This window comes from Hippopotamus amphibius, chromosome 6 (assembly GCF_030028045.1).
Source record: "Hippopotamus amphibius kiboko isolate mHipAmp2 chromosome 6, mHipAmp2.hap2, whole genome shotgun sequence".
Lineage (NCBI taxonomy): Eukaryota > Metazoa > Chordata > Mammalia > Artiodactyla > Hippopotamidae > Hippopotamus > Hippopotamus amphibius.
This window is the reverse complement of record NC_080191.1, coordinates 117,312,193-117,600,550: the sequence shown is the minus strand read 5'-3', so window position 1 is coordinate 117,600,550 and position 288,358 is coordinate 117,312,193. Positions and strand designations below refer to the sequence as shown.

The 288,358-nt window shown below is 40.7% G+C and overlaps 3 protein-coding genes, 1 long non-coding RNA gene, 1 other non-coding gene and 1 pseudogene across 11 annotated transcripts; 2 read left to right on the top strand and 4 right to left on the bottom strand.

The window, feature by feature from the left end:
• Positions 1-103,332: 103,332 nt before the first annotated feature.
• Positions 103,333-103,439, top strand: LOC130856171 (U6 spliceosomal RNA). The gene has a single exon (XR_009054468.1). It is a non-coding gene; the product is annotated as a U6 spliceosomal RNA (small nuclear RNA).
• A 16,398-nt stretch (positions 103,440-119,837) lies between these two features.
• On the bottom strand, positions 119,838-149,650 carry IL20RB (interleukin 20 receptor subunit beta). Of its 2 annotated transcripts, XR_009054444.1 has the most exons (8): positions 149,397-149,650; positions 136,312-136,438; positions 134,525-134,715; positions 132,189-132,313; positions 129,980-130,130; positions 126,425-126,567; positions 123,298-123,607; positions 119,838-121,112 (listed from the first exon to the last, which is right to left on the bottom strand). XR_009054444.1 is itself a non-coding variant. In XM_057740357.1 (7 exons), exons 1-7 carry the CDS (start codon positions 149,467-149,469, stop codon positions 121,005-121,007), a joined length of 918 nt encoding a protein of 305 aa, XP_057596340.1. In that variant the 5' UTR covers positions 149,470-149,646; the 3' UTR covers positions 119,838-121,004. The 2 variants fall into 2 exon arrangements, 1 of the variants encoding a protein (XP_057596340.1); XM_057740357.1 differs by lacking the exon at positions 123,298-123,607 and having other exon boundaries at positions 149,397-149,646.
• A 4,354-nt stretch (positions 149,651-154,004) lies between these two features.
• LOC130856136 (uncharacterized) lies at positions 154,005-156,992 on the top strand. Its single transcript, XR_009054445.1, has 3 exons — positions 154,005-154,212; positions 154,782-154,851; positions 156,816-156,992. It is a non-coding gene; the product is annotated as an uncharacterized LOC130856136 (long non-coding RNA).
• Positions 156,993-160,494: 3,502 nt separating this feature from the next.
• On the bottom strand, positions 160,495-238,905 carry NCK1 (NCK adaptor protein 1). 6 transcript variants are annotated; one of them, XM_057740351.1, is made up of 5 exons: positions 238,804-238,878; positions 198,765-199,105; positions 180,881-181,124; positions 163,181-163,893; positions 160,495-161,184 (listed from the first exon to the last, which is right to left on the bottom strand). In XM_057740351.1, exons 3-5 carry the CDS (start codon positions 181,104-181,106, stop codon positions 160,990-160,992), a joined length of 1,134 nt encoding a protein of 377 aa, XP_057596334.1. In that variant the 5' UTR covers positions 181,107-181,124; positions 198,765-199,105; positions 238,804-238,878; the 3' UTR covers positions 160,495-160,989. The 6 variants fall into 6 exon arrangements, with proteins under 6 accessions (XP_057596334.1, XP_057596337.1, XP_057596336.1 ...); XM_057740354.1 differs by having other exon boundaries at positions 198,765-199,054; positions 238,804-238,877; XM_057740353.1 differs by lacking the exon at positions 198,765-199,105 and having other exon boundaries at positions 238,804-238,905.
• A 5,592-nt stretch (positions 238,906-244,497) lies between these two features.
• SLC35G2 (solute carrier family 35 member G2) lies at positions 244,498-282,738 on the bottom strand. The gene is made up of 2 exons (XM_057740350.1): positions 282,613-282,738; positions 244,498-245,950 (listed from the first exon to the last, which is right to left on the bottom strand). The coding sequence occupies exon 2, from the start codon at positions 245,930-245,932 to the stop codon at positions 244,694-244,696; it is 1,239 nt and encodes a 412-aa protein (XP_057596333.1). The 5' UTR covers positions 245,933-245,950; positions 282,613-282,738; the 3' UTR covers positions 244,498-244,693.
• A 2,101-nt stretch (positions 282,739-284,839) lies between these two features.
• LOC130854947 (AP-3 complex subunit sigma-1-like) lies at positions 284,840-285,686 on the bottom strand (annotated as a pseudogene).
• Positions 285,687-288,358: the final 2,672 nt, after the last annotated feature.

The following is a 288,358-nucleotide window of genomic DNA, read 5'->3' as shown; positions in this document are numbered from 1 at the left end:
GATAACACCTCTAAAAGTAAAAGTTTAAACTATAGAAGTTTTGAAAGAAAACGTAGGAAAAAATCTTCACAACCTTGGACAAGATACAAAAAGCATTAATCATAATAGAAAAAAACTGATAAATTACACCTCATCAAAACTTTTTAACACTCATCAAGTACACTAGTAAGAAAATCAAAAAGGAGAGATTATTTTTAAAACTTGAAGAATGAAGTTTATTTCACAGTTACTTTTTCTCAGTGAATTTCAACTTTCACTCTCAGACCCAATAACCATCATTCTAACTCCCTCTGCAATTCAGAAATCCAAGCCCCATGTCTTCTGTGCTCACTCAAGACCATTTTGGCTAAAGAACAACTATTTTTTTCCTTTACTTTGACTTCAGAGATTTGAAAATGAAAGCAGAGAAGAAAGATAATCTCTGCCATTCTCTCTGAGTTCTTAAAACCCATGTTTGTCTGTCTTCTAACCAAGTAACACTTGGCAACTATATTTTTATACTACTACTTCCTCTTACTCATTGGACTGTTCCATCTTCTTTGAAGATTCTATATGAAAACAAAATATATGAAAACATAAACAGCTCAAAATCATTTTTAACTAACTATGCTCCACAAAATCTCTACATCTTAAGAAATATACTTCCTTTTGAATATTTAGGTAAAAACATTTTGAGCATGGAAAAATTATTTTTACAACCAGAATTTTCCCACACATACCTTAAAATTGAGTTAAAGATATGAGTGAAACTGAATATTTTTATTTTAAAAGTTGTGAGGATCAAAATAGATATCATACGTGAAAATTCATTGTAAACCGCAATACATAAGAGACACATAAGGTTTTTCAGTTTTCAACTCCCAGAAATATGGCAAAGTAAGTATTCTGAAGGGCTCTCATTCTAAAATACAACTCGATCCTGGATAAACTTTAGCAAATACAATTTTAGTTAATTACTAGACTCTTCAGAAACTTAGGAAAATCTCAAGGAAAAGGGAAAAAAAATACAGCAAGTTGAATCTAGTGTTGGGAACTTGGGCAATAAGTAAATACAAAAGATTTTCCCTGATCGAAAATGTAAATATTACTAACATCAAATCTGCTATTAGAAAACTGATCGCTGGTCCTCATTAAAGTGCTGAACCTGAAATTTCAGATTATTCCATGATGTTCAAAGGGAGTTAAAGTTTTTCCAGTTCAATAATTCTTCCTGGCTCCAAGCAAATACAAAGAACATTTCTCTATGGAAAAACACTCCCCATACATTGGGCCCATAAATTAAAGACAATATTTGAGCTCACACACAAAAAACTACAAAACCCAAACAAGGAAACAAGTAAGTCTGAATAGGAATCAGCATAAACACAAAAACATAGTTGACACCCAAGCATCTTAAATATTCTCAAAAGCAGAATTTAAAATAGCTATTATGAATTGTTTAAAGAAATAAAGGATAGAATTTTAACAATGAACAAGTAACCTAGAAGGTATTAAAAATGACCTAATAGGTCTTTAAAAGGGTCAGAAAAGCTTTTAGAAGTAGGAATACAATAGTTGAAATTAAAATTTAATGGATGGGTTAAACAGCAGGTTAGTCTCAGCTGAAAAAACAACTATGAACTGAAACATAGAGCTGAAGAAATTACCTCAGTTACAGCATAGAAACACGAAAAGACAAAAACATAAAACGTTAAGAGATGTGGACAAGAGAGTAACATATATCCAATCAGAGTACCCGAGGAAAGAACAGAGAGGGGGAGAAGACATATTGAACAGAAAATGGCTTAGAATTTTCTTTTTCCTTTCTTGTTCTTTTCTTTATTTTTTTTTTAGATTTATTTTATTATTTATTTATCACATATATTTTGGGCTGCATTGGGTCTTCGTTGCTGCACACGGGCTTTCTCTAGTTGCGGTAAGTGGGGGATACTCCTTGATGCAGTGCGGGTTTCTCATTGCAGTGGCGTCTCTTGTGGAGCACACGCTCTAGGCGTGCAGGCTTCAGTAGTTGTGGCACGTGGGCTCAGTAGTTGTGGCTCACAGGTTTTAGAGTGCAGGCTCAGTAGTTGTGGCACGCGGGCTTAGTTGCTCCCTGGCACTTGGGATCTTCCCAGACCAGGGCTCAAACCCATGTCCCCTGCATTGGCAGGCAGATTCCCAACCACTGCGCCACCAGGGAAGCCCAAAATTTTCTAAAACTGATGAAGAAACATGAGTCTTCGGAAATAGGAAGCACAATATGTACAAAACCAGACAAATAAAATTAAATCCACAGACACATTATGGTGAAAAGCAGACCACCAAAGACAATGAGAGTATCTTAAAGGCATTCAAAGAACAGAAAAACAGGTCACCCGCAAAGGAACAGCAAATAAACAAAGCTGATTTTCAACAGCAACCGTGGAACCCTGAAGTTGGTGAAAAGATATCTTCAAAGTGCTGAGAGAAAATGACTGTCAACCTGCAACTATACTCAGCAAAATTTATCTTTCATCTAAACACAATTTGACAGTGTTCCACCAGGAGAACTTCAGTAAAAAAACTTCTTTAAAAAATGAACTTCAGGTCTCAGATGGTCTTTTACCTGAGATATGCATCCTCAGTGAGATGACATCTCCCCCTAAAGAGAGAAAATTCTTTCTCCATAGGAAAAAAACAAACAAACAAAAACCTTATTCTTTTTGTGTATCTTTTTAAGAAAGCACCAAATCTTAACAATGTCAATTATCTCCAAAATAATCTATGTATTCACTGTAAATTCTAATCAGGCATTTACAGATATTCAAAGGAACCTGGGCAGCCAATTCCAAAATTTATATGTAAAAGCAAAGTGACCCAAGATACTACTAAACACTGAATTTAAGGAAATTTTCCTATCAAATATCTTGACATTTCATAAGTTATAGTACTGAAGACAGAGTAATATTGGCACAGGGATCAACAAACCTATTGATGGAATAGAGCTGAGGGCCCAGAAACAGCCCTTGTGTATGTGTGGGCAGAGAATATTTTGCCCCAGCATTGCCAGCAAGAGTGCCATTGCTTCTTTTTGGTTCTCCTGAGCCAATCCCTGGCCTGCAGTATTTGGGGATATGATGGCTTAAGTATCATGACACCACCTCTAGAGCCAGAGAAGGGACAGCCCTTATTAAACCACAAGGACGGAGAATGGGGAAGGAGACATACCCCCAAAGGAAATAGAGGCGCCAAAAAACAAAAAAGGGAAATGGATGACAAGAGGAAAATAAGTATATCCACCACATGTGCTATAGGCCAGTTCTCACAAAAGTGAAGTCTTCAGTGATGAGAGGAACGTACATGCTGGTGCAGAATATTCACAACCATGGGCATGCAGGCACACAGATACACGCATGAATAAGGGGGTTCTTCACTTCACTCATGCCCTTGCTTGATCACCATGTCTTTTGTTTTCAGGTGAGGTTTTTTTTTTTTAATTTTTTTTTTTGAGGTACACCAAGTTCAATTATCTGTATTTATACACATATCCCCATATTCCCTCCCTCCCTCGACTCCCCACCACCCTCCCCATCCCAGTCCTCTAAGGCATCATCCATCCTCGAGTTGAACTCCCTTTGTTATACAGCAACTTCCCACTGGCTATCTATTTTACAGTTGGTAGTATATATATGTCTATGCTACTCTCCAGGTGAGTTCTTTAGTCCCATTCTGGGTCCCTAAGTCAGCATTTTAGAAAGTATCTCTTTTCTTCAACCTGGGCTTCTGTCTCATTGCCTCTGAATATTTTTCTCAAAATGACATGTTTTCTTCATACTGTTCTATTGAAACATTTCCCAAAGTACATTCTACAGAATCCAAGTGCCTGGGATGCTACTGGATAATTATATCTTTTTTAATCCATCGTGAAATAAGTCCGAACAGTTTCCTTAAGCACCACATCTTATATGCCACACTACTTGACCCTGGAGCCTTTAACATGACAGTGGGCATTAGGAATCTTCCAGAATGGGATCCAATGTCTGAACTGCTACCACTCACACTCCTTACACCAGTGACCCAGGGCACCCTCTCTTCTCCAGGTAGTAACAACCATCAAAAGCAGACCTTCTTTAAAGTCTCTGGGGAGCAGTTTCCCCTCGGATGTTCCCCCACACTGGAGACACACCCAGACTTGGGCACGTGAGAATGTAGTCAGCAGCATGCCACAGATTCTGTCCCATTGTGTTTTCTACCCATCCGGCTACTGCTCAAGCCTTGTCTCACCCATCTAGAGCAACAGAGCTGCTGAAGTACAACCAGAGGGCTGGTTTTTCTTCTACTTCTTAATTTTCTCTGATGAGGTTAATTAGTTTTATGATAAAAAAATTTTTAAGCATTTTTTAAACTTAATCTTAACATAGTATCGAGTCAAGGACTATTACCCAAGTAGACCTCCATGTAAAATTTCATGAGTAGCTCCCTTAGGAAGGGTTAGTTTGGAATAGAAGGAACAGAGGGTTAAATTGAAGGATCTGGGTTTCGGTCCTGGCTTCTCCACTCCCATCAATGTAAGCTTGAGAAGATTCATTAATTGCTAAACCTCAGTTTTCTCATCTGTAAATGGGAATAGTGTGATGTGCCTCAGTCACTGCTGTAATTATGTTATCTGCCTTATAAACACAGTCAGTTCTCATGCCAACCCTAGGAAGTTGATATCATCTCCAGGTAATTATTATCTCCTTTTCATGGAAGAGGAGACTGCGGCACGGAGAGAATACCTAACTTGCCCAAGGACACATATCTAAGTGGGTGACCCAGCCTGGATTTGAACATAGAGGGCTGTTCTGAGCCTACACTCTTGACCACCATGCTGTGCTGCTTCCTAATTGGGATTGTACACAAATTAAATAAGACAATGTACGTCAAGGGTTTGCATTTCCTTGGCCAACACCCAAACTATAGGTGTGAGGTAGAAAGGGACTATATGTCCCCAACTTGTATCCTTTCCACTGGGCGTGGTCCCTGACAATACCCAGTTAAAATACGACACTTCTGAAAGATTTCCACATGGTTGGTAACAAGCTGCTGCCTGAGCCTCCTCCCCAAGATTTCTCCTGATCTCCTCAGATCCAGCAGCTGAAGAGTTAACCCCGACGCAGCAAGGGGCCCTTCAGGGACACAAATGTTTGAAATAACACCCTGAACAGGAAGTAACAGTAAATATTTGTTGAGTGAGTAGCACTCAGGAAACCAAACCCAAAGTCATGTCCTTGGTAAATAGTAGAAATGGAATTTGGGCCCAGGTCTGCCTGACTCCAAAGCCCATGGTCTGCACTCCAAAGGACAGAACACCCACAAGCATCAGTGTCTGAGGCACTTGAGGCCTGAAATCCAGAGCAGAGCTAGATATTTACCACAGACTCTAGAACCTAGATGAAAATCTTTACTGCTTACCTGACTTGCAAGGTCGCCCCATCATCCTGTGTCCCTGACCTCATTGGCTACCTCTCTCCCACACTCCGGCTGCAATGGCTCCTTTCTGCTCCTTGCCTGCACTTGGTTTCTAAGCCTTGGAAAGTTCTTCCAGCCAATTCTCACCTCCTTTTGCTTTATGTTCTTTGTTTTTACTTTACTCTCACTAGCATGTAAATACCATGAAGCCAGTCTCTCTGTTTCACTCCTATATCCACAGCTCTTAGCACATTTCTGAATAAATAAATGAGGAGCAAGTGTAGATATTCAGGAAGTGATGTCCCACTGGCTCAAGCAGGCCAAGGCCTGACAGCTTTGAAATACAGCAGAGAACACCCAAGGAAGCCAACTCTGGTAGAGATTCATCCTCCTGCCAACAATAAGTGAGCATCTGCTATATACCAGGCACCATCCTAGGTACTGGGGGTACACAGGGAAACAGACAAAAATCCCTGCCTTCATGAGGTAGGAGCATGCAGGCAATGCATATATATTGATACAGGAGTAAAACATACCACATGGCAGTTGGTGATAGTGTTAAGGACAAAAATGAAATATGAAGCAGCATCAGGAGGTGTAGGGGAGGGGGGAGTGTGCGGTACTAAGGAATCATTTAAAGGCCTGGAGACTGGGAGGCAGGGAGGTACAGGGGTATCTGAGGGGAGAGCATTCCACATAGAAGGACCTGGAAGCACAAAGGTCCTCATGCAAACATGCCTGGGAAAAGGCCTCTTTCTAGGAAAAGCGAGGAGGCGCCAGTGGGAGTGTAGTAGAAGATTAGGACACAAGGAACCCCTGAGCAAGATGGGAGCTGCTGGAGGGATTTGAGCAGAGAACAGACATGCTCTGCTATTTGAGCACAGGCTGGAGGGGAGGGAGACAGGGAGTAGCTCAGAGGCTGTCGCGTGGCAATCATACAAGCAAGAGATCCTGGTGGCTTGGACCAGAGTGACAGGGGTGGAGGAGGAGAGAAGCAATAGAATTCTGAGTTTCTGAAGTCAGAGCAACAGGCGTGGAGAAAAAGAGAGAAGGAATAAACAATCTGCAGAGACACCTTGAACTTTTCGCCAACGATGACGCAGGCTGGGAGCAAGGAGAGGTAGGGGAGAGAGCAGGTGAGCAGGGAGATGACCTGGAGTCTGGGCCAGGAATGCCAGCGGCCAGAGGGAGACACAGCATCACCAGACAAGAGAAGAAAAGAAAAAAGAGACATGGAGAAAGTCTTTCTGGCTGTGGCTGCCTCTGCCTCAGAGAAGCTGTGTGTCTAAAGAAAGCATTCTTTCAAGAAGACAAACCCCCTGACAGCCAAGGCCGGCTTCGTGGGCAAGCCAGTGATCTGTGCAGTCGCTCAGAAGGGGTCCTGTGCTTGGTTTAATGAGCTGCTGTCACTGTGTTAAAGCCCTGGTGTTAACAAGGGCCCCCTCACTTCCATTTTGCACTGGGCCCCATATATCATGTAGCCAATGCTGCTGACAGTGCTCTCCACTCACCTGCTACCACATTTATAAAGAAAGTCTCCAGTTGGGACACTTTGTGGTGAAGGCCGAGACGATGACATTGGAAGAGCCCTTGGACTCTCCTGGGGAAGGAGATGCCGTGTTTATTTGTGCTCTAAGCAGCACGGTGGTAACTCTAGGAACATCAGCACACTGCCCTGCAGCAAAGGGCCTCGTTGGCCTCTTTAAAAGAGAAAAGGACAAGAACAACACAAACAATGTCTCTGGTGGAAAAATACAGCATTCCATCTTTCCATAGTTTATCTCTTCCCTCCAAAAACAAATGCATCAAGGAATGGTCCCAGCAACCAAGGTTGTCACTTTGATTGGTGCCAAAAATTGGGATCCAGACACAGTCTTATGATTGATTCTGAGGCACAGAACAGAAAACATTAATATTGATTTATCTGTTCATTCTCTTTATTCACTGTTCATCCATTTACCCAGACTAGCTGTAGCAACTAGACACTAGAAAATTAAATTTAAAACAACTCCTGTCTCCTAGGTAGACTCATTCTCCTTCTGTTTTTCCTAGGGCTGTGGTTCCCGCAAGCTAAAGCATCCATTAATTTTATTTTTTTAAATATCATGCAATTCACTGAGGGGGGAACCGGAGAACTCACAAAAATAATGTTGGAATAATGAAAACCGCAAACTGCCAGATTGACAGAATTTGTTCCTTTATGACTATTTGGGTGCCATTGTGGAGCATCTCAGAAAATCAGAAAAGGGCACAATAACAGCTTATTAAGCAGGTATTCACATCTTATAACATCGGAATAATAAGCATCCTTTCATCCTCACACATCATCCTTCAGTGCAGCCCAGACACTCCACAGCACAAAAACATGAGCAGCGCCTCCACCGGTGACCTACGCTAAGATACAGAGCCGTACAGTGTTTACATTTCTACTGGGATATCTTTAATATGGAGCCAATCAACTAATAACCAACTATGTCTTGATCATCTACTAGGTGCAAGCACTATAATCATATTATTGAAAAAGGAAGATTAGACTTGCTCTCAAAGGGCTGAACTGAATTTTGGTTTACAGCTTCCATGATGGACAAGCCAGATCATGGTCTTCAGCAAATGCTGTCTTGTTTACCTCAGTGTCCCAGCCACCCAGCTCCAAAGCACCAAATATGAGATCCTCCATCACATCACACCTCTAAACCCTACCATAAAATAATGCCATGACCTCCTCTCTCTCTCTCGCTCACACATACAATTGAAAAGTAGTAAAGTAAATAAATAAATAAATAAAGTCAAACATTGAAAAGAGACTTAAATAACTGGCAGACTATCAAGACAATTGAGTACTAAACAGTCATCCCTAATGGAAAAGATGCAGAAGTATGTGCCTAGAGCAGAACATGAAAGTACATGGACACAGATTCCACCAACATGAGCTGGAAAAGCTAACCCTGTCCAAAAGAGGACAAGGGAAGCTCTTGCAATGAACTGTGCAAATATCTCCTTGCTCTCCTTCACTCTTCATGAGATTTATAGTTACCTCTGAATGAGTCCATCAAGATGGAAATAGCCATTTATCTGAATAGAAGGACATCCGTATCTTTCTGAAAAAAAGTGCCTTGGTTTGAGGCCACTTAGGCCTACCTAATATACACCACTGTAGTTCCCCCACTAGATTAGCCTCGTGTCCTGGGAATCCATATTGGGATTTGAGGGCAAAGCCCAACTAATGGCAAATTGTCATTTTTCCTGCTTTGCTGGTGTACTAAGAATTTCACAGAAGGTCGGATTCTTCCATTACTCCTGAAATAAGAGCCAAAAAACCCAATCATGTCATTTTAAGATTTTTTTTAAAAGGCTGAGAATTAATTTATTTGCTTGTAAGATTAGTTCTTCATGGGTTAAAATGACAAACTAAGCAAATCCAGTTTTACTTGGCAATTAACTAATGGAACTTTAAAGGGTGCCCTTCCTCCAGCAGGTGTTTTTGGCATACTGAATTAACAACATGAGATAAAGTTTGTGTTTTTCTGACCCAATTTTCAGTGCGTACCCTTGTTTTGAGATGACAATTGATATACTCAAAAAGACTTTCCTTCTGTCAGATCTACACCTATGTTTTTAAAAGAAGAGGTTATATTAAAGGAAATTTATTTCCCATTGCCACTCCTTTATAATACATTAAGTACTTTGAGAGTCATTATTTGTTTCTCTTCAAAGATAATTGAATTCAAGAATAAAGCTTATCTAAGTTCTTTAAGATTTGGAAAGTAATTCCTGAGATAGGCCTGTATTCATTTCAAGTGAAAATTTTGCTTAAACAGAGGAAGCCACATGATTAAAAATGAAGGTTCTTTGAAATGTTTTAAATTTTACTCTGAAAAAAAGAACAAGATAACCTCAGAAAAATGTGGCTTCTCCAGAGTTTATTTCCAAAAGCAACCCTCTGCCCAATACTGACTACGACCTTACATAATTGCAGCTCTGGAATCAACTTTGTTTGCAGGACAACAGAGTAATCTCCTCCCAAGACTACGAAGGACAGAGAGTGTTCCATTTTTCTTACCTTAAAAGATGTGGAACTATAGTTATCCAGATGATATACAGTGTTACTTTTTAAAATAATGCACGTTTAAATTAGAGAGCAAGCCTAGCATCATTTGGGATCCATTGAAGTCATTGATATTTATTAGTAACTTTTTCCTTCCCCTTTTTTATGGTAATGCCTACTTTTTAGCATACTTGAAAAAGAAGGTGTACATGACAACCACCAGGACTGCCTGAGGAAGAGCATCTTCCCTTTGGTACCTGAATACAGACATGTTTCCAGTTAGTTTACTCAACTCAGATGGTAAACCAGCTTCGGTAAATCACAAAGCAATCCTTTCAGAGTCTTGCCAAAAACTGGAAATGAGAATGGAAAAAGGGATCAAATTTTTGGCCTACCAGAGCCATCAGGATCCATTTTGTTTCATAAATTATTTTTAACAAAACATTGTCTAGAAACAATAAATGCTGGAGAGGGTATGGAGGAAAGGGAACCTTCCTGCACTGTTGGTGGGAATGTAAATTGGTACAGCCACTATGGAAAACAGTATGGATGTTCCTTAAAAAACTAAAAATGGAACTACCATATGACCCAGCATTCCCACTACTGGACATATACCCAGAGAAAACCATAATCCAAAAAGAAACATGTACCACAATGTTCATTGCAGCACTATTCACAATAGCCAGGACATGGAAGCAACCTAGGTGCCCATCAACAGATGAATGGATAAAGAAGACATGGCACACATATACAATGGAATATTACTCAGCCATAAAAAGGAATGAAATTGAGTTATTTGTAGTGAGGTGAATGGACCTAGAGTCTGTCATACAGAGCGAAGTAAGCCAAAAAGAGAAAAACCAATTCTGTATGCTAACTCACATATATGGAATCTAAAAAAAATGGTTCTGATGAACCCAGTGACAGGGCAAGAATAAAGATGGAGATGTAGCGAACAGACTTGAGGACACAGGGTAGGCAGGGTGGGCGAAGGGAAAGCTGGGACGAAGTGAGAGAGTAGCACTGACATATATACACTCCCAAATGTAAAATATATAGCTAGTGGGAAGTTGCCACATAACATAGAGAGATCAACTCAATGATGGGTGATGACTTAGAGGGCTGGGATAGGGAGGGTGGGATAGGGAGGGAGTCGCGGGAGGGAGGGCATATGGGGATATATGTATAAATACAGCGGGTTCACTTTGGTGTACAGAAAAAAACTGGCACAACAGTGTAAAACAATTATATTCCAATAAAGAGCCTTAAAAGAATAAAATAAAAAATAAATAAAATAAATATATTACTTCATCCTTCTCAAATGACTACTCTGTCAAAACAAACCAACAAACAAACATCGAGGAAGGAATACTCTTCATCCTACAGAAAATGATTCAAGGAGGAAGGAAAGGAAGCCACCAACTAATTTTACTAAGTAAGTAACAAATTCAGTAACAAAACCAGAGAAATACAGAGATAGACAATTATAGACCAATGTTAATTATTAACATAGATGGAAGAGTCCTAAAATATTAGCAAATCAAGCCCAATAGTATATTTTTAAAATTACATCATAATCATTTGGGGTTCAGTCCAAGATGTAAAGAAAATTCAATATCAGAATCTATTAAGGTATAATCCACATTAATGAAATAAAAAGGGAAAACCTCAGTAGGTGCTGACAAGTCGTTTGTTAAACACTCATGTTGGCTTTTAAAGCGCTTTTAGTGAGTTTTGAGTAGGAGGGAATTTTCTTAATATGATTTTAAAAAACTATTCACTAAAAACCTAGAGCAAACATAACACATAATGATGAAAATTTGGAAACATCACCATTAAAGTCAGAAAGAAAATAAAGACGGCTGCTCTCCCTGCATGAATATTGTTGCAGAAGTGCTAGACAACAGTAAGAAAAGGGAAAGAAAAGCAAGAAGCTTGGAAAGAATTACATTAAATTGCTACTATTTGCAATTATTACTTTCTACTTATAAATGCAAGATAATCTACAGACCAACCATTTGAAGCAACAGAAGAGTTTTTGCTAGTTACAAAATCAACATACTAAAATCAGTAACATTCCTGTACACTAGCAATAACTATTTTAAAATGCAATAGGGTGTTTATGCATATATAATTCACAATAGCAGCAAAACTTTTTTTAAAAACTAGGAATAAATCTAACAAAAAGTTTTAAGAGAGAATTCTAAAATATTATGAAAGGACATAAAACAAGTCTTGGGTAAATAAGATATACCTTGTTCATGGGAAACTGAATAAAGATATAGATTTTTTTTCCAATAAGATCAATGTGATTCTAATCTCAGTAGACAAAATGGATTTTAGCAACTTGATTCTGCAGTTTATATGAAAGAGTACAGTTCCGAGAAGAGTTAATGTAATTCTAAAAAAGAACAAGGAATAGTAGTTATTTTAGGTATCATAAACTTTGTAGTAATTAAAACCCTATGGTATTAGTGAAAAGATAGATCAACAGATTGATGAAACATAATAGAAAGGCTGGAAACATGGCATACAATAGAAATTGGCTTACACAGGAGAAGAGAAAGGATAAAGTGTTCAGTTAACAATGTTGAAAAATTTGACTTTCTACCTAGAAAATAAACAATAACCTTATACTACATATAAAAATACATTCCAAATGAATTAAAGGTATAAATGTGAAAAAAAACTTTAAACTACAGAAAAAAAAAGCAAAATTGGCTTCCATTTAAAGGTAGAGACTCAAATGCACGTGTTCATCTTCACTTTCTCCTTAAGTCCCAATAAAATAACAAGCAATGGATTTCTAAGACATTAAAACTACGGAAACAAAAGGAATGGAAAAACAAACAGCAGTAGCAAAATTTGCAATCTGACAAGCAGACAGATGAGCAGTAACTTAGTTAGCAGACCCCAGAAAGCCAAATTCTAAATTGGCAGTTGAAGGAATCAAGAAGCAACCTGATATACAGAACAGAATCACCAAAAGATTTATCAATTGGCTTTACCAGTACCGCTGGACATGAGGGTAAAAGTAAGTTATACACAAGAAAATTGGCTGAAGTATATTTAATAAGCATTTAGACCCCCAAATTCCCATCCACATTTTGTCTACTAGAGAAACTGCCTCTCCCTGACCCCATAGTTTATTCTCTGAGAGGGTAAAATAGAAGGTCTATGGGTTGGGGGACACCAGCCTAATTGAGGGCAAGGGTACCTTAGGAAAATAGGGAGATTAAAGTAAAAGCTTTAATTCTGAGGGGTGACACTCCCATCTTTTTTTTCTCCACCTGGTTCCCAAAATTCTGACAGGCAGGCTTATGTATATTCCAGTCAAGGGCATAAAAAGCCTTTTCTAGGGGAAAATCCAGAGAAAAAGATCTAAAGAAAATTACATAGGACATTTCTAAACCAAATGGCACAACCAGATCTGCCTATGTGAAACCTCCAGTTAGCTTCACGTCCCAATTGGGTTTAGTGCCCCACTCAAACACAACAGGACAACCAAGGATCCCCAGGCATCTGAAGAAGTCCTCTGACTGAAAGACAGGAGCTATCAAGGCAACTTGAAGGAAGAGACTCCATGCAAGAAGAATGAAAACAATATTAGTAGCATCATTACAGACACAAGAGAAGATATTATATATCCATGAGCTAATAACAAGATACCATTTTAAAAAGAAAGAAAAGGAAGATTGTTTTAAGAAGTTAAAAAGACAGCAAAAATGAAAATCATTTTGAGGGTTAAAAGATGAGGTTGAAAGACTATCCCTCAAAGAAGGACAAAAAGCTAAAGAGATGGAAAACTTTTAAAAGAGAAACTATAAAAGTTTAGGATGAATTATTAGAGAAATCATTCAAGAAATTTCCCAGAACTGAAGAGCTTGTGTTTTCAGACTGAGTGGGTCCAGTTACTGCCCAGAATGTGGGCGGCAATTAGCCCCTATCAGGACGTGCCATCTTGAAATTTCAGAACACCAGAAGACCCTTCAAACTTCCAAGGAGGAAAAACAATAGCCAGAGGTGTCAAACAAAGAACAATTACAAGAATAACCTTCCAGCCCTAAATAATACCATCCTGAAGGTAGCAGACAGTGGAGCACTGCCTCTAAAATTTTTCTGAAGGACAACTATTTTCAACCTAAAATTATACATCCAACAAAAGTATTACAGATGTGAGGGCAAAATAGGCATTTTTAGACATTCAAGTTCTCAAAGAGTTTCTCTCCTACACATTAATTTTCAGGAAGCTACTGTAACATGGTCTTTGCCAAAACAAAGGGGTAAATCAAGAAAGAGGAAGATAGGGAATAGAGGAAAGAAGAAACTCAATATGGGAAAGGCAAAAGGAAAAGTCTTAGGATGACAGATGCACTGCCAGTGTGGGAGGCAACAGTTCTTATTGGGGGAGGATAGAGGGCCCCAGGGGACATTTCTTCAAGAAGATGACTGACAACATATCTGGTGTGTTTGACCATATCAAGGGGAGTTTTATATATTCATTCAATTAAATATTATGTAGAAATTTAGTGAGTCAACACACACACACACACACACACACACACACACGCACATAGCTCAACATAGGAAGGTTTGGAAGATAAGCTATTGAGTCAGAAAACAATGAGAGTACTATGAACATTATGATACTAGTAGAATTTTTTTAAATTAATGGTACTAGCAATACTAGTACCATTTTGATGGGGGGTGGAGAGAACTAAGGTCACAAAGTTCCCTTTTGTGAGGAAAGAGGAATATGAATGGTATTGGGGAGGAGAAATCAGGTGGATTTCAATTTTATCTGTAAGGCTCTATTTCTTTTAAACAATTTTTAAAATCCTAAAGCAAAAACAACTAAGTGTAAATATTAGTTAATTTGGGGTATTGAGTACACAAGTATTGATCTTACATTGATCTTTCTACTTTTCTGTACTCTTCTTTTCCAGGAAGGAAAGGAGAAAGGGAGAAAAAAGAAAGACAAATGCAGCAATCATAGCTTTTCCCTGGGCCTGGGCCACAGGGCTAGGAAAGCAAGGGCCAGGAAAAGGGGGGCCTGCTCCAGCTGCCCCCCTCCCTAACTAAGGCTTCTTTCTATCTTGTTCAGTCCATTGGTCACAATAGAACACAACCATTCTGCAAGGTGCATGTTTCATTTTTCAAATAAAATCCCTTGTGAAATCTCAGCTTTTTTGCTTTCTCAACATAGTCCACTGAATTTGTGCTTCAACAGTCCAGAGTGTCAGAAAACTGAGACTCCGAAACGATGATTTGGGAGAGGGCTTAGAAATTAAAGCATTGTTAACCATTTGTATTATTGCTTAGTAGAGCTATTACTTTAACAGAAAACATATTAGTAACACCTCTCTCTCACTCACTCTCATTTACATCTGGCAAAGCACCACCAAGCCTAAAGACCTAACCTGGTGGCAGCTACCTCCAAGGCAGGTGAGTGCCCAGGAGGAAATCAACAGGACTTGGGGCTGCTCTGTCAATATCACCTAAGAAGTGAGAATAGTAAACCTCATAATGATGCAGGGGCCTGGGAGTGGGCGACGCTGAGAAGGTGTTTGTTCTGTTTAACATAGAGATTTGCCCTTGGCCATCAAAGGGCCTGCTAAATACTCAGCTTCAAGTGCACGGTCACAGCTTCCGCAGAAAAGTCAAAAAGCTGAGCATACAGATACTAACGCGTATGGTCTCAGATAGACTCAAAATAGTTCATCATCAGACTCTTTCATTTGATTTGGAACTGGAAGAATTGCAAAGAGGACAAGATGAAAGGTACTGGACAGTTATCCTTTCTCTATTTAAAAAAAAAATAACTCAGAAGTTTGGTGAGATGCTGTGTGCTTGGGTTCAGGTTGGTGCTTATATTCTCTGACGCTTGATGGATTCTGGCTTCAAATGTTTTATCAAGACAATCCACCCTGTAGCCATCTCCAAAGAAGCCTGTGGCTCTATTAAGTCCACAATTTGCTTTTTAAAAGTGACTAAATATGCTTTTTCACAACAACGACAAGTCATCTCCCTCCTGGAGCCAACACAGTTTGTCACCCAGCTTCCCCCGCTTTTCAAAGCCAGCCATCAAAAAGCAAAGGAAATGTCATGACTTTGGAGCGGTCAGAAAGCTCTTAAGTCGCAGTGCAGGCTATTTCTCCTTTTGTGGCACAGAAAAGAGTGGACAGACACAATGAATAAATAATCCCATGGTACTTACAAATGCGTAACAATCCTTCAAAATGAGGTGAGGAACAAAGATAGGAGATAGCAAAACAGCCCCGGACTTAACAGAACAGCTTGCAATTCCAGGGCCTAAACTGCTTTTGCAAACAAACACACACGCAGCGACCCTGAGAAAATAAAAATTAAAAATGGCATCCGATTCAGAATGCCAAGAGGCTCAGCCTAAATGGCCTCCTGCATAATTCACTTTGGATACCTTCAGCCTCCGTGGCTAAAAGGCAGCTGGTCTGGGCCAAGGTTAACGCCTTAAACCATTCAAAATAACTGACTTTGAAATAATCATCAGGGTCACCAGTTGTTGCTAAAAACACCTCTTCATCATTTTTACTTCGCCACGGCCTTTCCGTTCCCTTTAAAGAAGCCTCGTTGTTTTATGTTCCAGCGTTTGTCCAAGGCTTTCATTTTTCATCTCCAGTGCCTGCAGCCACCCCTTCCCCACTTTGAACTGCAGAATCCGGGGGCAAACAGCAAACGTGTGATCACAGGAAGGCCCAGCAGAGAGGGTCTGATGCTGGACGAAGCAATGGGGGCCCAAGACAGGGATGGGTAAAGCTCAAGCTAGACAGAAACACAGAAACACAGAGAACTCCAGGAACTCAGAGCTTCAAATGGACTTAGAAAATTAACAACTAAAAACTTTTAGTTATATTTTTTAAGAAAGTGGGTGAGAGGTTACAGCTTGGCATATTAAAAAAAAAAAAAAACAGAAAAACAACTCTTCATTAAGATAGTAGATTTTTGTATTAATACATATAAAAGACAGTTTTATTTTCTCTTCACAAGACCAGTGTTTTCTTACTTTGTAGGCAAAGGAAAAGTAAAATTTGAAAACTAGAATCGTTAGGTGTGGGACCACGATTGCCCAGTATTCGTCTCCATGACAGAAGGGGAGATTGGGAGGCCTCATTCCCTGCCTGCACAGCTTAGCACTCTTCTTAAACCATACCTGGGTACCAGATTCCATGCCCACATTGATGTAAACGAGTATCTGTCCTAAGAAAACGTAACGCTTTTCTTCAATAAATGAAGTTCAAAGAATTATAATTTGTACTGGATATGATATATTTTTCTTTCTTCCATTGATTATTTTACTGACTTTTAGATCAATAAATATTCATTAAATCCCTTCTCAAGTCCAGGCACTGTGCTAGGCATAATATAAAATTGTACATAATTTTCGGTGTCATATACAATTGTGAAGAAGACATGGTCTTTGCTTTCTCAGAGTTTACATCTCAGATTGCATTAGAAGAGGGAGAGAATGTTGCATGTGAAAATGTTAAAATCCTTAGCAGCCAATCAGGATAAGAGGCCTCTCAAAATTAGATGTACACGTACAAAAAAAAAAGACAAAATTAGATACGCAAATGGCCATTTGTCCCAGTGAAACTCTCTCACCAAGTCCAAGGTTCCTCCTTGGACTATTTTTGGCCTCTTCTTTGCCCAGTTTCAGGAAGTTTTCATCCTGAGCTGCTGCCAGAGTCCTAACCACCTCAAGGAAAACAGAGAGCCTGAACTTTATAAAGTCAGTAAAGATCATAAATACATCCTATACTTGCGTCTCCCAAACTGTGTGCTGGGGCATCCCAGGGTGCTACAATAAACACACGTGGATATTTCAAATTTTCAAGGAAAACACAGGGACATACGTCAGACACTGTGAAAACTACTACTAGTACATTGTGTATATATACAGAGAGAGAGACAGAGATTTTTTTTTAATTTTCTCTACCCGTACATTTGTGTGTTAACATTTTTCTTCTGAGCTACATTATCATTACAGTTATTATTGCAGAATTATTTGAAGCAACACAAATATATTACACATTTTGATATATAATCACTAAACATACTGTATTTCTCTGAATATAATACATTATTGATTATAAGACACATTCTTTTACTTACCTAGAGGGGGAAAATGTCTTGCCAATTAAACCATGACATAAGACTTCCTTATCACATTAGATTTTTTTAGATTTATTATAAGATCTTTTTTTAGACTTTAGACATAGATTGTAATTATAGACCATGCTTGTGCATTCATAAAAAGGCTAATGTAAGTGAAATAAATTGGCTATGGTACTCCTACATCTTCACATTTTTTTGAGTCCAGCTCTTCTGAATCACATTTTAACTGAGACATCAATGACCACAATTTTCTACTCAATATCATCCTCTGTGCCATTCAGAACATTGGAGAAGCAACATTCCTTATGATGTTCCACTATTGTTTCTGGGATTTCCTTCCAAGCTGTGGACACCCTTCTGTAAGTCTTCATTCTGGAGCTGTCTTACTTGAAATTGTCAGGCAAAAAAACTACCCTATGACTGAGACCTAACTGAAGGAATTACAAGATGCCATTGACTACGAGACACCATTAGTGCTCTCACAGACATAATAATCATGTCTCTAATGCTACCCTGGTAAAAAGGGAGGCACAAGTCAGGGATGAGGGACGCACATCAATTTTGATGAAAGTGAAGAGTCAGAAACCGAGTAATGAGAGGATTTTCAAGCGCGTCGTCAGAGCCAGTCACTTTCTCAAGACTGTGCCTTCAGTTTGTTGCCCCTGGATGTTTATCCATCATGAGGCAAAGCACCACGGTCCAGAGGGAGGGGTCAGGAAGGAGGTATGCCGATGTTTTCTAAAGTGAGAGAGGGAGGGGAGATGAGAAAGGAGAATCTGCAGACTTCAGGCACGCTCCCAAACAGACAAATATTAGGAAAGAAGATGTGGAGTCTGAGCATCTAAACTATCCTTGTGTCCTCATGCCACGTGGAAGGTCTCTGGGTATACCTGGGGCTACATGTTCACCAGCCTGAAGACCACAGTACCAGACTGACATGATGTTGCACATGCAGGGCAGTGAAATATTGCAGAGGTCTGGTCCAGAACGGACAGTCTGCCTCGCTGCTCCTACATGCCCAGGACTCCCTCGTGGATGCCACCATGTCTTAAGAGAGGCCTCAAGCCCCAGAGACATCATGATCCACCAAGTTGGATTGATGCCACTCTTCCTCCATCCCATGGGCCAAGCAACCAAAACTGAGAAAGAGAAGAACTCCTCCTGGTTCTTTAGCAGGACAAATATCGATGTTTTCGCCCCACATAGAGCCCCCTTGCTTCTGTCACAGATTCTGTTCCAAAGATCCGTCACTAAAACATCTAGCCAGAGAGTGTGCCTAGATGCTTATGAAAATGCATGATGTTTTAAAGATGTTCTTCTGTGCTTTAATCCCCCTTTAAAATTAATGTTCCTAATTCCTGAGGCTGCCGCGATAGGATCTCAGCCATCTGCCCCTGCTGGTTCCTACCACATCCTCTGATTAAACAAAGGCAGGCGGCTGAAGGCACAGGGGTTTTCTTTCAGAGGGGCTCGTGTATTCTTTATAGGCCTCATTTAGGAATATGATTTTCTTCTCAAATTGATTTTCTTAACTAAATGAACAAATTGTCTTCCTTGTCACTTAGAGAACTGGGAAAGAGTTCTGTTACTTTCCCATCCTCATAATTTCAGACACTTCTCCCTAGCAGTGCCCTGCCTCCATCAAAATGGTACTTCTGTGTTTGCACATCCTCTGTCTACTTCCTTGTACATTCTATTCATACAGTGATGCCCCTGAACTTTCCACTTCCCTGAGAATTGAAACAATGGCTCTGAAAAGCATGAAATAAAATAAAAGCATCCTGTCTAATTTGGAAAGTGAATACTCTATTCCATGAACACCTCTGATCTAACTACTTTAACAGATTCAAGTTTTCAAAAACCACAAGGTTTACCAAAAGAAATGTAACTTCATTTTCTACATCTCTACTCAACATGAGCCCCCATTTCCATTTGACACAGCAGCAAATTAGTCACATTACTTATCACTCAGACATTTTAAGTTTAGCTCAGCCAAATGGCATGTGTCACTTGTCCTCCACCCCACACCCCCCACACCCCCGTTCTATGTACCCTTTTCATTCAGGGTAGCAGCTGGGTTCCGGAGATAGCACCAGAGTCCAGGATGTGGGAGTGGGCATGGAGGGGGCATCCAGGCCATAGTCATCCTCATCCATCTGCTAGCATCCACCAACATGAGCTTTTCTTCCTTTATCAGCTAATGTATGCACTTCCAGGGACATAGCAACTTTCTGATGCTCTCCCAGAGGAAAGATATTCCCATGCCTTTGTGGCCTGAGGAATATTAGCAAGGCTGCCACTTCCAAAGTCCCAGAGGATAGCAGGTTACAAATCATTACTATTCTTGGAAAACTACATTTAAAGAAGTTTCCAGGTATCCCTTGGACAGACCCCAAGGCAGTGCACAGGGAAGAAGCTCACTCCCATTTGTAATCTTCTTGCTTCTTCCCCAGCTCAGTCTCCATACCTCTGGATCTTTCACTTAGGGCACTAGTTTTCAAAAGGAGTAGCACTGCCCCCGTGGCAATTTTGAAAATTTGTGAGGGCAGCTACCCCAAAACATCTTCTTTTCAAAGTTTTCCAATCTCTGGAAGAGTTGCAAGAATAGAATGACAATTATCCAGATGATCAAGAAATTTAGCATTAATACTACCATCTATTATACAATTTGTTAGTCAAATGTCCCCAAGTACCCCAATAATGTTCTTTATAGCTGGTTTGTAGTTCCATCCAGGATTCAATTAAGGATCATACATTGAATTGTCTTTTTTTTTTAATTTTATTGAAGTATAGTTAATTTACAGTGTTGTGTTAACTCCTTCTGTACAGCAAAGTGACTCCATTATACATATATATACACATTCTTTTTCATGTTCTTTTCCGTTATGGTTTGTCACAGCATATTGAATATAGTTCCCTGTGCTATACAGTAGGACCTTGCTGTTTGTCCATCCTATATTTTGTAGTTTGCCTCTGCTAATCCCAGAATTGAGTTGTCTTTAGTCTCCTTTAATCCAAATAATTCTGGCACTTAGAGGGTGGGAGACAAAAATAATAGTCATCTCACAATGCGTGGGGTGGTCCCACCAATAAAGAGTTGTTCTATGTCCCATGTGACTTTTGAATATTTCTCCAGACATCCAGATGAGTTTAAAAAATTGTTTATATGATAGAAAGAAATTTGGGGGAGTGGTGGGTGTGGTTGTGGCATAGATTGTGGTGATGGTTTTAGGGGTATCTCCTTATCTCCAAACTCATCAGTTGTAGACATTAAATATGTTCAGTTTTTCGTATGTCAATCATACCTCAATAATGTGTTTCTAAAGCAAATAACAATAATAATATATACATTTAAAATTTTAAATAAATAAAAATTTGAAAAACCTATAATTATCTGCACCTAGAGCCTAACTCCATTTTACATATGAATAAAATAATTTTTGCACACTTTGAATACATACTGAATTTTCAGGAACAGCAACAATGCTATAAATTAAGGGAAGGCTGTACTCTGTTTTGTCAGAAATTTTTTGAGAGTTCATTTCACAAAATTGTGTCACTAATGACAATGCCATTTATAGTAATTGCCAACATATGACACCTCAATATCAGTCTGTGTTCAAAACTGTCACTTTCACAGTGATTCTATGTTCAAGTTCAAGCACAGAACTACATCATTATATCCTTTAGTGTATTAGCATCCAAGTATTCAAACACTGAAATATATGTTTTATTTTAAGTTGCTTTCGTTTTATTTCTCCTTTATATTCAGAGAAGGCATTATATTGGGTTTGTTTGTGTTTATGTTTGTTTTTATGCAGGTGGGTTTTATGTATCTTTTTTTAATTTCAGGATAACAAGAGGGACTTTGCAAAGTAGCAGTTATAAAGGGGAGTTGCAAACAAATTGTTAGAAATGTATAAGTTAATCAGGGAAATATGAACACAGTGATTAGGGAATTATCATTAATTATCTTTAGATGTGATATCGTATTAGGGTTATGTTTTCTAACAAGACTCTTTTATTTTAAAAGATTGCACACAGAAGTATTAGAAGATAAAATGCTATGATTTGCTTTGAAATATTCAGGGTAGTGGAGTGCGTCAGGTAAAGATGAAACAAGACACACCATGGATCAATAATTGTTGCAGCTGGGTGATGGATACATCAGGCTTATTTTACTATTCTCTCAACTGCTGTAAATGTTCAGTGATAAAATGGTTGAATTAAAGGAAAAGGGATCCTACTGTGTCCAATGAGGTTGAAAACCACTGGTTTATAGTGAATTGTATATTCGGTTTTCTTTAGGGCTTAGCCTTTTAAAGTTAAAAAAAAAAAAAAAGAATTGACTCTTTTGTCTGTGTCCTTTTCTATCTTCCTTCAATGAAAGTGGCAAACTGTGCAGGATGGGGGAGAAAGTTCACTTGGAGAAGGGTAGGGACAGTGGGGATAGGGGAGAATGGGGACAGCATTGCAGGGGAGGGCAGGAAACCTTGGAAAATATCCATTCCCTCACTATACCACCTCTCAGCATCTCAAATGCACTCTCCTACTGACTGCAGCAACCTCACTGCGTGTGAAGTATTTCAGACCAGCAGCTTTGTGGACAGGTGCAGAGGGTCGGCCCCTGCCCTCTTTCCCAGCCAGATCTCCTTCTGGTCCCCAGATTTCTCTTCCTCTCTACTTGTTTCTAATTCCAGTTCTCAGAGATGGAACCTACTTTGTCTGCAGGATTGATTAAGGAGTATGTCCTAGGTTCTAGGCTGCAAACTGAATGAGACAGGGAACAAGCCAGGTGACACCTGGGAACCCCAGTCTGGTAGAGGCGATGTGTATGCAAAGAAGCTGATGGTACACAAAGCAGAGACACTGTCCCCTCAGGTGCTGAGGCTTTGTCAATTTGTAAATATGATGCAAAATTTATGTACAGAACAACACTTGCCCAGAGCTCCTCCAGAGCCAGAACTGAATTCAATTTAATTCAGTGACTATTTACCAAATACCTACCCTGTAGGTAAGGCACCTTCTGGCACTGCCTTTCGGAAATATTCATCTCAAGACCCATCTGTTTTGACTTCCTCTTGGGTCTCATTGCTCTGATCCTTCTCATTTGTGTTATTGGTGTTTCAGCATCTCCTACCCCAGACAGATCAACATTTAGAGCCGTTTCTAGCCTCAGAGAGCTGCCTTCCAGACAATTTCTGGTTCATTTCAAAGTCACATTTTAAAAACACTTTCATTAAAACCAGATTTGCAAAAAACAAAAACCAAAAATCAGAGCAATGTACACAGCAGGGAGCAGGGGGCATGTCCCTCACGCCCTCTCTGCTCCCCTTCTTTGCCCAGAGACTCATCCTCCAGAGGGCTCCACAATGGCTCCAGAATCTCTGTGTCTGGAAGGAAAAGCCCTAGCAGATTCAAGCTTCATGATATTGGAGCTTCTTCAGTTGCCCCTCTCAGGGTTATTTGCATTTCAAATGAGACCAAGAGCGCCTTGATTCCTCCAGCTTCTCCAGCTTATAAGCCTCTCCTAGCTTCACTTTCTTCCTTCCCCAGGGCAGAGCTCAGGGTTGGTTATCAGAACCTTCTCCTCCTTTGCTTCCTGCCATCCCACCGCACCTGCCCAGCAAAACCCAGCCGCTAATCAGCCCCAGCATTTGCCTAAAGCCTGACCCCCTCCAGGTCAAGGTCTCCCCTTCCTGGTCTGCCCTCCTTCCCCTGCTTGGTCAGCATCTTCCCTCACTGGCTCCTCTCAGAGGAAAGCTGTGCCTTCCTAGTGGGGAAGATGGAGCAAACTGGGAGCAAATGGGCTCAAGGCCCGGCCTCCCCACCTGCACAACCAGCCAGACATGAGGTTCTCTTCCTCCTGCGCAAGTCCAATCCCCTCCCCAAATCTGAGTCCAAAGCCCTTGCCTCCAAGCACTCTTCCCTAGATTCATCCTTCCCATCTCCAGCTGCACCAAAGGTTCCAGGTCCTCCGTGTCCTTCCCCAAGCTCCTCTCATGTCCTCTCTCCTCAGTAGTCTGACCTCCCATTGGCCTTCACTTCTTTGCTTCCCAATTACATTGAAACCTGGTTTCTGCCCCATCACCTCACAGAACGGCTTGCACAAAGCACGGGCCATGGCCTGGATTGCCACATCCCACAGGTGTCATCCTGGCCTGATGGGTGACAGAGCGGAACTTTCTCCAAGTTTCCTGTTGCCCTTCCTGAAGGGCCCCCTCACATTTCCTTACCTGGTCACCTCTGACGCCTCCTCCCACACTCAACTAACGTTTCCGCCTGGAAGCGTTCCCTGAACGCCCAGGTTCGCCTATGCACCCCTCCTCTGACCCTCACAGGGCTGGCACTACCCCCATCTTAACATTTGTTATATGTTAAACTTATTTCCTGGAGGGCAGGGACCAGGTCTCCTTCACCTGCGTTCCTCCAGGGCCCAGCCCAGGGCCTGGCACAAGGGAAGCCAGGTATGTGCTGCGCTGAGCCGAACATCTGAAGGCAGCCTACCCCCAAATGCCCTGGCTTGCTCTGGACACTCTATGGTGACACAGTCACAAGTTTCTGTCAAAGTTGGATATTCACACTATGGAACGAGCACATGTGAGGTGTCACCACAGGCTTCAGGAACCCCCCAACCTGATCAATTTACCTAAGAGATTCTAGGGGGAAAGAGTTCCCATCAGCACTCAGGTGACATTTCAGACAGCTTAAGTCCCCACTTCCACATACACCTTCACCAAGGGTGTATGTGTGTGTTGAGGCAAGATTGCTTAGACCATCTATGAAAGAGCATCAAAGACCTATCAGTTTCCTCTGCTTGTACCTGAACATTGCCTTTGAGAGTTGACAACTGTGTGTTCTATTTCCTCCACCAAACATGCCTCGCCACCATCAGGGGTCAAGGGGGGTGGGTCCCCCTTCCATTCATCAATGGAAGAGCCTTCTCCTCTTCCTCTCTGAATGCTCTCAGCACCTGGCTATTAGCCTCTTGCTCAGAAGAGACATTCAATAAATAAAACGAAATTTTAAACCAAAATTATGAACATTTACACCTCATTTTTTTGCTAGCAGCTGGAATTTTCAGGGAATAAAATCATGCATATCTTCTGATTAGTGATTAATGAGAGACAATTCACAATTCTTTCCTGCATTAAAATTGTATTTTAAAATGCAAAATTAGTCAACTCTCTCACTTGGGGAGCAGAGGGGCTTTCTGGAATCCGACCAAGTCTGCCTTCCTCAGTACATTTCCCTGCTAGCAATGCTCTTAGGAATCAAATGTGGTTTATTTCATTTTAAGTCGCTTTTTTTTTCCATTTCAGGAAAATGAATGTTGGAGCCAGATAAGAAACTATAGTCTGCTTTCAAGAAGGTTACAAGAAAACTGCATCTTGCATTACTAATCCTTTATCTTCATGTTAACAAAAAGATTACTGACACATTTTTGAATGAAAGAAAATAAAATAGCAAATGCATCTTAGGAAATGTGTAACTTTCATGCGACACACAAATCAGTTGTTAAATATTTTTTAAATGAAGGAAAATGCATAATAAATTTTTCCTTTAGAAGTAAAGAAACCAACTTTTGAGGATAGGAGGAAAAAGAAAAGAAAACTAGGATTGGGAATCATCCTTTCACAGAATATAGAATATGAATTAAATGATTGTACCTATAACTTCTTAATAGATAACATGTTTCCTAAAAATGATTTCACTGGCCCAAGTAAGTGTTGTTTTGTGATGGGAAACATTTCAAAGCCTGTCTCTGTGCTTCTCTCCTGCAAGGCCAAACTTCATTTCCCAGAGTCCCCGAAAAAGATTCTGGAAGACTGAAGCCAGCCAGACATATTTACCCGAGACCCTCAGAAATAATATACAGGACAGAGAGGCAGTGCTGACAGAACCCACCCCCTCCCCACAGCATGGGGTCAGGTGAGGACCACCATTCCTGGCAGCAGGGAGACCTGTCCTCACTCTCAGCCAGGTCACACAAACCAGGTACCTTTGGCAAGTTTCCTAACCTCTCTGTGCTCAGTCTCCTCCTCATTTTGGGGGGTGGGAGGGGTGGCCATGCTATGCAGCATGAAGATCTTAGTTCCCCGACCAGGGGTCAAACCCATGCCCCCCGCAGTGGAAGCGCAGACTCTTAACCACTGGACCACCAGGGAAGTCCCATCCTCCTCATTTATAATATGGAGATAACAATATACCTACCTCAGAGAATTAAATGGTATTTGATAGATGAAATAAATAAATATTGAGGAAACATAACTGCACACGACAAAAGACCATTCTATTTTCAAGCGAAGAAAAGAGAGCCTGAGAAGGGCAGGTTACAAGATGGAGGGAGGATGGAGGAAATGGGATTATTTCTCCCCAAAAGATGACACATGCCACTGAGAGAATTCAGATCTGGAGGGACATCTAGTTGAGTGTTTTTGTTTTTCTTTGTAAGTGGTAAAGATGCTTAGTTCCACTTTAAATAACTTTTCAGCAATGGCATGATAATAACCTGGTAATAAGAAGAAACACTCATTGGTATCAGAGTTGTTCTAAGTATTTTATACATCATCTCATTGGATCCTATAACAGCTCTGTGAGCTAGCTATTAACATTATCCCCAACCAGAGGGTAGTAAGAATTCCAAAATTTTGATTCTTGTTAGAGATGTGAGAACTCTTTACTTAGGTCTCATTCCCAAGCAATATACCCATCCTTTTCCTGAGAATGCTACCTGGAAATATCAGCTGTTTGTGCTGTTTTGAGGGATGAAGGGGGGTTGTTAGTGGGGGGGGGGAGGGCAGTGGAAGTAACTACTCAAGGTTCTCCAGAGAAACAGAACCAGCAGGATACCTCAAGCCAGCAGGAAGAAAGCAAAAACGGGGGAGCTAATTCTTCCTTCCTCTGCCCTTTTGTTCTATTTAGGCCCTCCTAAATAGAACAAAAGGGATTAGGTGATGTCCACCCACACGAGGGAGGGCTACCTGCTTCACTGAATCTACTGATTCAAAGGCTCATCCAAAAACACCCTCACATACACACCCAGAAATAATGTTTAATCTGAGCACCTTTGCCCCAGTCAAACTGACGCACAAAACTAACCATCACAGGGAGTGACGGGCAGGGCAGGATGGGGCATATCTGGGTCTCTAGTCATGCTATCAACATATAGCACAAAATCTGATCCATACCACAAATATGACCAGAGCCTTACCAGGTTTACACTGAGTGGAACATATATATTATTGGTCCTCTTGCTAGGTTTCCGAGGCACAAGCCCATGTTCTTAAAGTCATGGCACCTGCCACAAGCTCCCCAGGAGCAGCAGTGCTTGTCTCCCACACTACCTGTGTAAAGGCTGAAGCTTTACCCAAAATACTTTTTCAGTTCTGGAGAAAATGCTGAGGAAATGAGCAACTAATCATCCTAACACTTCAGATGCTGTTATCATATTCAATTATTTCCTTACAGAGACGTTCCCAAGGAATCCTCTGAGCTGTCATCATTTGAACTTACATATTGGAGAAAGGTTAAGAGGTCCTTTGATTCTAATTAAATAATTGGTAAACTCCAAGTAGAAAACAACAGTGGAGGAAAACCTATTACATGTGAGGGAGACACAATGAAAAGAGTCCTCTAGAGAAAAAAAAGAAGAATAAAACAGGGCAAAGACTTGGAAAACTGAGAAGTTCTGCATAATAAATCACCTTGTTTATTGCGCTGGCCAGCCTCTTCCTCTGGAGATACCCCTTCCCCAGTCTAAAAAGAGGGAGCCAATCACAAGACACACCTCCCTCGTCCCCCAGTCGCATAAGCATGGGCTTGAGATCCAGTCTGATCAGTCAGAATTTCCACCCATCCCCCAACCCACAACAGTGGCTGGGCGTGCAACACAGATCAGACAATTAGAGTCTTCACCAGGACTTTTCTGGTAGAGTCAGTAAGAAAGAATGTCTCTTGCCTTTGTGGTTGTAGTGATAGGAGGAAGTCAGATTGGAGCCTTCAGCACCTATCTTCCTGGCCTAGAAAGAGTAAAGGGAAAAATGTGTCTTTTATGAGGAAGAAAAGAATGAGGTCAAGAGAAAAAAGAAGCAAAGCTAAGAAATTGCTTCAGAGAAAGTTCTGTTGACAGCTATTGGTCACCTGGATCCAACCGAGCCTGGCTAAGTCTACCTCTAGACTTCCCAGTTAAGTCAGCCAATAATTTCCCCTGTCTCTTAGGTCAATTTGATTATGGTTTCCCCTGCTCATAACTGAAAGACTGCTAACTAATCAAGAATATTTCTGCTACCATGCAAAGATGAACTTATCAGGACAAGAAAGACCCTATACCCAGGAATTTTCTGAATGAAATGCCCTATTGAAGTAGCAATAAACCACCAGTGCTATCCATCTAAGTCTCCTTTTTATAGAGATATATTTGGCAGATAACATCATATTAGTTTTAGGTGTACAATATACTGATTTGATAATATGTATGTTTTGTGATCACCACAACAAGTTAGCATTCGTCACCACCACAGTTAGAATTTTTTTCTAGTGATGAGAACTTTTAAGATCTACTCTCTTAGCAACTTTCAAATAAACAATAGAGCATTGTTAACTATACTTACTATGCAGTACATTACATCTCCAGGACTTATTTATCTTATAACTGGAAGTTTGTACCTTCACCCAAGAGTTGTTATTTCTTGTCCTTTGATAATAGCCATGGCTAACAAGTGTAAGGTGGTAACTCACTCATTATAATTTTGATTTGCATGTCCCTGATGATGAGTGATGTTGAGTACCTTTTCATGTACCTATTGACCATCTGTACGTCTGACGTGGAAAATGTCTATTCAGTTCCTCTGTCCATTTTTTAATCAGATTCCACCAAAATATCTTATTGTCATACATTACTCCTTACTAATGGGCTCAAGTGTGAGGTTTATGGCTCCTTAAATATAGAGGAAAAATGAAAAAAAGGATTCTATAGGATCCCCAAATGTCCTTCCAGAAGGAAACTGCAAGAGCCAGGTGTTCTAGAATGTCTCCTCTACAACCTGTCAGAGACCTTCACAAAGCATCCAATCCTGCTTTCCCAAGTGAATGAATTAAAGAAGAAAGGAGCTGGCCCTAACTGGCACCTGTACTGTGCCAGACACTGCTGGGTGTTTGACACGTCATCTAATCTTCATAGCAAGTCTATAACATAAGAATTACCCCCATTTTACAAGTGAGGAAACCAAGACTCAGAAAGGCTTAGTAACGTTGAAAGGTTTAGTAAGCTTGAAAGTGACTACTATCACTCACAACTCTCTGCTCAGTACTAATCCAAAGCTCCATCCAATTACACGTGCCCCAAGAAACACAATTCTAACAGGTGCCCAGAAAGTGGAAAGCCAGTGATATTTACGAACAGCAACAATGACTACCATAGTTGGTATAGATACTTGTGCATGATGGGTCCATGTGAGGCAAGGACATGAGGAGAAGATAGATGTGGAGAGAAAACAAAGTCTAGAAATCAGACCAGCAAACATGCAAACATTGATTAAGTACCTACTACATGTTAAGCTTTGTGCTAAGCCCTGGGGATTCAAAAATTAATAATACAGTGTCCCTGGCTTAAAGGAGTTCACAGTCTGATGGTAGTGAATGATGCATGTTATAGACTGAATTGTGTTCCCCCAAATTTTGTATGTTGAAGCTCTAACCCCCAATGTGGCTGTTTGGGGAGATGGGCCTTTAAGGGAGTAATTAAGGTTAAGTTTAGGTCATAAGGGTGGGGCCCCAATTCAAATACCTGGTGTGTTTATAAGAAGAAGAAGAGATACCAGAGCTCTCTTGCTCTCTGTGTGTGTACACAGGGGAAATGCCACATGAGGACGCAGCAAGGTGGCGGCCATCTGCAGACCAAGGAGAGACATCTTACCAGAAACTAGCTCTGGAAACTTGATCTTGGGCATCCAGCCCCCAGCGCTGTGAGAAAATTAATTTCTTTTGTTTAAGCCACCCAGACAATATAATGCATAAGAGGATAATTATAATGTGATGTGTTAAGTACAATGATAGACACCTACACATGGGCACACAGGAGAAGAGGCTCCTTCAGTAATTAGAACACAGCAGTGTTTCACCATAGTCATAGGTCACCCCAGTTCTGGGTCCTGGTGCATAAACCAGGAGCAGGGCCCTGCCTTTACTTGGAGGAAAAGATCCAGGCACAGTGGGTAGCTTCAAGAATCAGTCACGGTCTAGTAGCTCCTCTCATGTAGCCCAAGGCAGGCCCCATGCAGGAAGATTCTTAGAAAGATGCCCAAAAGCACACCTCCTTAAGGATGAGCATGAAAGAGAGTGTGCTAAGGCTGATACTACTACCTGCTCCTCCACTATCCTCTTTGGCCATCAGCCTCTTCTCACCAAAGCCCTAGGAAGTGATAATTTTCTAAGATACCCAAGAATTCCACTTTATATTGGATAAAAGCTATACACTGAATAATCACAATTCATGGAATGTGATCACAAAATGTTTTTAATTTGTCTTTCTGTACCCCTTTAACATTTATTCAGTGGAGTAAGTACTTCTGCCCTTGTATAAAACTCAGACTGGTCCCATGACTTTTCTAAAGACTTACAGGAAAAATCCTACAGACACAGTTTCCAAAAGGCAGTTAGAATGTCCAGTCCCATGTAGTGGTCAAATCTCCTAACTTCATTCAAAGTTCAGCTGATCCTTCTCTCCCCAGCCATGATTTGATACCTGGGAAGAGGAGGTTGATGACTTCCATCTTTCTTAACCACCTTCTGTCTCATTTCTCAGCTGCCGTTTCTGACACTCAAAGATTGAGGGCTTGTGGAGGGAAGAATGAGGGGAGCAGAAAAGTTGTAACTTGACTGACACTGTCCTAAGCACCATAGTTACAACTTGATGGAGACTGATTCTCTGATCCTACCCTGATTCTCTTGTGAAGAACCTTCACATCTTATTCAGAGATTCCCATCGATTTCTCACCTACAATTTCCTTGACCCAGGCAGTCCCATTTTTAGTACAATTGGTCACTTCCTGTGTCCACAGTCCCTGGACAGTCCACCTCCAGTTTTTGTCAGGTGGGTCCCATTGACCCTCCAGAAGCCCCTACTGGATGGGACTCAGCTCTTTCACACACCACAGTCATCTAGCCCTTAGGGACACTCACGCCCCTTTGCCCTGACACAGGGTGATCCCAACACCACCTTGGAATTATCCACCAGCAGTTAGCTGGCCCATCTCTCATCCTTTTAAGACTTACTCTGTGGGAGTTAGACACCAAGCCACTATGTCCTCCATTCTGTGGGGGTCATGGAAACCCTCTGGGCAGTCCCGTCAAGTGCCCATCTCTAGGCTTGAGGCAAAGTCAGGTATAACTCACCCCTTCCATCATGAGGACAGGAGCTACTCCAAAAACCCAACTGTTTCCACTCCTGATGTCAATGTATGTTTAAGAGAGAGAAAACTAGTTTTTTAAATATTTTTCTCTGCAAATTAGCATCATGATCTGGCTCCCCGCTAATATGTCTTTCACCCGTTGTCTTTGAGTTTCAGCTAAAACTTCCATTTTAATATTCAGTTACTCAGACTGTGGTAGGCAGAATTGCCTGTGTTCCTAAAGAGTCCCACCCAGATAGCTGGGGATTTTAAACAAGGCCCCCCCGCCATGGGACCCAAATCCATGCTCACTACTCAGTGAACATCATAGAAAGACTCCTCTTCCTCTGTGAGGTTCATTCAAGGAGTTAATTCTGTCTGTTCTCTTCATTTTCTTTGATCTCATTATTCCTGATATCAAATGTTTGGATCCAAGAACCAAAGGCTGATGCCTGTGTCATTCAAACCAACCAACTCAGAGCATGTGTTCTGACTGCAATGTGATAAGAATGGGACTCATAAGAAAAGGATGACCTCCCCCCAAAAAAGACCCATGATTTGGAAATTTATAAAAGACATTTCTAAATAAATCATGGGACAAAGAAGTCGCAACAAAGTATGAAACATTTATCAGTAGAATTGAATGATGGAAAAGCTACATATCAAAATCTGTGAGATCTACTTAAAGAGATAAAGGAAATTTTGTAGTCTTAAATGCATATTTTTAAAAAGAAAAAAATTGAAAGGTGACAAAGTGAGCATCCACTACAAGAATTTAGGGAAAGAAACAAATAAAATCAAGGAGTGGAAGGAGAGAAATAATAAATAATAAATTAATAGTAATAAATAAACAATATGAACAGAAATAAAATAGACAAATCTCTGGAAAGACTGATCAAGGAAGAAAATAAAAAGAGAAAGTCCCCCACCAAAAAAATGAAAGTTAAAAAAAATTGTAAAGGACCCAACTACAGATTCAGTAGATATGTAAACATCAAAAGGAAAGGCTACAGAAAATGTTATGCCAGTCAATTTGAAATCTGAGATGAAATGAAAAGATAAATTGCCAAAATTGTCTAAAGAAGAAACAGAATACTACATTAAAACAATAAGCAGTAAAAGTATCAGACCCTGATAGTTCTATCACTGTTTTATCAAACCTTCAAGAAGTAGATAACTCCTACCTTATCAAAATGTCCCAGAAAGTAAGGAAAGAATAAAGGTGCCCCAATTTATTTTACAAAGTTTGTATAACCTTTATACCAAAACAGGACAAAAAGATTATGAGAAGGAAAAATTACAGGTCAATCTCATTTATGAGCAAAGATGAAAAATATTAAATAAAATATTAGCAAAGTGAACAAAGAAAAGTATGAAAAAAATGGCCATGACTAAGTAGAGTTTATTCCAGTTCAAAAGATTGTTTAACAGTTAAAAATCTATTAACTGCATCACAAAATAAGTTATTCAAGTGGCCAATAAGCATATTGAAAAGTGCTTAGTATCATTAGTCATCAGAGAAATGAAACACAAATTAAAACCATGATGAGGGGACTTCCCTGGTGGCACAGTTGTTAAGAATCTGCCTGCCAACGCAGGGACATAGGTTCAGTCCCTGCTCCAGGAAGATTTCACATGCCATGGAGCAACCAAGCCCCTGCACCACAACTACTGAGCCTGTGCTCTAGACCCCGCGAGCCACAACTACTGAGCCCATGTGCTGCAACTACTGAAACCCATGCGCCTAGAACCCCGTGCGTCTGCAACAAGAAAAGTCACCACAATGAGAAGCCCTCCCTCGCACGGCAATGAAGAGTAGCCCCTGTTCCCCACAACTACAGAAAGCCCCCGCACAGCAACGAAGACCCAAGCAGTCAATAAATAAATAAATTTATCAAAAAAGAAAAAAGCACGATGAGATCCCACTTCATACTCAACAGTTAGGCTAAAATTAAAGACTAACAATTCCAAGAGTTGACACAGATGTGGAGCAACTGGAATTCTCATATGTTGCTGATGAAAAATGATAAAACTACTTTGGAAGGCTGTGCAGCAATTCCTTATAAAATTAAATATAAACCTATATTTCATTGATCAGAATTGTGTCCCACATCACAATTATATAATGAATATAATGAATTATTATTATAAAGTAATCTTAATATTAATTTTCTAACATACTGTATATGAGAGAATGTGTGAAGTATATATAACCAACAAATGAGTATTATCAGAACATACAAAGAAAAATACAAGAATAGTCCAATAGAAATAGTTCTCTAAGGAGGAAACTCAAATGGCCAATAAAAATATGAAAGGAAGCCCCTGTTTATGATTAGGAAAGTATAAATTAAAACAACAAAACGCACCAAATCACCAAACTGTCAGTCAAACAAGTGGGGATAAGGCCATTTCAGGTAGACGGAACAGCATGGGCAAACATATCTAACACCATGAGAACATTTATACCGCCATTTGTGTTTCTGTCTGAAGAGAGGAGCAAAAATTTTACATGCAAATAAACATCAAATCTGGACACTGAAAGACTTTTCTCTGCTTTCCCTCACACAAACCCACATGAAAGTCCAGTGGCTCAGCAAATAAAGGCTTTCCAGACCTAGGCATTTGTAGGATTCTGGTGGCTCTTTCTCCTGGGGTATGGTGACCTCTTCCTACATTAACAAGTGAGTTCCAAGCCAGTCATCCACTTGTCCTGTGGGATGAAAGGACTCCCTTAGATGTGCCTGAATCAGACAAAACCAGCAGTTGGGATTACTTCCTGCCTTCCTCTTTCAAAGGCCACCCTTCCTAGACTAGTTCCAGGAGCATCTGACCTTTGAAGGATCCTTGTGCCATGTCCTGCATGCTGACCTTTTCTGGCCTAATAGTATATTGTAGCTGAGGCTATATTACCTTGGAAATCCAAAGCACAGACAAAAATAACTTGTAAAAAAGTAGAAAGCATCAAGGGTAGAGTAAAATCATTACATGCCTCAATGTGTTCCCAAGCAGCAAAAAAATTCTTCCATTGTCTACTTTTAATCATGATATTGTCTCTATTTATTTGATAGTTCATTGAAATTTTCCTAGTTTAAAAAAAAGTGCGAGTAATTGTGGAAATGAAAATGTTTGCCTCAAGAAATGGAGATGGGGGGGTGTCATGGATGTGTGATTTGGGGCATCATTTACATATAGTGAGATAAGAACAAAAACATTAGAGACCTAAATAAAATCCTGAGGTGGAAGGAATGACAGCGGATTGGTTCCACCTGGCTGTAGGGAAGGGAGGAACAGACAGCATCATCCCCCAAAGGAGGTGATGGCCTCCACTGCCTGCATAGCCCAGTCCTGTGTGGTTGGTTGTAAGAATGGAAAGAACAGCCCACAATGGGGATTAACACAGTAACTCACCCACTGAACTAATTATATCTTGTTTGAACATTAAGGGCCATAGGGTCAGGGGCAAAACTAAGATTCACCCATCAGTGGGGCTCTCTCTTTCACTCTTCTTTTAGAAGTAAATAGCAACAGCGGGAAAAATACAAAAGGGATAGGTTTTGAAGGCCAAGTTGAAGAGCAGAAAGAAAATGAGGTAAGGCAGCTATTGTAAGCAAGCGCATTAAGGTAATGTGTGTATAGGAGTATAAAAGCTGCTGGAGGGTTTTCACTCCACGCCCCTCCAAGCAGAAGGCCTGGTGGGGGGCTGAGCACATTCTGGAGGGCGGCGGCGGGGGGGGCTCCATACCCTGGGGAAAGCTGAGAGTGACCATTCAGGCCTCACCAGTCCATCACTTCCCCCAAAATCTGAATTAGCCCAGATGAACCACATGGAGGGAGGCAGGGTTTCTCAGCCTCTTTCCGTTACCATCCCCTTATGGAGTCATTTTAGTATTTTTCCCTAATTGCTCCCCATTAGATTTCAATGCCACAGATATGCTATATATCTGTTTATGGAATGCATGCATCTCTGTGCTGTACATGTAAAAACAGTCAGAGTTTTTTTGCCTCCCGAGAATATTTTTCAACACCTTGGGTGTAATGTGCTCTTCAAGGATGCACAGCCTAGGTTCATTTAACCCTTTTTCTCCTGCTTGCCTTGGATGGCTTCTTATAACCACAATCAATAGGTCGAATTAAATTCTATAAAACAAGGACAACAGGCAAATTAGCCAGGAATAGATTTATTATCCTGAGCTCATTATTGCAGCCCATAATGGCATCCACATACATCTAGTGGCAGGTAACAGAATTGCAGGAATACAGGTGAAGTGGAGAATCAGCTCTAAAGTGGTTTTGTGTTTGTCACAAAAATCTCACATGTGCACATCTCTCCCCACTTTGAAGATCACCCCTAGAATCTATACTCCACATAGCCTTACCAGTCAAGATGATGGTGTCCTACTTTCTGAGCCCCAGTTAGCCATGTGGAAAAAAAAATATATTTTACTTTTATAAAATTTTCCAAATTCAAACCATCACATAAAATTTAATGTATTTTTTTCAGGCTGCATTGTCTCAAAATCCTGATATAGCGTACTAGAGGCAGGGGCAGAGTATCCATTTGAAAATCACTCTTCTGGAAAAAAATTGACTTAATAATCGTGAGGCCAACATCTCAGAGTTACCTTGAAAACAACTGGTTAAAGTCACCACACAGCCCTTTGGTTCCCAAAGCAACCAACCACTTGCTTTGAGTCAATGAAATCTTTCCAAATTGATTTACAGTATAATAATAGTCATCATAGTTACCATCATTCCAGTAACCTAGAGGTAATCTTTCTGTTGTTCCCATTTTCCAGCTGTGGAAAGTGAGGCTTATGCAAAATGAGGCCCATACCTTGTCCAAGCCCACAAGGCTAATGAAAGTGGTGGAGTTGCAATTCAAATGTAGCTCCATCTGACCCCAAAGCCCACATCTTAACCAGGGCAGAGTTCCTCCCTTTCTGTAGACAAAGCCTTGGTAGAAAGGAGTGTTAAATGCCCAGTGGAAATAGTTATGCTAAAATAGGAGCAGTGTCACTCAACTTTGTGGGCTTTTGAAAAATTTAGACCACAGCTCCATCCTTCTAAAACCAAGCAGGTTGGAAAAGCCACTGTGAAGATTTGTTTTCAAATTTGAGACCCGCTCCAAGAGGGTGTGCTCAGAGCTCAGCAGACAATGAAAAATCATCCCTCGCTCTACCCTCTGACAATCGGTGCGCGAAACTCCTGCTCTCCATCAACCTCCCGGCTCCAGCCGGCTCACAGGGCTCTCTACTTTGCATGCGACTGCACAGAGGCAATTTATTTTCTCATTGGAAATGGTGATGCCGAGAGAGCAGAGCCGTGTCACACATGGGGGAGCCACCACTATAGGGAACAGAAGCTCCTTCCAGCTTGGCTTAGCTGCCATCTTTTAGTGGCGTGATAGCAGCGAGAATGGTGCATACCCAATCCCTGTCTCAAGCAGGATTGAGAGTGTCTCAAATCCCTGCCTTCTTAGAGAGAATAATGGCCAGGGTTCGTGGGGGAGAAAGGGAGGGGAACCTCTCTCTTGAAACTCTGACTATTGGGCTCCTTAAAGATGTATTAGCATTTCAGAGATTTATTCAGTTTCTTGGGTAGAGAAGCTAACTCACAGATACTATAAGTTTGGGCGTGATAGCTTAGAGCTAAATCTGTGTCCTTAAGCAGAATCTCAAACCAATAATTTTGAGAAGGCATAATGGAGAGCTGTGATAACCCAAAACTCCATAAATAATGAAGTCACACACACCCCTTATCCGAGAGTCAAGCATCAAACACCTTCAGCCATCCAGAGCATCTGAAAACACGCAAGTATCCCCAGCAGTTACCCCGCACAGGCAGAAATTAAAATGCCAGGGAGAGCCTAAAAGAGAAGATTACAGGAAGAATGACATGATTGGTGGGTTTGCAATGAAAGGAGCTCCTTCATACGTAAGCACTGGCTCTAAAAATCAAGTGCCATTAAGAGCAAAAAGAAGGAATGGGGAGAAAATGAGAAGAATACACAAAACCCAAATCCTAGAGAATCGTACTAACAATAGCACTGTCCAATAGAAATACGTGAGCCACAAATGCAAGCCACTTTTGTAATTTTAAATTTCCTAGTAGCCACACTACAAATAAAAAGGAACGAGTAAAATTAATCTCGATTTATTTTACTTAACGTAATATATCCAATATTATTTCAACTTATAACCTATATTTTTTTAAATATTGAGATCTTTTACATTCTAGTTTTTATACTGTCTTCAAAATCCAATATGTATTTTACACTTACAAAATCCAATATGTATTTTACACACCCCACTAGCCACACTTCAAGTGCTCAACGGCCAAATGTGGCTAGTGGCTAATGTATGAGTAAGAAATCCTTACCCATATACACTTAAAGGAATCACAAAGAGTGATACAAGGACATTCATTATAAGTGGTGGAAAATTGTAAACAACTTAAATGTCCATCAAAGGTGACTAGATTATTTAATTTTATTATATTAAATAATGAAATACAAAGCATCAATGAATGTGAATACATTTAAATCTAAATATACCACCATGATATCACTCCAAAACACCGTGCAGAATGACAAAAGCAACCTGCAGAATACCCACACTGTACGTTTGGGTGAAGTTTTATAAATACCCGCCCCCCCCCCGCAAAGCCATATATTTCTTTTTGAAACAAACATGCGTAATGCAGCAAAAATTTAATATCAGAAGAAATACACACACCAACTTTGAAAAAAAGTAGTTAATTCTTGGAAAGGAGAAAAGAAGGAAGGAGAGAGAGAAAAGAGTTTTGAGAAAGCTATGGGGAGTCCTCCATTGAATGTGTAGTGTTTTATGTATTCAGAAAAAAATCTGGCCCAAACAACAAAGCGTTAATATTGTTAAGTCTCAGAGGTACGTATAAAAATGCTCATTAAATTATTCTCAGTGCTTTTCTGTATGTTTGATATATTTCATGAAAGGAGAGAGGGAGGAAGGCAAAGAGAAGAAGACATCATCACGACAGAAATAAAAAGAGATGAAATAGTTGGAAAAATGCAGCGCAGGATTGGAGGCCCTGTTCTACCTGCCTCCTGGGTCAGGGGGACCCATTTGCCATTCACTGGTAGTGCAAGTATTTGTTACATCCCTTCCAAATGCAAAACGCTGCAGGGTATTAAGAGATGCTCACAGCTGTGAACCTAGTGAAAAAAAATGTATATGTATTTTTTTGTTTTCCATACCGTCTATGAAGGCAGAAGAGCATTTGGTCTTATTTCAAAGAATCTATTTTAAAAGGTTTACACAGAACTTGTAGCACATAAAAGGGTTAACCTTCAGCCCTCTGGAACCCAGGCAGAGCAGATCCCCTACTTGGCAGTCATAGATAACTGAGGAGTTTTCACACAGCCCACATAGCCATGCCCTGGCTTTATCACTCCATACTACATCTCCTCATTCGTAACTTTGAACTTGGCACATCTACTCCTGGTCCACACTCTCCCTCCCTGCCGTACAGGCCTATAAACGCACAAGCGCGTGCTCCATACACCCACACACCCACACCCACACACACACACACACACACACTACACTTGATTCTGCCTCCTCTCCTCCCTGCTAAGCGTGTTTGACTTTCAGCCCAGGGACGATTCTGTGCATTTGGTGTCCTCCACAAATCTGAAGAGTTTTTTGTCCTTCATCTCTTTCTGGTCAATTATTACAGATGCCTCAAAACACTGATGCCGAGAGGTCCCCACTTTCAGCACTTCTGTATCCACGAGGCGCCCATTTATCCCTAACCTTGTTGATTGTCTCTGTGCCCGGTTCTTCTCTTGGATAAAAACGGCTTCCTCAGTTCCATGGAAACAGCTTTCAATGTTAAATGCTATCAGAGATCTATTGTTTCGTCGGCGTTTTTAAGCTTAAGCAGTTACCTGCATCACATCCACACAACTTTTTTTGACATCCTCACCAAAAAGGAGACAAAAGGAGAAAATATATATATTTATATGATGAGCAAGGCACACGCTCTCATTCTAGAAACCAGTCTCCCTGTCTGACAAATTATCTTACACTCTCTGGTAAGGCTGTTTCAAGTTTTCTAGGTGTCCAAGGAACACAGACCAGCCTAAGGTTTTCAGGGCCTTTTGGACTTTCTGATGGATGATTATTTTTATAAGCTAAATTCCTCTGCTTTCATTGGGAAATTTGGCACCACAGAGAAAGAGCTCTATTTCCTTAAAGGAAAAATTCTTACTTTATTCTTCTGGGTTAAAAAAATTTTTCAAGATAAATTCCCGTGTTACTTAATAAAAATTCCAAATAATCTGTCATGGATCACAGAATTCTTTGAAATTCATTTATTTTAATGAAGTTTAGCATTTTAGCTGTTCATAAATATAAACTATTGAGGAGGGAACAGCAAAAAGATTTAATTTTTCACCATGCAAACAAGCATTTTTTAAACAATTCAAAAGAGTCTTAAAATCACGACTCTGTTAAAGCTCTTTCAACTCATGGCTATTATTTATACACATGGATATGTTAGCATCGCAGAAATAAAGCAGAGAAGCTCTAGACATGCTTCATTCATTTGAAAAACAAAACCAAGTATTACCATTTAAGTGGCTCTTGGACAATTTAAGTATATTGAAATAGAATTTCATCTTTTCCCTAGAAGCAACCCAGGATGAAACCACAGGAAGAAATGTTCTATTTCAGCCCTTCCTGACCTGCGCTCTGAGGAGTAGAAACGGAAGGGATTATCTTCACTTAGAGCCTGGAGAAAGACAGACATTGTCTTCAAAGAGAAGGGCCTCTTCACCCGCAAAGCTTTAGAGGTCTGGAGGCAAAACACAACCTGTACTTCAGAGTAAAAATTTTAAGTCCCTTTCTAAAATCTTTTATAACGGGCTCTGGTTGAACAGTGGGTAGATTTTGTTTTGTTCTGTAATTTTCATACTTTGCTACCAAGACTATAAATGAATCTGTAACCCTCTGTCGGCAAGTTCATCCTTTCTTCTTTTCCTCCTTGCCCTCTTCAGATCTCTCTCCTTCCCTTTTATGCCCTATTTTCAGACAGTATTCCGTTGAATTCATGCCTTTGGAAAATAGCAGCATACTTTTGTCTTTGGCGCCCTCTTATGGTCATTTCATTTTTATGACAGCATCTTGGAGCATTTTAGTTGAGGAGTAAAGGAACTTTGCAATTTTAAGACAAGCCACAAATACATTCACTTTAATCTTTTTTTATGGACTGTCAATAAACCACTCATCCAACCAGTCAAGGACAACACCGCAAACCCAAACAGGCCTAAGGGATACCCTTCCTACCTTAGATGATGTTCCTTCTCCCCCTGCTGTGCACAGGGTGTGAAATTTCCATGTTGTGAGCTGTTATCCAAGTCCCATAGACTAATCCCTAGCTTCTTCACCTTTCCATATTTCTCACTCAGCCCTGTTCAGAAATTTTCTTCCACAAGGGCCCAAAGCCTTGGCATTCGCAGCAGTGATTCTCCTTCAGGTGAAACGCACAAACCCTATGCAATGAGCAAGTGTGCTGGTCCCGCTGCGCCCAGCGCCGTCCCTGGAGCACACCTCTTCCCATCTCACGCCAGTTCACCCAGCAGACCCCGCACCCCCTTCAAGCTGTGGCTGAAACGCTATCTGCTCTCACCTCCCAGGGCGGACATGGCTGTACCTTATCTCACAGTCCCTCCGTAATTCATACCCATCTCCACAATGGTCATTAGCGAGTTGCACACTTTCCAAAGTGAGTTCTGGAGAATTCACTTCCCGTTCCATGAGATGCTCTGTGGAAAATAGAGTTCTGTAAACAAATACATCTGAGCAATGAGAGATACTATATTCCCTTCTTGGATAGTACACACAGAACTATATTTGGGAAAACGTTGCTTTCCTGTCACATTGGCATAACTGAGTCACACCTGAGGAGCCATATCTCTGCATCCCAAGGGCAGAACTGGCAGAACTGATGGGAGTCTTTACTTACCCGCTGTCACCTTTCCTTTCTGGGATGCCAGCCCTCTGTGGGACACTCCTACCCTCACCGAGAGCTCAGAGAACCCCGTTGTCAGACCCATCAAGGCCACTGCATGTATCTAGGTGGCCGGGAGCTGACTTTCTTGCCAACTACCTGGCTTCCTGATGCTCCATCCCCACCTCCTTGCTGTCTATGCAAACATTGGAAACTTGCTCAGCCTTGGGTCTTTGCCAGAGGATTTCCTGACTCTTCCGTTTGTCTGGGTGGAGACTCCCATGGGCCTTGACTTCCAGGAACTGTGTGCCTCCGCGAACTCTTCTGCCTGGTCACTGGTCACTGCCCCACCATCCCTGTCCTACCCTCGTCCATGTGCCACAGCCACTCAGCCCCCTGGGAGAAAACACCTCTCCCTTTGGGAGAACAAAGTGGCATCTCAGTCAATTCTATCTCCCAGAATCTCCCCACTTCTTTCTGACCCCATGACACAAGTTCAGGCCACCTCTTCTCTCCCTTGGATGACAACAGCTGCTCCCCTGCCTCCATCCATTCCTGCAGCCATTCAAAGTATTCTTTTTAAAAGGCAAATCTGATCATGTCACTCCCCTTTACAAAAGCTTGCAATGCCTTCTTGTTTGGATCAATACCAAACCCCTCCACAGCTGAAGTTCTGCCGAATCTCCCCAGCTCGCATCCAAACGTGGTACAGCCACATGGAAATTCTTCAGGTTCTTAAAACACCACTCTTCTCCCTGCCCAGCAGACACTATTCTCCCTGTCTGGAGCTCTCTTCCCTCTGTCCTCACCCCAACCATTCTTTACTCTCATATAAACCTCACCTCCCTCAGAGGCCTCACTCACATGACCCCCTAGATTAGGGTCTGAACCCCCAGAGGCTCCCATTATCCCCTGCACACTGTCTGCTCTAAACCTCATCTCACTTTAAGTAAGCAACTGCTTCATGTATCCATCTCCCCCACTTAGGGCCACAGAGGCCAGATCTATCTGGCTCACCTCTCCATCCCCAGCACCTAGCACCGCACCTGGCACATGGTGGTGTTCAGTGAACATTGTTGAATGATGGGAATTCCCTGGTGGCCCAGGGGTTAGGACTCGGTGCTTCCACTGCAGGGGCCACGGGTTCATTCCCTGGTCAGGGAGCTAAGATCCTGCAAGCTGTGCGATGTGGCCAAAAATAATAATAATAATTAAATAAAACTTCATTTAAAAAAAATTGTTGAATGAATTTTGGATCATGCAATTTCTTGTACTCACATAATATGCACTTTTCACCCAACAATAATTTTATGGCCTATTTCAGCATGAAGCCTCCTCAGATATCACACCAAATAAGCCATTTCTCTATGCTTCCTGAAGGTAGCTGGTTTCTCTGTCCCAAATTAAAATCAAGCCTAAAATGAACTGAATTGTACATCACCAGAGGGGTCTTTCTCTTCCACTTTATCGAACACCCCTTCAACCGGGGTCAAAATTGTGGTAAGAAACTTGTTCATGTTTAACACTTCAGAGTTTCCTACGTGCTTTTACATGTATTGTTACACAATGTAAAATCACATTATTCTTGCATTATTTATATGTATATATATATATACATACATTATATATATATATAATTGCAAAGTACTGTTTTTAAGTGGGGTTTCCTTGGGATCTCAAAATTACTCCTTACTTCTACTGATACAGGTAATCAAATCATTAGAAAGACCCTGGGGAGTTGGCACCTTTTCCCCCAACCTTCTCCCTTGTGCACAAGTTACCACTTTTAATAAAAAGCTTTGCTTACCTAAGGAAAAAAAAAAAGAGACCAGAGAAAAAAATACTCTGGGACTTTCAACACTGGGTGACAGAATATGGTCGACCAATAATTTCAGAGCTCTGAGGGGAAATTTATTCTCATCTCGAATTATCTATACTTGACCAAACTATTGATGAAGTGTGAGGGTAAAAAAAGACATTTTCATGTATTTAAGGATTTAAGATTTGACTTCCCATATATTGTTTTTAGAAAAATCACTAGGAGGTTTTCTTTGGCAAAAGGAGGGAATAACCCACAAAGAGGATAACATAGGATTCAGGAAACAAGTGGAGCAGACAAAGAGTGGTGAAAACAAGTCCAAGGATGTCACTGAGGGTCTGAAGAACAAGTTGTGTAGATGACAGCAGGAGAACAGCAGGAGGGACGCTAAGTATGATCGTCCAGGCTGTGTCCTGCCCACAGACACGCCACCTAGAAGATCCATGGGGCTGAAATTCAGCCCACGCATGGCTCACCAAGTCAGGTACTCTGATGGAGGGCTGAGTGCCCCAAGGTTCCATATTAGCTCATAGCATCCCTGAAAGAAGGCTGTGGGACAGGAAGGTGGGAGGAGGGGACAGAGTGTTCGGCACTTTTGAGAGTTTGGGAAAATTATTGATAGGATTGTTGGACCATTTGGGGGGAAAAGTTAGTCAATTGTATGCGTTTGCTAGGGCTGTCATGACAAATACCACCAACTATGTGGCTTCAACAAAAGAAATGTATTTTCTGACAGTTCTGGAGGCTAGAAGTCCAAGACCCAGGTGTCAGCAGGGTTGGTTTCTTCTGAGACCTCGCTCCTGGGCTTGCAGACCACCGCCTTGCCACGGAGCCTTCACATGTTCTCTCCTCTGTGTATGTCTGTGCCCTCATTTACTAATTTCCTTTTTACGGGCACCAGTCATCCTGGACTAGGGCCCACCCTAATAGCCTCATTTTAACTTAATCACCTCTTTAAAGGCCCTATCTCCAAATACAGTCACATTCTGAGGTACTGAGGGTTAGGACTTCAGCATACAAATTTGGAAAGGACAAAATGTGGTCCATAATAGTCACAGTAAACTAAGCAAAGAAAGAAAGGAAGGAAGAAAGAAAGAATAAATTTTTAATGAAAGGAAAAGTAAAAGTTGTAGCAGAAATGATTGCAGGAAACTATCTGGTCAGCAGCAAACAATATTTACATTGTTATTATAATGTAACACTAAGTTTTAACCAAGCTTTGTACCATTGAGGGAATAAGGATGGCAATAATGTAGGAGATGAGAGGGAGTGAGGACTAACAGGGTAAAAATTCTCAGCCACCATAAAAGAAAGATATGTAATAGATAATATTTGAAACAGGTTACTCAAGAAACATAGCACAGGAAGATCAACTCCATGCTTGGTGATGACCTAGAGGGGTGGGATAGGAAGGGTGGGAGGGAGGCTCAAAAGGGAGGGGAGATACATGTAAATACAGCTGATTCACTTTGTTGTACAGAGGAAACTGGCACAACATGGTAAAGCAGTTATACTCCAATAGAGATCTAAAGAAAAAAAAGAAACAGTAGAACAAGATTATTTAGAGATCTAGAGGTAAACACTCAGAAAAACAGCTTCAAGTGGTTGAAAGTAGTTGTATTTGGTGAGAAGGAATTGGGGTGGGAGGGCTAGAGAAAGGCACTACTAAACTTTATTATAAGCTTTCTGTAAGTTCATGTTTTCACTGTGAAGGTAAAGATAACTGTGGTTAACAAATAATTTTTTTAAGTCACTCAATTTCTAACCCACTTGGGAGGCCGCTGACATGCAGACTCATGCTACTGTGTTAATTTTGTGTGCAAAATTCAGAATAATCTCCTCTCACCTCCATTTAATTGAGACACAGTCCAAGGTGCAAAAACAGCTATTTAAAGTCTTTTACCATTTGCAACTACTTATTTGTGTGTGTGGATTTGCAGCCCAAACAAAATTCAAGAATGAACTGGATTCTGAGGTTGTAAAGCCACAGTGAGCATCTGGAGCCTGATCTCAAGTGTATGTGTTCATGAAAACCGACTCGTTGTTCTAAATAACTTTATCATAAGGAAATGTTTTGTTTTCCCTAATAGAAATGTATTCTAATAAAATGCTGCTTTTTCACTTTCATTAATTTTTTTTTATTTTTCAGATAATGGGATGGGAGACCTTTGGGAAGGCTGATCTTATCTGGGGGCCCCCTTGCCCTTTGTCCACTTTGGATTCTCATCATGGATTGAAACTTCCAAGACGTTCATCACTACAACAGGAACACCAGCAAATGGGGGTGGAGGGTAGGGACAGCCCCTGGAGTCCGCAACCTAAGCCAAGGGCACCCTGTAACTGTCCACCTCTCCTCCTAGTTTTGGTAAGTCATACAGCTTTGGAATTCCAAGGTTTGGTGTTAATTTTTACATAAGTGATACAACACATGATCTTCCAGCTCCTTTATGATACTCACATACCAATGTAAAGACAAGATTCTGCCCCAGGGTCAGCTGGATAAAAATTCTTGTTCCTTATAGAACTATGCTCAAACATTTCTTAAAATCTTAGTAGCAAAGCCAGGTAATAACTTTATGCTGATGTGAAGAAAAGCATCTTTGAAGAGTTCCTAATCAAAGCTCCTGTCCAACTGCAAGTTAATTTTTGAAATTTCTTAGAGTTCAGGATGGTCACCAAGCTATTTGCTGAGTGTTTCTATAGTCACTTGCTTACTGAAGAAGTAGGATAGAGGATTAAACGTATCTTCGATCCTTCTCGTCCCTGTAAGATGTGCAGGGGCTTCGGCATTAAGTACGCAGAGGGGAGAGTTTAATGTTAGGCCCACATTTTTTAGAAACAAACAGAAGCTCCACTAATGTGACATTTTGTTTACATTAAAGAGCTAAGTTTTGGAGGCTGGAGAGGATTTGTAATATCTTCGGAGAGATCAATATCCACCTGTGGCTGCTTGCACCTGGTGATTAGGAGTGCCTTCATCAACATCAGCATCATCAACAGCATTCCTTCTCACTATGGCACACAAACAGTAGTAAATTGCTTCAGGCACAGATCAACCTCTTTCCTCACATTTTTTATAAACTAAGAAACCTAAAACTTTATAAGCTTGTAAACAAACAAATGCAATGGTATATTAAGACTGGCAAAGGCAAACTCAAATCCCGACAGAGCCCAGGCACATAGCATATGTGAGGAAGACACAAATGAAGAACACTGTCTGTCTAAATGGGGGCAGCCACGATCCTCTTCCAGCTGACTGTTGCCGTGTTGGAAAGAGATTGCAATTTTGCTAAATATTCTGATTGATTGATTGATTGATTGACTGACTGATTGATTTTTGGCTGTGTTGGGTCTTTGTTGCTGCTAGCAGGGGCTACACTTCGTTGGGGTGCTCAGGCTTTTCATTGTAGTGGCTTCTCTTGTTGCAGGGCATGGCTCTAGGCACTCGGGCTTCAGTAGTTGTGGCATGAGGGCTTCAGTAGTTGTGGCTCGCGTGCTCCAGGGCTTGGGCTCAGTAGTTGTGGCACATGGGCTTAGTTGCTCCTGTGGCATGTGGGATCTTCCTGGACCAGGGATTGAACCATGCCCACTGCATTGGCAGGCGGATTCTTTTTTTTTTTTCTTTAAGAACTTTTATTGAGATACTATTGACATACAATAAACTGCATATATTTAAAGCATACAATTGGATCTTTTTTTCTTATTAGTATTGTATATATGACAATCTCCCAATTCATCCCATCTCAATGCCCCTCCCCCTGCTTTCCCCACTTGGTATCCATATGTTTCTTCTCTACATCTGTGTCTCTGTTTCTGGCAGGCAGATTCTAAACCACTGCACCACCAGGGAAGTCGCTATTCTGAATTTTCAAGAGAAGCTGGAATCCTTGATTTTCATGTGTAATGTCATAACTTGCACTCAGCAACCAATTTAAACTTTTTTTTGATGTGTAAGTTTTGCAAAATAAGGCTGTGGTCTTGACTCACCCCAGGGGCTGCTAGTTTCAACCTCTATTATCAGACAATGATAATAGATTCTCTTTTCTTTCATTAAGTCATAAACCATATCATGCAGTGTTAACCAACACTTGTAAATGAAATGGACACAACTCTTACCAACCAAAACTCTTATCAGTCCCTGCTTTGGACTGTGACTTGTTTTTTTTTCACACCTACAGAAGGCCTCAGGTCATGGCCCTGTTCTGCCTGGACACTTGGCTGGTTATGTGCCTGTCGGCTCTCAGCTCGATGCCTGCCATCTCTGTTCCGCTCTGTAAGTATCACTGTGGGCTGGACACCTGCTGACTACAGTTCCCACACTCATTTCCCAAGTAAGTTCCAGTCATGTTCAGCCAGTGAGAAGCACTGAAAGAGACTCAAGAGCAGGAAGAGGACAGAAGCCATTGTCCATTCTCTCTCTGTCTCTCTGACTCAGGTTTCTCTCTGTCTCTGTCCCCTTCTCTCTTTCCCACCCGACCCCTTTCAGCAGTCCACCCCCAGCTGTGGCTAATCCTCGGTCACCTCCTGGTTCCAGATCACTCTATTTCCCTTTTAGTCCCTCCAGCCCTGAAGGGCTAGTGGTTTCCTGAAGTTACTACTCTTTGAATAACCTTGCCTCCCCCTGTTTTGTTTTTCCAGCCCTTCCAATACCCTTATTACCAATTTCTGGATAAATGTTCTCTCTTGAACTGCCTACATGTCAAACCTGATTATTTGAGTACTTATATGTGTCTGCGAATATTCAGTTGTATAAATAACATTTGGTCATGAAAGTTGCTTGCATCTGCAAGGTGTACCTTGTACCCCTGCCATTCTTACTAAAACTCCAGGGACCTTCCTTTTCAAACTCAAGTGAGCTGCCACTCCAACAAAAGCTCTTGAAGTAGAGAGTAAGGCAGTGTTTCCCAATTTTGTCTTATGATACAAACTGCTTGGGACACTTGTTTGAAACCCCTCCCTAAACCTGATGACTCAACTCTCCTGGGGAGTCACTTACAAATCTGTACTTTTGACAAATACCCCAGGTGATTTTAACTCTCAAGCTAGCTTGAGAAACACTTGTGAGCATCATCCATTCTATGGGCAGCTCCTATGCCCATTAACAGTTGAGGTCCAATGTTAACTAAACTTATTGATGTAATCATTTCACAATATATGTAAGTCATTATGCTGTACATCTTAAACTTATACAGTGCTTTATGACAACTATATCTCAAAACTGGACAAAGGAGAAGCAATAGTTGCACTGAATGTTAGAGTGAATGGTAGATCAATAAAATAATTAGCAGAAAGAAAAAAAATTTTAATAAATGAACAAATAAAAATTAATAATTTAGATCCTCTGCCCCAGGTAGTCATCTTGGCTTAAGTGGGCAATCTGAGCAATCATCTCCCCACTGACACTTTTATATAGATAAAAAGCCAGTGGTCACTGACAGCTTTTTCTAAGACAAAATTAATCTATCAAAATGGTATAAACAGCAATTATCTAATGGTATAAATACAATTATCTAATCATTTTAAATCTGGGACTATTTCACTGAGATGAATGGGTTTGGGAATTGGAAAGACTTGGATTTAAATACCAATGAAATCACTTAGTAACAATATGACATGCAACAAGCTGTTTAATCTCTTAGAGATTCAGTATTCTATAAAATGAGAATAATACCATCTACTTCACAGAGGCGTTCTGAGAATTAAGTGAAAATGTGTGTCTATCACCTAGCATAGTCCCTGGCCCATAAAAGTTATCCAATAAATATCTGTTCATTTCCTAATCCATTGGAAGAAAGCTGAATTTGTGGTAGATTTGTATTGCGTCGACCTAACCAAGCTAGAACTACATTTCCCAAAATCCCCTTCCCTGCATAATTCTGAGTTTGCAGGGAACTCAAAAGACATTTTGCTGGAGATTTGCAAGATGGAAGGGAAGCAGCAGCTATATTGCCTATACACAATAAACAAGTAAATATAAATAAACAGACTGTAGGAAGTGAAAGGGGGTGATCTAATAAGAAATAAATGGGGAGAAGGGAGCTTGGAATTACAGTCTTAAACCGGATGGTCTAAGAAGGCCCCTCTGAGGAAGTAGCATTTGTCACCTCATCCTGATGCCTCAAAGATAAGCTGACAGTCAAGCTAAAAGCTGGGAAGAGAACAGCCCAGGCAGATCTCCCTGTGAAGACTTAAAGGGGTGGGATAGGGAGGATAGGAGGCAGGCTCAAGAGGGAGGGGCTATGAGGATATATGTATACATATAGCTGATTCACTTTGTTGTACAGCAGAAACTAACAAAATACTGTAAAGCAATTATGCTCCAATAAAGATTAAAAATAATAATAAATAAATAAAAAAAAAGAATAGACGAGGCAGATAGAATAGCAAATGTAAAGGCTGCAAGACAAGTCAGAGCTTGGCTGGCTTGAGAAACAGAAAAAGGCCCAGCATGTCCCTGGTATTTGAAGTAAAACAGAGAATTAATGGCACAAGGGGATAGTGGAGATCTGGGCAGAGGCCAGACCCTGTAGGGCTTTACTAGGCCACGTCTTTTTTTTCAAGTGTAGATTTTATTCTAAATGTAAGGACCCCACTGAAGAGTTGGGAGTAGGGGTGGCATGATGTGATGTCTCCTTTTCATGTTTTTTAGAGATCACTTGTTTTGTATCTTTTAGATTGCCAAGTATTTTTTAAGTCAGAGAGATCAATGTTGGAGAATATAGGGAAACAAGAACATTCAGGGTACTGGTGGGAATGTACTGTCATGTTGAAGAGCAGTTTGACAGTTTCAGGTAAAATTGAAAATGCATTACCGTAAGTTCCAACACTTCCATTTATTCCTGATATCTACCAGAGAAATTCTGGACTGTTACATAAGAAGACAAGTCCAAGACTGCATAGAGCAGCACTCTTGGCAATAATAAAACATTAAAGGCAGTGAACTATTGATGGATGAATAAATAAAACTATTGATGGATGAATCTAATGCAAATCTATTCAGTAAGTAAAATAAATGAACTTGATGTATATCAATATATAATTTTTTTTCAAAAATTGCAAAATAATACTAGACAACAATGCTAGATATCAAATATAAATATGGGGAATAAAAGTATAAAATGTATATGTATAAAAGATTCACTTTGCTGTATACCTGAGACTAATCAACATTGTTAATCAACAATACTCCAATAAAAAAATCTTTTTAAGTATAAAATGTGGACAAGAAAGACATACACCAAGTTCATCATAGTGGTTGCATCAAGGAGAGACAGAAAAGGAGCATGAGTGACATTGACAAGATAGCCAAATAAGATATCCCTCACTTGTATCTCCTCTTAACAGCAATAACTTAATTTGGAGATGATCCACAGACAAAATGCTTTTGTGGGAGGCCCAAATCGGAGAAGAACTAACTTGTCTGTTTCCAGATAACATGATATTATATGTAGAAGACTCTAAAGACGCTACCAAAAAAAACTGTTAGAACTAATCAGCAAATTCAATAAAGCTGCAGGATAGAAAATTAACATACAGAGATCAGTTACATTTCTATACACTAACAACAAAATATTTGAAAGAGAAATAAAGAAAACAATCCTGTTTCCAATAGCATCAAAAAAAAAAAGAAAAAACTTAGGGATAAATTTAACCAAAGAGGTAAAATATCTGTACACAGAAAATTATAAGACTTTGATGAGAAACACTGAAGAAGACACAGATAAATGGAAGATACACTGTTTGTGGATTGTAGAATTAACATTGTTAGAATATCCATGCTACCCAAAGCCATCCACAGATTCAGTGTAATCCCTATCAAAATTCCAATGGCATTTTCTACAGAAATAGAATAAAACATCCTAAAATTTGTATGGAACCACAGAAGACCCCAAATAGCCAAAAGCAAGCTTGAGAGAGAATAAACCTGGAGGTATATGTCCTGATTTTAAACTATGCTACAGGAACTTTCCTGGTGGTGCAGTGGTTAAGAATCCACCTGCCAATGCAGGGGACACACGTTTGATCCCTGGTCCAGGAAGATCCCACATGCCATGGAGCAACTAAGCCCGTGTGCCACAACTACTGAGCCTGCGCTCTAGAGCCCATGCTCTGCAACAAGAAAAGCCATCGCAATGAGAAGCCTGTGCACTACAATGAAGAGTAGCCCCTGATCACCGCAACAAGAGAAAGCCCATGTGCAGCAATGAAGACACAACTCAGCCAATAAATAAATACATAAATTTTTTAAAAATAAAAAATAAACTATACTACAAAGCTATATCAATCAAAACAGTATGGTATTAGCATTTAAAAAGACACATAGACCAATGGGAAAGAATCAAGAACCCAGAAATGAATTCATGCATATTTGGTCAATAATATTTGACAAAGGAGCTGAGAATACTCAATGGGGAAAGAATAATCTCTTCCATAAATGAAATTGTGAAACCTGGATAATCACACGTAGAAGAAAGAAATAGGACCCTTGTCTTATATCACTCACAAAAATTTTCTTGAAATGGATTAAAGATTTGAGAGAAGACTTGATTGGAAGACTTGAAATTGTAAAACTTGTAGAAGAAAACATAGGGGAAACTCCTTGACATTGGTTTTAGCAATGATTTTTTTGGATATGACACTAAAAAAGTGCAAACAACAAAAGCAAAAATAAATAAGTGGGACTATATCAAACTAAAAAAGGTTTTGTAAAGAAAAACAGACAATCAAGAAAATAAAAAGACTATTTATGGAATGGGAGAAAATATTTGCAAACCATATATCAGATAATGGTATTATTTACAAAATATATAAGGAATTCATACAACTCTATAACAAAAAAATAAATAAATAATGTGATTTTTTAAATGGACAGAGGGCCTGAATAAATATTTTTCGAAAGAAGACATGCAAATGGTCAATAGATGATGCCTAACATGTCTTACCACCAGGGAAATGGAAATCAAAACCCTTGAGATATCACCTCACACCTGTTAAAATGGCTATTGTCAAAAAGACAAGACGTAAAAGTGTTGAAAAGGATGTGGACAAAAGGCAATTCTTGTGTGCTGTTGGTGAGAATGTAAATTCGTACAGCAACTATGGAAAACAGCATGAGGGAAAGAAGTCCAAAAGAGAGGGGATATATGTATATTTATAGCTGATTCACTTTGCTCTGCAGTAGAAACTAACACAACATTGTAAAGTAACTATACTCCAATAAAAATTAAATAAATAAATACAATGAAAAAAACAAAGAAAACAACATGAAATTTCCTCAAAATATTAGAGATAGAACTAACACTTGATCCAGAAATCCCACTTCTGGGTATATATCCAAGGGAAATAAAATACCTATATCAAAGATATATCTGCACTCCCGTGTTTATTGTAGCATTATTCACAATAGCTAAGTTATGGAAATAACCTAAGTGGTCATCAATGGATGAATGGATAAAGAAAATATATAAATATATACAATGGAATATTTTTCAGCCATAAAAAAGAAGAAATCTCACCATTTGTGACATGGATGGACCTTGAGGGCATTATGCTAAATGACGTCAGATAGAGAATGATAGAGACTAATACATGAGCATGTGCTTGCAGACCTTCAGGAATAATCCTGTTGTTAGGAAGAGACTGAAGAGACAGGGAGGAAGAAAAGAGTGATTGCAGGAACAGTCCTTAGGAAAGTGAGAGGAGGAAGGGATTCTAGAACACATCTTCCACTGTAACAAAAGACAAAGAATGTCAGTATAGAGGCAGATAGTCTTGAACATTTCATTGTGGAGAAACAAGAGTGTTCCTGAAGGATGCAATAAGGTTACAAACCAAGAGAGAAGGAAGGAAGCTGTTGCAGGATATTTGATAAGAAAAGTCATCTTTCTTCTCCTCTGGAGTATTCTAAATTATGATTGATGGTTGAAGCAAAAATTATAGAATCATATGGCTCAAATGTATGTAGAGGAAATGTTTAAGACAATATATTATAAATGGGAGAAAGTAAAGAGAAAATGGTAAGTTTTCTATGCTCCACTCAAACTGGTAAAATAACACCAATAGAGGGTTGGGGGGGAATGAATTGGGAGATTGGGATACCAAATTGTACACTCTAAATATATGCTGTTTATTGTCTGTTAACTGTCCTCAATAAAAATTCTTAAAAAAAATAAAAATAAAAAAATAACACCAATAAACTGAGTTATGTATATATAATGTAATACCTAGAACAACCATGAAAAAGAAAACTATACAAAAAGGTACTCTCAAAAACACTATACAAAAGTCAAAATGGATTCTAAAAAATGTTGAAGCAACCCACAGGAAAAAGAAAATAGAGGGAACAAAGAAAAAAACACAAAATAGAGTGGCGACACAAGCACTAATAAATCAATGATTCGATTAGGTGTAAATTATTTAAATACACCAATTAAAGACCAAATTGGCAGAGTGGAGTTTAAAACGACCCAATTATATGCCATCTATAAGAAATTGTTTTGAAGGTAATGATATAGGCACATAAAATAATATAAACCTGTATATCATGTAAACAGTAATCAAGGAAAGCAGGAGTAGACTTCAGAGAAAAGACAATTACTGGAGATGGGGAAGGATATTATATAATGATAAAAGGGTCAATCCACCAAGAAGACATAGCAATCCTAAATGTGTGTGCACCAAACAACAGAGCTGAATAATTTGTGAAACAAAAACTGAAAGGAGAACTAGACAAATCCACAGTTATGGTTGGAGACTTTAACACCCCTTGCTCAACAATTTATAAACAACTACACAGAAAATAAGCTATACAGAGAACTCAACCACACATTCAACCAACAAGATATAATCAATACTCATAGAACATTCCACGCCATACCAGTAGAATACACATGATTTTCAAGTGCTCATGGAACATATACCAAGATAGACTGTGTCTTGGGCCATAAAATAAACCTCAACAAATTTAAAAGAACTGATATCTTAAGAGGGTGTTCTACAACCACAATGGAATCAAACTAGGTTCAGTAACAGAAAGATAAAGGGGAAATCTTCGAACACTTGGAAGCTAAACAACACACTTCCAAATAATCCATGGGTTAAATTAGAAGTCTCAAGGGAAATCAAAATATAAATTGACATGAATAGAAATGAGAGTACAATCTATCAAAATGTGTGGGACACAGCTACAGCAATGCTTAGAGGAAATTTTATAGCACTGTATGCATACATTGCAAAAGAACAATCTAAGATCAATAATCTAAGCTCTCAAGAACCAAAAAAAGAAAAGAAACCCAAAGCTAGCACGAGGAAAGACTTAATAAGGAGCAGAAAACAATGACATTGAAAGCAGAAGGACAATAGAGACGAGTCAATGAAACCAACAGCTGGTTCTTGAAAAGATCAAGAAAATTGACAAAACTCTAGCAAGACTGAGAAGGAAAAAAAGAGAGAATACACAAGTTACCAATATCAGGAGTTGAATAGGGAATATCACTAAAAATCCTTAGACATCAAAAGAAAAACAGAGGAGTACCATGAACAACTCTACACACATACACATGACAATAGATAAAATGGCCCACTTTCTCAAGAGAACAACCTAGTTGTTCTGCAAAAATCCAGATGGATGAGTGTGCCGGCAGAGAAGACAAATACATATGTATGTTGTAGGGAATTAGAAATTTTGACTAGATTTAGTGGATGTAAATTAAATTTCTACCTCTAATAAGATGATAAGGCACATATTAAGGGAGAAACTGAGAAGGAATTATACTCGTTCTATTTTATAGGGTTTTTTCCCCTGACAATACTGACAAAGATATACAGCTGAAGAAAATGCAAAGGCGCGCTCATATTACATCACTGCAAGTCTGAAGGTGAAAAAAAAAAAAAACTAATAGAATGTGTCTTCCAAAAATAGCCATCATCTTACAAAAACAAGTGAGGGTTGAATAGAGCCGTTCACAGACAGCTCTGGTCTCCCTATTGCAGTGTTATACAAAGATCATAGGCACGGGGAAGGCCAAGAACTAGGTCACCTGCATTTGCAGATTGCTGAGATCACGCTAAACAAGAAGGGCAGGTACCAAGTTAGTGGGTAGCACCCGGCCCCTCTTTAAACACCTAAGCACAACATTTAGAACAGTGGTTCTTAAATGTTTCAGTATCCATCAGAAACACTTAGTGGGCATGTTAAAGCTCAGATTGCTGGGCCCCACCCCCCAGAGTATCTGACTTGTAGGTCTGGGGTGGAGCCTTGAGAATCTGAATTTCTAACAAGTTCCATGATGATGGCCCAGGGTCTGCACTCAGAGAGTCACTAATTTAGAAGAACTTACACACTTTTTCATTTTACTTACGCACTTGTTTGGCACTTACTCAGGGAAATTATCATAAGAAAAAGTTTTTCTCCAGATGTGCTGATATGCCTCCCTTTATCAGATACAATGTGTTTCCCTTTCTTCTAGGAAGCTCAAAACTCTTATTTTTACCATCAATTACACTGAAATGTCAACTGAGGTTTGAGGTGCTTCTATATTCCTGTTCAGCAGCTTCTCCTTTTATTGAAAAATGCTTTGTTTCTTTTAAGAGGAAGACAGGATGAAATGAACGCATGAATGAATAAACTTTCACTGCACTTTATTTCTTGCCTAGAAATATCAGACTTGGAAGCCAGCAACACTCACTAAGTATAAGCCCTAAAATTTGATATCTTTAACCGTTATTGAACTCTAGCTGCCAAGTGACTGCCCCACATGTTATACCAGTCCCCTCTGATAAGCTGGAGAAAGGGTCAGTGCAAGATGGTGTCCATGTGGGCTTTGATTTGGAGCCGGTTCACCATGTCGGTCCCACACCTGGCTTGCAAGGACGAGGCAGGAGGTGCATTGCTGCGCAGATGGCACAAAAGTAGAGCTCTTAGCTCTTGAGCCACAGAGCTAGCTTCCCACTGACTCTTATGACACTGGCTGCTGCACGGTTCTAATCAAAACCAGCTTTTGGATTCTCCACTTAGACACTTTCTCTGGGCCTACCTTCTACAGCCTCAAGTGGAACCCAAGACCCTCAGTCATTCCCAGCTCCCAGTTACGGGTTTGGCAAGTATCCTATCACCTGCCAGGGACCTTGTCAGCCTCTGTTCCCAAATCCTTTGCCCCTTCAGCAACACCGCTGTTCCTCCTGCTCACACAAAACACACATGCACACAAATACACACACACACACACGCACAAACACTCTTTTGGGGACTGCTTTACAAACTCCTGGATATAAGATTTCAGGATGCCATTTGTAACAGGAGTCTATAACCACATGCACAAACTAGTTTGAAAAGTAAAAAGACTGAATTCTACCTCATACGTTTTCTCTCGTCTTTACCAGGTTATTTTGAATCCAGCTATCAGCTGAATTCCACCCATAGTTTTCAAAGTGCTCACTGTCAACTGATTTCAACCAGGGTTCTTCTTTACCGGGGGTCAGCTGAGTGTAGGCTCAGGCAGAGCAGCCCAACAGGAAGTCTGAAATGATGTTGTGTGTGTGGCCTGAAGGCAGAAGGATCTTACAGGGCTGATCTATGTAGCCATGAAACGGGCTCCTGATAACAATAGCTACCGTTAGTCAGCACCTCCCATGCGCCAGGCATCTTATCTTGCATTTAACCCTCACCAGCAACAAAGATGTCTATCACCATCTCCAATTACAGATTCTGATGCCTAAAGGGGTTGAATGACTGAGTCTGGTGACAGGACCAGATTTCACCCTTTTAACTCCAGGACCCTACCTCTCTGCTACATGGTGCTGGTTTGCTTCTAGGTTCATAGAGAACCTCATTTTCTCATGATCCTATGACCCTCTAATCATGGTTTACCACCATCTATTTTGAAATTCCAAAGTTATCTGGGTAGGTGAAAAAAAGTAATGAAAACAAATTAAATGTGTATTGGCTTCTGAACTAATTTTTATTTACATTAAAGGATGCATCCGTGTCCAGACAATGGCTATGTTTGGTTTTTCCATCTTGTCTAAGCTCCTTGTTTCCTGGTGGCTGGAACTAACAAATGCATTTAAAGGCACATGCACACACACACGTGAGCACACACTGGTAGACAGCTACATGTGTTTATCTAGCATTTGCCCTCATGAAGTTGAGCAGGACTGGTCCCACCAATCCACCACATTCTGACAGCCACGGGGGTTTGTTCAGGGACAGGTCTCTAATTCAAGTTGGTCCAATCCTCATTCCCAGCATTTTTGCCGGAGCAACCAGGAAGAAGACACTCCATGTCCACAGGATGTAAACCTAGAGAGAGCGTGCCTGAAGACAACACAGGAGAAAATGGAGCAGAGACATGGGGAAAGAGTCCCGAGGACAGTGACCGAGGCCCCTAATCCAGCAAGCCTGAAACTAACTACTTGGGCTTTCAGCTATGGGAGGCAATACAGTGTTATTTGGTCTTAAACCAAATTGAGTTGGGTTTTCTGTCACTTGCAATAGAACCAGCTCTGATGGGGCATCTATAAACTTCAGACACCTGGGTCTAGTCCCTGCTTCCCTCAACCAGAGTTCTTTTAGTTGAGAATAACTCAAGTTTGGGGTGTGAGGGCATATTTAAGGGTATATGTGGAGCAGTGAGGAAGAGGAAAGGACCTGAATTTCAGGAACAGGGGACTTTCTGGTCACATCGGTCCCCACTTGCAAAGAAAAACAAAGGCCCTCAGGATGAGTGGACTTCCACTTTGCCACCCCACACTGAGAGTGTTCAACTGTCCTCAAGTAGCTTCTCTCCCTGGGGCTTATCTGTTGCAGCCTCCTCATTGCTTATTCTTTCAACCTGCCGTTTCTCTGCCTTGAGTCCCGGCTCCCTCATAACTTGGACTCTCCATCACTCCTCTCAGCTCCCACTCTTCCTCAAACCTCCTCTTCACACAGCCTCTTTCTCTTGGCATATTCTAGCTCACATGCCTAAAAAACAAAGAAAGTCTGATTGGTCCACCTCTTTTTTGTATGCAGGGCAACTTCCTAGGTTACTGACCAGCCTGCAAAGTGGCTGCCCCTTGGGTCAGTAAGCACATCTGATCCCATCAGCTGCGGACATGGGTGGAATCTTTTTCTTTTACTTGGAAGGGACTGTGAGCCAGGCAAGAGCCATGATTGATGACTCTACATGCACGCCCACTCTCCCCCAGCTCAGCCAATGAGTGCTCTTCCTTCTACCTATAGTACCCTTTCTTTCCTCTCCCTCATTTTGGTGAAAAAGGCATCTCAAAGTCACCTCTTCCAGGAAAAGGCTGTGTTAGGCTTCCCCCTTGAGGGGGCTCCCTTCATCACAGCATCAACCATCTGGTAATGCCATTGTGCTCATAAGAGGATAATGTTTTAATATTTTAATTGATGTTATTCTCTCCAAGATTTCCTGATGTCTGGCAGTTCTCCTCTCTTTGAGGAGCTAGACTTCGGGAACCTAGGAAAACATAAGTGATGCATTCTTGGCTTTTTGTGCTTTAAAAACCATTTAGGGGACATAAACCTGGAGTTTATTCTGAGAAAGAATAGTGTCAGTCTGGCCTTGGGTTTACTAGGAACTGACCTGGCACCAAAAGATAGGCCTGGGTATCTCCTTTTAAACATAAACAACTTCACAGAACATTAATATCAGACAAGGCTACTGTGAAACCATCTGTATCAAGACAAAAACAAGACCACTCTGCAATCATGTCTGAACACAGTCAAAGCATGGACATTCTTCAAGCCACAAAAATCCCTAATATCCCCCTCCCCCAGCTAATATGAATGACTGCTATTTCTTTACATATTAGAGATTTAGCCTCTGTTTAGTCTTCTCTCCTTCTAGATAAAATGTATTTGATACCCAATCATAGAATTACCCTACTTCCTGATAGCATTCAATCCAGAGCAAAACCCCACTTCCTTAAACCCTTTCAAATCTCTTAACACAAGCTCAATTCTATAATAAGTTCTTACTGACAACACCCCGGTTCTTTATGGCTTGTGCTTTTCCTCACCACACCAAATCATAAACCAAATTTTTTCTACTAAGTTTTTTCTTGCTGGTCTTGGCTGGAGGGCATTGACATGCTGAACTTTGAAGAAGTCAAGGGGCATAACTTATACCATAAATAAAAAGATTTGAAAGAATGTGTGTGGTCATTGAAAGTTTTTTCCAACCTGTACCCGTAGTAGACTGCGTAATATTCAATAATCTGGGAGGCTATGGCAAAGGGGAGAGAAGATCAAAGGGAACACACTGACATTTGCTACTGCAAAATAAGCACACTCTATGGGAGCATTGGGACATCAAAAATCAGTATTGCAGTCACTACTCGGGAAGGAAGAAACCGGGACCCCGGTGAGTTCCTGAGAGGGGCACCCCTGCTGTTTGCTCTGCCACCTCCTCCATCTACCCCCATCAACCCACACACACCAAGTCAAGCCTTTTGGAGTCAGTGTGCATCATAGAGTTCTCAGATAGGGACTTCCCTGGTGGTCCAGTGGTAAAGAATCTGCCTTTCAACGCAGTGGATGTGGGCTCGATCCCTGGTCGGGGAACCAAGATCCCACATGTCGCGAGGCAACTAAGCTCGAGCGCCACAGCTGCTGAGCCCAAGCATCTCAACTAGAGAGCATACATGCCGCAAACCCTGTGTGCCGCAACTAGAAAGAAGCCCATGTACCACAACAAAAGAACCTGTGTGCCCCAACTAAGACACGATGCAGCCAAAAATATAAATAAATAAATAAATAAATAAATAAATAAATAAGTAAATAATAAATTAAATTTTTTTAAAAAATGAGAATTCCCAGATAGATTTGGGGATCCAAGAGTAAGGAGTATCTGTGCTCAATTCCCAGGTGGAGCTCAGTACTTGCTAAAAGTCATGGAACTTCCCAAAGCCCAGCATCAGGACTCTCTGAACCCAGACATCTGGGAATTTTTATGGAGGTTTAATTACAGAGATATGATTGGTTAAATCATTAGCCTTGATGATTGAAATCAATCTGCAGCCTGGAGATCGGGGAAATAGGTAGGCCTAAAAATTCCAAGCTTCTAATCAAGACTTGGTCTTTCTGGTGACCAGCCCCACCATCTAAGGGCCCACCAAGAGTCACTTCATTAGCTTAAAAGCAGATATGGCTGAAGGGGCTTCTTATGATTAACAAAAGATGCTCCTATCACCTATATCACTCAAGAAATTCCATAGGTCTTTGGAGCTCTGTGCCAGGAACCAGGGACAAAGGCCAAATATATATTTCTCATTATATCACACGAGCACACTCCATGGAACAACCAACTGTCTGGGGACAACCAAGAGGGTTGTTGGAACAGTTAAGATGCAGACCTGAAGAAGACACACAGTTGTAATCTACAAGGACCGGCCCTTATGAACCAGATGGAAATGAGATGCTCAGAAGATGCTAGTGTGGAAGATGACACTAGGATCCCTCCATCTCCCAATGTCTTGGCATTCTCATGCCCCCAGAAGTCATTTCAACCCCATGGAAGGGGAAGGGGCAGGAAATCCTGCACGGACCAAGATATTTACATCAATGGAAATTGTGTCCTTTTGTTGTCAGAATAAAAGCTCAAAACAGAAATTAAGTGCTGTTCTGAAAAAATTAAAACAGTTTCATACTGGGATCCCTTGAGTTTGTTTAATGAGATCAATCCACTACTTTTATTGTTACCTGATCTAGGCTGCAGGTGTTCTGAGTCTGTGGAAATCATGTTCACAAGACCTGTCTGTCCTCTTCACTAAGTTCTAAGTTCCTGAAACAGTGGAACCCCGTATTATTTGTCATAGATCCACCAGTGTCTATCACAGTGCAGGCTTTTCATTTGTTCTGGATCAGCTATTAGCCAGCTATATATCCTTAGGAAAGTTGCTTAATTGCTTTGAGTTTCCATTTTCTCACCTACTGGCAAAAATAAAGCATGTGTTTTCACCGATTGTAGCAAAGACTAGTATTACACTGGTAATAAGTATGAATTGCAGAATATATTAAGAAAATGTGTTTTTCTATTTTATAGCTATATACTAATCAGAACTAGGTTAACTAGATTCAACCACTCCTTTAATCCAAGGGACCCAGAGTAGTCCTTAGGGAACCTAATTTAATGACTAGATAAGGCAAATTTGTAATTAGCGTATCAACCGCTTATATGGAATTAAGTCTTTCCAAAGTGCTTGAAGGTACTTGAAACAGTTTATCTTAAGTAGACCAACTGTTTCCAAACCTGGCTCATCATCAGAATCATATTTGGAACTTTTTAATCACAGAGATCCCTCGGCCTGCCACAGAGACTCTCTGATTCCGTGGGTCCTAGTGGGCTCTGAAATCTACATGTTTAAAAAGCTTCCCAGAAAATTTCAGTGATTAGCCAGGTATGAGAATCACTGCTTTAGAAAAAATTATCTAGACAATGGAAACTCCAACCCTATTTGAATTATCATTGAGTCCAAATTAATTTCTCTTTTATATTTTTATGTTAGAACATACTTTTTTCTTTTTTGAATCAATACATTACTAGTGAATGCTGTGCTGTCTGGGAGTTGCTTCAAAATAAGCTAGGAAGTTGAGGAATGGGCTGGGGGAATGGGATAAAATGAAACAAAATTGGCCATGACTTGACCATTGTTGAACATGGGGCAGAGTGCAAGCATTCTGTTTCTATTATTTTATTCTCTCTACTTTCATATATGTTTGAAACTTTCCATGACAAAAAGTTTTTTAAAACAAAACTGAGGTGTGTGAATAATGAGTACAACCGCCTGCTTCTCCCCATAATCTCATTTCCCACTATTAACTATTATTAGAGGTTGGTTGTGGGACTTTTCTCGTGGCGCAGTGGTTAAGAATCTGCCTGCCAATGCAAGGGACATGGGTTTGAGCCCTGGTCCGGGAAGATCCCACATACCGTGGAGCAACTAAGCCTGTGAGCCACAACTATTGAGCCCACATGCCACAACTACTGAAGCCCATGCGCCTAGAGCCCGTGCTCTGCAACAAGAGATGCCACCACGATGAGAAGCCCACACACCACAACCAACAACAAAGAGCAGCCCCCACTTGCCACAACTAAAGAAAGCCTGTGCACAGCAACGAAGACCAAATGCAGCCAATAAATCAATAAATAAATACAATAAATAAACAATTTTTTTAAAAAGTTGGTTGTATATGCTTTCAGATATTTTTCTGTGTATTCTAAAAGAATGTCCATCTTTTTATTCCATTTATGTGCCAACCTTGTGCCAGGTCCTGTAATGAAATTGGTTTAGGAGATGTGCCTGGAAATATTTCACAGAGAAACCATTGCAATCCCCTCACCAACCTTCTTCCTGCTTCCTCACTCCCACCATTTCCTGTGTCACTCCCACGGCAAACAGAAGGGGGCGCCTTAAATCCTAATTGACCTGCCTGGGAGCCTCTACTGCATTTTCTTCACAGCCCAATTCTTCCCCACTTGGGAGCTTCAAAGGCTTTGAAAGCAGCCTTCAAAGGCAACTCTGAGTTCACATCCCAGCTCCACCACTTTCTGGTTGGATATTTAAATCTCCCTGTGCGTCAATGTTCTCATCTGTTCATGACATAACAGAAAAACTAACTCTTCAGGGTTATTATGATGAGAAATAAAGTTTAATCTTTGCTCCCCTCACTCCAAATTCTCTAATTAACATATGCTCTTGCATCACTGTGAGTTTTTGCCAAATTCACATCTAAACCCCAACTCTAACCTTAAACACACACACACACACACCCCACAAATATGTTAGTATTTCAGGCTTTGTTGCACTGAAATATAAGATAGTCAAACAAATCAAAAAATTAATTATTTTCTTCAGCCTCCTCTCAAAAAAAAAAATTCTTTCCACTAGCGGGATAAAATAGGTTGACACACATTCATATAGATATATATGTGTCCCAAACATGATCTCTAAAACCCCAAGTACCTAGCTGGTCACCTCTCAAGTTTTGTCTTGGTTTGTTTTTAAATCTCATTTCATCTCTTTCTTTTCCAACGCTTTTAGGTACAATGATACAGTATCTCCAGCATTAGATTTCCAAGATGGTCTTAACCCATCAACACTCTTGCAACACATTTCCCAAAACCAGTTTGGGTTGGTGTTCCTTGGCACTAAATTCCATTTTATCTATAGGTGTATCTGCAGAGAGAGACAGAGAGAAAGAGAGAGAGAGAGAGAGAGAGACAAGGAGGGGGGAATGGAGAGAGAGAGAGAGCTTCCAAATACCTGGGTCATCTCCTGAATTTCTTATTTATAATCCAAATATATTTAGGTCCATGTATTCACAAGCAGCAGAACATGCACTTCTTGTGCACATCCTAGCAAGAGTGCACACACAAACACATATATAAATCTCTTTTGACCCTATCATGTACATACTTTGAAAAGTTTGTTAGAAGAACCAGACTGGTAATAATTCACTGTACCTCATGTATAATAAGCAGCAATGCACCGGCCTTTATGATGAATTGCCAGGGTAACACAGGGACATCTTGTTTGCATTTCAATGCACCAAGTGTCAGATTCTTATTTCATTACTTGCCGGCACATTAGTGGACGATTTTTAATTTCTTTTTTCCCCCCTTTAGCAAAGCTCCACAGAGACCTCTCGCTTTTGCCACTTGCATCGAGAGCAAGGTTGCATTATTTTTAAATGCTATAGTGTGTGGGTCTCACTCAAAATGTTGCTGAATTCACAAAATAAATGATAGCATAATACCAGCAGTTCTACCTGGATTTAAAAAAAAAAAAAAAAGCACAAAATTTCCCTTGCTTTTATCAAACTCATTCTCTGAAGAGGGATTGGAGGATTTGTGTTATCTTTTTCATATTTTGTATTGGAAGGTATTCTCTGTTTTTAGTTATGTTTTGGAGGTTTTTAATCCAGGTTCATATTTTCCCTTATGCACAATGTTGTGAGAAGCTGTTCTCAAGGAAAATGTAGTTCTGAATTACCTTGTAATCTCCTGGGAGCTGCTGGGTGTTTGGACCTACCATGAAGCCCCCTGGCCTGCCCCACACCTGAGGGTAGAGAAATAAATGTGGATGCCATTTGGACTGAGCAGATTTTTTTTTCCAAAATTCTCCAAAACTAAAACTTGAAGTAGACTTTCTTCCCAATATTTTCCCAGGTACATAATCAGATATAATGGGACATTCTTTAGAGCAGTGATTCTCAAATTTAACAGGCATCAGTATCACCCGGAAGACTTGTGAAAACATAGATGTTTTAACACCCACCCACCCCCAGCGTTTCTGATTTAGTAGGTCTGACTTGAGGTCTGAGAATTTGCATTTCTAACAAGATCCCAGGTAATGCTGATGCTACTGATAGGGGAATACAGTTTGAGAACTACTCCAGGGTGGATTAGAAGCCTGGCTCTGCCATTGACCTTCCCAGTGGCCTTGGGAAAGTTATCTCACCTCTCGGATGTTTAGAGTCCTCATCAATAAAATGGAGATAGTAATAGCACTTTCCCCCTAATGTGTTTGTTAGGAAAAATGAACCAATAAATATGAAGCGTCAACCATAATGCAGGATGCATAGTCAGTGTTCAACAATATTAGTGCTTTTCCCTTTCTCTTCTCCTTCTCATAGAAGGGAGATGAGAGGTCCAATAGTCCAATACTCCACACAGTGCAGGAGTCCCTCCTCCAACCTCCTGCCATGGTCCTTCAGCTCCTGCCCGGTCACCTCCAGATGTGGGAAGCTCACTATCTCAGGCAATCCACTGATTTGTGGCCAGCAATCACTGGTAGAAAGTCATGCTGGGCTGAAACCTATCTCCCTGAAATTACATGCTACTGCCCTCCTGAGTTACAGAGACTAAATCTTGCCTATTATTCTGAAACTTTTAATTCAGGACATCCTATGGGCTTATCAGCACTATAAGTGGGCTCCTGCAGGGGCAGATCTTGAACTGCTTGGGACACCTCGTTTGTTTATTAGTGACTTCAACGATGGATTCATTCCCTTATTCATCCTCTCACTAAGCAACGTATGTGAGCAGGCTCAGGAAGTCCAGACTAAAAGGTCTAAGCTTTATTCCTGGGTGGTGGGAAAACTTTGACTAGTTTTAAGCCAGAGAGTGAAATGGTCAGATTTGTATTTCATAAAGATCACACAGACAAGAGTTTGAAGAATACATTGTGTATGGTGAGACTGGAGCCAAGGAGACTTATTAGAAGATTACAGAGAAGACAAAATGAACAGAAGAGAAGTCACGGGGGTAGAAGGAATAGGACTTGGTCATCAGTCATGTATGAGGCATGAAGGAGGGGGCATGTCTAAGATGATGTCCAAGGCCTTGGCAACTGAATAAGGGCTGACAATTACTGATAAAGGTACTACTTGAAGGTTTTTGAGGAAATAATCAGTCCAACTTGGGGAATGTTAAGTCTGAAATACTTCTGGAATCTCCTATAGGCAGTGAGATACATAGATCTGAGATCTCACAGTAAGATCTGAACTGTAGATGTAGATGTGGAAGTCAATGACATATATTGTAGTTATGGGAGTAATTATAGAAATGATAATTATAGGATAATAATTCCATAATTATTGGAAGGAAAAATACAGGAGAGGAAAGGGGGATCAGGACACAACTTTGTGGAAAAGCAACATCTGAGGCGCAGGTGAACCAAAAGGGGTGCACCAAGGACAGCCAGAGGATGGGAGAAGACAGTGGAGAAAGCAATAACATGGAAGCCCAAGGAGAACCCCAATGTTCATTGTTTGCAATTGCCAAGATGTGGAAGCAACCTAAGTGTCCGTGAACAGATGGACGGATGAGGAAGATGTGGTACATGTATATAATGGAATACTACTTGGCCATAAAAAGGAACAAAATTTTGCCATTTGTAACAACATGGATGGACTTGGAGGGCATGACTCTTAAAGTAAGGACCTCCTTAAATTTTGCACCACAGGAGTCTCAGTCACCTCACCCTAGTCCTGGACATAGATTCTCTCAAGGATCTTCTTTGATATCCTGAAAAAGTACTATTTGAAGATGTATAAAATTATCTCATTTCTGGAGTGATGTCACCAGCATGACTAAGATGTCCCTCATTCATTCCCCCCTACACCTCAACAACGACAACTTGGCATCCATCCACAGACAAGGGAGCTGTGGGATCCAACACCATTTACCAAGGGACCCAGGAGGGGTCATGCCCACCCATGGGACAGAAAATAGGCACACAGACCTCTGCCCCAGCTCTGGACTCTGCAGTGGTGGTCCATGAACCTGTTTCAGCCCCTCTTGGCTATGGTCTGCGAGACCCTGTAAAACATTAAAAATAAGTACCCATGAACCAAAGAGCCTTTGTGGAAGTCCAAGTTTCCAGTGGAGAAGTCCCAGCACACCACTAGAGGAAAAAGTGCAAGTTTGAATGCTTTGGAGAGGGTAAGAGGAACAATTATTTTACCCATATCACTCCTTCCCAAAGCAGCACAGCTCAGGACCAAGAGACATCCTCTCTTCTCTGCCTGTAATTTATCCCACAGGAGAAAGGGAGTGTTTGAGTGAGCACCTGGCTTCCCTACCTTTGCAGGAGGCTGACAAGGAGGCCCATCTCTCTTTCCTTCACCCAGAGTATTGAGTCATGCGTTCCATGACTGGGGGCGCAGAAAGAGTATGGGAGAGCAGCACATAGGAATCTTGGAGAACATTAAAGTGATATGAACCTGCTAACTGTACCAAGGACTCCATCAAGCCTGCCCACACCTGCTAGGGACATCTAGCCCACAGATCCCCCGACTGGCCCACAGGCAACCACAGTTCTCCAGGTGCCTCATTTACACACACCTGCACCCAGTGGCCCGCTCTCAAGGTGTACTACCAATGGCAGCAAGAGCAAGCTTTGGCAGATGGCTGGTGAGCAAGCACAGAAAGCCAGCCCAAATCTGTGGGCCAGGAGGAGACCACAACCTTGAGCTTTCGTGCCTCCTCCAGAAAAACAAAAGGGAGGCTGTCAGTACATGATCTGGTGTGTTGCAAGATTAAGAGAAAGCATATAAGCTTAAGAGTTCTGCCACAAGAGGAAGGAAGAAGTATGGAGCAGGTGTGTCCATAGGCCTGAGAAAGCCTCAGGATCCCTAGCAAGGCTAATGGAAAGTATTCCTCTCCTAAAGTCAGTAAAGACAGTCAGTAAAGACAGTAAAGACATTTGACTACTTCAAATGCAAAGATAGCAACTCAAGACTTCAAGAATGTGAAAAATCAAGGATACATGCCACCACCAAAGAGTTGCAATAATCCTCCAATAATTGATTCCAAAGCCATGGAGATCTGTAATTTACCCAATAAAGAATTCAAAATAACTGGTTTAAGAAAACAGAAAGATAATTCAATGAAATTAGAAAAAAAATACTCAATGAGGAAAGGATAATCTCTTCCATAAATGGAGTTGGGAAAACTGGATAATCACATGCAGAAAAATGAAACTGGACTTACAGCACAAAAATTAACTCAAAATGAATTAAAGATTTAAATATAAAACCTGAAACCATAAAACTCCTAGAAGAAAATTAAAAAAAAAAAAGAGCTCTTTCACATTGGTCTTAAAAACAATTTTTTTAGATATGACACCAAAAGCATAAGCAACAAAAGCAAAAGAGAGACTACATCAAACTAAAACACTTCTGCACAGCAAAAGGAGCAGTCAACAAGATGAAAAGGCAACCCAGATATATTTGCAGATCATATATCTGAAAATTTGCAGATTGTATATCTGATAAGGAGTTAAGATCAAAAATACATAGGGAATTAATATAACTCAACAGCAAAATTAATTAATTAATCCAATTATAATGGGCAGAGGATTTGAAGAGACATTTTTCCAAGGAAGATTATAAACGGCCAACAGGTACATTAAAAGATGCTCAACATCACTAATTACCAGGGAAATAGAAATTAACACCACAATGAAATATCAACTCACAACCTGTTAGAGAGGCTGTCATCAAAAAGACAAGAGAGATACAAGAGATAACAAGTATAGCAAGAATGTGGAGAAAGGAGAACCTCGTGCACTGTTGGTGAGAATGTAAATTGGCACAGGAACTATGGAAACATTACGGAGGTTCCTTACAAAATTAAAAATAGAACTAGCATATGATCCAGAAATCCAACTTCTGGGTATATTCCAAAAGAAATGATCAGTATCACAAAGAAATATCTGCACTCCCATGTTCATTGTAGCATTATTTCCAATAAGCAAGATATGGGAACAACCTAAATGTACATCCACAGATGAATGGATAAAGAAGATTTGGTATGTATATATGAGTATATATGTATATATTAATACATATGAATATTATTTAGCCATCAGAAAGAAGGATATCCTGCCACTTGTTACAACGTGGGTGGACCTTGAAGGTATTGTGTGGGAAGACATTCTGGAACCTTTTTGAAGATGAGTGTAACCTGAGAATGTAAGCCCACGAACTCAATAAAAGCAGCCTGGGATGAGTCAGCGGGGCTCTTGATCCGAGAGGTCTTGAGCCCCCCGGTCCCACTTTTCTCTTCAGTCCGTGTCTGTGTCTTCTTCAAGCTTGCGGCACCCGTCACTCACCTCGAGTCGCCGAGCTGGTCTCGGCAGTATTGTGCTAAATGAAATGTCAGAGAGAGAGTGACAAATACCACATGACACCACTCACATGTGGAATCTAAAAAAGCCAAACTCACAGAAACAGAATAGAATGGTGGTTGCCAGGGGCTGCAGGTGGGGAAACTGTGAGATTAGTCAAAGGACACAAATTTCCAGTTATAAGATGCATAAGTTCTGGGGATCTAGTGTACGGCATGGTGGCTATAGTTAACAGCACTGTATCATCTACTTGAAATTTTGTAAGAGAGTAGATCTGAAATAGTCTCACCACAAAAAAGAAATGGTAATTATGGAGGTAGTGGCATTGATAACTAACCCTACTGCGGCAATCATGTCACCTCACACAAGTTTATCAAATCACCATGTTGTTCACCTGAAACTTACACAGGTTATAGGTCAACTATACCTCCATAGAACTGGAAAAAATTATCTTGTTTCTATAAACTTATTTCTACTTTCTGCTAGTCTTGTGTATGTGCACAGAGATATTCTGGACTGGATTTGTATTGGCAATGACTCCACTGGGGCTGAGTGTTTGAAGGTGTATTTCAGCCTAAATTCCCAGAGACAAGGGTTGGTACTACCAACCTCTAGTAGCTAAAAGCCAGAAATCTGGGAGTCAGTCCTGAAATGCCTTCTTGATCCCTCCCACATCTGACCCAAAACCAAGTCCTGCTGTGTCAACCTACAAAATACACCTCAATCTGCCCATTTCTCTCCACCTGCATGGCCACCGTCTGGCCCAAGCCACCACAGCTATTGACAGGAAGCATATCAGCAGCCTGATGATGAGGCCTGGTTCTGATCAGTCACCTGCAGCACTGAAAACGGACTCTTGGGTGGAAACTTGCGATCGCCTAAAACCAGCTCAACAGGGTTGGGGTGGGGAAGCGGTGAGGATCACAGCTGCTAACCCGTCCTGTGCCAGCAGCTGAGCGGGCCTCCAGCTTCTGCAGGAGGCCTATTCTCCTCTATTTAGGCTTATTCTGACCCTCAGTATTGACCTCACAGTGCAGACTTCAGATCCAGGGGCCTCAAAGCCACTGAACCCATCAGTTCTTCCTTGCGCATCTACCCACCTGGCTGTCCCCTTCTATCCTGGTCCTGCTCAAACCCTCAGCACTTAGAGAGGTCCAGCATCCCTGCTGCCGGCCCTTCAGTTCTCCCTCTACCACCAGATTTTTCCCAATGTTTCTGGGCCTGAGCTTCACCCCTCGGGCTTCTCCTCAGGCTCAGCCCCTCCATCTGTGCAAGGCACGCCCTTACTTTGATGGTCCCCCCACGCCTACCTGAGAAGAGCCAGTCCCCTCCCCTGCAGCATCGTACACAACTGCCCGGGTCCTGCTGACGTCTCCACCCTGTGTTACAGATTCCCCCTCCTCTCTTGGACACTCTAGCAATCTACTTGTGTCCCAGATAGGCCTCTCAGTTTCATACTTACGTATTTTCTCCATGCTGTTCCCTCTGCCTCAAATGCTTTTCCCTCACTTTTGCTCCTGTTTTTTAGACTCAGATCAGATGACTACCTCCCTCCATATTCCATCCCTCACCCTTCCACACCTACCAGTTCTACATGCCCCCTCCTCCTGCTCCTGAATTTCCTTCTCACTCTGCACTTTACCTATTACATATTAATTATTTGTTTATTTTTCCATCTTCATCACTGAACTGTGAGCTCTTTGAAGGCACAGACCGCCTCTTGTTGGCCTCTGTCCCCCAGGCCAGGCATAATCGCTCACACACAGTAGGTGTCAAATACGTGCTTCTTGAGTCAAACTGGCCTGACTCCCAGACCCCCTGCACCCTGTGTCCCAGGCACCAGCCCCCAGCGGGGTGACATGCTTCGTCCTCTTCACAGCAGGGATTCTGGCTACTGCCTTTCCTGAACTGAGTCACATGGCAGCCGGTCTAAATGAAGTACACAGGTAGTGAGGCCTAGATGGCTTTTTAAAGTTTCTCAAGGAAGAGGAAATTGTGAAATGCCCCACTGGGGCCACAAAGCAATCTCTCCTAGTCCAGACTTGCGCCCAAAGCCAGCTGCTTGGGCCGAGAGATAACGGGGCCCCATGCTGAGCCGCCACCAGCGGACTCAGAAAAGTAACAAATTGACAACATTCAGGAATAAGATTCCTCATTTCCAATAGTATCATCTATACCCTGTGGCATAAAGCACCTCCTGCCTTATTAACGTCTTTTACATTTTTTAGTGCTGAATCCAAGGTGAAAGGGAGGAGGGAGAGAGGGTACGTCTGTACCAGAGTCCTCTAGGAACCAGGAAAATGCCGTGGCAGAGATGAATTGTAGACCCAGAAATAGCATTTTTTGGATGAAATGTATAATGTTCACTCTTTTTCAAAAAAAATGTTTAATACAGCCCAAATGACATCATATCAGGTCAGACAGAGCAGAAGGAAGGGAGAAAAATACTGAGCATGAGAAGAAATTAATCCAGACAGGCGCTTTCTAAAATGGATTCCACACTGCACACACTGAAGACCAGGGAGAAAAATCTTCACCAAAAAAGGTGTCTCCCCTTACTCACCACAGTTAAATATCAGTTGGACTTATTTAGGCTTTAAGCTATCCACTGCACTTCAAAGACCAACATCAAAACTTGAAGGAAAATAATATTTAGCTAGTCTAGTCGGGCTCTCTCCTAGGCGTGCCTGTGAAGTAGGGGAGTTCCTTATCGTGTTCACTAAGCCCAGTAAAATTTCACTCACACAGAGCCCCTCCCAGCCCCCACCCTGGCTTCCCTCACTGCCCAGGACCTACGTTCCCGTGCTTCCCACCCCCAGAAACATAAGCAGTCCTGTGTATCGCTGAATTATAGAGTTCTAGAAATTAACATGCCGCCACTAGTGTTCTCATGGTGGCAGGTCACTGAAGTTTCAGCAAAGAAAGGGAGGAGAATTTTGTTTAAGGCCACTAAGTTGTCTTACAGAATCCAAGAGGAAGAATGCAGCCTTTCTCAGGAAAGAACTAGAACTCAGAGTCATCATGATTTCGATTCCATCTCTCATTTCTGATTCTCTCTGCACATCTGCTTCACTGCCCTGACTCTGCAGGCTGGCATTTACTGATCCTCAGCCCACAGGACAGACTGCATAATCCACAGCTCCTGAGAAACCCTGGGCTCCTGCCACTCAAAGAAACAAAATAACTGATGTCTCTCCAGTCCAAGTCCAAATTCCTGGAGAAGGGAATCTGATTGGATAAAGTATCATCTCTGTCCCAATCAGCCCTGGCAAAGGGGATACATCCTACAGTGCATACAGTTGCTTGGGGCTCACCCAGAGCATCTGGGAGCAGTTCCCAGGGTAGGTGTTTGTGTTCTGTCCAGAGCCCAGACAGTGGGCCGCTGTGTCTCTCCTGACCCTAGCACAGTCTGAGTCCTGTCCAGTCTCTGCCAGGAAATATAGACCAAGTCAGGAAAGAGAAAGCTTTTGGAGAAAGGGATGAGAGAGAGAGAGAAAGAGAGATGTAAGTATAGGCATCAAGAGAAGCCAAGGGATGAACAAGTAATACACGTATTTTGCCATGGTTTTCAAATAATCATTTATCAAGAAAGAAACCAGGGAGATGCAACACTATCATGAAAACACAGTTCATACCAGACATGAAGAACACTGGAAAGGCAGAGATGATATAACTGAAGTGTTATCTTATCCACTGAGTTATACCAAAATGCTCATAATTTGTTTTCCTTTTTCTATCTTGATGAAAAATTATTTTTATAATGCTATAGAACTAATAAACCTCAATATGCATAGCACTGTTTTAATGATTCTTTCACAGTTATGTCTTAATTTTTATTAAGTAGGACCATGTGAAACTGCCATTTTCATAGGTCAAAAATGATAAATACCAGCAATTTCAGCCCTTTTAAATAGAACTACAGACGTAAATGAAAGCATCCGTCCTTGGGATGACTCCCACTACATCCCTGACTCCTGCTGCCCAGAGGCAACCATTTTTAGCTTTTTTAACTATTTTTTCTGATTGCTTATTTCTAAATAATTTAATCTATTCTTATCTCTTGATCTTCCTACTTTATATTTTATATGTCAACTTCCTCCTGTGAACAGTACAGACCATCTCAAAGCCCTCAAACCTATCAGGTAACCTACAAGTTCCAGGGGATTTCTTGAGAACATTCCTCCTGGAGACGTCCATCCTTCTCCTCAGATCTCAACTGGTGCTCTCTGGACCTGCAGACTAGCTGCGATACTGGAAATTCTCCTCCCATCGTCCTGGGAATTCCCTTTGCCTTTGCCACTCGCAGTGTTGCCTCTCCCTGCATTATCTTGACGTTCTCCACTTTCTCGGTTTGCAATCTCACTCTGTGGAGCACACGCCCAGTAGCTTTCTGAACATCTGAACAAAGGAGATACATTTATAAGAACTTATATGTTTGCAAATATCATTCTGCCTTCCATCTTGATTGATGGTTTGGCAGAATACAGAATTCTAGATTGAAATGTACCTTTCCTAGAATTTTGAAAGTATGACATTGTCTTCTGTCTTCCAGAGTTTCCATGATAAATCCCATGCCATTCTGATTCCTGATATGTTATGCATGGCCTGTTTATATTCTCCTTAGAAGATTATAGACCCGTGTCTATATCCCAGGTGTTCTGAAATTACGTGAAGATGTACTTTGTAGTCAAACTGTTCATTCATTTTTCTGGGCCTTTAAATCCAGCAGTTCTTGTCCTGGAAATGATCTTGTATTATTTCAATGAATTTCTCTCCTATAATTTCTTGGATAGTTTCTTCTCCTCCAGTTTCTCTGTTCTCTCTTTGGGGCCCCTTTTCATCAAATATTGACATCTTGACCTGATCCTTCAGCTTTAACTTTTCTTTCCTATTTTCCATCTCTTTTATTTTGTTATTCTATTTCTGAGGGATTATCTTCCACACTATCTTATTCAAAGTTATCTTCCAACTCATTTATTCAATATATCGCTTTTATCAGATTTTCAATTCCCATGAGCTCTTCCATATTACCTCACCTCATCTCTCTAAGGATACCTCATATACTATTACCTCTTATCTCTCTGAGGATATTCAATTATAGGGAGCTTTTATTAATATTTTTCTTCCTTTCTCATTTGTGTTTCTTCAGGGTTACTTTTTCCTGTTTGCTTGTTTTGGTCACAATCTTTTCTATACAAGACTTGTTACAGAAGTTTGATAATCTTTGATTGCCTATCTAAAAGTGAAGTCCTGGGATTTCCCTGGCAGTCCAGTGGTTGGGACTTAATTTTGCAAGTGTGGGGGGGTGCGGGTTTGATACCTGGTCGGGGAGCTGGGATCCCACATGCCTCACTGCCAAAAAACCAAAATATAAAACAGAAGCAATATTATAACAAATTCAATAAAGACTTTAAAAGTGGTCCACGTCAAAAAAAATCTTAAAAAGAATAAAAAATTAAAATTTAAAAAAAAGTGAAATTCTAAAAAGCTGACCAAGAGTTCTTTGTGCTTGGGTGGAGCTTACTGACTTCTAGACTTTGCAACAGGAGATCAGGTGGTGACCCAGCCATTTGTGTGGGGGCTTCCAAATATCAGTGTCTAGCGATTTGTTCTCTCTTGTATTCTTTGTTCTTATGGGTTTATTCCTTCCATCTTTTCAGTGAGATTTGAGCAGGGAAAAGAAGTAATTGTAAGGATTCAACCCACCACCTTGAGCTGAGAGTGCTCTATTACATTTCCAACAATTAATGTTTCTTTCTGGGGAATTGGGAGTTCACATGTCTCCTGTGTGTCCCCAATACTGTGTTTCTGCCTGCTGGTGAGTCAGCCCCCAGAAGTCAAGAACATCCCTTTATCTTTTCCTGCTTTTTTTCCGCATTCACCTCACTGGATAGAATCCACTTGGGGGTTCTCATTGATCTCTCTGATCCCCTGAATGCAGAGAACAGTCAGCATACTTGGGGATTTACTTCCCCCTCTTCCTTTCTCCTGCTTTAGCTGAGGCAACAGGGACTTGTTTGCCAGAATCTGCTCATTGCCTGTGCACTTAACATGGTTCTTACCACCCCACCTTGCACAGCCCATCATCCAGTGATGACTCTTGTCTCTGTTGCACCTTAAGACCAACAATTCCTGCTTTGTAAGGTCTTTCTTTGCACCCAGTCAGAAACCGGCAAGGAGCATGGGCTTCCTCTGGGAAGCAGTATGATCAGCGCAGTGCAGGACGGGAGGAACATCTGCTTTAAGACAACTCTAGGTTTTGTACCAGCTTGGTGAAATACCCAACCTCTTTGAGACAATTTCCTCATTGTGAAATGGAGATAACATTAGTATAGTGAAATAATGTTTCAAAGCATTAGTTATGATACTGTATAGCCACTATCCCACCCACGCTCAGCAATTAAAGAGAAGGACATCCATTGAGGTAGCAACAGTTAACTCTGGGAACAAAGGTGCTGCATTCTTTATCTTTTAAGGTCAAAGGGCATTTTCTGGGTATGAGACATGAAGACTTTTAAATGAGGATACCAATAGAAAAGCAGATATGTCTTATACTCTGCAGCAAATGGAAGAGCTCCAAGATGAAGGGGAAGGAAGAGAGTTTTGAGAAAAAGAAGAAGGAGATACCTTGGAGGAACCCAGCTCCCTGCCTCTCACCCCTGGGGCAGGCTCAGGCTGGGCAGGGAGCATCTGAGAGTGGACGGGGCTGTACCCTGCCCACCCAAGAGCTCTGAGAGTCAGCCAGCAGCCAAGAGCCCCGGGTGTGTCCATGGGCATGAATGGAAACCAGAAGTTCACTGAGAATGAACACTGTGAGCCTGGAAGTAAGCACAGCACAAGGCAAGGGGACCCCATTGCTGGGGCTGGGGAGGCCGGCCTAGCCGGATCAGGGGAAGCTCTCTGCTCCTGAACTCAGGATGACAGCAGCAACACAAGGGCAGAAGTGGGGCCAGGTCAACAGAGGAAGGTACCCCTGCTCCTGGCCTGAGCACCAGCGGAGATGGGAAAGAGGCAAGGAGGGGCATCTGTAGCAGATACCTCATGGGTGAGGCGAGCACAGGCCAGAAGCCCACCAACCCAAAGCCACTGGGGCCTGAAGGCTCCCTTCAACACGATATACGAGTATGGGGGTAGGGGAAGCCATGGACCTTGAAATGGTGACATTTTAAACCAGGAGGGACAAAGAAATTAATATCTTGTATTGAAAGGGCTTGAAATGTGGCTCGGTTACGTATCTTCTAGCAGCAGGAATAGGAATTTGCCTCTGAGTTCAATGTTAGGGAAATTTTTAAAGTTTCATTTCTTTTCATGTGAGTTTTTGAGGCTATTGTGACTATAGAAGTCATGGTCATTTTACTTGCTTCATAGAGTTTTTATTGTGATTAAATAAAGCTCTATCCATAAAGTCCCTAACACTGAGCCCGGCACCTGGTAAGAACTCAAAACTGTTAGTAGCATCTGCCTGCCTTTGCCCCTCCAGAGTTAAAACCTGTGGGCCTAGAGAAATAACACGGGGAGCAAACACCATCTGCCTTGGAGCAGTGCTTAACCCTGCTCACTGTATCTCCCAGGCAACGGATGTCTCCCAGACACTGGCTCCCTGTCCCTGTCTCTCTTTTGTGCAAAGCAGGTTAAGCTGGGCTTCTGGCTCTGCCCCCTGTGGAGGAATGCTTTCCCTTTGCCAACCACACTCTGAGTTCTCACTTTGCCCAAAACGCCACCATTTAGGATCACTGAATCACCCTCTCTTTTTCCCAATGTCAATGGGACGCCAGAGCCACCCTAAGAATGTCATTTATACCCTAAGGATGTTAGATAAATAACGCAGTTTGCCCAGGTACTGCAGGTTCAGTTCAGCTGGCTTTAAGACAGATGGTGTAGAAAGCCCCAACCAGGAGATAGAGATATTTAGATCAACTACAGAAGGCCAGATTTAAAACATCCACGGACGGAATGAGACAGTCTCATGGAGAAGGTCCTTCCACCACCAGGAGGGTCTTAATTTCATACCCAGGTAACAGGTTGCTTTTCTCATTTTATAGACCTCCGGCTGGATCTGCAATTTGATGGATCAATTTCTTTCTTCTAGTAAAAGATGAGCTACGAGGTAGCAGAAGATGAGATTTTTCAGGAGAAAGTTAAAGGAATTTTATAGCCTGTTTGTGTCATCCATACCAACCTATGGCAGCCGGCCTCTATAAATTCTTATTAAAATTAATATTGTTTGAGCAAGTCCAAAAAGGAGAAAGCCCTTCTGCAAGTCTCTGCATAACATAACTCTCTTCTCACAGAGCCTGGGACCATAGCGACCACATGACACGATACATCGTAACGCCGTTGTGATGGAAAGAACATTGTGCAGGGAATGAATAAACTCTTCCTGAACAACATTTTGGAATCACACTCCTAGCTTAGGAATCTGACTGTTGATTCACTCCACCTTTGTCATTTACAGGGAAAATCCACACACCTAATATTACCCTCTGGATGTTGTGACACTAATTTGGTAAAACCTCAAGACAAAGCAGGTCTTGCCCAAGACACAGCTACAGGCTTGCTATCAGCATCTGCACTTACACATATAACCTACATCAAAGGCTGCAGCCCTGTCTCCAGAACAACAAAGAAGCCATGTCAAAATTGAGTTATGTTGGGGCTTCCCTGGTGGTGCAGTGGTTAAGAATCCACCTGCCAGTGCAGGGAAAACAGGTTGGAGCCCCGGTCCAGGAAGATCCCACATGTGGAGGAGCAACTAATCCTGTGTGCCACAACTACTGAGCCTGTGCACGCTCTAGAGCCCGCAAGCCACAACTATTGAGCCCATGCACCACAACTACTGAAGCCCATACGCCTAGAGCCCATGCTCTGCAACAAGAGAAGACACTGCAATAAGAAGCCTGCATACTGCAATGAAGAGTAGCCCCCACCCTCTGCAACTAGAGAAAGCCCCCGTGCAGCAATGAAGACCCAATGCAGCCAACAAATTTAATTAATTAATTAAAAAGAAAAAAAATTGAGTGTTGTCTACCATCAGAGTGGCCTCTTGTGCACTGCGCAACTGTAATAGGAATACACACATGTATGGTACTTTATAGTTTACAAAGGAGTTTTTACCAAATTTACTTCAATTAATCCTCACAACATATAAGAATAGGTATCATTATCCCCATATTATAGGTGAGGAAACCAAGGTTCATAGAAAATAAGTGCATGCCCAAGGCCACAAATCAAGTAAGCAGTAAAGCCAGGGTTTGCACCCAGCTCCCTGACGTTGTGTCGCTTTCATTCCGGTAGATCCTGCATATGGTAGCAGGGCACAGGCATGGGATTCCCCACCATTCACTCTTGCCCATCATTTTTCTGCACTTCTGGGGCAACAGTTAGGGTAGTTTGTGTTTATTACACTGAAAAGGAAGGGCATAAAAAGCAAATAACAAAGAAGTTAGTTTTCAGCTTTTGAGTTTAAACTAGAAATTTGGAACTTCTGACAGCAAACTGCTTGCGATCTCAAAATCCTGGCTTCTGATTACACAAAGGCAACATCCTGTAAAAGTAGAATTAAGACATGCCTGAGTTGGATCAGCTCCCCCACCCAAGACTCCTCAGGCCAGAAGGAGACAGGGAGGTAGAGGGGGAGTCAGAGATTAATGCAGGAGTAAGGGTCCTGCACCCCCCAGGTGAGTGTTCTAGACCCAGGAGTCAGACCCTGCAGGGTGCAGACTCTGAGCTGGCCCCCCATGATTGATCTACCTCTACCTCCTGGTACCCGTGCCCTTGCAAATCCCCTCCCCTTAAGTGTGGGCAGTACTTGCGACTTGCTTCCAACCAACAGATATGGCAAAGGTGACAGGTCTGTGATCATGGGTACACGATTACATTACATAGTTTTAGTGCCTGCCTTGCAAGGAGACACCCTCCCTTGCTGGCTGTGAGAAGCCAGCTGCCATGCTGGGAGCGTCCCCGTGGCAAGGACCACATGACAAGGAGCTGAGAGCATCCTCCAACCAACAGCAGCGAGAAACTGATGCCCTCAGCCCGTGGCCAAGGAACTGAATGCTGCCAGCCACCACGCGAGGCTGGAGCAGATCTTTCCCCGACTGGGCTTCAGGGAAGAACTCAGCCCTGGCGGCACCTTGACTGCAGCCTTGCAAAGAACCCAGCTAAGCCATGGCCAGACTCCCAACCCACAGAAACCATGAGATAATACACACGTCTTGTTTTAATTCTCTGCATTTGTGGTAATACTGTTTTGCAACCACAGAAAACTAGTACAGGTAAGTTCAGGGATCTGTGGGAGACGGGATGTGTGTCACTCCCAGGCGAGGCCCAGCAGGGTAAGTGAGGTCCTTGAGAGTTTCACAGCCCCAGTACAGTAAGGACACAACACTGTAACAGGGAACTCTACTCAATATACTGTACTAATATAAATGGGAAAAGAATTTGAAAAAGAACAGATATGTGTTTATATATAACTGAATCACTTCGCTGTACACCTGAAACTAATACAACATTATAAATCAACTATACTTCTACATAAAATTAAAATTAAAAAAAAAAAGACACAATGGGGTAAAATGGTGGCAAGGCACAGCTGAGCAAATAGGACCTGGCAGAGCCTCCCCTGAGTCTCTCTCATACTGTAGAAGCTCAGGAGTTTCATCCAAGGGAGGGGCTCAAGGATATGGCTGAGGAGAGACAGCAGATAAGAAGGGGCCTGTGAGCAAGACCAGGAAGACACAGACCAATGACACAGATACTTCAGGAGGTGTCAGTGGTTCAGGATGCCAAAAACCAATCCCAGATGCCAGCATGGGCTCTTGCCGTGACCAGAGCCCTGGAGCTCTCCATGAAGCTGAGGCATCTCCAGCTCCCTGGACTGGGTATCACTCCAGGGAGAGGGTGCCAGCTGGGGCAGGAATCCTGGAGAACTGTGTTCAAAATAGAAATGACTGCGTTTACCTGGAAATGATTAAGGGTCCGTGTTCTGTCATCAGTGGAGGAGAGGGGCAAGTAAACAACCTGATTCTACAGGCTGATGAGTGCTGGGGTAGCAGGAAAGGCCAGGGATCTTGGGGGTGTGGGAAAGGGATTGCTCAGTAAAGGGTTCGTGGGGGAGCTGACAGCTGAGTTGAGTTTTAGAGGATGAAATAAAGTGAGATTCTATGAATATAAGATTCCAAACTTTCATGGTTCCATGCATTTATGTTTTCAAGGTTCTAAGATGCTTTTTTTCCCAAGTCTACAGATCAAAGTCTCCCCGCTGGCACTGTTCTCTCCTGGGCCCCTGCTTGGGGGTGGGGAGGACACAAACTGTCTGAAATGTATCTGAATCAGACTCCTACTCCTCATCATTTCCCACATCTCTGTCATCTCTGGCTGTAGGGATTTCCTCCTTTTTTAATGTACTCTTTTATTTTTAAGAAAACTTTCACATGCACATGATTTCAAGAGTCAAATAATTGTACAAGACTTGTATGAAAAAATAGCAGTTGCACACACTGCCCCATTTGATCCCCATTTCTCACCATGCAGAGGAAACCACTTTCAACTTTTAGAAGATTGTTCTAGATGTTTTCCTCCCTATCTGTAAGTGACATGCTGATACTGCCACTTCCTGACTTTTAGTTGCACTATCCACTGGCTTCCCAGTATGGAAGATGAGACTTTTTTGCCACTGTCTCCAAACCCACCGCACACACCTTCTTCTTGTCCCCATTCTCCCAATGGAGTTGATTTGTAATTTTAGTTAAATTCAATACATTTAGTGTTTACATTATTATGACCATGTAAATGCTATTCACAACTAAGTCATGAGGCTTATGAACTATTATTAATTTCTAATACATTTTGTTTTCCCTGGAGTTTATGATTATTTTGGTATTTCATTTGCTAAGTTTTCTATATTCTTACCACTAATCTAGCTGTGAACTCTTCCTCATATATGTGTCTTCTCAATATATCCAAACTCACTAGGCATTTTATCACTTGCATCTTTTTGAATAGTTCTCTCCCAGGCTTTGGATCCACTCCAGCAATCTGAATGGCTTGCACGTCTGCCATCTTGAGGTTTCCCTTCACCATCACTGTGGAGGTTCCTTTGTTTCTCTCCTAAGTTTGAGTCTCTGTCTCCCATGTCCCTGTTTCACTATTTCACCATTTTTCATGTACACACACACACACACACACACACACACACACACACACACACACGCTTCCTGGCTTCCGTGTGTTTTTGTTTCCAACAGCCAGTACTTGCAGCTTTTCTTAGGAGGACTGTCCTTGAGCAACTGAAGGTGCATTGTCTGAAGTTGGATATCCAAGGGACTTGGAATTTTCATCCCCTACCTGCCACCACCCGCCCCACCCCCAGCCAGGCAACTATTTTTTTTTTCTTCCTTTTGATCTTTATTGGAGTATAATAGCTTTACACTGTTGTGCCAGTTTCCTCTGTACAACCAAGTGAATTAGCTTTATTTATACATATATCCCCATATCCCCTCCCTCTTGAGCCTCCCTCCCACTTTCTCTATCCCACCCCTCTAGGTCATCACCAATTATCGAGTTGATCTCCCTGTGCTATGCAGCTGCTTCCTGCTAGCTATCTATTTTACACTTGGTAGTATATAAATGTCAATGTTACTCTCTCACTTTGTCCCAGCTTCTCCTCCCCGTCCTCCCTCCACTCCATGTCCTCAAGTTCGTTCTCTACATCTGTGTCTTTATTCTTCCTCTGCCACTGAGTTCATCAGTACCATTTTTTTTTTAGATTCCATATATATATGTGTTAGCATATGGTATTTGTTTATCTCTTTCTGGCTTACTTCACTCTGTATGACAGACTCTAGGTCCATCCACCTCACTACAAATAACTCAGTTTCAGTCCTTTTTATGGCTGAGTAATATTCCATTGTATATATGTGCCACGTCTTCTTTATCCATTCATCTGTTGATGGACATTTAGGTTGCTTCTATGTCCTGGCTATTGTAAACAATGCTGCAATGAACATTGTAGTACACGTATCTTTTTGAATTATGGTTTTCTCCAGGTATATGCCCAGTAGTGGGATTGCTGGGAAGTATGGTAGTTCTATTTTTAGTTAAGGACCCTCCATACTGTTTTCCATAGTGGCTATATCACTTTACAGTCCCACCAACAGTGCAGGAGAGTTCTCTTTCTCCACAGTCTCTCCAGGATTTATTGTTCCTAGATTTTTTGACGATGGCCAATCTGACTGGTATGAAGTGATACCTCATTGTGGTTTTGATTTGCATTTCTCTAATGATTAGTGATGTTGAGCATCTTTTCATGTGTTTGTTAGCCATCTGTATGTCTTCTTTGGAGAAATGTCTATTTAGGTCTTCCACTTATTTGTGGATTGGGTTATTTGCTTTTTTGGTATTAAGCTGCATGAGCTGCTTATATATTTTGGAGATTAATCTTTTGTCAGTTGTTTCATTGGCAAATATTTTCTCCCACTCTGAGGGCTGTCTTTTTGTCATATTTATGGTTTCCTTTGCTGTGCAAAAACTTTTAAGTTTCATTAGGTCCAATTTGTTTATTTTTATTTTTATTTCCTTTACTCTAGGAGGTGGGTCAAAAAAGATCTTGCTGTCATTTATGTCATAGAGTGTTCTGCCTATGTTTTCCTCTAAGAGTTTTATAGTGTCTGGCCTTACATTTAGGTCTCTGATCCATTTGGAGTTTATTTTTGTGTATGATGTAAAGATGCTACCAGAAAACTACAAGAATTAAACAATTTGGTAAAGCTGCAGAATATAAAATTAATACACAGAAATCTCTTGCATTCCTATACACCAGCAATGAAAAATCAGAAAGAGAAATTAAGGAAACATTCCCACTTACCACTGCAACAAAAAGAGTAAAATACCTAGGAATAAACCTAATTAAGGAGGCAAAAGACCTGTATGCAAAAAATTATAAGATGCTGATGAAAGAAATCAAAGTCAACACAAACAGACGGAGGGACATACCATGTTCTTGGATTGGAAGAATCAACATTGTGAAAATGACTATACTACTCAAAACAATCTACTGATTAAATGCAATCCCTACCAAATTACCAATGGTATTTTTCACAGGACTAGAACAAAAAATTATACAATTTATATGGAAACACAAAAGACCCTGAATAGCCAAAGCAATTTTGAGAAAAAAAAAGATGGAGCTGGAATACAGAAAAATGGCACAGATCCACCAGTTTGCAAGGCAGAAATAGAGACACAGATGTAGAGAACAAACACATGGACATCAAGTGGGGAAAGCAGAGGTGGGGGGGGGGGTTGAGGTGGGATGAATTGGGAGACTGGGATTGCCATATACACATTACTAATAAGAAAAAAAAATGTCAAATTGTGCACTTTAAATATATGCTGTCTATTGTATGTCAATTATATCTCAATAAAAGTTCTTAAAATAATTAATTTTTTAAAAATGGAGCTGGAGGAATCAGCCGCCCTGACTTCAGACTACACTACAAAGCTACAATAATCAAGACAGTATGGAACTGGCACAAAAATAGAAATGTAGATCAATGGAACAGGATAGAAAGCCCAGAGATAAACCCACATACATATGGTCACCTTATCTTCAACAAAGGAGGCAAGAATATACGGTGGAGAAAAGACAACATTTTCAATAAGTGGTGCTGGGAAAACTGGACAGCTACTTGTAAAAGAATGAATTTAGAACATTCCCTAACACCATACACAAAAAGCAACTCTTAACTAATGGACTCATGGGAGTATGTAAGCCACCTCCTTTGTTTCATGTTGTGACAACTGTAAAATAACTTACCCTCCAGCATTTTCCTAGAGGATCAGACTGAAGTCTGCTTGGAATCACCCCATGATTGGCTTTCTCTATTTTCTTGTCCTGCTTCCTCCACTTCCTTAGAAGTCTCCTTAATAAATCACTTACCTAAGAATCCGTGTCTCAGAGTCTTCAAGGGAGCCCAACATAAGACACATGTCTTCCTTTTGCTTGGTTTAATCCCTTGGTTTGTTGGAGCTCATGCCTCAGTAGCTTTCTGAGAAAGAATGTATGGAATATAAACATTTTAAGACTTTCTATGCCTGAAAATGTATTATTCTCCTGGCATCCTTAATCGATAGTTTGGCCAGTGTGATGGTTAGCTTTATGTGTCAACTTGGCTAGGCCACAGTACACAGTTACTTAGTGAAACACTAATCTAGACATTGCTGTGAAAGCCCTTTATAGATGTGGTTAACATGTACAATCAGTTGATTTTAAGTAAAAGAAATTACCCTTGATAATGTGGGTAGGCTTCAACCAATCAGTTGAAGGAAATTAAGAGTAAAAACTGAGGTCTCCTGAAGAAGAAGAAATTCTACCTCAAGACTGCAACATTCATTCATTCCTGCCTGTATCTCCAGTCTGCGCTACAGATTTCAGACTTGCCAGCTCCTCCAGTCACATGAGCCAATTCCTTGAAGAAAAAATCCTTTTATATATTTATATAAATATATGCTGTTATACATTTATATATCCAATAGGACATATGTAGCCTATTAGTTCTGTTTCTCTGACAAACTCTGACTGATACGGCTGGGCATCAGACTCACTCCATCCAAATATTCTGATGTTGTTACTCTATCGTCCTATGCTAGCTCCCAGTGTTTATAAGTCCAATACTATTTGATTCCTGATCCTCACTGTATAAGTTGGTTTTTCCTTCTGAAGTCTTTTAATCTCTACTTCATCCCCAGTGTTCTGAAATTTCTTGATATGTCTTAGAGTCAGTTGATTTTCTCTCATTGTGTTTGACACTCAGTGGGGCCTCTCAATTTGGATACTCACGGTTTTAATTTTTCAAAATTCTCTTGAGTTGTTTTTTAAGGACGTATTCTTTTTTATCGTCTCTATTCTCTCTTTCAGGGACTTCCATTATTAGCATATTGGCAAACACCCTGGTCCTCTATCTTTCTCACATTGTCCCTCCTATTTTCTATCACCAGACTTTTTCTTCTACCTTTTGAGAGATGTCATCCAATTTTTTTTCTAACTCTTCTATTGAGTTTATCATTTTACCCTTTCAAATTTTTAATTTCTAATAGTTCTTTATTCAATAGTAATTTTTCTTATTTTGTAAATGAAATATCTTCTTTGAGCTCTCAGAGAATATTAATGGTAGTTGTTTTTCACTTTTTTCTACTTCAGACTATTTACTCAGAAATGCTTATAACTATTTGTTTTTGTCTCTCTCCTACATATACGATTTCTTCATAATATGGTTATCCTAACTATCTGCTCCTAGGAGTATGACTTTAAAAAGGTGACTGGAAGTCCCAAGTGTGTGGGAGAGTTCATGAACCATCATCTTCACAGCCGGGTGATTTGGCTGAGCTGTTTGTCTGGGGACCCTGGTGTCAGTGTCTTTAAGTCTTTCCTCTTAGCCTGCCAAGCTTACATCCTGAGGTTTGTGTGTTCCTAACACACACTGTTTTATAGATAACTTTTTGAGACAGCCCTGATTGAATGCAGAGGGTTGCTATTAATGACTTGTGATGCTCTCTCCCTCCTATGTCTCTGTAGGAATGCGTTATCCAATCAATGGCAAACCCCAAAGAGGTGACAAGGGACATAGAGGTTCATCTCATCTTTTAAGTCATACCATATGGCAGCATGAGCCTAGAGAAAGGAAAGATGGAGCCTCCAAGGCAGCTGTGGTGAGGAATCAAGACTGATTTGAGCTCTCATTCATGCATGCTCCCCTCCAGAGGCAGCGTGGTATAGGGGGAGAAAATATGGGCTTTAACCTCACAGACCAAAATGATTCCTGTTTCTGACACTTCCTGGATATGTGAGCTAGGAGAAATTACTTAGCTTCTACAAGTATTAACTTTTCCTTTGGAAATCTAGATCAGGAGTCAATCCAATTGTCCCCCAGGACCCTGAATTTCATCTGTCATTAGTCTAACCTCCACTGTGACTGTCTGCTTACTCACCTCTCACCACCTCCCAACCATCAGCTCCTGGATGAGAGGGGCTGAGTCATTTATCACAGAGCTACATGGGCAACCCGGAGACCTGGGATTCAGCGAATATTGGATCAATGTTCACTCTCTTTCTCCTCATTTCCCCTGTGAACTAGGGACCAGAATCTTTTTTGAAGACTGGCTATTTTCAGATTGCTTGTTAGTACAGAAGGTCCACAGAGCACAGGGAGAGAAACAAGAAGAAAGAGGGAGAGTTGGTATAGACTGAGAGGGAGAAGCAACCAACTGGAAGAAGATTGAGAAGAAAGGGGAAAAAATTACAGAACATACAGGATTATTTTTTAATGAAGGAGGATTGGGAGAAAGGAAGGAGAGAGGATACAGGTAAATGTGGATTCTAGAGAAGGAAAATAGAACTTAATTGTAGAACTATGTGATTAAAAGGCTATAATATCTTAGCCTGGGTGAGAATGAGTTTCCCTTTTATGCTGACTGTTGTATTGGTTTTGCCCCAAACCCTCCCTTTCAGGTAACTGCTGCTATTCCCCAACCTCATCCATGTGTTTTTCTCAATTGCTGCCATTTTCTTCCATGAATCTACCTTCCAGTCCCTGCCACAGCTGATTCAGCTTGTGGTGGGCGTCCAACACTGTCCGGACCAGTCAGAGACATTCTTCAGAACTTTCTTCATTTGTGTAGACTTAAAGGAAAAAACACAGATGCTCTCAGAAGCTGTTTCTCACCATGTGAAGAAAGCGCATCTGCAGAGAGCAGCAGACAAGGAGCACTGGCCACACTCAAGACCATGGGTCAGATTGCTGCTGGAGCCCTGTTGTCACCCCTCCCTTTTCACAGCATGGTAGTTCATTCTTCATTGATGTCCATGAGCCAATAAGTTCCTTCTTTTGCCCAAGTCTGCTCAAGATAAGTTCCTGTCACTTGCAACCAAAATGGTCCTAGCTAATATGACACATGTGAAGAAAGTCTGTGGTAAAAGAAAACACTGTTCACATACTTAGAAACATTTACATATGTGCACATTATCTTTAATCTTGCCAAATCATTAAAGCAGGCCTAGGAAGAGGATCTTACCTGCGTTTGTTACCAGTGGCTCTTGAGATATTTAACATAGCAAAGTCCTTTCTCTAAAAGTCCATGGCTCCAATTTCAGACTGCCCTTCCTTCTCATGAATTCCCACTTTGGTCTCTTGTACCATCAGTGCAAATCTTAGAGAGATATTGTTTCTTTCCTCTTCTTTGACATCACGTCCCAAATATCATCATCACTTCTACACTCTATAGCCTTTGAAAAACTGTTCCTTCTCATAGACTAATAACTTCCAAATATTGGAAATTGGAAAAAGATGTTTCCAACTGCAGTCAAGATAAAGTAAGCACCCTCCAACTTCTCTCTCCCACTGAACACAATTAAAAATCCCAGACAGAATGCGTGGAGCAACCATCTGAGGACTTTGAAAAGTAAATGGTGACAAGCAGATTGGGAAAGGAAACCAGAACTCAAAGAACCACCCAAAAAAATGGTGAGTTTCCAGGTTTTATTCTTCAGTATATCAGAGCCGAGATTCAAAGGCAGTCTGAAACCTGGAATTGTGCACCAAATGAGGACAAAAAGAACTCCAAGAAAAACCATCTCTCTCTGATCTGAGGCATTGGAAAGAAAGTTCCTACAGGTCTGAGAGAGTGGGAGAATTCCTTTGGGTTCATTAGTTGTTTTTTCCATTCTCTCACTGCCTAGCCCCCAGGCAAGTTCTTGGCAGTATTTGCAGTGCCCAGGTAGACTCCCAAAACTCCAAGAGAGGGGAACCCTTCTCTCTGACCAGAGAAAGTGGGATCTCCATAGCGTGGGGAGAATCAACATTGCTATTTTTTCTCCACATAATCACTCATCCCATGGCTCTGGATGCAGACACAGTCGAAGGAAGTGGAAGGCAGTACAGTATGGGGAAACTAAAGACCCAGCTTTCTAGCCAGAGGACCAGGAGGGGAGGGCCTTGGGAGCCAGGAAGTGTCAGGAAAGGGAAACCCAGTCCCCAGCTACTGCCAGGCCACCCACGGAGACTTGCAGCATTCTCATAAAGGGTCTCCTGGGCCAGGCCCCAGGTGATCACTCAACAATGGTAATAGCCATAGTACAGAAATAGTCAGGTCAGCTCTCCAAAGGAAGCTAGAAACACCCCACATGTTAGAAAACGTTTGACTACATAGATTACACATATAATGAAGTCTTAACTACCATCTCATTGTTTTGTCAAATAGTAGATGTTTGACAAATATTTAAATAAATAAATTTATAGGAAAAATATCCCAGGAATTGAAAACTCTCAGCTATTTACATCTACCTACATTTTTTCCCAGACTCATCAGAGCACAGACACCATTTATGTGAAGTTGTAAGAGTGGCTATTCTATTCTGCTTTCTGCTTTGCTTGCACTCAGCTTTGTGATGTGCACACATTTTCACAGCTCACATACTTTTCAGTTTTAGTGGTCACAGGGAATTCTAATACACCATGGTTCTCTTAACCATTCCCAATCACTGGGCATTTGGATCACTTTCTATTTTCCCCCATTATGTACGTGCTGCCATAAATATCTTCATATAAATGGCTTTTTTCCATTTGGATTACCTTAGGGTTTTTTCCCAAAAGTGGGATTACCAAGTCAAAGGATACGAATGCTTCCTACTTCTTATTATAAATTACCAACCTGCACTTGAGAAAAATAGGAACAAATCACAGAGTGACCAACAATGTGTGGGGGTTTTCCATGCAGAACCTAATTTCACAGGTTTTCTCGATCTTATTTATGTTTATCAATTTAATGTTGGCGTTCTTTAGCTGTTCAAATCTGTATTTCTTTAATTATTACTCAGGCTGAACATTTTTTCACGTTAATTTACTATCTGTAGGAAATGAAAACAAGAACATTTTTGATAGGGAAAATCTATTTGCTATGATGATTTGGCAACATTATATATTATAAAGGCAATATTAAAGATATTACCTGTCATTCTTTATATGTAAACAATACCTACATATCTTTTGATAAATCCTCAGGTAGAGTGCCGGTCTTAACCATAAATTTGCATAATTCTGTATCCATTTTGGACCTTAAGCCTTATTCATAATAATTAAAATAATTTTCAAATTCTTTCATTTTATTTAGTATTTTTTCTCTACCAAAAAGTTGAAATTATTTTATAATTGATTCGATTCACCTTGTTTCTGATGATATCTTCTATTGCTTTAAATATCGCAAATATATTTCTCTTCCATTGTTGAAATAAATATGCTATTTCCTCCTCTTTTGATTTTCTTATGGCTTGTTTCATGGTCATTTGCAAGGTGCAAACCTGAGGTAAATTTCATTACTGTCTGGACTTCTGACATACGTGGCTAAATTCTTCCCTTATGACTTAACAGAGGATAAGAACACACAGCCTTTTAGTTCTCTGCGTGGTGGGATGGTACAGAGCAACTCAGAGTTCAGGATGCCACTCTACCGTATGCTTCACCCTCCTGCAGGATTCTTTACTTACCAGACAGAGCAGGTAGAAGGGTGTTCACGAGCATCGTGAGATGAAGGAAATGCACATACAAATTTTAATGCATGTCTCTCCATATCATTTCTTACACCTGCATGTGCATCTATAATTATCTCAAAATAAAAAGTCTAACTGGAAAAAAACTTTTAAAATACATGGAAATTTAGTAAGATATTTTCTTTGAAGCATTCACACCCTGATTCTCAACAGAAGCCCAAAAGCTCAGAGCATGGCTATTCTTCATCAATTCTGGTACTCAGGGCAGGGGCCGCCAAAAGGTGGAGCCTTCATCTTCAGCCTTCCATTACTTGAGGAATCAGCTTGCAAACACTGCCATGTTAAGGCCAAAGGCAGGTTTAGAAGTGCTGGTTTTTAACCAAATTGCCAAGTATTTATTAAGGGCCATGAGCAATCTTGCTTGAAAGTGGGGCACCAGCTGTCAAGTAAACAACTCATAGCAGAGAAAATTCATATTTTAAAAGCTGCCAACAGCCTCTTCCCATTGCTGCAGGTGAGGTTTAATTTTTGAAGCCGGGAAACTGTCGTTTGGTACCCAATTGAATTTTGCATCCTAGAATTTAAGCTGGAATTTGTCCTCAGACTGGCCTTCCTTTTCTTTTGGAAGGGGCTCTGTGGTGACCTTTTTAGTTGCGCAGACAGAGATAAAGCAGTTTCTTACCCTTTTTTCTTTGGACAGCCCTGAACCAGCCAGGGCTTTGGATGTTAAGTATTCTGTTCACTAATGAAAGTTTGGTTTATATTTTAGCAGGACTGCACCCTTGCAAATAAATTATTTTAAAATATGAATTTAAACTGTTCAGTCCCTGAAAATATTGCTTGTTTATGAGAGACATTTCTATTTTCTCCATCTCCAGTGTTTATTCCCAGTAGATTGCCAGACCAGCCCACGCCAGGAGCAATATCAGGCCTGATGATCTTCTCACACTGAGGGAAGAGGGCTCTGGGCTGGGCTTGGCAGGTTCCCCCTGGCCGGGCCGGTTAGGACCCCACACTTGGGGCTCTGCCTCTGCTGCCATTACTGCCTCTAGCCCGGAGGCCCCAGACCCTGAAACAATCCAGTCACTAGGAGCACAGGTGTGAGTTTGAACCCCAAATCTATCATTATATCCCTGTATGACCTTGAGCAACTTACTTTACCTCTCCTGACTCAGTTTCCTCATTTGCAAAAAGGGTAAAGTCTTACCTACTAGAAGGGTGCTAAGAAAATGTTAGCTTTGCCCTCAACCTCCTGGGTTGGGGGGCTTTGCCATCCTGTACACACAAATTGACATCCAGTCAGCCAAAGGAGCTGCTATAAGCAAGAGAGACAACCCCTCACCCCCACCCCCACCCCGCTGGATATACCAGCAGAACCAGATCTCTGCAGCAGCCACCTAGGAGCTGCTAAGTGTGTGGAGAACATAGCAATATTCCCCAGGACCTCAGTTTATCCATCTTCTTGCAGACGATGTGGGAGATCTTCCCTGCAATCCACCTCTCCCCCAGGTGCACAGAATTGCAGTGAGCACCAAGGCTGACCTTGGTCTTCCTCACATCCTGGCCAAGGATGCACAAAGACCCCGGAAGGGGCCAGCGGGCCACCTCACTAAGCTGTTCCAGCCTCTACTCAGGTGGCCTTCTTGGGTCAGAACCAATACCAACAGGCTCCACCCCCCTAGCTCCCTGGATCATCCTTCTGCTCCTTGAAAGAAATCTCCCCACACACAGAGCCCCCTGAACTCCCCTCAACACACACAGATACACACATACATACACTGTACCCTGCCCAGAGAGCCCAAGACCCCATGTACCAATGCCAGGTGCCATCCCCAGCTTCCTTCCCCATGCTTCTAAGAGCTTTGCTTCTAAAACCTCTCACTCTGCAGTCTTCAGGGGATGACCCCTGGGCACTGGAGCCTTTACACAGTGATAGACAGAAGTGCCTGGGAGCTTACCCCCTAAGCTGCCTGAAGCAATGCGTGGCTGACTGGTGCAGGATGAGAGCCAGTTTCCTTGCCTCCTGAGGTACACCACGAGGAGTGATCTGTGCTCTAGAGCACCGCCAAGGATCAGGACGAGGGGCAACTTCATGTAGAGTCATTTTATCTGGCTTCCTCCTCTTCCCTATCCTGCTGGTCTGACTCCCTTACTGGACTCCCCTGGGGGGATCTTCCCTAATTAATCACGTGCACCCTCCCTCTTATCTTGGGCTCCACTTCTGGGCAACCGGACCTAAGATACAACACTAGCTCGTCACACACTCTGCTGAGACGCATGGTCATTAGTCTGAACCCGCTTCACCATGTGTGTGTCCTCAGGGGGGTGTGTGTGTGCACACGCACGTACACTTTTATGTGTAAGGAGCGTGAGAACAGGCATGTTGGTGCCTAAGCAAGTAAGTGTACGGGTGTGTTGCTTGAGAATGAGTACATGCATGTTCTGGGGCACAGTGTGTTGCCTGTATTTATACACGTGTCCAGACAGGTGTATGTGTGTTTCTGTTTGTAAATGTGGATGTAGGTGAAAAATTCATGTGTACTAATCTGTGTGCATACAAGAAGTGGTGGGTGTGTATACACGGGCACACACACTTGTGTCTAGCTCTCCTACTGCAGGGTCAACGGCAGAAGTAACGCAAAGCACCTAAACATCTCCACAGCCAGCAGTGCCCACATCCTTCTGTCAGTCCAGAAAACAGCCAAGTCCTGGGCCCCTGTGGAGTGTTCATAAACATAGCCTCATTTCTCCATTAAGCAAACATCAGATCCACTTCCACACAAAGTCCACTGACACACAAACAAAAGGCTTGGGGAAGAGGGAAATCCTGTGGCAAATGAAACCCGGGCCACCAGGACCAAAGACACCCACCCCACTTGACAACTTTCAGCGCATTTGGGTGCCTGGGAAACTAGAACCACCCCCACTCCCTCCCAAAGGGCTTGGCATACAACCTTCCACTTAGTTTTATGAACTTAGGTATGTTTCACATCCTTTCTGTGCCTCAGCTTCCTCATCTGAAAATGAGGATAATAATAGCATCATTAATAATAGTACATTTACTAGAGTAGGCTCTCCATTTCCACTGGTTCTGCATCCAACAGCACTATACCATTTTACACAAGAGACATGAGCATACAGCAGATTTTGGTACCTGTGGGGGAAGGGGTCCTACAGCCAGAATAACATACCACAAACTGGGTGGCTTAAACAACAGAAACTTACTGTCTCATAGATCTGGAGGCTGGAAGTCTGAAATCAAGGTATTGACAGAGCTGGTTCCTTCTAAGTCCTCTCTCCTTGGTTTGTAGATACATGGTCGTCTTCTCCCTGTATCTTCACATAGTCTTCCCTGTATGTATATCTGCATGTCCAAAATTTCCCTTTTTATCTGGACACCAGTCATATTGGATTAGTGCCCACTCTAATGACCTCAAGTAACTTGATTATCTCCATAAAGACCCTATCTCCAAATAAGGGCACATTCTGAGGCACTGGAATAGGATTGAAGAAACAATCTGACCCCTAACACTTACCTTATAGGGTTGTCATGAGGATTAAAATGTGTTAGGTTCTGTAAAGTGCTTAGATCAGTGTCTGGCATAGAGTAAGCCCTATACACATTTTACTATGATGATGATGGTGGTGTTGATGAATTATAGCAACGTCAGAACTTTTGTGCCGTGCAATAGTAAGATGTAAAAGTGGTTGCAGAATGATTGTAACACAAAATATAAAAAGTTTTATAATACACAAAATGTGATGGAAAAAAAACCTACTCGAAAGTGTTTACTCCCTGATTGTTGTCAGACCAATTTCCGCCAGTGTGTGGAGTGTTTGAGCCTAGCTTGTGTGTCACAAAACTGAGCACACCAGGTGGGCAAAATTAACCCACTGTTAACTGACTTTTATAACAAATGTTTGTACCATCACAGCTACAAGGAACACTTTCCCACTGCTATTCACGATAAACAACCAATACCAACCGCAAACTGAAAATTAATAGTAGGGCTTCCCTGGTTGCACAGTGGTTAAGAATCTGCCTGCCAATGCAGGGGACATGGGTTCGAGCCCTCATCTGGGAAGATCCCACATGCTGCAGATGAATGAAGCCCATGCACCATAACTATTAAGCCTGTGCTCTAGAGGCTTCGAACCACAACTACTGAAGCCCGCGTACCTGGAGCCCGTGCTCCACAAGAGAAGCCACTGCAGTGAGAAGCCTGTGCACCACAAGGAAGAGTAGCCCCTGCTTTCTACAACTAGAGAAAGGCCATGCACAGCAACGAAGACCCAATGCAACCAATAAAAAATAAAGTAAAACAAAATAAAATAAAATAAATAAAAATTAAAAATTGTTAAAAAAGAAGAAAATCAATAGTGAAGGGACAGAAAAGAAGGCCGTGCCTCAAAGAATCTTTTTTTTTCCATTAACTCACCACTCTGAGATCACAGAACCCAGGAGATCTTCGAGTGCATTGTTGAATTCCAGGTTCAGGGGAGCTGCCAGGACAAACACTACAATTGTGTGTTTATATTGCATGGGCCAGTCCAGAAGCACTGCATCTTTGCTGGCCAGAGGAAATGGAAATTACTTCCTCCGGGACCCCTGGCAAGCACACAGAGGCTGAGCTTGTTGAATGAGTCACACAACAGTGGTGTTCCATGGGAGACCCTGGAACTGAATCCCAGTGTGCTTCACCCCCAGCTCTGCTTCCATCACTGACTGGCACCTCCAGTTTGCCCCTGTGGGCCTGGAAAGGCAACTGCAGCCACAGGCCAGGTGGTCACTGTGGCCTTAACCAGCCAGCTATTGCTTCAAAGGGTTGTATAATGTAATGCACTTATTAACAGAAATTATTTTAAATTGGATGAATATTAGATCAGATGTAGATGTATTCAGCTATAAGTAACAGAAAATCTAAGAGATTCAAACAAATACAGGCATTTATTCTTTGCTAACAAGAAAATGGAAAAAGGGTGATCCTAGTGTTGGTTTGGCAGCCTAATGATGACATCGAGGAACCAAGAGTGTCTGTTTTCCACGCTCCCATCTTTGCCTTGTTGGCTTTTGAGCCTCATGCTTGCAGCCTCACAGTTGTAAATTGGCTGCCCCGGTGACACTACCTCCTTGCTTCCCTCCTAGGGTGGGAGAAGTTTCCTGTATTGCTAATTTCTGGGTTGTTTTATCCATCTACTCTTTGTCTTCTCAACAACACTACCACCTGCTTAAGCAATTTCCTGCATTAAAATCCTTCTGTTGCAATAACTAAAGTGACTTAGTTTTCTCAAATAAAACCTGATTGGCCACACGGCTAACACAGTAGCAAACTCATATCCTCGGGGAGCAATGCTTTAAAAGTGCATACATGCTTAAGGAGAACACAAAGATAATTTTTGGTAGAAATCAACAAAATTCAAAGCAGGCAATTAGAAAATGATACTGAAAATGAAGCATGTGATCACATGACGATGGTAGCGCCCTTGATAAAAAGAGAAGCTAGAAGAGGGCAGCACCCCTTCTAGTATGTTCTGTACCGGGCACCTGGACAGGAGCTGAATGGAGGCTCAAATTCAGCCTGTGAGTCACTCACCACACTAGGTACCCTCCATGGGGCTATTCTCCAAGGAAAGAGCACTTTTTATAACTTGCACAAAGGTTCCACAAAGGTTTCTCTAATTCTCATTGGCTGGTCTTTGTCCTGTCCAGAGCTGCCAAAACTCATGGCAGACAGGAGAATGAAGAGAAGCAGCAAGAAATATCACCAAAGCATAAAGTAAGGCCCACCTGAACCCTCAAGATCTTCCTGTAAGGTTTCTTAACGTTCCAAGAACAAAGGGGAAGAGACTTTTAAAAGGAGGTTCCCTGTCTAGAGGCAAGGCTGGGGTATAAAATGCAGACAGTCATGGGCTTCCTAGGTGGCGCAGTGGTTAAGAATCCGCCTGCCAATGCAGGGGACACAAGTTCGATCCCTGCTCCAGGAAGATCCCACATGCCACGGAGCAACTAAGCCCGTGTGCCAAAAAACAAAACAAACAAACAAATAAAATGCAGACAGTCCATCCTCTGGAGAAGCAGAGAGAGGAAGTGCCCGCAGCAGTCCTGCTGGAAGATGCCTCATTGGAAGGGGACCTATACTTTGCCAAGCTGCCTGTTCCCCAAGGCTGCAGCCTTTTTTTTCTTTTCTCTTTTCTTTTCTTTTCTTTTCTCTGTTATTTGAGAAGATGGCCCAAATTAGAAATTGAGAACTTAGAAAGTCAACTTTGACCTCTGATAGAGCTAAGAATCCCTCCTACAAAACAGCAGGACTCCAGAGCCCCCAGACAGACCTGGAGCACACCCAGTTATTTCTGGAAGTCCTCAAAGGGGAGCCTGCCATGTACTCACAGCAGATCTATGCAGCTGCCACCAGGCATCAGCCCTCCCTTCTTCTGCACCCCACATCCTATTTGTCCATATCCTCTGCCCACAAAGCTGTTTGCAGGAGCCTCAGCTCCACCAGATCATGGTGGAATGCCTCCATTCATGCCACAGGTGCTGTGACAGGTGCTCCCAAAGCTACCATCTTCAGGTGCCCTCATGGTGCTGGACCCTATGCAAAGTGGGGAAGTGGTCTCCCCAGCTCTATTTCCAACCTCATCACCTGGGTCCCAAAGCAGCTCTGACAGCACCCAGAGTCTCACCAAGTAGCCCCATCAACTCCTAGGACACCCCACCCCTATCCCTGGGCCTGGGCAACCTGAGAAACCTGGGTGCTAGGAGGGACCTCTGTGTCCTCCAGGGACTCAGCCAACCAAGTTGAACGTCAAGCAGACACCATACCACCCATCTGACTTCCTCCTCTTCCTTTTTACCCTCTCCGGCCACCAAAAAATCCTCTGTGGAGGAAAAATTCACAGATACTGATGTAGGTGAGAGAAACACAGAGTACCACCTACACCAGCAGCCAATAAATGACTCTCTGGGGCTTCCCTGGTGGCACAGTGGTTAAGCATCCACCTGCCAATGCAGGGGACACAGGTTCGATCCCTGGGCTGGGAAGATCCCACGTGCTGCAGAGCAACTAAGCCTGTGTGCCACAACTACTGAGCCTGTGCTCTGGAGCCCACAAGCTGCAACTGCTGAGCCCGTGTGCCACAACAAGAGAAGCCACAGCAATGAGAAGCCTGCACACTGCAATGAAGAGTAGCCCCCACTCTTGTAACTAGCGAAAGCCTGTGTGCAGCAATGAAGACCCAAGGCAGCCAATAAATTAATTAATTAACTAATTAGTTAATTAATTAAAAACTCTCTGGTACACCTCACAGAAGGGAGGGAGGAATCTCCTTGGCAGGGGAGGGCATTAAGTAGGGGCTGCACAGAGTTCATAGAAATATTGGCAGAGACATTTCCTGCCTCTGTTTGACCTGCAGGCCTGTAGGTGGCACAGTAGCAATGCCCTGGAACCACGAAAGCTCCCTGGCAAAATGGGATTTTGGAGGCGGTCCTCCAGCTCCCTCCCCTGTGCTCTCCTCTCTGGGCTTCTTCTCCCTCCTCCATTCCTTTCTTTCCATTCTCACCTCCCTCCCTCCTTTTCCTCATCCTCCCATCATTGTTCTTCCTCTACCTCTCTCCTCATTCCACTTTCCCTCCAGTACCACTTGTGGATGGAGCACTTTTCTACAGGCTGTTGGTGGTAAAAAAAGAATTGGGAGACACTGCCCCAACTTTAGGGGTTAGTGAGATTATATATATATATTTGCTTGCAGAGCCAAGCAAAAGGGTAGGGCTGAGTCAAAGATGGTTAGACCCTCTAACCCGTCTACATTTGCCTGTTGATGTAGGCTTGGGAAAGACATGGCTGGAAAATATAACCCAATGGGACCCTACTGTATCCGTTCAGGAGAAAAAGGAAGAGTTTGAGAACGCATACTGATGTCTGCTCAGTGACACAACTGAATTTATCTAATGAAAATAAGAAAGCAAAGAATTTTCTATGAGGGACTCATCTATTTCTTTTTTAAAATATAATGTTATTTGAATATGTGTTTACAGTCTTTTTAAAAGCCTCACACACATTGTCAGAAGTCCTATTAGATATAAGACCCCCAAACAGTAAGAAGGACCATAAATACTGTAAATAGGAGTTTAAAAATTCATTCAACAAACATGATAAACTCAAGTTTTGTATTCAGGTAGGAGGAACTAGACAGATGAAAATCCCTACTTTCTAGTTGGGAAAGGTTCATCCTAAGGACATCTGGGGTCGACATACAGGAACTCTTCCCTTCTCTGCCAAGAAAGATAGACTTAGGCCTACAGAGCCTAGTGGCCAGGAACCAGGCTCTTAGGGAAAGCTAACCGCTGGCTGAGAACTTGAAACTTCCCTAGTTGTCTAAATGCACATCCCAGACAAGGCAAGCAAGAGTCAATATCATCGATTCCAGTCTGGGAGGAGGAACCAGGGTTGGGTAAATAGAAGATGATTCTTCCTATGTTTTTATGTTTCTTTAAATCAATCCCTAAACATAGTAATCTATCTAAAATACATATATTGTATTAGTAAGAGTTAACTGTAGTGTTTTGGGTTTTGATGGAGCTTTGGAAAAGGAAGCTATATGCTCTTTCAGTTTCCCATGGCTATGGGAAGCCTCGCTGTGGACCCCAGTCACCCACAGCAGGTACCCGAGCTGGAAGCACCCTGCTTAGGAGGATGCCTAGAACTGCCCAGCTAACCCAAGAGGTAACAGCACAACCGCTACCTAATCGAGGCATGGGGTGCAGGTCCAGAAAACAGCTACCTAATCGCACCAGTGACTTAGACAAAGCAAAGGGGAAGTGGATAAGAGCACACGTTTTCCTGTTGATGTCCCACAGCTGCTGCCACCCACACCTTTGGATTAAGAATGATGGGCGGGAGAACTACCTTCTGCCAATTAATTCCGGAGTGTAATTTGTAGCCTGGGCCCATCCTGGAAGATCCTGGGCTGCTAACAAACCATGACACTGCTTTAATTTCTCCTTTGCCCCCACACTTTATTAAAACCTGGAGTGGGTTCCATCAAATATCCCTTCAAGGGAAAAACAGAGAGAGGGAGAGAAATGGAGCAACATTTGTCTCAATGCAATATGAAAGATTAGAGTTTGCTGGATAAAGAGGGAGACGGGAGGGGGTAGAAATTCTTGTGAAACACACGCACGCACAGGGACACACACGCACACAATTTCTCTTTTGCAATGACCTCCTTATGCCCCATCCATCAGCCTGGGGTTGGCTTATTCTAACCAGCAGATTCCTTTATTCTGTATAACAGGTCCATCAGACACAATCTGCATGCCAATTACTGGCACAGACCCCTTGATACCAAAAAATGGAAATTAGCTGTCATGGAAAGGCTTCAGCCAGCCAGGTCTCTTTCTTGCTCTCCATTTCCAGCTCATATACACACTCACTCTGTTCAGCGCCTGGCTCTCACCAGGGAGTCCCCGGTGGAAAAAGTCATCTAAAAAATACAAACATATTTTATTGTTATTAGTATTAGTTGCTGACTTTCTCAGTACAATGTGAAATTCACCAGTGGGCAAAAGCTGCTTAGGGCAGAAATGGGTGAGAGAGGTTGATTTCTGATAATTGCATTTCTTTGGGAGCAGATCAAGGCGTCCCATGAAAGGACATTCAAAGAAATGTGAGGATAAGGGCAAAAGAAAACAGACAAGGAATGGGATTCTGTAGCCAAGATAACAATCAGAATTTTCACACTTAGGAATGGGCCTAGGCAGAGTTAAGGGGACAGAGGTGAGGCGCGCTCCAGGAACAAGTCTGCAAGACTGCTCTGCATCCTAATCAGCTCTCACACAGCCAGGCTGCAGCCAACCCAGAGGGCTTCCTATGGACACAGAAACACTCCAGTGTGTTTTCAACCCAACCTAAACATGCAACCCACAAGGTTTCTGTCCCGCTGCTCCCAGAACCTCCCAAAGATCACATTTGATTATACAATTCCTCTTTTCTTTTTCCCAAAATGAGTCACAGAGGTAGGAATTTATTTTCTACTGTCAAGGGTCTATGTTGAATTTCATTTGATGGGACAATGGACTCCATATGGATCACTGTGACCTCAGAGTGATAACTCCAGGATAATCAGGGCATCCCCTTCATTCACGGGTATATCTAACCCAATGTCAGGTAGGCCCTTATCCTTAAAATATTCAGTGAGGAATACTAACAATTTTAGTTGCATGTATCCATCCATGCAAACAGCAAATTTTTTTCATTAAGTATTTTCATTATCATACAATTCAGTACTTGCTCGAAATCCTTCCTTGGCAGTGGAAAATATCTCTACTTCTAAACAAACTGTCTCTTCTTCCCATGCATTCTGGCAGCTAAAATTACCAGCTAGAAAAGCCTGGAGTTTGTTAGTTGCACAATTTTCAGAACATAAAGAGCTTAATTCATTCAACTGAATGCCTACTACATTCCTGACACCTACGTGTACAACAAAGATGGCAGCAGGAATGAACGAATGCCAGGAGCTAAGCCAGGTACGGTAAATAGGGTGGTGAATAAGACACATGCCTTGACCTTGAGGAGCTCAAGGTCAAATCTGGTTGAAATCCTCATCACTCATTTCTTGTCCCTGTATGTATTTTGCAGTTGGCATTAATACATGACTCACTTGGCCTCCACTGGAGGATGGCTTATGTGTTCCCCAACCCAAATGCTCTACCCCAGCTCCCAGTTTTAAGATACTGGATTTCCAAAAATTTATCTACTTTCTCATCACCCATAGAAACGAAAGCAAGTTGATTTAGGATCTGATGACATTTAGTGCTTCTAACCACGCCCTCCCTTCACTTCAGGGATGCTTCAGGAAGCATTCCTAGTTTTCCTCCCATTTCTCTGACAGCTCCTTCTCTTCCTCCTTTGAAGATTCTTCTTCCACTCCTTAAATGTTGGTATTTCTTTTTTTTTATATAAATTTATTTATTTATTTAATTGGCTGTGTTGGGTCTTCGTTGCTGCACATGGGCTTTCTCTAGTTGCAGTGAGCGGGGGCTATTCTTCATTGTGGTGTGAGGGCTTCTCATTGCAGTGCCCTCTCTTGTTGCAAAGCGTGGGCTCTAGGCACGTAGACTTCAGTAGTTGCGGCACATGGGCTCAATAGTTGTGGCTCACGGGCTCTAGAGTGCAGGCTCAATAGTTGTGGCTCACGGGCTTAGTTGCTCCACAGCATGTGGTACCTTCCTGGGGCAGAGATCAAACCCGTGTCCCCTGCATTGGCAGACGGATTCTTACCCACTGCGCCACCTAGGAAGTCCAAATGTTGGTATTTCTCAGGGTTTGTCCCAGGTTCTTCCCCTTCTTGTGTATTCAGGCTCCAGGACAACAGAGAAGACGAGGAGATTCCAAGGTGACCCCCCCTCCCTCCCCGGTTTCTGACTTGAGCAACTGGGCAAATAAATACAGGTCATTCTAGACAGGCATCTTTGATTGTAAGGAACAGACATCCACTCAAACTAGCTCAAGTCAAAGAGGAGTCCTGTAAGGACACAAAGTGCCTCAGAGAAACACGGAAAACTCCCAGGCCTCGGAAGAGGCAAAACCAAAGGCACTCCAAGACACAGACGCTCTCACCTCCTCCCCTGGAGTGGCTCTTCAGCTTCTCTGACTACCTCCACGTCCTTCCCATCCTCCAAACAGCCACCTCTGAGTTTCCCCCTTCCCAAACTTTATTTAGCCCTTTATTGCCACACCAGTCACAAATCTTTCAAAGTCTTTCTGCTGCAGTGCAAATCTTGAACTGAAACTTAGACAGATTCCCCAGAGTGGGCATCTGATTGGCCCAACTCACATTTTCTGCACCAGGCCTGCTGGTCAAGGAGCTCCCCTTAGATGAGGTGCAGACCACTGTGCCAATCAGCTATGACGGGGGTGTGGTCAGAGGCCTGCTGTCCACCCAGCAGGGGCTGTGGGTTGAGGAAGATTCTCTAAGAAGGGAGGTATCCCCAAATGTGCTGAATACAGTGGTATTATTAAACAGACTAATTGTACAAATATTCATCGTGAAAATGTTAAATGCACAGCAAGAGAAGAGGGTTGAGGCTTAAAACACTCCCATTTTGGAGGAAACAGGGTGACAAGGACCAGCAGAAGAAGGAGAAGTTTCCATCGCTTTAGATGTGACAATCTAGGGAGAAGAGAGTTTTGAAATGTGTATTTGGTTCTTATTGCTGCTGTAACAAATTATCACAAACTTAGTGGCTTAAAACAATACAAATGTATTCTCTTACTGTCCTAAAGGGAAGAAATCTGAAATGGGTCTTATGGGGCTAAAATTAAGTATTGGCAAAGCTGTGTTACTTTTGAAGGCTCTAAGGGGTAATCCATTCCTTGCCTCTTCTAGCTGCTAGAGGCTGCCAGCATTCCTTGGCTCGTGGCCCAGCATCATTCTGCTTCCATCGTTACAGCTCCTCCCTGAATTAGACTCTCCTGTCTCCCTCTTTTCCTCATAAGGACCCTTGTGATGACATTGGGCCCACCCAGATAATCCAGGATAATCTCCCCATCTCAAGATCCTCAACTTAGTCACATCTACAAAGTCCTTTTTGCCTTATAACGTAACATAGTCACAGGTTCCAGGTTTTAGAACATGGATATCCTTGGAAGGTCATTATTCTGTCTCTTGCAAGAAGGATATGGTGGTCACACAAGACAAATCCTGCCACAAGCCTAAGGAACAGCCATCATCTGTGTCTCATGCAGCCTCATCTGTGTCCTTCAAAAATATCATTTTCACAAAATGGAAGAAATGGACATTAAATGTTGAAAGATTAGAGGTATGGGGGCCATAAAAATAAGGAGGCGGAAATGCTGACCACTCTTAGGAAAAGTCCAGTAAAGGAAGACAAGCAGAGAACTATAATCAGAGAAGGAATCAGGCCGAGGGAGGATAAGAAGCTACAGAGTCATTAAAGTATGAAAGTTGGAGGGAAGACTCCACCTCCCTGAGACACGGGGAGGCAGAAACAGACCAAGCCTACGGGTTCCAGGCTTGAAGGCACCTTTGGGGAAATGCCGTGGAGGGGCCCCAAGGAAGAGAAGTTCAACAGGACTCAGAGCCTCCAGCTGAGGTTGGATGTTGACTCCATCTCCATGACTTTCCCAAGGAGCCCCAAGGCCTGAATGAAGAGCAAAAGGCAAACGGTGGAGACAGTTGGATTGGATGGTTTCAGGGAGGCTCCAGGAAGTGAGCGATGCTGGGCTGCTGGAGAGAGCAACGGTAGAACAGCTGAGAAGGCGAAGAAGCCCGGGAAGGCTGCGGAGTGGGGAACTGAAGTGGGAGGGGGAGACGGACAGCAGCCTAGGGCAGGGCTCCATCAGCACCCGGCGGGTGACGGCACACACACATCTGTCAAAAACAACCAATCCCTAGCCGCAGTGCTGCTGCTCTGCTGGGTGTGGTGTAGGATCTGGGGCTGAAGAGGAGGGGTTGCGATTGGATGGGGGGCGGGGCTGCAGATGAACAGCGTCACTTTCCTAACCAGGCCGCACCCAAGGCTCACAGAGCTACACAGATAACGGCGCCCGGCTTTCCTGGATGATCCATTTGGTCGCCACAGTCTAAGGAGCCCCTGGCCACCCAGAAGGAAGGAATCAAGGTTATCCCATCAGCTTCCACCAAGTAGTCTATCATTATTTAGCCCTGTATCTTTTTTGTTGGGGCGGGGTGGGCGGGGGCAGTTTTATACACTGTCTCCACCTGCCCTGCAAATATTTATTCTTGTCAGATGAACACTGGCAGAAAGCACACTTCTCCCCCTTCCCTCCCCCCCCCCCAAGAGAAAAGAAAGATGTCACTGAAATTATCTTGGGTTCCATAGGTGACATTACTACAGCCAGACTGCAAAGCATCAAGTGCCAATTTACATGTTAGTTTCTGTTGTGCTAAATGGAAATCCTACCCTTGTTGTGTCAATTATGTTGGTGAGAAAACTCCCCCAGCCGCAGGCCAGGCGCTGGGCTGCACGTGGGCCCAGGGGCCACTTATCTGCTGTGTAGGTGGATTCTATGCTGCTTGGCTCTAGAGGAAAATGCATCTTACATAAGGTGCTGCTCCACAGATAAGTCTGTTGTTAATATGCCCCAGACTGCCTTGGTTTCGGCTATTATCACAGATACATGCAACGTACATCTTTTTTATCGGTGTGCATTATACTTGGGGTAAAAAAAAATAAATAAATAAAAAAGGAAGAGAGACCACAGGATGTCATTTGTTATTTTTAAAAAAAGAAAAAAAAAAAATGTTTGCTACAGATTCCACCCATACCACGTATTATCCCCGATGAATAAACTGGAACATTGTGCTGGCTTCAGCAGCACATACACTAAAATTGCAACGAGACAGAGAAGATTAGCATGGCCCCCATGCAAGGATGACACGCAAATTCATGGAGAATTCCATATTTTTTTAAAAAAACTGGAGCATCAAACATGCATTAGTCAAATGTGTGGGTTTTCAGAATGGACTTTTCCATAGTCAATGCGATTCGGTCATACGTGTAGGGCATCATGAGGGAGCTAAATGCTGCCTGCCCCAACTCTGCCCCATCTTTTAAATGTAGGGAGTATTTTTTTCCCAAAAATGAAAGAAGAGGGTTTGGTAAGAATTCTTTTAGCTGAGGGAATGGAGGAGAAGTGGGGCCCCAGTGTGAATCTGGGCCATTTCTCCTTTCATATCCAGGAACTGATCAGACTGGGGAAACTGAGGCAGCTCAATCAGACGTTTGTTCCAATAGAAGCTGGCTGTGCAGCACAGTCAGTCCCAGCTGCACTGTTGGTAGACCTCCTGCCCCTCCTTGGAAGACCCTCCCCTGCATGGGGCATTCAAACAATGGGACGCTGTTTGGGGGTGTTCAGGTAGTGATCAGACAGTAATATATTTCCCCATTTCCTGCAGCCAGGAAGGCAGAAACCTGAATGATGACCAGTGATGAAAGCACAAGCACAGCCAGGCCAGGCCCAGGAGCCCATGGGTTGAAGAAGCCCCAGTGAGTTGATTGCATCCATGTCTCTAGGCCTCATGTCCCCATGTGTGAGACGCTTGGAGGGGACTAAATGACCAGCGATGTCCTCCGTGCTGACCATGTGTACAATGCCTGGTGGACAGGTTTCTCCCTTACTCTAGTCTGTCCTCTCCGCAGGTTGCCGGGCTTCCCACTCCTTCGGGGGCAGCTGAGGTTCTGGCTGGCAATCGCACCTGCACTCTGGCTGAGCGCCATCCCCAAGAAAAGCCCAAATCCCAAACTAGAGTTGGTACTGAGAGGCAGGCGTCCCAAAAAAGGTGGCTCTGAGTACATGGATGGAGCCTGGGGAGTCCAGCCCCCACAAGAAACGGGAATCTTCTGACAAGGCTGGCCAAGAGCTTCACCTGCCTCAAGAGGGCGCGCTGACAGCTCCAGTCTCAGCGCACCCAAGGGCGGAGGGGGATGTGTGGGAGGGACCCTCTCGATGCTCCACCCAGATCCTCTCAGGTCCCTTTCACCATTTCTGTGCATCCCCCTCTGGCCTCACTATGCTTTTCCCTAACGGCCAGCATCCCACTTCTGGGATTCAGACCCTTCACACAGAGGTGAGTTTATAAGTCCTAGACTGAATGCTAGGCAAGAATCTTAGATGTTTTCCAGAGCTTGACCCAGACCACCAGAATTCTCTCCAGCCCCTAGCTCATGTATTCCCAGCACATTCTAACCCCCCTCACCTCTTTACTGATCCCATGTCCCAGCTGCCTGCCTGCCAACCACTGAACCATATTTATGGTTCTCTTCTACGTGACATGGAGCATAAAATGGTTAAATCAGGAACCCCAGTACTCCTCTTCCTGACCCTCAGCTGAAGAGCCTGGAGGCATATCGAACAACGTCACACAGAAAGTGCCACGATGCCTGTGCTTTGTCCCAGATCCAAGAGGTAGACTCCCCAACCTAATGTAGTTTAAAATGCCCCTCTCACTGTAGATCACAACAGCAAAGAACACTGAGTAGGGCAGAAGACACAAAATCCAGACCCCAGAAACAGGCTGACTGCCCAGGTTTAGGGAGGAGAGGCCAAGGAACGAGAGAGGGCGAGAGAGTATGAGAGCCGCAGAGCACACACAGACCCCTCCTCCCATGCCCCCATCCGGGCAGGCTAGAAACCAGCCGCTGCTCACAGGCCTGAAGCCAGAGCCCAGCACTCACTCATTTGATACTAGACAGTAATTGCCTAGGTGCCTGTCCATAGAAATCAGTGAATAAAGAGTCAGGATTTACAGATTTACTTTTCATATCTGTAGATACAAAGATGAAGAGCTTTCTGTCAACAATAAAAGTAACTCGGTCCAAAGTGGGTCCAAAATTTAACAAATTGCACTATCTGCCTCTTAGTCCATTAGTTAAGGATAGCAAGTCACTTTGGGGCCATTCGGGGTCCCTCCTTAGTTACGCACATTAAGGCCTTACACATATTGGGGAGAGGATGCTAAGGCCCCACGGGGATGTAGGTATATAACTCCCCCACTCCCTTGCCTGACACCCCACCATCTGCAGAGCTCAGGAGAAGGGTGGACAGTCTATTGAAGGCTCTGGGATCTGAGAATAAAGGGTCTAAGATCCAGACTTGTGGCTAAGAACACTGTCAGGGTGGACAGGTCTATGGGAAATCTGGAGTGGGGACTCGGGGCCTCAGCAGAGGCCTGAGGCGTGGGGTCAGGGCTTGTAAGGGAAGACTAGATCTGGCAGGACACCTGGCTAGGGCCTTGGTGGGCTCTGAGGGTAACAGCTGGGCAGGTGAGCAAAAGCTGAGTAAATAACTTTGATGCCAGGGCTAGAATTTACTCTGCAGAGGACAAGCGTCCACCCACCCAGGACCAGACTTTGGCAGGGATGCCCTGTGGCGGTGACCACAGTTTGGTTCTCTGGGGGTAAAGCATCTGTGGTCCCAGAACAGCCTGGGGGTGGGACATGGAGGCCTTGAGAGGTCGTTCTCATCACCCTTAGTCAGAGCCTGTGGGGACTCCCCAGGGTAGGTAGAAACATTAAAGCAAAAGGATAGAATTTTTGTTTCAACCTGGTGGTGTGGCTCAAACCTAAGAATCTTAAAACAAAACAAAAAACACAACACTCCAGTCTAAACGGTTGGGCCGTGGAAGAGCCTTGCACAAGCTGGAGGAAGAGAATAAAAGCTGTTTTGTTGGCAACCCTGTCTAGGGGTCTGCCAGTCCTGACGCCATTCTCCCCGGAGGTCATCAGGGGAGGGACCTCTACGGAGACCTCATTCCAGAGCGCCAGCCCCCTCCTCCCTTTACTCCTGTCACTTTCGTAACGGCCTGGATTGAAGAGCTCCCCTGCATAAATTTCATACTGATTCAGTCAACATTCTAGAGTCCAGAGTAGCAAACACTTGGCAGCGCCTCGGGCTACCTCCCCAAGGCAATGTGCTCTGCCTTCCACCACAGGCCCTGGGAGAGATGCTCACCTCGCATCCCGGGGAAGAGGCCCAATCCACTGCAGCCGAGAACAAACTGAGAGTGCAGTGCCTGGCCCTCCATGGCGGTCCCCACGCGCCCCTCTGCCCTGTGAAGCGACCATCCCGGCCGCACCAGGCCTCACAACTCACACAGGAGTCCACACGCATAGCCCACCGTACAGCATCCCTTGGTCTGCATTAGCTCTCCATAATAATCTCATACATCAAAGCTGGGAGAGACCCGGCTCTGCCTGTAAGCGACTCCGTTAGACATTGAATATCATTATCAGAAGCCCCTCGCTCCCTCGGCTTCGAATGCAAACTCCTGAGCTCCCTGGAGTCCTTCCCGAAGAAAGTGCCCTGCACGACGGACATTTGTTATTTTGCAGGAGAGGACGCTGAGGCTCCACGGGGACCAAACCACATTAACTGCAGCCGGGAGTTGGCGTCAACCAAGACCTACATTGACACCTGGTGGCATCACTTGGAACTGCAGCTGGCGCTGGCGGGTTCCTCTGGAAACTACCTTCAGAAAAGCGAAACAAAGCCACTGATTCAGATTATTTACAAATATCTGAGAGGACGACAGAGTGGGAAACAAGTTCACTTGTCAGCAACCTCTTTGGTGATAGACAAACCCACACTCCATGTTTAAATATCTTAACTTGGCAGGAGAGGGAGAATTGAAACCATCACCGTTTCATCCCATCTTAGGATAATGTCCGCTGAGAAAGAGGAATGGAGGAACAGAGTCAAAAGCATGAGTGGAATCCAACTTCACATCGCACCTCCTTCTGATCTAGGAATTGGACCTACATATAGTCACACAAGTGTGCAAAGGCAGCCATTGACGCAGTGCTGGGAATTTTTTTTTAAAGGGAAACAACTTTAAAAGGCCAAATAAGATTATATATAATGAGTTATATAAAAACATATTATATTTGTATACTATATACATTAAAAATATATAGATATATAACAAAAGCCATATATGGCGATATATATATATATATCTCACCTGGTGTTCGTGTCGTGACTTTTGTTGTTGTTACATAATTCAGTTTTACCTTTATTTGGCGTCTCCATTCCTCCTGATGCAGAAAAATGTAACCACGGTCAATCCTGGATAAAGTCAGACATTTTATGTTTAAACTTAGTCAATGCAGAATTTTCTTTCCTTACCTTGGCCCTTAGGTTTAAGGACTACTTCATATCACATTTTAAGAGGGGGGTGTCTGCTCCCCAAAGTTCCAAATAGAGGTTTATCACTGACCCCTCAGCTCCTGAGTCCCCAGACTCCATCTACAACACCCTCATATGTTATGTCCAACCCCCAGGGGAATGCACAGGAGACCCGCTTTGTACACCCTGGCTGTTTTTCTGTTACTTCCTCCTCATCTTCCCTCTTCCTCTTCCTCAGCTCGATCTAGCCTGAATTTGGGGTGGGGGCGGGGTGCTGCCAAAACATAATCTGCTCAGCCTTTTCTACTTCATAGTTGGGATAAGAAATTTTTAGACTAAAACCCAAGAATTGGCATATTTCATCTCTGACTCCACTGTGACAGCGTCCTTGAAGAGATGAGTATCTCCCATCTACCTTCCCAAATCGGGAGGGGAGGAGGGATCCAGGGAAGAGGGAGTGTGGGCCGGGAGAACCAGGGCTGGTGATACTTCACATATGATCCCATCTCTGAGAGCGAAGGACCTGGAAGGAGGCACAGGAAACAGTCACAGAGCTCACACTTAGGGTGAAGGAGGAAGGAAGGAAGGGAGGGAGGAGTTTTTCATTTATTTCCTTCCATATCGCTCAACTTTTTACAATAAGCAGGTATTCCCTTTGGAGATAAATGTAATTGGTCTAAAGATGAAAAATAAAGAGCTAGCCAGATCTTAAGTTAGTTCCCTTCCTCTTCTTGTCATCCCTTGGAAACAGTGCTTGTGACAGCTTTACAGTAGGATAACAATTAGAACACGTCACAGGAGACAGGCCCTGTTGTTTCCTCACTTGCCAGCCCCGACCCTGTCACCAAATCAGCCAGACCCCAATCACAGAGCCGAGTGTCAACACTGAGGAAAACCCCTGGAATAAGCTCCTCCTGTGTGTGGTACCGTGTGTCTGAGCCTTAAACAAGTGCCTTGAGTTCATCATAAACTACATGTGGACCAGAAGTAGCAGAAAAGTCTTTTTTTTTTTTAATGGAAAAAAAATTCCTGTTTAATCAGTTTATGGAGAGAGAAGGAAGTAGTAGAAAGTTGTGGAGACACCAGTCACACGCCCTCTATTCTTCCTCCCTGGGCTGAGGAAGGCAGAACGCACGCTTGACCCAGATGTTTCCTGTGATGGAAATGTGATCGCACTGACGCTGGCTGTCTCTGTTCCGTCCCCAGAGGCATGGGGGTGGTGGTGCCCAGGAGGGATTATTGGGGTTTGTTAATTACTTTGCCCTCACCACAATCAGTGCACTTTTCTGAACTAGAATTTTTTTCAGTTATGGAATTTTTTCAGCCATTCCCTCTTCTATGATCTCACCAGTTTTCTCGTTCAGAACTCCTCTTGGATTAGAATTTCTCATTCTGTCTTCCATGTCTCTCAACGTCCTAGTTTTCATTTCTCCATCTTTTGGTTCTGTATTATATGCAATTTCCTTCTCTCCTTTGATTGACTCAACTCTCATCAGCTATTCTAACCTCTTGTTTATCCTACTTATTGGAGTCTTTTTATTTCTAAGAGCAATATTTTTCATAACTGCCTGTTCACGTTTAATCAGCTCCTGGTCTCCTTGCAGAGATGTTATTCCCTCCTGAGCTCTTCAATACATAATTTGATGTTAAACTTAAAAGTAATATCCAAATATCACCCATAGAGAGGACATAAAAAAGACTGAGTTGCTGGACATTTCAAAGGATTTGTGAAGAGGATGTCTTTTGGAGAAAGCGTTGGAGTGCTCTGAGTTTCACTGACCCCAGGCAAAGGGTGGAAGGAGGAGCAGTTTATCTGTTAATCCCAACCTTAGGATCCCATGCAGAGAGCCTGATGTGTGTTCCCTGCTGCTGGGGAAAAAAGAGGCTAGGTGCCTGGCTCACTTGGAGGAGGCCAAAGGGCCTATGAGTACAGAGTAGGCGGCAGCGTCTGGGAAAACCAGAAGCTAAGGAGGAAAGCTGCAGCCGTGGACTAGTCTGGGCTCTACAGAGAAATCCTAAGGGCCTGACTTGTGACTCACCCACAGGGGCCACCAGAGGCTCCAAGCAGCATCCCCGTCTGCCGACAGCCTAAGCCGCACTGGATCTGCTGGATCCTGTGGCCCAAATGACAGAGCAGCTTGCACGGCAGCCTGGACCAATGCAGAGCCTTCTCTTGTTCTGAGCCCCACTCAAAACGAGCACCTTTTCAGATCACTCAGTAAATGGGCCGGAGTAACACATCACAGGAGGAATATGTTACCTTCAAATTCCAAAGAGGCCCACGAGGTGCTGTGCCACTTTTTTGGTTGTAAGAGGAACCAGAGCAATAACTTATCCTTTACCTTAAAGGGATATATTGACAGGCCCACAACCACTTGAGCCCTAGAAGTTTTGCTGAGGTAGAAGACCCCTGAATTTTTGTTAGCTTTATTTCCCATCCTTTAACATGCAAATGTCTTACCACTAAGTTGCTACTTCTTGCTCAGTAGGTCCAATCAGCATAACATCATCAATGTCATGGGCCAGTGTGATGTTTTATAGAAGGGAAGGCTGATCAAGATCCTTGAGAACCAGGGACTTCCCTGGTGACACAGTGGTTAAGAATCTGCCTGCCAACACAGGGGACATGGGTCCCATCCCTGATCCGGAAAGATCCCACATGCCGCAGAGCAACTAAGCCCGTGAGCCACAACTACTGAGCCCACATGCCACACCTACTGACGCCTGCGTGCCTAGAGCCTGTGCTCTGCAGCAAGAGAAGCCACTGCAATGAGAAGCCGGCGCACCACAATCAAGAGTAGTGCTCCCTGTAACTAGAGAAAGCCCATGCGCAGCAACGAAGCCCTAACACAGCCAATAAATAAATAAATAAATAAATTTATTAAACGAAAAAAAAGATCCTCGAGAACTAAATTATAACATACAGCTGGAGAGCTGACATATCCCTAAGGCAGGACAGGAAGCGTGTACTGCTAGCCTTGTTAACTGAAAGAAAACTATTTCTGGTGAACTTTACTAATAAGTAATAAGAAAAAAGCAATTTCCAGGTCAATAGCTGCATACCAGGTACCAGGGAATGTGTTGATTTGCTCAAGCAATGAAACCATGTCTGGTACAGCGGGTGCAATTAACAACACTCCCTGGCTAAGCTTATAATATTCCATGATGCACTGTCATTCTCCAGGATCCAGGTCAAATGGGTGTGATGAAAGGGGGTGGGGTAGGAATCACCAGCCCTGCCTCTTTCAAGTCCTTGATGGTGGCACTAGTCTCTGCAATCCCCCCAGGAATGGAGTAGTGCCTTTGAGTTACTAGTTTCCTAGTAGAGGCAGCTTTAGTGGCTTCCACTTGGCCTTTTCCACCATCATAGCTCTCACTCCACAGGTCAGAGAACCAGTGTGGGAATTCTGCCAGCTAGTGAGTATATCTATTCCAAGTATGGATTCCAGAACCAGGGAAATAGCCACGGGGTGTTCAGGGACCCACTGGGCCCACTCTGACATGGACCTGAATTAAACCCCATTGATCACCTGACCTCCATAAGTTGCTGCTCTGACTGGTGGACCACAGTGACATGCTGGGTCTCCCAAAATCACTGTCAGTTCTGTGTCAGTGTCCAGTAGTCCCACAAAGCCCTGATTATTTCCTTTTACACAATGCAGTTACGCTGATAAAAGGCTATAAGTCCCTTCGGGGGAAGCTGGGAGAAAGAGTAACAGTACAGATGTTTGGTAACGTCCCAGGGTCATTCCTAAAGGCCCCGCCTTCATTCAAGGGGCTCTGAGTCTATAAACTGGCTCAGGTCTGGGAACTGATTGAGAGGTTATAGTTCTCTGGTTTTGGTTTTTGTTTCGTTTTGTTTTAATTTTTATTGGAGTGTAGTTGATTTCCAATGTTGTGTTAGTTTCAGGTGCACAGCATAGTGATTCAGTTACACATATACATATATTCATTCTTTTTCAGATTCTTTTCCCATATAAATTATTACAGAATACTGAGCAGAGTTCCCTGTGCTATACAGTAGGTCCTTTTGGTCATCTATTTTATATATGGTAGCGTGTGTATGTTAATCCCAAACTCCTAATTTATGCCCCCCCAACGTTTTCCCTTTGGTAACCATAAGTTTGTTTTCGAAATCTGAGTCTGTTTCTGTTTTGTAAATAAGTTCATTTGTATGCTTTTTTAAATTAGATTCCACACATGAGTGCTATCATATGACATTTGTCTTTCTCTGACTTACTTCACTTAGTATTACAATCTCTAGGTCCATCTATGTTGCTACAAATGGCATTATTTCATTCTTTTTTATGGCTGAGTAATATTCCATTGTATATATGTACCACATGTTCTTTATCCATTCATCTGTCGATGGACATTTAGGTTGCTTCCACGTCTTGTCTGTTGTAAATAATGCTGCAATGCATAGTCCTCTGTTTTTATGATTCAAGTTAGGCTTTTGTTCCCTTGACCTAGAACTTTTCTGTCTCTATAGATCGAGTAGGAATCTAGTAGGCTTCCTGTCTGTTTCACTTTTAGGAACACCATGGTCAAGCAGCCAAAGCCCTAGGTCTGTATGAGTCAGACTATCCTGACTGCTGCCTCGACTCTGCTGTCTGTTACACTAACCACGCCACATTGCCTTTGGCGGTTGGTTGCCACCACTTGGCCCCTGCCACCCTGGATGTAATTACTCCCACTGCATTTAGGCCTCAATGACTGCAGGTCCCACTGTGAGATCTGACGTGCAGAGAAGGGTGATCACAGAGCTCTTCAAGGATGTCGGGGTGCCCCTCACTAACTTACTTCTCACAGTGATGGCGAAAGGTCTTCTGCAGAGAAAGACAAATACTGTATGTTTTCACTTATATGTGAAATCTAAAAACTAAAACAAACAAATGAATATAACAAAACAGAAACTGACTCACAGATACAGAGAACAAACTAGCAGTTTCCAGTGGGGAGAGGCGTGGGAGGAAGGGCAAGACAGGTGAAGGAGGTTAAGAGGTACAAACTAGTAGGTATAAAATAAATAACACACAAAGATGCAATGTGCAGCACAGGGGATATAGCCAAAATTTTATAATAACTTTAAATGCAGTATAATCTATAAAACATTGTATCACTATGTTATACACCTGAAACTAATATAATATTGTAAATCAACTATAATTCTACTTTTAAAATAAAATAGAATAGAATAAAATTAAATTAGAATGAAATAAAAAGAAAGGTATATCTTCTGGACCCTTCCAGTGGGGGAGAAAGGGAGACAGAGCGAGAGAGAGAGGCTTATTTTAAGGAACTGGCTCACATGATTTGGGAACTGACAAGTCCCAAGATCTGCAGTTAGAACACTGGAGACCCAGGAAAGCCGATGGTATAGCTCCTGTCTGAGAACCTGAGAACCAGAAAAGCCAGTGGTGTAAATTCCAGTCCTAGTTTGAGTCTGAAGACAGAAGTCTGACGTCCCAGCTTGAAAACAGTTGGGCAGAGAGAGAGCGAACTCTCTCTTTCTCAGCCTTTCTATTCTACTCAGGCCTTCATTGGATTGGAGGAGGCCCACCCACCACGGGGAGGGCCATCTGCTTTACTCCTTCTACCAACTCTAATGTTAATCTCACCCAGAAGCACCCTCACAGACACACCCAGCATCATGTTCATCCAAATATCTGGGCACCCCATGGCCCAGCCAAATTGACACCGAAGGTTAAGCATCACAAGCTGGAAAAACAAAATTCACTGCCTACCTGGGAGTCACAGTCTGAGAGTTTCAGCAGGAAAGCTTACAAAGAACTCACGAAAGTACTCATAAGAGAAAGAATCAACTTTAAACCTCAGCCGGTCTCAGGGAGCCCAAACCCAGCTTTCCACTGTTTCACTCAAGTATGACCCTTCCTGATCCCCCTTTCCCCTCTTCCCTTCTTGAACTCCAATCTCAGGGGGGACCACAATGGCAGCAGGTGAAGGAGGAGGAGGTAAAAAAAAGAGAGAGAGAAACTGACAACATCCTTCCCTGAAGTAAGGAAGCCCTCTGCTAAAGACTAAAGAGGCTTTATCTCTCATGAGAGTTCAAAGTTTTTGTTACTGCCTGGGAACAGGCAATTTTAATTATGAATGCAAACTCCAAGTTAAAGTAACTAGAAAGCTTTCTGTTACCCAGAAGTAACCAAAATAGTCTCAACTGGCAGAGAAAGAAGCTGCCACCACTAAATTTTAAAGAAGGGTGGGAGACATTCCATGAGTTCTTAGATTTTCAAATTATCTGTTATTTCCATCTCTTCTGTTATGAATTCTTCTGTAAAATGTGCCTCAAGATGAATTTCATCATGTCCTTTGTCATTTTGTTCCACAGCTCATTCTACCCAGGAGTGTTTTCCATGAGCAAGTCCTTGCATGGTAGGTACTTTTGCAGCTGACTTAGTCCGTTCTTCCTGGTTTGCACATCCAGGATGGGATCTTAAGTTATGGACATCCAGGTGCTTGCTCTCAGCCAACAAAATTTCTGGTGCTGCACCCCTGGTGCAGGACCATCCCCATTCCCATCTTTAGTGAAGATGCCCGTTTTTCTTCCTGCACTATGGGCAAGCAGCACATTTCTGGAGTGTTTTCAGCTCCCATTCACTGAACAAGACAACCAGCCCCAACCCCAGCTTCACGCAGCGAGCACAGGTCCACTCTCCTGCCAAGCATGGGGTGTGCCCATCTCCATCCCCACATGCGCTTTGAAGCCCAATCTATGTACACCCAACGTCTTCTACCCTTCGCCTACATTTCCCCAGCCTACTCTGTAGGCTTTTTCTTCATTACTGGTCCACAAAGACGGATTGGTTGATTGATTGAGTCATCAAGTCATTGATTGATTGTGTGCGTGAGATGTGCACACACGCATATTTCATCAGTCACTCCTCTGTGGCTGCAGGAGGTTACAGAGAGGTTTTTATGTGTGCTCACTCCACCGTCTTAATCAGATGTCTTCCAGGCATGTCTCAGACACTGCTGAGCTAGACAAGCAAGAAGCATGCCCCAGACCCGCTCATCTCAGTCTTCACAGAGTGGACAGGACCGTTTCCAAAGTGGCAACATTCTTCCTCGGTGATGGGAGGGGTTTGCTTATTAGTGACTAGAGCAGAAATCCTTTCCTTTCCTGTCCCATCCTACCCAGAAGGGTGGTCACTTCCTCACGAGAGCTGACACAGGGCCGGCTAGTTCAACATCCTGGAGAGCCACCGTTCCAGGGGCCTCCCCGAGCCCTCCTCCTCACTGTAAGAAACTTGAGAGGGGACTCGGCAAGGTCAGATAAAATCTCAGGTGCAAACACTGATATCACGTAGGTCAGACTATTCCTCCACCGGCTCAGAAGGCTCTAGGCCTCCAACGTGCTGCTCACTGGGTCCTGTTCCCTCCTGGGGCTGCACCTTCAGCCCAGCCTGGCCTTGGCTGATCTGCCCAATATTTGAAGCTCCAACAAGCAATTAGGGTAACAGGGGCAAGGAGAGGGGCCTGAGCACTGCCCACTGGGGCAGGTGGGAAGTTCAGACCCATCTCCTACATGTCCCGACCACCATGAATACCATACACATCTCTAGAACCTGAGCTTTTTGCTTTCAGGTAGCAGGTTTAGAACCACACCTCAGACCCAAGCTACTTATCAGTTCTTCAACCCGAAAAGGTTTGTCTTTGCCAACCCCAAAGCAAATTTCTCCTTCAGAGTTTAAAACTTTGTTAGAAAAGGAAAGAATGAAAAGGAAGGAAGGGAGGGAGGGAGGAAAGACAAAGAGATTGTCTCACCAGTTGAAACTGAGTGGCTTACTGTTACCTATATTTAAATTTTAGCATTTACTTGCTGCCATCTGCTAAATTAAAACTCTTCATTTAAAATACAATAATTCGGGACTTCCCTGGTGGCACAGTGGTTAAGAATCCGCCTGCCAATGCAGGGGACACAGGTTCGAGTCCTGGTCCAGGAAGATCCCACATGCCGCAGAGCAACTAAGCCCATGCACCACAACTACTGAGCCTGTGCTCTAGAGCCCATGAGCCACAACTATTGAGCCTGTGTGCTGCAACTACTGATGCCCACAGGCCTAGAGTCCGTGCTCCACCACAATGAGGAGCCCACACACCACAATGAAGAGTAGCCCCACTCGCTGCAAATAGAGAAAGCCCGTGTGCAGCAACAAAGACCCAATGCAGCCAATAAATAATAAAATAAAATATAAAAATAAAATAAAAAATAAAATACAATAATTCTTCCACCCCATTGGCCCTCCATAACCTGGGCTTAACCTGAGGGCTATTTCATTTTGACCTATTTCTATGTGCAAAACTCAAAAATATTCAATGAAATGGGCCTCACCTGGGAAAGCCCTTCAGTGTGGTGAGTGTAGATGGGATGGCAACAGAAGGTCCTAGTTCTGGGATGTGATCTCCTAAGGCTAAAAACCCAAGATAAGGTTTTGAGGCTTATACTGAGGCAGTTTTGTAGAAGACTAACTGGCAGCTCCAGGAAATTTGGAGATGAGTGGCCACTTCGTAGATGAGTGGTTTTAAAGCACAGGAGCAAGTGTAGAAGTTACTTAGGCTTACACAGACACTTATTTTTCCAACAGCCAGGTTTTTTTAAGTGGTTTTTTAAAATTTCCCCAGTGGGGTCTGATGGAGGGACCGGGGACATTACCTTCTCCACAGTGGGAGAGTTTCTCCTTTTGCTTTGAGGGCTTTTTGCAGGCACCTGAGAAGTCTCCTCAATTCTTCCTCAAAGATCCTTAATAGGGTCTTACAAGCTCCCTTGGGCTGGCAGCACCCCCATTGAAGGAGGTAGAAGGGGCTGTGTCTTCCCTTTGTGAGCCTCCCGCTCCCACCCTTGCGTGCTCCTGCCTCTGGTGAGGATGGGTTTTCCGGGCTCTTTTGTTAGGTCCTTAAGGACCTAAGGGTCCCTGGAGCCAGCAAGAGAAACTGTAATTTGTGGTCAGCTCTTGTGTGCCAGTTCCAAATGACACAGTCTGGACTGCAAAATGGTTTAACGTGACTCCTGTCATGGGAACACCCCCCCAGAAAGTCAGTTAAACCCAGGGATAGACTAGAAATAGAACACACGGGGGAAATGCCAAACGATTTTTTTTTAAGAGGTACGGAAGGGAGCACAGAGCAAAGACAGACAGGGGCATGAGGCAGAGGTCCCGGGTCCAGCAGAGAGAGAGAGAGAGAGAGAGAGACCCACGTGGGCACAGGGTGGAGTCCTTAATGATATGCTGGGGACAGAGAGAGCACGAGTGAGGAGATGGTGGCCGCTAAACTCTAAATCCACTGACGACAGTAGAGATTTGCTAGGTTCCAACCCAGTGGAAGTTTGCACTTGAATTCTCTTTCTAGGAAACTTACCTGAGTTTTCCTTTTCTCCATCCAGAAGTCCAGGGCGCTTCGAGGCGTGAGGGAACAAAAGAAGGAATTTCCGGAATTCAACACGAGGTGGCGCCAGACACCCGTGGACGTAATGAGGCTCCCCCTCCAGGTGGGCTCAGAAGCTGCTGAAGTTCCCTTGAAGGGACCGAGTCAGGCCAGATTCCAAGGAAACTGAGAATTCTCAACAGCCACAGGAAGTTAGCCAAAGGATAAAATAAGGCACACAGAAAAATAAGAGAAAAAAAATCTAAGAGATGGGGAAGTGTAGCAGAAAGGCTAAACAGAGTCTACAGTCTGGAAAAGGAACTTAAAAGAACTTTGCTGTGGAATCCTTGGCAGGAAAGGAAATGTGCAAGTGCAGACAGGTTGAAAGGGGAGGCTTCACAGGTGTTCAGGGCGCGGAGGGTCATGGCCTGGGCCAGGGAATGGTGGTGGTGAACGCCTTCTGACTGATGCACCTACATTTACTAGTTTACATTTACTAGTATGCTTCTTTGATACAGTGAGTCAATAAGCCCAACGGGATTCAATAACAAGAATCAGAAAGAAGTACTTTCTATTCATCTTCTGCAAGCATTTGCTCTTTTTGTGTACAGTTATGGACTCATGACTTTTCAAACGTGTCAATTGATATCAGCCAGTGTTCTTCTCCTTTGGATGTTCACATGGTCCCAACTGTGGCTGCGGCAAATGTACCCCTTTTGGATTGATTCTTGCATAATTTCGAATGACTCAGTTATTTAAAGCTGTGCCTCTGGCACAACAAAGGGTAGGTGTCCTGGGATTGCCTTGTAGCCTTCCACCCAGACCAGGCATGGAATCAGATTTTGCTCTAAGTAACCCTGGCTCCTTCTGAGAGAAAAATAGCCTTAGAAACCAAATCTGGGGTACATTGCAACTGGGCCATTTCAGTGGCAAAAAGCCCAAAAGGAAATCTACTTTTAATTTAATGTTTTATGAAGGTATGACTTCATATTGACATATTCAATTCAGTTCCAGCAGTACACTGCTCCTACTCAAATGTTTGAGTCTACCATTGGCCTTCCCTTTCACTAATCCTGAAATCCCAGGTTCCCATCAAAATTAACACAATTATTTACTTACTCTGACAACTTGAGAGAATAGTGCAAAAAAAAAAGAAAAATACACTGTCAGTAAAAACAGTATAAATACTGAATAAGGTTTTGCTTTGGACTGCATACTCCTGAGGATTTGTTGCCAAACCATTTTGTTCTAGAGTCACACTTAATCTCCCACACTTAATCTCTCTTCTGCTGTTTCCATCTATTTTCACTCAGAGGAGGCTGTGACCTGCCGTTACCCTACCCATCCGTTTTCTGCCCCACCTTGTCATTTTCCCATAGGACTTACAAACGCCTAATATGCTAGATAATTCACTCAATAATGCTAATTACTATTATTAGTTTATTAGTTTATTATTATTTCTCCTTTCCCCCCACATCTGAATGTAAGCCTCGTGGAGCAGGGATTTTGTTCCTTGGGCTCTGGCAGCATCTGAAGGCAGGACTAAGAAAGTTGGGCTTGATTTTGGGGTCACGGGTGTCTACTCGGTTGAGTAGCAGCAAGGAATGTGAGAGGTGGTCAGTCTTCCCACCATCCTGTTGTAGTTATTAATCACACGCCTTTTCACTCATTAAAGTGTCCCAGTTTAGAGGGTGAGGTGATGGGGGAGGGGGGGAAGAGGAGAGGCTGGGGAGTCAGAATACAAGTACTCCAGGCCAGAGGGAATGGCCAGCTATGGGGAACGCAGCCCCTCTACTTTCAGGAGCTAGCTCAATGTCCAGGGCATGGTTGAGCTTCAATAAATAATTCTGGGGACATGGGAAGACAATAGAATAATTGAGAGAAATTCCTGTATACCTGTATATGCCTGCAAGGTGGATGGGCAGTGAGACTAGCTGGGAGAGGGACTCAAGCTGAGGGCAGTCAGGGGTCATTTCTGGGTTCTGGGCCAGGAGAGGTGGCAGGGGAGAGGGAGGAGGGGGGTGATGACTGGTGGAATAGTATAATCTTTATTCCTGCAGACTAAAAATATGTTTCCAGTTTAGGCCACGGGTGAAAGGAACACCTACGCTTCATAAAAGAGTCAAACAATACAGAGGCATACAAATTGGCACAAAGGAGATCTTCAGAGATCTCATCTTAGGGAGAGCCCATCCTCTGGTGCTTAGAAACCCCACCAGATGGAGAGAGGGCTGTGGGTCTCTGTCTTGCAGGGGAAACACCTGGCTGAAATAGTTAGATCGTCTCCACTTCTGGGCTGGCTGGAGGGGGCCCAGGAAGTGGGGGTGGAGACAAACTAGCTCTGAGGCTCCAGAGCTGGGAGAGGTGGGGTCTAAACGGGAGGAGGCACAGGCCTTGCCCAGCCATCGCGTCAGCCTTTAAAATTCCCCCTCTACCTTCTCTGACCCTGACTCTTCCTCACCTGGTGGGGGAGAAGCTCAGGAAGAGGCTTCAGTCGTGGGCCCCAGATGAATATTCTGGGAGAGTTAAGGACATCCTGAGGTCCCCAAGGGATTTCCTGTAGCGTGAGGCTTCCAGGAAGCGCCAGGAGCACCCTGGCCTGGCGAGGCTTTGGCCAGTGCCTCAGTCAGGGTTTCCGTGCAGCCCGATGCTGTCCCCCACTCTTCCCCTGCCCCATCCCCGACCTGGGGTCACCCCGCCTCCTGATCAAAGGTGGGCTTCAGGTGGCCTGGACTCAAGGTTGATGGTATAACTGGAACCCTGAAGACCCCTTTTTTGGAAGAAACCACAGTGATTACCGAAGGTGACCCTTTTTATTTTTCATTCTGTACTGTAACAACTGTACAGGAAAAAGGAACACAGCAAACATCACACTTCTGATCAACATCCTTCCACAGCCTCATCTGGTCATGTACATGCACTGTAGCTGCTGTCCTCAGGGTGCACACACACACTATTTACCTTGCACAGCATTTCACATGCCTGCAACATCCGTGCGCGGCCCATTTTCACCCATTTTCAGTGGGGCTGTGGCCTCCCAGGTCATGGATTGTAGAGCTAGCTGAGCAGTTCAGTCATTTGGCTTGAAGTGAAATCAACCCCGTTGTACCTTTCCTCTTCAGGTTTCCTCTAGGCAAGTGGGATCTCTAGGCCTCTCCAGGCCAGTGGGTGTATAGGATTATTCTTTTTTTTTTTTTAATTACTTTTTTTTTTTTGGCTGCGTTTGGGTCTTCGTTACTGCACCCGGGCTTTTCTCTAGTGGCAAGCAGGGGCTACTCTTCATTGTGGTACACCGGCTTCTCAGTGCGGTGGCTTCTCTTGTTGCAGAGCACAGCCTCTAGGTGCACAGGCTTCAGTGGTTGCAGCATGCAGGCTCAGTAGTTGTAGCAAGCGGGCCCTAGAGTGCAGGCTCAGTAGTTGTGGCGCACAGGCTTAATTGCTCCACAGCACATGGGATCTTCCCGGCCCAGGGATCGAACCCATGTCCTCTGCTTTGGCAGGCAGATTCTTAACCACTGCACCACCAGGCAAGGCCCATCCAATTATTCTTGTTACATGTGTATCTACTGCTCTTCAGAGAAGCAGAACCTATACAGTGTTGCCAATTTCCCTATAGCTCTGCAAGTGGTGGAAAGATGATATGAATATATATATGTTTTAATGGTTGTGTGGTTAATCCCCCCATTGTATAGATGCGAAAACTGAGGGACAGAGAGACTAAGTCACTTTCCCCAGGGTCATCCCACTAGTGGACAGCAGAGAGATCCAGTGCTGGAGGTCACATCCCCGACCCCCTCTCAGCGCTCCATGGGCCACACCACTCTGCTTCTGACAGTTGCTTCTAGACATGGACACAGCAGGCTCTTCTTCTCTTGTCCTTTGTCCTTGGAGGAAGACAGAAGCATGGCCTTTCCTCTCACGGCTCCCGTGTCCTGCAAACCAGGTTCCTCAGCTTCATCTGCTAGATCCAGGCCCTGAGGAGCCCCTCAGAAGACAGCTCAGCTGCCACACAGGCTTCCACCTCTTCCCTTCTGCAGCTGATTAGCTTCTGGGGTGAACTGGTTATTTTCTGAAAAACAATTTTCATTCATACTCTTTAGGTGAATAGCCATAGTACTAGTAGTCATAGAGAATACCACCCCAAATCCCAACTCTTTGATTCATAACTTTCGAGCAACAAAAAAGCCCAAAGACAGTTCTAATCCCTAGAGCAGGGGCTTCCCACCTTCACTGAAATCATCCCCCAGGTCACTGACCAGCAGATCTCTTGGGGCCCTGCCTCCTCGGCACTCCTCCCGCAGGGACCCTGCCCCACAAAAGCCCAGAATGTCGTTCTGGTCCAAAAAATCTAACCTTCTTCCACCAGAGAGCTCTGAAAATAGTGACCTGACCTGAGATGCTCCACATGCAGCACTAGCATGGTGTCCAGTCCAGGGATGGTACTCCATAAACAGGAGTCCCTTCCTACTCCTATTTCACATTCCTGCCACCTTCTCCCAGCAACCCCAATATATCATCATAAATGGTTGTAAAAATGCAGTTATCAACTTTCAGGGGGATTCTCCCCAGTGTTGCTAGCCTGCTAGCCTCCTCCAGACTCACTCAGGTCTCCCACAGCTTCTTCCACGGCCCTTCCCGTCATCACCTTTCCCCCCTCCACCGCGCTGCGCAGCATATGGAATCTTAGTTCCCCCGACCAGGGATCAAACCTGCACCCCCTGCATTGGAAGCACAGAGTCTTAACCACTGGACCACCAGGGAAATCTCACCTGTCATCACCTTAAAGAGTGGCACATGGGCACAGACAAGTGGGCACAAAGGTTTCCTACACCCCAGTTCCCAGGAGACATCAGCTTCATCCAATCAGTTGCCCTTGATCTTGTTTGTAAAGAGGTGGCCACAGGGCTCACTCCTGGTGTCCACAGGCAAATAATGGGAAAGGACAATGGACAAGCAGGGCTCACTGAACGGGATGTCAGTGTGGAGCCTGCCACTGATTCACTATGCTGGTCCAGTCAGATTCTCAGGACGCTGGCTACCTACATCTGCTGTGCATATACCTGATTGTTTTTTAAACTCTGGAGCAGCACTGTCCAATGGAAATGTAATGCGAGCTCTGTATGCAATTAAAAATTCTCTGGTAGCACATTTTATAAAGTAAAAAGAAACAAGTAAAATTAATTTTAATAATATTCTTTATTTTAAAAATAAATATTATTTCAACATGTAGTCTATATACAAATATTAATAAAATATTGGGTTGGCCAAAAAGTTCATTCGAGTTTTTCTGTACGATGTTACACTCAATATTTTACAGTCTTTTCCTGTACTGTCTGTACTGTCATCAAAATCTGTTGTGCATTTTATAGTTACAGTGCATCTCCATTTGGACTAGTCACATTTCAAGTGCTTAATAATCACATGTGGCTAGCGGCTACCATATCGGGCAGTGTGGTTCTAGAACATTAAACTGAAACAGCATAATCTTAGGATTTCAGAGGTACAAAACTGTTGTCCCATAGGTTAGAACAAATTTTCAAACAAGGTTCAGCTGATATATATATATTTTTAATCTGAATTAGTTTTTAACATTTAAAATTCAGGAGATTTATTTTAAAGTCTGGATTTCTGGCTTCTCATTTCAAATGGAGGAAGCACTGGCTCACATCTCTTCTAGGCAGTGACCTGCGTGAACTGAGAAGCAGCTTCCTTTAGCTGGGCCGTGATATGGTCCTCATATCTAACTCTCCCTATTAAATCACATTTATTGCACTGCACACTCTTTTTTTGTTTAAATCTGTCTGGGCCCCAGAGGCATCTGGGCTCACAAACTCCACTTTCTATGAAGCACACAAAGTCAGACTTGGGATGGTCCATTGCAGCTCACAGTCAGTTTGGAGATGACTAGCTTGAGGCCATCTTGATGTTTGCTACCCACATTACAGTGGAATGTGACAGCAAGAGGAGAAAGAATAAAGTGAGTCACAGAAAGCACCAAAGCCTCCATCCCCACGAAGCAGTTATGGATAAAAGACAAGGAAAATACATTATATTTTAAAATAGGGAACACACACTGAGCAGTCTTAATATAATTTTCCTTGCATATATATTTTTCCTTTAGACTGTTACTTGGTGATATAAACTTGAATGGAAACATTCTTAATGGTGTATTTCAGAGTGCAACCATCACCAACTGTAAAATTATAGATGTAGACATGAAATGTTTAATCCAAACAGATAAATTAAACACTTACAAACTCAACAGGACTTTTTGAAGCCTTGTCAAGGATTTCCACTTGGTAATTTCCCATGGTTTAACTGGAAAGATGCATGGATTTTGCAAGGTTGGCTGGCAGTTGCTTTTTAATAGTTTGGAGGATTATCTATAAATGCAAATGCTGAAGTACAGCCATGCTGTACTAAAGTCAAGGCTGAGAGCAGGGAGATGGTGGTGGTGACGTGCAGTTCCAGAACCTGCTCAGGCTTTGATGGACACTAGCGAACTGTTTCTTACACAGCACTGTGGGAAATACATATACTCAGAGAAATTGTCCATGTTAAAATCTGGGGAGAAACAGAATAGAAGTTAAAAGTGTTATGGAAAAGAATGCATGTTGGAACAGACACTGGAACGATGTAGGAAGGATGGTAAGGGGAACAGAGAGGCAAAACGTGGTCAAGAGTCATGGCATTTATCTTCCATGGACCAGTGGTCATTTATAGAATCTCCTTGTCTCTGGTCTCATCTCAGTTGCTTGGTTTTCTCTAAAAGCTATTTTTAGGGTGTGGCTCATAATGCATTAGGATTCCTAGAAGCTCTTGCCATGTGAGGGCTTCCCTTGTGCACCTGAAATTCTACAGGGAACGGACCCTTTGCACGGTTCTTCCCTGGCCCTTCACTCTGCAAAGCACCGTGTGCTGGGAGGAAACCCTGCTAGGTCACTGAATGCAGGACCAGAAGAGGGAAAATGGGGGAGGTATTAGGAATGGAAAAGCCCACGAGTAGAGGGTAAGCATGGGCAAGAGAGTTGAGAGGAAAGTCATAAAGGGTGACTACGCAGTGGAGTCCAGCCAAGGACACTGAGCTTAGCACCGTGTGTGGAAAAGAAGAGCTAGTGACCTGCTGAGCCAGGAATGCTCCCCTCCCATCATCATCATTTTGGGTTCATTTAGGAGTTCTTCTTTTACTGCAGGGCTCTGCTTCTACTAATGGCAGAGGAGCACCGATCAGAACCAATTCTCCTGCAGATAGCAACTTCAAAAACAGATCAAAGTATGAAACCAACTTCCTTAAGTCATAGGAGAACAATCGGAAGTTGACACTTGGAAGAAGGGAATGTCTCTGGGTGAATTTCCCATTTTTTACGGTTCCCTGTCTGAGGGCAGGTCGCTTTTGGTGCCATGAACAGTCTTGCTAGCTTGAAGAACCAGAAAACAGATATGGGTGCAAACACAAAAACTAGAAAGTGAGAGGACCAGAGTTAAGTGTTAAGGGACTAAACATTCCAATTAAATGGCAGAGATTGTTGCAATAGATTCACTTAAAAAAAAAGAAAAAAAAACTCTATGCTGCTTCAAGAGATATCATTGAAATATGAGGACACATAAGTTTAAGGTGAAAATATGGAAGAAGATACACCCTACAAACAGTAAAAAAAAAGGGGGGGCTATATTAATATCAAGATAAGAATATTGTTAGAGATAAAGAGGGACATTTCATGATGATAAAAGATTCAATTACTCAGGAAGACCTATCAATCATAAATATGTACGCACCTAAAACAGAGTTCAAAACACATGAAGGAAAAATTGACATGAAAGGAGAAACAGACACACCCACACTCATAGTTGGAGATTTTGTTGTCTCTCTCTCTCAATACTAATAGAACTATACTGACAAAATCAGAAAGGCCAAAGAAGATCTTATCAGTATTATCAAACATTTTCTTCCAATCGATATTTATAAAAAAAACCACCCCAACAACTGCAGAATACACATCCTTTTATGCTTCAGGGAACTCTGAGCCCCTCAAGTTCTTGCTGAAGGGGATGCAGGCCGGCCCTGTCCCCTGTGTTTGATACATCCCACTGTCTTTATGTTTAGCACTAAAACCCTTCAGTCCTCCAGAGGGGCTGAAGTGGGAACCAATGTAAAGTGCCCTGGTTGGTAAGCGTTATGGAAAGGGGCAAATGAAATGAGCCAATATCTGTAGAGCCCTAGAACGGTGCCTAGCACTTAACTCTGGACCAGGGTCCACTAGAGTCATGACTGCCTGAAGTCCTGGAGAGAAAGAGAGCTGACACTAGGATCACAGGATCGGAGGTGGGGGTGGTGTCCTGAGGACTGGACTGCAGAGAGGATTAGTCCTCCTGTGAAGGGGAGGCATGGCCCATGCTCTCAGGGCCTTGAGATGTCACAAGTGGGGCTCCTTCCGGAGTGACTCCAGGCAGATAAGGAACTACTGGAACGCATAGGTTGCAGGCAGTTCCGGCTCTAGTTGCTTCTGAGAAGCTGATTGCTAACCGCCGCCTCCCAGGAGAGAACTGTGAGCAATCCAGGAGGGGACAGGGATGGGTTTGCTTTTGTTTGCTATTATTTTGTTGTGTTTTGTTGCACCGCTTGGTGTATTGAGGTCTGGGGTGGAGGTGGGGGACTGGGCTGGGGGGTGGTGCCCAAGAGGCAGACCGATGCAACATTTGGAGCATCTATCGGGGAGCTCTGAAGGCCTGTTTTTGCTTTTCCCCCACCACAAGGGCAAGGGCACACAGAGCCTGTCCCCAGTGGAGAGACTCAGATCTATGGCCCAGCGTCCTCAGGAGTAAGATAAGGATCCTGGCTTACGAGCAGTCGTGGGGACCCTTCACCTTGGGTAGTCACTGGACAGGTCCGGATAGTCCCCCTGCCCCCAGCCAAAGGCTAAGCAGACTCCGCGCACCCCACATTCACACACATGCGCTTCAGCCTGAGAACCCACGAGGCTCTTGGCATATGAATGGACAACGTCGTGTTGGAACGTGTTTCTGGATGTAGCTGCTGTTATAATGATGGGGGGGGCTAAGAACGCTTGGCAGGCCAGTCCTTGCAGTAAGACTGCATGACTCCTGGAGTGCGAGCCTCCTGGACTGGGCTGCACACCTGCTGCCTGGGCGGTGCCAGGCCCTGGGGGCAAGCAGCAGAGGCCTGATGGGAGCCTGGGGAAGGCACCACCCCGCCGGAGAAGGGAGGTCCCCCAGCCCCTCCGATTAGAGGGAAAGTCCTATAAATACTCTTCTCCCCTCTTGGTGCAAATGTTAGTAGACCCACAAAACATGTGTCCCTGCCCCACTAAGGCCCAGACTACATGTGGCCAGCGTCATGCCAGAAGGAAAAAGAATACTTACCAAGGTGTCGGGGAGCATCACCACGGGGCAACAGGAGTGCCGGAGCAGCCGGCCCATCTTCCAGACGGAGAGCGGTACAACCACGAGGATCAGCATGAAGCCCACGAATGCAAACAGGGCCAGCGCCAGCGGCAGGGTCTCTCCTGGGAAGACAGGAACCAGCTTAGGAGACAACCGTGAAGATGAATTCGCCAGTCCTGGGCCTCCCTCACTTTCCTGGAGCTGGCTCTGCAGACTGGCCAAGAGAGCAAATGCCAACACCCTGAGATTTGTTGTATGCCGTAGTGACCAAAATGACCACCATTAAAATCATTTTTGTCTAGAACCCAGATTGGTTTCCAGAAAGCCAAGGAAGATTACGATCTTTTTCTTGGGAAGGGAAAGGGAGGAGCATCATGTGTGGAAGCACAAGCTGTGTTTGCACACATCTCAGCCACTGCCAGGCGGAAGGCAGAGTGCCAGGTTCCGGGCAGGATGAAGGGGAGGCACCAAAAGAGAGCAGCCCAGAAGAGAGCTGGGCGGTAACTGAAAACAAAGTGTGTTTCACAATATGCTCTTGGCGTTTCCTATGGAGGAAAATACCGAATTCAGAACACAGTCACATAATAATTCTGATATATCAAGCTTCTGGGATGGTTCAGTGACTTAACCCAGGTAGGGTTAACAAAGGTAGGGCTGGCTCCAAATTCCACTAAATGATGTATCAGAAAGTGCCAAGTCTGAGCGTCTGGAGATGTGGAAGTGGGGAGGGGTTATTTTCCCATCTCTCTGTCCTATGCGTTTAGTGCCCCTGGGTTGGACTGTGCACCCGCAGTATGAAGGGTGGCATAGCTGATGCAGCTGTGGAGAAGCCAGGGGGCTCTTCCAGGTGGCTGGGGGCCCTTCAGTTTGTATCAATGCTTTTTGGAAAATGTTTTGGCAGTACACATCAAGAGACACACAAATGTTCATACTCTTTCATCCACTCCTGTGAGTGGATTCCAGAAAATAATTCCAAGGAAGGAAACATATGCATAAAACAGTTCACAGCAGCACCTAGATTAGAGCAACATGACCAGCCTCCCTCTCTGCCCGGAGCAACACACCTGCGCCTCCCACCTCCCCAGCGCATGCTCTCATAGCATACACCACCAAGGGAGACCATCCCCTGCTTGCTTGTTTGTAGTCTGTCTCCCCAACTAGATGATAAGCTCAGTGAGGGCGGGGACTCCTCTGCTGTATCCCAGGGACTGGGCCAGCACTTGGCACATAGTCAGTGCTCAGTAATTATTCACTGAATGAATGAAGGAATCAGTGAATGACCATCATCTTCGAAAGCATGGAGGGAATTCCCTGGTGGCGCAGTGGTTAAGACTCCAAGCTCCCAATGCAGGGGGCCCGGGTTCCTTCCCTGGTCAGGGAACTAGATCCCACACACGTGCCGCAAATATGAGTCCACATGCCACAACTAAGGAGCCAGTGAGCCACAACTAAGGAGCCTGCCTACCACAACTAACACTTGGTGCAACCAAATAAATAAAAATTAAATTTTTTAAAAAAGCAGATGGAAATGATCTAAATACCCCCAAATAGAGGATGATTTGGGGGTTCAGCTATTAAAATGAGATTAGGATATATACAAGCTTGTTCGCTGCAGCATGGGTTGTAGTGGCAAAGGACTGGAAAGCACAGAATATACCTATTTATGGAGGATGCTTACATATATTTTGGCACATCCATATATTGGCTTGTTATACATCTTCTTTAACAATGAGGTAGATCCATACGTGCTGACATGAACAGGTGTTCACAATAGCAACACAAAGTGAAGGCAAGCAAGGTACAGAGCAGTGAGCACAGTACAGTCCCAGTCGTGCCTGTGAGTACTGGCATCACACCATGACTGGAAGATTAAATGTCAGACTTGCCAAAGGAAACCTCCTGAGTGGTGTGGGGAGAATGGAGAACATGTGCTCCTACACTTCAAATATAAATAAGACCCAAAAAAGTAGTATAAAATGGTAATCAGAAAATCTACGCAGAAAATGCTATGGGGGATTTCCCCAGTGGTGCAGCGGTTAGGAATCTGCCTGCCAATGTAGAGGATTTGATCCCTGGTCCGGGAAGATCCCACATGCCACGGAACAACTAAGCCTGAGCGCCACAACTACTGAGCCTGAGCTCTAGAGCCTGAGCGCCACAACTACTGAAGCCCGCGCACCTAGAGCCCGTGCTCTGCAACAAGAGGCCACCACAATGAGAAGCCCCTGCATTGCAGCAAAGAGTAGCCCCCACTTGCCATGACTAGAGAAAGCCCATGCACAGCAACGAAGACCTGATGGCAGGCAATAAATAAATAAATAAATATTTATGAACAAATTAAAAAAAACTTTTTTAAAGCTACGGATGTGATATTTGTGAAAAAGCAGACACAAAGCGTATATATAATTCAACTACAACATGTGTCTGCACAAAGGATAACACCCCTTTAGAGGGCAATTTGGAAACAGCAGTCAAAATTCAAACGTGTATGCCTTTGACCCAGCAACTCTACTTCCAGGAATTTATCCTTCAAATTTATCCAGCAAATGATCTGTGTACAAGGTAATTAATGAAAGCATTGGCTGTGATAGCAAAATATTGGGGGAATAAACTAAATACCCATCAATAGGGGACTAGTTAAATTAGTTATATGTACATACGATGGAATAATATGTAGCTGTAAAGAAGGATGAAAAGCTTCTTTTTAGACATGGAAAAATCTACAAGATATGTAAAATGAAAAAGACAAGATCCAGAACAGTGCATGGAGTGTGCTAACATTTGTGCTAAAAGGAAGGGAAATATATGAAAGTATATTCCCGTTTATTTATAAATGTATTGAGAAGTCTTTAGAAGGATATACAAAAAGCTAATACCTCTGGGAGAGGGGGTGGGAATTATATGGATGAGGAGGAGGAGGAAGGCGTATCCACATGTATCTTATCATATTTTTTGAACTACTTAAATGTACCAAATATTCAAAATGATAATTTTTAAAAAACTAAAAAGTTATACACAAATGTCACCAGCCGTGTGTGTGCGCCAGAATCATGGGAAGTGGGGGTTGGTTTTGTTTCTTTTCATTGTAGGTTTTCAGACCATAGAAAATTCAAGGGAAAAAATTACGTTAAACAGGAGGATGGTGTAGAGTTTCCATAAGGCGCCCCCGAGCTGAGTGCGGCCCTGCCACACGGTGGGCTGCCTCCTCACAAGGCCGGACCCTCGGGGCCCTTGGCTGCCTCACCGGCAGCCCCCTCTGACGCGCAGGCAGCTGCCACCTGGTCAACCAGCCCTGCAACATCTGGTCTCCGGCCTCGGGAGCTTTCAGGGGAAAGTGTTCCAGACAGCTGCCAAGTGACCCCGCCCAGCCCCGGGGTGGACTCTCGCCTCAGGGGGGATTCAAACGCAGCACAGTTTCACCACGGGAACCCACCCAGCCTCGGGGAGCAGGTCACGGTAACCGAGGGGAGACTCCGAACCACAGGAAGCGGAAGGCGCCGAGCATCCCCGAGAGGGGCAGACAGGCGGCCTCACCCTGCACCTTGACACATTCCGTCTGGCTGAAGGCGCTCTGCCTTCCGATGGCCTTCACGAACGTCCGGGCCTTCACGCAGTATGTGGCCCCGGGCTCCATGGTTTCCAGGTGCACTGGGATGCCCCGGAGCCTCACCCGCTTGACGTGTTCCTTCAGGAAAACAGAAAACAGTTACGGTGTGGGGGAAGCAGGACAGGAAAGGGGGAGAAGGAGGGAAGGAAAGCTGTAAAGATTTCCTTTCCAGGATGCATACAGAATATTCGTCTCATTCATACATTCATATTTATTTATTTATTTATTTAGCACCTACTGTATGCCAGGCACAGTTATAGGCACTGAACAAAACAGGGGCACAGCAATGAACAGAACAAAGTTCCTGCTCTCAAGGAACTTATGTGGGGGAAGACAGACCACATGTAACGCACATCAGGTCACGATGACGAGGGTTATGAAGAAAAGTGAAGCAGGGTAAGGAGGCAGAGAGTGACAAGGAGGCACTAGATGAGTGGTTAGGGAAGGCCTCTCTGATAGGGTCATATTTGGACCGAGACCTGAAGGTCAGAAATCTGAGTGGGGGCTTGGCCTGGCCGCCGCTGCCGGCGGTTTGGGGGGCGGGGGGCAGGAATCAGTGCACAGGAGCACTGGAGCCAGTGGGCAGTGCCTCTTCGTGCTTCCATCCATCCGCTCTCTGTCCATCCATCTGCACACCCCTCCACCCCTACCCACTCCCTGAGTCCTGTGCGCCACGTGAACCTACAGAGGCCTGTCTGGGCCAGGCTCGGGTGACTCAGGGCACACGTTCCTCTCCCAGCACTGGCCCTGCGCCTCCCAAAGAATCCTAGGGATCTGCGTGCTCCCTGCAGCCCAGGCCCTGATCAGTCCCCCACATGACTCCATCTGCTTGGCTGGCAATGCCACCTCCTACCACAGGGTCCTGACCCAGCAGGAGTAAATGCTATTGCCTGTTCCACCTACCCATACCACCTTCCAGGGGAAGCTACCCAGCCCACAGCCCCTTTTGAATGGGTGGTGGGGCACACACCCTGCCCCCCAGACACTGACATTAGGTCAGGGGTACCCTTGGCCTTGGAAGGGTCTTTCAGAGACCAGCCAGCAACTGGCAACCCCTAAGCTTGGCCTGATAAGCAGGACTGGTCAGATTTCCTCTCCTAGGAACTGGGCTTGGGGAACTGAATAGCTGCAGCTAGAAGCAGGGACCGAGGGGAGAGGACACCTGGTAAGGCACAGCCATAGGCACGTGCGGGAAGGAGTGTTGAGGGATCAGGGCCTGGTAGCAACTTGGGAGAGGGCCACAGAAAGAGAGCAGTAGAGAGGACCCACCAGAGGAAAGCAAGGACTCCACAGACTGGAGTCCCCAGGTAAGTGAAGCTGTGCTGCAGCCTGGCTCTGAGCCTTCTCTGTTCATGGAGTCCATGACAGCCCCTTACAGCACCATAGTAATCCTTGACAGAGCCTATTTTCCCTTGTGCTGACTCGAGTGGGCCTTGTCACCATCTCAGCTTGGACAGGGCCTCCAGAGGTCTGCCCAAGCTCCATCCTTTCTGCTGCTGCGGCTGCAGGATGCTTGGCTACTCCCTCTGGGAAAGCTGACCTCCCAGCCAGCCCAGCCCGCAGAACCCATTCCACAGGGAGGGGCAGCACCCCATCTAGATGTACTGGGTGGCCCACTGGCTCATAATTAGGGTTGTTTATAAGCCAGCCCCTGGCTCTCTGCCCTGACTTCTGCACCCTTTCTAGATTCACACTCTCGAGGGGCTTGTGCCAGCCTCATAGGCTTTTGAAATCATCCAGTTGATCTGGAGCACCCTGGTCTGCTGCCCCTAAATGGCAGGGAGAAGGGCTGAGAAGACATGCTGATGAGGGTGAAGAAATGCATTGAAAAGGTTTTGTGGATCCAACTATGTCAGAGTTTAGGGCAAGGAGGCAGACCCCGTACTTCAGCGAATGTGGCCTGAGACGGCTCCCAGACAAGGTCTGGGTTGGACCAAGGCAGTCCTTTGAGGAGGAGGCTGCCGGGGTTGTCAGCCTACGCCCATCTCTCTTTTCCCTCACTTCACCCAGGCCTGCTCATCCTCAGTCCACCCCAGCCAGCGAGCACTGCCCGGGCTGGCTTTCTTCATCCAGCTCTCAGGGGTCTGTGACTGCTTCTCCAAGGTCTAACTCAAAGGCCAAGGCCGGAAGTCTCACCTTGGCACTGGGCTCCCTCCTCCAGAAGGCCACAAAGAACTCAAACTGGGGACCCAGGTCTTCCAGCTTAATAACCAGGTGGAAGCCATCCTTGGTGATCTCCATCCCAGGTGGGGTGAGGATGGCTGTTGACAAGACAAGAAGAGAATCAAAGCCAGCCCCAGACAGGACCAATTTCTGTCCAGGGAGGCCATGACCAAGCCATGGGTGGAAACATGTCAGGCTCATGGGAGGGGAGGGGTTTGGATGGGCTTCACAGCATGCAGAAGCAGGTACACAGATCCTCTCCCATGCGCAGCGGGTGCTCAGTAGACACTTTTTGAATGATGAGCAAATGAAAGAACAAATGACAGCAACTTGGTACAATTCACGTAGATCAGTGATATACACCAGCTGCTGCTAACTTTCAAACATCAGCAAATCAGCAGCCTGTGGATGGGTTGGCCTTTCTATCCTCGGTCCAAGGATTCTTCATCTTATATCCTTAATGGGAGATGCTGGCAAATCAGAGCGTTTTACAAATTCCAATAATCAGCTCTAGAAATTTACAGCACAAGCACAAACACCATTTTTCATATTACTGGATCCCAAACAGAGAGGCCAACAGCCCCCACAGATGCTTTCCTCTCAGCAGACCAACAACAGAAGGGCCCACACAGGCAGTCTTTAGTCCGTGGTTATTGATGATGGATCCAGACTTGCCTCTCAGATCCAGACACTGCAGGACAAGAGGGGCGCCCCCACCCCGATTGTGGGCCATGGCTTGGGAAGTTTAGTGGAGTGTGTTGTGGGCTACATCCTCCTGCACTGGGGTCAGTGGACACTCAAAAGAAAGGCAATTCCTGTAGGGAGTTTTCAGAGAACAAAGTATTTCCTGGCATTTGAAGAGCTGCCTGGAAAGGGGACAGGAGGACTTGGGAAGTCAGGGACCATCTGTGCAAAATGTACTGGGTTCAGAGGCTTCACGTGAGCACACAGCACCACTAGAATTGCCTCTGAAACACCTCCAGTAGAAAAGAAAAAGAGATGCTTGACTCCTCCAGTTTTAAGTCAAACATGATTAGAATTGGATCCCCTGCTCTCCATCTATGCTGAGAATACAATTAGACAAATGACGTAACGTCATTTCAGTTCAGAGAATTTTTTAACAGTGTTGGGGCAGGAACCTCTGTCCTATGTACTCTATATACTTATCTCATTTAATCCATCCAGCAAGCTTAAGAAGTTAAATACTACTCCTATTGTACAGATGACGTAACAGAGCCTCAGAGAGCTTAAATGAATTTCCCAGAGTCACACAGTTAATGGCCAGAATTTGAGCCCATATCTTTCCACGTTTCTAGACTCTACTGTGTGGGGTGTTTGTTAACTCCCAATGAACACGATGCACATAGATCATTTAAATCAGACTCTAGGGATAGGCCCTGGAGATAAGTGGTTCTAAAGCTCCCCTGTGACTTGAATTCATATAATTGAGGTTAAGAATCTCCGCTCTCAAGAGGCTTCCCTTTAAGAGCTGGAGATCCTTTTCAAGAGAGCCTTAAAACAAGATTTTTTCATACGATGGAGTGTTACAAACCCCTCCTCATTCTTCCCCTGCCCTGCAGGCTTGTCTCCCTCCAGTTCACTTTACACACCACAGCCAGAGTGATTGTTCTGTAAGACAGACCTGGCCTAGACCTTCTCTTCTTCCATGGTTCTCCTCTACCAGCTTAAACTTTGTGTCAAAGCCCTTCACCATGTGACCAGCTGCTTTCTCACCCCTGGCCATCCAGACCCTGCTCCTGCTATTCCCCCCACACTCCCTTCTACACACTGGTCATTATTTGCATTCTGCCATGTTTGGTCACCAACATGGATTCTTTCCTTATTTCTTTCTCAATCATTTTCTAGGTTCTATTGCTATAGAAAAGTTATTTAAATCAAAGGACTATTTTTGGTCACTCTGATCATGTACAGACCCTATGGCACAAAGAAGATGCTCACACAGGCAACAAAGATGGGGTTAGTGAGGCCCCAGATGGGAGTCAGGACAAGATTTTTGAGACACTATTAAGGTAGAGAAAGGCCATCCTAGCCTCATCTCCCCACTTCCAGAGCAGCTTTCCTTCCAGAGACAGTCAGGAATGACTTCCAAAGTCTCTTTCAAAATGAGAGCGAGGGGCTGTGGGAAGCAGCTAGCAATTTTTTTCATGGACCAGTTAGGGTTGTTTCTGTTCAGAGTACTCTGGCTTTGCAAGGCTAATTTGCTGCTGAAAAGAATGACAGTCTCAGTGAGCATGGTTCCTGAAGGGGAGGCTGCTGGGGGCGGGGTAGTAAGGAGAGAAGGGCCTTACTTGAGTTTCGGTTAAAGGGGTGCTTCAGGGTGCTCCAGGCTGAGGTCTGTGAGCCCAGGGTGGCCCTGACCCGGAGATTGTACGGCACAGTGGCAGTGATGTCATCAGTGATGTCACACTCGGGCCCTTGGGTGGGCGAGCACCAGCTGCTGGGAATCCAGATGTGGCTCATGTACAGGCTCTCGTACTCTCTGGCCAAAGAGAGGAGGGGACAGCGTCACACCGGCCCCTCCACCCAGGCTCAGTGATGGTTTCAAGTAACCGCCGCATGCGCTGACTTTTTCTGGGTCAGGAAAGCAAGCATTTGCTCCACACTCCTGTTCCTCTCCTCTCCTCCCTCACAAACCATCCATGCTTCCTTATGCCTTCTCACCAGACAAGGGAGACCCAGGAATAAACCCCACACTGTCCTGGTCTCTCCATCTGCATGGTCACCACCCCAGTCTCAGCCACTGTCATCCGTTGCCTTGCTGTGTCTCCTGACTGATTTTCCTGCTTCCCTTCCTGGCAGGTTTCAAACCATTCATCACTCAGCAGAGCATAACATTTCTCTCCTCAGTGGCTTCTAAAAAGCTTAGAATGGAGTCCAAACTCTCCCCCCATGGCCGACAAGACTCTCTGGCCTTTTCTCTCAACCCCTAAATATGATGCTCCCTCCACACAGGTCTCCTTGCCTTTCTTCCAACAGCTCATCCTGTTTGCTGTGTCTCAAATGCTCTGCCCCTGTATTCCCATTGGCCGTCTGCTCCTGTCCTTCAGCTATTGGCTTAATGATCACATCCTCAGGCAGACCTTCCCTGACCATCTGATAAAAAGCTGTCACAGAGTCAACTCTCTGTTGCATCAGGCTTTCAGCTTCCTCCTAGAACTGATTTCTATCTGAACTTACCTACACCTATGCTGCCTGACAGGACTTTCTGTGATGGTGGAAATGTGTTCTATCCTTGTTGTTCTATATGGTATCCACCCTAGCCACATGTGGCTATTGAGAACTTGAAGTGTGGCTCGTATGACTGGGAAACAGACACTTTAATTTAATTTTGATTAATTTAAATTTAAATAGCTGTCCATGTCTAGTGGCTACCACACTGGACAGCGCAGACCTCATATATTGATTTCTTTACCTTTTTACTATCTCCTCTTCTAAACGTAAGCTCCCTCTGTCCAGAAACTTTGTTGACTGTGCCGCTGAGCCTAGGAGAACGTCTGCATGTGGAGCTGCTCAGTTTGTATGACATGTTAATGAAATACATCGAGCTCCTTCTGTGTTCCTGTCACTCCTTGACAGCTCCGAGGGCCTGGACACCTGGAGAAGGGCCAGCTTACCTATAGGGTTACAATTTGTTTTGGCCTTTAGGGGCAAGTGCACAGTCAAGAAAACTGAGTCTTCCCTGCCCCCGAAGGAGCTGAGTCTCCAATGATTTCTCTACCTTAAGCCACAGGCAAACTCACCTCTTCTTAAAATTTTCTTCAGCATTAGACAATTGACTCACTGTTGGAAAGAAGCTTCACCAGAACGTGTTTGTACACGTTTGTGTTCCCAGGGAGTTCACTGTCCAATCCATGGGACAATTTCCCTTGTTGCTTCAACTCTCTCAGGGCCCATGCAGACAGAGGAAGAGGATCATGGGAAATAACCTCTCCCTGGGTTCACAAAGCCTGCTTGAGCTCTGAAGTGAGGGCTGTGCCTCCAGGAATCAACTGTCTAAAGAAGAAAAACTGAAAACGAAACAACAAAACAAAACAAAAACCCAACAACACCCAGAAACACAAAAAACAAAACTCACCCCTGGTACTCGACAGAATAGTATATTATTTCTTCAGGCACGATCACTGGGCTCCATGTCAAGACATGCTTCATATTGGTCGATTGTACAGAGAGGTTCTGAGGGGCAGGCAGAACAGCCACTCCATCTGGAACCAAGGCAGAGAGACAGGCTGACAGGTGAGCTCACATCAGGGGAATGCCACAGCTTCAAGCTAGTTTCTAATAAAAAGCCAAACATGCTTAGGAACTAGAAACAACTCTAATGTCACCATACTTGTGTTCAAGCTAGATTTTTGCTGTCATCATTGTAATTCTGTCTTTGGTGATTGAATGGCATGTTAATATTAATAAAAATAATGGCTAATATTATTGAGCACTTACCAAGCTCTGTCTAGGCTCTGTGCTAGGTTGTCACATGATTATCTCATTTAATCCTCATGACCATCCTGAGAGGTAAGGAGCATTAGTTTCTCTGTTGTACAAATGGGAAAATGGAGCACATTATGTACAACCCTTATTTCACATTGACCTAGATGCTTGCCTTGACTTTGCCACTTACTATGTGACCTTAAGCAAGTTGCATAAACCTGAGCCCCCCACCCCTACATGGCCAACTCATACTGGCTCCTGCCGGCTTCTCATCACCACCCTCTCTTGCTACTGCCATCCTCAGGTACCAAATCAATCTCTTTGTGTCCCTGAGAAGGCCAAACGGAGCGCAGCTGCCATTTGGGAAGTGCAGGCTCAGATCTGCCACGGAAGGAGAAGAAGGGCACTAAACCAGCTCGGAGACTCGGCCCCAGCCAGCCTGCAGGCCTCTGAGCAGCCGGGATTCAAGCAACTGCTCACACAGCTGTGTGCCGAGAGTGTGCACACAGTGGGTCTACAGTTTGCACACAAAATCAAAGGGGCCTGTGAAGCTGAACATGCCCTCATAAGGACTTGGCAGCCTCAGGGCTCATCCTCATGTGTAACCCAGGGTGCAGTCTGGATCTTGCACTGTGGTCTTCCCCTCTGACTTTCACATGCTTCTGTTTTAATGCCCAACACCTGCCTCCCTTTGCTGTTACAGTTGCAGTGATAACATCGACAGCACAGTGTGTATGAGGCTGGGACCCTCGCCTGCCTGTTTCCAGATTGGCACCTGCTGTTCTTTATTCAGCGCCGTGACCACGAGGGGATGGGGGCTGCCAGGAACACCCCACCTGGTGCCCTTGCTTCTTCTCTAACGTAGAAACCTGGTGATGCATCCTCATCTCACTCTCAGCATCCATGGCCTGCCCTGTGAGGAAACACCTGGGTACCCACAAGGGAGGCTTCCTGCCCTCCCCAGCTTTAAACTTGTAATCAGCCAAGGGATGAAAAGGAAAAGAGCCAGCTGTAGTGAAGTCACATGGGCGGGTGGGGCATGGTCCTCTCTGACATCCTTCCTCTGGTAAAGTAGATAAAACATTTCCCTAGTCAGATATGTGGGGATTATAAAGTTATGTAAATATAAATCTTTAATTCATAATTCTAAAACTCTCAAAAATGAAATCTCCTGGCCCAGGTGGTTACACTGGAGAGTACTATGAAATAGTTAAAGAGAAATTAACACCAATTTTATACAATCTCTTCCAAAAAATAGAAGATGAAAAAGCACTTTCCAACTTACTTTATGAGGCCAGTATTACCCTGATACAAAAACTCAAAGATAGTATATATATACTAAAAAAAAAAAAAAAAAAAAAAGACTACAGACCAATATATCTCATGCACTTAGATGCAAAAATCCTCAACAAATTACTAGCAATCCAAATTCAATAATGTATAAAAAGGATTATACAGCATGATCAAGTGGGATTTATTCCAGGGATGCAAGGCTGGTTCAATATTTGAAAATCAATTAATGTAATCCACCACATCAACAGGCTAAAGAAGAAAAATCATACAATTGTATCAATTGACACTGAAAAAGCACTTACAAAATTCAACACCCATTCATGATTTAAAAACAAAAATCAAAAACGAAAACAACAACCAAAAATAAACTCTCTTTAAGAACAACAGGGAGTTCTCAGTTTGACAATATAAAAAGCCTACAGCTAACATATCATTCAATGGTGAAAAGCTAACATCTCATTCAATGGTGAAAGACTGAATGCTTTCCCCCTAAAATCAAGAACAAGGCAAGGATGCCCACCCTCATCTCTTTTACTCGACATTGTGCTAGAAGTTCTAGCAACTGTAATAAGGCAAACAAAGGAAGTAAAAGGCGTTACAGATCGGAAAGGAAGTCATTAATCTCCCCCTATTTGCAGGTGACATGATAGGCTACGTAGGAAATTCCACAGAATCTACCAAAAAAGCCTCTTAAAAACAATAGTGAGTTCAGCAAGTTCATAGGATACAAGAGAAAAATAGAAAATCAGTTGTACTTCTAAATATTAGCAAGGAACACTTATACGCAGAAATTTACAATATTATTTACAGTCATTCCCCTCCCCCCGTCCCCCCCCCCCAACCAAAAGAAAAACTCAGGTGCAAATCTAATGAAACATACCTAGGATTTGTATGGGGAAAACTCCACAATGCTGGTGAAAGATTTCAAAGAAAATCTAAACAGATGGAGAGATATACTGTGCTCATGGATTGGACAATTCAACATCGTTAAAATGGTAATTTTCCCCAAATTGATATGCAGGTTTAACGTGATTCCTATCAAAAGCCCTGCCAGGTTTTTGTAGATATAGACCAGCTTTTTCTTTCTTTTTTATTTATTTATTTATTTATTTATTTATTTATTTATTTTATTGGCTGTGTTGGGTCTTTTTTGCTGTGTGCGGGCTTTCTTTTAGTTGTGGTGAGTGGGGGCTACTCTTCATTGTGGTGCTCAGGCTCCTCATTGCTGTGGCTTCTCTTGTTATGGAGCACGGGCTCTCGGCACATGAGCTTCAGTAGTTGCGGCACATGGGCTCAGTAGTTGTGGCTCACGGGCTCTAGAGCACAGGCTCAGTAGTTGTGGCGCACAGGCTTAGTTGCTCCGCGGCATGTGGGATCTTCCTGGACCAGGGATCAAACCCGTGTCCGCTGCACTGGCAGGTGGATTCTTAACCACTGTGCCACCCAGGAAGCCCAGACCAGCTTTTTCTAAAATGTATAAGGGACTTCCCTGGTGGCCCGTGCACTGCCACTAAGAGTAGCCCCCTCTCGCCACAACTAGAGAAAGCCCATGTCCAGCAACAAAGACCCAACACAGCCCATAAATAAATAAATTTTTTAAAAAATAAAATTTATAAGAAAAGGCAAAGGCAAAATAACTAAAAAAAAAATTGAGAAAGAATGAAGTGAGAGAAATCAATCCACCCAATTTTAAGATGTACAGTAATTAAGATTGTGTGGTATCGACAAACAGACACATAGATTGATGAAACAATATAGACATCCCAGAAATAGACCCACACAAATATGCTCAACTGATTTTTGGCAAAGGTATGAAAGCAATTCAATGAGGGAAGGATGGCCTTTTCAACAAATAACATTAGAGCAACTGGACATTTGCAGGCAAACAAAAACCCTCAAATTTAATCCCATACCTTATGCAAAAATTAACTCAAAGTGGACCATGGACTTAATGTAAAATGTGAAACTCTAAAACTTTTAGGAAAAAACAGGAGAAAATCTTCAGAGCTAAACAAAGATTTCTTAGACTTGACACCAAAAACAAGATCCATAAGAGGAAAAAATTGTAAATGAGCATCATCAAAATTAGAATCTCTTGCTCTGCAAAGGACCCTGTTAAGAGGATGAAAAGACAAAATACAGACTGGTAGAAAATATTGCAAACTGTATATCTCACAGTGGATTCATATCTAGAATATGTACACAAAGAACAATCAAAACCCAATAGTAGAAAAGCCAACAACTCAATTAGATAATGGGCAAAAGATATGAAGAGTCATGTCACCAAAAAAGCACATACAGATGGCAAATAAGCACATGAAAAGGTGTGTAACATCATTAGCTATTAGGGAAATACAAATTAAAACTTCCATGAGATAGCACCATAAAGCTATCAGAATGACTAAAAAATTTTAAAGTGACAAAACCAAACCCTGGTGAGGATGCAGGGAAAGTGGATCGCTCATACATCGCTGGTGGAAATGTAAAGTGGTACAGCCACTCTGGAAGCTAGTTCAGCAGTTTCTCATAAAACAAAACTTGTAATTACTATACAACCCAGCCATTGCACTCCTGGGCACTTATCCCAAGGTAATGAAAAACTGTATCACACAGGATCTGCACAACAAATGTCCATAAACAAACTGGAATCAGCCCAGAAGCCCACAGCTGAATGGTTAGACAAATTACGGTATATCCAATAAAAAGAAACAAACTATCACTACACAAAACAATCTGGATGAATCTCCAGGAAATTATGCCAAGTGAAAAAAGCCATCCCCCCAAAGTTATATACTGTATAATTCTATTTCTGTAACATTTTGAAATGACAAAATTTTAGAAATGGAAAACAGATTAATGGTTGCCAGGGGTTACAAACAGTGGGGAAAGGCAGAGTAGGGGGAGGTGGGTGATGTTATAAAAAGGCAACAGGAGGTATCGTGATATTGGAACTGTTCAGTACCTTGACTATGGTGATAAATACACAAACCTACACACACACACACACACACACACACACACTCAAATGAGTGCAAGTAAAGCTGGGGAAATCTGAATAAGACGGGTGGACTGTATCAATGATGTCAATATCCTGGTTGTGATATTATACTATTGTTTTGCAAAATACCATTGGGGAAACTGGGCTTTCTGTATTATTTCTTGTCACTGCATATAAACCTAGAATTACCTCAACAAAATTTCGATTAAAAAATATAAACATGACTTCCCTGGTGGTGTGGTGGTTAGGAATCCACCTGCTAATGCAGGGGACACAGTTTCGATCCCTGGTCTGGGAAGATTCCACATGCCGTGGAGCAACTAAGCCCGTGCACCACAACTACTGAGCCCATGTGCCGCAACTACTGAGCCCATGTGCCGCAACTACTGAAGGTTGCATGCCTAGAGCCCATGCTCTGCAACAAGAGAAGCCACTGCACTGAGAAGCCTGAGCACCACAACAAACAGTAGCCCCTGCTCTCAGCAACTAGAGAAAGCCCGAGTACAGCAATGAAGGCCCAACGCAGCCAATAAATAAATAAATAAATACATTAAAGGGAAAAAAAAGTACTAATAAAAAAATTACAAACATAGTGTCATCACATCTAAAAAATTGGCATTAATTCTGATTATCTGAGTGACAGAATACATTTTAAAAGACCATGATAGAAGAAACTCAAACAGGATGAAATGCACCTAGGAAAAAAGTTGTAGAATTAGGTGCAATCAATTAAATCAGAGAGGGAGACCCGTTTAGCGAGGGATACCTAATGATTAGGTGTCCTAATGATCAAGGCTTTAAGCAACACCCTCTGAGGCTGAATTTCTGGGTGTGTCTTTCTTCATGAGAGCACACAGGCAGGACAACAGCAAGAGATGTCCCAACTTTTAGGTGGCTCCATTATGTTATGCAACAGTTTGCACTTATGTAACTGTCTTCTCCTACGTGTGAAGTTCCAAATCTAACTCCACTCTGGGCAAAATACTCAGTCTCATTCCTGTATTAAAATGAAAACTGCTGCTTCTTTCTGAGCCCTGTAGGCAACATCTTCAATATCTTTATGCCATTTGTATAGTATACTCCAAATTCCATCTTTGTTTCACTGTTGTTTATGTAGCATACACACATTGGGAATGAGATGGAAAAACAGGAACGCCCATGAACTAGTGATGCCAGGGGATGTTTAATCGGGTTACACAGAAAGCCTGGTGGCACCTCACGAGGAAGGATCCATTTTATGCTAGGATACTAAATAGGGAACTCTTATTTTGAGCTCAGACTCCAAGCTGAAAGTGATTCCTTTCACCTATGAAGGGTTTTATTGGGTTGACCAAAAAGTTCATTTTTCCAAAAGATGTTAAGGAATTGTTATAGGGTCATTCTCCAATTGTTAGAGAAGGCTTATTGTGGTCCTGAGAACACAATTTAGTGGAGAAAAAGAGAACCTTGTCATCCACCCAGCATTTCTCATTAACAAGAAATGTCATCTATCAGCCAGGAATAATGTGTGTTGAAGTCAAGTCTCTGAAGAAACCAGAGAATCTACCTGATATAAATGAGCAAATGCAAAAACAAAGAATACAGTCAAGGGGGAAGGGGAGAGTGAGCTTGCAGTGTGAACAGGAAAGACATATTGGCCACAGTGAGGAGTATGCAAAATCAGGAGGACTTATTTCCTCAGCCACACTAGACAAGAATTCTCACTGGCGCTAAAGTGAGATATTGGGATATCTTTAGTACAATTGTTTGGTTCCTTGTGAGCGGTTATGCTCTGGTTACTATAAAGAATTGTTCTCCTTCCAGCAGTGTGGATCAGTATCTCAAGAAGGCCCACTGGACAGAGCCTCTTGGGTGGTGTTTCCGACAGAGACTTGAGCCAGGTGACTGTGACCCAACTATTAAGATTCTGGTGCTCAATGTGGCAAAATGAGCTAAGCAACATTTTTTACATAGAGCTGAATTCACAAAACTGATTCCTCTTTCTTACAGCCTATTAGTATTCTATCACTGCTATAACAAATTCCCACAAATGTCGTATCTTAAAACAACACAGATTTATTATTTTCCAGTTCCATAGGTCAGAAATCTGATACAGGTGTAACTGAGCTAAAATCAAGGTGTTGGCAGGACTGAAGGCTCCAGGGGAGACTGTTTTCTTGCCATTCCCAGCTGCTGGTGGCCACCCGCCTCCTTGTGCACGGCCCCTCCTTCCTCCATCTTCAAAGCCAGCAATGGCTGGTTGAGTCCCTTTCATGCTTCAAGTTTCTCCTGCCTCTTTTTCTGTCCTCCCACTTCTCTCTCACTGCATCCAGGAAAGGGTCTCAGTTTTGAAGGACTCATGGGATTAGATTGGGCCCACCCTGATAATCCAAAATAATCTCCTAATCTCAAAATCCCATAACATTAATCACACATTTATAATCCCTTTTTCCATAGGAGGTAACAATATCCACAGGTTCCAGGAATTAGAATGTGGACGTCTTTGGGAGACCATCACTGTGACTACCCCAGGGGGCTTGCACTTCAGGGGATATTGGTACTATGAACCGACATGATACCATAAAAATGTCTCCCTCAAATACAGTAAATTATTTCAAGAGAATCCCATTGTATGTGACCAGAAGTAGAAAAGAGCTAGCACATGGCTGCTAAACAGATTGCTGGCATTACTCATTGCCTAGTAACTAGTGTCCATATCCCAGCTTCAAAAGGTATGCAAATCAACTCATGCTTCAGGAAGGTGATCTATTGCATCGGGATCTTAAAGTATGGCCTTTGGATCAGCAGCATCACAATACCCAGGAGCTGGGACTTCCCTGGTGACACCATGGTTAAGACTCCTCCTGCCAAAATGCAGGGGACATGGGTGCCACAACTACTGAGCCTGCGCTAGGGCCCGTGAGCCACAATTATTGAGCCCACATACCACAACTACTGAAGCCTGCGCGCCTAGAGCCTGTGCTCTGCAGCAAGAGAAGCCACCACAATGAGAATCCCGTGCACCACAACAAAAAGTAACCCCTGTTCTCCACAACTAGAAAAAGCCCGTGAGCAGCAACGAAGACCCAATGCAGCCAATAAATAAATAAATAAATTTAAAAACAGAAACAAAAACAGAAAACGATACCCAGGAGCTTATTAGACATGCAAACTCTCAGGCTGCAACCTATGCCCTATGGAACAAGAATCTTCATTTTAACAAGATCCCCCAGGCAATTCATTGGCATTTTAAAGTCTGAGAAGCACTGGTATGTAGAGGTTAAACTAATGGTTCTCAACCTTGGCTCCCCATGAGAATCACTGGAGAAGTAGATTTTGGGGGGGGGATTGTTTGTTTTATTTTGAAATAATTTCAGACTTACAGAAGAGTTGTAAAAATAATACAGAGAGCACCCATATACCCTTCACTCAGCCTTCCACATGTACACAACCATAGTACAAATATGAAAAGGAAGATATTAACATCAGCCCAATATCATTAATGAAGCCTCAGTCTTAATTCGAATTTCACAGGTATTTTTCCCCTAAAGTCTTTCTTTCTTTCTTCCTTTTCTTTCTTCCTTTCCTCCCTTTCCTCCTTCCATCCTTCTTTCCTTCCTTCCTTCCTTTTTTTTCAGTAACCAATCCAGGATCCCACATTTAGTTGTCATATCTACTTATTCTTCTCCAGTCTGTCCTCAGTCTTTCTTTGACATTTTTGAAGGGTACTGGTCAGTTGTTTTGTAGAATATTCCTCAGTTTGGGTTTGTCTGATGCTTTTTCCTGATTTGATTAAGGTTGTACGTTTTTGGCATGTACTCACAGGGAGTACATGATGTTAATATGCATTATTACTGGTGATGTTAAACTTGACCACTTGGTTAGGGTGGTGTCTTCACTATAAAATTACCATTTTCCCCTTTATAATTAATAAATAACCCAGGGGAGATATGGCGACTTTATGCAGATATTCTTTCTCCTCAAACTTTCATTCATTAATTTTTGTATTTATTGGTGGATATTGCTTGCAACAATCACTGCTGTGATGCTCTAATAGTGATTTTCTACGTGTTAATTGGAATTCTGTCAGGAAGAGCTGTTCCGTCTCCACCAATTGTGAAGATTTGTATCAATGTGGACTCAACAGAAATTTATTTTATTCTATCATTATTTATTTTGTTACTCAAATTTTGTTACTCAAGATTTGGCCATTGAGAGAGAGCTCTTTCGGATTTTGTGTCCTTTTAACTTAGTCCTATCTCTCACTCTCTTTTTTCATGTTATTTTTATTAATAGACTTAATTTTTAGAATAATTTTAAGTATATAGAAAAAATGCAGACAGTAGGTACACAGAGTTCCTGTATACCCTTCACTCAGCTTCCCCTAATGCTGACATCTTTTATACAGTCATGATATATTTGTCAAAACTAAGAAACCAACATTAGTACATTACTATTAACTAAACTTCAAACTTCATTTGAATTTTGCCAAATTTTCCATTAATGTCCTTTTCCCATTCCAGGATCCAATCCAGGATACTTGTTGCATTTTGGCCCCCAACCTTTTTTGAGCACTTCCTTCCTTACCACAAGATGCTCCAAACTTGTATTTTCTCTTCCAGGTTATGAAAGAAACCACTTCTCTTAGGAGCTCCACCCAGGAAGTTTTGAAGAATCCCAAAGCCCAGGCAAGCACCCTAGATTAATTAAGTCAGATCTCTGGTTGCAAAATCCTGGCATTTATACTTTTAAAAGCTCTTCAGGTAATTCCAATGTGCACTTGAGATTGAGAACCACTGATCTAGACCTTACTTCTGGTACCTGAAGAATAGTTAAAACTATGAATGATATATGATATCACTTATATGTGGAATCTAAAATATGACACAACTGAACCTATCTATGAAACAGAAACAGACTCACAGACATGGAAAACAAACTGGTGGTTGCCAAGGGGGAGGGGGTTGGGGGAAGGGATGGAGTGGCAGGTTGTGGTTGGCAGATGTAAGCTTTTATATATAGAATGGATAGACAACAAGGTCCTACTGTATAGCACAGAGAACTATATTCAATATACTATGATAAACCATAGTGGAAAAGAATATAAAAAAAGAACATACATATATGTAAGTAACTTAATCACTGCTGTATAGCAGTAATTAACATGACATTATAAATCAACTATATTTCAATTAAAAAAAAAAACTATGAATGATGAATCCCTAAAGACTTCAGTGTATTTCCCAGCAGACTCTTACATTCCCTGAACACAGGAGACTCTGTTTTATTCATCTCTAATTAGCACCTAACCCAGAACCCGACACATACCTCTGGTGCTCAGAAACGCAAAATGAATGAAAATGAAACAGGTGAACCAAGTCTTGGCTCCTTTGTGAAGTTAGCCTCAGCCTGACTTTTTTCCCCCTAATTCCTATCTCACATTAGACCTTTGGGTCGTCCTGAGGTTTATGCCCGCCACAAAGCACTCGGGTAAATTTCCCAGGCAGAAAGACTTGCATGTCCTCCCTGGAATGATGCCATGCTGGCTTCCCCGCACTGGGTATGCTGTCAATTCCCCTCATTTGGATCCTTTTCTGCAACCTTTACCTCCAACAGCCCTTATGGCAAAAGTGTCAGAAAAGGTAGCAACATCTTTATTTCTTTTGCTTTGTCCCTCCAACCATTTTCTGGCCTGCTTCAATGTCTCTGCTTCTTCTGCAGAGAAGTACAAGGGGCACAGGCTCTGTAGCCAGCCGAACCAGAGTCAAACCCCAATTCTCCCACTTACTAGATGTATACACTTGGGTAAACAGCTGAGCCTCTCTGGGTCTCTGTTTCCTAGTGTATAAAACGGGGACTATGTCACCTACCTTGCAGGACTGATGTGAGATGTCAAGAGAACGTTTTTGCTAATCTAGAGGACAGCATGTGCCCGTAAATGGCAGCTATGATGGTCATCATTGTTGTTATTATTACTATTATTATTATTTGTAGTGGGAATCAGTTTCTTGAATCACACACTATTATTTGAAAGGGACAGGGCAAGGCAATTGAATTCTATAAAAGAGAGCAAGAACTCTACTCATCTGTCTCAAGGATCTAGAGTAAGTAATAGAAGTCCATGTAGACGTCGCAGAAATCATCGCAGGCTCCTACACAATCCAGAGGAAATGGTCAAAATCGCATAAAGGCAACCTCAGCTAAAGCAAATGTCTGCTGTCGCCACCAAGTGTTTGCATAACCAGCAGATGGTAACTGACATGGGGGTGGGCACACTGACATCTTCAGAGAGCCTTTGTTTGCATAATCTCGTTTGACACCTCCCAACCGCAAGGTAGCTATTTTGACCATTTTACAGATGAGAAAACTGAACTGTTGTGATATATTCACGGAACTAGCAAGTGATAAAAGTCAAAACTCACAGGTCTTTCTCACTTTGACATCCCCGTGGCTTCCACCACTGGTTTTTTTCTTTAGAGGGGTGGGTTGTGGGGGACAGGGATGGTGGTTGTTTTGTGTGTGTGTGTGTGTTGTTTTCTGTGTAAGTTTAGAGGTGTCAGAAGTGTACTCACCTCCAGGTCTGTTTGAAATAGAAGTTTTCAGGAAAAGGCTTAAAAGACTGGACTGAAGAAAATGTCACATTAAAACATGGGTGAAGGGGATCAAAGAGTATGAATTTCCAGCTATAAAATAAATAAGTCATAGGATGTAATGTATAGCATGGTGACTATAGTTACTGCACTGCATATTTGAAAGTTGCTAAGAAAGTAGATCTTAAAAGTTTTCATCACAAGAAAAAAAATGTGTAACTACATAGGGTGACAGCTGTTAACTAGACTTATTACACTGACCGTTTCACAATACATACAAATATCAAATCATTACGTTGTACACCTGAAATTAATATAATGTTATATGTCAGTTATACCTCAATTAAAAAAAAAAAACAGGAAAAATATGCTGGTCTTTCCCCCTTCTCATTCTGCCTCCCCATCTTCTCCCTTTGGCTTAGTTGGAGGAGTGTTTTCCTGGCAACTTGTTTGTCCCACCAGCTAATCAATTAATCAACTAACTAACCAACCAACCAATAAGCTTAGCTTATGCCAGGGGCCATGGGGACACCAGAGAAGATGCCTAGGCCCTGCCTTCAGGCCAGTGCAGGAAACAGAACCCATCGAAACAGAGTACGAGCGTGGGTCAAAAATTATCCACACTCTGGTTATATTAAAACTTCTATAAATTCCACAGCCAGAGTGCAGATAATTTTTTACTCACCCTCATACATGGGGTCAAAGATCAAAGGAGAGAGATCTGGGCAGGGTCTGTAGGAGGAGCAGGGACCCATCTGGAATGATGATGGAAGGACTGGTTTGGGATGGGGTAAGGAACTGGAGATGGAGCTTCTGGTGGGAAAGTAAAAGAAAGACCAGAAGGAGAAAATGAGGGGGTGATGTGCCAGCTGTGAAAACAGCAGCCACCGGTGGCCCGTGCTTGTTTTCAAGGAGCAGTGAGAAAAAGAACTGGGGCCTCAATATGGTGGGTCATGAAACAAACTGCAAATTTACTCACCATGTGCAAGACCTAGAGCTGTGAAGGATTTTGAGCTATGCGGGCATAAATTTGATGTTTAAGTCAGCTCTAAACATTTGCTAATCACTTCAGCAATGATTTGTTACCTGATTTAAACTAACTAGAATAATTAGTTCTCAGTTTAAAAAAAAAAAAAACAAGAAAGAACGTACTCAAGAAGACACCCATCGACACTGCAAAGTGCCTAGTACCTTGGTATATTCAAGTTAGAAATTTCTCTTAAATGTTATTTGACAGGAAGAAACATCAAAACTGAAAGAGCTGCTATTTCGGAACAATAAAACATGTAGGTGCAACCCGCCAGAAATGGAGCAGAGAAAATTATGTAATCTTACTGGCAGGAAAATGCCCCAAACCAAATACTTTTTAAAATGGTATAGAGTACCTGACTACTACCTTTTCTGCAGTAACCAGGAGAGAGATCCAATTTTCATGTCTTGTACCCAATATTAAGGTTGCAAATTATGTCTTTTTATTCACGTGCATTTGGTTAGAATCTTTATTTTACTTAAACTGTCCTTACAGTGAACATCTCTGAGGCACACACAGAAAGACTGAGATAATAAATATGTTGTGGCTTTTAAAACTAGATAATAAAATGAAAAACAAAATGCATGGATCTCTGCTAATTTTTAAATTGTTTGTTCTGCTGCTTTATCTTCCTAGATTGTTCTGTGGACATTAAGAGAGATTTCTAAACAGAATGCAGGCCTTTTCTTTGTGGGGATGGAGGATTAGGAAGTGAGAAACCTTTTTAAAAACAGATAAGATGTTCTATGCATATACTGCAACCCCAAACCCTGGGAAAATATTTTTCACCTTCCTAACCTATATTTGAGTCCCAGACTATTGGCCGTATTCTGATTCATACTTACCCACAAGCAAACAAGGAATCAAGGCGTAGGAAAACCACGTGATAAGACTTGTCTTGATTTCTTCTAAAACCATCGTAAGGGTCTGTGTTTGGCAGGCTCAGCTTGACCTGGAACGTTGCTTCCTTCCAGAACGAAGCGCTCTTTCCATCTCAGCCACCCTTGCTTCAGAATGCAAAAGTTGGAGCTGAGTCTGAGTCGCTGTCAAACCTGAATTGTTTTGGAAAGAGGAGCCAGCCCAGACAGCTCAGAAGAGGCTGGCTGTGCAGCACCCTCCTTTCTGCCCAAACCCAGATGTTGCATCAGGAGGTGTGGCCTAGGAAAGTTCCAGAGAAAAGGTAGTTCTGGGAAGCTTAAGAATCTGCATGGGGGAGATACCTGGATCATAGGCTCTGTGCTGGGGGAACCTTGTGGTCTCTAGAGGCCCCCTGGCAGTAGCAGGCAAGATTATCTGAACTTATCATCAAAGATCTATTCTCTTCCAAATCTCTCTCTGAGTTCATACAAGCTGAGTGCTGATTAGCTCTTTTTGCTACATCTCCACTTGAATAAAAGTAGAGAAATTTAAAAAAAATTTTTTTAATATCTTTTAAAAAGTCAGGAGGTGAAGAATATTTAGCTTCATATTTGCTTGCCTTTGCAAAAAGAAAACCTGGAAGGAGATAGAGAAACTACCGAGATTGTTTACTTTGGGGCAAAGGGAGTGGGAATTGGGAAGACAGAGGAGAAAAATGGGAGCGAGACTCTTTCTAGTACCTTTTGTTTGCTTTGGGATTTTAAAAAATTGTTTTTATTGTGGTCAAATACGCATAACATAAAATTTACCATCTCAACCCTTTTTAAGTACACAGTTCAGTGGTATTAAATACATCCAAATTGTTGTACAACCATTACCACCATTCGTCCCCATAACTTTTCATCTTGTAAAACGGAAACTCTATATCCATTAAACAATAACTCTGCCTTCTCCCCTCCCCTGGAAACCACCATTATATTTTCTGTCTTTATGATTTTGACTACTCTAAGTACCTCATATAAGTGGAATCACGCAGTACTTGTCTTTCTGTGACTTGCTTATTTCACTTAGCATAATGTCCTCAAGGTTTGCCCATTTTGTAGCATATCGCAGAATTCCCTTCCTTTTTTAAGGCTGAATAATATTCCATATACCACATTTTGCTTATCCATTCATCCACTGATGGACACTTGAGCTGCTTCCACGTTTTAGCTATTGAGAATATAATGCTGCTCTGAACACAGATGTACAAATATCTCGAGACCCTGCTTTCATTTCTTGTGGGTGCTGGGTATATTTTATATTGTTTGGTTATTGAACCATGTGAATGTATTATTGAAATATTTATTTCAATTTTTTAAATTGGAAGGAAAATCTTATGATAGGGTTTGGCCCCTTAAAATGTCAGCTTTTTAAAGACTCTAAACACTCTACCTGTGCAAACACATTAGTGGAATGAACATGAGTTTTAGAATGCAATACATTTTGGTTCCAGTGTCAGAACTTACTTGCAATATAACCTTGGGAAAGTTATTTATTCACTCAACAGACATTCACTTAGTGCTTACTATGTGCTAGATCCTGGGAATTCGATAGATCCTGCCCTCAACCAAAACTTCCCAACTAGTGGAGAAAATGGACATGAGAATAATCACAAATCAATATTGAAAATGAAGTGACAGAAATATTCAAAAGTGAATATAGGAGCATTAAAGAGAAACACCTAACCCAGTCTGGCAGATCAGAGAAGACTTCCTGGAGGAGGTGACTTTGGGCTGAGTATTAAATGCTGAAAAAAAATCAGCCAGCTCTCTGTGTTTAGGAAACCACAAACCAGTTTGATGATTAACTCAGTGACTCTCTTCTGCACTCCCCCTTAGTGATCACTCCAGCCCTCATCATTTCCAGGACCGTAATTTGTTCCAGGACCACCTCTTCAACCTATTTGTTCCCTCCTATATCTTCCTATGTCATTTTTCTTGTGTTGGTCCTTAAATGCAGATCTTCTCCAGGAGCACATGGAGAGCAAGGTTGGAGTGGTAAGACATGGGGCTCAAAGGCAGACAAAAACAGGATTCAAGAGAGAGCTCTGGGACTTCCCAGGTGGCGTAGTGGTAAAGAATCTGCCTGCCAATGCAGGGGACACAGGTTCGATCCCTGCCCTGGGAAGATTCCACATGCCACGGAGCAACTAAGCCCGTGAGCCACAACTATTGAGCCTGTGCTCTAGAGCCTATGAGCCACAACTATTGAGACTGTGTGCTGCAACTATTGAAGCCCACACACCTAGGGCCCGTGCTCCACAACAAGAGAAGCCACGACAATGAGGAGCCTGAGCACCACAATGAAGAGTAGCCCCCACTCGCAGCAACTAGAGAAAGCCCGTGTGCAGCAATGAAGACCCAACACAGCCAATAAATAAATTAATTAATTTAAAAAAAGAGAGAGAGCTCTGGATGCCTTGTTGAGGAGCTTAGAGTTATCTTGAGTCAATGAGGGTCAAAGGAGGGGTTAAAATGTCAAATATGATCTTGTCATCCCCTGTATTTGAGCTTTAAAAACTTTATGACTAGGGTGGAGAAAGCTGTGGAAGAGGCCAAACTGGAGGCAGGTGGGCCCGGAGGGAGGTTATGTCGGTCAGCCAGCTGAGAGATGTTGGCTTCCATTAGGTTTTCCCATGTCTGTAGAGAGAAGTGCCTAAATTCAAATGATGGAGGTAGAATTGACAGCTCCTAGATATTGAGTGGATTGGAGGAGGAGGAGGAGGCAAACGTGATTTTCAGGTTCTAGGTTTGAATAACTAGGTGGATGACAGCACCTCAACCTAAATAATGTTGAGCGTGGGGTGGGAGCAGGGCAGGCAGGGTTAGGGATGGAACAGAAAAAGGCTGCATGTGTTCAGCCTGATACACTTGAATTTGCGGTGCTCATACAGGCAGGGGGTCTCCGATATGCGAATGATCTTTGTCTCAGCTTATTGGTGTCAAGGCATGACACCATTTCCCCTACCTTCAGCACTTCAGTGGTAGCTGAAACCAGGAAGTGGGTGAGAACATTCAGGGTGAGTGTGTAGATTAAGGAGATGTGTGGATATGCTCCTGGAGAAGACCCGCATTTAAGGGCCAGCACAAGAAAAATGACATTGGGATATATAGAGGGGAATAAATAGGTCAAAGAGGTGGTCCTGGAACAAACTATGGTCCTGGAAATGATAAGGGGTGGAGTGGTCACTAAGGTGGAGTGCAGAAGAGAGTCACTGAGTTAATCATCAAAAAATGCCTCCTGGATTTATGTCACCTAGAAGGCCATTTTTAATCTCAGTAAGAGGAGTTTCAGCAGAGAACTTGGATCAGAAGCTAGATAGCTGTACGTTGAGGAGCAGATGGGAAAAGTGGTGCACTTTTAATGTGAAGGGGAAGAAAGCAACTCCATCAGCCTCATTTTTGCAAAACAATGATGTCTTGCACATTAGCTGTGGGGATTAAAGAATGTAGACAAAGCACATTAGCACAGTGCAAGGAACACAGTAGGTCTTCATAAATGCCGTACTAACCATTTGTTATATTAATAATATTAACAATAAATACATTGAGGATTATTTGCTCTGCCTGGCTGGCCTTTTGTGGACTGCCCATCTTTCAGTCTGGCCCCCTGATTGGCAAAGAAAGGCTTCCAGTTGGTGACACCTATTAGAGGGTGGTCATTAAAAGTATGGGCTCTGGAGCCAGACTGTCTGGATTGGCATTTGGGCTCTGCCACCTACTAGTTGTGTTTTTTCAGCCAAGTCTTTTCTTTTTTTTTTTTCTTTTTTGTGAAACCAAGTCTTTCAGACAATCTGTTTTGATGTCCTCCTCTGTAAATTGGAGACAATTATAACAGTATCTAATTCATAGGGCTGTTGCAAGGATTATATGAGATGGTACACTTAGAACAGAATCTGGCAAAGTAAGTATACAATAAGTATTAGCTGTGTATCTTTTAATTACATCATGGTCAAGAACACTTGCTGCATTCTCTCCTTGATCCCTACACTCTAGACACATTTCCATATAACAGACTTGCAAGGTAGTGATAAAATTTTATTCCCAACTTCTCGGATGAGGACACATCTGAAATTAATTTACTGTAGATCCCAGAGCTAGTCAGGGATAAAGACAGGAATTCCAACAGAGATCTGCTTAACTCCAAGTTCTTTTCACTCATCTTACTGCCTCCCAATTAGCACCAAAGGAGGGCTCACAATGTGTCTGAGGGACATAAAACAGTTAGTGGTCTAGAAGAGCAGGGGTCCCCAACCCTTGGGCCATGGACCGCTACTGGTCCATGGCCTGTTAGGAACCGGGCTGCACAGCAGGAGGTGAGTGGCAAGCAAGCCAGCAAAGCTTGTATTTGTCATCTGTATTTACAGCTGCTCCCCATTGCTCACGTTAGCGCCTGAGCTCCGCCTCCTGTCAGCATTATGGTGAGTTGCATAATTATTTCATTATATATTACAATGTAATATTAATAGAAATAAAGTGCACAATAAATGTAATGCACTTGAATCATCCTGAAATCAACCCCTCTCCCCTGGTCCGTGGAAAAATTGTCTTCCACGAAACCAGTCCCTGGTGCCAAAGAGGTTGGGGACCGCTGCTTTAGAGGACCGACAATCCTCAATTTGGAATTCCAAAGATGTACACATTTAGATTTGGATAGGAAAGATGCACTTGCAGTTAAGCATTCCTATTGGAAGTATCGCATGGGCAAGGCCCAAGGATGGAAAAGGTGAGGGGAAAACAGACTGAGGACGAAAAGGAAAAGGTAAGTAAACAGAAAATGGGAGAAAGAACAAGACATTTAGTTATCCAATGCGGGAGGAGGGAGAGTTGTTCACCAAATCTTGAGGTCTTAAGAATAGTTATCTCAACTTGAGCATGGGTCCCTGCCAAGATGCCCCTGCCCAGCACTGCCATGTTGAAAAGGCAGTACTGACTGCCAATCCTTCACAAGCCACTGCAAGGAGAGTCTCTGACCTGGGCTCAGCACACTTCTAGGGGTACTGAGGGGTAATGCTACCTTCCTGCCACAAGCTTTTGAATGGCAGTTCCTCTCAGGACTGGTCCGTGAATCAACAAGGAACTCAGACCATCCACCTCTGCATGGGCCATGCCACTAGATGAGAACTTCTGGAGGGCCATGTCTCACCTGCTAGCCCCTACAGTTGCCTGGACATCCCCAACTCTGATCCTGACTTTCTCTTCTGGCTTGAGGAGCTTCTCTTTCTATACCTTCTCATCAGCTGGTTGTGATCTTTTGTCCATGCAACATGCCCAAACCAAACTATCCTCTAACCTGCTGCTGCACTTGTATTAATTTTCCCTTCCTTCCAGAGTTGAAGATGATCATCTATGTCTGAAGAAGAACCGCTGGAATAACAAAGTTATTTCCTATCATAAACAGGTACAGTCTAGAAATAGGATTTTTTTTCCAATTACACTATTTGCCACTTGAATATTTAATTATGGAAGGAAAAGCAAGGAGATACAAAGTTTTTATGGAAAGGTAGAGAAGGAAAAGGAGATTGATGGTCAAGGAAGAGACTCCTAAGCTCTCTGAACCCCACAGGGCTGGGACTAAAATGAAGCAAGGGAGGCACCACGGTGCAAAATTTGAGGCACTCTTTGGGTTGTGCAAATGCAGGGTAGGTCCTGGAGCCCTGGCACAGACTACGTAGTCAATTAATTGTAATAACCTTCCTTGCCCTACTTTAGCACAAAATAGTTCTCTTTACCAAGATTCCTAATTATTATGCCTATGTCCTGTGTTTTAGCACATCTGACATTTAATTGTAACCGTCTCAATTTTTACTTTTTTTTTTCCCTCTGGAAGTAACAGGGTATTTAAAGTGCAGAATTCTCCTTGTCTTGTCTTAGATTTTTGACTCCTGCTTCCACTGAGTCTGCTCCAGATGTAACTTTCACACACTCTCAAGCTCTAGTTCTCAGGATTCTTGCAGCCCTTTTTCAACCTCCTCTGAACAGATTTTACTTTTTCAATTTCCTGCCTACTTTATTGTCTGCCCACCACTACAGAACATCAGGAATTTAACCTCCCTTAACCTCAATTTTTTCCTTAGGTTGTGATGAATTAAAACCCTTAAGTCTGTCAAACTGTTCTCCTTTCTGTAGTTATAACTGATTCTTTTCTATGTGACATTCCCCAACAACCCCTCCTAAGATGGAGAATCAGGCCTTATTCAGAATAGTCCTTTGCAGTTAAAAGTTCCATGTTTAAATAAAACAAATACCATTTTATTCAATTTTAAAATGTGAAAACCAGAAACAATGCTCTGTAGTGAAGATCTTAACTTTCAAATGACTTTGGTTGTATTTTCACTCTCACTGGTTTAATCCCAGTCATCAGTGAGTCTATTAAGTGAAGCATAAAATATACTCAAGGTCAATTTTATGAGGCCTCCTTTGACCATCCTATATAAATGAACACCCCATTCTCTCTCCAACCCCCTCATCTTGCTCTGTTTTCTCTTCACAGTGCTTCTCCATTAGGCATCACATCACTAGAAATATAAGTTTTAGGACAGCTTTTGGACAAATTTGTCCACTTCCTTCATTATCACATTGCTAGTCTGGTACCCATGCAATCAAATATTTGAGGCGAGGTGGTTGGATGGTTGGTTGAAGGATAAATATCTCCAAAAGCTAACCAAAGATACAAAATCATACATATAGATAAAACTGTTCAAAAGGTATTTTTCTCACCTTGGTGCCAAGTGATTAGCACATGCCCTGATGAAATCAGTATTTGTTTTCTACAACATCCCCCTTATCTATAGTCTAGAAAACATATCAAAACAAGTAAAAGTATGTTTGGCATTACCTGTTCTGAGAAAAGACATGTTTATTGAGGGATTACTAATTTCTTCTACAGATGCTCAAAAAAACATCAATTTAACAACCATTCCAGTATTTAACCTAAAACACACAACACTTTAGTCTCATTCTGGAATCCACCTGTCTCCATAATTTCCCAAAAGCTATCTGCAAATGTTCTACATAGTTTAAGATACTATCTGAGCCTAGAGATTTATTTAAAGCAACTAAATTAACTACCTTAGATGTCTATTTTTAATTGTCTATTTATAATGTTTGTTTTCCTGTTTGAAAGTCATTATCTTTCCATGAAGTACAAGAAAACATGGAGAGAGGAAACTGAGTACTCTTTTTCTTTGTCTTCTGTAGTTATAACTACAAGTAAAATTTGCAACATTATTTCAAAACACTGAAACCAGCTTTCCCTGGAGCCTTAAAAACAGCTTAAAAAGTAATTTGAGTGGAAACGTAAAAAAAAAAAAAAATCAGCCAGTCCAATAAGTAAATTAAATGTTTTTGTGAATCCTTTTGTAGGCATCTGGCCAATACTGTGAAGTATTTGAGATAATGGAAGTGCTCCAGCCGACAAACATATTCTCAAAGACACATTTACCTCTGTGATGCAGCTAGTGATAACTCAAAGGCCTCCTGCTCTGCAAAACCTCACCAAGCCCAATTTATGTTCCACTCATGAAATAAACAAGTCTTAGCAAACTGTATACTTTCAAATCAAAAGAACCCCTCGTTAGTAAACAAGAAAAATACATCTTACTTCTTTGGTCATTTGGTTTCAGGTCATGTAACAGCAAGAAACTAGGGTGCGGAGTATGCACAGTATGCTGGTCATACTATACATAGATGACACAATTGAGTCATGTAAACTTGCTAAACCAGTAGAACCAGTTTATCAGAAGAGAGGAGCTTCCTATCTTGCCTTGCAACAGAATAAAATATTGGTTTTCCCCAGAAGCAGTAATATGCCATTTTCAAAAAGTCCACTGGATGCTGCTCAAAACATAAAATAAGGATGTCCTCTATCCTATATCAAATGTGCTTTAAGTTAGAAGCGACCTCAGCTGGAAGCCATTTGAAAACAGTTAAAGGATCTATATATATACATATATATAGAGAGAGACTATAAAGGATCTCCTTTTCTTCTAGTAAAATATTAAAGTTGAAAAGTTAAAGCATGCTGTAATGCTACATTCCTAATTATTGATTTGGACATTGCATCGGAAGTGTTTCTGCAAAATGGTAAGTTTCCAGATTCCAAACCAAAAACTCCCAAGTTACAGGAAAAACAGGGAGTAACAGTAACTGCATTTGGAGATTTGAACTACAGGGATAAAGGTTGGGAAAAAGACCTTTTTTACAGTTTTTTTCTTTTAACTGTATGTATTAGTAAAAATAAGGGGAGCATTCATACTACCTAATGCCGTGCGGGAATTCAAATCCAGTATTATCGGCTTCTCAATTTTCAAGGGAAACCAGACCTCTGAATTTTATGTGAAATTCCCCCCTCCATTTTAAAATTTTAACAATTATTTTTTTTAAGCACTGTGGGTTGAACTGTATTCCTATTTGGTTGTATCCTAAACAGGGCATCTTGCAAGATGGGAGAAGTGTGGTGGTGGTGAGTTCTGAACTTCTCAACAGCAACAAAGGTGACTGGGCTTTCTAGGGGAAGAGGTGCCTTTTTCCAATTCTCACAAATGTACCTACACAGACAGTAGTGGCCCTGCTTCCTGCAATCTCCAGATGATATAGATGATATTATTAAAACATTAAAGCTGGAGATAACTTATGTGCCATCTACATATCTATGGCGATAATATCATTCTAACAAACCAAGTTGCTCATCTGCTAGGCTTTTCATTACTTCCAGCAATCACAATGGATTGCACTTGGGCACTCCGATTTTGTTAAGTGATGTATCTGTGACACACTGTCTTTAATAGTGCCAGGTGCCTGTGTTATTGTGTACAAAGATTTATACGTGTATGAATATGTATTCAGCTGAACTTAAGGACTTATGACCAAATAACAGATACAGCAGCAATAGCTTTTTGTCACTGAGTTTATATTATATAAAGTTCTGAAAAACCTTCTAAGATTTTGGAGAAGTTATTTGTAGAAGTGGGTTGGGCAGGTTATACATGTTATGAATATTTAAATTTATAGCTAAGCATCTCCTCACAGGTGGAAGAAAATTTCTGTAATATTGCTCTTCCCCAAACTTCCCTTTTAGCCTAAAAACAAGCACACAGAGGCCAATGTGTCACGGTAGAGAGTGTACCAGGCTGGGAATAAGGAAACCTGGTTTCTAATGCAAGTCCTGCTACTAGCTAGCTATGTAGATGTTTTCTAAGATGGTTCAAGTTCTTAAGAAAATTAATTCATGCTTTTAAAGAACAGCCATTGATGTAAAGATTGGTTTTAAGACTTTAAAAATTTGACAAAATGTTGAAGTACAAAATTAAGTAGTTCCCAGTGAGGTTTCATAACATTAGAAGAGCACACAATAGCTATTATTGGCACACATGGACTATCTAGGAATTCTCTAGTTATTATAAATCTAATTATGGCACAGAAATATATTCTGCTTCCAGTAACACTTCATTCCTAGCTACTTCCTCAAAATCCTTAACATCAGCTCAGCAGGGTTTGCTATAAATAACTCATGTCTGTGATACAAAGTAATAATTGAATTAATTGCTCCCCTCTGTTTTTTTTTTAAACAAATATCCATTTTGTAAATGAAGAAGACTGGGATGGGAGCAGGGGGGGTACCACAAAGAGGTGGAGAATAAAAAGAAAGCATCATCAACTGTTTGTTTAAAATTTAAAAGATGTTTACTACCTAGTCATTTTACAACTACTTTAAATCTACTTCCCTCAATTTATAGCCAAGTGATTTTACAGCAAAAAAGGTAATACATGACTTTTGTTTCCATTAAACTTGCCTAGTAACAATCATTTTAATAAACAAAAGGGGGTTGAGGAAGATAATGAAATATGAACTAAATGGCTTTAAAAGCAGATGTAATGAAGATAAAAAATTGTATGTCTATATTTGCTAACTCCTGTTGCTTAGGGAGAGAAGACAGGGCTGCCACCCAGTGGCAATGTAAGTCTTTAAATGATCTGAAGATATAAAAAAAATAATAAAAATTAAAAAAATGAAAAAAATAAATGATTTGAAGATTTACAGAATTAAAAAAACATTTAAAATAAAACAAATTTAAAAACACCAAAATCAAAAACCTCATGAATTAGGTGACTTCAATTTTATAATCAGTAATTCTGGTGTCTTAAAGTCTGTTTATAATATATTAATGAATGGAAGCATGCCTAGACAGCATTGGGAAAGTTTTAAAAATCTCATGATTTTCTACTATTTACTAAGTTATGTGGTTTTAGTAAGTATTTTTTATTAAAATATTGAAGGTACTTTGCTTAAATTAAATCTCCAGAATGTATAATGGGGGGGAAAGCTGTGACCATAAAATATAACTGGTTTTCTTCTGTGATGTATAGAAACAGATTAAATACTTTATAATAGCTTCTTATCCATACACCCAACTTCTGCTCAATAAACAAAAATGTAATAGAAGCACCTGCAAAAATAAAATTCTAAAAATTTTCTCTAACCATTAGCACATCTCATCTTTTTCTCAGGTATACACCAATTTTAGTGTCCCAGTCAATAAAATTCAAAGCTGAAAGAAGAAAATGAAAATAGCAGAAATACTATGCCTGATAATTACTTTTTTTTTTTTTTTAAGTGCATGGATGTGGGGAGAGCCAAGTATCTCACTGCCTCCTACTTCGTCAAAATTTGGCCAAAGCTTTTTTTTCACACTGATACACATTTAACATATTCAAAACCAAGATGCTTTGGTAAAATAACACTAGGAGAAAAAATAACACTAGAGCATCCATTTAGTTTGAAAAGCTAAATATCTCAGACTGCTTTGTTCTCTTGAATAACCAGAGGAGAGAGAAGCACCAAAAAAAAAAAAAAAAATTCTTACGAATTTAGAGATTTTTGTTTCTAACAGTTGTAAATTTAAACTGTACAAGGTATGTTTTCTAACCTATGTCCTATATGTTTTGCTTTATACTGAAGACAACAAATGAATTTTGAAAAATAATGACAGACACAACATACTTGATATTTACAATGGCTTGTGACAAATATAATACCTGAAAATAATTTCTAATTGTCCATTTATTATTGCTATTTAGTCACAGAAAAGATTAACAACTCTCCAAGAAATTTATTTTAGCATATATTGATATAACTGATGTAATAATTTTGAAGAGAAACCACTGCAGAAGTAACTAAGGTGGTGCCCTTACAAGGAAATAAAGGAAAGGCAATAAAGAAATTCTTCCACATAAAGACTTTTGATCTGCATCATTTTTTCAAAATATAAAACCTTAATATTAGAAGCAAAGACAAAAACAGCAAAGAAAACAATAAAACAGAAGACCAAGGATAAGGAATTGCTCTATGCAGATGCTTGGCATATGTAGTATATATGTATGGGCTGAGTTATAATAAAAATACTTATGTATTATAGTCAATTTTCATATAGAGTTAGAAACAGCAATTTCCAATCAAGCATGACTGGACTGACATTTTCTCAGTCTTCAATTACATGACGAATTACAACTGTATAGCAGTCACTTCTGGTCAGCAGTATCATGATAAATGCTTGATAAGATATAATTTTTCTCCTTGTTCACTTGTAAAAATTGGTGCCTTTTTGTAATGTTCTACAAGTTCTTCCATGGTGCTGAATTTACGCTGGCCAATGCAGTAGACAGTCTCTTTTAGTTGGACTTTAAAATGCTTGTTTTTCCCTTGTGCTTTTAGTGATACTGAGAAATCATTTGGCTAAAAGAGAAAAAACATTTTGAAAGACATCTATTAGCATTTTGATATTAAACTAATAACAGCTAAAATGTGAGCACTTTAAGTACTAGGCATGATGCTAAATTATTTACATGAATTAAATCCTTTATGCCTCAAAACAAACCCATTTTACAGATGAAAAAAATCGAGGCTGAAGAGAAGCTAGTTAACAAAAGAGCCAGGATTCAAATCGAAGTAGCCAGACTCCAGTCTCTTAATTAACAGGTTCTACCTAACACCAGGGCAAATCCTTTAGTTTAACATCTGAAGCATAAAAACTATCTTCTCTCCATTCAAACTACTGGAGAAACACAGGAGAAAATCCAAGATATCCATCCCTTTTTCAATTAGTAGCTAACAGGAGCTGTCTTACACAGTAGCTGATGTAATACTCTGAATTCTCAAAGATGAAGGACACAAAATGAGAACTAATGTAAACTCTAATAAAAGGTCATAAACTCAAATGCATATAAGGGTCAAGAAAGAAATGTAAACAAGGGCCAGCGTGGCTATATAAGGGGAACAGTGCATGGCCAATCTAAAGGAAGTAGCCACTTAGATGCAATTGTTGCCCTGTAGGAATACCGCTCAACATTGACAGGCCTTCCAATTTTAAAAGGGAAGTCTGATGTTTAAATCGTTACACTAAATCTCCCAGTATTTAAATACTGACAATGAATTCAAATGTTTAAAAACACTGTGCAGGTCAAACAAACTATGCCTATTTGAGACCTCTGCTTTAAAAATTCTACTAAAAGTAATGGTATATTTCAGCTTGTATCTATGCTCAATTACCCACAAGAAAATACACAGTATTTTGCAATCAAGCTATTTTCTTAGGCTTTTTTTTTTTAACCTAACACTCTTCTGAATAGTCTATATCAACTTCTTATACAGTTACTGCCAAAGTTTCAAACAGTAGGTTTCTTGAAAACATCTTATACTTATGGTTATTTACCCTCGCTCCAGGGTCACTCCCTTCTTAATCCTTCTGCCCACTGCTTGTCTTGGAAAGCAGGGCCAGGTCAGGCATTTAACAGAAAACAAATCCCACCACTCTTCCTTATCATCAATTATCTGCTCTTCCTGAGGGGTTATGTACAGGCCTCCATTTGCTGAACTTCACATCAGGCAGTTCAATTAATTTCAATCTCGCCCTCTCTTCTCTCCAACCACCGCCCCGCCCACCATACACATATACACACCACTCACACAGATAGGTTTTCTTCTTTCTTTTAACCCTTTGTACAATCATAACTTTTGTACAAATACACATACACAAAGCCAATACTAATCGTGGAAAAGTAGTGACAGCCTTTATCAAGGAAAAATAAAGGCCATTTTTAAGAGAATGTCAAATTCTAAATCCTAGATAATACCTAAAAAAGCCTACGTAACTATTTTCTTATTCAATTTTTATGGTTTTACAGTTTTATTGTTTTACTAGTACTGGAACAGAATTTATCTTTTATTGCAAATGCACTTCAAATATAGTGCATGTTCAAATGGGTTTCTGAGGTACCTAAAAGTGTGTTCCAACTTCCAAACAAGTAATTTATAAAAAAAAGAAAAAAAAAATCAATTTTTTAAACTCAGGGATTTCCTTTATTGTAAGGATGACAGTGTACCCATTACGCAATTTAAGAAATGTTTTCCCAGTTTAGTGTACTGCATTGTTCTACTCTCAGTGAAGAAGCCAGTGTTCAATTTTCTCCATTTTCCAGTGTAATGCAACAGAAAATATTTCAAGAAGGCAAAAACCAACAGAACTAGACAAGGCCAAATTATCCAGTGTAGGGCTATACTTTACTAAAAGTTAATACACTTGGAAACAATACTGACTTTCACTCAACAACTTTACATATTTTAACAAATATACTACTTGGTTAATTTTAGGGAAGCCACTTAACTTCTCTAACCTATTTATTTTTTTAATACCTAGAGCTCTATTTCCATGTATCTTTGAAAACCAACTTACCGAAGATTCACTATCACGAATGAGGAAATCACCTTCGTGCCCTCTTTCATTTAATGCCATTTCTGCTTGGTGCCTGGTGACTTTCCCATAATACCATGGATTGCCAGCAAACTTTCCAGTGAGTGAAGGCCTAATGTAATCACACTGTGGAGGCGATGGTTCCAAACCTGAGGTTAATGGATTATTCTGCATAATGGTAACATAGTTTTTTGGCACCAGACCAACCATTCCATTGATCTTCCTGCACTTCCACCACTCAGGGTCATTTTCAGGTTTTTCAATAACATCCATTACATCGCCTTTCTCAAAATTAAGTTCTTCATCATTGGATGAGCTGAATGGGTAAAGAGCCTGTACCACATGTAACACTTGCCCAGTATTTAGGTTATTGACGACTGCTGCTAATTTCTCTGACAAAGAACCCACATGGTCACCCAAAGGACTGTCACCTTCCTCAGTCACATAGTTCGAAGGGAACCATCCAACTTGTCCATTGTAGCTACCCCGCCACCACCCATCACTGCATTTCTCCATGACGATCACCTTCGTCCCTTTTATCAATGATAATTCATCCTCTCTCTCTGCCATGTAGTTAAATTTTACATAAGCAGGCATGTTGAGGTCATACAGACGTTCCCCTGGGTCAACAAAGCTATCATCAGCAGGAGATGCAGAATCTGGAACACTAGGTTTTCTTTTCACTTTTCCAATGCCTGTTTAAATAAAAAAGGGTAATGAAAAATATAAAACAATGATAATCAAAAATACCAATTTATTCATTATTAAAAAAGGATCTTCCACTCCGTAATTCTTTTAAGCCTTTTAACTAACAAATTGATTCCTTCCTTCCCCCCGCCCTCCCTGCCTCTCATTCTTTCTTTCTTTCTTTACATCCTCACGACTTATTTTATATAACTGGAAGTTTGTTACTTTTGACCCCCTTCATAAATTCTCTTTTCATAACCAAACACTTAACTACAGTTATTGTATGACAGTTTACCTTTTCATCTTTTCTCATGTTAAAGGCCCTGAAATAACTGTATAGCATAATTATAAAGTTGCCCTAAATTAACAAATTTTCTCTCAAATATAAGATTATTTCTCTCATGTATAATCTACATAAAGCCTCCAACAAACCCGTATTCTTCTTGTCTTACTTTATTAACTGAGATTCTATAACTAGCTGTATAGAAAGAAAACTAACTTAAATTACAATTTGATATGCAATATAAAATTGTAGTTATGTCTAGGTAATCCTCCTATTTGCTTTCTTAGTTCCCAAGAATCAGGCTGCTCTTTGTTTATTTTAAAATAATATACGATTTACTTGCTTGTCTGCTTTCACCTGATTCACACATAAGCTCCACGACAGCAATAGGTTTTTGCTGACTTTGTTCACGGATATAATCTCAAGGATCTCATACCGTGCTGAGCACATAAAAGAGATGCTTAATATATACTTGTTAAAAGAATGAAAAAAATAACCAAATGGTACTATCATCACAAATGTACGCTACGGCAACTTTAGTCAGGCATTTTCACCACTGCTCACTTCTAAGCACGTGATTTTGCGTTCTACTTTTACTGAGAAAACTAAGGCATTCCTAGTTACGATTTCTCAAATACTTGCTTTCTTGCTACCTCAAAATTCTTTCTCATTACCCTTACTCTTTTTCTTCTCCTAAGTTCCCAACCTCTGATCCTTCTGGGTTCTTAATACCCACCATCTTTCCTGCCTCTTTTTGGGACTCTTGGCCATCTTTGTTTCCTTCCCATTGTCTAAAAACATACTTAGATCACTTCTATTTCGAAATAAAGTTATTTCAACTCAGCTATTGTTTTTTAACTACATTATTCTTTACAAAGTTGTCTTCCCTTTTTCCTTCAACTTTTTCACCACTCACTCATTTCTAACTCCTTATAATCTGGTCCTCTATCTTCACCAAAACTACTTAATTAAAACTGTCATCTCTTCACTGCCAAATCAGTCCCTTTTAGAGCTCTCAGTCTTTTCAAACTCTCTATACAGCAACCAAGATCACAGATTACTCTGTACAACATTTTCTCTTTCTTTAATTTCCCTGAGAGTCTCCTGTTTTCCCTACTGACCTGTCTAAATATTTTTGTGTTCCTCCATTTGGGCTCCTCTAAACCTTGTTATAAAATTGCATTGTGGGACTTCCCTGGTGGCACAGTGGTTAAGAATCCACCTGCTGATGCAGGGGACATGGGTTCAATCCTGGTCTGGGAGGATCCCACATGCTGCCACAACTACTGAGCCTGCACTCGAGAGCCTGCATGCCACAACTACTGAAGCCTACACACCTAGAGCCCATGCTCCACAACAAGAGACGCCACTGCAATGAGAAGCCTGCGCACCGCAATGAGAAGCCTGTGCACCACAATGAAGAGTAGGCCCCGCTTGCCACAACTAGAGAAAGCCAGTATGCAGCAACGAAGAACCAACGCAGTCAATAATAAATAAATAAATAAATAAATAAATAAATAAATAAATAAATAAATATTTTTAAAATTGCATTGTACTTGCTTACTTGTCCGTCTTAATAAAAGAGTGAGTTTCCTGGGAGTAGTAAACTGGATCTTATTACCTTGTATCTCCAGCACTTAGCAGTAACTATACCAGTAGCAGGAACAAAGTGAATGTTTGCTGAAAGAACCAGTGAATGATTCTGTTGAAAGTGTTTCCCAAGATACCATGTTTGGACTTAGCCTCTACTTCAAGGAAATCATACACTTACTTTCTGTATAGAAGGTTCAAGGTTTCTTTGCAGCTCTAAGCTGGAATTCAAGCATTACAATTTCAATTGTCACTAGACATCTACAGAATGAATGTACAATCAGCACCTCAAATACAACCCCTATGTCCAAATAAAAATAACCTCTCCAATACTCATAAATCAACTAACTCCCTCCCTCCCAATTTCCTTCCTTCTGGTTAATGATGTATCATCATGATGCAAAATTTGTATATCAGGGATTCCTAGCACAGCAGGGAACTCCAGGGTTCCATCCCTCCAAAAGAGTAATTAATAAGCTGATGAATACATCAAAATCAACTTTTGTGGAGCTCTAGAATCTAGTAAAAAACTTACAAAAACTAGCAAGGCTTAGTGAAGAAAGAAGCTGCTGCTTTGTATGTAGTAAGAGAGCACTGTACCATTTAAAATTGCCTGCCTAATATCTCTCAAATCCCAAATCAGCAGTGGCTGTGAGGACAGCAAACTCCTAATGTCAGAGAGAATATAGATCTTATTCACAAAGAATTGTAATTGTGGGTTTCAACCTATCTGGCAGCTACCTGAAGGACTGGCACAAGGGCTCGCCTTAGTTTCATCTGACTTGGAGCATTCCCAGGGCTAGGGTGTTTTCTGGTGAAATCATTTAATTGATGCAGCAGCCTGGTATAAGAAACAACAACTAGGACAAGAAACAGACGGAAAACCCTGGGAAGGAAAAGTTTGAGGAAGGATGTACATTGTAATAAGGGCTTTGAAAAGTCCCTGTGTATACCAGAAAATCAAGAAAGCCAGAATTGACACTTGTTCGGCAAAGGCCTGAGAAGACCCTGAGCTTTCACCTATTTTAACCTTCAAGCTCTGAAGAAGCAGTAAGGAAAGGCTAAGGCAGAGTTGTAAAGGGCCTGGCTAAGTGTTGAAAGAGTTTGGTTTTTTTCTTTTTTCTTTTTCTTTTGGTTTCATATGATTAAGAAAACTCTTTTAAAAAGTATCAATTAAGAATTCTATATCCAGCAAAACTGCCCTTTAAAACTGAAAAAGATACTCCCAGGTAAACAAAAACTGACAGAGTCTGTCACACTACACCTGTGCTATAAAAAATGCTAAAGAGAGTCCTCCAGGCTGAGATGAAAGGACACTTAAGTCATCTGAAGAACAGTGGGAAAGGTAGCTACAATGTAAATATAAAAGCCAGTAGTAGTATATTTTTAGCTTGTAAGTCCTCTGTTATTCCTATATGATTTAAGATGCAAATATATAAAACAATAATTTCAAATCTAGGTTAATGGGGCACACAATCTATAGAGGCAAAATTATAAAAGAGTAGATTTTTCCATACTATTGAAGCTAAATTTGTGTTAATTCAAGCTTGACTGTTAAAAAGTTAAGATGTTAATTGTAATCCACAGGGTAATCACTAAGGAAAAAAAAAAACCTAAACACACAGAAAAAGAAACGAGAAAAGAAGCAAAATGTACATCATAAAAAAATCAATTATAAAAGGCAGTAATAAAAGAACTGAGCAGAAAAAAAGGTATAAGACACATATCCCCGTATTCCCATGTGTATAAAAACAGATGATTGAACCTGGTGTACCCCCCCCCCAAAAAAAACCAGATGATTGAACTTGGTGTACCCCCCCCCAAAAAATAATTAAAAAAAAAAAAAAAAGGGTATAAGACATATAGAAGACAAACAGCAAAATATCAGAAGCCCATCCTTGTAAGTAATTTCTTAAAATGTTGGATTAAAAGGTAAAGACTGACAGAATGGATTAAAAAAATATGATCCAACACTACACTATCTATAAGACACTAACTTTAGATCCAAAGATGCAAACAGGCTTGAAAGTGCAAAAAGATATTCCATGAAAATGATTAACAAAAGACAAAAGTTATTACAAGAAACAAAGAAGGGCATTATATGTTGATAAAAAGTCAAATATATACACACCTAACAACAGAGCCCCAAGACATATAATAAAGCAAAAACTAACAATTAAAAGGAGAAATCGACAGTTCTATGATATTGTTGGAGATTTCAATACCTCACTTTCAATAATGGATAGAACAAAAGACCACTGAAACTGAAATAATATAAAATATCTTCTCTGACCACAGTGGAATGAAACTCAGAATCAATAACGGAAAGGAAAACTAGAAAACTTACAAATATATGGAAATTAATTAACATACCCAAACAACTAGTAAGTCAAAGACTACATTACAGGTAACATTAGAAAATACTTTGAGATAAATGAAAACAAAAACACAACACACTAAAACCTACAGGCTACAGCAAAAGCAGTGCTCACAGGGAAATTTATAGCTCTACAAGCTTACATTAAAAAAGAAAATCAATCTCAAATCAGTAACCTAACTTTACTCCTAAAAAAACTAGGAAAAGACCACGCTAAACCCAAAGCTAGCAGAAGGAAGGAAATAATAAAGATTAGCACAGAGATAAACACAAAGAGCATAGAAAAACAACAGAGAAACAATGAAACCTTTGAAAATACCAAAACTGACAAATCTTTAGCTAGACTGACCAAGAAAAAAAAAAGACAAATTACTAAAATCAGAAATGAAATGTGGACATTACTAGAGATCTTCCAGAAAGAAAACAATAAAAGAACACTATTAATAACTGTATGTCAATAAATCAGATAACCCACATGAAAAGAAAAAATTGCTAGAAACACACAAACTACCAAAAATAACTCAAGAGGAAAGAAAATCTGACAGAATTATAAGAAGTAAAAGATGGCATCAGTAATCAACACTTCTCAACAAGGAAAAGCTCAGGACCAGATGACTTGTGAATTTACCAAATATTTTTTTCTCAAACTTCTACAAAAAAAGAAGAGGAGGAAACACTTCATAACTTATTCCATGAGGCCAGCATTACCCTGAAACCAAAGACAGATTAAGATATCCAAAAAAAACTACTGACCAATATTCTTTCCTTTAGGAATACAGATATAAAAATCCTCAAAAAAATAGTCAGTTTTTGTTATTCATGGTGGTTCTGTTCTATAAAGTGACCATGAATACTTAATTAGAAAATACTGAACCACTGCTCTTAGGGGATACTCTGTTCACAACATTTTTGTTATGTGTGTTTCTCTTTAAAGACACCTTATTTAATATAAATTGTTGACTCATTAACATTGAACTCATGGCCAACATCACTATAAACTCATGCCTGAATGAAGCTTACCTAGCACACATATTTTTTTCCATAAGGCAAATCAAAGCTTTCTTATACTTAGGAACACTAGACAATACTTAAGAATTATGCTTGGGCACCATTTTAAACAGTAAAATCTCTCTCTCTCTCTCTCTCACACACACACACACACACACACAGCATTAAATAAACTACAAAAATGACACTTATTTACAATATGAGAGCTGAAATGAGCAGTCACCTTGTTTGACCTTGCTACCAACTCAAATTTTTTGCTCTTGGCAAATATCCACAAAAATACTGCAAGTACCAATTTGGGACTTAAATGATAAAAGTGATAAAACATGATAAAACACTTTTCATGATAAAAATGGTCAGCAAACTAGGAAAAGAAGGGAATTTCCTCAACATAATAAAGGACATTTATGAAAAAACCACAGTTACCATCACACTCGGTAGTGAAAGACTGAAAGCTTTTCCCCTAAGATCAGGAACAAAACATGAATGCCCTCTTTCACCATTTCTATTCAACACTGTATTAGAAGTGCTAGCCAGGGGAAACTGAGATGAAGCGAGAGAGCAGCACAGACATATATATACTACCAACTGTAAAATAGATAGTAGGAAGTTGTTGTATAACAAAGGGAGTCCAACTCAAGGATGGAAGATGCCTTAGAGGACTGGGGCGGGGAGGGTGGGGGGGACTCGAGGGGGGGGAGTCAAGGAAGGGAGGGAATATGGGGATATGTGTATAAAAACAGATGATTGAACTTGGTGTACCCCCAAAAAAATAATAATAATAAAAAAAAAAAAAAAAAAAAGAAGTGCTAGCCAGAGCAATTAGGCAAGATAAAGAAATAAGAGACAGCCAAACTAGAAAAGGAAGAAGTAAAATAATCTTTATTCACAGATGACATGATCTTATATAGAAAATCCTAAAGAATCCACACACAAAAAAGGCTAGAATAAATGAACTTGGCAAAGTTGCAAGCTACAAAAGCAACACACAAAAATCAGTGTATTTCTATATACTAGCAATGAACAATCCAAAATCTTTAAAATTCAATTTTTAATAGCATTAAGAATAAAATACACAGAAATAAATTTAATCAAGGAGGTACAAGACTGGTATGCTAAACACTCCAAAATATTGCTGAAAGAAATTAAAGAAGACCTAAATAAATGGAAAGACATTCTGTGTTTATGCATTTGAAAACTTAATATTTTTAGATGGCAATACCGTTGGCCCTTGGTATCCAGGGGTTCTGCATCTGTGGATTCAAACAACCTCAGGTCAAAAATATTTGGAAAAAAAATTTCCAGAAAGTTCCAAAAAGGAAAACTTGAACGTGCCTTGCACCAGCAACTATTTACATAGAATTTACATTGTATTAGGTATTGTTAGTAATCCAGAGATGGTTTAAAGCTGATGGGAGGATGAGTGTAGGTTATATGCAAATACTACACTTTTATACAAGGAACTTGAGCATCTAAACTTGAGTTTTGGTATCTGCAGGGGATACTGGAACCAAACCCCTGCAGATACCAAGGGACGACTATACTATCCAAAGTGATCCACAGATTTAATGTAATCCTTATCAAACTACCAACACCCTTTTATTGGCAGAAATGGAAAAAGCTGATCCTAAAATTCATATGGAATCACAAGGTATCCCAAACAGCCAAAACAATCTTGAAAATGGAAAACAAAGTGGAGAACTCACACTTGACAATTTCAAAACTTACTACAAAAGCGACAGTAATCGAAACAGTGTAGTACTGGCAGAAAAGGAATGACAAATAGACCAACGGAACAGAATTGAGATTACTGAAATAAAACCATACATCTGTGGTCAACTGATTTTTGACTCTGATCTTGAGAAGGGTGCCAAGACCATTTAATGGAGGAAAGAATAGTCTCTTCAACAAACAATGCTGGGGCAACTGGATATCCACATGCAAAAGAACGAAGCTGGATTCCTACTTCACACCACATACAAATATTAACTCAAAATGGATAGATGACCCAAATATAAGAGTTAAAAATGTAAAACTCTCAGAACACAGGGAAAAGTCTTCATGATCTTGGATTTAGCAATAAATTCTTAGATTTTACACCAAAAAACAAATAAATAAATAAACCAATGTCATTAAAATAAAAAACACTTGTGCAAAGCACACTATCAAGAAAGTGAAAAGACAACCTACAGAATTAGAAAAGAATATCTGCAAATTATAATTCTGATAAGGGTCTATATCCAGGACATATAAAGAATTCTTAGAACCCAACAACAAAAAAAACCAACCCATCTCAAAAATGGACAAAGGACTTGAACAAATAATTCTCCAAGGAAGACATACAAAAGCCCAAAAGCACATGGAAAAGATGCTCAACATCATTATTCATTAAGGAAATCCAAGTCAAAACCACAATGAAATATTGATACCACTTCACATCCTACTAGGATGGCTATAATAAAACCAAATTAAACCAAATAAAAAAAAAAGTGTTGCTGAGGATATAGAGAAACTGGAACCCCTCTTACACTGCTGGTCAAAATGTAAAACAGTGCCACTGCTGTGGGAACAGTTGATGGTTCCTTAAAATGTTGAACACAGAACTACCATAATTTCACTCCTACGTATATACCCAAAAGAACTGAAAACAGGTATTCAAATAAATACTTGTACACAAATGTTCATAGCTTCACTATTCACAATAACCAAAAGATAGAAACAACCCAAATGTCCATCAATAGATGAATGGATAAACAAAATGTGGTGTATCCATATAATATTATTCAGCCATAAAAGAGATGAAATAATGATACATGCTACAACATGGATGAACCTCAAAAACAGTATGCTGAGTGAAAGAAACTAAACGCAAAAGGTTACATATTGTATGATCCCATTTATACGATTTAGCCAGAATAGGTAAATCCATATTGACAGAAAGCAGATTAGCGGTTGCCAGGAGCTGAAGGGAAGGGGTAATGGGAGCAACTGTTTAATGGGAATGGGGTTTCCTTTTGGAGTGATGAAAATAGTTTGGAATTAGACAGATGTGATGGTTGCACAACACTGTTAATGTACTAAATACCACTGAATTGTACACTGTAAAATGGTTAACTACATGAATTTTACATCATATAAATTATTTTCTTAAAAGATTCCCACATCAAATCCTTAAAGTCATCATATGTCCTTTCGGCCAACACTTTCCATTTCCACCATTCTTGTGCTAGTTCAGGCCTATGTTGTTGTGCTTGAGCCTTCACTACCCTATAACTAGTTTTTTTTGTTTTTTTTTTTTTAACTAATCCTATCCATCCCACTTCAACCCATCATCCACATCACCTAGTCTAATCTTGTATTACAACTATAATCACATGACCCTATTGCTCAAAAGCCAATAGTGGCTCTCCTGCCCAACAAATTAAGAGAAATACTCTGCCAAGAATCTACAGCCCTCTCTAGAATGTTCTCTAGCCTTCCTTTCCAGTGGTCCCCAACTTTTTAGGTACCAGCGACTGGTTTCATGAAAGACAATTTTTCTTGTCTTGGACAAGGGTTGGGACCCCTGCTATAGACCTTGAAATAGCCTTTGGGTTCAAATCCCAGGTATGCTTCTTACCAACTGTGGAATCTTGAGCAAGCTGTTTCACTCTTCTGAGGTCAGAAATGGAGGAAATAGCTCTTACCATGAGTGCTATGAAGACTGAATAAAATAAAGTAATAGCACAGTACACAGAGTAAATGTTAAATAAAAGCATCTTTCTATAATGCCCTGCACTGAAACTACCCTAAATTTTAATAAAAATGGGCCACTTAAATTCCTGAATTAGATGTTTCTACCTTCATGACTTAGTTTACCTTTTTTGCTAGTTTCTTCCCAAAACCTCATTAAAACTTATGCCTTTCAAAAATCTACCCATTCAAGAAGTGTCATTTCAAAAAACAAGTTTATTATTTTATTAATCCTTCTGCTTCGCGTTTTACAACATCCCTCATTCCCCATCCTCACCCTCAATGTAAGCTCTCCTTTTTAAAGTACCCCAGCACCTCGTACTTCTGAGGTACTTGTATGCTAGCATTGCCTGTGTTTGTCTTTTAAGCCCATCTACTAGAGTATAAGCTTCCAGAAAAGAGCATTTTAATGTCTCAATGACCTTTTGCATTTCCTACACTATTTAGAACTGTAAACACAGCAGATGATCAATAAGGGTTTATTAATTTATTAAACTGAATACTAATATAAGCAAATACAAAATTTTAAACCTGAAAATAAAGGCTGGTTCTAAAATATTTTTGATTCTGAAAATGATAATGTCTAAGACTAATTATACCTTGTCCAAAAAAAGAATGAAGAATTTTTAGACAGACCCAATAATTAAAGCCCCAAGTGGGAAAACACCAAAACAACCTATTTTAATCTTGAAGGCCAGAAACGGTTCAGAGAAAGAATATAAACTTAGAATATTTGTCTCTCTGCAACACTAAGTCATGTTTATCTTGTGAATGACTGACAAATGCATGCATAATCGACAGCTTGCTTTTTCTCCTGCTTACAAATCTTTGGCAAGGGCCTGTTTATTGCCCTTTGTTTACAATGCTTAAAAACAGTCCTTTCAATCTCATGTTTTCAATGAGAGTCTAGATGCAAAAATGCTCTACAAAATCATACAAATGTAAAGTATCAGTATCTCTTTAATTTCTCAAGTATGTCATAATCAGCAACAATTAGATCATTCCACAACAAGCAGGCTCCCTCTGGTCAATGTATTATCTCTACTCTAGTCATAATGTGTACACTAGAAAATCTCTTAACAAAAGTTTAAACTTTAGTGTTGCTACTTACGGGTTAATCTGATCTTGGTCAAGTTATTTAATCTTCTTTAAACTCCAGTTTCCTTGTTTGTGAAATGGTAGTTTGTAGTAAGTACCTATCTCAGAAAATTTTCGCAAAGAATTTTTAAAAGTTGATATGTGAAGCACTCAGCACAGTACATAGCACACAGCAGGCATTCAATCAATGGTGGTTATTCCTTTCCTACCTCCTAGTGCTTCTGGCATTTACTTTTTCAAAAATACTTAAACCTTTACTATAGCATTGAATAGCTGGACCTGGCCAGAGTTGGGAGGGAAATATACTCAGGTATACGCACTGAGGATGTGCATAACTGAGGCAGTCACTTTTATCATTAGCTTTGTTTAAAAAACCAAAAGTGTTAGTATAGCTTTCAATCTTCCCCTCACTCCAGTCCACTAGTCTTACTTCTTTCTTCCTACAGCACTGTTTCTTGACCAAAACAATGTACTATTAACTCCTCTTTTTAAGAATCTGGTTAAGCACTTGTGAATACTCTACCTTCACACCACAGCTGTCCTCTCCCTAAGGCAAATCTTTGTACCCATAACTATTCTTTATGAACCTGGTTTCCAAATCCTTTGATATACTTGATGCCAGTATTTGGAAGCATCTGAGTTTTTCAATACCACTGTTAAAGTATATTTACCCAAAGTGAATAGACTATGTCATGTTTTATTTGGCCAGCACATCCATAAGAGAACTACCGCATCCCTTCACCCAAGCACCTCACAGATTTGGATCAATGCCATCATACAGTGTGTTGAGATTTTCTTAGCACCTACATTATCACAGCAGCTCTTACTAAGTCTTTTACTCACATATATTGCAGACAGGACAGGTTCTCAGCATTTTTTTCAATTCCTTTTAAAAACTTAATGTAGGACTTCCTAGGTGGCGCAGTGGTTAAGAATCCACCTGCCAATGCAGGGGACACGGGTTAGAGCCCTGTCCCAAGAAGATCCCACATGCCGAGGAGCAACTAAGCCCGTGAGCCACAACTACTGAGCCCATGCGCTGCAACTTTTGAAGCCCATGTGCCTAGAGCCTGTGCTCCGCAACAAGAGAAGCCACAGCAATGAGGAGCCCAAGCACTGCAAAGAAGAGTAGTCCCCGCTTGCCGCAACTAGAGAACGCCCGTGTGCGGCAATGAAGACCCAACACAGCCAATATATAAATTTTTTTTTAAATGTAGAATTTTACATTAATGTCTGTCTCTGTTCATCTTGTTTATTTCTCAGTTTTTAGCTTTGAAATATATTTCTGAACTCAATGTACTAGTTACACTTCCATCATTAGGTCTTTAAGCATGTCACTTACCCTCTATCTAAACCACAGAGTAAATATCTTGTTCAATAGAATGAGGCCTAAAAAAGTATTACTGATTCTTGCTAATTCTTTAGGGAACTATAACTCTGTTCTTATGTTCCTTCTTCTTCAAAACCAGTTTCTCCCTTATGGATTTTCCCCTGATTTCTATGACACATGTAAGGCTGATCAGTTGTTTACCAGGACTATAAGACTTAAGAGTCAGAAGGGACTTTCCAGGATCATCTGCTTTTGCTCAACTCTCTCCTTAACAAATAAGGAACAGAAAATCAGGAAAGTTATACACCCTTGGCCACGTGGCCAATAAGTGTCATATCTGGGAGCAGAATGAAGGAATTCTAAATATATATAAATGACATTCTTTCCAGTATAGGTTTTTATTTAATTTTTTGTATTTTTATCTGTTCACTTGATTTATATGAAATAAGATAAATTACTGCTTTTTATTATTCTCTGCTTTATCTAAAACAATGTGCCCTTTTTTGTTCTCAAGGGTATTCTGGCTACCATACAAGGAGCACATATATTGTTTCCTCTCTTTTCAAGTCCATTCACGGAAAAGGTCAGTGAATAGCCTGTCTCTACTCTAACAAGCTACAAAGCTAAATAAATATAAATTTTGGCTTACTGCAGGCAGTGAGGAAAGGAATATTTTGGTTTACAAATCTCAAATCCTCACCAGCAGTCTACAAATGTGTTTAAGAATAACTACAGCCTTCTAAGACTCAATACCGAGAATGATACTTTTATATTGTATTGATGGTATATATTAAATCACTGTATCAACGATACAATATATTCTTTTTATAGCACTTCTAGTTGATTTATGGTCAACATCACTTACAAACTTAGATATGAAATATTAATAATAAATAACAACCACCACCTACCTTCCCACCAGAATGTAAGTTCTGTGACACTGAGTGTAAGTTTTTCATTCTGTAATTTTTGCCTGGCTTGCAGTAGGCAGGTTCTCAATAAAAATGTTGATAAACGAATAAATAAATAAGCTCTTTAAAGGAAAACCATCCCCCCCTAAAGGGATCTAAAATGTTAACAACTTCCCCAAAAGTAAACAAAAGAGATATATTCCAAAAGGATTCACTTGGCCACCAAAGTTAACTAAAGAAACAAATGAGTCTTAATATTACAACTTTTTGTTTTTCAACAAAGTGCTTACTCCCTTTCCATTCTGCCCTTTGCCCTGAAATCTCTTGACAGGTTACTCTTTGCTTCCTTAGACTCCTTACACATAAGAGACTTCTACAACAATTTCTCTGTTCATTTTCCTAGAACCACCACACAATTGTTCAAAGAGACCAAATCGAATTCACTATCATAAGAATATAAAAGAGCTATCAGCGGATACACAGATTAGGTTCTTGTTAGTATTAGAATTACTTTATGACCTGAACTCAAAAACAATCCAAGAATTCACTATCTTCTGTCAATGTTTTCATATTCTTTGTATGCAGCTGTTCTTATGATTCATTTCAAAATATCAGATCTCACATTAACCAAAATAGCAATTTCTAGCAATCTGACACTAAGTCAAAACATTCTCTCTACCAGTGCTTTTATTTAACATTATCCTCTAAATTGGTCCTCTGAGATCTAAGTACAAAGAACCAGGACAGTATCATGTTACTTCAAATGTGGAGGAGGAGGGAACCTGCTCACTTAAATCCTTTTTCTCCTCCTGTTTTTAATATGTTTACAGTTTATTTAATTCACTTCAAGTGTCCATGCTAAGTTCAAAGAACTAACTGCATCAGACTCAAATCATTTATATCCTTTTCCTACTTGTTATTTAAACACTGATATTAAAATTTTTTAAATTATTTTACTTATCAAGTCAAAGCTATTAATATTTGATGTATCTCCAATCATTTAACCTGTTTCATAAACAATATAAAGCACCATATATATAAATCCATCACATTCTCTCCATACAGTTCTCCTTTAAATTCACAAAGTGAAAACTCTAATTCAAAAACTACAAGAAAACTACAAATTTAATAAACAGATTAACTTACTGAAAAAATCTGTAAAGACCTTTAACCAATCCATTCTGAACAAAAATCCCCTGTTCTCTCGTTAGTTTGTTAACACAGCTCAGGATAATTCGCAGTGAACTTCCTGGTTCTGCAACACTGATACTCCCCACGCCCAATCCATGTGACTTGGCCCACACTCAGGCAATAGAAAGTTTTCCTGAGGCTTCTCTCTTTCCAAAACATTCTTCCCCTGAACTCTGACAGAACCTATAAAACACGTATATTGTGATGCCCACAAATATAACCTTACTATTCAGATTTGTGGGAAGACATTCAGAAGTCTTTCTGAAACCTTGTAAATGTTACTAAAAGTAATTAAAGTATGTGGGCCGAGTGACTGGATGCAGAATGTCCTGCTTGAGCAGTGGAGGAGCTAAGGGTGCTGGGCGTGGAGACCATGGGGGCATAGGCTACCGTAGAAACAGAATATTGACCCTCTCTGGGGGCACAGCCCTTCTTACTTGCACACCTCATATCACCCTGTTTGGCCCTGGAGGATGGCTGGTTAGCCAGAGACGGGTAAGATTCCTCAGGGGAGGAACAACCTAAGACAGGCGCAGTCGCAGAGGGGCCAACAGGGGTGGGGCACAGACCCCTAATCCTTCTGAGAGAGGTCTCCTGCCCCCAGGGCTGCTTTGCTCTCCACGCCCAGCTCAAATCTGCACCCTGCTCAGATCCACATCTGCTCAAATCGAACCCAGGAGGCAAACAAAGATCATTGCCCCAGTCATGTGAGGCCTTCGTGCGTTTATTTCAAAGATAGCCTTGTTTATGGGACTAAACTGGAAGCATTAGACCCTTAGGCTATGCCAAGAACTCAATAAAAGCAACGTGGGATCAATCAGCAAGGCTCTTGATCCTAGAGGTCTTGAGTCCCCCGGTCCCATCTTTCTCTTAAATCTGTGTCTGTGTTTTCTTTAAGCTTGCGGCACCCGTCAACTCACCTCGAGTCGCCGAGCTGGTCTCGGCACAGATTTATTTTGGAAGAAGCTTTAAAGCGTGTATTTTTATTCAATGGTTGAAAATATATTCATTTATTTATTCATCCTTTCCTTTGTCTTCTCCTTTTCTTTCTTAACCCTCAAACAATGTCTCCATCACCACAATCAATCATTGTGAAAAAAATCCATTAGTTACATGGGACATTTAAGTTACCAAAAAGGGATTCAGAAATTCTGAGAAAGGAAAGAAGGCCATTGATGCAAAAACTGGATTTATATCATTATACAGGGTAACTATAGATCACTACCTTAAAACAGAATGTTTCCAAGTATAGTACTCTGGAATAGATAGCAATAACTGTAATACAGTAATAAAATTAACAGCGATAGCCCAGAACTTAAATAGATATACAGTCTTGCTAAAATTGTCTCAATCATATCAGAAAATAGTATGGAAGGTTTCCCAGGAGTATTAACAAATAATAAAAACTGTATCTAATAAGCCTTTTAAAATTAATATGCAGTCATATCTAAAACTGGGATGTTTTTCCCCTGTGCTTTAGGATGTTAGTTTTTTCACTATCTTTTGTTAATTACTGTCACATCTGCAAGTCTCAGGATACCACTACCCTTTTTAAAAGGAACATAAAAGTTTATCTATGTGTGGCCCTAGACCTTCTGTGCCTTTATCATTATGAGGCATACTTTCTTGATAGAAGTTACCTTAATTTTCCCTAATACACCTAATTAACATGCTTTAAATAAATGTCCAGTATTTACAAAATCAGAAGTATTCTTGGTTCCAACTTTGGTCTCTTCAGCTATTTAAGGACAATCTCTTTCTGACTGTCTTCATTCATAAGTGGATTGCCTTCCATTTAAAAACTAATACCGGGCTTCCTAAGTGGCGCAGTGGTTAAGAATCTGCCTGCCAATGCAGGGGAAACAGGTTCGATCCCTGCTCCAGGAAGATCCCACATGCCATGGAGCAACTAAGCCTGTGTGCCACAACTATTGAGCCTGTGCTTTAGAGCCCGTGAGCCACAACTATTGAGCCCATGTGCTGCAACTACTGAAGCCCACATGCCTAGAGACCGTGCTCCGCAACAAGAGAAGCCACAGCAATGAGGAGCCTGCTCACCACAACAGAGTAGCCCCCACTCACCGCAACTAAAGAAAGCCCACATACGGCAAAAAAAGACCCAACACAACCAACAAAATAAATTAATTAATTAATTAATTAATTAATTTAAAAACTAATATTAAGGGACTTCCCTAGTGGCACAGTGGTTGGGTCTCTGCACTCCCAATGCAGGCAACCTGGGTTCGTTCCCTGGTAAGGAAATTAGATCCCACATGCATGCTGCAACTAAGAATTTGCAAGCCACAACTAAGGAGCCTGCCTGCCACAACTAAGACCCGGTGCAACCAAATAAAATTAAATATAAATAAATAAATAAAAAATAAAAAACTAATAATCAAAACTAATAATAATGAAAAATCTTTAAACCTCAAAAAAAGTAAGCCTAGTTAAAGCAGGTAAGTATCATGGTGAAAATTCAGATTAATAACTTCATTTATTAAATGACTTTTAGAATAGAATAACAATACTGCTGAATAAAAAATAAAAATATAAAGCAGTCAATAATATTCTATATTCATCAATCATGCCACATTACTCTCAAACTATTTTTTTTCAAGGAGAAATTTTACTTTTTCTTCTACATATATACATACATATAACAGCATGCTTGCCTGAATACCTGAGGGATATTCTGTCCCTCCCAATTCCTTCCTGTCATCCAAGGAGAATTAAAAAAAAAAAAAAGAGAGTGAGAGAGAGCAATTAGTCCTCATCTGCACATATTTCCTTCCTATCACAGCTTGGCCAAGCCCAATGTGAAGTAGGTTCCCCTATCTCTGGCCCTAAGAGAGGGCCAGTTAAAACAAACAAGCTTTACAGTTAGGGGAAGAAAGAAGAGGAAAAAAGGGAAAATGAGAAAGAGATAAGCTTTGTAGATGCTAATATACAGTAATGATCCACAATTTAAAATTCTTTTATCAAATACAAGGATAAAATGGTTTGTTTTTAAAAGCAAAGTTCAAAATGTAAGCCACGAGATGTAAAATACAGCAATGTATCCTGTAAAATAAGTTGCCTTAATGACAAGGAGGATATTCTGCATCTCGCTCATTTATCCCCATCTCAATTAGACATGGAATCTGTCTAAACTCCAACAGGCAATCATGGTTCAAGGAGTCCCTGCTAGAAGATTCAGTCAGTTTCACTGTCAGCCTCACTCTGGCTTGACTCTTGAACTCTGGCCAGATCCACCAACTAGATTTACAGAAACTGACCTTCACTGGTCTCCCTGAACACACCTGACTTGAATACACCTGCTATGAGCCAAACTTACCTTGCCTAGCTGAAATCCCAGCCCTAGGATGTTCTAGTCCTTTCTGCCCACTGCTGCCAAAATTCAGTACAAAGAACCAAGCTCTATCATTCATTTAAAAGAAAGTATTGTCATTCTTGTTTTAATATAAAAATAACTCACCTAAGGTATCCTTTAGGTTTTTTACAATAGATGCTTTCCGAGCACTGTTTTTCCTTTCCACGTAGTTAGAAGGCACAAAACCCGTTTTATTCATGGAATTTCGAACTCGCCACCAGGACTTAGAATCATCCAGAAGCCACAATCTCTCATTCTTCTTGATGTCCAGCTCTTGTTCTTGTTGGGCCACATAATCAAATTTGGCCACTACCACCACTTCTTCTGCCATTTTTCAGCAGCTTATACACTGTAACCACACAGAAAATACTTTATATGAGGTTTAACTAGTAGTAGTCTACATGCTCTTTAAAGGAAACATACTTCAGAACCAAAGAGCACTGAATGATTGAAAATAAAAATCTGAAAAAAAATTAAAATACCATGCATGTACTAATCAATATAAAACTGGTGTAGCTATATTAATATCACACAAAAGGACTTAAAGGCAAAACTATTACTAGTGATAAGGAAGTTCACTACATTAAAGGCTTTATTCAATATATATAACAGCTAAACTTATATGTACCTATTAATATAACTCTAAAATAGATTGATAAGGAAAAATTGACAAGGAAAAAATGACAAATCCATTGTCACAGAGGACAACTTTGAACATATTTAGCTCAGTAATAAATTAAGGAGACAAAAAATTAGTAAGGCTAAAGAAGTGACATCATAATCATTAAGTTTGATGTAATAAACATATACAAATATAACTTCCAAATAGAAGAATACAAACAGAACATATACAAAAATTGATCAAATGCCAGGCCATAAAAAAGTCTCTACATTTTTCATGTACTTGGCATCCTACAATCATATTCTCTGACAACTATAACAAAAAAACAGCTTTCTAAGAACCTTATATATGAATATTTAGAAACTTCTAAAAACTCATGAGTCAGAGAAGGAATTATAATAGAATTTTGATAATACTTATAAGTAAAATTAAAGACTATACAGCTAACTTTGTGGGATGTAGCAAAAGGAGTATATAAAAAGGAGATTCGTAGTTGTAAATAGTTACATCAGAAAAATAAGAAAAGTTGAAAATAAATTAATGAACTGATCATCTGTCTTCAGTTAGAAAAGAACAGGGACTTCCCTGGTGGTACAGTGGTTAAGAATCTGCCTGCCAATGCAGGGGACATGGGCTCGATCTCTGGTCCAGGAGGATCCCACATGCTGCGGAGCAACAAAACCCGTGTGCCACAACTACTGAGCCTGCACTCTAGGACCCACGTGCCGCAAGTACCAAGCCCATGTGCCTAGAGCTCGTGCTCTGAAACAAGAGATGCCACCACAGTGAGAGGCCCATGCACCACAACAAAGAGTAGCCCCCCGCTCTCCACAGCTAGAGAAAGCCCATGTGCAGCAACAAAGACCCAATGCAGCCAAAACTAACTAGCTAAATAAATAATACATCTTTTAAAAAAAGAAAATAAGAACATAAAGTAGATAAAAGGAAATAATACAAATAAAAGCAGAATTTAATGAAACAAACTGAAGATATAGAAGAAAGGCTCAACAAAACAAAAGGTAGTTCTTTGTCATGACTAAAAAATGGACATAGTTCTGGCAAGACTAATCAATGAAAAAAGGAAAAGAGAGCCCAGAAATAAACCCACACACCTATGCCCAATTAATCTTCATCAAAGGAGGCAAGACTATACAATGGAGAAAAGACAATCTCTTCAGCAAGTGGTGTTGGGAAAGCTGGACAGCCACATGTAAATCAATGAAGTTAGAACACTCCCTCGCACCATACACAAAATAAACTCAAAATGGCTTAAAGACTTAAATATAAGACACGACACCATAAAACTTAGAAGAGAATATAGGCAAGACATTCTCTGACATAAATCGTACCAATATTTTCTTAGGTCAGTCTGAGACAACAGAAATAAAAGCAAATATAAACAAATAGGACCTAATCAAACTTACAAGCTTTTGTACAATAAAGGAAACCACAAACAAAATGAAAAGATAGCCTATGAACTGGGAGAAAATATTTGCAAATAATGTGACTGACAAGGGCTTAATTTCCAAAATATACATACAACTCGATAACAAAAAACCAAACAACCCAATCGAAAAATGGGCAGAAGACCTAAATAGACGTTTATCTAAAGAAGACATATAGATGGCCAACAGGCACATGAAAAGATGCTCAACATCACTAACTATTAGAAAAATGCAAATCAAAACTACAATGAGGTTACCTCACACTGGTCAAAATGGCAATCATGAAAAAGTCTACAAATAACAAATGGTTGAAAGGGTGTGGAGAAAAGGGAACCCTCTTATACTGGGAATGTAAGCTGGTGCAGCCACTATGAAAAACAGTAAGGAGGTTCCTCAAAAAACTAAAAACAGAGTTGCCATATGATCCTGCAATTCTGGTCCTGGGCATGTATCTGGACAAAACTATAATTCAAAAAGATATATGTACCCCAATGTTCACTGCAGCACTATTTACAACAGCCAAGACATGGAACAACCTAAATATCCATCAACAGAGGAATGGATAAAGAAGATGTGGTACATATATACAATTGGAATACTACTCAGCCATAAAAAAGAATGAAATAATGCCATTTGCAGCAACATGGATGGACCTAGAGACTGTCATACTGAGTGAAGTAAGTCACAAAGAGAAAGACAAATATCATATGAGATCACTTATTAAAATGTGATACAGATGAACTTATCTACAAAACAGACTCACAGAAACAGAGAACAGACTTGTGGTTGCCAAGGGCAGGGGGTGTGGGAGAGATGGAGACTGGGAGTTTGGGATTAGCAGATGCAAACTATTATATACAGCATGGGTAAACAAGGTCCTACTGTAAAGCACAGGGAACTACATTCAATATCCTGTGATAAACCATAATGGAAAAGAAAATGAAAAAGAACATATACATATGTATAACTGAATCACTGTGCTGTACAGTAGAAATTAACACATTTTGTCAATCAACTGTACTTCAATAAAATTTTTTTAAAATGAAAAAAAAAAAGAAAGCATACCCAAATACCAGGAATAAAAAGGTAGTCATAATTATAGATACTACAGACACTCAAAAGACACAGCAATATTAAAAACTTTATCAATAAATCTGAGGAAAAAGCAAAATGTATAAATTTATAGAAAAATTAAAATAACAAAAGTAGTAATGTTGAATTAGTCATTAAGAAATCTTCACATAATGAAAACACCAGGGCCAGATGGTTTCACAGGCAAGTTCTATTAAAATTCAAGGAACAAATAATTTGAATTTATGCAAACTCTTCTAGAACAAAGAAAGGAAATGTTACAAACCTAAGCCACTCCTGAACCTAGATTAGCTCTCTGCTTTCTTCAGAGAGATTATTTTACATAAAGAGCTACCTTGGTTTAACAAGCAAATAAAATCAGCTTCTGGTTTTGGATATTGAATAGCATTCTGCTTTCTCAACAATGAAGCAAGTTCTTCTATGTACTCAGGGAAATGCATTTCAATCTAGAATTCAACAACCCCTAGCATTCAAGTGTAGATACTTTTGGGGGGTTACTGCAAGGCCTTAAAACCTACCACACAGTCTTCTAAGATAATGTAATGACTCAAGTATGTACAGCAGCAAAATTAATAATGCTAAAAAAAAGAGGATGATGTGGTATTCAAGAAATGACGAACAGGGAGAAACCAGAAAAATTAATTTGTATTCTTGCAATTTTTCTGTTTGAAATTACTTGCAAATAAAAAGTTACAACAGGACTTCCCTGTTGGTCCAGTGGCAACAACTCCGTCCCACATGCCATAACTAAGAGTTCGCATGCCACAACGAAGATCCTGTGTGCCACAACTAAGACCCAGCGTGGCCAAACAATAAATATTAAAAAAAAAAAGTTACAACCAAGTCTAAATAATTACTGGTGCATGATGTAAAAGCTTACGAGTGATAAACTGTTTGAGACACTGAAAAGTAGAGATTTTGTCACGGATACTTGGGCACCAACTGATTCCTTCCCTGTGGGAATCTGTCCCCCCACCCCATATCTACACATTTAATAAAATTTAATTCTAGGTCCCAGTGGAATTTATTCTGAAACTTAACAAACTGAATTTTAAATTTATCTAGAAGAGAAAACACAAAACTGGCAAATATTTTGATGAAAAAAAGAATATGAGTTGTTAAAAAAAAAAAAAAGAGTTGGTATAATAGTTGGTAGGCTGTATATCTAGCATTTATTTTCTCTTTTCCTAACAATATCCCAATTGTCCTTCTAGTTGCTACCTCATTGTTTTTATTTTAGCCATGCAACTAGGGGGAATGAATCTAGCTTCAAAGGTGTATTTGGGTTAATAAAAGCCTTCCCTGCATATTAGAATCACCTATGGAGCTTTTAAAAAAATACGGGAGCTTGGGCCCCTACTTCAGAGATTCTAATCAGTGTGGATTGTCACTCTGGCATTATTATTTTTAAAAAGTCATCCAAGTGATTCTAATTTATAGGCAGGACTGAGAACTCATCTAAGCCAGTCATGACAATCTCTCCCTTGCTAGGTTTGTCCACATTAACCCACTTAAGGCCAATGGGATGCAAGGAAAACTATGCTAGTAACTTCAAGGAAATGATGACTAGCTCCTGAGAGACGCAGTAAAAGACTGTCTCTGTATTCTGTCGTGGACAGATGTGAGGCCCACAGCCATCTTGTCACCAGCTGGAGAATGAAGCCGACAAACAAGTGAAAGGAGAGCTGCTGGGAAACAGAGCCAGACCCACAGCTGTTAAAACAGGTACTAAAAACTGCTTCCCAAACCTCCAGTTCCTCAAGCTAATGTATTTCTTTATTACATTAAGACAGTTTCAGTTGGGTTTTGCTCTTTTCAGCTGAAAGTTCCCACTATAGGCAAACATACCCTAGCGATATCAAAACGCACTAAAATAGTAAGGCAATTTAAAAGAATATGATATTGGTACAGAATATCAAACAGACCAGCAGAATATAGATTAAGGTCTAGAAACAGATACAACTACATATGAATGGCTTTAGAAGCCCTTTTCTCTAATATTCTGGCTGTGAGTTCTAATTTAGGTCCTTTTGAAGTAGATGGAGTACTTCAAAGCACTTAATACAAAATGAATTTTTGTATCTATTTTCCCCCTAAACATTTATAGTGGTCTCACCCAGGCCTAATTCACAAGCAAGTAATTTTTTTAAGTGACTTCCTCTTATAAGTCTTTCCAAAGCAATCAACTTGGTTTTCACAAAAGTAATTTTCTTTCAGCACTATTTTTGTTAATTTATGTAATATACAAGATTATAGTAAGAAGCATACCTGAAAGAAATAATACATCTAACTCTTGGTAAGCAAATTCAACTCAACTGGTGAAAGTAAAAATATGTCAAGGGTATCAAGTTGTATGTTACATAACAGAAATAGAGGGGTTTAGTCAGTTAATTAGACAAATCAGCTAACTTCTACTTATGTGTCTATAAATATGCAAACATATGAGAATTTCATATATAACGGGTGGCACTTCAAGTCACTGAAGAAGAATGAGTTACTCAATAACTGACACTAGGACTACTATTTATTTGGGAAAAAACAGTGTCCCACCTCACACTATACACCAAAGTAAATTAAACAGACAACTCTAACTTCCAGAAAGACAGTGTCGTTTTACTTTTCTCTCTCTCTCCACCTAAGTAGAACTAAAAACCCTGGACATTATATATGAAGCAAACAATAGAAAACTCTAAAAACTAAAGAGAAGGCAAATCAGCTTGGAAACTCAGGACCCAAGTACCAACATAGTTGTGAATAACCTAGGTTTTCTTTTTGCCTGGTATATCCAAGATTTCAAGATGAAGATCGGCAATCTAAACACACCAACAGGCACAGAAAAGACAACAAAAACAACAAAACCAAGTGCTCTCCAGACAACGGATCAAAAAAGGGACAGCCTAGCAAGACAGAAAACTTTTAGACAATAAACACTATTCCAGCCAAACACTATAGAAAAAACCGGCCCCACCCATACCAGCAAAAGCCAAGAAGGAAACCTAAATCTTCTACCCTGAGAGGCTATAATGGAGCACTCCAACATCTCTGCCTTGTGGTGTAAGTAAAGACCAACTAAGGAGCTGGGACTTTTATTAACCATCAGCCAATCAGCAAGGATGTAAAAGAAATCAGTAATACATTCGAGCAACAGGGTTTAACCAACATTTATGTAATATTCCAATAAACAACAGCAAAATATACATGCTTTTCAAGTGCCCATGGAACAAATACCAAGATAGACCATATCCTGGGCCATAAAATAAACCTCAACAAATTTAAAATAACTGAAATTTAACAGTGTACTCTCATTGCAATAGGATCAAACTAGAACTCCATAATAGAAAGATAACAGAAAAACCTCCAAATATTTGGAACATACTTCTAAATAATCCATGGGTCAAAGAAGTCTCAAGGAAAGTTCATTTACACTAAGTGAAAATGAAAATACAATCTATCGAAATTTGTGCGACACAAGATCAACCTGCAAAAATCAACTGTATTTCTATATACTAGAAATGAACACATGGGACACCAAAATTAAAAGCAATACTATTTATAATAAAAGGAAAAAAATGAAAAGTGCTAATCTAATAAAACACAAAGAGGGTTATATGTTGAAAACTACAAATGCAGATGAAAGAAATCAAAGATCTAAATAAAAGTGTTTATGGAATGGAAGATTCAATACACAGTAAAGGTGTTAAATTTTTCCAAATTCATATACAGGTGGTGTAATTCTTATTAAAATCCCAGCAAAAACTGTTTCTATATACAGACATTCTTATTCTATAATTTTTATGGAAAGTCAAAATAACTAGAATAGCTAAAACAATTTTTAAAAGTTAGAATAAGGTGGGGAAAAACTTATGTAAGCTACGGTAAGCCAAAACTGTATGGTGTCTGCAAAGGGACAGATACATACATCAAGGGAATGGAACAGAAAACCCAGAAATAGAGCCACACAAATATGCCCAACTGAACTTTGACAAAGGTGCAAAAGGTAATTCAGTGGAGGAAAAATAGCTTTCTCAACAAATGTTGCAAGAGCTAATGGACACCAAAATAGGCAAACAAAAAAAATGTACACTGACCTAACCTCATACCTTATACAAACACTAACTCAAAATGGATGACAATCTTAAATATACAACTATGAAACTTTTAGAAAAATATATGGAAGAAAATCTTCACACTACAGAGCTCAGCAGAGTTCTTAAACGTGACACTGAAAGTAAGATCCATAAAAGGAAAAACTCAACAGTAGAAAAACAACTCCAATCAGAAAACAAGCAAAAGACATAGAGACATTAACTGAAGAAGCTGTAGAGATGGCAAACAAGCACATGAAAAGATGCTCACCATCATTAGCTACTAAGAAAATGCATATTAAAACCACACTGAGCCATCACTACATACCTATCAGAATGAAAATAGAAGAGTAACAATACCAAATGTTGACAAGGATATGTTGAAACTGAATCACTCATACTTTGCTGATGAGAATTTTAAATGGTACAGACCCCTGGAAAACAGTTTGGCAGTTTCTTGTAAAACTAAATATGCAACCACCATACAAGTGGACAGCTGTATTCCTGAGCATTTATCCCAGAGACATGAAGATTTATATTCATGCTAAAAACTTTTACATGAATGTTTACAGCAACTTTATTTGTAAAGTCAAAAACTGTAAAACACCCAGATGTCCTTCAACAGGCAAATGATTAAACAAACTGGGGCATAGCCTTACCATGTAACACTACTTAGCAATAAAAAGGAAAAATGATTGATATATGCAATAACCTGGAAGTTTCTCCAGGGAATTATGCTGAATGGGAAAAAAAAGAGCCAATCCCGAAAATTAAACACTATATAATTCCATTTACCTGACATTCTTGAAATGACAAAATTGCAGAAACGGTGAACAGATTAATGGTTGCCTGGGGTTATGGATGGGGTGGGAAGGAAATGTGTGGTTATAAAAGGGCAGCAAGAGGGATTCTTTATTTTTTTTTTTTGGCTGTGTTGAGTCTTTGTTGCTACCCGTGGGCTTTCTCCAGTTGTGGCAAGAGGGGACTACTCTTTGTTATGGTACGTGGGCTTCTCATTGCAGTGGCTTCTCTTGTGGAGCATGGGCTCTAGGCGCATGGTCTTCAGTAGTTGCAGCACACAGGTTCAGTAGTTGTGGCACGTGGGCCCTAGAGCTCTCAGGCTTCAGTAGTTGTGGGGCACGGGCTCAGCAGTTGTGGCTTGCAGGCTCTAGAGTGAAGGCTCAGTAGTTGTGGCACATGGGTTCAGTTGCTCCACAGCATGTGGGATCTTCCCAGACCAGGGACTGAACCTGTGTCCCCAACATTGGCAGGCGGATTCTTAACCACTGTGCCACCAGGGAAGTCCGAGAGGGATTCTTGTCATAATGGAAATGTTCTGTATCTTGACTATCAATATTTAATCCCGTTTGTTATACTGTAGTATACTTTTGTCCGATGTTACCACAGTACTTCATCATTATAGAAGTATCACAGTTTCTTCAACTATACTTTACTGATGGACAATGGGCTGTTTCCAGTCTTCTGGTATTAAACAGTGCTGCAGTGAACAGTCTCATATACATGTCACTTTTGTTTTCCTGTTTCTGTGCCTTTGGGTTCGAGTCATAGAAGAAAGCTGAGATGAAGCTTAAGGTTTATATAATTTTGTGAATATTGCCAAATTTCCTATCTATTGTCTCTTTATCTTTTTGTATTCTCAACAATATGAGAGTGATTATTTCCTCACAGCCTTGCCAACAAACTATGTTGTCAATTTTTTGGATTTTTGCCAACTGGATTTGTAAAAAATGCTATTCCAGAGTAGTTTTTATTTGTTTCTCTATTACAGTCAGATTGAGCACCTTTCCCAAAACTTAAAGGACATCTGCATTTGTTTTTCTGTGTGGACTACTTGTTCATATCTTTTGACCATTCCCCTACCATGGTGTGGCGTTTTTCAGTTTTTAGAAGCTCTTTATAAAGAATATTTGCCCTTTGTCTTTGGTATAAACTTTTCCTTTTTGTCATTTATCTTTTTAACTTGGTTATCATACTTTTTAAGACCAAAAGTTTTGAAGAACAGCTGTCAAAATTGTAAATGCACATTTCTTTGAACCAGCAATCTACATTCTATGGGCAAAAATGATTCAAGCACCCAAAGTCATTTATGTAAAAATGTTTGCTGCAGCACTGCTTACATGAAAAATTAGGAGTGAAACGTATACCAAGAATCTCTAAATTATAAATACTGGTATGATAAAATGTCCCAAGAAATATTAAGCAAAAAAAAAAAAAGCAAATTCAAAACAATATGCTTATTATGACTGTATTTTGAAAAAAATCCTACTACATATGTTTGTATATGCATTTAAAAGTTCAGGGAGGATACACATCACACTGCACAGTGGTAGCCTCAGTGAGTGGTAAGACTGGTAAGACTTTCATTTCCTACTTCATAGATATGTGTGGTCTGAATATTTTTCAATAGGTACATATTACTTGATTTTTTTAAACGTACTATAAAAAAAGAGAAAACCAACTGAAAGCTAGCTAATAGGAACTGGCATCCAGAACACCAAGTATGAGTGAGGAAACATGCGACAGGTAAGAGGAAAAAAAAGAAATGTAAGAGCAGTAAGTTGATATAAAACTAAATCTGCTTCACAGTAGAATTACACTTAGAATTTAACCAATTACAATCTAAAACAAAAACAAAAAACAAACAAAAAAAACCCCACTTATAATTTAGCTTTACTTTGACGACCATTTATTCAGCTAAGTACCAGATAAAAGAGCTAACTTTAGAGTTCAGATAAGGAAAACTATGCATCTTTAAAAACAAGTAACAAAGTGAAATGACATGTTAACACTATAAGAGGGACAGCAATTGAGGCCAACTGAGAAAACAAAGTAAATGCTTCCCATCTCATGTTTACCCTGGAACAGATGCTCAGTGTAGAATTATGGGTAGTAATATTTGCAGTATTTTAACAACCATTTCTCTCTTGCTCTCTTTTAGCCAAGCTTAGTTCAAATGACATAAATTAAATATGAAGTCACTCCACTGCACTTTGATCCAGCCCAGAGGCCTGGTTGGTAAAGTTTGTCAATTAATAAGTCCATACTCCCCTACAAAGACTTCAGCTCCATGCTTCCAACTACACTAATAATATTTGCACTGGGATGCTCCTGGCCCTCTTCTTTCAGGAACTGGATTCCCATCCTTTTGTGTCTCTGTCCTTGTAGCTAGCACCTGAACCCAGGAGCCTCATAAATCAGTGTCCAACTCCTCCCTGACATCAAGTCTTGGATTTCCTTTATAAAATCTGAACTGCCTATTTTGATCCTCACTGACTGCCTGCCCTGCTCTGATCACGTGAACATCATGGACCTCGGACTTGACATCAATCCGACATAAAGTAGGATTATGTAAAAGTACTCACATCCTACTTGCCTTTATTTCCTGGGCCTATTTCCTGATCCCAGTTTGTTTTTCAAATTCACTTCCAATCTCATTCCTAAACTCATTCCCTACACACACTTACTGAGCATACTTCTGGCATTTTCTGATCTGGTTCCCAAAAGAACAGAACCAAGCTGGAATTAAAGAACTCAATCATTTCAATACATCACTAAATACAGACAATATGAAATTTACTGTTCTAGGGATCTTCATAAATTACACCATTCTTTCTTATTGGAAAGGGATCAACAGACTGAGTTGGAGAACACCTACTGGCTTAAGATGAGAGATTTTTACACCCTCACAAAGGCTGAGAGTTGCTAAAAAAATATGTAACCCTATACCAAGGAATGTTTACTGAACATCTATAATTCAGGTATATCCTAGCATTTCCCTCAAAACAATCCATATACTAACAAGTCAAATGGCTTTTCAACTTTGGAAAATAAGTCGTGGAAACTGCCAGTCAAGTGGGAGTCAAATGCATGGTTCTTTTCACTCCCCCTAGAGTTTAAGTACTTTTGCTTACTGATGACTCTTAAGCAACAGAAGAGGAATATACAAGTTATAAATACATGGAAACCAATTACCTACTAAATCAGCAAAATCTCAAACTACTTGGTTTCAAAACCCCTTTCCATACTTAAAAACTGAAGAGCTTCTTTGTTTATGTCGGTTCTATCTATCAATATTTACCATGTTGGAATTAAAAGTGAGAAAATGTTAAGATTTTTTTTTAATTTTAATTTTATTTATTTATTTATTATTTGGGGGGGGGGGTACACCGAGTTCAATCATCTGTTTTTATACACATATCCCCGTATTCCCTCCCTTCCTTGACTCCCCCGCCACCTCTCCCTTGACTCCCCCCCACCCTCCCCATCCCAGTCCTCTAAGGTATCTTCCATCCTCGAGTTGAATTCCCTTTGGTATACAACAACTTCCCACTGGCTATCTATTTTACAGCTGGTAGTATATATATGTCTGTGCTACTCTCTTGCTTCATATCAGCTTCCCCTTCACCCCCCGCCCCCTCCCAAACCTCGAGTTCTCCAGTCCATTCTCTACATCTGCGTCCTTGTTCTTGTCACTGTGTTCATCAGTACAATTTTTAGATTCCGTATATGTGAGTTAGCATACAATATTTGTCTTTCTCTTTCTGACTTACTTCACTCTGTATGACAGACTCTAGGTCTACCCACCTCATTACATACAGCTCCATCTCATCCCTTTTTATAGCTGAGTAATATTCCATTGTATATATATGCCACATCTTCTTTATCCATTCGTATGTTGATGGGCATTTAGGTTGCTTCCATGTCCTGGCTATTGTAAATAGTGCTGCAATAAACATTATGGTACAAGTTTCTTTTGGGATTATGGTTTTCTTTGGGTATATGCCCAGGAGTGGGATTACTGGGTCATATGCTAGTTCTATTTGTAGTTTTTTAAGGAACCTCCAAATTGTTTTCCATAGTGGCTGTACCAACTTACAGTCCCACCAACAGTGCAGGAGAGTACCCTTTTCTCCACACCCTCTCCAACATTTGTGGTTTCCAGATTTTGTGATGATGGCCATTCTGATCGGTGTGAGGTGATACTTCATTGTGGCTTTGAATTGCATTTCTCTGATGATGAGTGATGTTGAGCATCTTTTCATGTGTTTGTTGGCCATCTGTATGTCTTCTTTGGAGAAATGTCTATTTAGGTCTTCTGCCCATTTGTGGATTGGGTTATTTGCTTTTTTGGCATTAAGCTTCATGAGCTGCTTGTATATTTTGGAGGTTAATCCTTTGTCTGTTGTTTCATAGGCAATTATTTTTTCCCATTCTGAGGGTTGCCTTTTAGTCTTGTTTATGGTTTCTTTCGCTGTGCAAAAGCTTTTAAGTTTCATGAGGTCCCATTCGTTTATTCTTGATTTTATTTCCATGATTCTAGGAGGTGGGTCAAAAAGGATCTTGCTTTGATGGATGTCATAGAGTGTTCTGCCTATGTTTTCCGCTAGGAGTTTTATAGTGTCTGGCCTTACATTTAGGTCTTTAATCCGTTTGGAGTTTATTTTTGTGTATGGTGTTAGGAAGTGTTCTAATTTCATTCTCTTACATGTAGCTCTCCAATTTACCCAGCACCACTTATTGAAGAGGCTGTCTTTTTTCCATTGTATATTCGTGCCTCCTTTGTCAAAGATAAGGTGCCCATATGTGTTTGGGCTTACTTCTGAGTTCTCTATTCTGTTCCATCGATCTTCCTTTCTATTTTTGTGCCAGTACCATACTGTCTTGATCACTATGGCCTTGTAGTATAGTTTGAAGTCAGGAAGCCTGATTCCACCAACTCCATTTTTCCTTCTCAAGATTGCTTTGGCTATTCGGGGTCTTCTGCGTTTCCATACAAATCGTAAGATTTCTTGCTCTACTTCTGTGAAAAATGCCAATGGTAATTTGATCGGGATTGCATTGAATCTGTAAATTGCTTTGGGTAGTACAGACATTTTCACAATGTTGATTCTTCCAATCCAGGAACGTGGTATGTCCCTCCATCTGTTTGTGTCGTCTTTGATTTCTTTCATCAGTGGCTTCAAGTTTTCTGCATACAGATCTTTTGCCTCCTTAGGCAGGTTTATCCCTAGGTATTTGATTCTTTTTGCTGCAATGGTGAATGGGAGAGTTTCCTTAATGTCTCTTTCTGCTCTTCCGTTGTTAGTGTATAGGAATGCAAGAGATTTCTGTGCATTCATTTTGTATCCTGCTACTTTACTAAACTCATCAATTAGTGCTAGCAGTTTTCTGCTAGTGTCTTTAGGGTTTTCTATATATAATATCATGTCATCTGCAAAGAGTGACAATTTGACTTCTTCTTTTCCAATTTGGATTCCTTTGATTTCTTTTTCTTCTCTGATTGCTGTGGCTAAACCTTCCAAAACTATGTTGAATAATAATGGTGAGAGTGGACACCCTTGTCTTGTTCCTGTTCTTAGAGGGAATTCTTCCAGTTTTTCCCCATTGAGAATGATGTTGGCTTTTGGTTTGTCATATATGGCTTTTATTATGTTGAGGTAATTTCCTTCTATGCTCATTTTCTTTTTTTTTTATGGCCATTTTCTGAAGAGCTTTTATCATAAATGGATGTTGAACTTTGTCAAAAGCTTTTTCTGCATCTATTGAAATGATCATATGGTTTTTATCCTTCAATTTGTTGATATGATGTATCATGTTGATTGATTTGCGTATACTGAAGAATCCTTGCATCCCAGGGATAAACCCCACTTGATTATGGTGTATGAGCTTTTTAATGTGCTGTTGGAGTCTGTTAGCTAGTATTTTGTTGAGGATTTTTGCATCTATATTCATCAGTGATACTGGTCTGTACTTTTCTTTTTTTGTGACATCTTTTCTGGTTTTGGTATCAGGGTGATGGTGGCCTCATAGAATGAGTTTGGGAGTGTTCTGCCTTCTGCAATATTTTGGAAGAGTTTGAGAAGGATAGATGTTCCCTCTTCTCTAAATGTTTGATAGAGTTCACCTGTGAACCCATCTGGTCCTGGGCTTTTGTGTGTTGGGAGATTTTTAATCACTGCCTCAATTTCTGTACTTGTGATTGGTCTGTTCATGGTTTCTATTTCTTCCTGGTTCAGTCTTAGAAGATTGTACTTTTCTAAGAATGTATCCATTTCTTCCAGGTTATCCAATTGATTGGCATATAGTTGCTTGTAGTAGTCTCTCATGATCTTTTGTATTTCTGTGGTGTCTGTTGTTACTTCTCCTTTTTCATTTCTAATTCTGTTGATTTGCATCTTCTCCCTTTTTTTCTTGATGAGTCTGGCTAATGGTTTATCAATTTTGTTAATCTTCTCAAAGAACCAGCTTTTAGTTTTATTAATTTTTGCTACTGCTTCCTTCCTTTCTTTTTTATTTATTTCTGCTCTGATCTTTATGATTTCTTTCCTTCTGCTCACTTTGGGGTTTCTTTGTTCTTCTTTCTCTAGTTGTTTGAGGTGTAAGGTTAGGTTGTTTATTCGATCAGTTTCTTAAGGTAGGACTGTATTGCTATAAACTTCCCTCTTAGAACTGCTTTTGCTGCGTCCCATAGGTTTTGGGTTGTTGTGTTTTCGTTGTCATTTGTTTCTAGATATTTTTTGATTTCCTCTTTGATTTCTTTAGTGATTTCTTGGTTGTTTAAGAGTGAATTGTTTAGCCTCCATGTGATTGTATTTTTTGCCGTTTTTTTCCTGTAATTGATATCTACTCTCATGGCCTTGTGGTCTGAGAAGATTCTTGATATGATTTCAATTTTCTTCAATTTGCTGAGGTTTGATTTGTGACCCAAGAAGTGATCCTGGAAAATGTTCCGTGTGCACTTGAGAAGAAAGTGTAGTCTGTCGTTTTTGGATGGAATGTCCTATAAATATCAATTAAGTCGAGATGGTCTAATGTGTCATTTAAAGCTTGTGTGTCTTTATTGATTTTCTGTTTGGATGATCTGTCCATTGATGTAAGTGGGGTGTTCAAGTCTCCCACTATTATTGTGTTACTGTCGATGTCCCCTTTTATAGCTGTCAGCATTTGCCTTATGTATTGAGGTGCTCCTATAATGGGGGCATAGATATTTACCATTGTGATATGTTCTCCTTGGATGGATCCCTTGATCATTATGTAGTGTCCTTCCTTGTCTCTTGTAATAGTCTTTACTTTCAAGTCTAATTTGTCTGATATGAGTATTGCTACTCCAGCTTTCTTTTGACTTCCATTTGCATGAAATATCTTTTTCCATCCCTTTCCTTTCAGTCTATATGTGTCCCTTGGTCTAAAGTGGGTTTCTTGTAGGCAGCATATAGAAGGGTCTTGTTTTTGTATCCATTCAGCCAGTCTGTGTCTTTTGGTTGGAGCATTTAATCCATTTACATTTAAGGTGATTATTGACATGTGTGTTCCAATTACCATTTTCTGAATTGTTTTGGGTTTGTATTTGTAGGTGTTTTCTTTTTCTTGTGTGTCCTACTTAGAGAAGTTCCTTTAGCACTTGTTGTAAGGCTGGTTTGGTGGTGCTGGATTCTCTGAACTTTTGCTTGTCTGGAAAGCTTTTGATTTCTCCATCGAATCTGAATGAGATTCTTGCTGGGTAGAGTATTCTTGGCTGTAGGTTTCTCTCTTTCAGGACTTTCAGTACATCCTGCCATTCCCTTCTGGCCTGCAGAGTTTCTGTAGAAAGGTCAGCAGTTATCCTTATGGGTTTTCCCTTATATGTTGTTTGTTGCTTTTCTCTTGCTGCTTTTAATATTTTTTCTTTGTGTTTAATTGTTGTTAGTTTGATTAATATGTGTCTTGGTGTATTTCTCCTTGGGTTTATTCTGTATGGGACTTTCTGTGCTTCTTGGACTTGGTTAATTATTTCCTTTCCCATGTTGGGGAAGTTTTCCACTATAACCTCTTCAAATATTTTCTCAGACCCTTTCTTGTTTTCTTCTTCTTCTGGGATGCCTATAATTCGAATGTTGGTATGCTTAATGTTATCACTGAGGTCTCTGAGACTGTCTTCTATTCTTTTTATTCTTTTTTCTTTTCCCTGCTCTGTGGCATTTATTTCCCCCATTCTATCTTCCAACTCACTTATTCATTCTTCTGCCTCAGTCACTCTGCTGGTTATAGCATCTAGAGTATTTTTAATTTCAGTTATTTTGTTATCCATTGCTGTTTGTTTTTCTGAGTTCTTATGAACTGTTTCTTGTACTTTATTTTGTTATCGAGATTTTGTATCATTTTTACTATCATTACTCTGAATTCTTTTTCAGGCATTTTTCCTATTTCCTCCTCATTTATTTGGTCTTGTGGGTTTTTTTCTTGCTCCTTTGCCTGCATGGTGTTTCTCTGTTTCCTCATGGTTGTCCAAACTTTTGGGGTTGCTTGTCCTGGTGATAGAGGTGTTTACAGAAGACTGTCCAAGCCTCAGACTAATGTCCAAGTATTGGATTAAACAAATACTAAGTCTAGGAAACACATACATGTATAAGACACACAATTACTGAATCCATTAGGACATAAGGCTCTGGAAAGACCTGACAGAACCCCAGTATGCTATCAGATATTCAAAGAGAAACCCAATAGAAATTGACAACTGAAACAGAACAAATCAGAGACAAAAGCTAAAGCAAACAAACAAACAAATAACACCTTACACATATAAACACTAATCCAGGGAGATTTTATAAGCTAGGATCAAATATAGAAAAGAGCTAGAGTACCACCAGACAGAATGGAGATTCTCAGAATGAAATTAGACAGTTGTACTAAGAACTAAGAGGAAGACAAAAACCTAATATTAAATACCAAGGTGGTGCGTCATCTGGAGAATAGAGCAAGGAGTCTGAGCAGATCGATAGTGTTGCTTATAAGTATGTTAAGATAAAATAAACTTAAAATGGCTGGAAGAAAGGGGAACAGAAGAGCATAGTGTGATTGGAAATATGGAAATGAAAGGAAAGGAATAGAAATGTATAAAAGATAGGGATGAAAGGAAAGTATGAGAGATATATTGTCCGTACTACCAAAAGCTTAGCTAGATATAGAAGTATATAAAAAGGCAAAAAAAAAAAAATAGAATAAAAAATATCATTAAAAAAATTATATTATAAAACTTGTAGATCCCTTAGGACTAAGATCGTAATTAATAAAGAAAAAAAACAAAAAGAGAAAAAAAAAAAATCCAGAAATGATCCCAGAATGGACCAGTTCAATAGGATCGATACTAATATTTCTGTGTCCTTAGAGTCTCAGATGTAAGTGTCCTTCTACTCGCCTTGGGTTTTTTTGCATTATTCTGTGACCAGCAGAGGTTCCTTTATTGTTCGTCTGTAAGCATCGGTGTGTGGGGAGGGACAGGGTACAATAGTGGCTCCTTCCCCTGGGAGTGAGCGAGCAGTGGCACACTGTTGTCTCAGTCAGGCTTGGAGGTGCCTGCTGCAGAGGGATGCTGGTGGCTCAGGTGTAAACAGAAAGTCTTAGAGTTGAGCCTCTCTGGGGTTTTTTTTTGTTTGTTTTTTTCTCGGCAGCCTCCCTGCTGCCAGGGCATTACAAGGGGTTTTAATCTAGCCCCGCCCGAGTGCCTGAGGGTGCTTGTTATCCCTGAGCGCCTTAGGTGGCCTGCAGGGCGTCTCTCCACTGCCTGTTGCAGAGGTGCGGAAAGAGAGAGAGAGGCTATGCGCGCGGCTCCTCCCCCCGACCCGTGAGCCTGCAGCTTCCAGCCGCCATCATGGCCGGGCAGCTCTCAGGGATGGGCATCCCTCGCCGCGGACCTCTTCCCTCCCGTCCTCTTGGTCCGTCACCTTATTGGCAACAATGTTTCTCACCCTGAACCAGCTCTCCGGTTCCCACGCTCCTGCTTCCGGACCCTCTGTTCAGCTGTGAATCGACATCTCAGTCCGGGAACGCTGAGCTGCGGTGCGGCCCCTCCGTATGTTTCTCACTCCCTCCCGTCTGCCACAGCTCCGCCGCTTCAGCCTCTCTGAGCCATCGTAGATGCCTCCCTACCGGTCATGTCGGGCTCCTTGCGGTCCTTTCTGGTGTCCGAGGCCGTCTGCTGATGTTCAGCTGGTTCTCTGTGGGAATTATTGCGTCCCTTGGTGCATTCCCATTGCATCTGTGGAGAGGGATGCATTCCACGTCCCTCTACTTTGCCGCCATCTTTTTCCTTCCAGGATATTTTTAATTCAATTAAATATAATCACATTTAATCCAATACATTTTAACATATTTTTACGAAAATTTTTTTTTCTAAACCAAAACTAATGAAAAGAGGAGAATTATTTTACATTTTTGCAAATCTTTTTAATGTCTGACTTAATAGAAGACAGGTGGATTCTTATGTCTGTTTCTGCATTTAATGTATTACAACATCATTTTGGCTGAAAAGAAAATCTGGTCTCACACAAATGTATAGTTGGAAAAAGGGGAAGAGTATTCTAAGAGTCTTTTCAGATAAGTGTGGATTCTTCTTTGGTACTATACTATACCAAAACTCTACAAGCAGTAGAGTTTAAATACTAGTTTCTAATGTAAAACTTTAACAATGGACTTTTCTGTACTGTTTTAAATATATTTATTTATTGGCTGCACTGGGTCTTTGCTGCTGCACGCAGGCTCTCTCTAGTTGCGGTTAGCAGGGGCTACTCTTCGTTGTGGTGCAAGGCCTTATTGTGGTGGCTTCCCTTGTTGCAGAGCACAGGCTCCAGGCACGCGGTCTTCAGCAGTTGCAGCACATGGGCTCAATAGCTGTGGCTCGCAGGCTCTAGAGCACAGGCTCAGTATTTGTGACATACAGGCCAAGTTGCTCCACAGCATGTGGGATCTTCCTGGAGCAGGTATCGAACCCGTGTCCCCTGCAATAGCAGGTGGATTCTTAACCACTGCATGCCACCTAGGAAGTCCTGCACTGTTTTAAATATTAAAACTCACTGGCCTAAGTATTTTAAATTCCAAGAATGATGAGTGTAAACCTGTTGCAAACTCTCTCTCCAAATGATTACAGCTAAAATCTCCAGGAAAAAATGCAAAGAATCAGCTAAAAGTAAAAAGTATACATAGATAGACTGGTGAGGGAAATCAACTTGAAAAAAGACTAATATATAAATTTCCTTTGAAATTTGACCAAATGATAAATTTCCTTTTGATCACCTCACCACACACACACTTTATTTCCTAGCTTTGACCCAAAGCCGAGCAGAAGGTGCAGTAAGAAAAAAACCTCACTTGGAAGAGAAGCTCATTTGGCCAAAAGACAAGGGGAAAAGGCTCTTGAAAGCCAGAGTGGGCGGGTTAAGTCCCTGAGGTTTTTTTCTTCTTTTCCCCCTCTTCCAGCCCTGTCCCAAGGCCTGCCCCAATGTGGATCTGCACTGCTACCACAATGGTGGAGATGGCATATATGTTAAGACCCCAAGAGGTGACTGCCCTGACGGTCCAGGGCTTAAGACTTCATGCTTTCAATGCAGGGAACATGGGTTCAATCCCTGATTGGGGAACTAGGATTCCACATGCTGCATGCCGCCAAAAAATAAAAAATAAATAATAATTACAAAAAAAAAAAAAAAAAAAAAGACCCCAAGAGGACATCTATGTTTTCTCTAACCTCTTCACCCTGAAGGCAGGCATGGTCATGCCCAGAACTGAGCAACAAAATGGGAAACTGAAACTCTAATAAGAGAATCCAATTTTTCTGGCCGAAGGAACCAATGGGTCGCTGGGATCTGGAGAATATGGGGAAAACTCCCATGAAAGAAGAGCAGAAGAATGTAATCTATGACAAGGACTCTCACCTTGACCAAACTCTAGCCAGGCTCCCCTGAACCGTCTTCTTAACTAGGCCTCAATCCTGACCTATAAAAACTGCAGACTCTCAGCATAAATGACTTGTCGTAAATGATTTCTCACACCAAAGACTTGAACAAACACTAGGATAATTACTAACAGCTTAAGGCTCCATCCCTAAGATGACCCTTCCAGCCCCCTTAAGTTTCTGCCTGAGAAAGCTCAATGCTGCCAGAATTTGTTTGTTCCAACTAAAACTTGGTGATTGGCAGATAGGCCCCTTGAATTCCCTCTTAAAGAAGTTACTTTAGAAAGCTTGCCGTTATAAATACTTCCTCTGCCCCTCTGAGATATACACTGTCTACCACCTAAAACTGTCTTCTCAAGGACCCAAGAGCCATTTGTTTAAAATGAAAACATTCAAGGAGATAACTCTCACTCTTGTTCCCAGACCCTGCAGGAAGATAAGGGCCCAACTTTGGTGGGCGCCTTGCTCTAACTTGCACCACTGCCTCTATTACAAAGAGAAGTTTATTTCTCCTTTGGATAAGTACCAATTACAAACACAGGTTGCTCTACCCATATGGACCAACCCCGTTTAACACCGCTCAGTGTTTCCCTTAGTACACTCCAACTTCTTAAAAGTCTCCTGCCTTTTGTTTTGACAGAGTTGAATTCAGTTCACGCTGGACTTTCTTCCCTATCATAATATTTACTGAATAAAATCTATCCTTACCATTTCAACTAGTATTGAGCTTGTGAATCTTTGATATCTATAATTCTAGTTATGAACCAACTTAAGTACTAAACTCCCCTCCCCCAAGTTCGACATGCATGGAATTTCCAATGAAGTATGACAAAGGCACTGAGAACTGAAGTACAAAATAAACACCACCCAAGCCCAGACTATCCCTGACTGGCACATATAACAAACAGACTCAAATAGCACAGCAGAAGTTTAGAAAATGAAACTGATATTGGAAATACTGTCCATAAAAACCAAGTAAAAACTGGTTTGAACCTAATCAGATTGATGCCTGCTAAAACAACAGCAAACTCTCCAAAGGATTTTCACAGGATCCCAATTGTCACAATGTAATACTCGAAATGTCCAGTATATAACCCAAATTAGCCTACATACCAGGAAGTAGGAAACTTTGGGTGAGAATCAGAAGAAAAAGACAACTAAAGATAGATGACGACCAATAATAACCTGGATGCTGGAATTATCAAAAATCTTAAAGCAGCTAATGTAACCATGCTCCATGAGGTAAAGGTGAACAGTCTTAAACAAATGGAAAGATAAACTTCATCTGATAAACAGAAGCTATTAAATAGGATCAAATGGAACTTTCAGAACTGAAAATCACAATATTTGAAATAAAAACTTTACTGGAGAGGCTGAAGAGCAGATTCAAGATGGCAAATTTATTAATTTTCTATGGCTGCTATAACAAATTACCACAAAAAGGGTGGTTTAAAAATAACAGAAATTTACTCTGTCATAGATCTGAAGGTCTCAATCAAGGATACAATCAAGAAGTCTGAAATCAAGGTGTTGACAGGGCTGTACTACCTCTGAAGGTTCTAGGGAACAACCTGTACTTTGCCTCTTCCAGCTTTTGGTGGCTGTCAGCACTCCTTGTGACTGCATCACTCTAACTCTGCCCTAGTGTTTATGCTGCCTCCTCCTTCTCTTCTCACTCTGCCTCACTCTTATAAGGATACTTGTCATTAGAATTAGAGCCTGCCAGATAATCTAGGAATTTATCCTCCTCTCAAAATCCTCAAATTAATTAATCACATCTTTTGTCACATAAGGTAATATTCACAAATTGCAGGGATTAGGAAATGGACACATCTTTTTAAAGGATACCATTCAGCAAACTACAACAGAGGAAAGACTAAACCTGAAGACAGATCAATAAAACCTACCCAATCTGAAGAACAGAGAGGGGAAAATATTTTTGAAAAAGAAGAACAGGGCTTCAGGAACCGGTGGGACAATATCAAAAGAGCTACTATTCATGTGTTTGGAATTCCTAAAGAAAAGATACTGGTGAATAAAAAATACTTGGAAGAAATAGTGGTTGAAACTTTGCGAAAGTTTGCAAAAGGCATAAATTTACAGATTCAAGAAACTAAGCAAACCCTCAAATCACGTCCAAGCACATCATACTCTGCTAAAAACCATAAATAAATGAAAACCCTTGAAAGCAGCCAGAGAAAAACAACATATTACATACAGGCCAGTGGTTCTCAACTGGGGGTTATTTCGCATTCATGAAGATATGTGACAACGTCTGGAGTCATTTTTTTATTGTCACTGCTGGGGGGAGGGAGGTGCTAATGGGTAGAGGCCAGGGATACCACTAAACATCCTATGATGAACAGGACAGGCCTCCACAACAAGAAATTATCCAGCCCAAAGTACTATGATTGAGAATTAATACAGGGGGCAATTTGAATGACATGATTTTTCATCAGAAACCATGAACCATATCTTAAAAATGCTGGAAGAAAACAAATAACAAGCCAGTTGTTTGACAGAAAGAATTCTATATTCAGTGAAAATATCCTTCAGGAATGAAATGAAGATACTCTCAGATGAAGCAAAACTAAGTCATTTTGTTGCCAAAAGACTGGCTCTAAAAGAAATGTAAAGGAAGTTTTAAGGCTAAAAGAAAAATGGTATCAGAGGGAAACTTCAAACTTCAGGAATGACAGAGGAACAACAAAAATGAGAAATATCTGGGCGAATATAATAAGATTAATTTTCATCTCTTAAGTTCTTTAAAATATACATAGCTCTTGAAAGGGAATATTATAAATATTTTCATGGGCAGCTTTCAACCTATATATGTATAATTCATATGACAATTATCACATAAGTGGGGAGGGCAACAGGACCTATATACAGTTTGTAAGGCTTTATGTTCTATTTGAAGTGGTGAAATATAAACTCTAGATATACTGGGAAAATTAAGTTATATTATAATCTTTAGAGCAATTATTAAAAAGCACAAAGAGATACAGCCAAAAACCAATAGATACATTAAAATGGATACTAAAAAAATTACTCAAATAAGCCAAAAGAAGGAAAAGGGAAAACAGGAACAAAAACCACAAAAAACAAATAGTAACAAATAATAAACTCAAATATATCAATAATTACATAAAATAAATGACCTAGACACACTAATTAAAAGACAGACTCTCAGAAGTCTATATTATTAACAAATAAGACCCAACTGTTATCAAAAACCCATTTTAAATATAATGCTATACAGATTAAAAGTAAAAGCTTCATGCATACACTAGTCAAAAGAAAGCTGGAGCGGCTATATTAACATCTGAGAAAGTAAATTTCAGAATAAGGAAAATTATCAGGTATAAAGATGTGAGTTCATGAGAAAAAGGTAAATTCATCAAGACAACACAACAATCCTAAATAATATATGTACTTAACAAGAGTTCCAAAATACATGAAGCAAAAACTACAGAACTGAAAGAAGTAAAGAAATCTACAATTATTCCTGGGAACTGTAGCAATGCTCTCAGTTATACATACAACAAATAGACAGAAAAGCAGCAGAGATACAGAAGATCTAAACATCATCAGCCAACTGAAACTAATTGAATGATATTCTCAACAACAGCAACATATGTACACATCTTTGCAAGTATACACAGAGTATTCACCAAGACAGACCATATTCTGGACCATAAAGTGAACCTTAATAACTGTAAAAGAACTGAAATCACACAGCATATGTTCTCTGACCATGAAGGAATTAAACTAGAAGTCAGTAACAGAAAGGCAACTGGAAAATCTCTAAATATTTGGAAATTAAACAACACTCTTCTAAACAATTCACGTGCCAAAGAGTCTTCTCAAGTGAAATTTGAAAATATTTGGAACTGAGTGAAAATGAAAACACAACATATGAAAATTTGTTGGATGAGGCTAAAGCACTGCTTAGAAGGAAATTTATAGCATTAAAATGCTACCAACAAAATGTTAGAAAAGAAGAAAGATCTCAAATCAATGCAAGCTTCCACCTTAAGAAATTAGAAAAGGAAGAGCACATTAAACCCAAAGGAAACAAAAGGACTTAAAGATCAGAAATCAATGAGATTGAAACGTGAATAACAGAAAAATTACTGAAACCAAAAGGTTTTTTTTTTTTAATATTTGTTTATTTATTTGGCTGTGCGGGTCTTAGCGGCTTCACGCAGGATCTTCGTTGTAGTACACGGGATCTTTAGTTGGGGCATGCGGGAACTAGTTCCCTGACCAAGGATCAAACCCGGGCCCCCTGCACTGGCAGCATAGAGCCTTAGCCACTGGACCACCAGGGAAGTCCCCAAAAGGATGTTCTTCAAAAAGATTAAGAAAATTGATAACTCTCCAGCAAGAATGACCAAGAAGGCAAATTGTTCCTGTCTAAGTGTTCAGTGGAAGGTAAAACTTTAGAGGATAAAACTGGACTATCTGGCTGATGCTATTTCTAAACAAAGGGCAGAAGGTGCAGTTCGGCTTCTCTTGAATGCTTATACTAAAATGCAAGTAGAGAAATAACTTTTAAAAAAATTTTTGGCTGTGTTGGGTCTTCGTTGCTGCGCGCAGGCTTTCTCTAGCGTGGTGAGCAAGGACTACTCTTCGTTGCGGTGCACGGGCTTCTCACTGCAGTAGCTTCTCATTGTGGTGGCTTCTCTTGCTGTGGAGCATGGGCTCTAGGTGCATGGGCTTCAACAGTTGTGGCTCACAGAGAAATAGCTTAAAAGATGGAAGTGTAAATCAAGAGGGAAACAGAAATTTACTTTAAATATTAAGGTGGAAAATTCTCTGCCTATCCATACTGTAAAAAGTGAGAAAGCACTCTGCTCAGAACAGAATACTAAGGTTGTAGCCAAGGACGCTTTGATAAAGAGATTAGTATGGGTGTGAACAACAGATTTAATCAGTCACCCCAGCAGGAAACAGCCAATCTGAACTGGAAGGAGACAGGAAGGAATGAAGGAAGATTGTCAGCCTTTTTTGATTTTACAGGATGGGACCACAAAGCTATTCAGTTGGGAACTGAGGATATTCTTCAAGACAAGAGAAGAAGGACCCCAAAGGCGATTCTGAAAGGACCCCAAAGGCGATTCTGAAATCATGAAGGCTATCCTAAGAGGAGGCTATCACCTGGGTTTCAACAGGCCAGACAAAGACTCCCAGCCCAAAGCCACAGAGGCCAGGCCAGTAGAGCCACTACTATGTGAGATTCCACACACTAAATTACTATTTAGTAACAAATAATAATTTATTATTAATTAATAAATTACATTTATTTAATTAAATAATAAAATATTTAATAGTTTTAAATGGACAAAATATTTGAAGAGATACTTCACCAAAGAAGATATATGGATGGCATATAAGCATATGAAAAGATCTTCAATATCATTAGTCATTACAGATATGCAAATTAAAATCATAAAATGTTACCACTACACAGCTATTAAATGCATTAAAAAGAGAAGGAAGGTGAAGAAAGGAAGGAAGAACAAAGGAAAGAAAGAAAGGGAGGAAGTGAAGAAAGCAAATGGGTGAGTGAGTGAAACAGAGGAAGAAAGAAGGAAACACACAAAAAAACTGACAATACTAGGTGTGAATGAGGCTGCAGAGCAGCTGGAATCCATACACTGCTTTCTGGAATGTAAAATAGTACAGCCACTATGGAAGATAGCCTGGCAGCTTCTTATAAAGTTAAACATAACTTACCATACCAACCAGCAATCTCACTGAACCAGACTCAAAAGGCTATATATGACATTCTGGAAAAGAGAACAGATCAGTGGTTTTCACAGATTAATGGTGGGGAGAGAGTCTGACTACAAAGCAAGAGGAAATTTTTTTTTCCTTGAAAGCAGATGGGCCACAGGGACCGTGGCGCACCGCGATTGTATAGTGGTTAGTATTCTGCATTGTGAAAGCAGATGAAGGAACTGTTATGTACTTATATCGTGGTAGTGATTTCATAACTTCAAGTACGTGTCAAATCCCAATCATACTCCAGAAAGCGTGAATCCTATCATATGTAAACTATAATAAATATATAGCAGAAAACATTCATTGGCCAGCCTTAAATGGGAACTATTTTTACTCATATATGGTTTTGTATCATCACCCAATACACAGTTACGGAGTTTTGCAGATCTTCCAAATGCTGATGTATTTATATCTTTGAGTTTCATGCAGTCTGTGGGAACTTCAGAGTGGAATTGAAAACTGAACATCCCACTCTAATGAAAAGAGTTTGGGCCTTATAAACTCCCTAAAAGGTCCACTTTAGGAACCTTTAGAGAACTGCCAATCTAAATATGGGCATAACATCAGGCCAAACACCTAAAAACATGTTCTTCCCAACCTACTTTTACAAATTCATTAGATGTATCTATATATTAATGACACTAAGTCATTTTATCAGTCATCTTATCATTTTATCATATTGTATATGATATGTAAACAGTGAGGAAGGGCACTGTTTACTATGTAAATATATATATATAGATCATGATATAAATATGATCATTTTGGGAAAGCCAGTTATCATATTCCGAGGAAAAAGTAAAGAACCAGCTAGGATAGAAAAAAAACTCTAAAGGGAAATCTCCCATGCTAATACACATGCAATTTTAGAATCTGCTGTACTTTAACACATAACTTGACAACTTCCTGTTTCTGATAAAGATCAGCAGTGACAATACCCAAGTGACTAGCTCCGGAAGTTTGGCTGGGCTACAGATTTTTCAGTAAACAATGAAAGGGGGAAAATCCCCAAATAATTAACTTCAATATGCTGTAAGTAAAGCGAAAAGACAAGGAAATTCATAAGATTATTTTATTCTATTCAATGTTTTAAAACCTACTATCTTATCAAGTAATTTTAATTGTTAGACACTCTTAGATAATACAACATGGATAAGAATCCCATCACAGGGAAAACAAAAAATTACAGGCTAGTCTGAAATAAAGACTACTTAAAATCAGGGCTTTCCTGGTTTTTTCTTGTTTTTTGTTTTTTGTTTTTTTTTTAAGAATAGGTCAAATAAAATGTCATCTTATCCTATTCACTTTTGAAAATACCGCTTTGAAAACATCCCCAATGTGAGAAAGCACAAGATGATGACAACAGCTAAAGCCCAGTGCATATTAAAATTCATTCACCTATTCATTCAACAAATGTTTATAGAGTAGTTATTATAGACTAGGAGGACACTGAGCTAAAGCCTGAGAGTAAAGAAAGGCGTATCGAGCAGAAATTCTGCTCTTAAAAAATAGACTATAACTCTATTTCTTCAACAACTTATTTAATTAGTCTTTTATATACAAGGCATTATTCCCTATATGATTATTTTGTCAGGTATCTCAAAGTTTTACTTATTACTCTCTGAATTTTACTTACTTATAAACTGTTCCACGATCACAATAAGAATGTATTGCCATTTTATAATACGAAGAATATTGCATTTTATATAATCAAAGAAGTCATTACGTGTTACTGCTAAAGTAAAAGCAATATGATAATCTTGCTAACATTGCTAAATTATGAGCAATTATGGTATAAACCACCATGTATGACAAAAGTGTAACATAACGAAGAATTTAATGTCATAATTAATACCACAAATGTAAATACATTAACTGATCTAATCCTTATTGTACTTCACAACTATACACACACCAATAACTACTACCATAATTTTATATGTACTTTTTAAATTGTAGTAAAATACGTGTCACGGGTTGAACGCTCACCCCTCTCCCAAATACAGATGCTGAAGTCCTAACCTCTAGTACCTCAGAATGTAACTACATTTGCAGATAGGGTCTTTAAGAAGGTAATTAAGGTAAAACAAGGTCATTAGGGTAGGCTCTAATCCAGTATGATGAGTGCCATTTTAAGAGCTGATTAGTACACAAACACACTCAGTGGGAAAACTACATGGAGACAGTGGGAGAAGACAACCATTTAACAAGCCAGAAAAAGGTCGCAGAAGAAACCAACCCTGCTGACAATTGGTCTCAGATCAGACTCTAGCCGTCATGATTCTGAGACAATAAATTTCTGCTTGTTTAAGCCACGCAGTTTGTGATACTTCGTATTGGCAGCTCTGGCAAACTAATACAATACACATAAAATTTATTATTTGAACCATCTTTAAGTCTAGAGTTCCATGGCATTAAGTATTCACAGTGTTATGCCATCATTACCACCATCCATCTCCAGAACAATTTTTCACCTTGCAAAACAGAAACTCTATACCCATTAAATGATAACTCTCCGATACACAGCCAAACTACCAATTAAGTATAAGAGAAGAATAAAATAATTTTCAAACACGCATTCTCAAAATACTTAATTCCAATGTACCCTTACACAGGAAACAACTGGAGAACATGCTACAGCAAAACAAAGGAATAAAGCAAGAAAAAAGAAGACACTGTACCTAGGAAACGGGGACCAATGAAGAAAGGCAAAGAGATTAGGTCTGGAATAAGCAGTCCAAATTGGAGTAGGATTACAGGAAAAAGAGGGGAAAAAAAACTGTTAGATTATCTGACAGTTATGACTACATGAAAAATTATACAAGTAAGAATTTTACAGAACTGCTATAAGGTGTGGGAAGTCTTAGCTATAAATTCAGAGAAAACAAAATTTTAAATGAGATCTTATAAATTTCTTATGAATTTCAAGAAAAAATATGAAGTTACACAAGAAAGGAAATTTAATCATAGGAGGTGGGTCAGTTGTAAGCAATACATACACGGTTTATGTGGTCACGATAATGAAAACATTGAATCTGATCATATAATTGTATCAAGACAATGGGGCCAAGAAGGTAGATTAAGAAAATGAATACCCTTGTTTATCTTAACAGAAAATCAGTAGAGTCTAAATTTAATGAATACGATAATACAGGCACTATATTGTTTTTTACTTATCAAAAGTACTATATGTGGATACAGAAGATGTGGCATATATATACAATGGAATATTACTCAGCTATAAAAAGGGATGAGATGGAGCTATATGTAATGAGGTGGATAGAACTACAATCTGTCATACAGAGTGAAGTAAGTCAGAAAGAGAAGGACAAATATTGTATGCTAACTCACATATACGGAATCTAAAAATGGTACTGATGAACTCAGTGACAAGAACAAGGAAGCAGATACAGAGAATGGACTGGAGAACTCGAGGTATGGGAGGGGGCGGGGGGTTAAGGGGAAACTGAGAAGAAGCGGAAACTGAGAAGAAGCGAGAGAGTAGCACAGACATATATATACTACCAACTGTGAAATAGTCAGTGGGAAGTTGTTGTATAACAAAGGGAGTCCAACTCGAGGATGGAAGATGCCTTAGAGGACTGGGGCAGGGAAGGTGGGGGGGACTCGAGGGGGGGGGCGTCAAGGAAGGGAGGGAATACGGGGATATGTGTATAAAAACAGTTGATTGAACCTGGTGTACCCCCAAAAAATAAAAATAAAAAGTACTATATGAACATGGTTTAAAATGTTATATAGTGCTAAGAGGCCTATAACAAAAGTAAGTCATTTGCTCTCCTGCTCCTTCTTCCTCCCCCTTGCCTCAAGAGGTAATCACTTTCAACTTTTTTAGCTGTTTCTTCTTGTTTCATCCTGTATCATTAGAAACAGCTAGGAAAGTTGAAAGTGATTACTTCTTGAGTGAAAGGGGTGGGAAAAGTAGAGGAAAACCAAAGGACTGCTATTTTTGTTACAGGCCTCTCAGCACTATTTCACATTTTAAATAATGTTCATATACTATTTTGATGACTAAAAAATTTAGAAAGCCTCATCGATCCCTTAAAAATAAAAAATTAAGTAAACCAAAATATTGAATAGCTAACTTTTAAGCTGCACCAGCATCCATTCTCTCCTCTTTTTGTGATAGTATCTCAACTTCTTTCTGAGAAACTACCCTCTCCATCCCCACTCCAACCCCCCATTTCTATTTCACCGTTCTTCAGGTAGAGTTCCATTAACTGTGATAAAGTATCTGCAATTCATGCACAGCTAATCAGAACATTAAATTCCCTTAAGTCTTGTGACTAGTTGGAGAATGGGCCTAAAACTTAAGCTGGTCATCCAGAAAGACTCCTGGGATATCTATGGGGGTTACTGGGATGACACCCTTTTCCTAACAGACTTAAACCTGAGAACATGTACACTCAGAGTAAATAAACATCACCACGTAGAACCTGGCAATGAAGCTGAGAGGCAAATAAAGATTAGATTTCATTTTTTGAGCCACTAACCCTAATCATTCCTCAATCCAGAATCTATCTCTGAATTTTTCATTTCATAAGCAAAAAGTTACTTTTCTGTTAAAAATAAACTAATAGGGGAACTTCCCTGGTGGCAGAGTGGTTAAGAATCTGCCTGTCAATGCAGGGGACACAGGTTCAATACCTGGTTCATGAAGATCCCACATGCCACGGAGCAACTAAGCCCACGTGCCACAACTACTGAGCCTGTGCTCTAGAGCCTGCGAGTCACAACTACTGAGGCCACAAGCCACAATTACCGAAGCCTGTGCACCTAGAGCCCGTGGTCTGCAGCAAGAGAAGCCACCACAACTAGAAGGCCACACACCACAACGAAGAGTAGCCCACACTCACCACAACTAGAGAAAGCCCGTGTGCAGAAACGAAGACCCAATGCAGCCAAAAAATAATAAATAAATTTATTTATTTTTTTAAAAAAGTATTGGTGAGGATGTGGAGAAAAGGGAACCCTCATGCACTGTTGGTGGAAATGTAAATTGGTACAACCACTATGGAAAACAGTATGGAGGTTCCTCAAAAACCTACAAATAGAAATACTATATGATCAAGCATTTCGACTTCTGAGTATTTATCCTAAGAAAATCACAACAATAATTCAAAAAGATATATCACCCCTATGTTCACTGCAGCATTATTTATTTACAAGAGCCAAGATACGGAAGCAAACTAAGCGACCACCAATAGATGAATGGATAACGAAGATGTGGTATATGTGTATACACACACACACACACACACACACACACACACACACACACACACACACACACGAATATTACTCAGCCACATAAAAGATAAAATCTTGCATTTGCAACAATGTGGGTGGACTTAGAGGGTAATATGCTAAGTGAAATAAGTCAGAGAAAGACAAATACTATATGATTTCACTTATATGTGGAATCTAAAAAACAAAACAAATGAATAAACATAACTAAACAGAAACAGAGAGCAAACAGATGGTTGCCAGAGGGGAGGGGTGGGGGGAAGAGGAGAAGTAGGTGATGGAGATTAAAAAGTTCAAACTCTCAGTTATAAAATAAACGAGTCACAGGTATGAAATATACAGAGTGGGGAATATGTCAATAATTATGTAATATCTTTGTATGGTGACAGATGACAACTAGACTTAGCATGACCATTTTGAAATGTACAGAAATATGAAATCACTATGCTGTATACCAGAAACACAGTGTTGGAGGTCAATTATACTTCAAAAACAAACAACAAACAAACTCATAGAAAAAGAGATCAGATTTGTAGCTACCAGAGGGGTTGGGGAGCAGGAACTGGATGAAGGTGGTCAAAAGGTACAAACTTCCAGTTAATAAATAAGTACTAGGGATGCAATGTACAACATGATAAAGATGATTAACACTGCTGTATGCTATACATGAACGCTGTTAAGAGAGTAAATCTAAAAGTTCTCATCACAAGAAAAAAATTTTTTCTGTTTCTTTACTCTTGTATCTATATGAGATGATGGATGTTCACTAAACCTATTTTGCCAATCATTTCATGATGTATGTAAGTCAAATCATTATGTTGTATACCTTAAACTTATACAGTGCTGATATCAATTATATCTCAATAAAACTGGGGGAAAAGTTTAGGATGGTAAATTTTGCATTATATGTATTTTACAATTTTAAAAATTGGGGGGGAAGTTATATACATTTAAACTTCTTAGGTCTAATGTTTCCCTTTTATTATTTTTTGTTTAATTATTAAATACTAAACAACCTAGCTGGGACTTCCCTGGTGGCGTAGTGGTTAAGAATCCGCCTGCCAATGCAGGGAACATGGCACATGGGTTCAAGCCCTGAGCGGGAAGATCCCACATGCCAGAAGCAACTAAGTCCATGAGCCACAACTACTGAGCCTGCGCTCTAGAGCCCATGAGCTACAACTACTGAAGCCTGTGTGCAGCAACAAAGACCCAATACAGCAAATAAATAAATTTATATAAATAAACAAACACACAAACAACCTAGTCTCCACAGTACAAGCAGAGTAATCTGAGCTTTTAACTCCCCTACTCAGAATCCTTCAATGGTTCCTCCCAGCCCTCAAGATAAAAACACTTTCACATAACCACATCTTTCCATATTCTCCATCTATGCTCTACCCATGCATAAAGACCCATGCTCCCTAAATTTCACATCCTTTAAAGGATGTTTACCTCTGTATTGCTCCTTCTTTGGAACCTAAATCCAAGAGTCACTTATCATCAGATAAGGCTGATTTAAGTGCCTCTTCACTGTTCGTATACCACTTTTATTTTATTAATTTTTTATAAAAATTAATACTTTATTTTATTAAGGCACTCAGTGTCCTGTCACTGAAACAGGCTGCTTAAATGTTTCCCTACACAGCAAGTTCTTAGATGAAGTAGACAAAGTCTCATTTCATTGTGTATCCTTGACACCTTAATAAAATAGTGTCAATGCACGTGATAATTAAATTTACAGAATCAATATCATAACTTTCAGCTCTCTTCACAAGGTATTCCAGTCCTCAACACAGCATGCCCTTCCTCACTCAGCAAACTCCTAAATATCCTTTATGATATCACTCATGTTTATTACTTTTTTTCATGTTTGTTCTTTGCATCATTTTCCCACACATCTCTAAGCAGAGTTAGTCAATCCCTTCACTGTGCATCTACCTAATCTCTCCCCTCTATATACTTATCCCACTCAATCTGAACTCCTCTTGTACAGTTCTTATAATTTACATTCCTCCATATGGCAGAAACCATTATCTGTCTACCTCTTTATTTGTTCTCTTCTTCCTAAGTAACAGAACTCCCCAATTTAGCTCAGCACATGGCAACCACAATAAAAAAATATATATTTTACGCCACCTTTGGAGTTAGATGTGATCATGTAAGTCTTATTCTCAAGTAGTAGTGAGTTGCAGGTTGCCTCCTGTAACAAGTAAGGCAACCCACCCCTATGTCTGCTTTTACCCAGTGTCCTTAACTCTGGTCTCCAGTACCATGTGTGACTCTTTCAGCCTCTATGATCTTACAGGACATGAATTCAGGACCACCTCCACTATTTCCATATCTAAATCCTGGCACAGGGACTTCCATGGTGGTGCAGTGGTTAAGAATCCACCTGCCGAGATAGGATTAAGATGGCAGAGTAGGAGGACGTGCGCTCACTCCCTCTTGCAAGAGCACCGGAATTACAACTAAATGCTGAACAATCATCGACAGAAAGACACTGGAACTCACCAAAACAGACACCCCACATCCAGAGACAAAGGAGAAGCTGCAATGAGACAGTAGGAGGGGCGCAATCGTGTTAAAATCAAATCCCATAAATGCTGGGTGGGTGACTCACAAACTGGAGAACAGTTATACTGCAGAAGTCCATCCACTAAAGTGAGGGTTCTGAGCCCCACGTTAGGATTCCCAACCTGGGAGTCCAGCAACAGGAGGAGGAATCCCCAGAGAATCAGACTTTGAAAGCCAGCAATATTTGATTGCAGGACCTCCACAGGACTGGGGCAAACAGAGACTCCACTCTTGGAGGGCACACAAAAAAGTGTGCTCACCAGAACCCAGGGGGAAGGAGCAGTGACCCCGTAGGAAACTGAACCAGACCTACCTGCTGGTATTGGAGGGTTGCCTGCAGAGGTGGGGGGCAGCTGTGGCTAACTGAGGAGACATGGACACTGGCAGCAGGGGTTCTGGGAAGTGCTCATTGGTGTGAACCCTCCCAGAGTCCACCATCAGCCCCACCAAAGAGCCTCTGGGCTCCAGTGCTAGGTAGCCTCAGGCCAAACAACCAACGTGGTGTTGTGAACACAGCCCCACCCATTAGCAGAAAAGCAGATTAAAGTTTTACTGAGCTCTACCCACCAAATCAGATTAAAGTCTTACTGAGCTCCGGCCACCCAGCCCTATCCACCGTCAGTCCCTCCCATCAGGAAGCATGCACAAGCCTCCTAGACAGCTTCCTCCACAAGAGGGCAGACAGCAGTATCAAGCAGTATCAGCAGTATTTCGTCTTGTGGAACTGAAAACCACGGCCACAGAAAGATAGAGAAAAAGAAAAGCAGAGGACTTTGTACCAGATGAAGGGACAGGATGAAACCCCAGAAAAACAACTAAATGAAGAGGAGATAGGCACCCTTCCAGAAAAAGAATTCAGAATAATGATGGTGAAGATGATCCAGGACTTTGAAAAAAGACTGGATGTGAAGATCGAAAAGTTTACCAAAGACCTAGAAGAATTAAAGAGCAAACAAACAGAGATCTGCAACACAATAACTGAAATGAAAAATACACTGGAAGGAACCAACAGCAGATTAACTGAGGCAGAAGGGCGAATAAGTGACCTGGAAGACAGAATGGTGAAAATCACTGATGCAGAAAAGAATAAGGAAAAAAGAATGAAAAGAACTGAAGACAGCCTAAGAGACCTCTGGGACAATGTTAAATGCACCAACATTCGCGTTATAGGGGTCCCAGAAGGAGAAGGGAGAGTGAAAGGACCCGAGAAAATATTGGAAGAGATTCTAGTTGAAAACTTCCCTAACATGGGAAAGGAAATAGCTACCCAAGTCCAGGAAGCGCAGAGAGTCCCAGGCAGGATAAACCCAAGGAGAAACACGCCAAGACATACAGTAGTCAAATTGACAAAAATTAAAGACAGAGAAAAGTTATTAAAAGCATCAAGGGAAAAACGACAAATAACATACAGGGGAACTCCCATCAGGTTAACAGCTGATTTCTCAGCAGAAAACTCTGCAGGCCAGAAGGGAGGGTGGCACGATATATTTCAAGTGATGAAAGGGAAGAACCTACAACCAAGAATACTCTACCCAGCAAGGATCTCATTCAGATTCAACAGAGAAATCAAAAGCTTTACAGACAAGCAACAGCTAAGAGAATTCAGCACCACCAAACCAGCCCTACAACAAATGCTAAAGGAACTTCTCTAGGCGGGAAACAGAAGAGAAGAAAAGGACCTACAAACACAAAAACAAAACAATTAAGAAAATGGTAATAGGAACATACATATCGATAATTACCTTGAATGTAAATGGACTAAATGCACCAACCAAAAGACACAGACTGGCTGAATGGATGCAAAAACAAGACCCATATATATGCTGTCTACACGAGGCCCACTTCAGACCTAGGGACACATACAGATGGAAAGCGGGGGGGATGGAAAAAGATATTCCACGCAAATGGAAATCAAAAGAAAGCTGGAGTAGCGATACTCATATCAGATAAAAGAGACTTTAAAATAAAAAATGTTACAAGAGACAAGAAAGGACATTACATAAAGATCAAGGGATCCATCCAAGAAGAGGAGATAACAATTATAAATATAAATGCACCCAGTATAGGAGCACCTCAATACATAAGGCAAATGCTAACAACTATGAAAGAGGAAATGCAAGGCAGAAACAGAGACACAGATGCAGAGAACAAACACATGGACACCAAGTGGGGAAAACGGGGAGGGTTGGGGGGGGATGAATTGGGAGATTGGGATACCAAATTGTACACTCTAAATATATGCCGTTTATTGTCTGTTAACTGTATCTCAGTAAAAGTTCTTAAAAAAAAAAAAAGAATCCACCTGCCAATGCAGGGGACACAGGTTCAATACCTCATCCAGGAAGATCCCACATGCTGCAGAGCAACTAAGCCTGTGAGCCATAACTACTGAGCCTGTGCTCTAGAGCCCACGAGCCACAGCTACTGAGCCCATGTGCCACAACTACTGAAGCCCATGTGCCTAGAACCTGTGCTCAGCAACAAGAGAAGTCACCACACTGAGAAGCCCACACACCACAACAAACCAGTAGCTCCCGCTCACCACAACTAGAGTAAGTTCACTCACAGCAGCGAAGACCCAACGCAGCGAAAAATAAATAATAAATAATAAATCTTTAAAATCAATCAATCAATCCTGGCATAGCCAGGGCTTCAATCCCACTTTGCAAGCTGTACTTCTAGCCCACTACCTTCCACAGATAATTTTATCTCATTTTTTAACAAGGCTTTACCTTTTGAAATTCTTTCTATTTTATCTATCATTGCTTTTACACAGCAGGCCTATGTTACCCATTCTAATATTATTAAAAATTAGTTTAAAAAAGTTGTTAATTCAAGCAATTATTAAAACTATATGGGTCCCTGCAGATATTGGTGAAGAAAGGTTAATATGACAAAGCCAAAAGGTTGTATAGGATATATATCTACCTATTTTGCTATTAAAAAGAAACACATGCTTTTTTTCCCCCCTGAAAATCATATTTATCATCTCCTCAACTGTTTTCTTCTCTCTTTTCTTTTCTTTTCCCTCTCTTCCTTTCTTTCTTTATTTCATACTTTGAAGGGTAGAAGTTTCCAACGCTACTTTCAGGAACACCATCACTACTAAGATAGAAACAATATTTATCACTGTATCACCAGCTTCTAGAATATTAGGCACACAAGGATCTAGTGACTGAGGCTGATGCCAACATAAGGATATGATACCTGTGGCAATGAGGTCAATAGGTAAGATTCTGCATTCCTACTTGTTACAAACTTAAGTTACAGCTAGTATTCAATTATCAATTCATCAAAAGACAGAAAAAGAGAAGTTAAAAAAAAGTGCTAAACAAGGAAAAATAAGTCTACTTATAAACTAGATGTAAATGAGTTTAGTTCATTTATAAGAGGTTATCAGATTTGATATAAGAATAAAATACAAAATTCAACTAAAGCTGCTGATAGGAGAGAAAGGCTGAAAATAAATGAAAAAATATTTTGGCAAACACCAACACAAAAAAAAGATGATGTAGCAATCTTAATATCAGACAAAACAACATTATGGCAACATTAATAGGATGGAGAGGTATGATATACAGTAATAACAGTATAAAAAAATGGGAATTCCCTGGCGGTCCAGTGGTTAGGGCTCAGTCCTGGGAGAGTTTAATGAGTCTTGACAAATGTATAAAATTGCAAAACCCACACCACAATCAAGATCTAAAACATTTTCATCACTTTCTGGTTCCCCTGTACCCCTTTACAGTCAATCCTCTCCCCTTTAGCAACTACTAACGTGCTTCACTAAAGTTTGCCTTTTCTTGAATTCCTCACAAATGGAATTATACAGTTGATTATATAAAATTTAAAGTTCTGTTCATCAGATCCTCTATTATAAAAAAATCAACATACTTTTGGAAAATGTTATAAAAAGGCCTTACTAACAAAGACAAAATTCTAGCAAGATTAGGATCACAGCAAAATACACATAGCAACTTACCAGACATAGAGCTCAACAGGTGGCATAATGGGGTTGGAACCCTTGCATTCTGGGAGGGAGCAGAACTTACATTTACTCTAGAAACAGGATTGCCTTCCCTGCCCAAAGTGTCCCTCAACATTTATAGTATAATACCTCTGTCTAGCACCACCATCCAATGGCTTCAAAATGTTTGTTTTACCAAAATGAGACCCATCTTAACATCACCTCAAATCAAAGTACCCGTCTAACGGCAAAGGAAAAATAATAAGCATCTGGCCATGGCATCCTCTGGTCCTACCACATATCACATCACCAGGAAACTGCCAGACTAACAAAATAATGGAATGGCATATTAAAGGCTCAGCTTAACAGTTGCCCTGCTGGTCTTCCAAGATGCAGTATATGCAATGAACCAATGACCATGGGGTTCTATCCTTATTATCTAGAATGCATGGGTCCAGAAACCAAAAGGTAAAAGCTGGACTAACTCTTTTCACCATCAATCCCAGTAACTCACTTGTGGAATCTGGATTTCCCATAACCACTATTTTAAAGCTCTCCTGTCTTATAGGTTCTGAGGGTAATGCTTCTACCAGAAATACAATAAAGATTCTATTCTACTAAAAGCTACAACCATGAAAGTTAATGGAAGACAAGGTTCCAGAAGAGGAAAACATCAAGCACCTTCTTGATGCAGGGCCTCTGAACATGTGTCCTCTGCTGGAATGTTCTTCCCCACTTCTTTTTATTTTTTTAAAGATTTATTTTGTTATTTATTTATTTACTTATTTTTGGCTGCATTGGGTCTTCGTTGCTGCACACAGGCTTTCTGTAATTGTGGCCAGCGGGGGCTACTCTTTGTTGTGGTGTGTGGGCTTCTCATTGCAGTGGCTTGTTGCGGAGCACTGGCTCTAGGTGTGCAGGCTTCAGTAGTTGTAGCACGTGGGCTCAGTAGTTGTGGCTTGCAGGCTCTAGAGCGCAGGCTCAGTAGTTGCGGCGCACAGGCTTAGTTGCTCTGCAGCATGTAGGATCTTCCCGCAGCATGTAGGATCTTCCCGGACCAGGTATTGAACCCATGTCGCCTGTATTGGCAAGCGGATTCCCCACCACTGCGCCACCAGGGAAGTCCCCTTCCCCACTTCTTTATCTGCTTAATTTCAACTCATCCATCCAGTCTCTAAGTGGAATTCCTTCAGAGAAACATTCCCCAATTCCCTGAATGCTAGGCCTAGTCTAGTCTCTCTCTCTTTTTACATGCTCTTATGGTCCTGAAAGTTTCCTACATAACCGTTATCACAATTGTGCTGGCTGAAATTTGACTAATGTAAATGTGACTGTACTAACTGAAATGTAATTAAATGAATGGGCATTAAAAAAAGCTACAACCACTACTTGGGCACTTTGGGCTCCTCATGCTGATAGACCAGCAGGCAAAGAAAGGAATAAATATACTAAGGTGTGATTACTGACTCTGATTATCATTAGGAGTTGTACACCATGTAGGTCGGAATCAGTCTGTCTGAGATTCAGGTTGTTTTCCAAGCTTGGTACTAATAAAGGAAACAGGCAATTGCAGCAACCATGGCCCAAGAAGGGCAAGACAACTAAGGGCTCAAGTCCCCCAGTTTGGAAGTCTAGAGGTCACAAGCAACCTAGAGCAGCTGAACTGCTGGTTCAGCGTAAGCAAAATATAGGATGGGTAATGAAAGAAGAAAATGATGAATATTAATCCCTGCTTCAACACCAGTTGCAGCAGCAGGTAGCACCAGCTTGCACCAACAACCCCTTTCAAACTTCTGTGGAAACTGCAGTGACTCAGTGAAGGATTAGAATCAATGCAGGGTCCAAAGAGATCTGAGCAGAGCAAGAGGCACATTTGTGGTAATTTGTTACAAAGCAAAAATCTAAAACAGCTAGAATCAAAGGAGAGACTGGCAGCGAGACAGATTCTATCAGAAATATATTCATCTTCATGCAGTCCAACTCTCCTTTGATTTTAGCTGTATTAGTTTCCTAATGCTGTATAACAAACTGCCATAAATTTAGTGGCTTAAAACAATACAAATCTGTTATCTCCAAGTTCTGGAGCTAAGTTTAAAACAGGTTATACAGAGCTAAAATCAAAGCCTGCTCCCACTATCCCTTGTGTTAATGGCTCTCTGACTTGATTATCTGGAGACAGAATCCTGTGGCAGCTACAAAAAGGAACTGAAATTTCTCCATACTACCTATAACCAAGTTCCACTACCAAAAGTTAAATGCTCTAGGAAGTTAGTACAATTTCACATATTAAACTACGCTTCCATTTTAAATATACCTTCAACTCACTTCAATGTTAAATAAGAATTTAACCTCAACCCGTTTTAAAGGAGAATGCCTTTCAAAGGAGCACCTGCATTATAAATGCTTCCGGAACAAGATTCAGTAAAAGGATGTGGTTAAGAAGCATAAACAGATGAACTGCCATTGTACTGCTATGATTCTGTATACTTTCAGATCAGAAAATTCCTACTAAAAACACATCAAAATAAATTCATAAATGTTATCTCTACATATGCTTTTAGTACAACTCTAACTTATTGTAACATTTAAAAAGAATGTATCTCTAAAGAAAAGATGCTACAGAAAGCCCAGAAGCCTTTTCTTCCCCTACAAACTCCTTAATGCCTCCTTGATGCTTAACTGTATTGTCTTATTGCATTGTATTTCACTTTAAAACATTTACTGGACACTTACTGAAAAAAGCAAGTACACTAAGTGCTTTTAAAATAATATGTTAATAATCCCCACAGCGACCTTATGAAGCAGATATTAATATCACCATTTTATAACCTTCAGGAAAGGTGACATTTCAGAATCACAAAGAATAATACAGGTGCTCCTTTGAAAGGCATTGCCCTTTAAAATGGGTTGAGATTAAATTCTTATTTAACAATGAAGTGAAATGAAGGTATATTTAAAATGGAAGCATAGTGCAGTATGTCAAATTGTACTAACTTCCTAGAGCATTTAACTTTTGGTAGTGGAACTTGGTTATAAGTAGTATGGAGAAATTCCAATTCCTTTTTGTAGCCACCACAGGATTCTGCCACACTATGGGACTTCCCTGGTGGTCCAGCGGTAAAGAATCTGCCTTCCAATGCAGGGGATACAGGTTCGATTTCTGGTCGGGGAACTAAGATCCCACAGCCGCAGGGCAACTAAGCCTGTGCACTACAGCTACTGAGCTCGTGCACCTCAACTAGAGAGCCTGCGTGCTATAAACTACAGAGCCCATGAGCCCTGGAGCCTGCACACCACAACTAGAGAGGAGAAAACCCACAAGCCACAGCTAGAGAGAAAAGCCCGCGTGCCACAGCTAAAACTTGACACAGCCAAAAAAAAAAAAAAAATAGCCACACTAGCAGTCAAGCTGAACATTTTTCTTTCCTGAAACTCCCTGGTTTCCTTAACACTATATTAAATTGGTTCTCCTCCCTCTCTACCTACTCCTGGCTTCCATATCTGGCTTCTCTTTTTTCTTGCCTTGCTCTTATCAATATATACCCTCTCCGTAGATTATGCATTTTTATGGTTTCATCTTATCACGTGGGCCGAATGATTCCTAAATCTATAATTTCAATTGTGTGCTCTAATCCAAGCTACTGTTTCTCAATATTTCTTCATGAAAGTCTTGCTATCACCTCAAATTCAACACACATCAATCCCAACTCATCATTATCTCCAAAAGGCCAACTCTTCTGTCCTCTTTACTCATCTGTCAATTACAAACCACTATCATCCCCTTCACGCAGACTCCCCACTTTAGTCACACAGCAACTTGTGTTGGTTTTTCCTTTTATTCTTGTTCATCTTTTTCTGTTACATTGACACTGCCACCACTGAAACCCAAGCCCTCAGCGATTCACCTAAATTACCATTAAGATCTTGGTTATAACTCCAGTCTCTCCACTTCAGTCTGTTCTATATAACAGTCATTCATTTATACAACACGTTTACTGAATGACTAGACTGTGCTAAGCATTAGCTGGGTGCTGCAGGAATACAAGAGTGAGAAAGACATCTCTTTCTAGCAGAGGACACAAATAAAGCAAACAAAATTTTTTTCCAATAAAATAATTATAGATTGTTATAAATGTTGTGATAGATATTATGACAGTGACATCATAAAGGACAGAGAACAGGACAGCTATTTCTGTTTGGGATTTTAGAGATGGATTTTAAGCTGATACTTAAAGATGAAAAGGAGGGACTCATCTAAATAGTTAAGTACAGTGCTCCAAGCAAAGGAAACTGCAAAACACATAGGTTCCAGCAGGAAAAAACATTTGGCGTGTTATGGGAAATAACCTAGTCTAATGTAACTTGAGAATAATAAGGGGAAAATGGCACAAAATAAGGTTGGAACAGACATAGGCTAATTTTATTCTATGGGTAATAAGAAGTCAATAAAGGGTTCTAAGCAGAGGAGTTCTAATCTAACATACACTGTGACAGAGACTGCTAGTGCTCATTAACATCTGTGTTCTCTCTTTCATTGGCATACTGCTATACTACATTTCCCGGCCGCCTCTGTAGTTAGGTGGAATCATGGGACTCAGTTCCAGCCAACAGAATGTGGGTGAAAGTGATATATGCCACGTTTTAGTAGTCCCTAAAATCTTCCTCCATACTTGCTTCACTTTTCAAGACAACCTCAAAAGCCATATTGTGATGACAGTGATAACTTAAAAAGACAGAGGAGCCTCTGCCCCTGAATTACTGCATGGACCAGAGGTATCCCCACTATCACTCCAGCACACATGTACACTAGACTGACGTGAGAAAGGAATACAAACTTCCACTGTGTTAAGCCACTGAGATTTATTGCTTATTAGCGCTGTTAGCATATCACAGTTAATACAGAAATATTAACCTTTCTTTGACTGACGTGTAAAGAATTAAAAGGAAAAAAAACCAGTAGAAATACAAAGACTAAGACTCAATAACAATAACAACAGCAAAAATTTTAAATACAGGACTTCAACAGATATTTCTCTAAACATATTCAATGATCAACAAGCACAGTAAAGGATAGCTACTATCAAGAAAAGAGAGAAGGAAGGAAGGAAAGGAGAGAGAGAGGGATGGTAGTTCCTCAAAAGTATCAGTTTGTCAAAAACTTAAAGAGAATTACCACATGGTCCAGCAATTTCTGAAAACAGACTTGAACAGTCTGTACATTCATGTTCACAGCAGCTTATTCATAATAGCTGAAAGTGGAAGCAACCTAAGTATCCATCAACGGATGAATGGATAAACAAAATGCGGTATTCCAACAAAATGGAATATTACTAGCCTTAAAAAGGAAGAAAATTTTGCACATGTGACAACATGGATGAACCTTGAAGACATTATGCTAAGTGAAATAAAGCAGTCATTAAAAACACAAATTCAATGATTCCACTACATGAGGTATCTAGAGCAAACAAACTCATAGAAACAGAAAGTAGAACAGTGGTTGCCAGGGGTTGGGGGAATGGGAGAATGGGGAGTTGTTTAATGAGTGCAAAGTTTCATTTTTGCAAGATGAAAAGGTTCTGGAGATTAGTTGCACAATAATATGAATATACTTAACAATACTGAACAATATATACTTAAAAATGGTTAGAATGGTAAATTTTATGTTAGGTGTATTTTACCACAAGTTTTTTATTTTTTATTTTTTTTTAGAACTTTTGTTGAGATACAGTTAACAGACAATAAACGGCATATATTTAGAGTGTACAATTTGGTATCCCAATCTCCCAATTCATCCCCCCCCAACCCTCCCCGTTTTCCCCACTTGGTGTCCATGTGTTTGTTCTCTGCATCTGTGTCTCTGTTTCTGCCTTGCATTTCCTCTTTCATAGTTGTTAGCATTTGCCTTATGTATTGAGGTGCTCCTATACTGGGTGCATTTATATTTATAATTGTTATCTCCTCTTCTTGGATGGATCCCTTGATCTTTATGTAATGTCCTTTCTTGTCTCTTGTAACATTTTTTATTTTAAAGTCTCTTTTATCTGATATGAGTATCGCTACTCCAGCTTTCTTTTGATTTCCATTTGCGTGGAATATCTTTTTCCATCCCCCCCGCTTTCCATCTGTATGTGTCCCTAGGTCTGAAGTGGGCCTCGTGTAGACAGCATATATATGGGTCTTGTTTTTGCATCCATTCAGCCAGTCTGTGTCTTTTGGTTGGTGCATTTAGTCCATTTACATTCAAGGTAATTATCGATATGTATGTTCCTATTACCATTTTCTTAATTGTTTTGTTTTTGTGTTTGTAGGTCCTTTTCTTCTCTTCTGTTTCCCGCCTAGAGAAGTTCCTTTAGCATTTGTTGTAGGGCTGGTTTGGTGGTGCTGAATTCTCTTAGCTGTTGCTTGTCTGTAAAGCTTTTGATTTCTCTGTTGAATCTGAATGAGATCCTTGCTGGGTAGAGTATTCTTGGTTGTAGGTTCTTCCCTTTCATCACTTGAAATATATCGTGCCACCCTCCCTTCTGGCCTGCAGAGTTTTCTGCTGAGAAATCAGCTGTTAACCTGATGGGAGTTCCCCTGTATGTTATTTGTCGTTTTTCCCTTGATGCTTTTAATAACTTTTCTCTGTCTTTAATTTTTGTCAATTTGACTACTGTATGTCTTGGCGTGTTTCTCCTTGGGTTTATCCTGCCTGGGACTCTCTGCGCTTCCTGGACTTGGGTAGCTATTTCCTTTCCCATGTTAGGGAAGTTTTCAACTAGAATCTCTTCCAATATTTTCTCGGGTCCTTTCACTCTCCCTTCTCCTTCTGGGACCCCTATAACGCGAATGTTGGTGCATTTAACATTGTCCCAGAGGTCTCTTAGGCTGTCTTCAGTTCTTTTCATTCTTTTTTCCTTATTCTTTTCTGCATCAGTGATTTTCACCATTCTGTCTTCCAGGTCACTTATTCGCCCTTCTGCCTCAGTTAATCTGCTGTTGGTTCCTTCCAGTGTATTTTTCATTTCAGTTATTGTGTTGCAGATCTCTGTTTGTTTGCTCTTTAATTCTTCTAGGTCTTTGGTAAACTTTTCGATCTTCACATCCAGTCTTTTTTCAAAGTCCTGGATCATCTTCACCATCATTATTCTGAATTCTTTTTCTGGAAGGGTGCCTATCTCTTCTTCATTTAGTTGTTTTTCTGGGGTTTCATCCTGTCCCTTCATCTGGTACAAAGTCCTCTGCTTTTCTTTTTCTCTATCTTTCTGTGGCCGTGGTTTTCAGTTCCACAAGACGAAATACTGCTGATACTGCTTGATACTGCTGTCTGCCCTCTTGAGGAGGAAGCTCTACCACAAGTTTTTTAAAGAACAGTTAATACAAATGTGAATCATTACACTGTATACCTGAAACTAATGAAATGTCAATCGTATCTCAAATAAACAAATAACGACAAGAGTCCAAGTGAAAAGATGATGGTAGCTTGGTAGCCTGGACTTGAGTGGTATGTGACTATGTAGACAGAGAACAGAAGAATTCAAGATGTATTCGCAGTTTGAAGAGACAAGATGGATTGGAAATGTGGAAAGGAAGCAGGTATTTCACCTGGCTTTTAGCTACTGGGTAAATGGCAATACCATTTAATGAAATGAGAAAGATTGAGGAATGAACTAATGAAGGAGGTGGGTAAAGGGAGCAGTTTAAGAGCAAAGAAATCAAGAATTTGTTTTGATTGCTTTAAGTTCAAAATACCTATGAGATCTACAAGTGGCAAAATCAAGGAAACAGCTTGATATATGTGGCACATTGTATTTTCCAAAGATGGTTGAAACAATATCTCCAATACTGCATGCTTCTCTTACTATGTGATTTAGACACCACCTCTTAATGGGGGGTGGGGGGGAGTCAATTTCCCTCCCTTTGGATATCAGTAGGCTTATTACTATGCAGAAGTGAAGCTATGCAGCTTCCAAGGCTGTCATAAAAGGTGTTACAGCTTCTGCTGGATACCCTAAAGATGCTTGTTGTTGGAGCTTAGCCATCATGCTATGATGAAGCCCAAACAGCCTATGTAGAGATCTACATGGAGTGGAACAAAGGCCCCTGACCCATAGCCAGCCAAGGAGCTCCCAGCCAACTGTACACAACTACTTGTCAGCAATATGAGTAAGCCACCATAGATGATACCACGTGGTACAGAAACAAGCCATCTCCACCCAAGTCCTGCCTAAATGTAGATCTATGAGCAAAAGAAAAATGATTATTGTTTTAAACCACTCAGTTTTGGAGTGGTTTTTATGCAGTAACAAATAATAGATACAATATATAACTCTGGAGTTCAGAGCAGAGGTCTTGCCTAGAGACATAAATTTGTGTATCAGCCACATATCAATCATAGGCTGAAACAAGATCACCTAAGGGAGAGTACAAGAGAGAAGTAATTCCAGAATGAAGGTCTAAACTCCAATATAAAAAACTAAGAATAAAAAAAAAAAAAACACTAAGAAAACAAGACATCACTAATTCAACTTCATACTCTTTGCCAATTGCCTAAATTAAGAGATACAGACAGAAGGTATTCTATTGGTTTCATTGTCATAAAACTACCAAGACCTTCTCACCTGTTCAAATCCAGACTCACTGCTCTTTCATCTGATAATCAGTTAGCATTAAGGGAATTCTCTTAATCACCTTAAGGATCCCCTTTGTCACTCTAGAATTTGATTTCCTATTTCCTACATTGCTCACTTTCCTCTTTCACTTAAGTTTACTCCTTTTCAGTGGGTGGAGCAAATCACACAATAGCTTTCTGAGAAGGAAGTGAGGAAGAGAAATTTTAGAGACACTGCATGTCTTAAACTGTCTACATTCTATACCTGTGCTTAATAATTTGGCTGGATAAAGAAATCTAGCTTGGAAATCATTTTCTCTCAGAATTTGCAGACACTGCTACTGTCTTTGGCTTGAGGTTGCAGTTGCGAATACTCAATCTCTGCAGTTGAGGGACCCATTTCACCCCCTCTGGAAGTTTATAGATCTTCTTTGTCCCATGTATTCCAAAATTGCATGACATAAATCAATGTCTGTGCGTATTGGTTATTAAGCCATTGTCCCAGACTTCAAACCTACTCTTCTCTACTCTGCTTTGTAATTCTGAGGGGCTGGAACTCTGCAAATCATGGTTCTTTGCTAGCTGGTTTCCTGTTAGAATGCCTAAAAGGGACACTAGAAAGACACTGGAAGATTGAAGGAGGGAAAAGGGAAATACTCCCCCAGCTCAGTATCAACTGTCAACCTTCACTCTGGCAACAGCAATGGCTCCAGTATCAGCAACTGGTTTCAGTTAGCAACTTTTTGGTTTTGTGTTTTTCCTGCCATTCCCAGACCAGAGTTCCAGCTCCTCAGGGTCACTCTTCAGGCTTCTAAATTCTAATAATTCCAATCTCTTCTCTTTGTTCTCCCAACCCTAGGGGCTAGTAATTACTTCCTACAGTTAATTATTTTTGTGATACCTGAGAGTTCCCTTGCCTTTTCAGTTCTCCAATTACCTAGTCTATTAGTTTCTGAGGACTTCTATAACAACGTTAATACAAACTGGGTTCGCTTAGAACAGAAATTGATCTCACAGTTCTAGAGGCCACAAGCACGAAATCACAGTATTGGCCATGCTGTGTGTGAAGGTACTAGTAAGGATCTGTTCCAGGCCTCTCTCCTAGCTTCTGGTAGTCTCGGGCATTCCTTGGCTTGTAGATGGCCATCTTCCCTCTGTGCATGCCTGTGTCCAAATTTATGTCTAAATTTCCCCACTGTTTCTAAAGAACATCAGTCTTATTGGCTTAAGGGACACTCTAATGACCTTACTTTAACTTGATTTCCTCTGAAAAGACTTATTTCCAAATAAGGTCACATTCTGAGGTACTGCAGGTTAGGACTTCAACATGTCTTTCTATGGGGACACACCTCAACTTGTAACATCTGGCTAAACAATTCTTTACACTATAAAATTCTGTTATAAGTAGTATGGTCTCCATTTTCCTGACTAGACCCTGATTCAAAGCACATTTATCTATTTTCATCCATTTTCCTTGAGTACCCAAAGGGCTTGTCAATATGCAAAATGATGTCCCTCAACTTTGGGTATTTTTCTTGAATATTTCACTGATATTTCTTCTCCACTCTTTTCTCTCTGTTCTCTCTTACTAGCACTTCTGTTACTTGGAAGTTGATCTCCTGGACTGACCTTTGAATTACATATATATATTTTTTTTTTTTTTTAACCTGTTTTCCATCTTTTTCTCTACTTTATGCAAGGTCTCCTCTACTGTAACTTCCATTCTTCTTTTGCTATCACCCTCTAATTTTCAAGAGCTCTTTTTTTAGTTCTGATTGCTCCAAATTCTTTTTTTCTATTTGTTTTGGTCTCTTATATTAAAAGCTTTCCTCATGAACCTGGTGATCCTTGACTTGACTGTCTGCTCATGTTTAAAAGTAGGGCCCTAAAAACTGATTGTGAGTAACTTGAGTTTTTCTTCTTGGTTCTACTAAGAGAATTATCCTCTAAGTTCCTACTTGATTTCAGGATTCTGGGACCCCAAGAGGAGAAGAGACCTCAATAAGGGTTCTAACACTGAGCACGTTCACTTAATCCAGGTGTTTGCTGTAGGATACATGGTCTTCAATTATGTCTAGTACCTACCCCTCTCTCAGAGACAGTGTATTTTATCCACTGCAGAGGATAAATCTTCAATCTTTAGGTATACAAATTGGAAAAGAGATCTAGACTCATGCTGCCTCTTTTTTTTGGGGGGGGAGGGGGGTAACAGCTTACTGAGATGTAACTCAAATACCATACAAGTGATCAATCTAAAGCATACAAGTCAATGACTTTTAGTATATTCAGTCTATTCATCAATCAATTTTAGAACACACTCATCACAACAAAAAGAAACCCCTACCCTTGAGCAGTCATTTCCCATTCCCCTTTAATCTCCCCTATTCCCAGCCCTATGCAACCACTAATTTACTCCCTATCTCTAAAAATTTGCATTTTCTGGACATTCCATACAAATAAAATCATACAATATGTGGTCTTTTGTGACTGGCTTCTTTCACATAAGCATATTGTCAGGGTTCATTCATTCTATGACATTGCTTTTTACTGCAATATGCATTTTACTTACCCATTAATCAGCTGATGGACATTTGGGCTGTTTCTACTTTATGGCTATTATGATTAACTGAGCTGGCTTCTTAAACAGACTTTCAAGCAATCCTACTACTTTTAGCACCACTCTCACCCCCTCTTCCACAAGAATACCTGATGCTGCTATTCCTGAGCCTGAGGATTCTTTTCCATTTTTCCTACTGCCAGTTTAGGAATGAACATCTTTAACTCTACTATCATGTTTCAGTCTCTTGTTTTTCAGCTTCCAAATTTCATTGCTTCTTCCATTCTCTTTAACTATGTAGTTCAAAGCTTTAAAAAATATCCTATAAGATTGATCACCTTGGTAGGCTTTGGAGGGGCGTAAAAGTAAAAGCAACTTTCACTCACCCACCTTTACACAGAAGTCTTCAATTATTTTTAGCCTGTATTCTAACATGCATTTTAAGGCTATAAACTTTCCTTTCAGCATGGCTTACCTGTATCCCCTAAGCTATATCATATTTTCATCATTTAGTTCAAAATGGTTCAATGTCATTTCTTCTTTAATCCCTAGGTTACTTAGGAGTATACTGTCCAATTTCCAAACAGCTGACATGTCATTTGCTAGTTATGTTTTTGTAATTGATTGCTGGCTAAATTCCAACACGCCAGAGCACAAATTCTAGAACTGACTATTTCCATCTTTCTTACAGTCCAAAATATGTCAATTTGGGAGAAAATTTCCAGAGGCACTTGAAAAAAATCTGTAACATTCGGGTGCTGGGTGAAATGTTCTAGGCATGTAATTAGACCTATTTGTGAATTTTGTTGTTCAAATCTTTTGACTTTTTTGCCTTATTGCTGTTCTCCTAATTACTCAGTTATGCTAAAATATCCCAAATTATATTTATGGATTTATTTAATTCTTTTTGTTCTGTCAGTATTTTTTACCCACCAAATTGTCAAAAATTAGAATAATCATGCAAAGTTAAGGAACACTACTTGTTGGTAAAGATATAAATTGGTATGTTTTTTCTGAATAATAGTTTGGCAACAGTTACCAACATTTAAAACATCTATATCTTTGAACACTGTTATTTTACATCTAAAATTGATTCTAAAGCTCTGTGCACCAAACACTGCTTAGCAGTTAAGTGGATTCATGAATTCTCATGTAAACCTTATAATAATCCTTTAAGTATCATCCCCATATTACAGATGAGAAGAATGAGGCTTTAAAGGCCTAAGCCCAAACAAAGAGTGATGAAGCCTATACTGGAACTTAAGCTGTCTAGCTGTCTGACTCTAGAATCTTTAAACTTATATATACTGACTCGAAAAGATGTTTACAAAAGCCAAGCTAGAAAACAAGATGTAGTACGTGATCCTATTTTAAGTGAGCATGAGTTTGCATATTCATAGGAACAAGTCTGGAATATATATATTAAAAAATAACAGAGATAGGGACTTCCCTGGTGTTCCAGTGGTTAAGACCCCAAGCTCCCAATGCAGGGGGCACAGGTTTGATCCCTGGTTGGAGAACTAAGATCCCGCATGGAGAGAGAGAGAGACAGAAACAAAGAAAGACAGGAGGAAAGGAGGAAAGGAGGAAAGAAGGAAGGAAGGAAGGAAAGAAAGAGAAAGAAAGAGAAAAGAAAAAATGATAAATATTAAAGACAAAATACCATTTAAAGGAAAGAAAGAAATTATTATACAAGAAACCTGTGATGAGACTGCTCACGCAATTAAGACTGAACTGAGTTTTTCGGCAGCTAGGACTTAAAGGAAGAGACATATAATATAACAATATAATTCCTATTTCCCATAACAATGTAATTGCTATTTCTCCCACTCTGCCATGTGGCTTACATTAATTCTCTCTTGTTTCTGACTGATATCAGGTGGAAAAATACAACCACACACATATACATACACACACACACACACTTACACATATATATGTATATATGCATTACTGCCTGGAACAGGTTCTTGTCTAGAGCCAATTTATTCTGCCAGTTATGATTTACCAACGACAGAGAGAGCTGATGTAAATGGCTCATTTAAAACATGACTTGGGCCTGTTCTCAATATGACAACTGCCCCTTTCCCCATTCTTCAAAGTATATGCACTTATGTTCTGCACTTAGATGACAAGACAAACAACAATGCACACATACACTCATTATGTGTTGTGATTTATTTCTTCGATATTTTGCTTTTCCTTTTTGAGATTTTACATTAAAAATATCCCCTCTCTGATAATAGAGTATATCCTACCAATTCTTAGTCATAACTTCCACGATATGCACTAAGACTAAATTAAAATAAATAGCTTTAAAGTTCCAAGACTGTAAACTGAAGCTTGAGTGCGAATAAAAATAATAGTAGCCTAGAAGCTTTATTAAAGGAAATCAGAACCATTACAAGAACAACATAGGTAAACCTTTTCTGTAAAGGGCCAGACAGTAAATGTTTTACTTTAAGGGCTACACATAGTCTCTGTCACGTATTCTTTTTTTTACAATCCTTTAAAAATGTAAAATCATTCTGATTGGCTACTCCACTCTGAACTAGGGCTCACCAGATATAATTAAAGATCTGCATACCCTACCAAAAGTAGCAGAATGAGAAATCCAGTCCCAAAAAACTGTTGGCCAAACTTTTAGCCCTCAAGCAGATTCAAGTTCTCCTTCATGAACCTGACCCAAGAGGAAAATACCTCCTGGACATCACTCAGGGTTTTCTCAAAAAATGGCTACCTGGGCCACTATGCAATGAAATTCAAAGTCTTTACGTTTCCATCAATTCAGACCTGCACTCACTAGATAACATTCAAGGATTACTGACACCTGAAGTAAGCCTTCAACCTAAAAGTTGGAGACCAATTTAGAAGGAACAGAGGTTGCAAAAAAGAAAAAAAAAGGTTAAAAGTTACTTATAGCCTCAGAAATTAGAGAAGACAATGCATCCATGACACAAGCACAAGATGCTCTCTATAAAGGAGAATGTTTAAGAGAATAAAAGGAACTCTTGGGAAATCAAAATCTTCACAGCAAAAAATGAAAAATTCAAAAGAAGGCTTAGGAAATAAAGTTAAGGAAGCCTCCCATATAAAATAGAGCAAAAAGACTAGGAGGTGAAAAGTAAGAGAAAAAGGGGGTACTCAAGGACTAGCCTAAGAAAGCCAAACAAATAACAGAAGTTTCACAGAAAGAGACACAAAGGGGAGGAGAGTAAACCACTGTTATGGACGGAACTCTGTTCCCCTCAAAATTCATATGTTGAAGCCCTAGCCCCCAATGTGACTGTATTTGGAGATACAGCCTTTAGGAGGTAATATTGGTTAAATGAGGTCATAAAGGTGGGGCCCTAATCCAACAGGATTGGTATCCTCATAATAAGAGGAGGAAAGATATAGTTCTCTCCACAAAAGGCTTTGTAAGGACACAGTGAAAAGGTAGCTGTCTACAAGCCAAGAAGAGAACTTATCAGAAACTAACCCCAATGGCACCTTGATCTTGGACTTACAGTCTCCAAAACTGTGAGAAAATCAGTATGTTATTTAAACCACACAGATTGTGGTATTTTGTTATTGGCAGCCCTAACAGATGAATCTAACCATCAGTGAAAAATTTCAAGAAAATTTCCCAGAACTGATGAACTTGATTTAGCAGATTTAGAGGGCATGATGAATACTATCTAGGGAAACACAAAAACAGATACATGCCAAGTCACACCCTCATGAAATGTGCAAAAGCCCAGAAAGGCAAAAAACATTAGGATCAGGAATCAGAATGTCTTCAGAATTCTTAAAAGGGTCACAAGCTAGAAAACAATGGAGAGATGCCTTCAGAATTCAGAAGGGAAATTCAGGAAATAAGAGATTTAATTAAGGCAAAGAGAGTCACCATGTTTATGGTAAAGGGAGAAATCCCAGGAAACTACTATGGACCAGCCAGAGAACTGGTTCAATCAGGTTCAAAAACTGGTAAATAAAAACAGAGCAATTCTACTTCCATGTATATACACTCAAAAGAAATGAGGGTGTATGTTCACTAAAAGACTTGTCAGTAAATGTTCATAGCTACATTATTCACAACAGCTTAAAAAAAAAACTGGAAATAAGGCAAATATCCATTAATGGTGATTTTTTTTTTAAATTATATATTCATCCAACAAAATACTGCCATCAGTGAGAAAGATCAACTACTGCTGCACCCAACATCACGGGTGAATTTCACAAACACAATGTTAAGTAAAAGCCATTCACAAGAGTATACACTGCATGGTTCCACTTATTATTAAGTTCAAGAACAGACAAAAATAACCTATAGTGATATAAGTCAAAATGGTAATTACTTCAGGGGTGGGGGAGGAGATACAGATTGGGAGGAAGCATGAGAGAGCCTTCTGGAGCACTGGGAACGCTCTGTACCTTGATCTGGGTGATGGGCATATGTCTACAAATGGAAAAATTCATTAGGGATACACTGAAATTTGGGCACTGTGCAATTTTAAAAAATATGATACTCTCTTTAAACAAGCTTTTAAAGAAATTAATGGAATTTTCAATTGGATCCCACAATAGGAATTAGTCAAAAGGAAAATTTTCTAAGGTCTTATACACAAAAATCTTTATTTCAAAGTTATCTATAATAGGGGAAAAAAAACAGGAAATAACAATAAATGAGTGCCATGCACACTCTGGATTTCTCTGGTATCAGAGAGAAATTATTATTTGGTGACTTTCTGATACTAGCAGCCCAACTTAATACTTATTAACCCAAGGAAGCCATCTGCCAGAGGGAAGAGCATGTTCAAAGGCTCCAAGGCAACAAAGAGCTTGGCTATTCAAGGTCCAAAGAGCAGCCTAAAGGAAAAATACAATGGCAAGAGATGCAGCTAGAAGTTGGCAAAAGCCAAATCATGGAAGGCTTTATAGGGCTTTCTGAGAACATGTAAAAGAAATGTTAAAAAAAAAAAAAAAAAAAAAACCATAGAAAAATTAAAGTAACTGACTTCCTAGGGCAGCAAAATTCGGGATGGGGGTGGTACCAGAAGTATTCTAAATGTTTCTAAAAGTAAAAATGTTACTTAGAAACATATAGTATCTGGAAGTGATCAAGCACTTCCATAAACCTTTATAGTGCCTTGTTTAATAAAATGTTTTTAGCTGGAATACTCAAAAAGTACAAGGAATATTAAATTCTTTTATTTATTATTTGAATCGATCAAAATGCAACATGATTTTGAAGCATGTACTGAAAGTTTTGGAAGGCTGATTCATTAAAAAAAAAAAAAAAACTTTTTAGATGCAGCCATTTCTAAAAAGATTTCCCCAAGCCATACTCTGACTGGTCTGTTTGAACAAAAGCAGAAATTACTCATACCATACTTATCCAATTCAGCACTCCTTAAGTACAATCTCAGGAATAAACAAGAGAATCAGTGATTCAACAGTTTACTTTAGCAGATAACTTATTTAAACAAATAAAAATAAGCCATTACAAACAACCAAAAAAATAAAAGAAAAACAGCTTCTAATTTGTTTCAGGACAAGAAAGTAAAGCATACCCTCCAGAGATATTTCACATAATAGTTTTCTGTGCTACCTGTCTTATACTACTCAACTCTTGCTACCTAAATGTAAGAAAAATACCAAGAAAACCCTATGCTGCTGGTATTAACAGAAACTTTAGAGTTAAGAGGGAAAAAAACATGAAGAACAAATATATAAAAGCTCTCTAACTCCCCAAATAGAACAAATGGTTTTCAGAATGTTTTGCTCAATAAGAAGATTGCTCAATAATCTGGTTCTTGACAAAAGAACAAAATGATAAAATAGCAAAAAGTAAAAGTGTTACTGTTCAATCAAAAAGAGAAAAAGAATATTTAGAGCAATAAACAGTCACGTGATAAGTCATTGTTCACATTTACTTTCAAGGCTCCCAAGATTCAGTCTCTTTCATCAAGAGATTCAAACAAACTAAAATCCAACAGTAAAACGTGTAAGAGATTCATTTTCAGTGGGTCACATAATCTTTAAATGTCATTTTTGGCCCTGTCAACAGCAGACATGACAATACTGTTGTTAATACTGTTAATACATCCAACAAGCTAGCAAAAGACTTTATGTAGACTTTAAATCACTGTTTCAATGATTCAAACAATGTAAGTCATGAAGGTTCCCCTGCCCTCATATAGAAGTTTTGAATCTATATGAGAAGGCACTGATACACAAAATGCAAAATAATGTGAAGCAAACAATACAAAATGACATTGCAAGAGATGAAAAGAAGTATAGTTTCATAAAGAATACACAAACTTTTTAAAAATATATATATAAGTAGGAAATCAAGGTCTGAGTCTCAGCTCTGCCACCATCACTAGGTGAATTTTAGTGCAGTTAGTCTGTATGGATTACATTTTCCCTATCTACAAAACGGAAGGTTGGGGATTCCCTGGTGGTGTAGTGATTAAGAATCCACCTGCCAATGCAGGGGACACAGGGTCGAGCCCTAGTCCAGGAAGATCCCACATGCCTCAGAGCAACTAAGCCCATGCGCTACTGGGCCTGCGCTCTAGGGCCTGAGAGCCACAAATACTGAGCCCACGCACAACAAGAGAAGCCACCGCAATAACAAGCCTGAGAGTAGCCCCTGCTCTCCGCAACTACAGAAAGCCTGCACGCAGCAACAAAGACCGAATGGAGCCAATAAATTAAATAAATAAATAAATGTAAAAAAACAAAACAAAAAAAGGAAGGTTGGATTCCAACGTTTCCACAATACTGTCCCATAGTATTATGATACAAGTCCACATAAGATTAAAACCCAAAGGAATGATAAAACAGTAAGGGCTGTGGGTTCAAAGGAAAGCAACAAGACAGGGAACAGAAAGATCTGGAGGGTTGCACTAAAGGACCAAAAATGAAATGTCAACAAAATTTGATTTTATTTGCTACTTAATTTAAGGAGGAAAATTCCTTTTAAAGAATGCAGGCTATACATAGGCAGTCAAAGTCTCAACAGATATGAAGGTAGAAAAATACAAAGTCTAAAAGAAAAAAAGAGATTGGTTTGGTTAGGGTGGACAGCTCCTATAGAGAATTAGTGCTATCATTAGAAAAAACAGGTTTTGAGCAGACTGTTAGAAGGCTGGGAACTCTGAACTGTACTCTGTAAATAACAGGGAACTATTGCTGGTTTAACAGTGAGGGCGTTGGAAGCATTATTTTAAGAACAAGGCAGAAGGCAGGACATACTGAGTAGGGAGAAAAGACAGGGAGAAAACCCAGCTAAAAGCTAGTGGGAAGGAACAGATATCTGAAAGAAATTTCAGAAAATGGCTGACAAAAATTGGCTATTGTTAAGTTATGTGGATAGAGGAAGTCAAAGATAAAACAAAGATTTATGTCTGGGTAATTTAAGGCATGATAATATCACCAAAACAAAATCAGCATATGGAATCAGTTCTGAAGGGAAGACTATAAATTCTATCTTTCAAATAAAATAAGGAACATCCAGATAGAATTGTTGCCTTATTAAATAATCTTTAAATGTCATTTTTGGCCCTGTCAGTTGTCTTCCTAAAGCAGCACAGCAAAGTATTTACAGAGAATTTGTTAAATGCTCAAGAGTTTCCTTCAATTCTATTTATTGACTAAATAGCTAAATAATCATTTAGTCTTCTGGTGTGGGTAGAGAACATTTGGTATTTTTCCATATTATAAAGTTGAGTAAATTGTAAAAATTAATTAAACTGTAAGAGAAAAAAATGGACTGTATCTGTATTTATTAAGTCTTCCTGCCAAGCGATTTATAACAATAATCACATCAAATCTACCTTGAGTTTTGGCAGGAAAGTTCTCAAAGGACCAAAAGAAAAATAAATGCAGTGGCATAAAGTATCCTTCAATATCTAAAAAAACGTTCAAAGTTTTATTTACATGGACCAGAAAGTAAAATCTGGATTGAAGATAATGCTCAGAAAAACAGAGGAAACAATTTAAAATTGAATACATGAACAAGCACAGCTGAGAAATCTTGAACATTTGCAAACTGTTCACAAATCAAAATTTTCCAAAAGAAGAAAATCCCAAAGGTTGTGATCAAGATGAAATAAAACTAGTATTAATCAACCAATGCATAGTTCTTGAGTTTCCAGCAAACTTCGAATGCGATGCCTATTTAAGAACTGAACATGACTGACAATTACCAAACAAAACCTTCTTGGATTATTTCCCCATTTACTCTGTGAACTAGCTGAAGGTTGAGACTTTAGGCACAGTGCTTTCCAAGTGCTTCATAAATTGTATGGTTGGCCTTTCATAAATCTACCAAAGCAGGATTTTTAGAAATGAATACTTCTTCCAACACTTACCCGCTTTGACCTGACACTTAGCTTCTTTGCTCACCAACCAAGATGGGGTTAGAAATTTCTCCTTAACCTCATTCTTTCCTAACTCCCGTGGTTTCTTGCCAAATCTAACGGGTAGAATTATTTTCAGGTGACTAGTTCATTAGTTTGACACTAATTGGGCGTCTATGTCAGAGCTCTCAGCCCCGAGCTTCTAACGGCAAATTTAACTTTCGTGGACACACATAAGAAAGGTTACAAAGCAACTATCGAGATACATTTTTTTTTAACCGGATATATTACAACTCAAGTCAAAAGCTCACAGCCCAAGCGACTCGCGCACGGATCTACACCAGGTCCAAAAGATTAAAATAACCCAGATTTCCCGGGGAGGAGGGAAACGGCTAGGGGGTGGGGGGGTTGGGGGGGAGGGGCGGGAGGCGCATCCCGAGGATGTCCACCTTCCGCACAGGGAACGGCTCCCCCACTTCCTCTCGCGCTGGAGGTGAGTGCGCCCCTGCCCTCCACTACCACGTCCCAACCTTCACGGCCACGGATTGCGCCATAGCAGCCGACAGAACTTTGCGGGGAGGAAAAGAAACAGGGAAGGGCACGAGCCACACACTCGACCTCCCAGCCTCCCGGGGGCGACCGGCCGCAGCGCTCACCCCGACCCGACGCTCCGGGGCTGGACAGGGAGGCCGCGGGGCCGTGCCGCCCGGGGCAGCGGCGAGAGGGTCGCGCGGAGCCGCTAGGCAAACGCCCGGGCCCAGCCAAGCGGCCTCCCCGCCCCCTCCGGCTCAGCTCCGGGCCGGCAGACGGCGCCCACGGAGCTAACTTCGCCGGGGAAAAGGAAGCTCAGCGGCAAGTAACAGGCTGTGTGGATTCCCGGGGCAAGGAAAGGCTGTGCGTCTGCCTACCGGCAGAACCGTCTCACCTTCCCTCTGCCGAGCCTGGCCGGCCCCAGCTCACCTGAGGAGGGCACTGGGATGCCGCCGCGGCCGCCGGGATGGCCGTTACGGCACGAGGCCTCCGCTCCGCCGCCGCGTAGCTCTGAGGAGAGGGGCGGGGCGCGTGCGGCGGGAGGGCGGGGCTGCAGCTCCGACTGGTCGCGAGACCGCGGGCGGATCCTCGCGGGCAGGAAACCCCCTCCCTGCCCAATCTGATAGGCTCAGTCTCCCCCTTGCCTCCTATCACTGCCGCGAGAACGGTCTGCGCCGCGCTGGGATTGGGCGGGCCGGCTTGTCAATCAAGCTCTGTGCTGGGTGTGGAGCGGGCTGAGGCGGCTCCGCGGAGAGGGAGTGAGAGGGCAAGAATCGCTGTGCCTGACCCCGGGTCCTGTTGCTTTTGTCTGGCCAGCTGCTCTGGCTGATTACTCTGGGCGTTTCTCAGCTCCACAGGAGACTCCACAGCAGAAATGACTGCTTCCCGGGTTCAGCCCCGACTGCTCTGGGAGCTTCCTTCTGGTTTCTGCACCTGAAGTAGGTCTTGCCAGCGGAATGTTCTTAGGGGCGGGGAGCGAAAAAGAAAAACAAACAAAAAGACCTGGGAATGGGGACCCGAGGGAAAAACGTAAGACATTTGCTTAATTTGAACCGCAAATCGAAATAAGCTGAGTCTGAGGGTCTTCGAAGTGCCCTGGTGCGTGGGTAGCTTCCAGTTTGGCTGCGGTAGCCTCGCTGTGAGGAGGACAGGGACCTTCGGTGCCAGGTCTGCCCATTCTTAGCGGCTCAGCCCCAGCCACCTGCCATCAGTAAGTTGGTTCTGCTCAGGCCAGCGCTGCAGCCCCCCCATCACCCGACTGGTTCCTCCCCAGCCATCTCTGTGGCTCTACTTAGGTGTTGCCCCCCGCAGGGAAGTCTGCTGGGGTGCACAGGTATTTTCCCCATCCAGCTGTTGAAAGAGCCTGTGCATACCCCTACCTAGATTGTAAATTCAATTAAATCAGGAACCATGTCAGTATTCAGTTTTTTCCCAGTGTCTAGCACATGGTAGATCGTCAGTAAATATTGCCTAAAGCATTAATACGTCTTCCATTCCCATTGTTAATGCTGATCCTGACTGTAAGTTCCAAGAGTTTACGCTTTTCTGTATTTAACTTCAAAATTATTCGTTTGGGTCCTGATAGAAGAATGTGGTTCGCTTGCCACATATATAGGATCACAAGGTCAAACACAAATCACCTATGGTCCCTTCCTGGTCTCAAGCTGACCGGGGCAAGTGGACCATGAAACTCTGGGGAGCTACTCTATCTATATCCCATAATTAGCCTCTAAAGTCAATCATGTAAGTGAATTTTGGATTTTTTCTAAGGGTCTAAATACCTGTGTATGTTTTACAGTGTCTGCTATGGACTGAATTGTGTTCCCTCTCAAAATTCATATGTTGAAGCCCTAGCCCCTCAATGTGACTGTATTTGGAGATAGAATAGAGCCTTTGAGAGGTAATTAAGGTTAACTCAAGTGATGAGATTGGAGCCTAATCCTGTAGGATTAGTGTCTTTATAAGAAGAGACAGCAGAGAGCTTGTTCTCTGTCTTCACAACTAGAAGACACAGTGAGAAGACAGCCATGTGAAAACCAGGAAGAGAGCTCTCACCAGAAACTAACTATGCTGGCACCCACATGTGGGACTTCCAGTCTCCAAAACTGTGAGAAATTAAATTTTTGTTGTTTAAGCCATCCAGTCTGTGGCATTTTGTTATAGCAGCCCAAGCTGGCTAGTACAAGTTTTATTTGTTGATACAGCTTATAAAGTTTATGGATTGAGATATTATTACATTCATTTTTGAAACTGTATAAACCATTGTCCAGAGGCTGAAACTATTTCTCCAAAATCACACAGCAAACTGTTAGGTACACCTGGCTCAATTCAATTGTAGTTACATCTTTAACATGTGATGGGATTAAGGAGTGTGAAACAAACATAACAGGTAAAATAGTACTTGCCATCAGGTAGCTTATATCACTGCCTTAAGTGGGGAAAATAAACCCAGAAAAAATATGGTGAAGTCATAAGTTTAGATCTTATTTTGTAAGGGAATAATGTATTTTGAATGAGCCAATGATCTGAACAGCCCCTTCGTGAGATTTTGATCCAGATCTCTTGACTACTGTGTGCCATCTGTTTAAGCAATAGAAGTAAGGGAAAGAGCTTTTTCATAAAAGGATTTTAGTTCCCTTAAACATGTGTTTTCCTTTTAATTTTCGTTTAAAAGTTCCCTCATCACCCATTCTTACCAGGAACTCTTAAAAAAAAAAAAGAAAGAAAGAAAAACTCAAAAGATGTAAGAAAAAAAGAAGGAATAGAAGAAGAAAAATAAGGAAACAGCAATGAGAGAGGAAAGCATTGAGTGGAAGGGTAGACACAAAGTCATGTGTGAAACTGCAGTATGGTGTTTTTAGAAGGAGTTGAGTCCATGTTCTTAAGGGGTGGGAGTAGTCTCAGAGACCTCCTTTCACACAGTCTGTCTCCCCAACTGCCAAATATAAACATGCGCTTGGCTTCTTCTTCCTCACTTTTAGCAGAACTCAAACCAAAAACGGGATTCAATCCTGCTAATTAGTTCTGAGTGGACTAGGGACTCGCCAGAATTAGGCAACAACATTTAGGTCAAAATTTATGACCTATGGGCTAGAAATGGAGCCTCAGATATGGGTAGCTAATCTGTCTAGGATAAAAACATGTAGGCCTTTCACTTCATTCACCCCAAAGGAAAGAATTTAGGAAGACGAGGAAAGGAAAAATGAGCCTCCATGTCTCAAGACCTTTCCCAGGAAACTATTGAGGGCTTATAGTTAAAAATGATTAGAGAATGATCTGGTTTAGCATCACTGTAAGGACTATTTAGGACAAAAAAAAAACAGCCAACAACCAGTAATCAGTAAGAAGTAACTTATCACAGGCTTGACTGTGAAGTATAGAAATTAGTGGACCCTGGACTTCCCTGGTGGCGCAGTGGTTAAGAATCCGCCTGCCAATGCAGGGCACACGGGTTTGATCCCTGGTCCAGGAAGACCCCACATGCCGAGGAGCAACTAAGCCCATATGCCATAACTACTGAGCCCACGTGGTGCAACTACTGAAGTCCACGTGCCTAGAGCCCCTGCTTTGCAACAAGAGAAGTCACCACAATGAGAAGCCCTCATTTTCCACAACTAGAAAAAGCCTGTGCGTAGCAATGAAAATCCAATGCAGCCAAAAATAAAATAAATAAATAAAATAAGTTCAAAAAAAGAAAAGAAATTAGTGGGCCCTGGTAACTAAATTCAATTTCTGGATTGAGTATTGTTACTCTTTTATGGGAATTAATTCAACAACAATTTATTGAGTCCACTCTGTGGTAAGCACTACAATAGATACTAGAGATCTAAAAATCAGTTTTGAACTTAAAGGAGCTCCTTCCAATGTCAGAAAATGAGATTTAAACAGATACTTATTATTCATATAGTAAATACAGCAATAGATATGTACAGGGGGACATTAGGCCACAGTGGGAGGGGAGGTGTGTGGTCAAGCTCATCACACAAATAAGTAGGCAAAGAAGAGAAGAGCTTTCCACATAGAGGGGCCTGCATTAAAAAAAAAAAAAAGGTATTACACAATAATTACACAATAGTAGAATATTGCTAGAGCGGAAGATGACTACAAGTGTTAACAGGAGTGGTTTATGCAAGTTAAGGGCCTTAGACTATCCTATAGGCAATGGGAAGCCATCAAAGGGTTTTCTTAAAGCCTTTACACTGTCATTCTGTTGTTTTCTGGCCTCCACTGTTTCTGATGAGAAGCCAGCTGTAATTCTTATCATGGTTTTCCTGTATGTCATATGTATTTTCCTCTGGCTGCTTTTAAGATTTTGTTTCTTTAACTTTGTTTATCAGCAGTTACACTAAGTTTCTAGGCGTGGTTTTCTTTGTATTTATGCTGCTGGGGGTTCACTTATTTCCCTGGATTGCTGGTTGTTGTATCCTTTTACCAAATTTGGAAGGCTTTTGGCCAATATTTCTTCAAATATTTTTTTCTGCCCCATTCTCTCTCTTCTTCGTGACTACACTTACACTTATGCTAGACTTCTTACTCCTTAGTACAGGTCATTCCAGGCTCTGTTCATTTTTTTTCAAATCTTTTTTTTTTTTTCTATGCTTCAATTTGGGTAATTTCTATTGAGAGCCAGTAATTCCTGGAAAATCTGAATGTTAACATTTTCCCAAAAGCACAAACACCCTACAAATGACTTTGGGTTCTTTTGGGGTATGTTTGAAGGCATATTAGTCAAGAGAACAGAAATCACAACATATTACAGCAGACAACTTAGTATTGGGTGTTGATAGACTGGAAAAGCAAATAGGGAATACTAACATAGCCCAGATATGATAACTATAGAGAACAGCTACCACCCCTAGGAGTAGTGAAAAAGAGGAATCAGGTTGGAGCATCAGGTCTTGGGAGCTCAGAGGAATGACTTGCTGGCCTATAGCTTATACCCCTGGGAGGATGCTGTCCAGCTGGTCCTGCTACTACTGAGAGGGAGATGATGAGGCTAGGTGGGGGGTGGAGCAATGTCAAAAGAAGCTCAAGGCTGAGATCAATTGCAGCTTCTGGAGCAAAGGACTTGCTTATTGCTGAGTAACAATGACAGAAACTGCAAGCAAACAGAAAGGAGGAAGTCCTTTTTCCCCTCTGTCCTCCAGTCTCCCTCTAATGCCCTTTATTGGTGGAACCTAGTGAGACACCAGCTGGCATAGGAAAAATGTAGTTTGCAGGGTCTGAGCCATAGCATCACAGAGGAAAGTTATAGATGGGTGTATTTGAAGTTAAGATAGCTCAATAACAATAACAATAGCTTAATAACCAGTACTATATCAACATTTGTTTGTGCTAAATTAGTAAAAATTTCCCAAATTAGACCCAAATTAATGTTACCTTATGTGGCTTTACAGACTTTTAAGCTCCTTTGAAAAGAATATCAGGACACAAAGTTTTCAGTTTTCTGCTATACTGTGATTCCTGTTAGTGTCTTTTTCGGGGGTAAGAAGTACCTTTACTGCAACTCACGCGTATACTTGCTACAAAATCATAAACAAGGGCAGGTTTGGAAGAGATCTTCATAACTGAGGATGAGTAGACCCTCCCCCAACATTCAGTCTCCCACCATAAGGCATAGAATGGCATAGATTAAGTAGAGCTGGCAGGAATCCAGTCTTCTCCCTACCTCCATTTCCTATGCATTGCCTAATGTGGCCTTAGCAAGGGGAAGACCAGTTTCTTTCTCTAAGGTAGGGTAACCACCATTGTCATTGAAAAACCAGCTCCTTTCCTTTGTTCCCTCTTTCTTGCCTCAACTCAAGCTCATTTACCCAGCCCAATCACCTCCAGTTTTCTAATGGAAATAGATGACAAAAACAGAGCTTGGGATTCAGCATTTCACCTTATAGATTTTTAATTATTGAAGGATTTTTGTGGAACATTTATAGAACATTGGGCATGAACATTTTTCTAATTTTTGAACTTTAGGACCGCAGAATTTCCATCTGAAAGGAATCATTTCTTCGAGTCTTATGTTCTTTAGTGATAAAAGTTAACATTCTCTACCCTTTTATTATTTATAATAAATAATAATTTTTATAATACAAATTACCTTTTATTATTAACAGCAAAGATACCAGGTTCATGATATTCCACGTAATTTAAAATTTGATTTTAATATATTAGACTAGAATAAATTTTTCCACATCTGCATATATTAATTATATATTATATAGCACTCTGTCAGTTATACAACACAAAAAAAATTTATAGGTAATCATTAAAATGGCAGTGTACCTATTAATAACTGAACATTAACAAGGTAATAATCAGGTATTCATTTAATGGGAGAGTCTAGTATTTCCTGATAATCCTGCCTTCTTAAATTCCTCCAGTAAAATTTATAGCCAGCAAGGACAAAAACACTAATCATAATGATTACCCCTCCAAAGACATCATAGACACTAGGAAATATATGTAACACTAGAAGCTGCAACACCATAGCTACCACAATCTCCAGATGTTGTACTGTGCTGACCAAAGCTGGATGGAACTTGTCCAAGGCATAATAAACTCCTAAGAAGGCTGCAGTAGAACAAATGCATATAGCAAGGAGATAACTCCAGGTTTCTCCATCTAATGGGATGATGGGTTCTTGAAGAACAAACATAGTAGATACTCCCCAGACAGTCCCAGTCCAACCAAAGGTAAACAGTGCAGTCCACATGCTGATCTTCTCCTTAATGGATCTGTATACTATCATGGAGAGAGCAGTGGTCAGTCCAGCCATCACAGTCATAGTGTACCCAAAGGCTTCTTTCCAGGCATTTAACAAAGAATTATCTTCATCAACAATGTTGGGGATCATGACGAGACACACACCTAAGATGCTGCAAACAACTGTAGCCATGTCAACATAAGCCATTTTCTCATCTACAAGTAAAAAAGCCAAAATGGCACTGAAGACTGTGGTGGTGGCTCTCCACATAGTGGTCCCATTGCTGGGAGGAACGATTGAAAATGATGTATAAGCACAGGTGATAGAGATGACATTGCATACACCATAAAAGAAGAGTCGCAATCTGTATCCACTGGGTCCAAAGGGGGCTTCCTGGTAGTAACACACAACTAACACAGATAAGACCTGCAAAACAGAACGGATAAAAATCAGTTCTAGAGATGGAACTTTGGAACGATCAGAAACAAGCCTAGTGATAAGAGCTACACATCCGTGAGCCAAAGCAGATCCAAACAGCACTATCCACATTTTTCTGGATTGAAAAATATTTTTTTCTGCAAAGCTTTGGAATTGTCCAATCTCACTGATCATTGGGTCTTCTACTGGTGGAGGTCGGGTATCCATGGTTCCAAAGAAGGTTCTTCCTTTTCTTTTCATTTCACTCAACAGGCCTTCCTTTGGATTTTCTTCCATAAAATTTCCATAGTCTTCATTGATTTCTTCATATCCATCATCCCCAGGCTGAGGATAATGAGAAGTATATTTCACCATCACTGTGTTTGGGTGTATTTTCACCCGTTTTTTAACTGGGTATTTTTTGGAGGGAGAAGTATCCATTTCTTCAGGCAATCAATTCTAGTTAAGAAGGGCAAAAAAAGATATATGTTCATATTCATCAGTTGAAATGTAGCTTAAATTTCTATTATAATCATATGTACCGATTCAATAGTAGACAGTAGAGATTATAACAGGAGTTATTTTTTAAAAAAACAGAAAGAGATGATATGACAATATGCCTTATCAGATCTATGAGGCCCAATGAAATTGTCTACCCTTTTTTCACTCTCAAGTCTGCCCCTATTTCTCATTCTGATTATTCTTTGTCTCATTAAGCTCTATTTTCTTTACATCACAAACAACTGATATTTTTCCATTTTTTCATTCCTCCGTCTTTACCCACCCAATAAGATAAACACAGAAAAATAAACAACGTAGATCATACCTTTACTTCTCATTTTGTCTATTTGTCTATATTATAAATTATAAATGATGAAGTCCAAATTCTTTTGTATAATCACTTCTGTATGATATCGAAACCAGTCTTATATTACAAATTATAGTGATTTTTTAAACATTTATTCTGGCTTCCCATACATCTTCAGATATGGGAGGCACTGAAATTAGAAAATAACTAAAATGAATTTCTTGACATTCGTGCATTGTTGCTAAATACAGCTTTTCTGATGAGCAACTGGGCAATGTGTTTAAGATTTTAACTGAAACTACCCTTTAATTCAGCAATATCACATCTAAGATTTTACCCTAAAGAGAGATCACAAGATGCTTTTTACCTTATGTTTTTTTTAAGAGGGAAAAACTAAAGAGTATACATTTATCTCTGATTATATAATATAAAAAGTATAACAAAGGAATTATGGAAAGATACAAAGGAAGCTAATAATCATTGGGGTGGGACAGGAAACAAGAATGGAAGAAAACATTTTTACTGTATATTTTTAATATATTTTTGAATCATGATAATTGTTTAAAATTACAAACTAAAAAAAAAAAAGTTCATCTGTTATTGACAAAAAGAGGGCATACAAAAAAGGTGGGGAAACTGTATGAATAGGAGAGTTCATTGTAGCTTACGAGAATGACCCTCCACACTATGCCATGTGTCCATTAAAAATGACAATGCAGATCTTTACTGACATAAAAAGATGTCCATGACATGTAAAGGATTTGCCATAGTTCTGGATATAGTAAACTCTCAATTAATATTAATAAATTCAGCTTCCTTTCACCTATAATTAACTCTTTTGAAACACTGGGTATCTTCTACAGTGTAATTCTTTGTTTGAGACCTGTATTTGTTCATTCAGTTCTCTTTAGTTCTTTCCCCTCTCCCCAAGAACAATTTCCTATCTCCTTCCCAATGATTTCTCCCCTCTCCCCTAAAAACATAAAAATTTTTAAAAAGGAAACCTTTTAATTTTTTGTCTTCGTGACATATTCCCTGTTCCTTGCCCAAAACACCAGTTCCAGGATCTTAAACCATGGTCCAGAAATCAAATCCTATTTTGTTCTTTAACACCATCTGGGTAAACCAACTGTTCCTATTTACTCCTTTCTCTTCTAAATGACACCACCTTCAGTTGGAAGAGTCATTTTAAAAAACACCACCTGTGCCTCCAGGTCCTTCAGTTCCTAGCCTGGACCTCCCATTTGCATAGTCCTTCATGCATATTGCTATCAAGCTAACCTGGCTGTTCTCTTTTTTCAACTTTTATCAGGATATTTCCACTTCAAACCATGACGTTAGTTTCATTAATCATAAACTGAACTAACAGTCTTGGCCTCCCAAATAGATTTTCCTTCCCTAAATTCCTCATTTATGTTTGAAATATTACCATCTTTCTAGTTCCCCAAGCTAGAAACCAAGGAATACTCAGTTATCCTTTCTGCCATCTCATTCCATTTGGTCATCAATCTTATTGTTTTTGTCTTTGAAATATTTCTCAGATTTTTCCTTTCACCTCCAACTCCATTTTACCTTTGTGATTCTGGATCAGGTTTTTGTGAATTCCCATCTAGAATACTGCAACAGCAACCTAACTAGTTCCCTTGAATCCCAGTCCTCCTCCCCTAGAATCCAACTGTATTATACCACTGTCACATTAATACCTTTAAAAGATTCAAAACAAAACAAAAAACTTTCCTCAAGCTTTCCCCACTCAAGAACCTACAAGATTTCCTACCAGCTGCCTCACTGAATCTCAACTCCTCTGCCTAGTCTTGCCCCTATCAATACTTAGCTCCTTAACACACATACTCTGCTCTGATCAGTCCACTGTCCTCCCTGTCCTGACTCCCCACATGTACATGTTTCTCTAAGCCTTAATTCTCACTAGCTTACCCTCTGCTCCCACTGTCTAAATACTGCTCATCTTTTAAGAAGGCCCAGTCCAAATCCTGCCTTTTAGAAACAAGCCTTCCCTGAGCACTCTAGCCACTTATTTTTTTCTTCCTTAACATCTGCAGTAGTTCTAATTTTTGTAATCTCATCATTTTGTTATTTACTTGTTTCAACTCAGTGGCATTTTGTTTCCAGTCATTGTACCGAAATTTGCTGTTAAATCCCCTTTCCCTGCTAGTCAGCAAGTATCTTAATGACATCTCAGTTAGATCCCATAATTTACCACCTGATTAAAATTGTGTCTTATAGAAACGATATAGAGAGGTCCTGAGACTAACTGAAGAGAGAGAAATTCCTGGTCAGCCGCCAGGTGCTCCAGTGCTCTGCTGTTCCAATTCCAGCCACCCATATGACTTCAAGTATATAAGAGACCCTGAGTCAGAACTGACCTACCAAGGCACTTCCAAATTCCTGATCTATAGAAACCATGACAGATAATAAAATGATTGCTGTCATTTTAAGCCACTAAAGCTTTGGAGTGATTTGTTACCTGCAATAGGTAACTGGAACACCCTATTTCCCTCAGTATTTTAAGAAATGGGGAGGAGGGGTGGTCTTAGTGATAGTTAATGTAAAAGACATCTTATATTTGGACCAAACTGATTAGCTTTTGAAAGTAAGATATTATGACTCCCATTGTGAGATCCTGGATCTAATTCTGAGGTAAAACGAAAGTTTTTTGTTTTGTTTTGTTTTGTTTTATTGAAGTATAATTGATTTACAATCTTGTGTTAGTTTCTGGTGTACAGCAAAATGATTCCATTATATGTGTGTGTATACATACACACACACACAATTCAGTCACTTAGAGAGAGAGAGAGAGAGATGTGTGTGTGTGTGTGTATACCTATATATATATATGAAGAGGAAAGTTTTATTCAACATCCTGTTAGGCATAAATTAGTGTATTTAATCCTAGTCCAACTGCGTACTTTTAACTGTTATTTGAACTGTGTCGTCTTTGTTCATTTCTGTCAGTGGATTAGTCTATAACAGATATATTCCAGGTATTTCTCAACACCATTAATATTATATTGTATCCCACAGATGCAAAAGGCATTTTTTATTAAAGGGATACATAAAGATCTTGCCATGGCATGTGGGATCTTCCCTGACCAGGGATCGAACCCTTGACCCCTGCACTGGGAGCACAGAGTCTTAACCACTGGACTGCCAGGGAAGTCCCAAGATCTTTTTCATTCTCTCTAGTTTTCATTTAATTTCAGGCTTTGTGAATATAATTCTTGATGAGAATCTGGAATCCTAAGTAGTACTTACATTTTTGCACATTTAAGTCTTTCAACCTGTGAACATTTCGATAAATACTAACTGGGGTACCATGTGCGTAGCACTATTCTAGGCTCTATAAATATGAAGATAAATAAACCAGGCATGGCCCCAAGCACTCAGAGCTTACAGACTAGTGGAAGAGACAATACGTAACTCAAATTTAATATTTTAATAAGTTAGTAATGCCAAAATAACTACATGAAATACAGGAAACTGTTGCAGCACATACAAAGGGCATCTAACCCAAATATGGAGGATCTTTGCAGGTTTCCAGGTGGAGAGGATGCCTGAATTGGGACTTTAAGTGTATATAACATATAGACAAGTAAAGAGAAGAAGGAGAAAAACAAAACCTTTTTTCTAAAGATAAAAAAGAGACAGAAATGTTGGTTTGAGTTGTAGCTCTGCCACCGACTAGAGCAATAATTATGTCTATTTTAAGAGAAAGAGTTTTAGATGATAATTGTTGGGATCCTTTAACTCAACTCTGTACAAAATCAGTTTGTCTGTTTAATGATTTCATACTTCTAGTGCTTTGATATCCTTCCCATGTGAGACCACCATGCAATTCAGTGATCACAACTTCCTACTACCTGCTCAGAGTTGTTCTGACTAATGTGCCAACTCAACTTCTCCTCCTTCCTTACAGAGACTAATTTCATGGCTCTAGTTCCTCTGATAAGGATTTATTAGGGGTGGTGCCCTCCCCGGCAGAGGTGTCCATTTCAGCTGTGTAGAGCAACTCAGCTCAGTAGAAGGAATGTGAAACAATAGGACCAGAAGACTAGCCTACCCAGCTACAGATGTATCAACATGAAATGCTAGACACAAATGGATTAAAAGGAGGCACAGTTTGATGTCTGCTTGAACAATGGGCACAATTCAGGATTGCAAGCCTGAAGCATATTTGTATCCAAAAGAGGTACTGTTTCCTAAACTACATCCTACAACATAAGGCCCAAGATCACTTCTCTCCCAAGGTTGAGAAAATTAACACTGACCATTGCTATTGTCTTGGTGGGAATCCTTAGACAATCCCCTTATGGTGCCTAAGGCAAATGTCACTTGGTAATAAGAGCTTCTTTCTTTAGTTACCATACTGATCCCTAAAATGGTAAAAACTCTTTGATATAAAGCTGGCTAGTGCAACTTGATTATAATGTAGTGGTTTAAATGTAGGCATTGATGTGATATTTGACACTCATGAATCAGACTGGCTTTGAACTAAATATTTATCGCAAACCCATAGGTCACTACTTTATACCTGAGCGGCCTAGTCCTGAGATACCTTATTAAGTAACCCAGTGTGCTTGGACAGTCTTGCCCCTGAATGAAAATAAAAAGACCACACCTAACTGGTCACTCAAAAGGGAGAACTCATAACCATATTTCCAGGATATTGTGAGACACCAGGACATGCATAGGATCTGTGCTGTGAAACATACCTCCTGAGACCTACTGAGAGAAGCCATTCATCCTTCCAAACTGATGAAAATGGGCCCATATTCTGAGGCCCCAGAGGCTGTGAGCGTGAGTCTACCCATTGTTATGCTGAACCCTGCCTAGCATAACCTTTCATACCTCTCTTTGAATAGGGATTCTCTCTCTTCCCCACTGCAACTCATGAGGATCAGAACTAGAGGCAGGATTTAAGTCTGCTTGTACTTTATTAATACTCTTTGAGTCTGTATCTTTGTGTAAAGGCTCACTGCTTTGGAGGGAAAAGAACCTCCTTCCAAGCTCCAACCTCTGGAACTAGAAAATTAGTTCTTAAATAAATTAATAAAGTAGAATTTGAAAGACAAGAATAATGATAATAAGTGAGAAATAACAGAGTAGAAGGTAAAGAACATGCCCTTTCTTAAATCAGTCACACTTAGGAAGTGAGGGATTTATCATGAAGAAGTAAATGTTTGTCCTTCTTAGAAGGTGTGATAATATTCACATTGCGTGTAAGTGGCAAATGATCAAAATAAGTCTATAATCAAATCGTAAGGCTGAACAGTTTTATTAAGATGTAAAAGAGGGGCTGCAAGAGAAGTTAATTGTTTAAGATTTCAGATACTCAGGTTATAAAGGAACCACCATAAGCAAATTCAACCAAAGGGGAAAAAAGAGGAGACATACAATCAAGTAGTCTCCTATGGTAAACCAACTGAATCTCTATAAAAATTCACCTCTGTAACAATACCTATCAGAAAGAAACTAAGACAAGATCTTATTGGTTTGGGTTTTTTTTTTTTTTTTTTTGGCCACACCTCGTGGCATGTGGGATCTCAGTTCCCCATCAAGGATTGAACCCATCCCCCTGCAGCAGAAGCGCAGAGTCTTAACCACTGGAAGGCCAGGAAGAAGTCAATAATAACAATACTACCAATAGCCAGATGTAGTGATGTTTACGTTTGTACAGGCAGTGTGCTAAGCACTAAACGTGTCAACTCAGCTTTGAGAGGAAGTGAAATCTTAGGAGGCTTTAGAGTGTGAGAGCATTGAGGAGGGTGGAAAACTAAAAATTTGGAGAAAGCTAATGGCCTACCTCACTTAGAACTGAAAGAACTTAAAAGGAAGTAAAGGAAACTAATTTGGTATATATTATTGAACACACTTTATGTGAAGGACACCAGGTATACCGCGTGGAGTAGGTCAGTAGGTTCTATTGTTGAAGAGAATTTGCCCCAAAGTTTTGTCTAGAACTTGATCACACAGTACCCCAAATTAGTCTCTCCTCCCTCACTTCTCTCACTCTTTCCTCTCCCAATCCCCTCCCACTTTCACCATCTTACTTTCTCCACTTTACTCCTGTCCCCCACAGACATGGCCCTGTCTGACATCCTAGCCCATAAATAACCACTGCTTATTCATGCAAATGGTTTCAGGAAAAATGATATTTATTTTGTTGCCTTAAAAGACAAAGCATTATCACTGTCAGAGTCACATTCCATTTTCATAACAGAATAAACTATTTTCATTTTCCTGAAATCATAAGTTCTCCGACAGGAAATAGGAATGATGATGACAAAATATCTATGCAGAAAGTAGGAGAAAAGCCTCAATCACCTGTCACTAGAACTTCACCCTTAAAACTAGCCTACTGCCATCCAAACCAAAATGTACACATTTCACTCCTCTGGGCCTTTTCCCTGTGCCATCTGGTACTTAGACCCTGCTTCCTTTTGTCATTCTATTCTCTTTGTGTATGACACTGTTAAGTTTTAAAAAGCAGCGGTGCCTCAGTATGTGTTTGTGGAAAGAGAGACAACCTAAGTGCCCCAAAAGGTGAACTGATAAAGAAAATATGGTATATCCATACAACTGAACTGATAAAGAAAATATGGTATATCCGTACAATTGAATATTATTGAGCCATAAAAAGGAACGAAGTTCCAATACATCAACATGGATGAGCCTTGAAGACATTATGCTAACTGAAATAAGCCAGACACGAAAGGACAAATACTGTGTGATTCCATTCATATGTGGTATTTAGAATAGGCAAATTCATAAAAAGAGAAAATAGATTAGAGATGGGGGGCTGGGGAAGGGGGAATGGAGAGTTATGGCTACAAAGTTTCTGTTTGGGGTAATGGAAACATTTTGGAAATAGATAGTGGTGATGGTACAATATTGTGAATGTAATTAATGCCATTGAATTGAACATTTTAAAAATGTATTAAAATGTTTAGTTTTGTGTTGTTTATATTTTACCACAATTTTTTTAAAATAGGGGGAAAAAAGAAAAGAAAGGGGGGAAAATGTAGTGATTCCTCCAGTGTGGGTTAGGGGAGAAAGGAAGGCAATGCTAGGCATTGGTATTTTTAAAAAACTCCCCAGTAATCCTAATGTATAATTTTCTTGTGCAAGAACCACTCAACTAGATTATCTAAGGACCCTTCTGGTTTTAAGATTTAATGAATCTATGGCTGCTGCATGATTAAGGAAGGCAGAGAGTGGCACAGGGATGGAAATTAAAAAAAAAAAAAAAAAAGTGAGTACTGAAGCCAGACTGTCTGGATTTGAATCTTAGCTACAGAACTTATTGAATAAGTGACCATGGGCAACTTACTGAACCTCTTTGTCTGTGTCCTCTTATGTAAAATATTGATGCTAATACAGTTCTACTCATAGGGTAGAATAAAAATATTAAAACAGTTAATACATATAAAACACTTACTATCTGGCACCTAGCAAGTGTTTAATAAATTTTAGTTCTTTTTTCACATGATTCTATGTGCCTGGAATGACCTGGTCCTCCCCCTTTCTGCCCTTGTCTACCTGTAGAGCTCACATTTGGGCTTCAGTGGTTTGCTAAAGTGTTATTTCCTCCTTTGCAAAGTCTTCCCTGTTCTCTCCACTCTTTGTGCCCCATTGCTGCTGCTTTCATTTGTTTATATCCTGTATTTCTCACCAGACTATACACTTCTTGATAGCAAACTTTCTCACCATTATATCCTCAGCCCCTAACACAGTTTCTGGCACATACTGGCACTCAATAAATGTTTGTTGGATGGAATGGAATGGATTTGAAAACCAAGAAGAGGGAGACATGGAAAAGAATGGAGAACGATGTTGACTACTGACATCTCTGAAGGCTCTTTTAAGCCCACATATCCACTTCTGCTCTCTTAGCATCACTATTCAGTCAATGGTAGGTAACCAAAAACCTGTGGTTCGAACCGTGATCATTCAAACTACAGAATTGTCCAGAAAAACTCTCCCTATCCTCTGCCTTTACCCTCTTTATTACTCAGAGTTCTCCAGAGAAACAAAGTTAATAGGATATGTACACATACACTTATATAAAGAGAATAATTTTAATGAATTGGCTCATGCAATTATGCATGCTGGCAAGTCTAGAACCTTCAGTGCATCCCAGCAGGCTGTAGACCCAGGGAACAGTTGCAGTTCAAGTCCAAAGGCAGTCTGCTGGCAAAATTCCCTTCTGCTGGGGGATGTCAGGTTTTTTCGTTAAGGCCTTCAACTGATTGGATGAGGCCCCCCCATTATGGAGAGCAATGTGCTTTACTCAAATCCACTGATTTAAATGTAAATCTCATCCAAAAATACCCTCACAGAAACATCAGCATAATCTTTGACCAGCCAACTTGACACATAAAATTAACTATCGCAGCCTCATCCGATGCTTGTCTTCTACATGCACAAAAGTTCTGGCTATTCCAAACTGCAGGAAATTCTCTGAATATGTCATGCTCTTTCATGGCTCTGGGTTTTTACATATGTTGTTCTTTCTTTATGGAATACTCTTTTCCTGCTTTTTCACCTGGTAAATTCCTGCTTACTTTTTAAGACCCAGATTAAATATTAACATTTCTGGAAAACTTCCCTAGGCCCACTTGCCACCCACGTTTGAGTTAGATGCCCACCTCAGTGCTTCAACCATAGAATTTATTGAATGCATTGAATTATAACTGTGTTTTTGTCTTTCTCTTCTACTAGACCTGTAAATGTTTTAACCCCACAGGTATTAAAATTAGATATTACTAATTTTTATATTTGCAGCATCTACCTCAGTGCTTGGCATGAGATGGATGTTTAATAAATGTTTGTTGAATGAATGAATGGATTATTTTTTAATGAAGCAAATTTTGTTAAGAACTAAATGTAAGTAATATAAATAAATGGATTTAAATGGCTGGTAACTCAAATAGGGAGCCTTATCTATTAAAGTACTTTAAAGTCATTAATAACATTTCAAGAATAACAAAACATTAGGGTGAGCAGTTTGGCTGTTAAGAGAATGTGTGTATTTAGCTTCTCTGCCTCTGGCTGCTAGGTCTCCCATATTTTCTTTAATATTAAATTCCTCAGGCATAACAGGAGCTGTTCCTTAAATAATGTGTATCTACTTTTCTTAATTAAACCATTAGCAACCAGTTAGGAAGGGTGTAGACATACATGTCTTTCAGCATCACCAGGGTGAACTTCAGTTGCTATTTCCCTGCTTCCCAGAGCATGTCTCACAGTTCGGCCCAGTCAAGTAAGTCCCACCAACAAGACCACAGCAGTTCTTCATCAGGGTCCCTGGGCTTGCTCAGGACAAACTTGACTCAGAAGCTATTTATCACCATCGGATCTTTAGGAAAAAAACACATTTTGTTTATTCCTATTACCAAAGCAATATATGTTTATTGTAGAAAATTGAGAAATGTGAGAAAGCAAAGGAAATGAAAACAACTCATAATCCTACCACAGAGATAACTACTGATCCTTCCAGGTCTTTTTTATATGTGAACATTTTTTCCCCCCAAAATGGTATCAAACACTACATCCTGTTTTATAACTTCCCCTTTACTTATCAATACATTGTAAATGTTTTTCCGTTTCATTAAATATTCTACAACATCATTTTTAATGGCTTGTTAATATGGATCCAATATTGTGTTCTGAACACAACAGGTCAATCATTAACTTCAGCTTTCTGAGAGCTGAAAAGCAAATGGGATGACCAACTGCCACGGATACTTTATGCAGGGATAGATTTATAACCATCACAGGATAAGTCACATAAGTGAAAAGGCACAGAGAACAATGTTGAAGTTTTCCCATTGAATGTAAAAGAGGAAACAGTTTTTGATGGCCAGGGGAAGATTGTGAAAGAATAAACAGGAGGTAAGTCAAGAGGATTCATGTTTCCTTCTTTGTTCTCTGTTCAGATATCATCAATGGAGAGAAATTGGCAGAGACTAGTAGTGAAATAAAGTGTGTCTTCATTCATTTTTGTGTTTATTTAGGATCAATACATCGTTTGGTTTTGAAAGGATTAGAGGCAACCATTCAATTAGAGTTAAAAGAAAAATGAAACCATAGGAAATATCAAGCGCAGATGCTTCCATTCACCTGGGAAGTACTCTTTTGGGTTGTTTGGTCCAGAATATGGCTCTAGATTCTCTAATTATAAGCATGGCTATGTTTATTTAGCCTCTGTTCTGTGGCAGGCATATACTAAGAACTTTATTTTATCATTTAAAGGTCAAAACAACTCTATGAAGTAGGTATTGTAATCTCCATTTCATATATGAGGAAATAGGTTCTGAGAGGTTGAGTAACTTTCCAGTTAGTGGGTGACGTAACTAGTTAATGGTAGAGACAAGATTCAGATCCAGATCTGCTTTCCCAAGCCCTTTCTTCTATATTACTCTACAAAGTAACCATCCATGGTAGGCAGAATAATGCTCCTCACCCCCCACCAAGATGTCCACAACCTACTTCCCAGAACATTACCTTATATGACAAAGAGGAATTGAGTTTGCAGATGGAGTTAAGGCTGTTAATCAACTGACCTTAAAATAGGGAGACCATCTTGGATTATCTGGTTGGGCCCATTGTAATGACAAGGCTCCTTAAAAGTGGAAGACAGAGACAGAGAAGATGTGACAACAGAAGCAAAGTCAGAGTGACGCAATGTGAGGACTCAGCCTACTGTTGCTGGCGTTGAAGATAGAAGGGAATCATGAGCCAAGGGATGTGGGCCGCCTCTAGAAGCTGGAAAAGGCAAAGCAATGGACCCTTCCCTAGAATGTCCAGAAAGGAATATACCCTGCCAACAACTTGGTTTTAGCCCAGTGATACCTGAACTGGACCTCTGATTTATACAACTGCAAGATAATAAATTCATCTTGTTTTAAGTCACAAAGTTTGTGGTAATTTTTTATAGCAGCAAACAGTAAACTCATACACCATCATTCTATGAATGTCTAAAGATGAGGTTTGTATTCTTAGATAGAAGACCCGCACACTTAATACAGGTGTGTAAAAGAACTGCCAGCATGTAAATCCATGATTTTCCCTAGAAGAGAATTTTTGGTCTCCTTAAGATCTAGAAGAGTGTTAGGTGAGACTACAAAGCTCTGGGTCAAGTGACATGGACAAGATTATTTTAGCCTGCAATAGAAAATATTTGCTGCCTTGCTTACCCTTGTGATACTGTTTGAGACATCTGCTTTTAAGAGCCATGTCCTATTGAATCATCTAGAAAAAAAGTGAATTATAAAACACCTCTCAAGAGCTGAGTAAACTGCCCTCTTGGATGCAGTTATTAAATACTGAATCAGAACTTTGGTTGAATGCCACCAGATAGGACTTTGGATTAATAACCAATGCTGGACAACAGGTCTAACCTCTTCTCGAGGCAGCAGATCTGAACTTGAATTCTACCTCTGTCACTTTCTACCTGTGCATATATCGTGTAACCTTTCTAAACATCAGTTTCTTCGTCTGTAAGATGGGCTGATATTACCAGCTTGGAAAGGTTATTGATAAGGATGTAATGAAAAGGTAGATCAAAAACATCTAGAACAATACCTGGCACATAGCAGGTGCTCAATAACTACTAGCTTGCTTCCTTCATGTTGGTTAAATACTGTGAAGATTTTGTTATTAGTATAGAAGAAATGCTTATTTTCCTCTCTGATCTGTTTCTATGGTAAGAAGGCTTACATATAGTTTATAATTGCTAAATTTGGAAATTATTAAAAAGGACAAAACCATGCATTCTAGGAAATGTGCCTGGAGGCCCAGATTGAAATCTGCTCCCACAGCCCTTCCAGTGATTTTAGAGACTTCTGGTTCCTTGTATTATATCTCTTCCTGATTGAAAGAGCTATAGTGATTTTTGTTATCTGTAACTAAGCCTTGCCAGATACACAGTTGCACTGTGTATTACACCATGTCATACGTAAAACTGAATCCCACCAGTCAAGGGACCTCCCCTGCTTATTCTGCTTTTAACAATATTATTTTAATGCAGATGCCAATAAAGCATTAATATTTTGAAATTTACGGAACAGTATTCATTCACACATAATGCCAGTTTAATGAACCAAAGACTGAAGTTAATGCTGGTGATCCCTTCCAATAGTCTTAAACTGCTATTAATTCTTGATGAGACAGGGTGGTGAACAAGAGTAATTCATAGTAGACAATTTGCCTACATATTCTTCCTCATGTAGTTATTGTTTCGAAAAAACAGCCATTTATCAAGAAAGCTAGAATAGATTTTTTTAAGCTCTTTATTGGAATACAATTGCTTTACACTCTTCTACCAGCTTTTGAGGTACACAAAAGTGAATGAGCTCTATTTATACACATATCCCAATATCCCTTCCCTCCCGCTACTCCCTCTCCTGGCCCTCTAGAGCATCACCGTTCATCGAGTTGATCTCCTTTTGTTATACAGGAACTTCCCAGTAGCTATCTATTTTACAGTTGGTAGTGTATATATGTCTATGCTACTCTCACACTTTATCCCAGCTTCCCCTTTGCCCCCCCCCCAAACCCGTGTCCTCCAGTCCATTCTCTGCATCTGCATCCTTATTCTTGCCCTGTCACTAGGTTCATCAGTACCACTTTTTAAGAGTCTGTATACATGAGTTAGCAGACGGTATTTGTTTTTCACTTTCTGGCTTACTTCACTCTGTATGACAGTCTCTAGGTCTATCCACCTCATTACATATAGCTCAATTTCATTCCTTCTTATGTCTGAGTAATATTCCATTGTATATATGTGCCACATCTTCTTTATCCATTCATCTGTTGATGGGCATTTAGCTTGCCTCCATGTCCTGGCTATTGTAAATACTGCTGCAATGAACATTATGGTACATGTTTCTTTTTGGATTATGGTTTTCTCTGGATATATGCCCAGTAGTGAGATTACTGAATCATATGGTAGTTTAGAATAGATTTTTGAAAGAATCAACCAGGATTGGTTGGTGGTTGGGAGTAATAATAAGATTTTCATAAGGATGGGTAGACAGCACTTTGAGCTCATACTGAAGAAATACATGTCAATTGTGGTACCTAAGAACTTAGGACTGGTAATTAGGAGAGAATCCAAAAAATTCCTTCAAGCTGTCTTCTGCCAGAAACCTTTTAAATTTTATGTGGTTACTTAGATAGTTCTCTGGAAATGCAACTACTAAGGCAAGTTTGTTATAACTTCTTTACACATTCTTTCCAGTCTGCCAACCACTTCTACTCAAATCTTCATCAAGGTCCAGCTAGCAAATTCCAAGCCAAGGGACAAGTATTAAAAGTCACTCAGGCTTCGCCCAACTGCCTGCAACTGCCAGTGCTGGATACCTCACACCAAACTACAAACAAGATAGGAACACAAACCCACCCATCAGCACACAGACTACTTAAAGCCATCTTAAGCTCACAGATACCCTAAAACACACCACCTGACACGGCCCTGCTCATCAGAGGGAAAAGACTCAGATCCACACACCAGAAAGCAGGCACAAGACCCTCCCACCAGGAAGCCTACTCAAGACACTGGACCAACCCCACCACACTGAGCAAAGAACAGAAACAAGAGGAATTACTACTATGCAGCATAGGGAAAGGAGATAGCAAATACTATAAACTAGACAAAATAAGAAAACAAAGAAACACCTTGCAGGCAAAGGAGCAAGATAAAAACCCACAAGACCAAATAAATGAAGAGGAAATGGGCAAATTGCCTAAAAAAGAATTCAGACTAATGATAGTAAAGATGATCCAAACTCTTGAAAACAAAATAAAGAAAATACAAGAAACATTTAATAAAGACCTAGAAGAACTAAAGAGCAAACAAACAGTAATGAACAACGTAATAACTGAGATTAAAAATACTCTAGATGGTATAAATAGCAGAATAACTGAGGCAGAAGAACAAGTAAGTGAGTTGGAAGGTAGAATGGTTGAAATAACTGCCACAGAGCAGGAAAAAGAAAAAAGATTATAAAGAATAGAAGACAGTCTCAGAGACCTTGGTGACACCATTAAGCACACCAACATTCGAATCATAGGTGTCCCAGAAGAAGAAGAAAAAAAGAAAGGGTCTGAAAAAATATTTGAAGAGGTTATAGTGGAAAACTTCCCCAACATGGGAAAGGAAATAGTTAATCAAGTCCAAGAAGCAAAGAGTCCCATACAGAATAAACCCAAGGAGAAACACACCAAGGCGCATATTAATCAAACTAATGAAAATTAAACACAGAGAAAAAATATTAAAAGCAGCAAGAGAAAAGCAACAAACAACATATAAGGGAAAACCCATAAGGATAACAGCTGATATTTCTGCAGAAACCCTGTAGGCCAGAAGGGAATGGCAGGATATACTGAAAGTCCTGAAAGAGAGAAACCTATAGCCAAGAATACTCTACCCAGCAAGAATCTCATTCAGATTTGAGGGAGAAATCAAAAGCTTTTCAAACAAGCAAAAGTTAAGAGAATTCAGCACCACCAAACCAGCCTTACAACAACTGCTAAAGGAACTTTTCTAGGCAGGAAACACAAGAGAAGGAAAAGACCTACAAAAACAAACCCAAAACAATTAAGAAAATGGTAATAGGAACATACATGTCAATAATTACCTTAAATGTAAATGGATTAAATGCTCCAACCAAAAGACACAGACTGGTTGAATGGATACAAAAACAAGACCCTTATCTATGCTGTCTACAAGAAACCCACTTCAGATCTAGGGATGCATACAGACTGAAAGTAAGGGGATGGGAAAAGATATTCCATGCAAAGGGAAGTCAAAAGAAAGCTGGAGGAGCAATACTCATATCAGACACATTAGACTTTAAAGTAAAGGCTATTACAAGAGACAAGGAAGGACACTACATAATGATCAAGGGATCAATCCAAGAAGAAGATATAACAATATCCATGCACCCAACACAGGAGCACCTCAATACATAAGGCAAATGCTAACAGCCATAAAAGGGGAAATCGACAGTAACACAATAATAGTGGGGGACTTGAACACCCCACTTACATCAATGGACAGATCATCCAAACAGAAAATAAATAAAGACACACAAGCTTTAAATGACACATTAGACCATCTCGACTTAATTGATATTTATAGGACATTCCATCCAAAAACTACAGAATACACTATCTTCTTAAGTGCACGTGGAATATTCTCCAGGATAGATCACATCTTGGATCACAAATCAAGCCTTGGTAAATTCAAGAAAATTGAAATTGTATTATGCATCTTCTCCGACCACAATGCCATGAGAGTAGATATCAATTACAGGAAAAAAAAAAAACTGTAAAAAATACAAACACAAGGAGGCTAAACAATATGTTATTAAACAACCAAGAAATCACTGAAGAAATCAAAGAGGAAATCAAAAAATACCTAGAAACAAATGACAATGCAAACACAATGACTCAAAACCTATGGGAGGCAGCAAAAGCAGTTCTAAGAGGGAAGTTAATAGCAATTCAATCTCACCTCAAGAAACAAGAAAAATTTTAAGTAAATAATCTAGCCATACACCTGAAACAACTTGAGAAAGAAGAACAAAGAAAACCCAAAATCAGTAGAAGGAAAGAAATCATAAAGATCAGAGCAGAAACAAATGAAATAAAAATGAGGGAAAGAATAGCAAAGATCAATAAAACTAAAAGCTGGTTCTTTGAGAAGATAAAATTGATAAACCATTAGCCAGACTCATCAGGAAAAAAAGGAAGACGCAAATCAACAGAATTAGAAATGAAAAAGGAAAAGTGACAACCAACACTACAGAAATACAACAGATCATGAGAGACTACTACAAACAACTATACATCAATAAATTGGAGAACCTGGAAGAAATGGATAAATTCTTAGAAAAGTACAATTTTCCAAGCCTGAACCAGGAAGAAACAGAAAATATGAACAGGCCAATCACAAGCCCTGAAATTGAGACTGTTATGAAAAATCTCCCAACAAACAAGAGTCCAGGGCCAGATGGATTCACAGGCAAATTCTACCAAACATTTAGAGAAGAGCGAACACCTATCCTTCTCAAACTCTTCCAAAATATAGCAGAAGGAGGAACACTCCCAAACTCATTCTACGAGGCCACCATCACCCTGATACCAAAACCAGACAAAGATGTCACCAAAAAAGAAAATGGCAGGCCAATATCACTGATGAATATAGATGCAAAAATCTTCAACAAAATACTAGCAAACAGAATCCAAGAGCACATTAAAAAGATCATACACCATGATCAAGTGGGGTTTATCCCTTGAATGCAAGGACTCTTCAATATATGCAAATCAATCAATGTGATACATCATATTAACAAATTGAAGGAGAAAAACCATATGATCATCTCAATAGATGCAGAAAAAGCTTTTGACAAAATTCAACATCCATTTATGATAAAAACTCCCCAGAAAGTGGACACAGAAGGAAACTACCTCAACATAATAAAAGCCATATATGAAAACCAACAGCCAATATTATTCTAAATGGTGAAAAACTGAAAGAATTCCCTCTAAGAACAAGAACAAGACAAGGGTGCCCACTCTCACCATTATTATTCAACATAGTTATGGAAGTTTTAGCCACAGCAATCAGAGAAGAAAATGAAATACAAAGAATCCAAAGTGGAAAAGAAGTAAAATTGTCATTCTTTGCAGATGACATGATATTATACATAGAAAACCCTAAAGATGCTACCAGAAAACTGCTAGCACTAATTGATGAATTTAGTAAAGTAGCAGGATACAAAATTAATGTACAGAAATCTCTTGCATTCCTATACACTAACAACGAAACAGCAGAAAGAGAAATTAAGGAAACACTCGCATTTACCATTGCAACCAAAAGAATAAAATACCTAGGAATAAACCTGCCTAAGGAGGCAAAAGACCTGTATGCAGAAAACTATAAGATGCTGATGAAAGAAATCAAAGACAATACAAACAGATGGAGGGACATACCATGTTCTTGGATTGGAAGAATCAACATTGCAACATTGTGAAAATGACTATACTACCCAAAGCAATTTACAGATTCAACACAATCCCTATCAAATTACCAATGGCATTTTTCACAGAACTAGACAAAGAAATTTTACAATTTGTATGGAAATGCAAAAGACCCCAAAGAGCCAAAGCAATCTTGAGAAGGAAATACAGAGCTGGTGGAATCAGGCTTCCTGACTTCAAACTATACTACAAGGCTACAGTGATCAAGACAGTTTTTACTGGCACAGAAACAGAAATATAGATCAATGGAACAGAATAGAGAGCCCAGAGATAAACCCAAGCACACATGGCCACCTTATCTTTGACAAAGGAGGCAAGAATATACAGTGGAAAAAAGACAGCCTCTTCAATAAGCGGTTCTGGGAAAATTGGACAGCAACATGTAAAAGGATGAAATTAGAACACTTCCTAATACCATACACAAAAATAAACTCAAAATGGATTAAAGACCTAAATGTAAGGCCAGACACTATAAAACTCCTAGAGGAAAACATAGGCAGAACACTCTATGACATCCATCAAAGCAAGATCCTTTTTGACCCACCTCCTAGAATCATGGAAATAAAATCAAGAATAAACAAATGGGACCTCATGAAACTTAGAAGCTTTTGCACAGTGAAAGAAACCATAAACAAGACAAGAAAGCAACCCTCAGAATGGGAGAAAATACTTGCCAATGAAGCAACGTACAAAGGATTAATCTCCAAAATACACAAGCGGCTCAAGCAGCTTAATACCAAAAAAGCAAATAACCCAATCCACAAATGGGCGGAAGACCTAAATAGACATTTCTCCAAAGAAGACATACAGATGGCCAACAAACACATGAAAAGATGCTCAACATCACTAACCATTAGAGAAATGCAATTCAAAGCCACAATGAAGTATCACCTCACGCCGGTCAGAATGGCCATCATCAAAAAATCTAGGAACCATAAATGCTGGCGAGGGTGTGGAGAAAAGGGAACCCTCCTGCACTGTTGTGGGACTGTAAGCTAGTACAGCCACTATGGAAAACAGTATGGAGTTTCCTTAAAAAACTAAAAATAGAACTACCATATGACCCAGCAATCCCCCTACTGGGCATATACCCTGAGAAAACCATAATCCAAAAAGAAACATATACCATAATGTTCATTGCAGCACTATTTACAATAGCCAGGACGTGGAAGCAACCTAAATGCCCATCAACAGATGAATGGATAAAGAAGATGTGGCACATATATACAATGGAATATTACTCAGCCATAAAAAAGGAATGAAATTGAGTTATTTGTAGTGAGGTGGATGGACCTAGAGACTGTCATACAGAGCGAAGTAAGCCAGAAAGAGAAAAACAAATACTGTATGCTAACTCATACATACGGAATCTAAAAAAATGATACTGATGAACCCAGTGATAGGGCAAGAATAAAGATGCAGATGTAAAGAACAGACTTGAGGACGCGGGGTGGGGCGGGGCGTGAGGGGGGTGCGAAGGGGAAGCCCAAAAGAAGTGAAAGAGTGGCACTGACATATATACACTACTAAACATAAAATAGCTAGCTAGTGGGAAGCTGCTGCATAACACAGGGAGATCAACTCAATGCTGGTGATGACTTAGAGGGCTGGGATAGGGAAGGTGGAAAGGTGGGAAGGAGTCGCAGGAGGGAGGGGATATAGGGATATATGTATAAATACAGCTGATTCACTTCATTGTACAGCAAAAACTGGCACAATAGTGTAAAGCAATTATATTCCAATAAAGAGCTTAAAAAAATCTTCAGGAAAACATGAAAAATTCAATTTAAAAAAACACTCAATTTAAGTTAAAAAATATAAATTCAGCTATCTGAAAATTCATTTATGACAAATATTAGTTTCTGGGAATTCCTTGGCAGTCCAGTGGTTAGGACTCAGCACTTTCACTGCCGAGCCCTGGGTTCAATCCCTGGTTGGGGAACTAAGATCCTGTGAGCCACATTGGTGCAGCCAAAAAAAGAATATTAATTTCTATCAGTACCAAATAAATGAGGCGCTCATCTTATTTTGTGCTATTCTACTCTTTTTAATAATGATTCACAAATCCATGAGTAATTTGATAGCCATGCTGAGCTGGACTTTCTTGAAGGAACCCTCAAATCTGAAATGTCACTAGGTTCATTATCATGATTTTGTCTTCAAGTCAGATAGCTTTTGTGGCAAATACAGGAGAATGGAAAACTTTGGATCTGCTTCCCAACAGCAGAAAATGTAGAATTAATCACTTCAAGAATAGATATGGTCTCATGGGTGAGTCATCTTCATCTTTCTGTGGAATTTCCCTGTTTTTATACTATTTAAAGTCTAGGGCTTCCCTGGTGGTGCAGTGGTTACTAATCCGCCTGCTAATGCAGGGGACATGGGTTCAAGCCTGGTCTGGGAAGATCCCACATGCCGAGAAGCAACTAAGCCCGTGTGCCACAACTACTGAGCCCACGTGCCGCAGTTACTGAAGGCCGTGCACCTGGAGCCCATGCTCCACAAGAGAAGCCGTGGCAATGAGAAGTCCACGCATCGCAACAAAGAGTAGCCCCCATTCTCCGCAACTACAGAAAGCCCGTGCGCAGCAACGAAGACCTGACACAGCCTATAAATTAAAAAATAATAAAATTAATTAATTAATTTAAAAAAATCTAACGAGTTGTGCAGTCAATAAAATCAGTAAAGAATTGTTTATCCATGAAAAAAAAAAGTCACTCAGACCTCTGACTTTTTTTAAAGTGCTCTTTCTGAGAAGACTCAGAGCCACAGAGAAGTCAGGAGCCTTCATGGTACAACTCCATCTCTTCCCACATCCATGCTGGGCAGGACTTCTCAGCACATCTCAAGTTTTCTGGGTTGTACACAGCCCAGTGTAGCTCCTTAAATATTACATGTCCACACCCTCAACAGAACAAGGCAGTATCTAAAGGGAGTTTGCCAAGTTACAATCTCCTTTGTGGCCTGTGAGTTCCACAAAGGCAAGAGAGTTCTCATTCATATCTGTAGTCTTAGCACACAAAGCACATTTAACAAATGCTGACTGAACAAAAATACTCAGACCTGAACTGCATTCTACAACTGCTCCTTGAACTCTGTCCCATCCTGCTATCAGCTATCACAGGCTCTGCTATTCATTCTCCCATTTCTGTCCTGGTTTCACACTTGAGATTGTCCTCACACTGCTGTCTTTGCCACTTGGCGGCAATTCTGACTCTCTGTGCTAGAGATATTGGTTCCAGATCCCTGAGGAACCCTTCTCCTGGTTTGGCCTGCCACTGGACTCTATGCTGGCCCCATGCTCGCCCAGGATTGTCACAGTAGCCCAGCCAAGATATACCTGGAAGAGGGGTCAGCATCCCTGCAAAATTCTTGGATTTAGACAACATTCATTTGAGCTACATTACTGAAGAATTTTCAATCTAAAAATAGGAAAGCCCTTCAACCCCATTCCTCATGCCTCCTTGTCATCTGAAACAGATCCTGAACCACTCACCAAGAAAGAAATAAGGAAATGGCAATGAAATCAGACTGAATGAATAAAGGGAGTAAGGGTATTCACTGAAAGGTTGGCACTGAGCATTTGGAATTTAAAAGATCAAAAACATCTTGGTTTTACCTTTTTTTTTTTTTTTTCATTTAAAAAATGTTCTGGTGGCTAAAATAAGTTACACTTTGAATTCACTTAAGAGCAATGAATGTTAATATATCAGAAGTTAATTTATGAAATACGGACAATGTCTTTACTTCAAAATACTTCAAAGTAGTCATCTGAATCTTTGACAGAAATATTATGACATTTTATTAATCCTGTGTTTAAATGCTTACTTAATTACATAGTATTTTCATTTACACTAGCCATAAGTGATTATTTTCCACATTTTAGATTATTCAGAGGGAAAAAAATATAATCTTAGACTGGACTTAAAATTGGCTAACAAACTGGGTTTTTTCCCACATAATTAGTGAACATGACTGATGGTAGTTACTCTTAGGTATTTATCCCAAAAATGTAACATTGGGGGTTCTTGGGGATGAATTCTGATCTTTACATTCACATTACTGGCCAGTAAGAAACTGACATTTGGCTCAAAAATTAGTAGGATATCTAATCCTTCACTCAATCCATGCACTTCCTGCTCTTGAGACAAAGTAATTTCCTCTGAGAGTCTGAGGGATAGCAAGCTTGTTGCATTCTGGAATTTGATTTTGGTGCTCTGACCCTGATAGTCCATTTCTTTACTAGGGCTTGCTTTTGTATTACTGTAGCAACAGCTAGCTTTTCTTTCCATAGTCAATGACTGCATCTCCTGATCCTGCCAACGGTCTCTCAAATGCATCTTCTTACTTAGAAGAAACAGGAGAGGAATGTGGATGAACCAGTCCAAATCCATTATCATTCTCTGTGCTAACAGATGTACACCAGCACCAGAACTGGATGACAGCTCACTCACTCCAGGTTAGAAAAGGTTCGGGGCACACTAGGCTGAATGATAAGCTTCTCAGCATGCTAGCTAACATCGCTTAGAAGAGGGATACTTAGGCAAGAAAGAATCCTTATTCTGGGCTGAATAGCAGAAGCCGCCCAAGAGGGTGTGAGTCAAGGCTCCTTAGATGGGGCTGAGATAGGCTGACTGAGTTGGGGATGAAGGCTGCTTAGCTGAACTAAGAAAGGCAATGGATACTGGATTCCAGAGTGGGCCAGGCTGGGAGGAGCAAGGTAGAATGTGGTCTAAGTAGGCTAGGAAGAATTACGCTATGCTGGGCTATGGGAGAGTGAGAGCGGGGCCTGAGTATGTTGCTGGGCTGTGTCAGTCTGGGTTGTAGGAGAAGAGAAAATTACAGCTAAAGGACTTGGAGATGAGGTGAGGTGAGATAAGAAGAGAGATCTGATGGGATGGGTATGGGGTTGGAGACAGGCAGGAAGGTGTAGTGGAGAAATGCACCAAACAGGAGGCCTAGCGCAAGTTTGAGCTGGAGACTCAGCTGACAGTTCTAGGGCAGAAAGTTAGGGAAGGGATGACCAGGGGCTATCAGCTGTGCAGGAGCTGCTAAGAGTCAACAGCTGGCTCTGGGAGGGACAAAGAATGAGAAAAAAGAAATAAATTTATAGGAGCAGAAGGTGGAAAAGGGAAAGGGGTGGAAAAGGGAAAGGGGTAGAAAAGGGAGGTAGGGATGAGAGTTATCAGTCTGGTTAGAGCTGGGCTAAATATTCTATCTTACTATCAGCTTGGAAGTTCGGGGCATGTTAGTTGCTGTGTAGGCAAAATTGAAGTGAGGCGACTGTCTCTTCTGTACTCAAGTGTGGCTAATGACTTTAGTAGACTCTAATGAACTGTGCATACCAGGAAAGGAAAAGGTTAACTGAGATTGAAAAAAAGCCTTATGTGGCAGTTTTCAAACAAGCAGGTTGACTTGGCTTGTGTGAAGTTGATGATGCCTGATTTGGAAAAGAGCAATTTATGTTGTACCATTTTAAAATCCATTCTGGCACACTGTGATGAATGTGTCGGCTGGCAGCTAAGAACTTGCTGAAATGCAAGAGTCTTTCACCATTTATAATCGACACTTCCCCTTCTAGGAAAGAGCCTTTCTCATCTCTGAAGCAATGGACTTATCAATTTGCATAAAATATGCCATTCTCAATGAACACATATTTATCATCTACCACTTACTTTCCTACTGTCTTTTTTAAAAAAAGAAAAGAAAAAAAAGCAGAATTAAGTTTCATTGAATCAGCACATTTAAATTCAGCTGTGCTGGGTGAATCTGTCAAGAGTGGCAGGAAGCCATCACTAGAAGGGGGAGGGGAAGGAATAAAATGATCCTTTTCTGTTTCCATGATCTTTTTTGTATGTATCTAAGTGGTTAAATCACCAATTAGGTTAGATGCTAATTAAATATAAAACAGATTACAGTGCTGTTCTGATATCTTGTTAAAGTTGTACTTGCTGGTTTATTCTTTACGTCATTCTCACAAGAGAGGATCAAATAGCCCAACTGAGTTCAAAGAAAGCCGCCAACCCCCCAGGTCTCGCACCAGTCCCTGAACAAAAAAGGAACACCTAGGATCAACAGTCTACTCTCACATCCCTCAAACACTACATATACCACCTGCTCACATTTGCCGTGTTCTTGTTGCTGTTTATCCATGAGAAAGCCAAGCCTGAATTTTCTCTTGAGGCCAAGATTTATGGAAATGCCACATGAATCAGTTCAAAATTTTACATATTTGGTTTCATTTAATCATAACTGATTCTTCACACTGTAGACACCACTCAATGAAATTACAACTCAGTCACATCTCTCCATATATCACATTTTATTAAACTCAGATAACATAAAGCAATTGAAAAATGGTGACCAGATGCCCTCTTGTTTCAGACCAAACCATAAATCAGATTTTGAATGAAACTTGACAACATCTGGTCGCTTAAGTGGCATACCTAGATTTATTAAAGTCGTTCCTCTCCTTTAACACCATTTAGAGAATGCACACAAATATATAACGCTACTGCAAAGCTGAAAAGAAACTTTATAAAGTCCCATCATTGGCAGGGACTTCGAATATGAAGAAAAAGCATAATATAATCCATTTCATCAAGAGTTAATTTTACCAGCAACATGTACCAAAATTTAAAATGTGTTAACTCTTTGACCCAGCAATGCCAGATCCAGGAATGTATCCTAGGGTGATCACTAGTAAAGTACATAAAGATGGCAAGCAATGATATTCATCATGGCTTTCTTTATACAATGAAAAATTGGAAATAACATAATTGTCCTTTAATGAAGGACCTGTTAAATAAAAATATCAGTGCAATATTCTGCAGTCATCAAAAAAGATAATGTATATGTATATACATTGACATAAAAAAAAAACCTCATGTCATATTGCTAAGAAAAAGAAAGGAACAAAAGAGTATCCATGGTGTGACTCTATATAAAACAATTTATATGTATACTTATGGATGGTGAAATTTCAATTATCCAACACTTCTTTTTACTTTTTAGTTTAATTTTCCACATAAGCATGCATTTACTTTAAAATCAGGGGGAAAAAAATCAAACTATTTTCATCAGAGGAAAAAAAGTCATTACTCAGTATTTCAGTCAGACAGGAAGTCACCCAGGAAGCCATATGTAGCTTCCAGGAAGCTCTTACATTTCTGTGCCTTCTGTTGCAAGGAAAATTGTGGATAAACAGACCATATTACAGAGAGAAACTAGATGGACGGTGTCTAGAACCCAAACCAAAACAGAGGTGAAATACTGTATAAACTAAGGAGAATGCCTTTATTATACATAGCGTTTGAAAGAATTAATTCATTGTGCATATTTGCATGTATTACTATATTTTCATGACTGACAGAAAAATAATGTGGATTCTAAATGGCAGCAAAGAATATAATTAACATTGGTTTTTCTTACATAAGTTACTACTCTGTAAATCTCTGTGTTAATGTGGAAAAATCTGACCTGAACAGATGGACCTCATGCTGTTTTCTAAAACATGAACAGATTTCTGATCTTCTGGACCAGGAAATGAAGTTAGCACTAAAACAGCAGACACCATCATCCATCTCCTAGAATTTCAATTTAAGGAGCTGCTAATAAAAGCAATATTCCTTCTTTAGAAATAACAGCACAGTGATATGTTTCTGTCTTAATGGAACGTTCTCTCAATATAGCAGCAAAATATAGTGGAGATCTGTTGCAACGTAGGTGCTGGCTGACTGATCACTAAATTGCACGAATTTTGGAGAATCCCCTCACTGTGGTTCTTGGCAGGTAGCATCATTGGCTGATACCATCCTTCATTCTCCAAGTTTCTCATGGGAGGCACATTCCTGAGGGCTGTCAATCTGCCTGGTTAAATCTTCATCTCATTAGCCCAAGGACGCCCTTTCCTTGAGCATCTTTACAGAAGCAGTTACACAATAGATACCCTTGGGCTTGAACTCCCAGTAAAGGGCTCTCAGTCAAGTAATTTTTCCTGCTCCACCACTTTCTAGCTGTGTAACTTAAGGCTGTGAGGAGGTTGGCGCAGGCAGCCAGACTTGCTCCGCAGGCAGCAAGACTGGGTCTGAGGAGGAACTGGAGCCAAGGAGAAGGCCCATGAGGTCAGGATATTGGTTATATAAGGGGAGAATGAGCAAATAGTTAAATACATTGAAGATAATAGGAACCAGATTTCTCACCATCAGAGAAGGAAGATACAAACAGAAAAAGGGTGAAGACTAGAATGAACACTATGGTATTGGAGTGCAGTTGAAGATATTAAACACATTTTAATATTAATAGAGGAATAGATATAGAAGTAAATATGGATGTGCTTATGAGTTTCCCGGTTCTGTCTGCCAAGATGGCCCTAAAGTAATGATACTCCAGTAGCAATGACCACACCTAGCACCCAGATCTTGCATTCTCTACTAAAAGGAAGCAGGGCACTTTGAAAAAATAGCTTTCAAAATGACTGAAATGGTTGGGGCAGGAAAAGTACAAGATGAGCCTGAAACATCTTACACTAGAAAGTACTCTGATAATAGAGATGTCAAAACAACACAAGAAAGAGCTTGAATGGGATTCAAATGACCAAATCTGTAATAATTTCAGCATCAAAGTCAGTAATCATTTATCACGGTAATGTGTTATGATCCACTGAATAGAACAGAAATCTACAAGTCCAAACTGATGTAAATAAATGAATAAACAAACAAACAAATAAAAGAAGAGAAAACTCTCCCTTACAATAGAATACCAAGTAGTAAAGGTAAAATGAATGCTGGAATTAGAAAAATTGCCATTTGGCAATCATCATAGTAATAATCTAAGCAAGAATCATCATAAAATAAGCAGCTGAAAGTTTGTTGAAGAATAGGATGTCTACATAGTCTCAAAGTATCTCCCCACAAAATGCTTATTAATTACAAAGGGAAAAATAACAACTTCACCAAGGAGAAGTTATCACCTTAACGAAGTCATCAAAGTCAACATCACTAGCAAAAAACAAATCAATATTGTGTCTCAAAAAGATCCACTGAAAAAACACATCACTTCTATCACTTTCCTGACAAAAATGTATAACTATGCCAAAAATGCATAACTTGCATCAGACAACCTAAATGAGGGATATTCTACAAAATTAATGGCCTGAACTTTCAAAAATGTCAAGGTCACTAAAGACAAGGAAGAAACGAGGAACTATTCACAAATTAAAGATTAAAGAGACATAACAACTAAATGCAATTCATAACCCTGCATTTGATTCTAGACAAGAATAAAAAATATTTTTGGGGACTCCCCTGGTGGAGCAGTGGTTAAGAATATGCCTGATAATTGAGGGGACATGGGTTCAAGCCCTGGTCTGGGAAGATCCCACATGCCTCGGAGAAACTAAGCCCATGCGCCACAACTACTAAGCCTATGCTCTAGAGCCCTCGAGCCACAACTATTGAGCCCACATGCTGCAACTACTGAAGCCCATGAGCCTAGAGCCCATGCTCCACAACAAGAGGAGCTACCACAATGAGAAGGCTGCACACCGCAATGAAGAGTAGCCCCCGCTCGCCACAACCAGAGAAAGCCCACGTGCAGCAATGAAGACCCAACTCAGCCAATAAATAAAAAATAAATAAATAAATTTATTAAAAGTTTTTTTTTCTCCAAAGAGGAAATTATTAGGACAAATGGCAAATATTGAATGAGGTCTGTGGATTCAATGGCAGAATTACATCAGTCTTAAGTTCCTCATTTTGGTGATAATTCTGTGGTTATGCAGGAGGGTGTCTTGTCTTTAAGGAAGACACTTAAATACTTAGGGGTAATTAGGCCCCACATCTGCAACTTACTTTCAATTGGTTCAGAAAAAAAGAGAAAGTATATGGATGAATGACAAAGCAAGTGTTGTAAAATGTTTACAACTGGAGAACTTGGGGTGAAATATATATGAGAATTATCCTTCACTCCAAGAGTCCATTGGACTATGAGTGCAACTTTACTGTAAGTTTGAAATTATTTCTAAGTAAAATATGAAAAAATATACAGGGGATAACATAATATACCTAGGGTTTTTGGGAGAAGTACATGTAAATACATATGAGGTGCTTAAAACAGAGCAAGGGGGACTTCCCTGGTGGCGCAGTGGGTAAGAATCCACCTGCCAATACAGGGGACATGGGTTCAATCCCTGGTCTGGGAAGATCCCACATGCCGTGGAGCAACTTAGCCTGTGCACCACAACTATTGAGCCTGTGCTCTAGAGCCTGCGGGCCACAACTACTGAGCCCAAGTGCCACAATTACTGAAGCCTGTGAGCCTAGAGCCCGAGCTCTGCAACAAGTGAAGCCACCACAATGAGAAGCCCGTGCACTGCAATGAAGAGTAGCCCTGCTCGCCGCAGCTAGAGGAAGCCCACACACAGCAAAGAAGACCCAAAGCAGCCAATAAATAAATAAATAAATTTATTTATTTGAAAAAACAAAACAGCAGAGCTAGGTAAGCAGTAAACACTAAATAAATATTAGTGATGATGGTGGTAGTGGTAATGAAGTCCTGAACTTTACACCACAACTCATCTAATTCAGGACAAGTTGACTCTGACTCATTTGTTTTCCCTTTTTAAATTTAATTTACAAATTGAAAAAATATTTATTTACATTTGAGATGCTAACATTATTAAATGTATTTATTGCAGTTTAAGCACACAGTGTTCACGTAGAACAAAATTTTATAAACTGTTGTCCTCAAGAAAAAAAGATGTTAGTAGTATGTTTTAAATAATGAAGATCAAGTTTGTGATAAGTCATTTTTATCCTTCATTAATTTAAGCAATATGATAATAATGAGATTATATAAGTACATACATAGATACATGTGTATTTACCCAAATACAACATATATATTAACATGTATATATTTACTATAGGGTGACTATATACAATATTGTAATCATATGCATAGAATTAAAGATCATGAAAGTTGAAAAAGCCTTTGGGGGTCATCTACCCCAATTTCTTTGAAAGTAACTATAGCCTCTACAGCATTTCCAACAAATACTACAGTTTCTGTTTGAACCTACAATGACAGAAAACTTATTCCTTCTCAAGGCAGCCATACTGGAGTCATTCTGGTTGTTAGAAAATTATTTTTTAACATTGAGTCAAAATCTCTTTCTATATAATCTCCAGAGTCTGTTCCTACATATTTGCTCCAGGGTCACTAATTAATTCCCTCTTCCACATGACATTTCAGTAGGTCTCCCATCATGAGTTTTCTCTTTTCCAAACTGGAAATCCTCTCTTTTTTCAATTATTCCAAGTATAATCATGGTTTTCATCTCACCATCTTAACGATCTCTCCTGTTTAGGAGATCCTGTTTCTATGAGGGCAGCCTGAGATCACACTAGCTCTTCTGGCAGACTCATGCATTTATTTTATTCCTTCATTCAGTCAATGCTTACTAAGTGCCTGTGATGTGGAAGGTGCTATGCTAAGATATGACGAGAGATAAAATTAAGAAAACATACACTTTCTCTTAAAGAACTTACATGTTCATTTGGGAGAAAAGAAACATGCTAACAAGTACCGCAAAACAGATGCAACAAGTGCTATGCACGTTAAAGAAAATTATACAATTAAATATGTATTTGCTTTAACATCAGAATACTAGAGAACAAAGCAAAAATAATGACAATTTCAAACTAGACCTATTTTGGTTTGGGATAGCATGAGAACCAGCAAAAAGCAGCAGCTTGGGATTTAAGCAACATTAAGAGAGAAATTTCCAGATTAGGAGAATTATAGATTCAGAAGACACAAACAGTTTGTATTTTTAACCTTAAGAGCTCTGACAATGGGATCAATAATCACTTGTCCAGAGTGATTTACATGCAACTTTATAGAAAGGCAAAAAAATAGGCTAGACTATTATGCACCAGGCTTATACCAAGTGCTTAACGTGTATTATTTTACTTAATTCTACCACAACCCCAACAAGGCAGGCACTAATATTAGTCCCTCTTTAAAAAAAGAGAAAAAAAAATTTAGTGAATATCAGCAAGCTTCAGTAACTTGCCCAAGTTTACAAGGGTGCTTAATATGGCAGTCAGGCTTCAAATCCAGACTGTCACCTTCCAGTCCAAATTGAGGCCATCAGCTACTTACTACCCAACAAAGCAATATCTGGCAAACTCCCACCCACATCCCCGCAAACTTCCATGTGAGCTACTTGAACAAGCCTCTCACCGAACAATCCGTTCCTCCTCTGGGTTCAAGAACACTTTCTATAGGACTCTGTTACAGTCCTTGACATCAGGTATCACTGTGAATTGTGTGTGTAACACAAACCCCTGATAAAGTGTTGCTGCTCCAAGAACAGAGATTGTGTCCTTATCTTCTTGGAATCCCCAGGCCCTAGGGCATTGCCAGACTCAATAAATGCTGGGAGAATGGCATAGCTGGCCCACTTTAAAGAAAGTCACCCTTTTAACCAAAGACCTATAATTCTGGGTCTAATTAGTTGTGTTACAGAGCTTTGGTTGCCACAATTCTGCAACCCAATTCTATCTTCTATCTCTTCACTCTAAATTAAGGGCATCCGGGACTTCCCTGGTGGTCCAGTGGTTAGGACTTCACCTTCCAATGCAGGGGGTTAGGGTTCGAAAGCTGGTCAGGGAGCTAAGAGCTAAGATCCCACATGCCTCGCACCCCCCCCAAAAAAAAAACAAAGCAAAAAACATAAAATAGAAGCAACATTGTAAGAAATTCAATAAATACTTTAAAAATGGCCCACATCAAAACAAAAAAATCTTAAAAAAAATAAAATAAGGGAATCTAAGAAGTAATTGTGTGTATCTGGCTTTAGTCCATCACCACCCTCAGCAGCCTTATTCACCTTTGGGATCCTCATCCCCATTTAGGACAATGGCTCAGCCAGAGTTACACAGAGACCAGAGGAAAAAAATAAATGGAAAATTAGATTACCTAATATCTCTACTTTCCTTTATCAAGTTTTTAAAGTAAAAGTCAGAGTTCAGTCAGAGTGCTGATACTTTGGGGTCTTAAATAAAAGGAAAGAGATAAAAAACAAGTGACTTTGAGAATTCAGGAAATGATTAAATGAACTTAAAGATGACAAGCATGTGGACAGAATTCATATATAATTATAACTATGGAATAGTGTTAAGTGCACATAAAGTATTATATATGCCCATTGATCATGTATAATTCTACTATAGCCATGACTATAAGAGAACCAGAGTGAATAAGTATTTAACATGTATAATGTTATATAAAGGCCAAAAATTTTAAATTATATAATTATATTATCATTTATAGGGCAAAATAAAGTTTTGGTCCACAGAAGAAAAAAGCTAAGTGATCTTAGCTCATCCCTGACATTTCCCAATATCTGGACAGGTATTTCCTGTGTCTGGAATAGAAGGCAGATGGATGAAAAGTGAGGAAGGAGAGGCACTAGGAGTGGGTATCATTCTTGTTCCCACACCCAAGCCAGTGGTCAGCACATAGTGACTTTTAAAGCAACACTTTGGTTACTTAGAGAATCTATTGTTAGGGGCAGAATGGCAAAACAAACAAAAACAAAAACAAGTGTGGTGATGAAGAAAGGTAACATGCCTGATTTTATACTCAAAATAATGCAGGAGAAATATGAAATAAGAAGGATATAGCAGGGGCCCATAACATCCTGGAACTGTGACATATCAGAGTGTTTAAGAATTTCATCCACAGAGCAAAATGGCCTCAGCAAGGAAAATGAGACAAGACGCTCATCACCAATGAAATGTTTAAAAGTGCTCAGAAAAAAAGAGGGCCTGGCTAGAATACAATTAATGCCATCATCGTTTTCTTCACCAACACATTCCAATCCCAAACTGGAAAATTATATTGCTACCTAGGTCACCAGGAGGCAAAGACTCCTCAAGCACCTAACAATCAGGAAGGATCTAATCCTCATTATGATAACCACAAACTGTCAGATTGCTAGACAGGCCAACAATTGCTGAGATCAACTATGAAATCTGAAGTGTGGGTAGCAATACTACCCAACTTAAATGTTACAGCTGTGGAGGGGTAGGGGGTGGGGTGTGGACTTTCCTGGTGGCATCGTAGTTAAGAATCCGCCTGCCAATACAGGGGACACGGGTTCAATCGCTGGTCCAGGAAGATTCCACATGCCGAGGAGCAGCTAAGCCTGTGTGCCACAACTACTGAGCCTGCGCTCTAGAGCCTGGGAGCAAGCCACAACTATTGAGCCTGTGAGCCACAACTATTGAGCCCACATGCCACACCTACTGAAGCCTTGTGCCTAGAGCCTGTGCTCCACAACAAGAGAATCTGCCATAATGAGAAGCTCATGCACTGCAATGAAGAGCAGCCCCTGCTCACCAGAACTAGAGAAAGCCCACATGCAGCAACAAAGACCTAATGCAGCCAATAAATAAACACTTAAAAAAAAAAGTTACTGGGGGGTCTTCCCTGGTGGTCCAGTGGTTAAGACTCTGCCCTCTGCCCTTCCATTGCAGGGGGCACAGGTTCAATCCCTGGTCAGGGAACTAAGATTCTGCATGACTCACGGTGTGGCCAAAAAAACAAACAAAAAGTTGCTGGGGAGTTCAGCTATCTATCTGAATTAAAATATGGTGAAAATTAATTTTATAAGTTCCAATTAAACTTATATTTGATTATGGCATATTTACATCTATAGATATTCTTTTAATTTCATTATCTGTCTTTGAAAAGACTCAATTATGCAAAAAATGTGAAAAAGTATAATCAATTAATCTGTCAATCTCCCTGCCAATCTCCCCAAATACTATTTTCTCACGTGACTAAATATGCTAACTTCCATTTCTAATAGCTAAAACAGAATTGTCAGCCATATTAATAAAATAAAACCTGTATGATCATTGCCTCTCTAAAGTTTGGGCCCCTCTGCTTGCAAATACCTATCTCCTGATTGGAGCTGATTAATAGGTCTACCAACACAAACAGATAAAGCCTACTAGGTCCTGTTTAAAAATAAAACTGGTGACTATCTTAATACAATATGATTCTAGGTTCTAGTCCTTGGCAAATTTAATTGTGCTCTTCTCTCACTAGAGAATATTTTTATAATCTTGAGATTGGGGTGGTGTTCTAAGTGTAACACCAAGTTCAAACATCACAAAGGAAAGACTGGCAGATTTAAATCCAGGAATATTGAAATCTTCTGTGCAAAAAAAGAAACCAGAAAAAAATTTAAATGACAAACTAAAACCAATAACAACAAAGGGTAAACATCTTTCATCCAAAATGAGCTTTTAAAAACTCAAGAAAATTGGTCAAAGGCCATGAATAAGTAATTCACAAAAGAAGAAATACAAATAACCAACAGACATATGGAAAGAGGCACAATTTCTATAAAAGTTACAGAAACAAAAATTAAAAGAAGAGTAAAATATCTGTTTTAACTCTTAGGTAAGGAAAATTGAAAAAGGCTGATTATCTCAAACATAAGTAAGTGAAGAATCGAGAACATCATGTAGAGCAAACTGTTACAAGATTTTTGGAGGGCAGGCAGTATGCACTGAAATGCAAAATGTGTATTCTCCCTAATGTTGATTTCATTTAGGAATTTATTCTAAGGAAATAACACCAACACAGAGGTATATTAAAAGAATGTTCAATAGAGCATTGTTTTAATTATCCAAAAGTTGTAAGTAATCTAAATGTACTTAAACTAGATATTGATTAACTCAATACTTGTATGTATCAAATGGGAAAATATCCATTTCTTATGTGAAAAAATAGAAAAATAGATATGATTCTGTTTATGATACACTAAATTTAAGATGCACACTTTTTCACATTTGTAAAGTTAAAACGCATTTTATATTGACATCTTGCATCCAATGAAATATATGTTTATTTATGAATTTAATAACCTGTAAGTATTTATTCCCAATTAATATGCATGGTTACCTGTGGAGACTAGCTTACTGGAGGGCTTTTATTTTCTACTCTGGTGTTGTTTCAATTTTTTTATAACCAGCTCTTTTAAAATTTTTACTCTATAAAAACAGTAAAAGGATTCCCATTTGGCTGTTCTAAAATGTTTTTAAACACCAGGAAGAAAATAACACAGAATAGTTCATCAATACCCAATAACCATTCTTCTGTTTTTTGGAAAAAATTCTTTTGATCCATTATGTTTGCCAAAAACCAGTGTTTGGGTTTTGTTTTTTTAAGGCACTTGGCCAACCCTATGTGTAATGCACATTCTTATGAACCTCAGTGACATGAATTCCTAATTAGGTTAAAAAGTGGACTTGGTCATATTTTCTTTCACCTACAAAAAAATACTCTAAAGAACAGCTCCTTTTTAAAAAGATTGCACAGTAACCGTTAAAAATACTACAGACTAAACAGCATTTGAAGAAAAACACTTTTATTAAGTACTTAGAAATTAAATACATCATTAAAGGATTCAAACTGAGTACCATGTTATTCCTCATAGAAGACAAGCCTATGTACCTATGCGTTGAAAGTAAGTAATTCATACTTCCCTGGTGGTCCAGTGGTAAAGAACTCGTCCTGCAACACAGGGCACATGGGTTTGATCCCTGGTCAGGGAACTAAGATCCCACATGCTGAGGAGCAACTAAGCTCCCATACCACAAACTACAGAGCCCACACACTCTGGAGCCAGCGCACCACAACTATTGAGAAGCCAGGGAAGCTCCTGTGCCACAATGAAAGATCCTGCACCCTGAATACCGCAACTAAGACCTGACAGAGTCAAAAATAAATGAAATATTTTTTTAAAAAAAGAAAATAAGTAATTACTTCTCATAAAGCCATCTTCAGTAGAATTTTACTTCTAGCAATGAAATGAATTTAACTGAAAAGGGAAGTGGGAATATAAACCTAAAATTTTAAATGTAATCTTTTTTTTATAAAATCATAAAATATAGTAGTTTATTACAGAAGGATGAAAGACTGATGTAAATGTCAGAAATTACAAAGGGAAAAACGGGAATTCCCTGGCAGTCCAGTGGTTAGGACTCTGTTTCTACTGCAAGGGGCACAGTTTCAATCCCTGATCAGGGAACTAAGATCAAATCAAATCAACTATGTTTCAATTTTTTAAAAATCTATTTACAATGCTTTTCTCTGGTTTTATGCATTTCTCTATCACCTAAATTTCTTGCAATAAACACACATATTATGAGAGAAAAACCACAGATATTCAATGTCTTGAAGAGTATATATGTAATCTTTACAGAGTTCACAAACCATATCCCACCAGTATATTTGAAATTGTCAGCATTATGAAACATCTTAGTCATATTTTCTTCAGATTATAACTTTCCGTAAGATCATTAGCTAGCTATTGTTCTGTATTAACGTTTTCATTATTTCTTTTTGTTTAAACTTCCTTTAGGAACATCTTTTTTGTATCAATATCAATTTTACATCTTCTAGACCATCTTTGTTCTGGGATGAAAATATGTGTAAATATTTAGTTGTTCAGTAAAATACCAAACTCTTTAATTCACAGGTTCTGTGACTTGGGAACAGATGATTATGAATGTTAATGGTTCTGCGGAGTTCAGAAACACTAAAGGTGTCCAAAAATAAAGATGGATTACAAAAAAAGCTCTGGAAAAATGTGTGACTTCTGCATGATGGCATTGAAAACCAGTGAGTGGGAGATCAACTGGATGCTTGGTGATGACCTAGAGGGGTGGGATAGGGAGGGTGGGAGGGAGGCTGAAGAGGGAGGGAATATGGGGATATATGTATAAATACAGCTGATTCGCTTTGTTGTACAGCAGAAACTGGCACAACAGTGTAAAGCAATTATACTCCAATAAAGAGCTGAAAAGAAAGAGAAAACCAATGAGTGTATTTACATGTGGGTAATGTTTGTGTGCATATACACATATGCTCTGCATATGCATATGTGAAAGTTCATGTTTATGCTCACCGTTTCCTCCCACGTAGGTGAATCAAACCTGCTATGTATATGCTTTATCTGCACCCCTGGGCGAGCCACATTTGTCTTCATGTTATCTACAGGAAACCAGCATCAACCCATCTGTACTCTGGCCACCTGCCTTGGAGACCGGCTATTTCTGGCAAAGGTACAGGGTAGAACCTCAAGGCAAGCCGCCGCTGGGGAAGTAAGCTGACGAAGGCACTTGAGGCACTTCAGCACCACGGACACGGGCAACCCCAATCATGTCCTTTGCAGCCATATAGCCGGCGGAGACCGCCCCTTCCCCAGGTGCCCCCAGCCCTCTCCGCCCACTGCGTCACTATCTCCGGGCCCTCATTCGTCACACAGATGGCAGCTTTCCATCCCGCTCCTGGCCAAGCCCGGCAAAAGCCTGGATGGAGATGCGGGTCCCCATCGCCCTTCCTGCTGGCCGGGGCCACCCTTCCATCCTCTTCTCTCTAAAGAGGCCAAAGGGGCGCACGTGGCGTAGAAATCCTACGGCCCAGAGGCGGGTCAGGGAGGGGTTGTGTTTTCCTCTTCCTCCCCAGAGGTGGGGGAGGCTGAGTGGACTTGCTCTGCGCCTCCAGCCGCCACACTCGGCCGCGGCCTGGCCCTTCCTCCGCTACTCCTTGCCCTTGCCTTCCGCTGGGGAAAAATTTCTCCAAACCGTTTATTCTCCGCGAAAAATCTCAACCTGTATAGACTGGCGTCCAAGACTCGGAGACAGGCAACAGAGTAAAAGAAAACACTCATTCTTGGCCCTATTTCTAAAACCATCCAGCATTCTTAAAAGTTTATATTTGAAATTGATTCCATGGCGCAATAAGGACTCTCCCTTGCTTGAGTGGGCTCCTGAGCGAGAGGAAGCGATAGCCTCTGGCCTTTATCAGAGAGGCTGGGGAAGGACCCATACATGCGACAGTGGCAGGAAACGGGGGCGCACAGCTGATGCTGATCCTACCGAACGCGTGTCCAGGTTTTCCAAGAGAGCAGCAGGGAAGTGGGGGCCCCGCAGCCCCTCAGGCCTCGAGCAGAGCCCCCGAGAAGGTTTATGAAGGGGGCGGGGCGCTTCGCCCAGGGCCCGGCCCAACCCCAAAAGAGATTCTGCCTCTTAGGTACCTCGGCTAAAAGCGGGTGTGTGGGGTTCCGGGTACGCTCCCACTCCTTACGGGTGGGGCGACCCGCCAGGCAGGGTCAAGGTTCTGGTCCGCTGATGCCGACCGGCTGCCGGGGCCCGGTTACCTGCGTGTCGCGCCCGGTGTTCCGGCCGGGGCTGCCCGCTACCGCGCGCCTAGTCCAGGCTCTGAGCGCGCTGAGGCCACCGCGCGCTTCGCCAGGAAAACCGCGGCCGGGGCAGCTGAGGCCGCCTGGCAGAGCAGGGAGAGGGGCGCCGCCGGCGCGGACAGTGCGCCTGCGCGCTCCGCGGCTCCCCCCGCCCCCCACCAGCAGGTGCCCAAGTGGAAGACCGCGGGGGCGCTGGGGGTTTGTGCCCCGACTGAGGGACTTCCCTACCCGCGCGGTGGGAGGGCGCAGGCGCGGAGAAACTGGCTTCCAGGGTAGCTTTAGCCTACGCCCTTCGAGAGAGACCGGGTTTGAAGCAATCGCCGGTCATCCAGAGTGACAGTTTTCTGGATGGGGGCAGGAAGGCAGCCTCAATCCATTTCGACCGGTCCGTTTGCGTTAAGAGTCGCAAGTCGATTTCTTGATGTTTAAAATATGTCTATCATCAATAAATGGTAGTCCAGGAAGGTCTTGGGGCATCCCTGACTCCACCCGGCGTTTTACAGATGCGGTCTCTGGGGCAAGGGTCTTGACGCTGCAGAGCTGGTTCCTGTGCTGAATGAATAAAGCTTCTTGGAAACAAACCTGCTCATCAAAGCAATGGCTAGATGGGTCAAGAGGACTGGCAGGAAGGCCATCACCGTAAGGCCAGGCAAGAAAGGGTGAGGCCTGAACAAAGGTGCTAGCCGTAGGAAAAGATAGGAAGTGACTGCTGGTTTTTCCTGTTCTTTCAGATCCACTCACCACCCTGTTCTGTGACTTGGGGCTGACTTTTATGGACATCAACTGTCCTCTGGCTTTTGCCTGGTTTTGGCCAATGGGAGGCACGTGCAGGAGGTCCATCACAGGGCAGGGTGTCGATCACAGGGCAGGATGTTATTCAGAACCTCTCCCCTACATCCTTGGAGGGCCACTGTGTTAGCACTGGCTGCATTCTTTATCTGAACGCCATTACTCCAATCCTGTGGCCCTCTTCTACAGTTCATTCTTAGTTCTGTTTACCACTTGCTGCCCTTGCCCCTGCAGGCCTGGGACTGGTAATGGCTCCCAGAGGTTTCCTTTAACCCTGCCCACACCTTTTTAAATAGTCTCCTCATTAAATTCTCAACTATCCCCTGGATGCACGTGCATGCCCTCCGTCTTTTTCCTACCACTCCAGGACACTATAATAGGTTTTACTTCATTGTGGTTGGGAAGATTAATAAGAAAAAAAAATGTGTCAAAGAAAGATCGGACCTTTAAAAGCTGAGATGTCTCCCAGAATTATCTTTTTTTTTAAATTTATTTATTTTTTGGCTGCCTTGGGTCTTCATTGCTGCTTGTGGGCTTTCTCTAGCTGCAGCGAGCGAGGTCTACTCTTTGTTGCAGTGCATGGGCTTCTCGTTGCAGTGGCTTCTCTTGTTGCAGAGTACGAGCTCGAGGTGCGCAGGTTTCAGTAGTTGTGGCACGCAGGCTCAACGGTTGTGGCGAACGGGTTAGTTGCTCCTCGGCATGTGGGATTTTCCCAGACCAGGGATTGTACCCGTGTCCCTTGCATTGGCAGGTGGATTCTTACCACTGTGCCACCAGGACAGTCCCTCTCCCAGGGTCATTTTTTTTTTAACAGTGATAAAATATACTTTTATTTACTTTGTTGAGTCAGAGGGTCGTAAAAAAAATTATTGCTAAAGTATGTATTAGGCAAACAGAATGGTGCTTTAGAAGTCCAGTTACCTTGGAGTTTATTTAAACTAAGAGAAAAAGGTCATAATGTTTTTATGCAATACATACGTCGTTCTTTAAATAACAATTGTGACAAATAACAGAAGGAATTAAGGAATGCTGCGCTTGTGATCCATACAAAACACCAACATTTTGAGTTGTACATAATTTAAAGAAATGTCCCAAACACTTTTCAAACTACTGTAGTAGCCCACACATAGAGGCATGCCTTAGGTGGCATAAGAATGCAGTTTAGAAAATAAAGAAAAAAATCACACTGGAACTATTCAATTTCTTCAAAATCACTGAGCAAGAAAAGCAACACTGAACTTTCATACTGATTTTACACAACTTCTATACAGTACCTTGACTTAAATCCAAGAACAAAAGTTAAGACTCTCCTCCTCTATTTTTGGTAAACAACTGCATGGTAAACTTAGATGACTTTTCCCCCTGGATTTTACCTGGGAGTGGCCTTTTTAATTTTTTATTTAAAAGAGGGCAGGTTTGGCACTTTTATACTGATGTCACCAATGTTAATATTTCTTGGGATCTCAGGAAGATTCATATTCTTTACAGTTGATACAGCACAGGCTGGAGCTCCTGCTAAGCCAGCCTCAGATTTCTCCAGTTTATTTTGTGCATCCATTTGTGTAACAATATCATTCATGTTGGTCTCCAATACCATTCCCCCATCACCATTTCTGCAAGAATATTGTGAACCTTGTCTACATGGAAAATTAAATCCAGTTCACAGACATTTTCAAAACACTTTAATGTTTCCACAAATACTTGAATTAAATCTAAAATGCCAAGTTCACTTTTTGAAGAATCCACACAGAACACAAAATATAATGTTGCATAGTTACTATAAATCAGTTTGTTGTCAGATCCTCCAATTAATAATCCTCCCTCTGGGAAATTACAAACATTTTCATCTCTCTTAGATACCAAATGGAATGTCTCCCTGACGATTTGCTGCTGTGTACCTTCACTGTAGGGCTGGTAGAACTTGGAGAGCCACGGCTTCCTGTGGTTGTAAAAGATGAGGATCGCCTTGATTATGGCTGAACCGGGCGACCGGGTGGGAGCTGGGGGCCAGGGCGGGGGCGGGCGCGTGAGCCTAGCCTCAGGATCTCGCTGGAGATCCCTCCCCACCAGCCCCCACCTTCCCCGCTCGCGGCCCCAAGCTGTGGGGCAGGGCCCAGGGTCATCTTGATAGTTCCCAGGCTCCAGGCAGCCATCATGCTAGGTGGTCTCCCCACTGAGTACCCCAGCCTGAGGGCATCAAAGACAGTTTGAGTAGACCCAAGAATGGGATTCAGACTACTCATAACTGATGTGTTCACAAAAGGGCTGGGGAATCATCTGGGTGTTCAGCGTAATAGAACTTTTGAATGCCTTTTGATGTGAGGAGACAATCTAGATCTTTATGGAGCAAGTGCTGGTGCTCTCCCAACTGCAGCTGGGCTGCTTTTGAATGAGTTGATATCCTTATGACACTTAAAAGAGTCCTGGGCACAGTATCTGAAAAATGTGTTTATGAAGGAGCTGCTGAGTGAGGCAATTGTCGTTGAGGGTCTCCAGCTGTTTCTGTAGAAAACCCAAAGAGTGTTCCCAAAGACGGACAAAATAAAAGGCAATAGAGTGAGCAAGACTGCCCATAGCACTCCATGTCATCTGGGTCTGAATCCAGGGCCTGACCATTTCTCTAGCTTGTAAAAACAATCAAACAGGTTTAAGTAGTTTAATTCTTACCCACCCCCTTCAAAAAACACACAGACAAAACCAAAACAAAACACTATCTTGGCAAAACTTAACGAAAGATAACCTGGGAGTAACTGTTTACAAACAGAATTAATGTCCACTATTTGTAGTGAATACAAAGGAGACCAGAACAGAAAACGTAACATGTATTTTCAGCTTTTCACTGTTTTGAAGAGGAAGAATCCTTTGTTGTTCAAAAAGCAAACATGGGCATTAACTGTGCTGATCTAGGTAAGGATTAGAGGAACCGAAGCAAAAGGAGCCTCAGAAGGCTAGACTGATCCACAAAGCTCAGCTAGATTTTATGTTTCTCTTGGAGGAAGTGGGGGAGGAAGAGACCCAGAAAAGTTTTGAGGATGGGAGTGAGAAAAAAGATGTTGAGTGATCTGAGTTTATGAGAGGTTTCTGGGAGATTTGAGAGGGCCAGAATAGGAATTTAGCACAGCTGCCATTCTGAGTGATACTGAGAGATGCTGAGAAACAGGAAAAAGGATTTTTAGATGTTTTGTTATGTGTAATAAGTGGAATTCTGCTTTTGTGCTATAATATTGAGGACTTTTTCTGGTAAGTGTCAAAAAAGCAAACTGATATAATGGAAAAATCTATAACTAGATACCTTCAGGTATGGCTGGATCCAGGGTGCAAACAATGTCATCAGCATATGGTTGCTCCTTCCCTCTCTGTTAACTCTGAAGAGTTTATTCTCATGTAGTGATTTTTCCCCACCTCCCCACCTTTCCCTAGTGTTGAACCTATATTATCCTTATCGCTAACCATTCCAATAGAAACGAAGCACGTATTTCTAAGAAGTTCCAATAAAACCTTATTATGTCTCATTAGCAAATTCTGGATCATATACCCAACCATCTGCTTTAGTCTGGGGACAAAGAATAGGGGGAGGGGTCATTCTCCAAAGAAAAATTCAAAGTTCTGTTATCAGAAAAAAAAAACCATAAAGTGATGGGCAGACGAAAAGAGAACATGTCCACTACAGGTACCTCTCAGAGAAACTTCCGTTAAGATTTATATTGCTTTTCAATTTTTTAATACTAGAATAGTGTTTCTTTTGAAAATAACATCATGTTGACATGAACAGCAAGGCAGCTGAAATGTTTTTTCAACTTAAAAAATAAAGTGAAATATCTTGCTGTTCCTACAAGAAAGAAGTGCCAGAAGAGATTTTTTAAATATATTTTGTTCTGAATTACCATATACCTACAGCCGTTATTTGAGGCCTCTTTACTGATCCCAGTAAATGATTCAAATTCCTCAAAGCCTGAAGAAGTTACTAGAGTTCCTGATTACCATTGTGAAAATACATGTTTCCTCATCAGCACCACAAGTTCACTGTTGCAATTAGGTACAAGGCTCAGTGCTTGTAGCATGCTGGGCTAAACAACTAAGAACTGGTTTGCATATCCACAGCGGGAGGCACACAGTAACACCCCATTTCAGGAGCATTCAGACTTTTCTCAACCTCAAATATACGGCACAGCACCACAAATCTTGAAATAAGTGAGACAACTTGCTGTGTCAGAGTTCAAGCACTTGCCTTGTCTTCAAACTGTGTACAAAACAAAGGACACCAGCAATAATCACAGCTATTTCACACCCCACATCAACTCTTTCTTTCTTTCTTTTTTCTTTAAGAACTTTTATTGAGATACAATTGACATACAATAAACTGCATATATTTAAAGTGTACAATATGATATTTTTTCTTATTAATAATGTATATATGGCAATCCCAATCTTCCCAATTCATTCCTCCCCAAAATTTTCTTTTTTATTTAAATCTTTATTGGAGTATAATTGCTTTACTGTATTGTTGTGTCAGTTTCTGCTGTACAACAAAGTGAAAGAACCACATGTATACATATATCCCCATATCCCCTCCCTCTTGGGCCTCCCTCCCAACCTCCCTATCCCACCCCTTTAAGTCTTCATAAAGCATCAAGCTCGTCTCCCTGTGCTCTGTAGTAGCTTCCCACTAGCCATCTATTTTACCTTTGGTAGTGTGTATATGTCAATGCTACTCTCTCACTATGTCCCAGCTTTCCCTCCCGCCGGTGTCCTCAAGTCCGTTCTCTACGCCTGCATCTCTCTTCCTACCCTGCTACTAGGTTCATCAGTACCATTTTTCTAGACCCCATATATATGAGTTAGCATACAGTATTTGTTTTTCTCTTTCTGGCTTACTTCACTCTGTATGACAGTCTCTAGGTCCATCCACTTCACT

Bases quoted from the DNA above. Each gene is read 5' to 3' on its own strand.
- SLC35G2 (XM_057740350.1), bottom strand. From the start codon at position 245,932: ATGGATACTTCTCCCTCCAAAAAATACCCAGTTAAAAAACGGGTGAAA.
- NCK1 (XM_057740353.1), bottom strand. From the start codon at position 181,106: ATGGCAGAAGAAGTGGTGGTAGTGGCCAAATTTGATTATGTGGCCCAA. The intron at 163,894-180,880 runs GTGAGTTATTTT...TTATTTAAACAG, and splicing joins AAACCTAAAGGATACCTTAG to GCATTGGAAAAGTGAAAAGA. The intron at 161,185-163,180 runs GTAAGTTGGTTT...TTTCTCTTTTAG, and splicing joins TTCGTGATAGTGAATCTTCG to CCAAATGATTTCTCAGTATC.
- IL20RB (XM_057740357.1), bottom strand. From the start codon at position 149,469: ATGGTTTTAGAAGAAATCAAGACAAGTCTTATCACGTGGTTTTCCTAC. The intron at 136,439-149,396 runs GTAAGTATGAAT...CCTTGGTTCCAG, and splicing joins GATTCCTTGTTTGCTTGTGG to ATGGAGTGGCTGTTCTGCCT. The intron at 126,568-129,979 runs GTGAGGCCGCCT...CTGTCTTCCCAG, and splicing joins GGAATGTGTCAAGGTGCAGG to GAGAGACCCTGCCGCTGGCG.